This window comes from Giraffa tippelskirchi, chromosome 13 (genome assembly GCF_054371585.1).
Source record: "Giraffa tippelskirchi isolate mGirTip1 chromosome 13, T2T-mGirTip1v1.2.pri, whole genome shotgun sequence".
Taxonomy (NCBI): Eukaryota; Metazoa; Chordata; class Mammalia; order Artiodactyla; family Giraffidae; genus Giraffa; species Giraffa tippelskirchi.
The window spans coordinates 1,331,930-1,592,477 of record NC_137287.1 but is presented as its reverse complement, the minus strand read 5'-3'; the positions used below and the strand labels follow the sequence as shown (position 1 = coordinate 1,592,477).

At 56.9% G+C, this 260,548-nt stretch overlaps 9 protein-coding genes across 37 annotated transcripts; 4 read left to right on the top strand and 5 right to left on the bottom strand.

Annotated features, from left to right (window-relative positions):
- The first annotated feature begins 10,417 nt into the window (after window positions 1-10,417).
- Window positions 10,418-33,686, top strand: TTYH3 (tweety family member 3). Of its 2 annotated transcripts, XM_081552595.1 has the most exons (15): window positions 10,418-10,756; window positions 24,241-24,410; window positions 24,592-24,703; window positions 24,855-25,075; window positions 25,371-25,466; window positions 25,630-25,702; window positions 25,981-26,056; window positions 27,042-27,097; window positions 27,725-27,817; window positions 28,416-28,508; window positions 28,843-28,979; window positions 29,436-29,609; window positions 30,097-30,172; window positions 30,847-30,947; window positions 32,359-32,683. In XM_081552595.1, exons 1-14 carry the CDS (start codon window positions 10,634-10,636, stop codon window positions 30,913-30,915), a joined length of 1,569 nt encoding a protein of 522 aa, XP_081408721.1. In that variant the 5' UTR covers window positions 10,418-10,633; the 3' UTR covers window positions 30,916-30,947; window positions 32,359-32,683. The 2 variants fall into 2 exon arrangements, with proteins under 2 accessions (XP_081408721.1, XP_081408720.1); XM_081552594.1 differs by lacking the exon at window positions 30,847-30,947 and having other exon boundaries at window positions 32,359-33,686.
- Window positions 33,687-40,959: 7,273 nt separating this feature from the next.
- LFNG (LFNG O-fucosylpeptide 3-beta-N-acetylglucosaminyltransferase) lies at window positions 40,960-123,915 on the bottom strand. Of its 3 annotated transcripts, none has more exons than XM_081552593.1 (8): window positions 123,885-123,915; window positions 44,333-44,381; window positions 43,776-43,875; window positions 43,515-43,668; window positions 43,316-43,401; window positions 42,805-42,970; window positions 42,256-42,341; window positions 40,960-42,104 (listed from the first exon to the last, which is right to left on the bottom strand). In XM_081552593.1, the coding sequence occupies exons 3-8, from the start codon at window positions 43,814-43,816 to the stop codon at window positions 42,038-42,040; spliced, it is 600 nt and encodes a 199-aa protein (XP_081408719.1). In that variant the 5' UTR covers window positions 43,817-43,875; window positions 44,333-44,381; window positions 123,885-123,915; the 3' UTR covers window positions 40,960-42,037. The 3 variants fall into 3 exon arrangements, with proteins under 3 accessions (XP_081408719.1, XP_081408717.1, XP_081408718.1); XM_081552591.1 differs by lacking the exon at window positions 123,885-123,915 and adding an exon at window positions 48,615-49,126; XM_081552592.1 differs by lacking the exon at window positions 123,885-123,915 and adding an exon at window positions 48,615-49,126 and having other exon boundaries at window positions 43,518-43,668.
- On the top strand, window positions 84,653-88,062 carry GRIFIN (galectin-related inter-fiber protein). The gene is made up of 7 exons (XM_081556907.1): window positions 84,653-84,664; window positions 84,820-84,899; window positions 84,992-85,151; window positions 85,654-85,820; window positions 87,163-87,311; window positions 87,616-87,762; window positions 87,989-88,062. The coding sequence occupies exons 1-7, from the start codon at window positions 84,653-84,655 to the stop codon at window positions 88,060-88,062; spliced, it is 789 nt and encodes a 262-aa protein (XP_081413033.1).
- CHST12 (carbohydrate sulfotransferase 12) lies at window positions 107,544-123,940 on the bottom strand. Of its 5 annotated transcripts, none has more exons than XM_081552589.1 (3): window positions 123,849-123,940; window positions 111,085-111,336; window positions 107,544-109,270 (listed from the first exon to the last, which is right to left on the bottom strand). In XM_081552589.1, the coding sequence occupies exon 3, from the start codon at window positions 109,195-109,197 to the stop codon at window positions 107,938-107,940; it is 1,260 nt and encodes a 419-aa protein (XP_081408715.1). In that variant the 5' UTR covers window positions 109,198-109,270; window positions 111,085-111,336; window positions 123,849-123,940; the 3' UTR covers window positions 107,544-107,937. The 5 variants fall into 5 exon arrangements, with proteins under 5 accessions (XP_081408715.1, XP_081408714.1, XP_081408713.1 ...); XM_081552588.1 differs by having other exon boundaries at window positions 123,885-123,940; XM_081552587.1 differs by lacking the exon at window positions 111,085-111,336 and having other exon boundaries at window positions 123,818-123,940.
- Window positions 123,941-131,863: 7,923 nt separating this feature from the next.
- LOC145531087 (kinesin-like protein KIF19) lies at window positions 131,864-167,582 on the bottom strand. Its single transcript, XM_081552584.1, has 21 exons — window positions 167,547-167,582; window positions 166,431-166,511; window positions 164,063-164,173; window positions 162,552-162,639; window positions 161,465-161,601; window positions 161,131-161,256; window positions 159,892-160,086; window positions 158,114-158,266; window positions 157,398-157,520; window positions 155,736-155,886; window positions 153,014-153,191; window positions 151,794-151,977; window positions 147,201-147,471; window positions 146,187-146,308; window positions 145,024-145,145; window positions 144,149-144,257; window positions 143,048-143,437; window positions 140,756-140,900; window positions 138,325-138,432; window positions 136,343-136,441; window positions 131,864-132,515 (listed from the first exon to the last, which is right to left on the bottom strand). Exons 1-21 carry the CDS (start codon window positions 167,580-167,582, stop codon window positions 132,415-132,417), a joined length of 3,030 nt encoding a protein of 1,009 aa, XP_081408710.1. The 3' UTR covers window positions 131,864-132,414.
- Window positions 167,583-169,744: 2,162 nt separating this feature from the next.
- EIF3B (eukaryotic translation initiation factor 3 subunit B) lies at window positions 169,745-187,960 on the bottom strand. Of its 4 annotated transcripts, none has more exons than XM_081552582.1 (19): window positions 187,722-187,960; window positions 183,672-183,864; window positions 182,081-182,200; window positions 181,735-181,792; window positions 181,414-181,542; window positions 180,857-181,014; window positions 179,996-180,127; window positions 179,849-179,915; window positions 179,450-179,496; window positions 178,190-178,400; window positions 176,882-176,954; window positions 175,943-176,065; window positions 174,980-175,058; window positions 174,155-174,293; window positions 172,351-172,476; window positions 171,747-171,824; window positions 171,325-171,433; window positions 170,773-170,891; window positions 169,745-170,125 (listed from the first exon to the last, which is right to left on the bottom strand). In XM_081552582.1, the coding sequence occupies exons 4-18, from the start codon at window positions 181,786-181,788 to the stop codon at window positions 170,788-170,790; spliced, it is 1,629 nt and encodes a 542-aa protein (XP_081408708.1). In that variant the 5' UTR covers window positions 181,789-181,792; window positions 182,081-182,200; window positions 183,672-183,864; window positions 187,722-187,960; the 3' UTR covers window positions 169,745-170,125; window positions 170,773-170,787. The 4 variants fall into 4 exon arrangements, with proteins under 4 accessions (XP_081408708.1, XP_081408709.1, XP_081408707.1 ...); XM_081552583.1 differs by having other exon boundaries at window positions 183,672-183,928; window positions 187,812-187,960; XM_081552581.1 differs by having other exon boundaries at window positions 187,812-187,960.
- Window positions 187,961-188,106: 146 nt separating this feature from the next.
- SNX8 (sorting nexin 8) lies at window positions 188,107-248,925 on the top strand. Of its 16 annotated transcripts, none has more exons than XM_081552558.1 (13): window positions 188,107-188,178; window positions 188,855-189,038; window positions 189,755-189,995; window positions 234,457-234,647; window positions 237,500-237,617; window positions 238,587-238,708; window positions 240,295-240,375; window positions 241,230-241,390; window positions 241,986-242,118; window positions 244,026-244,094; window positions 244,904-245,053; window positions 245,255-245,401; window positions 246,688-248,925. In XM_081552558.1, exons 4-13 carry the CDS (start codon window positions 234,507-234,509, stop codon window positions 246,796-246,798), a joined length of 1,233 nt encoding a protein of 410 aa, XP_081408684.1. In that variant the 5' UTR covers window positions 188,107-188,178; window positions 188,855-189,038; window positions 189,755-189,995; window positions 234,457-234,506; the 3' UTR covers window positions 246,799-248,925. The 16 variants fall into 16 exon arrangements, with proteins under 16 accessions (XP_081408684.1, XP_081408680.1, XP_081408679.1 ...); XM_081552554.1 differs by having other exon boundaries at window positions 188,114-188,178; window positions 189,758-189,995; window positions 245,252-245,401; XM_081552553.1 differs by having other exon boundaries at window positions 188,114-188,178; window positions 245,252-245,401.
- Window positions 248,926-249,276: 351 nt separating this feature from the next.
- Window positions 249,277-254,810, bottom strand: NUDT1 (nudix hydrolase 1). Of its 4 annotated transcripts, XM_081552574.1 has the most exons (5): window positions 254,744-254,810; window positions 254,552-254,613; window positions 253,317-253,482; window positions 249,849-249,994; window positions 249,277-249,592 (listed from the first exon to the last, which is right to left on the bottom strand). In XM_081552574.1, the coding sequence occupies exons 3-5, from the start codon at window positions 253,466-253,468 to the stop codon at window positions 249,420-249,422; spliced, it is 471 nt and encodes a 156-aa protein (XP_081408700.1). In that variant the 5' UTR covers window positions 253,469-253,482; window positions 254,552-254,613; window positions 254,744-254,810; the 3' UTR covers window positions 249,277-249,419. The 4 variants fall into 4 exon arrangements, with proteins under 4 accessions (XP_081408700.1, XP_081408699.1, XP_081408701.1 ...); XM_081552573.1 differs by having other exon boundaries at window positions 254,552-254,810; XM_081552575.1 differs by lacking the exon at window positions 254,552-254,613.
- Window positions 254,811-254,848: 38 nt separating this feature from the next.
- Window positions 254,849-260,151, top strand: MRM2 (mitochondrial rRNA methyltransferase 2). Its single transcript, XM_081552567.1, has 3 exons — window positions 254,849-254,892; window positions 256,929-257,218; window positions 259,493-260,151. Exons 1-3 carry the CDS (start codon window positions 254,885-254,887, stop codon window positions 259,927-259,929), a joined length of 735 nt encoding a protein of 244 aa, XP_081408693.1. The 5' UTR covers window positions 254,849-254,884; the 3' UTR covers window positions 259,930-260,151.
- Window positions 260,152-260,548: the final 397 nt, after the last annotated feature.

Genomic DNA, 260,548 nt, shown 5'->3' with positions numbered 1-260,548 from the left:
CCCGCCAGGCTCCTCTGTCCATGGGATTCTCCAGGTTGCCATGCTCTCCTCCAGGGGATCTTTCTGTCCCAGGGATTGAAGGTACAACTGCTGAGTTTCCTGCATTGGCAGGCGGGTTCTCCCAGGGGAAGTCCATTGACTCCCCATGTGATCCAGCAATCCCACTTCTCCACCTACACCCCAAAGGGTTGACAGCATGAACTCAAACAGATATTTGCACACCCGTGTTTACAACATTATTCACAAAAGCCCGAAGGTGGAAGCAAGTCATGTCTGTTGATGAGTGAACAGACAAACTTAACAGGGTTCATCTATTCAGTGGAATATGTTTCAGCCTCTAAAATGAAGGAAGGGACTTCCCTGGTGGTCCAGTGGCTAAGACTCCATGCTCCCAACGCAGGGGGCTCAGGTTCCATCCTCGTCAGGGAACTAGATCCTACATGCTTCAACGAAGGGGTCACAGGCCGAAACTAAGACCCAGCACAGCCAAATAAATAAATAAATATAAATCGGTTATACCCCAAAACAAAAAGTTTAAAGTTTGGGGAAAAAATAAAGTCAAAATGCTTTGGCAAAATCCTTTGAGGAGTTGGAGGCTTCCCAGGGTATGAGCTACCTTGTCTCCTTGCATGGCCTGCAATAAAACTTTCTCTGCTCCAATAAATAAGTATAAATAAATATTTTTATTTTCTTAGCATTTGTTTATTTGACTGCACCGTATCTTACTTTTGGCACATGGGATCTTTAGTTGAGGCGTGAAAACTCTTAACTGCACCAAGTGGTATCTACTTCCCCATCCAGGGATCAAACCCAGGCTCCCTGCATTGAGAGCACAGTCTTAGCCACTGGACTACCAAGGAAGTCCCTAAAAAAGTATTTTTTTTTTAAAGAAAAGAAATTCTGATACTTGGTACCACATGGACGGACCTTGAGGACACGATGCTCGGTGGAATAAGCCAGACACAAAAGGACAGATACTGTGTGATTCCACTCCTCTTACTGTTGCCTCCCCCTTCTGAGCACAAAGGCTTCATGGTCCACAGGGGCTGCTTGAGCTCCAGCCACAACAGGTGCATTTCAGCCAGCAGGAAGGTAAAAGGGGGCGTCCTCTCACTTGAGAACACCTTCACTTACATCCTGTTGGTCAGAACATCCCATGGGTGTTGCACATCCAGCCACAAGGGAGCCTGGAAATACTGTCTTTGATTCTAGCTGGCAACACACTCGACGCAAACGAGAGGACCTGTTACTAAGGAGGAAGAGAAGGATGGACGCAGCGGGGTAGCCAGCCCTCTCCTCCCCGTTCCTCCAGCGTCAGGCCCTTTGGTCCTCCTCCCCACACTGCCTCTGTGGTCCTCGGTGTAAAACTCAGTGTAAACACACGCCTTCTCCCCGCCCTCAACAGACTCGCACAGGTTCCACATGGCGCCCCGGATCCCCTCCACGCCCTAGCTCGGCCCGCCACTCCCCACCTTTTCCAGAAACACGAGGCCCATCCCCACCTCCAGCCGGCCCCTCGCATGTGCTGTTTCCCAGCCAGGAATGTCCTCTCCACCAAGCCAGCCCGCACTGCTGAGAAGCCCTCAGGGATCAGCCCCTCCTTCCTTTGTGCTCACAAAACGAGTTCATTCCCCGCGTGTTAAGATTTCCCGCACGTTTGCAGCGTGCTGGGCGCTGAGGGAGGGAGGCACTTTATGCTCAACATCAAGGTGTATTTCATCTGCGGGCGAGTCTGGCTCTCCCCCGGGCTGAGCTCTGGGGGGCTGGAGTACCCCCCTTCCCCGCCCGATGCCCACCTGCCCAGGTGCCTGGCCCCAGGTTGGCAGGGCTCTGGCCAAGCACTCCTCACCAGAGCGGTGAGGGCCCTGGCAGGAGGGACCCAGGGCAGGGCACAGAGGGGGCAGTGGCCACGGGGTCAGTAACGTGCTGTACCCCCCCAACACACGAAACACACCCGGAAGTTCCAGAAGCGAGGGGCTGAGGCTGAGCTGGTGGGGAGGGCGTCTTCCTGCTGAGGGAACCATCAGCCCACACCCCCACCCCGGAGACAGAAATGGCAGGGGCAGCTGGGGCAGCAGGGGCCACGCAGAGGCCGAGGCGGCGGGGTGGAGGGGGGCGGCTTGCACATTTTCTGAAGAGCTCAGCCTTCTCCCGGGGAGCTGGGAGCCCTGGGAACGGGAAAGGGCTGTTGGCAGAAGAACAACGGGGCTGGATTTGCATTTCAGAAGGTGGAAGGAAGGCTGGCAGCTGGGAGGGCACATAACGGCCTGAAGGGCTGGTGAGGAACCTGTGAGTGCTGCCCGCCCCCCAGCCATGTCCCCTGGAGCCCAGTGAAGCTGCCCCCTCAGCTGCCCCCACAGAGAGGAGAGTGCTCAGGGCATCCCAGGGCCCCGGGGCAGGGGCGGCCTCGGATGGGGCCCCCGGGGAGCAGGAGGGTGGGGGTGTCTGCGAGCGGAGTGAGCCCCCGAGAGCAGAGGCCGAGGCCCCGGGCAGCGGGGAGGCCGGCCTGCTGGGACCCCCGGCTCTCCCCGGACCCCTGCCCACGCCTCAGAATCAGCTGCGATGTCCAGGGAGGAAGGGGCCGCGGAGCCCACAGGCAGAAGGCTCCCGGCCGAGGGTCCCGGCCACCCTGCCCGGTGACCTGGGGGGCTCAGTTACCCCATCTGTAAGAAGGGTTCTCCTGGGGTGTTCAAGGCAAGAATACTGGAGTGCTTTGCCATTCCCTGCTCCAGAGGACCGCGTTTTGTCAGGCCCCGACTAGCAGGGACGTGTCCTCTGGCCGCTCCACGTAGCCGGACGGCACGCCTGGCGCCTGGGGTGTCCCGCCCCTGGTCCTCATTGAGTCAGGAAACCTGCCCCAGCCGCCCCGGAGGTCAGGACGCAGGCCCTGCTGGAGTCGCCGTGTCTCTGGGTGGCCATCAGCGGGTGGTCCGGACAGGCCTGTGCCAGCCAGGGTTGCTCTCTGAGGCCTTGGTGGCGTCGGTTCTGGACACACGCACGGAGCACCTGTCCCGGGACATGTCGTGCCCACGATGTGTGGTCATCCCGTGATCGGTCATCATCGTGGAAGCCGTGGCCTTGCTCCCCGCCTGACCCCCCCCACCAGGCACTCCGGGAGGGCAGGAGGGGCAGGTGTGGGCGACTTTGGTCCTGAGGCCCCAGGAGCCAGGGAGGGCCCGCGAGAGACGGGCACGGCCCCCCCCTCCGCAGAGACCCGGGCGGCGGGGGACACTCTGGGCACACAGACGAGTGCCCTTCCTGTCCGAGCTCCTGGTGACCGGAACGGTGGGGGGGTGGCGGGGCCTCCTCTCCTGAGCCCAGGCTGGGGTCACAGGTCCCTGGGGAGCGGGCAGCCTCCAGGGCACCCCAGGAGAGGCACCTGTCCTGGGGACGCAGGGGGAGACTGGCTCACTGTGAGTGCCCAGGCCCCACCCTGGCAGAGAAACAGGCCTCCCTGTGTGTGAGGGAGAAAGCTCTGTCCTGGCCCGGCTTTGAATCTGGGGATCCAGACCTCCCTCAGCATGGAAGCCAGTGGCCGCCATCTACCAGGCAAGGCAGAGACCTCCTGGCCCTGTGGCAGCCCCCACCACCAGCGACTTGAGCTGGTCCCTGGGTCGGGGGGACCCAGGTTACAGGGAGGGAAGGAGACTGGGCTAAGCTCTGAACAGCCCCTTCCAGCTGGCCCCTGGGATCCCTGGAGAGCGACGGACCTTTGTAGACGCGGAGGCCAAGGCTTGGAGAGCTGCCGGGGCGGTGGAAGGGTCTCTGCTCTCCGAGGGGGGGCAGCGTCACCAGGCAGCCAGGCTGGGAGCAGCTGGCGGGGCTCCGGACGGGGAAGTGCGGTCGGCCCGCCCACGGCCCCAGGCAGGGGTGGGGGCGGTGAACTCCAGTTCTGCCCGCCCGCCTGCCCGGCTGGGCCGCTTCCAAAGTCCAGGGCCATGCAAGGCACAGTCCCTGTTTCCCCGCTGGATCCTAGCCCACGAGGTGGGGGTGGGGTGGCAGAGAGCCCCCTGCTCCTGGAGAGGGAGGGAAGTTTGGGAGGCTGCCAGGAGGAGCCCATGCACCTCAGCCTCCAGACCCCCCTCTCCCAGCTGCTCCCCGAGGCCCTCAGGATGGAGTGGAACATACCAGCTGACCGAAGACCATCTCGCAGAGCACCAGGACTTGGAGAAGTCCTTCCCCATTTTGGACAGTCCGCCGAATGAATCAAGACCATCCTGCACCCCCACCCCAATCTGTCCTGCTCCTCCTGTCCTGACCGCCCCTCGCCGTTGGGACTGGCTTTGGCCAATGGAGTGTCACGAAGGCGGACATGAGCAGACCAGACCTCGGGCCTCTGGCTTGCACCCTCTGGCCTCCCTGAGACTCCAGGTGAGGATGCCCGAGGTAGCCAGCTGGAGCCACAGGAACCGCAGAGTCAGCACCACCCGCCGGCTGAGAGCGCGCAGCCCGGGTGCACCTGTGACTCTGGGGATGCAACCACCCAGCCGGGCCCGAGCTACTGACCCCTGGAGTTGAGGACAAATACAGCCCTGGTTGTCTGTAACCCATGTGTGTTACAGTTGCTCAGTTGCTCAGTCGCATCCGATTCTGTGACCCCACGGACTGTAGCCTGCCAGGCTCCTCTGTCCATGGGATTCTCCAGGCAAGAATACTGGAGTGGGTTGCCATTTCCTCCTCCAGGGGATCTTCCCAACCCAGGGATCGAACCCGTGAATCCTGCATTGGCAGGTGGATTCTTTACCACTGAACCACCTGGGAAGCCCCCAGATGGTAACCAGTACCTCTGCCTTTTAGAGATACATCTCTCCATGGGTTGCACTGGAGAGAATTAAACCAGAAACAAAATAGGACGGAGGGTTCCATCTTGTCTCTGAACCCAATTCTCTGAAGTCTCTGTTTCCTTCTCTTTAAACAGAGATGGTGGCCATCTGCCTCTTGCAAGAATTCAGTGAGACTCCGGGCATGAAAGGTGTTTGTACAAACGCGTGTGCGCACGCACAGTCACCCTCTCCTTCGAGTAAGGAGACCTCCTGAATACAGCTCCTGCGTTCTTCCTGGGTCAAGGTGGTGGCTTGGAGTCTGAGCCTCCCAGTGGCAAGATGGGAAAGCTGGGCTTGCTGAGCTCTGCACCCTTGAAGGCGACAGGGCTTCCCCAAGTGCCCAGAGTGGGTGGGCAGAGCCTGGAAGGAGTCCAGACCTGTGACCACACGGCGCTCATCGCAACTCCTAGGCTGCTTCGGGGCGGGAGGTGGGGAATGAGAGACCCATCCTGGGGAGGGGGCCTCTGCAAGTCCTTTTCACCCGGTGCCAGGCTCTTCATGTCACTCTGGGGCTACCTCCCCCCAGGAGCTGCTTCTGGTCTGCCTTGGGCTTGGGCCACAGAGACCAGCCTTGTGAGTACTGTGTGTGAAGTAAGAGTAAGTAGGCACAGAGCAAGAGACCATGGTGGGGGCGTGCTGGGCCTGGCACAGCATCCCTGGCCACTCCGAGGCCACCCCTGCTGATTTCCTGGCTCCCAGAGGCCCTCTGGATAAGCAGGGCAGCTGGCTGGGTGGTGCTGGGCAAATCTGAGGTGTGCACCTGTAGTTCTGGCTGCATCTGGTGGGCTGGCTCTGTGGCATCTCTCCCAGCCTCAGAGCCACAGGGCACCTCTGCCACAGCCAGCTTGACAGCAGCGCTCCTTCAGCTCTGCTGCAGCCAGGGGATGGTGGGGACCGGGCACTGGGCTGGCCCAGCGTCTGGGCGGGGGCTGGGGAAACCCGGCCTTGCACTCTCTCCTCTCCCCGCCTGTTCTCATGGAAAATGTGAACTGCGCTGGACGGGCTCCAAACGCAGGGGATTCCATTGTTCTGGCTTCCGCCCCTGGCGTCTGGGGACCCAGCCCCTGCCTGGCCTTTCTCCCGGAGCCTCCAGGTCTTGGGACAAACCGTTCAAGAGCCTCAACCCAGCCACCTTCCTGGCCTGGGAGACAGACCCTGGGGAGCTTGTGGCCCGGCTGGCCTCCTCCTTAGCTCCGGATGCTCCTACCGGATGCTTCGGAGCAGCAGCGCAGCCCTCAGGGTGCTCTCTCTGCAGACTTTCTCATCACTGTCCTTCCCTCACAAGCTCTACTTCCCAGGGAGGGAGGAGGCGGGGAGGGACGGAGGGAAGGAGAGAAGTGGTCAGGGCCACTGAGTGAGGCCCTTTCACCTGGAACCCTCTGCGCCTGTGATGGAGCGTGCAGAGCCATTTCAACCACTGCTCAGTGTCAGTTCAGTATCGCTGAGTTTGTGCGGTTCTGCAGCCGTCACTACGTATTTCCAAAACTTTCCATCACCCCGAAAAGGAACCCCTGGCCCCTTACGCAGTGCTTCCCCACTCCACCCCCTCCCCCCAGCCCCGGGCAGCAGCTCGTCCTCCTTCCCTCTCTACGACCTGCCTATTCGCCTATTCTGGATCGCTCCTGTGAGTGGAGTCCTGCAGCTCGTGCCCTTTTTGGTCTGGTTTCTTTCACTGACCGTGCTGTTTGCGATGTTGTACCAGGTACCAGCGCTTTGTGCCCGCCTCTGGTGAGTCACATTCCACCCCGTGGCGGAGCTTTCTGTTGATCCCTTCACCAGCTGGCAGGCGTTTTGGTTGCCCTCACCTTCTGGCTGTGGCGAATAGGGCTGGGCTGGGGTGTCATGTTAATACTTTATATAAGCCTCACGTTGCCGGGAGCTAAGCAGGACTCTACCCACTCCAGCCATGAAAAGGCTGGGGCTCAGAGGACCTCAGGGCTTTCCTAGTAGCTCAGTTGGTAAAAAATCTGCCTGCAGTGCAGGAGACCCCGGTTCAATTCCTGGATTGGGAAGATCCCCTGGAGAAGGGATAGGCTACCCACTCCAGTATTCTTGGGCTTCCCCTGTGGCTCAGCTGGTAAAGAATCCACCCGCAATGTGGGAGACCTGGGTTCCATCCCTAGATTGGGAAGATCCCCTGGAGAAAGGAACAGCTACCCACTCCAGTGTTCTGGCCTGGAGAATTCAGGACTATACAGTCCATGGAGTCACAAAGAGTTGGACAAGACTGAGTGGCTTTCACTTTCAGAGGACCTGTGACTTAGAGTAGGAGGTAGTTAATTTTAAAAGAAAAGAAAGGAGATGACCTGGACTTTGGAGCCGAGAAGACCTGACTGAGAAAAGAACAGCGTCTGAAGATGGAGCCTCCGGGGAGCCGGGCGCACACAGCCAGGACTGCATGGCCTCCCCAGGAGGCAGCACTGTTTTTAGGCTTATTTCAAACGCAGGAAACCAAGGCCCATCTGCCCGCCCCTTGAATGTGTCCACTGGGGGCAAGGGTCTTCGTTTCTGAGCCTTGAAAACCCCCTCACACCCCGCTCTGTGATGTGAGAACCCGGCTGGCGGCCAGAGGAGGTGGTGAGTGTAGGCACTCAGCGTGGCTCAGCTGGTCCTTCCTGCCAGCGCAGGCCTGGCCCTGCTGAGTCCTTCCAGGCTCCCCAACTCCGAGTCCCCACAGTGGAGGGGCTTGGAGGCTGTGGCTCTTTATTGCGGCCTGGACTGCTTCCGTAGCCAGGGGAAGATCAGCGGTTTCCTCATCGGCCGCCTCCTCCTTAGTCGCACTGCAAGGTCACTGAAGGCGTGTCCCTTGGTGTCCTGGCCAGTGGCCAGCACTGCACACCAAGTCCTCTCTGACTTCTCAGGCCACTGGAACCCTGTTTCAGGTCATCTAGTCTGTGGCCGACAGCATGAGGCTAAACCCTGGTTCCTTGACTGGGTAGTGATTCTTGTACCCCTCCCCTGGCAATGGTGGGGCCCGGGTCCCAGCTGCCCCATCTGTAGAATGGGGTTAAAGTCAGTCTCCAGTTGCAGGGGTCCCAGGACAGGCAGAAAAACCACAGCAGCTCCAGTCAGTGAGCACCAGGCAAAAGGGGGGTGGGGAGTCTCCCTTGTGCCCTCCGCCTGCCTCCTGGCATTCTCTAGCCCTCGCCCTGCTGGCGGCCTGTTTTGCAGATCAAGGACGGGAGTAAAGATGCTGGGGTCCCATAGCTGCCAGTGCCCGACTCCAGAGCCCCTGGAGCCTACTCAGCCCCCAGGAAAGCACAGTTTCTCTGGGGCTTTTCAGTTCCATGGGGATTTTCTCAGCAACATTGGACCTCCTGTGCTGAGGAGGTCTGAACCTGAGTTCCAGGCTCAGGCTCGACTAGGAGAGACTTTGGCAGTGCTTTTCCATAACTGCGTGTTGTGGGTCCCTCCTTTTCTCTAACCTGGACTTCCTTTACCGTTCCTCCTCCATGGAGCCCCTTGGGAAAAGGTTTCATGCACCAAGTCCATTGCAAGTATTAATCAGTGAGAAGCCCCTTTGCCATTCTGTGCAACCAGAGACATGGAGTGCCTGCCCACTGGAAGCTCTGAACAGCCTGATGGATGCGTTTGCTGTGGCTGCTGTAACAGGACCACACGCCAGGCAGCTTAATCCACAGAAAGGTCTTACCTCTCAGTTCTGGGGGCTGAAGTCTGAGCTCATGGTGTCACCAGGCTTGGTTCCCTCTGGGGCTGTGAGAGAGGATCTGCCCCACCCTCTCTCCCAGCTTCCGGTGGCATCAGCAATCCTCGGGGTCCCTTGGCTTGTGAACGCACCACCCCGTCTCTGCCTCTGTCTTCATACGGTGTTCTCCCCACATGTCTGTGTCTCTGAAGTGTGTTCAGTCTCCCTCTAATAAGGACACTGTCATTGGATGAGGGCCCTCCATAACCTCATCTGACTTCATCTTACCTTGATCCTATCTGCAATGAGCCCAGTTCCAGATAAGATCACAGTCACAGACACCAAGAGTTGGGATTTAGACGCATCTTTTGTGGGGACAGAATTCAACCCCATACACCCAAGTTATCATTTCATACAATGTTTGGGTCTGGTTTTCTGACTCTACCAGAGTAAAATGCATAGTTGTGATGTTTCTCAGAAGGTAGAAAAGAACTCAGTGCGGGGGGCGGGGGTAGGTCCTCGTGCTCCAGTGGCTAAGATTCCACGCCCCAATGAAAGGGGTCTGGGTTCCATTCCTGGTCAGGGAACTAGATCCCACATGCTCCAACTAAGAGTTCGCATGCAACGAAAACCCGGTGCAACCAAACAAATAAATATACGTTAAAAAACAGAAAGGAACTCAGGGACTCATGCCTCTACATGGGAACCCTGGTAGGCCTGCTATGTTGGTCTGGGGGCTTGGGAATCACAGTGGAGCCAGGGTTCTGTGACCCTGTGACCTGCTGCTAATAACAGGAACTAGAATCTGAAACTTTAAGGATGGAGAATGTGACTTTCCTTCTCGTGACCAGCTGTTATTCCCCAATTGGGTGGCGTCTGTGACTTACTAGAGAGCAGAAGCCATAGCATTGCAGGAGGCCCACTGAGGCTCCTCAGACTTATCACAGGAAAATGGGCAAGTCAGGGAGGTCAGGTGAGCAGACAGACAGGCCCCTTGGGAAACCACCGCCCAGAATTGTCCTTGCCTGCAACCACCCAGCCCAGCTGAAGAGTCGGCTGAGCCCAAGCATGGCAGACAGCAGAGTCCCAGGTGTGGAAACCTGTTTTTCAGAACGAAGCAGGTCCAGAAGTGATGCCCCAAGGTGCTGACAAGCCAGAGCCAAGAGGAAGCACCTGTTGCCCCCGGGGTACATACAGAGGGGTGTGCTGGGCCTGGCACTGCCGCGCTTCCAGCCTCCCCGTCTGTTACGAGGTCCTCATCTCAGTAACAGGCATGACAACGTCCTCTGGGAAGTGTGGCTTCAAAGTCCATGCTCAGCCCTCCCTGGTAGCTGCCTGAATTTCCAGGCTCAAGGATGCCAGGAGAGGGCACCGTCTTTCTTCTAGGTCTTGACAAAAGACCCAACTCTCCCCAAAGGCAGGCCCAGTAGGAATTGAATTTACCCGCTCCCCTCACCCGGCCACTTACTCCGACTGGATCACACGCTGATGCTCTGAGCCTGTCTGACAGTTATCGTATTCCCTATTTACAGACACTGATGGACAGAGAGGTTAAGTGACTTGCCCAAGATCACACGGCTGCAGGTCACCAAACCACCCAGACAGACCCCTGGGGCCCCTGCCCGGCGTCGCAGCCGGCGTGTGGACGTGCACTGGTCCCACCAACGGGCGCACGCCCGGGCGAGGTGCCGCTCCACGTGCGGCAGACGGGGAGACCGCGGCGGGGATTGAGTGTCCAGACCGCCTCCCCCGCCCGGGGCCCGGAGGCCGGTGGGGAGGGAGCCCCGGGTGGGCGGGGCCTCGCCCAGACGGCCAATGCCGGCCCGGGGGCGGGGCGCGCGGCGGGGCGCGCGGGAGGCGGGGCCGGCGGGCGACGGGCCAATGGTGGTGCGGGGGGCGGGACCGGGCGGGCGGTGGGCGGGGGCGCGCGGAGGCGGCGGTTGCGGCGGTCGCGGCGGCGAACAAAGAGGCGGCGGGCGCGGGCGGCCGAGCGGAGCCGAGCGCAGCCGAGCCGGGCCGAGCCGGGCCGAGCCGGGCCGGGCCGGGCCCAGGAGCGCGCGGGCGATGCGGGCGGCCAGGCCGGGGTCGGCGGGCCCCTGATCGCCGCTCCCCAGGCCAGCCAGGGAGCCCCGCGACGGCCGCGCGCCCCCGCGGCCGGCCCGCCATGGCCGGGGTCAGCTACGCGGCGCCCTGGTGGGTGAGCCTCCTGCACCGGCTGCCCCACTTCGACCTGCACTGGAAGGCCACCAGCAGCCAGTTCCGCCCCGAGGACACCGACTACCAGCAGGTGACGCGGGCTCCCTGGGTCGCGGGTCCGGTCCCGGGTCACGGCCCCTCCATTCCGAGGGTCCCGGCCCTCCTCCCCGCGGGTCACGATCCCCCTTCCCAGGGTCACGGCCCCCGCTTTCTGCAAGGTCTAAAGGCTTCCTGTCACCTACCGGTGGTCACGGGCCCCCTCCTCCTTCGAGGACCCGGGGCCCCCTCCCCCCGAGGGTCATGGTCCCCTCCTCCTTTAGGGTCTAAAGCCCCCCCCCCCCCCCGCATCCAGGATTATGGCCCACACCTCCTTGTGGAGCACAGCACCCTTTCTTCCGGAGAGTCTCCTCCTGGTCACTGGAAGAATCTAAGGCGGACCCCCCACCCACCAGCCCACATGGAGGGTCCACAGCCCTCCTGTCGATTCTAGCCTTCTCTTCTGGAGTCGCTAAGGCCCTCCCTCCTTGCTAGGGTAGGAGGAGCCACCTCCCTCCCCTCCATGGAGACCCCTCCGCCTGCTGTCAGTGTCTGCCCAGGCCCCTGAGCAGGGGCGGCGGTGGGTGTTGCCCTGCAGAGCCCCGGACCCATAGGACCCAGGGCTCTGTGACCATGTCCATGCCTGAGAGCACTGGTGCAGCCAGGGGGATTCCTTGCTCCCTCAGCCCCAGCCGGGAAATGCCAAGATTTTAGTGGGTGAGTGGTCTGCATGGATGCCAGCCCTCCCTGGCTGGTAATGACCCCCTGCCTGGACCAAGCTATGGAGTGTACACAGAGTGCCTGCCCGGAGATCCGACTGCCTGTAGCCCTGAGGGAGGGACGGAAGGAGGCCTGGCCACAGGGACAGAAGATGGGTCTCAGTCTGGAAGGCTGGGAAGGGGCTGAGTCTGGGCAGAGCTTGTGGGGAGTGGGGTGGGGGTGGGCACGGACCCTTTGCAGCTCTCGCCCCGAGGAATCAGGCTCTACCAGTGGAGCCCTAGGTCTGGGGTCGTGCCAAGCCCCACTGCCACCCCCACCACTATGCCACTGCCATTGAGTGCGGGCCAGGGCACCAGGCTGTGGACACTTCCTTCCTGCCCAGGGATCCGGATTCCACAGGCCCAGTGACTGGGGTGCCTAGTCACCCGGGACATGTCTGAGTTCCTCTTTGGTGATGAATGCAGAGCCCTAGGGTGAGTGGGAGGGAACAGCTTTGCTCGTAAGACGGCCCAGGAGTCCAGCAGCTGTGGACCGTGTCACCCCAGTTCAGAGCTCTGTCCTCACGGCCTCCCTTGCCCAGAGGAAGAGAACTGTAAGCACCCCAGCTCTGCAGGCAGCCTGCTGCCCCAAACGCAGCGCTTACCTGGTGCTTGGTTTCCCAGCCCTGCTGATCTGTTTCTAAGCAGATTAGAAAGGGGGTGAGGGATTGGCCTAGGCATGCCCAAGGCAGCGGAATTCCTATAAAACTGGACGCCCATATGGTAGAAGCCCAGCCCTGGCGTGCTGACCAGGGTGGGGGTGACCCCACTCTGTGAACCCCTGGAGCTTCCCCTGGGGTGGCTCTGCCACACCTGTCCCCAGGGTTCTGCTTCCACCGAGCAGGACAGTGTACCTTACTTTAGGAAGTTCTCTGCCATTTGTTAGTCCTGAAGCTCCAGGGGCACCTGGGGTGTCTGTGACCCACACAGCTTTCCCACTGGCCCGTGGGCTGCCGCCTGCACATGCTGCCACCCCTGGCTGACCTGGCTGCCATCCCTCCTAGGAGTCCCCTCGAGTTGCCTGGACCTGCAGTGGGAAGTGAGCGAGGGGCCAATGCCTCTGGTCATTGGAGGCGTCCGCGCGGTGGCCAGGCCCCCCTCCGCTGAGCCCAGCCTCCTGCAGGGCCCTTTGCCCCTGAGAGGACCTCGGCTGGTGCCCTGGCCTCCTCCGAGAGCGCTGTTCCTGCCCCGCTGTGGGAGGGCTCTGACTCACTCTCTCTCCCGCCTCCTCTGCGAGGAGCAGAATTAACCACTGAATAATTCACGGCGTGGAAACCAGCCTGTCTCCATCCCCCGCCACCCCCACCGCCGGCTTGGGGCTGTGGAGCGAGCCGGGCCTGGGCGTGCGGCCTGCCCCTGCCCTCCCATGCCGTCCTGAGATCTGGGCGGGGGTGCCTCCTTTGCAGGGTTGGGAGGGATGTGGGGCCCCACACTCCCGCTCTGTGCCGCCCTCCTGGAGCTCTCCTCCTGGGCAAGTGGGCGATGGTCTGACATGGGCCGCCCCCTGGGGCCTCCCCCTGCCTCCCCTGGTGGAGTACTCCTAGCTATGCGGGGACAGCTGCCCTCGTCCCGCTGGCAGGCGGGGAACCCTTTATCCTCCTGACTTGGGGCGTCCCACTCAGCCTGGGGGCCCGTCTGTGCCTGGCGCCCACCTGGGCTACGGGGGCCTGGAGTCATCTTGCTGTGCGAGGAGGGGGCCTCTGATTCTGAGGCCATCCAGGGGAAAGACGGGGCCTGATGCAGGAGCAGGGGATGGTGCGGCGTGGGGAGACCAGCCTCTGTGCTTTGCTGTCTCCTCTGCCAGCCATCCACTGCTAGGAGCCCGGTGAGACCCACTGGAAACCCCAGGGGCCAGACCCTGTTTGGGGGTGCTCACTGGGGCTATTACTAACCTTTTCTCATATAAGCCTGAAAGGTGAGAATAACTGTTCCCATTGTGCAGATTAGCAAACTGAGGCTCAAAGAGGAGACTGGCCCAGAATCACATAGTAAGTGGGCTGTTGTTTTACAGTCGCTCAGTCATGTCCAGCTCTTTGCGACCCCATGGACTGCAGCACGCCAGGCTTCCCCGTCCTTCCCCATCTCCTGGAGTTTGCTCACACTCACGTCCAATGAGTCCGTGATGCCATCCAACCATCTCATCCTCTGTCGCCCCCTTCTCCCCCTGCCCTCAGCCTGTCCCAGCATCAGGGTCTTTTCTGATGAGTCAGCTCTTGTGAGTGGTGAGTGGGCGGCAGACCAGAATCCTGCCTCAGGCCTCTTGCTCCTGCCCCTCGAGGACCCAGAGTCAGCCTTCTGGGGCCAGGGCTTCCTGAGTCCCCCATGGCTGGCCCTGCAGGGGATGTGACTGAGGGATGAAAAGCTGACTAGAGCCATTATGGGGGCTCTCAGAGCCCCGACCGGCCCTATGCTGGGGGCTCAGAGCCTCTGTAAGACCATGGATCAGATTTTGCACCCTAAAATCTTGCGGTTACTTTGGGGACTGAGGGTCTTGGGCTCCTGTGTTCCCAAGGCCTCCATCCCGGAGAGGAGGAACTCCCTGGCCCGTCCATCTGTGTCTTGGGGGCTCCTGATGTTTGCTGAGTGGACAGACTGCAGGAGGGTGGGTTCTTTGGGGACTGTTGGGACGAGTGGGCTGGCAGGCGCTAGGAGTTGGTGGAAGGGCTTCCGGGGTCTGCTCTGTGCCACTCCACCCCCACACCCCCTGCCTGCCTGGCTGCTGGTCTGACTCCCCGGGGACTGGGCTGTTGCCAGGGTGCCAGGACTCCCCAAACCCTGGGGCAGCTGATGGTGGGGTGCGGGGGGAGGACTGCACCGGGAGGAGGGAAGAGGCCTCCTGGCGGTTGCATAGCCCTTGACCTGCAGTGGCCTGAGGCCAATCTGTAGTCCACAGTGAAGGTCAACGCTGCAGGCGGGGCCGGGGGTGTTGGTCTCAGAGCCTTCCTTCTCTGCAGGCTGGAGTGGGGGTGCCTGGCTGGGGGTGCCAGGCCTGGACCCCAGCTCTGTAGCTTCCCACCTGTGTGAAGGTGTGCCCACTTGGGTGGGTTTAACCACCTCTCTCGGCTCTACTTGGTGGCTCAGAAGGTAAAGCGTCTGCCTACAATGCTGGAGACCCGGTTCAGTTCCTGGGTCGGGAAGATCTCCTGGAGAAGGAAATGGCAACCCACTCCAGTATTCTTGCCTGGAGAATCCCATGGATGGAGGAGCCTGGTGGGCTACAGTCCATGGGGTCGCAGAGTCGGACACAGCTGAGCGACTTCAGTTTCTTCTTTCTTTCTTTCTGGGCTCCACTTGGGGGGACCTGACCCCTTAACTCCTACCAGCCCTTCTCAACCCCTCCCTCCCAAGCCTCTCACACCCCCTGTGTCCTGAGGTAGAGTTCAAACCCATTCTCTGCCCTCTGTCCCTCTCATTCTTGCTCACTGCCTCTGCCAGTTCAGGAGAGGCTCGAACCTGTGAGCTGGAGAACCGTGTAGCCTGGTGTGGTGGCGCTGTGAGCAGGTCAGGACTAGGCCCCCGGAAGCCCGGCAGTCAGGGAAGGCTTCCTGTAGGAGGCGCTCCCTCTCCTGGAATGCCCAGAGGGTGAGGACTCACCTGGAGTGTGGTATGCAGTGGGCACACGAGCTCACCTTCCAGGCTGGCCCAGTGTGTGGGGCCCGTTTACCTATTAAAGCCCTGAGTGCCTGGATGTTCCTGTTGAGACCCTGAAGATAAGCCTGAGGTGGCTGAGAGCTTGGGGAGGAGTGTTCTAGGCAGTGGGAATGGCACACGCAAAGGCCCCGAAGCAGAGAGAAGCCTGGGCCTCAGCCCAGAACAAGGGGGTCCCTCAGGTCTGAATGTGCTGCCTCTGAGCTGGGAGTGCTCTGTGCCCTGGGTGGTGATGGGGGGTGAGCCCAGCCTGGAGGGCCACTTGGGGGGACCCAACAGGGCTGGCAGTCTCCTTGCAGAGACCCCAGCACCTTGGCTTCACTCCTGACTTGGGCGAGGTCTGCGTGTGCCCGCAGGTGAGGCTGGCCCTGTCCTCACCGTCCCCACGTTCAGAAGGAAAGTTGCTCTGGTTACAACTTGCGTCTCTCGCCTCTCTTCTAGTTTATGAAAGCAGGACACCTTCATGGAACATTTGGAGGGTAGCAAAGAGTGTGGAGACAGGGAAGAAGTCCCTGCCGCTGGAGTCTGTCCCTGTCTTAAACCTGGGGAGGATGCCGCCTAAGACTAGAAGTTGTCACCTGCTTTTAAACATTGAGCCTGGGGACCACGTCGTTGGTCCTGGGTTCTTAGCTTGCCCATCATGCCACGCACCTCTCAGGTCAGGATTCTGAGGCTGCAAGTGCCAGAAGCGTCCCAAAAGGAACAGCGCATGGAGGGGCGGTGTGGAAGCCGAGTACCCCGTGTGGATAGCATCTGTGAACTGGGCTTTGGGGGTGCAGGGCCCATGCATTGGGGGGCTGCCGGAAAGCCCCTGTCGGGTGAAACCAACTCTGGCTGTGTCCCTCTTGGCCAGTGTCACGGTGCTGGGAGGGGAGGCTGCCTCTGCCCAGATCTGCGCCTGCTGAGGGGCGGGGTGTCGTGTGGGTCAGGGTTAGGATCTGCACCACCAGGCCCCATCTTGGGGCCTCTCGGGGCTCCTGGTTCTGTCCCCAGTACTGTGCTGCTCGGCCTCGGGGACGTGGAGGGAAGGCGGGCAGCCGTCTTGGCTCTGACCGGGGTGCTGGGTCAGGCTCTGGCCAGGTGTCTGTGGCTCTGAGAGGCTCAGGCTGTGGTGTGGTAAGCACGTTTCTGGGAAGCCACACGGTCTCCCCGGGGGTGGACCCCATTCCCCCTGCAGAAGCGAAACCGAGGCCCCTGGCCAGCCGGCATCAGAGGCGGGGAAGCACAGGCAGCCTCGGGCTCCAGCCCAGCACTCCCCTGCCTGCGGACACAGCCCCGTGTGTGGGTCCGAGGCGGTTGGGACCAGACCCCCACTGGCCACGGCAGCTCTGCCGAGCCCTTGGCTGGGGAAGAGGAACCAAATCTGCAGCCCAGGGACTGGGTGACAGACGTGGAAAGCACCCCACGTGGACCCTGAGGAATTGGGGGCACATGACCGAGGGCAGGGGTGGGAACAGCGGGACCCCAGGAGTGCCCAGCTGCGCCTATGCTGTCTCCCGAGTTTGCAGGGAGCCCGCCCAAGCCCTGTGCTGGGCGGGGACGCACCCGTGGCCCTCGGGGGCCTCCCCGGGTGTGGGGGGCTGAGGACAGACACTCAGTGGGGCTCTTGCTCCACGCAGCAAGGCTCGGATGGCGCACACCAGTGCAGGGAGCCCCTCGCTGCTGGAGGACACCCCCGAGCCGAGGCCCCTGGCCTGTCCCGGGGTCCCTGCTGCAGATGGGGATGGCGCCTGCCCCCCAGAACTGAGTCTTCGGCCTGCCCAGCAGGGCTCCCGAGGGCCCAGGCACAGTGGATGTCTGCCAAGGCAGCGGGTGTCCCTCGTGCTGTGGACGGGGCTGTGAAGGCTGCAGTGGGCCCCCAGGCCTCCAGCCCAGAGTCCGAAGCAGGACCGGGCCTTTGTCTGGTGCCAGCTGCCCACGAGGCCTCTCCAGTCCTTGCCCAGAGCTGGGCAAGCGCCCGCTGTGAGGTGTGCCGTCAGGGAGCAGGGCGAGGGGAGGGTGGAGCGACCCTCTGGGCCGGGCCTGGGGGAGCAGAAGGGCTGCGTGGGGCCCCTGGTGACCCCCCTCGCACCTGCCCCACTCGAGGCCTGGGCTCTGCGTGCGCACCCGTGCGCCCCAGCCCCTCCTGGGTCCCCTTGCTGGGGCCCGTGGGCTCCAGAGGGCAGTTGCCTCACAGGGCTTGGTTTTCTCCGCGGGCCCCCTCGTGGCCGAGGGCACAGGGTGAGGCCAGGCGTGACCCCTTCCGTCCGCCTCTAAGAGCCAGGTGCGGTGCCACCCTCGGCTCCCCCGCTCTGGCCTCGCGCTGGCCTGGGTCCTGACCATCGCGGGGCGCCCCGGGGGGCTGCTGCGGGCCGGTCCGACCCCGCTGGTGCGCCTGTCCGGCCGGCAGCTCCTGGCCACGTCTGAGGCTGGCGACCGCAGGCCGGCTGGCAGACCGCGCGGAGTCGCTGGGTGTCACACTGGGAGACGCGTTAGGGCGCCGGACCGAAATAGACGCACTCCTGCTCCAGCCGCCAGGCTCTTCGGTGTCGCCTCCGCGAGCAGGCGGGGCGAGGGCGGGGCCTCGGCCTCTCTGCACGTGGCCCCAGGCCTGGCGGGTGCAGGAGGGGTCCTGGGCTGGGGGGGGACCGCCCCAGAGCGTCTAGGCGGCTTCAGCCCAAGCCCCGCCCCGCCGGACGTCCGAACTGCCGGTCCCCAGACGCGGGCCATGCGGTGAGGAGGGGAGGTGCTGCTGGCAGCCTGGACTTCGGCCCCAGGTCGGGGGGCTCGGCCGAAAGCCGGGCCCCTCCCGCGCTCCCAGCAAGGCCACGAGCTCACCATCCTGGAATTTGTGAAACCCAAGCCTGGCCTGGTGGAAAATCTGTTTTTAATTTCTGGCCGGCGTGTGGGAGCCACAGCGAGTGTGCTGGGGGTGGGGTTGCCGCACAGGCACTTCAGCTCCGCGCCCCGGCCCTCAGCTCCCACCCAGCCCGGCCCAGGAGGTGAGGGGGGCCTTTTCTAGAACTTTCCCCAGGAGGCCTGGGCTGGCTCCGGCCGTGCCTCCATTACGTCAGTGCGTGGGGCCCTGGGGGTCCTTTCTGGCCCCAGGCCCTTGGCCTGGAGGATGGGCCACCTCTGCCCCGGGTGGTCTGGGGACCCATAAAGCCATGGATACAGCTGGGCTGCCAGGGTGCCCAGGCCCAGACCCTGGGGGAGTGGGCAGCGCCAGGTGCTGTATGGCCTTCCCAGTGGGAGACCCCCTCCCCTTCCTCCCAGGCCAGGGCTCCAGCCAGGACTTTGATGGGTTCCCAGATGGTGCCTGGGGTGTGGGGTCCGGCCAGCTTCCTGGACTCTCCATCTGGCCTCTTCCTCTGGAGAAGGGCCTTTGGCAGCCCCAGGGCCGGGGAGGACAACCCCGGAGGCGCTGGAGGGGCCCGCGGCTCCCCCCACTCCGCCTGCATGCCCCGACCTCGTCCCACAGAGCCCTCGCTCTGCTGTTGGGGATCAGACTCAGCCTGAGCGCCCGGCCTGGTCGCAGCTGCCGGGGCCCCCCGGCTGCAGGTTTGCAGCTTGGACCTTGTGTTGGCCCTCACGCACGGTCCCTCCCCGCCAGCGCCCTGCTGGCACCCGCCGCCCCCACGATGGCGGTTGAGGGGACACCCCGAGGCCTCTGTGCCCCTCCCCTGCTCTTTCCGGCTCCCACAGCCTCTACCCTTCCTACACTGCGAGGGTCTGGGCAGACGCCTGCCCAGCCCAGCAGAAGCTGTGTCTGGGGGTCTCATGCCCCCAGCGCCCAGGGCCAGGCCCAGTGCTGAGTGTGGACACTGTGTGTGCTAGCGTTCCTCGGTCTGGGGGCCAGCTCTGGGCCGAGGGCCCCGTGTGTGCCTAGTCCGGCCTCCTTGCTCCCGGGAGGCAGGTGTGGCCAGCGCACGGACACGTGAGCGTGCAGGTCCCTGCTGGAATTTGGACTTGCCTCCTCTTGGAGCCTTGCCCTTTACCACCTGGCCAGGCTACCTCCCAGAGAGCGTTGGCATGGGGTGGGGCAGGCCGGCTGACTGCGGCCTTCTCGGGGGCTCCGGCCCTGGGGGAGCCCCTGACCCAGCACCGGTGAGGCCTCAGGCTGCAGTCATACCCGGGCTGGGATCCTGCCCCGCCCACTAGCCACGTGACCTGGAAGACGTCCAGAGCCCGCCCAGTCTGCCCTGGACTGCTGGCCCCAAGTCTCCCTTGCTGTGCCCACGCTGGAGTGCTCACCGTCTCCCCGAGGCGGCCGGCCAAAGGGGCACAAGCTGGGATGGCAGGGTGACGGGGACACAGCCTCTGGGGCTGCAGGCAGGGCGCCACAGGCCCCCACTTCCCATCAGAACACACAGAGGGTCTCCCAGCCTGGCCGCGGGCCGTGGCGGCCTGCAGAGGGTCTGAGCAGACCGGCCTGCTCTCAGGGTCAGCTGCCGGGTGGCACGGCGGCTGTGTGGGGAGAGGACCGGGTGTTCCGCAGGCAGTTAGTCCGAGGTTCCGCCGTGCTCACCACGTGGGGCACGCCCCCTCGCAGGCCTCCAGGCCACGTGCTGCCAGGACACCCAGCTGGACCTGCCTTGTGCGGGGGCACACGGAAGGGCTGCCCCAGGGTCACGTGCAGCCCTCCCAGCCTGCTGGCCTGGGGCACGTCGGTGCAGCTGAGCCAGCGCTGTATGTTGCACGGGCCGTGTGCTGACCACACATGTCCAGGCTGTGCCAAAGGAGCTAGTGGAGGGGACAGGCCCGCAGCCTTGTGCTCTCCCGTCCGCGGTGGAGCTGAGTGCCGTGCCAGGGGCTTCTGTTAGTAACATCTGGTGGCAGAGTGTGGCCCTCCCCTCACAGGCCCAGCAGGGGTCCCCCCCTTGCAGCCAGCACGTCTGAGGCTGAGCTGGGGCTCCCCACACCCTGCTGGGACCACCCACCTGCACAGGGAGCCCGCTGCCCCCTGTGGCCCCTGGCCCTGGTCCCCTTGCTGGGCTGGGAGGACCTGTTGGAGGCGGAGGCCTCATTGGTTCGCCCAGTAGGCCTCAGACGTGGGCCTGGGCCCGCACTGGACAGAGTGAGTTCAGACCATGAGCACCGGCTCGTCGGGCGTCTCCAGAGCGGGTGGGGGCTTGAGGACCTGCAGGCCCGCGGGACGTGTGGGCACAGAGCCGGGCTGGGGCCTCCTTGGTGGACACGCTCCATGGCAGGGGCTGCAGGGCCTTGGGAAGGGGTGGGTGATCCAGGGCTGAGAAACAGCAGCCTCAGGGCCTGGAGGGGTGCACGTGTGTCCAACCGAGGCCTCGCAGCGCGCGATCCTGGGACACTCCAGGCGCTGACACCAGCTCTGTGGCCCGCGGTCAGGACAGGAGCCCCAGCGCCTGACCGAGTGCTGACGTCACTCCCATCGCAGACGGAAAATTCCATTTGGTCAGAGCCCAGATGCTGATCAAACATTTCCCATTCAGAGGGGATGCCAAGTGGTTTGGAGGGGAGGCGGGGCGCCCACGGCAATGCCAGCAGAAGGCTGTTTTCTGGGAATCTGGCCTCAGGACGAGGGCAGAGGGCAAGCTGGGCCCCTGGGCCGGAGGAGGCTGCTTGCCCAGGGCCAGACGCCCCCACCCTGGCCCTCGTACCCATGTGGGCCCGGCTTGTTTGCATCAGGGGGCTGGGACCCTGTGCCCCAAGGGCCGGCCCTCAACCTGGAGGGTGCTGTCACCTCCTTGTGGGGACCGAGTAGGGCTGTCCTGGCCTCGGCCCCTGCAGCCTACCTCCTGGGGCTGCGCGGGGGCCCCCACCAGCAGCCCGGGGGAGTCATGGTTTAAGGCTAGCCCCGTCCGAGGGGAAACTGTCCTGTCCGAGCTTGGGGTGGGGGGCAGGAGCCTCATGTTTCTGAGTGTTCTCTGTAGGCCAGGCCTCAGGCCGAGGGGGCAAAGCCCCAGCCAGGTTGGTGAGCTTAGTGAGGCCTTTCCAGCACCCATTGGGGGACGGGGGGTGCGGGCAGACAGGCCCAGCGCAGAAGTGGCAGAGCGCCCTCACCCAGGAAGGGCCTTCTGGAGCCGGGCAGACAGCTGGAGGGCAGGGGCTCGGCTTCCTTGTGTTGGGCTAAGGGGGAGACTATGGCCCCGGGGTCTCTGCCATCCCCAGGGAAGCCTGTGGAGGTCACCCTCCTCCCCAGGTCTCCTGCTCTTGAGCCCCAGGACTCGCGCTCACCCTCACGGCCCTGGACCGGGCCTTCCAGCACTGGAGGTGGGCTCTCCTCCCCCAGGGCTGTGGCTGTGCCTGTGCCTGTGACAGGTGTCCGAGGCCCATCTGCGACCACAGAGCTTCCAGCCACAGCTGCCGCACCCGCCGCTGTGGGGGCTCAGGACAACACCTCCACGTGCATGGGTGTGAGTGTGCGTGTGTGGGCACAAGGGAGCCTGTGAACCTGTGTGGCTGTGTGTGGGCGTGAGCAGGCACACACTCACCTTATCTGTGAGCGGCCTGGACTCCCCTCCTGCAGTGGGGACTCGGCCCCCTGGGCAGAGCTGGCGCGGGAGCAGCACCCCAGAGGGCTCCCCGATGGAGGCGCTGCTCTCAGCCTTTACACCTGTGAGCTCACGCCTGCCTCGGTGCAGCCCTGCCTCTGTGTTACTTATGGGGAAAGTGAGGCATGGGGCCACTGACTAGGTCAGCTCTTAGCACCAGACAGAGCAGCGTTTGACCCCAGCACTCGGGGCCCCTCGAACCCGGCTGCCCACTGGGCTGGGCAGGATCCCCACCCCCACACCTATCCAGCAGCAGGCGGTCCTCGGCCTCCTGGTGGCAACACCCAGGGTGGCCCTCCCCTCGACCCCTGCTCCTGGGGCCCCGCAGCTCCACTGCACACCAGCCCGGCTCCCGCGGTCACGTGGCAGCTGGGGAGGAAAGGAACCAGGCCCGCGGGAGGGAGGCGCGCCGGGACTCACGCGGTGGGGCTGGGTGTGGGCCAGGCGCCTCCCACGCCTGCCTGAAAAGAGCTACTAACACGTTTCTGGGTTTGTGTTGTAATTATAAAGGTAGTACGGTTCGTGGTTTAAAAAGGAAAACCAAAAAAGGAAAGGAAGAAAACCAGTAACAAACAAAAACAAAACAAATCAAAGCTGTAGGAGATCCTGGAGGCCGGGAAGCGCCTCCCGAGCTCCCCGGCCTGGCACGGCGCCCTCTGGGTGGTCAGCTGTGGCGGCCTCTGCCCGGAGCACGCTTCCTTGACCCGCTGGACTGGGCTGTGCCCGCGCAAACCTGCGCTGCGGCTCCCGCTGGGTCTGCTTTCTCGATTTTCCACAGCCCCCGGCTCACACCCGGCAGGCCTCAGCGCCTGCTTCCTCCACCAGCCTGGCAGCCCCAAGGATGGGGGCTGCGTCTGCTGGGGGCCCGCCTGGCCCTGGCACCTACCACGTTTCCCCCAGGAGCGGTGCCCCCTCACCCAAGCCCCGCCCCAGGTGCTGGGGTCTTGCTTGGCCAGTCACGCTTATCTCGCCTTCGATTCTCACAGGACAGACAGGAGTGGGTGGTCCTGGCTCTGCCTGAGCTGTGGTCGAGGCCTGCGAGCTCTTTGATGAGTCCTGCCGACCCTGTAGGCACTGGCCTCGCTTGCTGCCAGGCTGGGTGGCCTCAGGGCCCTAGCTTGGGTGCCCCTTGCCCAGCGCCCCTGATCCCTGGCTTCCTCACCCCCAGAAGGAATTCCTCTAGAGGATGTGTGTAGATGCGCTTACTGGGGGTGGGTCAGGCAGGAGAGCAGGGTATATGAGGGCGGGCGGAGTGGAAAGCTGGCCCTAGGACTGCTGGCTACCTGAGGGTAGCCTCCTGGGGGTGGAGGGGGTGGTAGCTGCTGCCAACACAGGGCTGAGTTGGGGCTGGTCATCGGGGCCTGCAGAGGCCCGGGAGCTGGGGCAGGCAGGGCGTGGGGTCGGGAGGTCACTGCCGGTGGGTTCTGGTTGAGGGTTCAAGGAGGGAGCCTGCAGGCAGGATGGAGGCAGTGACCCATCTGACCCGTGAGGAGGGGGCCTGCAGGATCCACGGCCCCTGTGCCCAGTGTCCAGCTTGTGCATGCGTGGGCAGAGCCCACCCACAAGACTGCTTTTCCAAGCACCCTTTTTGCTGTGGGCAGCATTGGGCAGGGTGGAGGTTGCAGCCGAAGCTGGGCACCTTAAGGTGTGCAGTCACCCCTGTGACTGGCACCTGTCCCTCTGGCAGGCCCTTGATTGCCACCAGAGGCTCCCTGCTCTGGCCTGGCTGGTGTCCCCATGTGACCTTGAACACCCCTCCCCGCCTGGCCTCAGAGTCCCTCTAACGTGAGCCCCCTGGGACCGTGATGAGTGGCAGCCCCTCTGGAGGCAGCACACAGCTGCTCCCTCCCCAGCCCAGCCGATGAGCAGGGTGGTCAGGTCTGGTCAGGCCCTCCCACCCATGCTGCACCCTCACTGGTGCACTGGCCTCTCCCAAGAAGGTACCCATCCTGTACTTCGTAGGGAGGACAGAGGCCCCGCCTCCAAACAGCACAGCAGCCCCCAGGGACTACGGCCGGGGGTGCAGGCCCTGGTCAGGTGCCGGGGAGAGCCCTGCCCTCAGGTGTGAGGGTCAGCTGGGGTGCTGGGCTGGGCAGGAGGCCTCTGGGGCCAGCTGGCTCCTGGGAGAGCAGGAAGTGCCATCCTCCATCTGCTGCCTGGCAACCATCTCCCGGGAGACTGTCGCTGGGCGCAGGGCTGTGATCCAGCAGTCCCAGTGCCTCCCTGGCTGAGCTTCTGGTCCCAAGGAGGCCCTGCAGGGGTGGGTAGGCCTGGGGCATTCCACCCACAATGGCTGCCCAGGCTCACGGTCACACCGCTGAGAGTTAAGATGTGAGGAAGGTGTTTCCAGGCCCCCCTGAGGGCTGGTTGTCTCTGCAGCAAGGGGTGTCCAGTGAAGGCCTGGGAGGGGTTAGCAGAGGCGATCCCATGTCTTGCCCACCCAGCCCCTCCAGGTGGGCCTTGGACAGTGCCCAGAGGTCTAGGAACGAAGACGTTGAATCTGGGGTCCCGGGTCTGGGTGAGCACAGCACATACGGGCACCGGCGGGATTGGCCGCTCCTGGGGTTGGGTGCAGAGTCAGCCTGGGACCCCATCCTCCAACACCGCTTCCCCACCACCCCCAGGCGCTGCTGCTGCTGGGGGCCGTCGCGCTGGCCTGCCTCGCCCTGGACCTCCTCTTCCTGCTCTTCTACTCCTTCTGGCTGTGCTGCCGGCGGCGCAAGAGCGAGGAACACCTGGACGCAGACTGCTGCTGCACCGCCTGGTGCGTCATCATCGCCACGCTGGTCTGCAGGTGAGCGCGCGCGGCGGGGCGTGAGCGTGATCGTCGGGGCGCGGTCTGGGCGTGGTCCGGCCGGAAGGGGCGGTGCTGTCGGGGCGCGGTGTGGGCGGGGCCGGGCTGGGAGGGGCGGGGCAGGCCGAGTCCGTGGGGGGACCCCAGGCCCGCGCCCTCACGCGGCCCCGTCCTGTCCCAGCGCTGGTATCGCCGTGGGGTTCTATGGCAACGGGGAGACCAGTGACGGCATCCATCGAGCCACCTACTCGCTCCGCCACGCCAACCGTACGGTGGCAGGGGTCCAGGACCGCGTGAGTGGCCGCAGGGGTCTGGCGGAGGAGGGCCTCGTCCTGCTCCTACACCCGTGTGTGTGCATGTGTGTGAGAGCGAGACGTGGGAGCGTGTGGGAGCGTGCGGGAGCCATCCGTGCCCTGGCTCACTGCCTCCTCCGACCTGGAGCAGGTGTGGGACACAGCAGCCGCCCTGAACCGCACGGCAGAGCCCAGCCTGCAGAGCCTGGAGCGGCAGCTGGCCGCGCGGCCGGAGCCCCTGCGGGCGGTCCAGCGGCTACAGGGCCTGCTGCAGACGCTGCTGGGCTACACGGCGGCCATCCCTTTCTGGAGGAACCCAGCCGTGTCGCTGGAGGCGCTGGCCGAGCAGGTGGATCTCTACGACTGGTACAGGTGCGGCTTCCTCTCCTGCCTGCCCCCGCTGGTCCCCGCCCCTCTCCACGGCCGGCGGCTTCCAGCTCCCAGTGCCTGAAATCTTGTTGGGGGAGGGGCTGGGGCCACTGGTGGTCACCGACAGGAGTCCCCCAGGGGGACGTCTGTTACAAGGTCAGAGGCCAATCTCCGTACCCGGAACTGCCTGTGGACACTCCTCTGGGCCCCGGGCTATTTGCTCGGCTCTGCCCAGCACCCCCTGCTCCTGCCCGGGGACTGGCCCCGTGCCCAGCCCATGCGTGCCATGTCCCCGCAGGTGGCTGGGCTACCTGGGCCTGCTGCTGCTCGACGTGGCCATCTGCCTGCTGGTGCTGGTCGGCCTCATCCGCAGCTCCAAGGGGATCCTGGTAGGGTGAGTCTGAGGGCCCTTGGGGCAGGGGAGGGCTGAGGCACCTGTAGCGCCCATCCCCTGAGTCAGCCCTGACCCGCCCTCCCCCGTCTTTGAGTCCAGCCTGGCGTGGGGCGCAGCCCTCACCCCGGCCTGGAGAGTGCCAACTGACTCTCTCTGCCCCAAGGGTCTGCTTGCTGGGGGTGCTGGCCCTGATCATCAGCTGGGGTGCCCTGGGCCTGGAGCTGGCTGTGTCTGTGGTAGGTGATGGAGGGGATGGGGTGCCCGTCTGCTGGTGGAGCATGGCGGCGGGGTGGGGATACCACATTCACCTCCCTGCTCTCCTCCCCGGGACACCGAGGTCCTGAGAGACGGGGGACCTGTCACACGCACACAGTCAGTCCCCACCCCCGGCCCCACAGAGCCACACCACCTTCCTGAGCCACACGCAGACGCTGGGGGCCAGGCTCCACCCCGAGAGCTGAGGGCTCGGGGGCCCAGCTTGGTGTCCCATCCTCCTTGCCTGACCCCACCCCAGGGCTCCAGTGACTTCTGTGTGGACCCCGACACCTACGTGTCCCGGATGGTGGAGGAGCACTCTGTGCTGAGCGGGGGTGAGTCTGCGGTCGTGTCCCAGCCACTCGCAAGTGCCCGCTCCTGCCTGAGCCACAGGCCATCTGGTCAGGCCACGTGCTGGCTCCATGGGCAGGTGGCTCAAGCCAAGTGGGTGTTTTCTTCTGTTTTCCAACATAAGCTCAATAGGAGCCCAGACCTCAGGGGCCGAGTACAGGTGCGGTGTGGAGAGGCTGCCCTGGGCTGTGCTAGGCCTTGCTCCCAGCCCCCATCCTGCACTGGACCCCAGAAAGCCCCCCGAAGGGGCCAGAGAGCCCAGGGCGGGGTGGGGCCAGGGTTAGGCAGTTGGGGTACAAACTTTCTTTCTCAGTTCTGGCTCGGCTTGGCTCCCCTAGGTTTTCAAAATCAGAACTGTGCGTGAATCCCCATCTTTGAATGTTGGACACAATCAACACCTGTTTTAATGGGCACGAGTGGGCACCTGCACCCTCTTTGGGGTGACGTTCTGGCCTAAGAACTGTTCTGCCCAACTCGTCTGTGAGCAGATGCCTGCCCAGCTGACCTCTGACTCTTCCCCCACCGCCTCCCACCGTGGCCTGTCTGCTGCTCCCCAGGGAGGCGAGGGATGAGGCAGCCCTCCAAGAGAGAACTGTGCCCGTTTCAGGAGCAGAAGGGTCTGGGCCCTGGCCCTAGGCTCCCTGGAGACCATTCCCCCCTCCCACCTGCACGCTCACACACAGACACAAATATGTGTGCACATACATGGAAACACATGTATGCAGTCATGTACATATAGATATCTGTGTGTACAGACATAGGCATGTTCACAGGTACATCTATCCTCAGACATGCACACACAGGCACGTACATACAGATACATGCATGCACATAAACATACACACAAGCACACGTACATTCAGCATACACGCAGATACGGACACGCATGCGTGTGCACAGATATGCGTGTAGACACACAGCGCAGGCAGACAGCCGGGGCCGCTCAGCCGCCCTCGCCTCTCTCCGCAGACATCCTGCAGTACTACCTGGCCTGCTCACCCCGTGCCGTCAACCCCTTCCAGCAGGTGAGAGCTCGCCCCTGCCCCCGCAGAGCATCTGGTGCCCTGGCCCCAGCCCCCAGACGCCTACAGAGCACGAGGCCCACTCCCACCTCGTCAGGCCCCTGGGGTCCCTACCCTGGTGCCCTCACCACAAGCCTTTCACGGTGGCCTGCTTAATGCCCCCAAGTCCCTGGGCGCCTTGCATCTCCCGGGCTGCCCTTTATGACAGAGCCAGATGCCTCCTGGGCAAAGCAGGAGCCCAGGGTGTCCCGTGGCGGAGGGGTCCTGTGCCCGCTGTGTGGAGTAACTGTCTGGGCCGCTGTGGAATTTGAAGGGAAACCGCGTAGCCCACTGCCCGTCACCCCACTTCCCCGTGCAGCCCTCTGGGTCCTCCAGACTATGTCTCTGCTTTAAAGACACTGTACTTTCCGTGGTCTGTACTGTCTCTGCGTGCTCATCCTGGGGACCGAGGAAAGGTGGCCCACAGGGCAGACTGCTGGGCACAGCCGGGGCCTCCCGGGCCGGATGCCCCCGGGGCTGGCGGGAGCTGCTGGCACTGGAGCCAGCCCACCCCGCGTGGGGGTGGGGACCTCGGGGAGGGAGGCGGGCCGCCCCGCCCGCGCGGGGCTCAGCGGCCTCTCTGTGGAGCAGAAGCTGTCGGGCAGCCACAAGGCGCTGGTGGAGATGCAGGACGTGGTGGCTGAGCTCCTGAAGGCCGTCTCGCGGGAGTATCCCGCCACCAAGGTGAGGGCTGGGCCGCTGTGGGGCCCGCGAGCTCCCTCGTGTCCCCTCGAGAGGGAGGCGGGGACAGTCACCGCACCAGCTGCTCCTGGGGGGCCCTGCCCGGGAGTCTGGTCCTCCCCCTCCTTCCATCCTTCCTTTCCCGCCCCAAGGACTCGGGGTGGGTTTAGTGATGCTCACACACAGACACACTGTAGCTCCAGGGTCACACTGCCCGGAGTATCTGGATAATGTTTTGTCCTTTAAGATACTGTGAAAATTCCCGTCGTCTTAAACTGTTCCTTGAAATGGTCGTAAGGTCTGTGTCGGGAGACGCATGTGTGTTTGCTGTTGCCCCCGTGACAGGGCAGGCCCGCGGTGGTGGCATGTGGACAGGCACTGTGGGCCCCACGCTTCCTGCTGTCCTCACGTCTTCAGCCGGCCCCCAAGGCCAGGGCACGGATTTGGGGGTCACCTTTTCTCAAAGCCCAGGGTCCTCAGGGCCTGTGCCAAGACTGGGGGACGGTCACGGGGGCCTTGCTGGCGGATGTGGGGTGGAGGGAGGCCTTGGCGGGCCCGTTCCTGAGCACTGTGCTGACCTCATGTGGTGCACACCCCCCAGGACCCCCTGCTCCGCATCCAGGAGGTGCTGAATGGCACGGAGGTGAACCTGCAGCACCTCACTGCCCTGGTGGACTGCCGCAGCCTGCACCTGGTGAGGGCCTCTCGCAGCCCTTGTTGGGCCGGTGGGGGGGGGCGTGGCCGGGGGAGGGGCGGGAGGAGGGGGAGCAGCTGGGGGAGGGGAAGGGGTGGGGAGGAGGAGGAGTGGCTGGGGGAGGAGGAGGAGTGGCTGGGGGAGGAGGGGAAGCGGATGGGGGAGGGGCGGGAGGAGGGGGAGCGGCCGGGGGAGGGGTGGGAGGAGGGGGAGCGGCTGGGGGAGGGGGGTCACAGGGCCTCTGCTCGCCTTGGGTCGGGCGTGGTTCAGGCCCATGCGCTCCGTCTCACCTGTGCCTCTCCCGCTCTCTCTTCCCCGCCCTGCCCGGCCCCAGGACTATGTGCAGGCCCTCACGGGCTTCTGCTACGACGGCGTCGAGGGCCTCATCTACCTGGCCCTCTTCTCCTTCGTCACGGCCCTCATGTTCAGCTCTGTCGTCTGCAGCGTCCCACACACCTGGCAGCAGAAGAGGTGAGGGGTCCTGGGACCCGCCTGGCCACACGGCGCCTGGGGCCGCGCTTCCGGGACACCCTGAGCTGTAGTTGGAGGCAGGACGAAGGCCTCCCCGCCCCTTGACGCTCCCTGAGGCTCTGCAGCCTCTGAGGCGATTGCTCCCGCTTCACAACCGGCCTAGAGAGGCCCCAGCCCAGGAGACGGGCAAGCGAGCAGCAGGCAGAGGCGGGGTCCTCAGCCTGACCCTCGTCCTCCAGGCTGGGGCTGCCCCCAGGCACCGGCCCTCTGTGCTCCCCCGGGTCGGCCCTGGCCCCGCCTTTTAATAGGCAGGCAGCGTCCCTGTGTCCCCGGGAGCCTTACCCACGGCCCTGCAGACTCAGGACTGCAAGCAGGCGTGTCTGCCCAGAGCTGGTGTCTGGTCTGTGGCCCCGCATCAGCGTCAGGCCTGATCCACGCTGGTGTCCCTCCCCGCAGAGGCCCCGACGAGGACGGGGAGGAGGAGGCCGCCCCAGGGCCGCGGCAGGCGCACGACAGCCTCTACCGCGTCCACATGCCCAGTCTGTACAGCTGCGGCAGCAGCTACGGCAGCGAGACCAGCATCCCGGCCGCGGCCCACACCGTCAGCAATGCGCCGGTCACTGAGTACATGTGAGTCGGAAGAGGCGGGGCACAGCAGGCGCTGGCCAGGCTGCCCGGCTCTGTGTGGCTCGGTGCGGCCAGGGCCCTGGGGTGCCTGAGCGAGGCGTGGAGCAGGGGTGGACGGGGCCCTGGGGTGCCTGAGCGAGGCGCGGAGCAGGGGCGGCCGGGGCCCTGCACACGAGGGGCTCCCGGGGCTGCCTGGGCTCAGAGTGCTGGCTGTTGCCACACCCCTGGGTCGAGGCCACAGGGAGACCACGGTCAGACAGAGGGTCAGCATGTGGGATCCTGTGGCCAAGGGCCCCGGGCCTGGCCGCGTGGTGGGGCGGCGGGCGGGCCGGGCTGGGCGGGCAGGGGCGGCCATGGGCCTGCCCGCAGCCCCTCTCTGTGTGCTGGGCTCCTGGGACCCCGGGCACCTGCTGTCGGGCCGTCTGTGGGATGGGGTCTGCCTGGTTCCCAGGTGGGCCCACTGACCCAGGGCCTTCTCCTCTCACCTCAGGAGCCAGAATGCCAATTTCCAGAACCCTCGCTGTGAGAACACCCCCCTCATTGGGCGTGAGTCCCCACCGCCTTCAGTAAGTCTCAGGGCAGAAGCTGGGGCGGGGGGCCCGAGGCCAGGGAGGGGGCTATGCGCCACGGCTTCGTCCCCGCTGTGGCCTCCCGGGCGGCGCGGGCCCTGCGGGCTGCCCTGAGCCTTCAGTGCGGGACTGCAGGTGGAGCCCCGCCAGGGCCCTCGGGCGGGCCGCTAGCCTGTGCGCACAAGCTCCTCCAGGAGGCCAGGGCATCTCCGCCTACCCGAGCCCTGCTGCTTCTCCCCGCTCAGCTTCCTGAACTCAGCCCAGGTCTCCCCCCAGGCTCTTCCAGCTGGGCCTGGTGTTCGCTTCTGGTCTTGGGAATGAGACATGAAAAGGGGGATAGGACGGTTTGGTGCCAAAGAAAGGAGCTCACAGAGGCCAGGGGTCCTGGAGGGCTTCCTGGAGGTGGCGGGCCTCCAGGAACAGGCTGGAGAAGCCAAGGGCCACCTGGCTTCAGACATACATGCCCGCCGGTGCGGCGGCCCCGCTGTGCCCCACGGCATGGCACTGACCTCGGACCTGCCCCAGCCCCGGGCTGAGCGGGCTCCTGGCGGCCCCCCTGTCGGCGCTCTAGGCTGAACCCGCGGCCTGCCCCGGCCCAGGCCTTGCCCTGGCGTTGAGGCCACCCTCTCTCTCTCTCTTTCCTGCACTCCTCCCACCCCGGGCCCTCCTAGCGCTATCTGGCTGCCCTGGACTCTGGCGGCCACACGGGCTGGCAGTTTAAGCCCCTGAACAGTGCCTGAAGGCTGTGGTGGCCGTGTCCTCAGAGTGACAGGTACTGACCCAGCTGGGCCCCCTGCCCCGCGCTGCCTGCCCGCCCACACCTCTGCGCCTCGCGCCCGCTGCTCACTGCCCCCCGCTCTGGCTCCATGCCCGGGGGCCAGCACAGGGCCAACGCAGGCGCGTGGACCTCAGAGACCCTGGCCCTGGGCCGTCACCCTCACTCCAGGGACAGCGAGCCCCCCGCAGAGCCCCTCTTCATGCCTGGCCCAGCTGCAGGTGGCCACCGCCTATCCCGTCCCCCCCGGGGAGGAGACCGTCCCCCCGGCCCTGGGAGCATGTGCACGCCGGCGCTGGGTGCCTGGGCTCGGGAGGCCGAACGCTGGAGACCCACATAGGGCAGCAGACCCGACCCTCGCAGGGGACCCCTGCGTGCGGACAGCCACAGCCACCCTTGCACAGCGCTGGCACCCGCCACAGCTCCTCCTATGCTGAGCCACCCCCACCAGCCCCCGACCCCCGCTGCATGTCCTTGGAATGATGATATGGCTCCCCGCACCCACTGCTCCTCCCTTCAGCTCACCTCCGTGGCCGCCCACCAGGAGTCCTGGGAGGGCTCCCGGGCCCCAGGGGGCAGGGTCTTTCCTGACGCCCGCACGGTGGGCACCCAGGGCTCGCGGGGTTCGTGGCCGTGGGGCCGGCTTCCTCCCACTGGCAGCCTTGGCACACGCCTTGGCTTTTGTCCTCGCAGTGGGCGTGTGGCCCTTTGCAAACCGCCTGCTCTAAGCACGCATCTCTTCCACATGTGTTCATTCTGAGCACACATGTGCATATGTGTGTGTAGCAAGCGAGCCCTCCACGCTTCAGGCTGGACAAGAGTGGCTGAGATGAGCAGGCCCTCCACGGGCCCTCCCCGCCCCCACTGGCCTCTGTCCGTGTCTGTGACCTGCCAGGAGCCCACAGTCTGGTTCCCACCTGAGTGGGTGGCAGCATCACCCAGGCCCCAGGGGGCCTTTGTGGCTTCCAGGGTTCTCCTTCACTGGGGGCCCGCAGCAGAGCGGCTGTGGGGCCGCCTCACTCCTGTGACCCTGACCCTGGCGGTCTGGGTCCTTGGGGACTGTCCCACCCTCCCTTAGATACAGCCTGGCCCCGCCTTTGCCGACACCCTCCTCCCGGCCGCCCAGCCGGGCTGTGGGGCCTTCAGGTCCTGGGCGTGCGGGGTGCAGGGGGCACCTCCGTGCTCCGGCTCCAAGCCTGAGATGGGGGTCAGGGGCCGATGGGCTCCCCTCGCTGGGAGAGGGTCTGGTCCTCCTCCTGGGCCTGGCCCAGCGGGCTCCCCCAGAGCCCCGTCCCCCAGGCCTCTGCCCGCTCTGCCTCTGCGCCGGCCGGCCGGCTCCACCCACAAGGCCCTGCCCAGCTGCTGCCCTGCACCCGCTGACCGCCTGCCTCCCGTTCTCTCCCTCCAGTATACTTCCAGCATGAGAGCCAAGTACCTCGCCACGAGCCAGCCTCGCCCCGAGTCCAGCAGCAGCGGGCACTAGACGCCCGGCCGCCACCCGCCCCACGTGCCAATCGCCCTGCTCCTTCCCGTGCCAGCCTCCCTGCTTGCACCCGCGGCCACCTGCCGGACCCTCCCCGCGTACGCCGGGCCCGCTGCGGGCGCCTCAGCGGCCACTTGGCCCTGTCCTCCCTTTCTGCAGGGGCGCAGAGACAGACACCTGGCCTGCTCCCCGGGGCAACACAGGGGCTCTGGGCCCGCACCCTCTCCTCAGTCACAAGCCTGGACACCTGGGGGTGCTGCTCCCGATGCCCGGGCCACCCAGCCACTGCGCGCCTCCACCCTGCTGGGGCCAGATGTGCTGGTGCCCCGGGGTCTCCTCGGCTGGCGCCCGCCCCCCCTTCCCTCCACAGCTGGCCCGCGTCTCTTGCTCCCTCTCCGTTCACAGGCGGCTCGGCGCCCCCTCGGTGCCGGGCGTCTCAAGCAATGGCGTGTGCGCCCGCCTGCTTGCCTCCCGCATGCAGAGACCCCTGCGGTGCCCTCGCCCACCTCCAGCACCTGTCGTCCTTCCTTCTCTCGCCCCCTACCCCAGGCTCCTCCGCCTCAGCTGCCAGAAGCCTGCCAGGAGGGTCCCCCCTTCTCTGCTTCCCTCCCCGCACCGCTCTCTCCCCTCAGCAGCCCCCGCCCGTGGCATCCGGCCGTACATGGTGGCAGGACACAGCTGTGCCCAGGCTGCTCCCCCGGGACCGGCTGCCCTCCTGGTGCCAAACCCCCTCCCGCCCCCCTCAGACTCGCCAGCTCCGCCCGGTCCGCCCTTTGCACTAACCACATCTGTCATCTCTAGGGCAGGCGGGGCTGCGGGCCGGCTGGCACCCCCTTCCCGGTTCCCTGTGCATCCAGGACAGGCCGGCCTGGGGGCTGCACCCGAGCAGGCTGTGACGGTGCCCTCGGCCCCCACCGCCCCTCTTTGGACTAACCACTAACCTCACTCCAGCCTCCGAGAGAGAGGTCACCCTGGGCACCCCAAGGCCCGCGAGCGTGAGGCCAAGTCCAGGCCGGAGACGAAGCCCCGGAGAGCCGGCTGGGTTTTGGGGTGGAGAAGGCATTTCTTCTCGGGGCGCCACAGGGGGTGTCAAGACCAAGAGGCAGCCCGAGGGCCTGGAGACCCCTCCCTGGGCAGGTGCTGCCCCTGGGGGACCGTGTCCTCAGGAATGAATGTCCCTCCAGCTGTAGGACCGGGGCCCCTGTGGCCTCGGTCTCCTACCTGTGAAGTGGGAACAAGGCTTCCCTAAGGTGCTCTTGGCTTTGTGTACTGTGTTTGCGTGTTTTCCTACCGCAGAGGGCGGGGCCATCCCCAAATCAGGACAGGGAGATGCCTGCCCTGCCCAGCTAGCCGGCCACCGAGAGGCCAGGTGCGGCTCTGGCCTGCGTCCCTCCAGGGGCAGCAGCCATGGGGCTGCCCCTCGGGGGCACAGGCTGGGGCCCATGAGGCCCGAGAGTTTACAGACATTGTGGGGGGCTTCTCCAGGAGCGGCAGGGCAGCGCCCCTTCCCTAAGGTGGCCCGCAGAGAGGCCGCCTCCCCTTTCTCCAAGATCCCTTCTCTGTGCTGGTGTCTGGGACCAAAAGGATGGGTGGGCCCGGGGCTAGACCGCAGCGATCCCTAGTCCTCTGACCACCAGGCAGAGGCTGCCTGGGAGAGGCGGGGAGTGAGTGGGCAAACAGAGGTGCCCCTAGGTGTGCCTGCGGGCCCCCAGCCGCGCATCTGAGCCCTGGCGCATGGCCAAACCTCACCGAGGGGCTCCCGGCACCCTGTCCTGGGCCCCCCACAGGCCAGAGCCACAGCCCAACTGCCCAGTTTTTCTCTGGGCGCCCCTGCCCCGGCGGAGCCTCCCTGCCCCTGCCTCAGCCTCAGCCTGAGGGAGCGCCAGCTGTGCTGGCCCGGGCACGGCTCAGAAGCACAAAGGCCGCGAGGCCGCCGAAATGTGAATGTAGAAGCTTGAGAGCCGGTGGCAAACCTGCGGGAGCGGCTCGGTGCGCGTGCCCACCTGCCCGCGTCCCTGCCCAAGTCCTCCCAGTCACCGAGGGTGCATAAATGAAAACACGGACATCAGAAGGGCAGCAAGACCAAGCCTCGGTCCTGCGGCGGGTGGGGGGAGCCTCCCGCCCTTGGTTTTCTTCTTGCTCTAAGTTTTCAGGCCCTTCTAACCTTCTGGGCCCAGGCCTCCACATCCCGCACCTGCGGTCCTTGCCCTCTAGCAGGCCCTGCAGCTTCTTGGGCGGTGGTCCCCGACTGCGTGGATGAGAAGGCAAGGGCTCCGCGGGCAGGAGGGCTTCCAGACTGGTCCCTCCCTGATGGGGCTCCGCGGGCAGGTGCACGTTCCCGGTTCCGAGGCCCTCTGGCCTGATCGGATGTCCCCTCCACGTCCACCCCATCTCACTATGCAATCCCAGTCCAAGCGCCAGTCCCTCCCTGTCCCAGGACCCGTGCCCTGCTGGGGAGGGGTGCATGGGTGGCGGTCCCCAAAGGGGGACGAGCAGGGACCGGGGCCTCTTGTGCGGGATTTTTTTTTTTAACCATAATGGTTGTGTGCCACACCACTTTATATTTGTTACATATATCTCTCCAAGTTATTTTGTTAAGACTCCCCCTCCAGGGTCCCCGCCCCCACCACCCAAGATCGATTTAGCATCCTGAGCGGGGATTGAGGCCTGAACTGCTTGGCATTCTCCAAACTTCCGTAGGGCCATGGCTGTATGTGCTGTCGCTGTGTTTCTGGGTGTGGGTTTTTTTTTTTAGCTTTTTTTTTAAACTGGGTTTGGGGTTTGATTTTTATTTCGCTGGGGGTTTTATCTTTCTTGGCAAATACTAAAACTCTCGTCAATGTAATTTCTGTGGTTTCTATTCAGCTTGGGTTTCATGTTTTAAAATAAACAAATTTTAAAAAACAGGCCTCTTTTCCTGAGTTGTTTTGGCACCCTCCCAGGTCTGTGGGACGGGCGGCCACGTGCGGGAGCCGCTAGGGCCTGGGGGACCCTGGTGGGCGGGGCCTTGCGGGGACCTGGGCCTGGTGGGCGGGGTCTCGCGGGAGGAGGGCCTGGTGGGCGGGGCTGACCGGGCGGAGCCTGGTGGGCGGGGCGTGACACGGGTAGGCGGAGCTGCTGGCGCAGGGAGCGGTGGTTTCTAGTCTTGAAAGATCTACTTGTACATCTTGCGCTGGAGAGGCCTTGAGGAGACTCGGATTGCTGTGGGATGGGCCCCTGTCTCCGGTCACCAGGAGAGGTGACAGAGCTGGCCCTGGGCAGGGCTGTTGGTGGAGGCCACAGAGGCCAAATTGTGTGTCCCCAAGAGCATCTCCTGAGTCCCTCGGTGTAACCCGAGGCGGGGGTTCCGGTTCCTGGGGCGCCTCCCCAGAGTCCTTATCAGTGGCCTGAGCAGGGACCCAACCCCCGCCGTCCGAGGTAGGAAGGCTCATTTGAGAAACCGGCTGGGGAAAGCGTGGTACTGTCAGAGGGCACATGACCCCCACCTCACAGGGAGACCTTCAGGAGCTGTGGAATCGGGGGAGGCACATTTGCCCAGGAAAGAATCTGTCTCCCATGCCAGGTGCACAGGTAGGCAAAGGGAGCCGCGAGGCTCCATGGAAGACACCCAGGTTCCCGGCTCTTGCCCCCGTGGGTGCCTGGGCTGGCAGGGCCACTGGGCAGAGCCTCTGCCTCCAGCATGCATCAGCAGCCTGATCCAGTGATTTCTGATTTGCCCGATTCCTGGGGAAAGAGGCCCAGGTTACATAAGCTCTTAAAGTGCGGGTGGGACACATCTGAGGCTCTGTGCTTCTGCAGTGCCACGTGGGGACAACAGGAATTGACTCTCCTCTTGAGTTTAGCTGCAAGGCAGAAAAATCCTGCTATAGCTTGAGGGGGCATGGCCCAGAGAAGTGTGTCTGGGGGGGGGGGTGTTTGAAGATGGGGAAATGCTATGATGGTGACGATCTCGTAGGCAGAGGAGATGGCTGCAGCCGGGAAAAGGAAAGAGTTCTTTGGGGGAGCAATGTTCCTGAGTTACCAAGAGGGGCTGGGACCTTGGTCCCAGTGAGGGGTTGGCCGCAGTCGGGAGTGTGGTCCCTCCTGCTGGGCCAAGAGCATATGGGCGGCTTGGGGCTGGGGTGCAGAAGGTCTTACGAGGTAGAGGAGGCTGGAGAGGAAGTGGGGGTGCTGTGTGAGGGGCAGTGAGCCTCCCAAAGGCCCCTGAGGCACTTGGTCTGGAACTCAGGTGAGACTCACCAGGCTGGAAGGCAGCCCCTCCAGCCACCCAGGTGTGGGTAGAGAGTGGGCAGTGGGCCAGATGCAACAGGTCAGAGGCTGCAGACTTGGCCAAAAGAAGATATGGAAGGAAGAGAGGACAAGGTGACTTCAAGGGTGTGACTGGACCTGGAGATTTCAGCCAGGAGAGGACAAGCCCTCCAGGGGTGAGGGATCTGGGGTCCCATGGGGTCAGGAAATGGGAGGGAGTGAGCTGGACAGATGGCAGGTGGAGGCAAAGTAGGATGCTGCAGCCACGGGATAGGTAAGGTCTGGGTGGAGTGGCGGCCAAGACGGGGTCGGGGTGTGGCTGCCTGCAGGTCATTGGGGGAGGAGATGCCAAGGGCACGGGAAGGTCACTGAAGGGTCACCAAGTCCCCAGGAGCAGTGTGGGAGAGTGTGGCCATGAAATAGGAGTCCAGATCTCCCCCAGATGAGGGGGTCTGTGGATTTCCACACCGGGGAGGGGGCAGCAGAGGTTGTGAGGTTTGAGGAGGGGGCATGGGCTAGTTAGCGGCTGCCAAAGCATCGTCAGCAGTGAGATGTGAGGACAGCAGATGTCCAGCAGGGGGCGCCGGGTCCTCGGAGGACGAGGGACCAGGGCAGTGCAGGACAGACTGTTCCAGGGGCCGGCCCGGGAATCTGCATTCCCAGCAAGTTCCCAGTGACTGGGGCTCAGCTGTGACCACCACATTCAAGAAGGAAACGAGCAGTCACTTGGCAAGGATCTGGGGATCCCACCAGGATGGGCTATGAGGAGATGCAGCAACCAGCCATGCACCAGAGCCAGGGGACAGGGCAGTGGCCTGGGTGGCCTGCAGCAGAAGGCTCAAGCTTGCCTCTTGACAGCAAATGTACTTCAGAAAGCAAATACTGGTAATATACCAAATATTGATAATAACCAAAGACTCGTGATGTGAACTTTTAAGAGGAAGCAAGAAGATGTAGAGATGGTCTTCCCTCCCTGCCACTCAGGCTGGACCCCTCGATCAGGTTTAGTTCAGTTCAGTCGCTCAGTCGTGTCTGACTCTTTGTGACCCCATGGACTGCAGCACACCAGGCCTCCCGGTCTATTACCAACTCCCAGAGCTTACTCAAACTCATGTCCATCGCGTCGGTGATGCCATCCAACCATCCTCTGTCATCCCCTTCTCCTCCCGCCTTCAGTCTTTCCCAGCATCAAGGTCTTTTCCAATGAGTCAGTTCTTCTCATCAGGTGGCCAAAGTATTGGAGCTTCAGCTTCAGCATCAGTCCTTCCAGTGAATATTCAGGACTGATTTCCTTTAGGATTGACTTGTTGGATCTCCTTGCAGTCCAAGGGACTCTCAAGAGTCTTCTCCAACACCACACATTTCAAAAACATCAATTCTTCGGTGCTCAGCTTTCTTTACAGTCCAACTCTCACATCCATACATGACTACCGGAAAAACCACAGCTTTGACTAGATGGACCTTTGTTGGTGAAGTAATGTCTCTGCCTTTTACGTTGGTCATAGCTTTTCTTCCAAGGTGCCAGTATCTTTTAATTTCAAGGCTGCAGTCACCATCTGCAGTGATTTTGGAGCCCAAAAAGGGTCCTGGGAAAGGTGGATTCAGGTTGGGAGAGAAACCACCAACTCTGGCCAGCAGGCGGCACCCGAGGACCGTGGCAGGTTATGCATGGGGGCTGCCGGCTGCCCGGGCAGGGGGAGTAGGGGCATGTGGAGGGGGAAGCAGCCACAGCTCTGAGCCCCCAAATTCGGCATGGCGACATGATCTGGGCAACCTCCAGGGGCCAAGATGAGAAGCCCCCCAGGCCCCTTCGTCCCCTCCTAGTGATGACGGACCAAGTGCCTTGGGCTGGACTTGGGGAAGACGTCACCTTCAAGAACACTTGGTGAGGTCGGGGCTAGGGTGGCAACAGGACTGGCCTTTGGTCTGACAGACAGATGGGGCTGGCTCTGGTCCCCCCAACCCCAGGTCCAGAGAGGGCACGACTGGCTGAAGCTGCAGCAGGGTCTGGCCTCTGGAAGCGTGGATGGAGACTCGTGGGCAGCCATGGCCCAGGTGGACAAGGGCCGTGGAGACCACCCTGTCTCCAGACATCCTGATGAGCCCCACCTCCGCCCCTTGTCCAGGCTGTGCCGAGGCCTGGAGCGTCTTCCTCTGCCGCTGCCCTCTGTAGAGCCTTCCTGCTCCAGCTCAGGTGGGCCTCTTCAGGGCAGCTAACTGTGATGGCCCAGCTGAAGGAAGTTCATTTCAACGGAACTGGGCGGGGCCCCACCTTGGCACCCTGGCACCCGTCTCAGCCCCTCCAAGACGTGGCTCAGCCTCTGCTCTGGCCAGCTGACCAGGCCCTCGGCCATGGGCAGCTCAGGAGCCAGAGGCAGGGCGGGGTTGGGGCGCCCAGCGGCCCCTGGGGTTGTGCTTTTCCTTTTCGTTTCTGAGAGCCCACAGCGGCCCGCCGTTTGGGAGGGCCAGGCTGGGGGACGCAGAGCCCCTTGAGCCCACCAGGACCCTCTCCAACCAGCCCTGAGCCCAGTGCGCGGGGAGAGGCGCCGATGCCACCAGGACTGGGGCATGGGTGCCCCCGGTCGTGCCCGCAGGAGGAGGAAGGGCACCTCTCTACTCCGTGACTCATCCGGGGGAGAGCCGCCTCCCGCACCCCCGGGGCGGCGGATGCCGCGTTCCTGTAAGGCCTCCTGGACCCCTTCCCATTCTGAGGACGGAGGCCGAACCCCCTTGCTGAGCTTCGGGTTGAGGAGGAACGGGCCAGGGTGTTCCAGGCCCGCCCCTGCATGACCCCGCCCGGAGGCCAGGGGCTCATCTGCCTCACGCTGACCCCCGTTTCCCACATGGAGGTGGAGACTCCCCCCAACCCCACCCTGGGCTCCCTGCTCCGCCGCCAGGACAGCCCGGACCAGCTGTGATCCTCAATGGCCACCCCTGGGCTCCAGGGTCCAGCCGTGGGGGGCGGGGCACCGGGCCGCGGGTCCACTCCGGGCAGAGGCTCCTCTGACTCATGCCAGCCGGAAGGAGACCCGCGGCATCTGCCCACAGCGCCAAGTTCCTCTGTGACCGCCCCACCTCCGACCAGCCTGGCACAGCAGGCTCCGGGGGCGTCCCCCAGACGGGGTCAGACCATGTGACGGCGAGGGGCCGTCTCTCCCTGCACTGTCCCTGTCCCTGCCGCACCCCCAGGGCAGCTGCTGGGCAAACCACAAGCTGACTCAGGGCTGCGCAAGGCCCAGGTGGGGCCAGGCGCCGGCCGGCTGCTCTGGCGGCGGAAGGGACCCCCTCCCAGGCCCGGAGGGGCTGCTGAGTAGCAGAGTGTGCTGGGTGGCGGTGGGGGGGGTCTGTCCCCACGTCAGGGGTAGGAAGAGAGTCGCTCTTCCACCCTCGGTCTGCTTTCTGATGTGCCAACAGAGCATGCGGCGGGCAGCAGGGAGCAGAGGCGGCGGGGAGGAGCCCCAGATCTCAGCGAGTACCCGCGGGGCGAGGGCGGGGGGCAGCCGGGGGTGGGGGGCTGCGGTCGGGACTGGGGAGCAGCCTGTCTGGGCTGTTTGAGGAAGAGGAAGTGAGGGCTGCCCGGGCCTAGGAAGGGTCAGGGGAGGGGACTCCCCCAGAGGCCAGAGCAGCCCCTCCCCACCCCACATCGCAGAGGCTGATTTGAGGAAGGGCCTGAGGAGCTGCCTTCCGTAGAAAACATCGCCACCGTCTAGGTCTAGCGTCAACAGCATGGGCAGGGGTGGGCAGGGTCAGGGGTGAGGCCAGGATCCAGGCCAGCCCGACCTCAGACCTGAAGCTCTTCTCCACCAGCCCAGCTGCTTGGCCTTGGACATCACCTGCTCTGAGCCTCAGTCTCACCATCTGCACAATGGGGGCAAGAAGGTGGCCTGGATGGTTTGTCACAGGGACGGAGCTGGGTAAGGTGGTCTCAGGCCAAATCACAGCGAGCGCTTGTCGCCCTCAAGGGAAGACTGGACTCCCTGGCAGCTGGCCCGGGCCGGGTCTCCACAGGCCAGGGCTGCAGAGTCTGAGGGCAGCGTGCCTGATCATGTGAGATCTCCCCCTACACCTGAGGGTGCCCTGGGCTGGCTACCCAAGTTCCTGGGCCTTTCAGGAACGTGCAAGTTGCTATTCTGATCCCAAGTTCCCATCCCACAACAGGTGGCTTGGGGGGGCGGTCTCTCCATACCTATCCCACGTGAATGCCAACAAGCCCTCAGAGCCAGCTTCCATGAACCTGCATCTTGGGCGCAACTTCCAGCCAAGACCAAGACCCCCAGGTTGCCACAAAGAGCATCTTTATTCACAGCAAAGGACGTCACCATAGCAACACACATCAATTCCCTGAGAACTTTTCCCTTATCGTTCACTTTCCTAGCTATGTCTTGCAAAAAGAAAAACAGAAGGCAAAACACACTTCACTGCTCAGGTGCGCCGAGCTGGGCTGGGAGGGGATGGGTTCTGTGAAGGAGGTGGGCAGGGAGAGGCCAGATATCATGACACATAAATACAGAGTGTTAGACATTTCCATCAGGTTTAACAACAAAGATTATCCCAAGTTTGGCTTCTGCTTTTTCTGATCCACAGAAAAGATAACACCTTCCCCAAGCCCCTGAAAACACAGACAAAAACACCCTACATTTTTACCCACCCCCTTTCAAGAAACAGTCACAGTAAAAAACACTGTCACAATATTTACAGACACACCCACTATGGGCGACTTTCTCTCTACTTTGGAGAGGAGTTAAAATGCTCAGCTGACTCCCTGTCACAAAGGGAAGCTGGCTGAGAGAGCAGGGGAGACCCCTGCCCGGGATGCTTCACCCAGCGCAAGGTCGCTGGGGCCGCTGTCACTCGGAGCCATGGTACCCAGGCCGGAGCTCAGCGCGAGGGGGCTCAGGCCCCTCCCCCAAACCCAGCTTCCTCGCGCTGAACACAGGGAGCTGTCCTGGGGGCTCGGAGCGGGGAGCCGGGGTCCCGGGGTGGGGGGCGGGTGCCTGCAGAGATGGGCCTGCGCTCAGCAGGATGGAGCCGCGCCCCCACGTCCCTGCCGAGCAGCCCCTGGGCCCCACGCTGCCCAGAGACCCCGCGAGGGTAACGAACCTGCCCTCAGAGTGACCTCCGACACACAAATCCTTCCGAGGCGGAACACGGACGGACAGACAGACAGACAGGAGGGACTTTGCCTGCCCCTTGGCAGAGCAGAGCTGCCCAGCAGTCTGCTACAGAGATGGGCACACAGCACACACAGGCACAGCCCCGGGGCGGCCTCAAGGGCCAAGGCTGGGGCGGCACGACAGGGGTCCTCAGGCCCTTTGGATACCACGGGTGCCCGGGGACGGGATTTCAGCCACGGCCGCTAGAAGATGGCATTGTGGGGACACCAGGGCGTGTCTGGGTACAGGTGGCAGTGGATGGAGCGGAACCTGTGGGGATAGAGCGGGGGGCGCGTCCGTGCGGGCTGGGGCCCCTCCTCCACCCGAGCAGACTCCGGGGGGGCTCCAGTTCTGCCGCCGAGCTGCTCGGACTCCAAGGGACCTGGGTGAGCCCGCCCCCTCTAGGCCTCCCTTTCCTCACCTCGACGGGTCAGCCTCCACCGAGAAGGGCCCCTTAATGTGGACGGCGTTCCGCTTGTTTTCAAACATGCCGTAGCTCAGGGTCACCTGCAGGGAGACAGAAAGAGCGATGTGGGGGGTCGGTGCCAAGGCCACCCTACCTGGCTCTGCCCAAGGCGGGCACGTCTGCGGCTCTGCACGAGGGGACAGCCTGGCCTTCTGCCCACCTTGGGGCCGAGAAGCAAGGTCCACGTTGCACCCCCTGGAGGAAAGCCCAAGGGGGCTTCAGCTGGCACGGCAGGCTCGCCAGCCACGGCGAGGGAACGTTTACAGATACAGGGAAGACCCGAAAGGCTCAGAGTAGGTGTCCCGGAAGACAGGCAGGTCGGACGGACCTCGGGACTGCTGCTGGGGTGATCCGGGTGCCTGGGTGGCAACCAACTGCTGGGCCTTTGGTGACCTATTCAGAGCCGTGGCCCCCCCGCGGCGCCCTCCCCCTCCCCACTTCTTCCCTCCTGTCTGCCCCTTCCCTCCTCTCCGGGACATCCGGCCGCATCCCTTGCACGCGCACCTGCTCATGGAGCTCGGCAGCGGGCACCTGCTGCAGGTTCTCCAGGTGGGAGTGGAAGAGCCCGCAGCGCAGGAGTGGCACGCCCAGCAGCGCCTCCACAATGTAGCCGATGGTGCAGTCGTCAGGCAGCCGGATCCGCTCGGCTGTGCTCATGAAGTGGCCTCCGCTGCGGGAGGGAAGGGCCGAGGGCCACAGTGAGCCGAGGGCGCAGCGGGCAGGGCCCCAGCAGGGGGTGGATGCGCCTGGTGGGCGTCCCTGACGGGGCTCCCCGCCTCCCTGAGCCCCAGGACAGCCCCCTACTCCGTACAAGCCTGAGGACTCCCTGCCCATGGAGGGGGTGTTACCAGATGCAGGAAGGGGTCCTGACCCCCCTGGTGGCTGGCGGGCGGTGGTGGGGACGACTCACCCTGCCGGTGGACATGAGCTTTGGGGACACTGGAGCTGGGAAGACGAGCCGTGGGGGGACCCTGAGAGACCGGAGGCAGCCTCACCTGTGCCCCGGGGCACTCACCTGGCCCAGGGGCTCATCTTCAGGGCCAGCCCTCGGCTGATGCAGAAGCCCGCCCCGCCGGTGGCAAACCAGAAGTGGACAGGACGCTGTGGGGACGGGGGGACGTGGTGAGACTCCCAGACCCCTGCTGCCAGGCTGTGGGGCACCCCCAGCCTCCTCCCCGCGCGGCGGTGCAGGCTTGTGGGGGGGGGACACTCACCACCTTGTTTTCGCTGACCCTCTCCGTGGCCTGGATGGGCCTGTCCAGGCTGGGCTTGCCCAGGTAGACGTCCTGCGTGTGCGGGTACGTGGCCAGCAGCCGCAGCAGGGCGCGCACGTTCACGTAGTTATCGTCATCCACGTGGCAGAACCACCTGGCAGGGAGGCAGGGCCGTCAGGGGGGCATCGTGCGGGTGGGACTGCCAGGGCCGGAGCCCCACGAGGGGATGCTCCCTGGGCCCCGCCAGAGGCCAGCACTCACTTCCTCCCCGACTCGATGAAGCGGTCATACTCCACGGCCATCTTGCAGGACAGCGCCTGGCGGCTGTGGGCAGCCGAGCAGTTAGTGTTGACCACGTGGCCTGCAGACAAGGGCAGGGGCTGTGAGTGGGTCCAAGGCGGCTCAGAGAGGGAGGCCTGGCCTGGGGTCACACAGCAGGCCCGGGGCAAGCAGAGCAAAGAAGAGGTTGAGGGGGAGGTGGCAGTCTGTCCCGGGGCGCCCTGGGTTCAAGCAGTGCCTGCAGATCCCACCCCCCCAGCCCCACTTCGTCGGGCGCCCCGCCCCACACCGCCCCTGCCCATTCAGGCGGCTTTTTCCCAGCACCAGCCACCTGTTGCCGCCACATCAGCTCAAAGGGCCCAGGAGCTGAAAGGGCCTCATTTGCATGAGAATTGGGGGAGGGATGAGTGGTGGGGCGGGGCGCTGAGCAAACCCGTTGAGTAAACTGCCCTCCCAGGCCCTCGGCCTCGGTGACCTCTCCCGAGGGGAGCGTTTCCCCCGGGCAGGGCCCCTCTTGCCTCCCCGCGTCCAGGGCTCACCCGTGCGCCTGGCCAGGGCCTCATCTTCCCCGTCCGTGAAAATGAACGTCTGCAGGGAGAAACGCGGCCGTGAACGGGCAGCTCTGGGGGCCACCCCGGCCCCGGCGGGGCCCAAGGCTGGGACCCCTCGTGGCCACGTCCCACCTTTGAGCTTCAATTTCCCCCCGTGCAGAGTGGGGCTCCAGGGTCTACCCTGAGCACAAGTGGGCTGGAGGCTCGGGAAGGACCCCCACCCCCGACTACCGCGACAGCTGCGCCCAAGGTCACCAGGCGGCACGAGCCAGGTGCGGAGCCCCGCCCACCCACCAGGTAACCGCTCACAGCCCTCCCCGTGCACCTGGCAGGGCACACACCCTTATTGACACAGCACCGGGCCTGTGGGAGGGGCAGGGCACAGGCAGAGGAGGTCGGCTTCGGGAAGCCAAATCTCAATCAGTCGGGGACAAAGGCCTCCGCTGGGCGGCTGCCAAGCACTGGCGGACAAAGGGCCCGCAGGGAGGGTGAATCACCAGGCATTGTCCGCCAGCTTTGTCCGGGCCGCGCTGCGAGGGGAACTCAGGGGAACTCGGCCGCGTTAAGCGGGAGTGGCCGCACAGCCCATTACCATACAGCTGGCCTGGTTAACTGGGCCGGGCTGGGCACAAGGTCCGGTGGGCAGGGGTGTGGCCACAGCCCCGCGGTCCCCCAGGCTGGGCCCTCGGGACAGTCCCCTCACACCGCTGGCCATGTGGCCAGCCCGCAGAGCTGGTCACCTTCCCTGAGCCAAAGCAGCCTCCAGGGTTCTCCGGAGACACCGACAAGTCAGTGGGGCTGGGCCAGGAAACCGCATGGGCCCCGCACAGGGGTCGGCGTCCCCCGCGTGCCCACGCGGCCCAGCACCCCCGGCCATGGCTCAGGCTCGCAGATAGGCCTCGCCCGAGGCTGCGTCGAAGCTCCAGTTATGCCAGCCTGGCTCCTCCACCCCTGCCAGGATTGCTCTACGGAAGCGGGGGTGCCCGACGGGGAGGGGCCAGGAGCTGCCGGCGCCCGCCTGGGCCCGTCGGCACACGGGAAGGAATGTTCCCTGTTCCTTCCTCTGCCGCCCGCCGAGCGCGTGCCGCCCAGCGCACCCAGGCGTGCCGAGTGCAGAGCCCGGCCCAGCGGAGGGTGCTGTGAGCGCGGGCAGCAGGAGACAGCCCCCACCACCACTGTGGCCGCTGGGCCCTGGTTTCCTCCTGGGGACAAACGGGCGCATGGGAGGGGCCCACATGTGCAGGCCTGATGCAGTGTGTGCTGGGGGCTGGGGGGCCCACTCGGGGTGCCCACTCTCGCCTGGTGGCCCCGGCTCCCGGTCCAGCCGGAGCCCAGACTCGGGCATATGCTCAGGTGAGGCTGCCAGCTGGGTGGGCCCCCTCCTACCCGCTGCACGCACGCACCCCTCCTCCCGAGCAGACACCCCAGGGCGCCCGCACGCACGGACTCGCATCCAGCACACCCCCCCACCCCCGCCTGCTCTCCGGCATCTCGGCCCAGGAATGCCGTGGGAGGCCGAGGCCGGCCCGTGCAGACGCGCCGTTGCCGCCACTGGATTAAAAGGAAAATGCTTTCTTAATGAGATCAAGCGAGGTCTGTTCTCCCGCGCTTCAGTGGTGCCCTAAAAACCCAGCCCAAGGCTACGGAGATTAAAGTCACCTTTGTTCAGAGAGGAGTGCTTGGAGGCGTGGGGCTGTGGGGGTGTGAGGGTGCCGGGCCTCCTGTCTCGCCACATCAGAGCAGCCAGGAGAGAAGGGGACGGGCGTCACCCGCGGCTCCGGCTCCGAGCCTCAGTTTCCGCCCTCCGTGCAATGGGCGTAACCAGAGCTCACGGCGCCCAGAGCAGAGCGCCCGGCTCCCTCTCTTCTTCCAGCTTCCTCACGGCCGGGGAGGAGGGCACCACCCCTCCCCGAGTATACAGGTGGGGAAACGGAGCCCCAGACAGTGGCGGGCCCCGGCCTGCGGTCACGCCCCGGGACAGAAGTGGTGCTGGTCCATGCCAGCCGTGCCCCACGGACCCCTCCCCACTTCCCTGACAATGGCAAGCTGGGGGAGGAAGAGCTGGGCGGCGGGGCTGGCGGAGGGCGGGCGGGGGGACACCCACAGGAAGCGGCATTGTTCCTGGAGCTGCGATTCAAAGAAACACAGGATGCCAAGCTCTCCCCCCAACAATTGTGGCCGCTGCGGTGGCAGCCGCCACAGCCTGGCCCACTCCTGGGAGGGACGGGGGAGGAAAGTGCGGGCCAAGGGCCCAGCCCCTCACCCTGGACCTCAAGGGCTGTCATAACGTGGCCCCTGCTGATCACCCCCGCCCGAGCCACTCCAATGGCTGGAAGTCTCTTGCACGCCCCCCAGGTTGTGTTCAAGATGCCCAGTTGCCCTTTCAGGGCATTTCCTACTCTCCATCAAGCTCAAATGGCACCTCCTCCAGGAAGTCCCTCCCTCCCCAACCTGGGTCAGATGCCCCCCTTTCAGCTCACACAGCCTCTTTGGGTTTCCCCCACTGCAGCCCTGACTTCCTGGAGTCTCCCCCGTCAAACCAGGTCTGAACCACCCTGCACAGGGTTGGGAGGGGAGGTCTCTCTGCTGAAACAGTTTCAAGGACCCCTCACCCATAGGACACCATGAGAGGGGTTCATGCTTGACAGGACACAAGAACTGACTGTTGGAGTCAGATTCGCCTTCTCCTGGGTGTGGTCAGCTAGTGAGAAAGGAACCTGAGGGAACCTTCAATGGGGAAGGTGACCTCTCCCTACCTCTCCAGGTTTCGGCCGTCCTCTTTCACAACACCCGACTAGAGGCCAGCGCTTTCCTTATTTCAGAGATGCGCAGACTGAGGGCCAGAGAGGCCCTTGGTCGTGCCCAGGGTCAACTAGCTCAGCCGGGACTGGTCCCCGAGATCCCCTGACCATATCCCCTCTGCTGGAGGAAGTCCAAGATGAGAGGTGCTCAGAGCTGGTGGCAGCCCAGAGGGGGCTGAGCACTGCCAAAGGTCACACAGCAGGCAGGCAGAGTCCTGGGGGTGGTGCCTGGCTCAGGGACGGCGCCTCGCAAGTGCTGTCACTCAGGGATGGGGGGGCCCGCAAGCCCTCATCGCCAGGCAACCTGAGTGGCCAGCACGCCGGCGGCGGTTCCCATGGAGCACATAGCTGCACACAAGAGGCCGGACGCCTTTCTCCACTGGAGAAAGGGGCTTTGTTACCTTGCCCGAGCGGCCGGCGTGAGAGCCGCCCGGCGCTGGGAATCCTAACGGCCCAGCAGCCAAACAAAACCCGCAGCCCCCGCCACCCCCTCCTGCCGGCCTGCTGAGCCCCTGGGAAAGGGACGCCGTGTTCCCAGGAGGCTGTCGTGGGGCTCCCAGGGCCCCTTCCCCACGCCTGGACCAGGAGGACCCTGCTCCCCTGGCCCTCATCATGACCTCGTCGGGGACCTGCCCTGAAACAGGACTCAGCCAGGGCAGAAGGCCCCCAGGCCTCGAGGGTTTCAACAGGGAGGAAGACAGCTGGGGTCTTCTCTGAGCCCCCAGCCTGGTCAAGGGTCCTTCACCCTCATCCCAAATACCCAGGCAGTCCCTTGAATCTTCCAGTTCAAGGAATTCCCCCACCCCCTCCCCAGCAGCGCTCACACTCTGCCCCCATCCCACCCCAACCCAACCTTCCAGCTGCAGCCTGGAGGGAGATTTTTCAAAGTGGGGTGTGTCTTTATTATGTGTGTGGAGGAAGTCAGTGCTCAACTCAGATGTGCTAAGCACTAGGTTCCAGACTCCAGAGACTTCTGCACTGTGGAGAGAGGGCCCCAGAACACACCCTGAGACCCAGTGCGCTCTCGTCCTTCTTCAGAGATGCATCCCCCGGGGCCCCCACCAACGCCCACCCCCAACTTCAACAGCGACTTGTCCCCGTCCCATTGCAAAGGCTGGGATGAGGGACAGATCTGGCCCTGTGCCCAGGGCTCCTAACCCTTCACTCCACTTCTCAGGAAAGTCTTCCTCCCGGGGAAGGGTATGAGCTCAGGGAGGACGCCCCACGCTGAATCCGCCTTGGGAAGGCTTGGGGACAATAATTCCCAGTTGATGAGTTCCAGTGTTTGAGGGCAAGAAGCATCACCAGGCGCCAACACCAAGCACTGGGCTGGAAGGGGGTGAACCGGCATCGCTACCCCCGATATTCCCGGTGCCGATACAGGCAGCCTGGGTCCACTGGATGCTGCCACCAGCTGGACAAGAGGGCACCTCCTCCCCTGCCCACTTGCCCAGCCTGAGGGGGCTCACCATCTCCTCGTGGCGCGAGATCCACGTCTCCAAAAGCAAGTCGAGACGCGCGCGATGAAACTTTTTGGTGGTCTTCACCGCGATGAAAACGTCGCGCGGCGCCAGCGGCTCGACCGGGAGCCGCGGACGGCCATCGGCAGGGCGGGGGGCGCCCTCGGGCGGTGGGCCCGCGTCTCTACGAGAGCGGGTGAGCAGGCTGAAGTACTCGGACAGACTGTGCACCTCGCGGACCGGCGCCAAGGGCGCCACCGCCGCCGCCGCCTCCAGCCTGGGCGCCGTGGCCGCCCCCGAGGAGCCCGCCAGGCTGCGCAGCGCGCGCCGACCGCGCTCAGCGGGCACCGGGGGCGGCGGCGGGTCGGCCGTGAGCACTAGCAGGCAGGCAAGCAGCGCGCCCGCCAGCGCCAGCAGCAGGCGGCGGCCGCAGCGCTTGAGCATGGTAGGGTGGCGGCAGCGCGGAGCGCCCGGCCCCTCTCAGCCGCGCCGAGGCTCCGGGGTCCCGCCGCACGTCCAGCGGCGCCCCGCCCGCGCCCCGCGCCCTTAAACCTCCCCGGCCTGGCTCCGCCCCGGGGGCGTGTCCTAGCGTGAGGCCCCGCCTTAGGCGCGAGCTCACTGGCTCCCGGGGCCCCGGGGGCGGGGCCTCGCTCGTCGCCCCCGACGCCCGGCAGCGCCCACGTGGGGCCGCGGCGGGGGTCTGGGAACCGAGGAGCCGGCGCCCTGCGTGCCCGCCCCCGGTCCGCACGTGCACGCCCCGCCCCGTCCAGCCTGGATCGACCCCCGCGGGCAGCCGGGGGGCGCGGGGACTTGGGCCCGCCCCGCCCCGCCCCGGTGGCCCTGAAGGGGAAAAACCCAGGCCGGCCACCGCGGGGCTGGAGCTCCAAGTCTGGCCTGCGGAGGGGCGCGCCCTCAGCGCTCCGACGGCGATTCCGGGACAGGGACTCTGGGGCTCAGTCGTCCCGCAGGGGACGTTCGTCCTTCCCCGCTGGGCACTTCCCCTCCGCGAGCCGGCTTCCTCCGCTAGGGCTGAGGCGGGCCGGGTCACAGGATTGGTGGACCTGAGCGCTCCGTCCGGAGCAGCCCTTATTATTAATACCGAGGAAGAGCTTAGCCAGCTGAGCCACAGGTAGGGACACGAGGTTCCAGCGGGAAAACACCTTACCAGATTCCATCCCTAGACCCGAGCGAATTCCCTGCTGTCGGCCCAACGTCGAGGGGGCGGAGAGGGTGGGTGCCGCGAAATCCGAGGCCGAGGCCGCCCCTCCTCGCGCGGCATGAAAGGCCGCCTTCTGTCCCATTTGGTCCCTCTGCGCTCAGGCCAGATATGGGTGGCCCGACTGTGCCCCCGCCCCGCCTCCCTGGCACACGGCGGGCCCCCAACCCCGGCCCTTCCCACGGGCTGGGCCGGCCCACCGCACGAGCAGGGGCGGCAGGAATGCGCGCCGGCAGCCCGCGTTGAGGGTGAGGGGCGAGGAAGTGGCCAAGGGCTCCCCGTGGCGAAATCAGAGTCTGAGCCCCCAGCCCGCAGCATCTTCCGGAAGCGCGGCCAGGGGCGGCTCTCCGCTTGGCTGCGTCTCCTCTCCCTGCCTCCCCAGTCCCTCGCATCCCCTCCTAAGGAGGCCCTAGGGGAGCACCTCGGCTACACTGGTCCCCCTTAGCGCTGCCTCAGCCCCCGGCCCATTTTCTTCACAGCGCTTACATCTGCTCCAGGGTGGCCCCTCTCCCTGCTTCGTGGCCCCTCTCCCTTCCCCTGAATGTCAGCTGCAGAGATAAAGGCCTGGAATGCGCTAAGTGGTCTATAAGGATGTACTGTGTAGGCAGTTCCCTGGTGGTCCAGTGGCTAGGACACCCGGCTCCCAACGCAGGGGCCACAGGTTCCCTCCCTGGTCAGGGAACTAGATCTCACATGCTGCAACTAAGACCCAGTGCAACTAAAAAAAAAAAAGATTTATTGTGTAGATGTCTGGCCCGGTTCCACGATTCTCACCTGGCCCATTTGTTCTTTGGGCCCTGGGGCCCTATCCCCTGCCCCTCTGTGACGGGGTGCGGTGGGGGCTGGGAGTTCCCAGGCCTCTTCCTGTATCCACCCCCAAGGTAATTAGCAGGCGCCACCCCAAGCAGGCAGATGCCTGAGCAGATGGTGCTGGCTGTGCCCAAGTGACAAGACTCCCATGGAGTCACCTCCTGCCATAAACTCCTCCCCATAGACGGGAGCCAGCCTGGGAGCCTCTCCTTGCTGCAGAGGTGGGAGTAGGCAGGCGTCAGCCGAGCCCCAGCACAGCTCCAGTCCTGTCTGAAGGGTCTCTGTGCCTGCCTTCCCTCGCCCCACCACCACCGCTATCCCAGGTCTGGGCTAGGTTGAGAGGGAGCCTGCCCCACGGCCTTTCTCTCCCCCCTGGGCCTCTGAGCCACCTCCAGTCTACCTGCTGTACAGATTCTCCACTCGGAAATTACACGCTCTAATCATGCGCGCAGATCCAAAGCTTTGATGATTCCCCACGGCCTCTGGGGGCTTCCCGGGTGGTGCTAGTGGTAAGGAAGTCACCTGCCAATGCAGGAGACAAAAGAGATGCAGCTTCCATCCCAGGGTCGGGAAGATCCCCTGGAGGAGGAAGTGACCACCCGCTCCAGTATTCTTGCCTGGGAAATCTCATGGACAGAGGAGCCTGGCGGGCTACAGCCCACGGGGTCACAGAGAGTCGGGACACAGCTGAAGCAACTTAGCACACAGGCACGCATGGGCTCTTTTCAGTTCAAGTCCTGGCTCAGCGTCCGCCTCCCTCCCAACTAGGTCCCAGCTCCATTTCGTGCCTCTGCCTGCAATGCCTCCCAGTTCTCTAACAGCCCCAGACCATCAAACTCTGAAGTCTCTGCACAAGCAGTGCGGGGCCCCTGAGGTCCTTCAGCGCCGTCCGTATTAAGCGGTACCACTAGGTGCCGAGGGTTCTGCAAGGGGGGAGGGAGGGACAGCAGCGCACAGCCATGCCACCCATACTCCCGCCTGACCCGGTGAGCCAGGTGAGCCAGCTCCTCCGTGGCCCTGCCCCAGGAGTGGGACCCTCTGCTCTGCACCCCGAGGGTCTCTGCTTTCTCCCACTTGCACTCCTGGCCTCGTGCTCCATACTCCTGGCTGCTGTGGTTTCGGCCCACCAGGCAGTGGGAGTAATGTGCCCATTTTACAGAAAGCAAGTGGAGGCTCAAGAAGCCCTGCTGCGTTGTGCTCCGGGAGCAAGGAGGAGGAGCAACTGGACAGGGGGGTCAGTGGCCCAGCCTGGCAGGGCTGTGGTGTGGAGGTCGGCAGGGGCTTCTCCGCACCTCTCTGCAGCTGGGCTTGGTGGGAGTGGGGGACCTGGGTGGGACTGCCTGTCTGGGAACACCAGGACAAAGCCCTGCAGCATTCTTGTGGGGGCCGTGGGCTTTGGCAAGAGTGATTCAATCTCTTTGCTGTCAGGAGAATGGAATTTCGTGGTGACTCCTTGAGGTCTGAAAACTGGAGGGGGTGGCCGCCCTAGCCGCCCCTGCCCCCTTCCCCAGGCTGGCTCCAGCCAGAGGCTTTCCCCTCCCCTGCCCTCACCCTAGGACCCAAAGGCTCCCTCCAGGGACCCACTGGGCCGAACAGCTCTGAGGGCGCGTGGGAGGGGTGATAGGAGGAGGTGCTGGGCCCAGGACAGGAAATGGGGAGCCAAGGAGGGGGTGGGGAGGGCTGACCTGGTTGCCAGGAAGCCCCTGGGTGCCTTAGGGCCCTTGGGAAGGGGGAGGGGGAGCGGCTGTCCCAGGACCCTCCCCAGGCTCAGGCACGTGGACACAGCCCAGGGGCTGGGGCTTCAGAGCCAGACTAACCGCTTTCCAACCCCAGAGGGGCCACTTCTCAGCTTTTTGCCCTTGGACCTGGGACATTCCTCCTCTGAGCCTCGGTTTCCCCACCCGTAACACAAGGATAAGGATGACGTTATCATCTGTCGTATCAGATGCTGATGGGCAGTGAGTCAGAACTCAGGCGGCCTGGCCCTCTCATCCAGGGACTTGGGCCGGGTGCCTCCTGGGTGGCTGACCCCTGCTCAGCACGGCCCCTCCTCCAGCCGGCGCAGGGCTCCTGAGCAGCCGGGCGGCCCAGTGGCTTGAGACCTGTCCGTGAGGCTGGGTGGAGAGGTGGCCGAGGACAGGGGAGCCGCATGAGCAGCCTTACTCTGCCTCTCCGTCAGGCTCGGAGGAGATGCTGTCTACCCGTCCGAGGGCCCCCTTTCCCTGCTGGGGCTCAGCCTGGGGCCCCCTGCAAATGGAGTCAGTCCCAGAGGGCTCTAGAAGCCCCTTCCCCATGGGCCCTGAAGCTTTGGGCTGGCCTCCCTGAGTGTCTCTTTCCTGGGAAGATCCCGGAGACATAATGGGTGAGCCATTAACTGGGAGGAAGTCATCCGTGGCAGTCCTGCTCCACGTCCGGGAACAGCCCAGAGAGGGTCGGGAGGCACCGACCACCGCTGTGCTCCGGGGGGGGCTCACATGCAAGGGCCGGTCCTCAAGGGGGACCTTGAGGAGAAGCAGCAGCGTGAGCGCCAGGGTGCCTGCGGGCTTCCTGAGAGCGGCGAGTGGCATGGCCACGGTGGCCCCAGGAGGCCCCCGCCCAGAAGCTTCTGGACAGAGTCCGCCCTGGCAGGAGGCTCTGTGGCAGGAGGGAGGGGCTGCAGCTGGCAGCTGCTTCCCGCTCCCTCTGTTGGGGTGGCGCGTCCCCCGTGAGAAGGACAGACAGCCCACAGCTGCGGACGAGCTCCCAGCCTGGTCCTGCCTGCCCGGGACCCCTCACCCCCAGCCCCGCTCTGTGTGGTCCCGGGCCGGTTCCCCCCTCTCTGTGGGTCTCGGGTTTTACTCGACGCTCTTTCGGGGATGTAGCTGGTGCCTGCCCTCCTCCGCTGCCCCCACCCCGTCCCGCCAACCCTGGGCTGGCGAGGGGCTGGTACTCTGCAGGGGTAAAGTGCCAGTGCGTGCCGACTGCCTGGCTCCTCGACCTGAACCCTGGGGCCTGGCATGGTCAGAGCAGCCCGTCTGACTTGGCCCGGGTGGCTGAACAAGGCCCCGAGGAGAATGGATGGATGGGTAGATGGACACATGTGGACACAGGGACGTCCAGAGGCTCAGGAGAGCCTGCCTTCCTCCCCAGCGCCACCCCCCCACACTCAGGGGAACATGGGTCTCCAGGTGAGGAGGCCAGGCAGAGCTGAACACCGAACACTGGGGCCTCCGGGCAGGTGGACGCCCACGATGACCCTGGGCTGCGTGGCTGCCCGGCACCTCCCAGTGAGCTGCCCGGGGGAGGCCTGGAAGGTCCCACTCAGAATGTTAGTCTTACAGGTGGGACACAGGGCCCAGGGAGGGGAAAGGGCTGCCCTCGCCCCCACAGGGAGGTCGGGCCGTCCCACGCTTGGGAGCAGGGTTCGTGCCCGTGGTGAGGGCAGCGGGCCCAGAGCCAGCAGCTGCGCTGCTTCCTGAGGGCCGCGCTGGGGCTGGCCGGGGCTAATCTGATTTGCAGCCCCTGGTGGCAGAGCCCCACCGCCAGTCCCCACTGCTGATGTCCTGCAGGGGCCAGACGCCCACCAGGGAGACACCAGAGCCGCTCTGCCCTGGCCGGCCTTTGTCTTGCCAAGAATGGCTGGCTTGTGCTGGGCAGGGGTGGACCGTGGCTGTGCTGCTGCCTGCCGGGCTCCAGGCACGATCCCCTGCCCCAGTCATGACCCTGTGACCATGCGGGGAGACCAGACCCCAGGACGGGGGAGCAGGGGTGGGGGCCGCATGGAGGTAGCTGGGGTCTGTCTTGGCTCCAAGCGAACCTGCTTCCTGCCCTGTGTGGTCCTGAGCTTGTCTCTGTCTCCCTGACCTCAGGCCCCTCCTCCGTAACCAGAGGGTGTTATCTCCCATCCTGCTCACTGGAGTCGGTGCCGGGGGAGGTGGTTGCCTGGAAGAGGGGGCGGTTCTGTGCCCAGGAGTGGCAGTCACACCCACGGGGGGATGAGCCACCACCACGGGACCCATCTGTCCACTTGTCCGTCCGGCTGTCCATTCACCCCCAACGACACCCCCGGTCCTTGCTCCGTTCCGATCTCTGGCTCCAGGGTGGTGGGGAGGTGACCCAGACACCGCCCCTGGGCCCGGGGAGCTCACAGTCTCACGGGGAGGAGTCTGCCAGTACCCAGCTGTTCCCCAGACAGACGGACGGTGGTAGGGGCTGGAAGGTCTATCAGGTCCGAGAGTGTTGGGGGCCTGGGCAAGGGAGAATCCGCCTCGTGCCGGGGCTGGGGTATGAGGCTTCAGAGGAGACTTCCAGGAGAAGGTGGTGCCCATCGCCCTGCGAGGCTTCCCAGGTGGCGCTCAGGTTAAAGAACCTGCCAATGCAGGTGACGTCAGAGACGCAGGTTCGATCCCTGGGTTAGGAAGATCCCCTGGAGGAGGACATAGCAACCCACTCCAGGATTCACACTGGAGAATCCCAAGGACAGAGGAGCCTGGTGGGCTACAGTCCATGGGGTCACAGAGAGCCAGACACCACTGAGTGACTGGGTACACACATACCACCCCGCAGCTGACATCTGGGCAGGCAAAGGCCGATGGGAAGGGAGCGGGGAGGGGACTGCCCGGGGGGATGGAGAGAGAGTGCGGTTAGATGGGGCGTGGGGAGAGGAGTGGTGGAAGACGGGGCTGCAGCGGTGACGGGGCGGCGGGGGGGGGGGGGGCGCTCAGATCCAGGCTGGGAGGCTCTGGGGAGCCACAGGGTTTATGAGCAAGAGGGACGTGGTCCGGGGTGGCTTTACCAAAGGAGGAGAAGCAACCGCGGTTCAGCCAAGACACCAGGAGGCAACGCTGTGCCCGCGCTGTTCTTCGGTCCCTCTGGGCCTCGTGTCCTTGTGGCCAGAGAAGGAGGAAGCTGGGAGGGTGTGGGGGCCACCTGGGCCCTTGTGGGTCCTCCTGCCTTCCTCGGCTGGGGAGGGTTTTCGGAAGAGGGCAGGGCCGTGTTGCTTGGAGGTGGGTGGACCCTGGTGGGGAGGGGCGGGGGGACGGGACAGAGCCTGGGCCAGGCCAGCCTCGGAGGGAGGCCTAGGCCTCTGATCTCCGCCTGCCTCTGCAGCCGGGCTTTGCCGTCTGTACGCTGTCTGCGGGGCTTGTCTGTACGCTGTCTGCGGGGCTTGTCCCCCGGTCCTCGACCAGGGGTCATCTTGGCCCCCTGGAGATGTTTTTGGATGTCACGCCTCCAGGGTCTGGCAGTACGAGGGGATCTAGTCGGTGGAAGCCAGGGCTGTTGCTCAGTGTCCTGCTGCATACGAGATGGGCCCCAAACAACAGAAAACTCCCCACCCACAATACCAGGACGCTGAGGGGAAATCACCAGTGAAATGACAGGTCTGTCTCCAGGCTCAGGGCTCGTGGGGCCCCCCAGGGGTGGCCCTCCGGCCAGGCCTGGGCTCTGCAGCAGGTGGGCGTGTGCCTGGCAGTTGCTCCCCTGTTTCCTGCAGGAGGTCACCTGAGGGCAGAGGATGCTGCAGGCAGGGTGGCTGGGAGGGCGGAAGGATTACACAGGGGACTTCCGCTGGAGGCCGAGGCAGGGGTCAGTGGGGGCTGGGGTGTGGTGTAGGGGCTTGGCTAGGGGTCGGGGACTCCCTCCTGGCCCACTACCCTCCACCCATCCCCCGCCTCCAGGTGGTTCCAGCCTCGGGACAGGCCAGAGTAAGGAGGTGGCAGGGAGGGGCCTCCTTGCAAGCTGTTTGCTCAGCCGAGGTTTAATCTCCAAAACAGGAAGGCTCTTATTGACAGAAGCAGCAGACGGAACTGCCGATGCGCCTGCCAGGTTAAGCTCCTGGGGCCCCACTCCAGTCCCCAAGGGCTGCTCACAGATCCTGTCCTCAAATGCAAGGGCGCCCACCCACTGCCCCCACAGCCCCTGGGCTGCACTGCTTGATGCCTACCAGGCCCTGAACCGAGGGCCCCTCAGTCCACTCTGCCAGCTGCAGGGAGAATTGGAGCCAGTGGGGTGGGGGGTGTGCAGGAAAGTGGGGGGACAGAGTGGCTGCAGGCTCATAGGCTTAGCAGGGCGTGTCTCCCGGTCTCATTTTGCAAATGAGGAAGCTGAGGCTCAGAGAGGGAAGTGAGCTGACCCGCGTCACACAGTGGGGGGGGGGGGTCTGCCCCCATGCCCCCCCACCCCGGTTCCAGAACACACTTGGGTGTGGCGCCGTCCACCACCACCATCTGACAAGCAGAGCCGCAGGGCCCCTTCAGGGCCCAGAGTGCCCTCCTGTCTGACGGCCCCTCCCTGGTGCGCCCGGGGAGGAAGGCTGCAGTGACCGTGAACCAAGCAACCACAGCCGACCCAGAAACCTCCTTGCAGCCAGAGGAAGCTGGGAAGGGGCAAGCGCGCCGGGCGCCCACGGCCAGCTCTGGGATCATTCTGGAGGCTCACTTCCCTTGACAACGACGTCAGCCCTGCAGAGGCCTGGGGCCCCTGTCTCCTTGCAGGGCCCCCACTCGACGGGACCAGGGTTCAGGGTGCAGAGCTGAAGCCCGCCCGGGGGAGCACATTGTGGCACTCCTGCTCCTCTGGCCCGCAGGTTCCCTGGCCACCTGTGGTGGGAGGAGGTCACAGTTCCAGGCCGGTTCCAAGCCCAGGGTGCTTGAGTCCCTGCCGGGAGCTGGAGCGGAATGAGGCACTGGCTGCATGGTCTTGGAGGGCCCGATCCTACAAGTAATGTTCTGGTCTAGCACCTTCCTTGGCTCCCGCCTCACCACCCTCTCGGAGAGCTGGTCTACCGCCCGCCCCGCATCCTCCGCCTGCCCCCCTGCACAGCCGAGTTCGGCCAGACAATCCTCCCACCCTCCCGGCCGGCGCCTCTGTCTCAGCCTACACCTAGGCCCCCCACCCCAGGCTGTAGCGTGGCCTAGGGGCACCCCTCTAGGTGGGGGAAGGGAGGGTCCCCAGCCTTGGGGACTGTCTGTCCTCCACCCGGTGTGGGGGTCACAGGCAGGCAGTTTCTCTCTCTTCTCAGCTGTCCTCCAGACTGGAAGGCTGCCCTCAATCACTGGTGCTCTGCGGCCAGTCCCCCACGCCTGGGGCAGCTCTTCTCCAGGCCTGGAGCAGCTTCAGGGGCTGCCTTGCCGGGGGGAGGGGGTGCGCGTCCCCCCATCCCGTCCCTGCCTGTCATTGCTGCCACTCTATCCCAGCAACCCAGTTTCTCTCCCTGTCTGTGCGGCGGAGCGGGGGGCCCTGGGGGGACAGTGTCCCCCTTTGAGACGAGGGCGGCAGTGGATCAGGTGTCCCGGGCGGGGCCGTCTGCAGGCTCAGGGCAGGGGCCGCGGCTTTGCCGTCCTCAATAGCCCGAGATTAGGTTCCGTCCCTGGGGGGCCCCGGCTGTGTGGCTATTGTGACAGCGTGGGAACTGCAGCATCCCGGGCCAGACAAGGATGCGCCTCCCTGCCCACGGGAGCCCTGGCCTGGGACTGACGGGGCGTCCACCAGGGTGGAGAAGCACACACAGCCCTATGTCGACATGGGGTCTCGGGAAAGCTCACCCCACGGGTGAGCCGTGTACCCACTGGGTCCTGAGAACCCTGCCAGGCATCTTGCCGGCTGCCCCGGACTGTGCTGGGGGAAGGGTGCTCCTTCTTTGCAGCAAGCGTGGTGCACAGAGCGTGATGGCGGCATCTCGGTCGCTTGTCCTCGGTCAGCGCACGACCCGCCCACAGGGGCATGGCGGCCCCTCCCAGCCCTCCCCAGGCTTTCGGCAGCCTCTGCTGACCCGAGGTCCTCCCCCGGGCGCCTGCCCTGACTGCAGGGCTCGTCCTGGGCTGACTGGTCACAGGTCAGTCCCCGCTGGTGGCAAGGAGGGAACAGGGCTTCAGGTGCCAACCGCGGGGCCTGGAGACTCAAGTCTCATCCAGGGATGGGCAGGGCTGTTGTGGGGGTGAGTGAGACGCCTCAGCTGCCAGGGGCCCAAACACCCCCGCCCCCGTCCCCATTGCCTTTCCCCAGCGCGGTCCTTGGGCCCTTACTCTCAGGGCCGTGTGCACAGTTTGGCAAAGAGGACCCAGCTGACCTCCTCAGAGCACACGCTTGTGTCTGCGCGTGTGTGCAGATATGTGCCTGCCTTCACACACGCGCTGGGGAGCCCGTGTGCCCTGGCTGGGGGGAGGGGGCCACGGTGGCTCCCGCTCTGCACGTGCCAGCCAGCCAGCGTGTGGCCGAGCTCAGAGGACACGTGTGTCCGCACGCCCAGGGCCGGCCCCTGCAGCTCAAGCTGCCTCCTCCCTCCGGCGCAGCTGCAGACTCGGGAAGGAGGGGCGGGCGGGCCGGCCTCAACCTTGCTCCCCAGAGAGGCGGCCAGGCCAAGGTGGGAGGCCCGGGCCAGGCCAGCGAGCCGGCGGGGGCCGGGGTGGGCTGTGGCCTGCGCCACGTGCTTCCTGTCCGGCCGGTGGCAGAGACTTTGGACAGAAGGTTGGCCCGATCAGGAAGGCGCTGCCTGGAGAAGTGGGGCTCCCAGAGGCTGAGTCAGCTTCCCCCAGAGTTCATGCGAAGCCTCTGCCTCTTCCTCCTCCAGGAGCCTCCCCAACCACTGCTGTCCCCGGGCTGCCCCAGGGGCAGGGCGAGTCGAGTGGGAGCATCCCGCCTCTGCCCTTGGGCCGGAATGCGGTACCTCAGGGTCAGCTGCTGGTGCTGGGCCCTCAGCGTCCCCCAGCACCTCCCAGCTGAACTGCTGCCTGGGGACTCCAGCAGACATGCTCCCCAAGTTCTTACTGCCCTTGCTCGGCTGGGGACCCCGAGGCAGGCAGGACTTGCTTAGCAACCCACAGCCAGCTCTGGAAGGACACAGCTGGGCCCTCGCAGCTCAGGACTCATGACTGTGGCATCAACGGCTGACCCCAGGTCATCCTACAGTGCACCTGAACCCACGGCTGAAAACCGCCGGGGAGCGGGGGTCAGTGATCGGCCCCTTGTGTCCAGGGAAGGTCCGATCCTTCAGGCCCTTGTTCCCCCGCCTCCTGCCCTCCTGGCTGCTGGGAGATAAGCCTTTCCAGACCCCCCGCGTTTCTCCTATATTAGTGTCCTCAGGCTCTTGTAGGCAGTGACCATGAACTTGGCTTAAAACAACAGGTATTTATTGTCTTCCAGTGCTGGAGGCCAGGAGTCCAAGATCAAGTTGTGGGCAGGGGTGGTCGGTTTTCTCTGGAAGCTCAGAGGGGCGTCTGCTCCCAGGCCTCTCGCCCAGCTTCCAGGGAGTGCTCGGGGCCCTCAGCATTCCTGGGTGAGTGGGTGCATCGCTCCAACCCCCGCCTCCGCCATCGCGTCTCCCCGTCCATGTTTCTGTGTTCTCTGCTCCTCTTTGAAGGGTGCTTCTCACTGGATTTAGCATCCACCAAATCCAGGCTCGTTTCCCATGCTGGCAAGGTGATGCTCAAAATCCTTTAAGGATTTCCGCAGTATGTGCGCTGAGAACTTGCAGATGTGCAAGCTGGGTTTCGAAGAGGCAGGGGAACCAGAGATCAAATTGCCAACATTCTTTGGATCATAGAGAAAGCAAGGGAGTTACAGAAAAATATCTACTTCTTCTTCATTGATTATGCTAAAGCTTTTGACTGTGTGGATCGCAACATACTGTGGAAAATTCTTAAAGAGATGGTAGTACCAGACCATCTGACCTGTCTCCTGAGAAACCTGTATGCAGGTCAAGAAGCAACAGTTAGAAGCAGACATGGAACAACTGACTGGTTCCACATTGGGAAAGGAGTATGACAAGGCTGTATAATGTTGCCCTGCTTATCTAACTTCTATGCAGAGTACATTGGGTGAAATGCCGGGCTGGATGAATCACTAGCTGAAATCAAAATTGTCAGAAATATCAGTGATCTCAGATACGCAGATGACACCACTCTAATTCCAGAAAGTGAAGAGGAACTAAAGAGCCTCTTGATGAGGGTGTAAGATGAGAATGAAAAAGCTGGCTTAAAACTCAACATTCAAAAAATGAAGATTATGGCATCCAGTCCCATCACTTCATGGCAAAGAGAAGGGGAAAAATTTGAAGTAATGACAGATTTTACTTTTTGGGCTCCAAAATTACTGTAGACAGTGACTGCAACCATGAAATTAAAAGAAGCTTGCTTCTTGGAAGGAAAGCTATGACAAACCGACACAGCATATTAAAAAGCAGAGACATCACTTTGCTGACAAATGTCTGTATAGTCAATGCTGTGGTTTTTCCAGTGGTCATGTACAGCTGTGAGAGTAGGACCATAAAGAAGGCTGAGTGCCGAAGAATGGATGCTTTCGAATTGTGGTGCTGGAGAAGACTCGTGAGAGTCCCCGGGACTGCAAGATCAAAGCAGTCAATGCTAAAGGAAATGAACCCTGAATGTTCACTGGAAGGGCTGATGCTGAAGCTGAAGCTCCAATACTTTAGTCACCTGATGAGCTGACTCATTGGAAAAGACCCTGTGCTGGGAAAGACTGAAGGTGAAAGGAGAAGAGGGAGGCAGAGGATGAGATGGTTAGATAGCATTATTGACTCAGTGGATGTGAGTTTGAGCAGACTCAGGGAGATAGTGGAGGACAGAGGAGCCTGGCTTGCTGCCGTCCATGGGGTCGCTAAGAGTCAGATACAACTTAGCAACTGAAAAACAACAAATCCAGGCTGACCCCCCGTCCCAAGGTCCTTCACTTAATTATGTCTGCAAAGACTCTTTCTGCAAATAAGATCCCCTCCACAAGTTCTGGGGGTTAAGAATTGGACCTATCTTTTGGGGGGAGGCCATCATTCAACCAGGGTCTCCCAGGGAGCACAGTGGTAAAGAATCTATCTGCCTGCCAATGCGGGAGACACAAGAGAAGCGGGTTCAATCCATGGGTTGGGACGATCCCCTGGAGAAGGAAACGGCAACCCACTCCAGTATTCTTGCCTGGAGATGGACAGAGGAGCCTTGCAGGCTCTGGTCCATGGGGTCGCAAAGAGTCAGATGCAGCTGGGCACACACCCACACACACACCATTCAACCCTTAAGTGCCAAGGATCTGGGAGGCTGCGTCTGCCCTTGCACTTCATCACAGCAGCCTGGGGGCCATGGAGGGCACCCTTGACATGTGTGAGTCAGGAGGGGCAGGGAGCCCAGCTGATGGGCATGGGGGCGGTGGCTCGGAGAGCGGGCAGCTCCCGGCCTGCCCCCGGGAATGTGGCCGGGATGGGTGGACAGACAGGTGCTATGCCCCTGTGCCCCTGGCTGGTCCTGGGGGCCCCGGGCCCCCGCCCCGCATAAGGACAGAGGGCATGCGCCAATGGGCCGACACCCCCTCCACGGCCAGTGCTCTGCAGGGGCCTCCCACTAGCAGGCTGTGGGCATGAGCCTCAGGTCTGGGCATGAGCGCTGGGCGAGTGGCCACCAGGCCGGGAGCCAGTGAGGCCCAGAGCTCACCCCCCGCGATTGCTGCACCAGCGGAAGGCGCCTTCCGCCTGTAATCACGGTGCCAGACACAGGCTCCGCTGCTCCTCCGGGGTTCCTTTAACAGCAAGCGGACGCTTGGCTCCGAGCTCACCAGCCGGGACTGAGGCCGGGTCTGAGGGCTCCCACGCTGAGGGTGGCCTCCTCAGCCCTGGCTCGCAGAGCTGGGGGCTCCACCGTGTCTTCTGTGAGCCCTGCCCCGGGCTCGGCCTCCCGAGTGTAGCATGGGGTGAGGCTCCTACACGTCTGTGTGGCTTCCAGGGACCCGGGAGGCGAGGGATGGTGTCCCTGGTCACAGAACCAGAGACCGAGGCCAGGAGGGGCCTGGCCTGGTCTCTGCCCGTCAGAAGCGGGTCGAGGCCCCAGCTGGCCCACCACCTGCTGACCTGCCTCCTCCCAGGCCCTCTGGGGGCAACCGGTGGGAACAGGCCATGTCTCAGCCTCCCAGCCCCGGGCGGCCGCCCCCTGGGAGGCCTGGTCAGCGGGCTCAGGTGTCCCGCACGGCCGGTTCCTCTGCCTCGTCTCATCCTCGCCTCTGTGGAGCCAGAGGGCGGGTCACTCCCCAGGGGCGGCAGCGCAGAAGGCAGGCGGGCGGGGTGGCTGTCTGGCGTCTGGGAGGGGGTGTGCCTGGGCCGGCTCTGATGCCATCTTCCAAGTCCCTCTGGAGGCCGAGCTGTCCAGGTGTGTCCACGGGGACCTCCCTCGCTGCCCCTTCCCATGACCCCTGTGCCGCCCGCCCTCCTCTGCCCAGGGTGTGGTCCTCACCAGCCGCCGGCTCTGCAGCCCCAGCCTGCCCTGGTCGGGGGTGCGGGGCCCATCTGGGGTCCACCGGCTCACGCGAGTGGGGTGGGCTGCCCGCTGCAGATAGCCAGATGGAGCCTGGAGGCCTTGCTGGGTGAGGGGCCTGTGCTCCTCGGCCGCCTGGTCCTTCTTGCGGGGGGGTCATGGTCGCGACCTCGTTTTATAGGCACTGAAAGGCTCAACGTGGTCGAGGCCCCACAGCCTGAGAGCCGTCCGAGCCTGTGGCCAGGACTCCCCGCCTGCCACTTCCTGCTCCTGACTGTCCTGCCCGGCCCTGGGTCTGACCGGAGAGACCGCATCTTGAGCCAGGCAGTTGGGAAAGCTGAGGTTGAGGGGTGGGCTGGAAGGTCACCCCGCTTGTTTGCCCCTCGAAGCCACACTCCTGGTCTTGAAATCTTGGTTCTGCTGATCGTGCATTAGCTGGGTGACCTCAGGTGAGTCAGAACCTTTCTGTGCTTGGGTCTCTTCAGCTGTGAAATGGGAGCCATTAGGAAACCTACTTCAAAGGGTGCAGTGAGGATCACGTGAGCTGACCACGCAGGCCTGGTGCGCGGTGAGGGCAGCGGCAGGCGATGTCCCGGCCACTGTCACTGTGTCACCGTCGGGCCCACCCTGCTGCAGCACGACCTTCAGAGCCGGATGTTGTCTCGGTCACTGCAGAATCACTGGGCTCAGGCCAGAGTTGATGCCTGGGGAATGTCTTTGTATACGTGATTGTATTTATTGTTGGCTGTGCTGGGTCTTCGTTACCGCACAGACTTTTGTCCATTTGTGGCGAGCGGGGGCTAACCTTTGTTGCGGTGTGTGGGCCTCTTATCGTGGTGGCTTCTCTTGTTGCAGAACATGGGCTCTAGGGCATGCAGGCTTCAGCAGTCATGGCCGAGGGCTCAGTAGTCGTGGCCGAGGGCTCAGCAGTCGTGACCCGAGGGCTCAGCAGTCGTGGCTGAGGGCTCAGCAGTCGTGACCCGAGGGCTCAGCAGTCGTTACCCGAGGGCTCAGCAGTCGTGACCCGAGGGCTCAGTAGTAGTGGCTCCCAGGCCCTAGAGCGCAGGCGCAGTAGTTGTGGTTCATGGGCTTAGTTGCTCCGAGGCACATGGGATCCTCACCGATCCGGGGTGTAACCCGTGTCTTCTGCATTGGCAGGCAGAGTCTTTACCACTGGCCACCAGAGAAGCCCGGTCAGGGAACGTCCTTAAACACAGAGCTGGAGCATGAACCCAAGTCGGCCTCACTCCGAGGGCCTCCCCTGCTCTGTTTCTCTGGGGAGACCCCGTCCCCCGAGCCTGAGCCCCTCACGGGCTTTCTCGAGGCCCTGCTCAGTGGTGCTGTTATCCGCCTGCTGCAGTGGAGACTGCGGCCGAGGAGGCAGCCCGCCCCAGCCAGGGCACCCCAGTTTGGGTTGGTGCTAAGGAGCTGCTGGGTGGTCCAGGCCGGGGGGGCCGGGCCCGGGGTTAGGGGGATGGAGAGAAGCCGAGCTGGGGGTGGGGTCCCGGGCCGCTGCAGGCGCGAAGCTGGGCGGGTTCCCAGGTGCCTGGGCCTGCCGAGACTCGCCGACCAGCGCCGCTGCAGACCTCAGGCGCCCACACAGCGGCGGATCCGGGTGCCCCCCACTCCTGAGGGGCCTGTGACCCCGTCTCTGAGCGCTGGAGTCCAGCGTGGCCATGGCTGAGGGCTGCTGCTCTTCCAGCTCCACCCAGGGCTGCACTTGGCGGGGGGCGGGGGGCCCCCCACGGCGGAGCCCGCGCACGGGCAACCCGCACAGCGCCTGCCGGGCGTCATCCTCCCGGGAGTCCTGCGGACAGTCCTGGTCCCCGCGTCCTCTCCGGGTGTGCAGTGGTACCTCCCACATGGCAAGAGGTGCCGACCCTCGCAACCTGTCTGCCTACACCTCGGAGAGGAGCAAGGGCAGGAAGTGGAGTGGGGGGCGGCCTCGGCCCGCAGCTCAGCCGGTGGCAGCTGCAAAGCTAGGTCTTCCTCGGTTCCCGGAGGAGCCCCGGAATCCGGCTCCCGCCCACATGCTGCAGAGAGAGGCTCCCCTCCCCTCCCCTCCCCTCCCCCTCTCAGGGCCCCTGACCCTCCCTCCCACCTTCTGGGGACAGGACAGTTTCCCCTCTGCCATCCCCATGGGGTGAGGAAGCTGAGGCTGGCCGGGCTCCTCCCCCTCTGCCGGGCCAGAGGGTCTGCAGCCCGCCGCACCTGCTCAGGGCCCTTTCTCACTGAACCCCTTGGCGGGCCACCCCTCTGAGCTTCAGCCCCTCTCACTACTGCCACCTTCCTGGGGCCCTGGTCAGCTGGCACCTCACCTGCATCTTTGCACAGCTGTCCCCTCTCCCCCAGCATGGCCCAGCCCTCCTTGGTGGCTGCCTCCGGCCAGGCCGGGCAACAGGAATCTATCTGGGTAGCCAGCCTCCTAGTCACTCCCGTGGACCCTGGGAGCTGAGAGCCCTGGGGTGGCTGGAGTGGACGGAGGGTCCGAGCCTGGGTCACATGCATCTCACTCAGGACTGGGCAGAAAGCTGTCTTGTCTCACGAGGCCCCTCAGTGAGAAGCCTGGGCCGTCACCCCCTTGTCACCTAGGGAGAGGCCCAGGGTTGGAAGTCAGGCTCTGCCTCCCTGCAGGAGGCTCCAGCCCTTTCTACCTAAGACTCAGTGTTCTCAGCTGTGAAACGGAGCCATGTCCTGTTCTTCCTGCCTCTCATGATTCCTGAGAGGTTGAGAGAGCAACGGAGGCCAAGGGTGAGCATCAGCAGGTGCCCGGAAGGGTGAGGAGAGACAGGCCAGTTTCAAGGGAGGATGCTCACAACTCATCAGGCCTGAATGCTTCTAATGGTCACTCATCCGCAGCCCCCAGCCAGGAAGCGGTCCCCATGCACCCCAAGACAGGAGCCCCCAGCAAGTTTCCCATCAAGCTGAGCTCCCCTGACATCTGAGCTGGAACCCAGAACCGGAAGCAGGTTCTCCCAACTGCACCACCCCGGTGGTGAGCTCCCCATCGCTGGAGGCATGCAAGCAGAAGCTAGGCAGGAGAGGCACCGTGGGGAGCCAAGCATGGGTGTGGCGTCCAGGCTAATCGAATCCTAGAGATGCAGGACTGCAGGATTCTTTCCCTGGGGACAGGATGCGGCAGGAAGCAGTGTGTGGCAAGACCGCACCTAGGAGGCAGATGGGACAGTGAAGACCCTCTGGTGTGAAGTCAGAGCAGCCCAGACCTAGGACCTCATCCACCTCTCAATGAGAGCGCCCCATCCCTTCACACAGAGCGTCCATCGCCTACCAGGAGCCAGGCACATGCTTGGGGCCGGGGCCCTGTGCTCATGGGTCTGGCATCCTGGGGAGAAGGACCACACTGTGTGTGGGAAGGGACGAGGTTACAGGAAGAACACAGCTGGTGTGGGAGTTGGGAGGGCAGGGCCTGTGGCTTCACGGGGACGGTGACATTCACGTGAAGACTCAGACCGGGCCGGGGCTGGGGGTGCATCTCAGACATCTGAGGAGAAAACTTGCAGACAGAAAACAGACAGAGGGCAGGAGCAGGCCTGGCACATCCCAGGGGCAGCGCAGGAACGCGGGAGAAGGAGCAGCCATGAGCACGTGGGTGAGGAGGTGGACAAGCAGAGGACAGGGCCCTGGGTGGGCCTGGAGACCCTCTGCTCCTAGGACAGGAGCTGACCACCGGGCCAAGGCTCCCTTCCTGCCGCTGAGGTTCCCAGAGGAGGAGGGCTGGGGACTTGGGGACAATGCTAGGGACAAAGGGCCAGGGGGCTGGATTTATGGCCTCCTCTGACCCCGGCAGAGAAACCAGCCTTGTTGGGCATGGCCGAGTCACCAGCGACCAGCCTGGGGGTGGGACGGCCAGGATGAAAGGCCCAGGCAAAGGATTAGCCGTGGCCCAAGAGGCCACGCAGGGCGCCATAGCAACCGCAAGGCCACAGAGCCCCAGAGAATGGGGCTTGTGTTAACACCCCACACAGCCTCCCCCATGGGGCTGGGGGCTTGTTAACCAGCTTACCAGGCAGCCCGGCCCGGCCCATTGACATGGAAATGCAGACCTGCCATCAGTCAGCCCTGAAAAGGCCTGCCGGACCCTGAAAGGCGGCAGCCAGGGAGGAGGGGGCCCTCAGCGGGCGGGGTGGGCAGGGGGGCAGATGCAGGGCCAGGACAAGCCTGAGTCCCACCTTCCTGCCCCGTGTGCCCCCAGAAGCTGAGTGCCCATGCACCGTGCCGGCAGGGGCGCCCAGCCTGGAGAGGGCTAAGCATTGCCCGGCCGGACACCCTCCAGACAGGGTCTGCCGGGCCCCTGGGTGATGGGGGTCAGAGTGGGCCCCAGGCGGAGGCCCATAGGGGCGGTGCGGTGGCAGGAGGCCGCATGGTCCATGACGCTGGGCCGCACGGGGCTCGGGGGTCAGCCCGGGGCACGGTGGGCCTGAGCCCGCTCAGTCCTGGACTTCAGGGCCGGAGGGGACACCGGACACAGCCGTGGACGAGGCGTGGGCCAGGGCTGTCTGACCCCACCCCCATCCCCGGACCCGCCCCCACCCCACTGCCTCCAGCTCAGAAGTGACCTGTCCCCGAGACTGCCCAGAGCACCCAGCCCTCCCCAGCACTGAGACACCGGGCTCAGGAAGGAAGAAATCTGAGGGTGGGGGTGTGGGTGGGGAGAGAGCACCTCCGCCCACGCCAGCGGGGCAAGCCCCTGCAAGGGGAGATGTGCAGAAATGTTGGGCAGGCCCGCGGGGGCGGGGGAGGCTGGGCAGGTGTCTAAGCCCCTGATGACGTGGGATTATAGCCATTTGGCGGCCCCCTCCCCACCCGGCCGGCCCCCTCCCCTGGGCTCCGGGCAGAATGGGGGTCACTGCTGGGCGGCTCTGGCAGCTGGTTCCCAGGCGGGGTCTCAGTTTCCCTGTCGGCGAGGTGGAGTGGTGGTGGGCAAGGGCGCCCGGGGGTGGCGGGGCCTGAGGGCTCAGGAGAAGGCCACTCTGCACCGGCCTCCGGAGGCAGAGACCACTTGCCAGGCACTGGACGTGTCCCTGAGCCTCAGACCCTCATCCTGGCGTGGGGACGGGGTCGCAGGCTGAACCCTGGCTTCGCAGGGAGGTGACGCGTCTCCCTCCGGAGAAAGGAGCTGGAGGTATGATCCTGGGGAAACGGGGGCTCGGGGCCTTGACTCTCTGCCCCTCTCCAGGGATCCCAGCCTCAGCCCTGCTGGGCCCTGGTTTCGGCTCACAGGGCACCCCTGTTCCTGCCGGCAGACACAGTCGGTCCCAAATGGCCTGCGGCCCGGGCCTGGAAGCCCGCGTGCAGCCCCGGTCCCCCGCCCCCACTGGTGTTGGGTTTCTCAGGGCAGGGCCCCAGCTGCACACAGCTGGCAAAGGGCGGGGGGCTGGGAACCTGAGAAGGCTGCATCCCCCCGGATCCCAAGGAGGGGGTAGCCCACCAGAGCCTCCCGCTGCGTTCTCAACCCCCAGTGGCCATCTGCCTCTGTCCCTCCTGGGGAAGAGGCGGGGCCGGCCCGCATTCTCGCACATGCCCCTCCCAGCGTCTGCCTTCCCAAACCCCCCTTCTTCCCCAGCGGGCCCCGGGGGACCCTCACCCCGCCCCCTGGCAGTGTCTGGGGGGCCCACCCAGGAGTGCTCAGGGGGCTGCACCCCCTTCCCCCACCCGGTGCCCTGGGGTCTGTGAGCACTGCCACCCATGTCCCCTGGCAGCTCCGTGTCCCGCATGCCCCCTGTATGCCCAGCTCAGGTGGGCACCCGTCCACCCCCCACACAGGGCTCAGGAAGGCCCTTGAGCTGAGTGGGGAGGAGAGAGGCAGAAGGAAGGAGGCCGGCTGGACGGTGGGGACAGGGGTGCCAGGAGGAGGGGATGGGCCAGGTGGGCACCCAGCCCTGTTCCTGCGTTCTAGTGACACAGAGGCCTTCCATGAAGGGGTACCTGGGTGGGCAGAGGGAGATGGTAGAGGGATAATGGGTGCCAGAGGAAGGTGCAGACCTCCAGGCTGAGGGCTGAATGCAATGCTCCTTACTGGTCCTATGGACATCAGAAGGAAGAGGTCCTAGAAGCCGGGCCATAGCAGGGTGCATAGGAGTTCGCCAGGCAGAGACAGGACACTCATTTTCTAAAGTTCTCTGTGGGCCTGGTACTTCACTCACTCAGTCAGCATTTCTAGAGCACCTACTGTGTGCCAGGCCCCATGCTGAGCACTGGGACAGAGACATCCAGACAGGACCGCTCCCCACTCCCTGCAGGAGGAGAATTTGGCTACTCACTGAAGCCCAGGGACGACGGGAGGGCAAAGGACTGACCCACACCAGGGCAAGCTTCTCGCAGGGGCGGCTTGCCAGGCCTGGGGGGACGGTGTGTGCGAAGGCCCTGCGGCCAGGAGACTCCAGTGTTTGAGGACAGGAGAGAGGTCAGCGAAGAGCCAGACAGAAGGGCACAACACACTGAGTGGGAGGCGGGCATGATGCGGTTTGCAGGGGGCTCTTACCCAGGCTTCCTTCCTCGGGAACCCAGAGCCTGCACTGGACTCTCGGGGGGCACACACAGCGGGGCTGAGGGCTATGGGGGCCCTGCTTGTGCAGGGAAAGATGTGGGCACACGGGGACCCGGGGACATACACTGATGCACAAACTCAAGTTTAGAGACACTCAGAGACGGGGACGCGGTGGAGACGCAGGGACTTAAGCAGGCTCTTTGCCCCCCAGCCCCCGCAGCGCACACACCAGCCGCCAGGCAGATCCCCTTTCTCCCCTGCCCCTTTCTCTGGCTCTTCAGCAGAGCAGTTGCTCGAAACTAATTGAATTTTCCGCCTGGGAAGGGCCTGGGGAGTTAAGGCGGGTGGGGGCTGGGAAGGAGCTTGTTAACAGGTCTGGCCTCCCTCCCCACCCCCGGCTCCCCGCCTCTGCAGTGGGGGCGGGGTCGTCAGGCCCTGGTGGCCTGGGAAAAATGGACAGACGGACAGGACGCAGCCCCCACCCCGGGCAGGGCCTGAGTGGACAAGAGGAGGCCTGGCCTGCATGCGGGCTGCTGCCGTGGCCCTGTGCACCCCTCGCCACAGAGAGAATGGGGTGCGGTCATGGGACCGTAAACCCGACCCTCCCGATGGTGGATGCAAGGCTGTCCCTGGAGACTCGGGAGCCCAGCACACTGCCTGGATGGGGGGACGAGGGTCCAGGCAGGCCCTCTGTTGGCCCGGGGATGGGAGAGCCGGCGGCTGGTGGCTGAACGGGCTGGGGCTTCTGGGAGAAGGGGTGGCTGAGGGGCCCCAGGGTTTGCCCCCCGCCCAGCACCAGTGTGAGGGGGGCTGCGGGTGTGTGCGCGTGACAGGTGTGTGCGGGGTGGGCTGAGAAGCAGCAGCCTGGAGACAGAGGGGGCTTGTAACCCTCCCTGCCAGACCCCTGCCCCCTACCAGCCTCCCTCCTTTGCTGAGCCCCAGCCCCCTCCCACTGGGAGACTGCCCCAAATGTGCGGTTCCGCCCTGTTGGCAAGCCCCCCGCCCCCTAGCCTCATGGGGGCTGTGAGGGTGTGGGGGTGGCTCTGGGTGCTTCAGGAGCCAGATGAGGGGCCCCCGACCCCCGGGGCGGCCGGACGCTGGGTCAGGCCCAGGGGCTGGCCTCTGACTCAGGACAGCCGCGTCCGCCCCTCCCTCATTAAACAGCTGCCTCTCGGGCCTCACTGGGGCTCCTGCCTGGGGGGCCTGCTGCGGGTTCTCGGAGACAGGGCTTCCCTGGTGACGGGGTGACAGTGACAGGAGTTCAGGTCTTGTACCAAAGTGGGGTCCAGGCCTCTCAGTCCCCCTCAGTGCGAACCTGGCTCCCAGCTGGGCCCGGAGCTGCACAAGGCTCCGTGTGTGTGTGCTGGGGGGACGTGGCTGTCCGTGGGGCGTGGGGGACGTGGTTCTCTGTGGGGGGCGGGGGACGTGGCTGTCCGTGGGGGGCAGGGGGATGTGGCTGTCCGCGGGGGGCGGGGGGACGTGGCTGTCTGTGGGGGGACGTGGCTGTCTGTGGGGGGGTGGGGGACATGGCTGTCCGCGGGGGGCAGGGGGATGTGGCTGTCCGTGGGGGGGTGGGGGACATGGCTGTCCACGGGGGGCGGGGGGATGTGGCTGTCCGTGGGGGGCAGGGGGACGTGGCTGTCTGTGGGGGGCAGGGGGACGTGGCTGTCCCTGGGGATGGGGGGGTGACGTGACTGTCCTGAAGGCAGAGTGGCTGTAGCCCAGGATAGGGACGCTGAAGCCCCGGGTCATGCAGATGGGGGTGAGGCTCTGGTTCGGGGTTCAGATCCTGACTCCATGTGTATCCCCCCAGCCCAGATCCTTCCGCCACTGGGTCTGCAATGTGGCGGGGGTTCCCCTGGAGCAGGGTGGGTCCCAGAAGTGGGGTCAGGGGGTCTGGGGTGGGCGCTGGGAGGACCAGGGGCCCAGGCGAGGCTGGAGGCAGCCTGGGGTGACCAAGAAGTCAGGAGCTGCCAGCGGCCCTGGCCGGCCCTGCCTCCCGGCTGACCTCTGGGATGCCCGCAGGCACAGCCCGCCTCCCTTCCTGCCCCCCTCCCCCGGGCCCTGGCCCACGAGGCAGGCACACCCGTTCCTGCCTGCTTCTCTGGAGGGCACGCGCCAGGAACCGGCGGCAGCCTCTCTGGCCTGCGCCTCTGGGGATCACGTGGGGGTCACGTGGGAGCACGGGGTACTGAGCTGGCCGGCGGGGGCAGGCGGGTCCTGGGTGCCGATGACTGCCTTTGCCGGGCTGGGGGATGAGCTGTCTGTCCAAGCCCACCCAGCCACATACCCTCCACCACCCACCCACGCACCCAGCACTCCTACCGAAGGAGTAACCTGCCTGCCTGCCACAGACCCGGGGCCGGGCTGGTCACAGGCCCTGACCACACAGTGTCCTGTTCCGGGACCCCAGGCTGGCCACACCTCAGCATCCAGGCGGGCAGACAGGGATGCAGGCCCTGGGGGGCATGCGTGAGGGTCACTGCCTGGAGCTCAGCACTCTAGGTCACTCCTAGCAGCCACCAGGAGGCCATCCTGGGGAGGTGACACATGTCCAGGGTGGGCGGGGCCATGAGGGCAGAGTCCTGGCGATCAGCCTCCAGGGCAGGCGCTCTGCTGTAGAGAGAGGCCCCCAGAGGAAGGATGTGGTTGGAGACGAGTCAGAGATGAAGACATAGCGACAGCGAGACCCGGAGGGGACAGTGAGGTCGACCGGGTCCTCCCCTCTTCAGAGTCCCGGACGGGCGGCCAGCGAGCCCGAGGCCCCTCCCTCCTTCGTCCCAGCAGGGAGATAAAGGGGATGAGGCTGTGATAAGCCCGAGTGTCTTGGCAGTCAGAGCCTAATTCTCCTCTTGGGGGCATTTTTTCCCCATCAAGTCATCCTGGGCTTGGTCCAGGGCCCCCTCCCCAAGCCTGGGGTGACCAACACTCCCCCGAGACACCCTGAGGCCAGAGAAGGGTCTGCGAGGGGCCTTTCCCACAGCCTCTCCTGGAACCCAGGGCTCTCTCTGCACTGAGCTCGGCGAGGGACGCGGAGTCAGTGAGGACCCGCTCCTCTGGGCATCTATCAGTCCATCCGGGCAGCGGGGCCCTTCTGCGGCCTCTGGGGCTGTGCCTGAACAGGGGTTGCCCGCCCTGCTCATGACAACGGGTCCAACCCCCCACCCCCACCCCACAACCCCCGCCAGCTCCTCGGGCCTGGGTCAGAGACCGGCAGGGCCAGCTGCGGCCTCTGTCTTCCTGGAGCTCCCTCCCTGAGCGGGCAGACAGAGGAAGCCATCCATCTGGGGGGGTGGCAGTGATGACTGAGGGTCCAGGAAGGAGCGAAGCTGCGAGGGAGAGGGCCAGGCAGAGTCTGGGGCCCCACCCGGTGCCCTGCCGCGTCCTCTCTGACCCTCTGATCCTGCTCCCCTGGCACCTGCCCCCTCTGGACAGACAGGTGGACAGAGCAGCATGTGAGTGGACGGATGCGTGGGTGGATGGACAGAGGACAGAAAGGAAAGATGGAAGCTAGGACTGATGGAGGGACACTTGGAGGATGAGTGATCAAATAAACAGAGGGGGCGGGCAGAAATCACAGAGGGATGGCTGGATAAACGCTGCGCTGGCCGCCTGGCTAGACGGGTGGATAAACGGCGTAGAGATGGGGAGATGGCAGGAGGGTGAATGGATGGATAAGCAGATGCTCACATAGACAGAAGAATGGGGTGGCAGATCGTGCCCCCACCACCCCCAAAGACGTCCGCGTCCTTCCCCGACACCCGTGGATTTCCTGCCTTACGCGGCCAAAGACTTTGACGACGTAATAAGTGAAGAATCTTGAGACAGGGACAAAGAGGTTTTCCTGGACCTTGCCAGGGGACCCACTGCAATCACCAGGTTTTTGTAAGTGAAAAGGGGGTCAGAGGAGCTGTGAAGGTTGAAGCAGAGGCTGAGTGATGTCACGGCGAGCTCTGAAGACGGAGGCCGGTGCCTCCAGCCAAGGGATGCAGGCGTTTCTGGAGACCAGAAAAGGCCAGAAAACAGACCCTCTCCTGGGGCCTCCAGAAGGGATGCAGCCCTGGCCACACCTTGATTTTCACTGGCAAGACCCATCTCTGTCCCACGGGGCTGTCAGGATAATAGATTTGTGTGGTTTTAGGCCACTGCGTCTGTGGTGATTTATTACGACAGCAACAGGAAGTTGATACAGACAGGACACGAGATAAATGGAGGGGTGAGAGGATGGATGATCAGAGGGACAGGCGTGTGGAAGGATGGCCCCAAGGCTCACTGCTTAGTTTACACTTAAATGAGCCCTGGCACTGAGGGCTGGGGTGGTTAGACCGCTGGCCCTAAGCAGGGTTCAGGGTTTAGACGCTCCAAACGTCCAACATAACCAGAGCCCTCGCACCTGTAAGGCGTGAGCTGGGAGGTGAGCCTCAGGGCTTCCTGAGATCGGCGTAGGAACACCCAGAAGGCAGTCCAGAGTGGGGCCTGTCCAGGTCCTCGGGGGTTCCAGATGGCCTTTGTACGCTCACCTTCACACCCACACAGACAGGCACATGGACACATGTATGCACACACCTACCCACACTCCTACACAGACACCATGTAGCGGCAGAGGAAGCGCTCCTTGCCCTGCTCAGCCCTGATCTGTGTCCCCAGCCACGTCCTGGGCCTCTCGGGGTCTCCATCTCCCCATCTGCGGGCTGAGGGGGCGGGGGCAGGGAGGGGGCCCCGGCCATGCGTGGGTGTGGCGGCAGAGCGGCCCTCCTGGCCCTCCCTGCTGCTCCTGACCACCAGGCTTCCTCCCCCGCGCCCCTCTGGGAGGGACTGTAATTAACTTCTTCCTGTTCTGATCAGGAGCCTGTTTCTAAAAACATATTTCGAAGGATTATTTTGCAAAGGAAATGTTTTTGAAAGAATCTCGTGTCCCGACCCAGCCTGGGGAAGTGGGGGCCGCAGTCAGAGTGCGGACGGGGCGGGGTGGCCCCGGTGGTCCTGGCAGCTGTGGTGAGCTGGCGTGCTGGCCCTGGCCACTGTCCGTCCAGGGCAGGAAGGGCCTGGGGCGAGCAGAGGCCAAGGAAGCCCGAGGAGGTGAGCAGGGACGGCTCCTCTTCCTCCCCACCCGCTGTCTTTGCCCTCTGCCTCCCGGTGCCGCCTCCTGCCGCTGAGCTGCAGTCCCGCTCAGGGCCTCGCCCACCCTTCGCTGGGGAGTCGCCCGTCCGTGGAAACCTCTGCCCGGCTCCCTGCTGACCACGCGCTCCTGTCCTCGCCTCTCCCCGGGGCCCTCTTCTGTCCTCTGCCCTGGGCCTGGAGTCCTGCCCACTCTGGCCCTCGTCTAGAACACCCACTGTGGCCAGGGGGCACAGGCCTCCTCCAGCCAGCTGGGCTACTGCCTTCAGTGTCTGCCCCCCGCGTTCTGCTGCTGCTCCCGTGGGTACCTGTGGGCACTCACTTTCTTCACTTCTTGCTGGGGTCAAGAAACACGTTGTAAACTTCCATCATCAAAAAACAAGCAGTACTTTGATGGAGCGTTGCTGGGCAAGGGGTGGTCGTTTAATGGACAGTTTTTGGTTTCCAGTAGCAAACACCTCGACTCTTCTCTGGGACGTGTGGGCTGGGGACACCCCAGAGCCTGCAGAGTCCTGACCCTGACCGTGACCGAGCAGACTCCAGCCCCGTCCATCGGCCCACCTCCCTGTGTGCCCACACGGGGCCCACCGCAGCCAGGCGGCGTTAGACTCCGTTTACATTGTTCACCTCATCGTTGCGGTCACCAGCTCCCTGCCCACGAGGAGCGTTTAGTAATTGTCTGTTGAACGAATGATGGATGGATCGTGTGCACTGGGAGAGGGGTCTTGCAGTAAAGACCCTTTAATTTTAGAAAAACCAGCCCGCAGATCCCCGCCCCGCTCAGAGTTCCCGGCTGGGTCCTGGGGTGGGGAGGGCCCGGCTCCCAGGCAGCACCCCCTGCCTCTGCTTCCCCACCACCTCCCCCTCATGGGGGCCAGCCCACTGTGGGCCTCCCCTTCCCTGTTGTTACTGGGGCTGTGGTCCCAAGTGCTGGCCACGCCGCTCAGGGGACAACCCCCAGGGGACCCAGGGCAGGGGAAGCTCGCCAGCGGGGGGGCAGCAGGGGCCAAGTGTGAGAAGGACACAGAGGGGGAGGTGTGCTCACCGCCCGCGCTCCTGAGAGCAGGGACGCGGCCCCTCTGAGCCTCAGGTTCCATCCTGGGAACACAGAGTGCCTAGGAGGTGAGGCCTTCACAACCTCTGAGGCCCTGGGGGGCCCAACTGGGTCAGACAGGGCTCCCCACCCACCGGCACTGACCGTCCATCCAACTCTACCTCCCGTTCAGCTGCCCACCCTGCTGGACCTCAGCCCAGGGGCACAGCCCCCTCCCGCTCTGGAGGCCCACCCGGCCTGGCCCTCTAGAGGGGATGGGGGTACCCAGTCTAGGATGCCCCACTCTCCACCCACCGCCTCTGCCCGCTCCCCTGACCCTGTTTCTTCACGTGCCTCTGCAGGTCTCTGTCCATCCCCGGGTTTCTCTCACCCTCGCCGTCCCTGCCGGCCCCTCCGTCTCCCCCCCCCCGCCCCCACCCTGCACTGGGCTCCCGGTGTCACCGCTTGGGGTCCCGGGACTCCGCCCCCCCACAGATGTCCTGGAAATGGCGTAAGGTTATTTCGGGAGCTGGCGGCTCCCCTGGGCCTTTCCCAACAGTTTTGGCGAGTGCCTTCGCGGGGGTCAGCCTGAGTGGGCCGAGGACATGTGGCGGCTGGCCCAGGCAAGGCTGCAGAGAGCGCGCTGTGGGGACACGGTGACCGGCGTTGACCTCTGCTGTCTCAGGCGGGGGCACTGGCTGGGCCTTCCTGGCTGTGCGGGGCCAGAGTTGCCCCGAGAGGACGTTCGGGAGGGGGCAGCCCCAGACCAGCTCGGTCCCCAGCATTCAGGGGGATGCTGGAGGCTCCTCACGTGGTCCAGCCCAGCCTGATGCTCCCTCAGCTCACCTCTAAATGTCGCCTCACTCTTTCCCCAGAGGTCCCAGGCTCCGGTCACACCGGCCCCCTTGCTGCTCTGACCCCAGGGCCTTTGCAGCTACAGTTCCCTCTGCCTGGGTCATTCCCTCTGCCTCTTCTGAGCAGCCCTTTCTCAGCATGAGGTCTCAAGGCAGCAGTCACTTCCCCTCAGAGTTCCCTTCCTGTTCCAGCTGAAACAGCCCTGACCTCTGAAGAGCCGACTCACTGGAAAAGACCCTGATGCTGGGAAAGACTGAAGGCAAAATGAGAAGGGGGCGGCAGAGGTTGAGATGGTTAAACAGCATCACTGACTCAATGGACATGAATCTGAGCAAACTCCAGGAGACAGTGGAAGACAGGGGAGCCTGGCGTGCTGCAGTCCATGGGGTCACAAAGAGTCAGACATGACTGAGCGACTGAATAAGAATTCCACTCTTACCATCTCAGCCTGCGCCATTCCATAGAAATAGAATGCAGGCACAGATGCTATTTAAAATTTTCTAGTGGCCACATTAAAAAAAAAGATATTTAAACAGGTAGAATTAATATTATCTTATATTTAATGCAGGGCTTCCCCAATGGCTCAAGCGGTAAAGAATCCATCTGCAATGCAGCAGACAGAGGAGACTTGTGTTTGATCCTTGGGTTGGGAAGATCCCCTGGAGGAGGAAATGGCTAACCCACTCCAGTATTCTTGTCTGGGAAACCCCATGGACAGAGGAGCCTGGCGGGCTACAGTCCATGGGGTCGCAAAGAGTCAGACACAATTGGGCAAGCATTCCTATTTAACCCAATACATACAAAATATTATCATTTTAGTCAGTTCAGTTCAGTCACTCAGTCGTGTCCGACTCTTTGCGACCCCACGGACTGCAGCATGCCAGGCTTCCCTGTCCATCACCAACTCCTGGGGTTTACTCAAACTCATGTCCATCGAGTCAGTGATGCCATCCAACCATCTTGCTGCTGCTGCTAAGTCGCCTCAGTTGTGTCCAACTCTGCGCGACCTCATAGACGGCAGCCCACCAGGCTCCCCCATCCCTGGGATTCTCCAGGCAAGAACACTGGAGTGGGTTGCCATTTCCTTCTTCAGTGCATGAAAGGGAAAAGTGAAAGTGAAGTCGCTCAGTCGTGTTTGACTCTTAGCGACCCCATGGACTGCAGCCTACCAGGCTTCTCCATCCATGGAATTTTCCAGGCAAGAGGACTGGAGTGGGGTGCCATTGCCTTCTCCTTCCAACCATCTTATCCTCTGTCATCCCCTTCTCCTCCCGCCTTCAATCTTTCCCAGCATCAGGGTCTTTTCCAATGAGTCAGTTCTTCGCATCAGGTGGCCAAAGTATTGGGAGTTTCAGCTTCAACATCAGTCCTTCCAATATTCAGGACTGATATCCTTTAGGATGGACTGGTTGGATCTCCTTGCAGTCCAATGGACTCTCAAGAGTCTTCTCCAACACCACAGTTCAAAAGCATCAATTCTTCTGCGCTCAGCTTTCTCTATAGTCCAACTCTCACATCCATACATGACTACTGGAAAAACCATAGCTTTGACTAGGTGGACCTTTGTCGGCAAAGTAATGTCTCTGCTTTTTAATATGCTGTCTAGGTTGGGCATAGCTTGCTTTTCTTCCAAGGAGCAAGCGTCTTTTAATTTCATGGCTGTAGTCACCATCTGCAGTGATTTTGGAGCCCCCCAAAAATAAAGTCTATCATTATTTACATTGTTTCCCCATCTATTTGCCATGAAGTGATGGGACCTGATGCCATGATCTTAGTTTTCTGAATGTTGAGTTCTAAGCCCACTTTTTCACTCTCCTCTCTCACTTTCATCAAGAAGCTCTTTAGTTCTTCTTCGATTTCTGCCATAAGGGTGGTGTCATCTGCATATCTGAGCTTATTGATATTTCTCCCGGCAATCTTGATTCCAGCTTGTGCTTCATCCAGCCTGGCATTTTGCATGATGTACTCTTCATATAAGTTAAATAAGCAGGGTGACAATATACAGCTTTGAGGTACTCCTTTCCCTATTTGGAACCAATCTGTTGTTCCATATCCAGTTCTAACTGTTGCTTCTTGACGTGCATACAGATTTCTCAGGAGGCAAGTCAGGTGGTCTGGTATTCCCATCTCTTGAAGAATTTTCCAGTTTGTTGTGATCCACACAGTCAAAGGCTTTGGCGTAGTCAATAAAGCAGATGTTTTCCTGGAACTCTCCTGCTTTTTCTATGATGCAACAGATGTTGGCAATTTGATCTCTGGTTCCTCTGCCTTTTCTAAATCCAGCTTGAACATGTGGAAGTTCACAGTTCACGTACTGTTGAAGCCTGGCTTGGAGAATTTTGAGCATTACTTGGCGAGTGTGTGAAATTAGTGCAATTGTGCAGTAGTTTGAGCATTCTTTGGCATTGGAATGAAAACTGATGTTTTCCAGTCCTGTGGCCACTGCTGAGTTTTCCAGATTTGCTGGCATATTGAGTGCAACACTTTAACAGCATCATCTTTTAGGATTTGGAATAGCAATCTAAAATCATTAATGAGATATTTTACACCATTTCTCTGCACTAAGTCTTGTAAATATAGTGTTTTTTTAATACTCACATCTCAATTCACACATTTCAGGTGCTCAAAGGCTAAGTGCAGTCAGAGGCTATGGAATTGAACTGTATATCTTTTTTTTTTTTAATGCTACTGTCTTATTTTACTTTTTTCCTAGCACAAATCACTATCTAGAATGTTTCATGTATTTGTTGAGCTATTTATCATTTGTCATACACTCCACAATGCCATGCAATAGGCTCTGCAAATGTTTGGGAATGAGTGACAGGGGGCTACGTGGGTCTGACTCACCCTCACCCGGGAGGGGTCCCGGCCCCCGGGTCACAGAGCAGCACACGGAGGTTCACTGTCTAGAGAGCGGGGGCTTGAGCCCACGCCTGGTGTCCTGCGTCCCCTTGAGCTGTCGCCATCTCCACCATGGGGCTGGTGGCGGGGACTCTGGGTCCTCGAGGTGCCCGCAGCCCCATCTTAGGCAGCTCTAGGATCCCCCAGCCACTTCCCCATCTAATTGGATTCCCAGCTCTTCCGCCTTCAAATGGGGCTGCTGCTGGGTCTGTTTATAAACCTGGTGCAGCCTGCTTCCCTGGCGGCTCCCGGAGCCCAGAGCCCATCTGGAGGAGTCGTTATAGTCCCCTCTCCAGGCCAGATGTCAGCCAGTCTGTCCTGCCCTGCCCAGCTCAGCTGGCCCCCAGCCTCTGTCCTGCCGCAGAAACCTTGGCCTTTGTTTCCTGTCAGTGGCCACTGCACCCAGACAGCCTTTCTGGCAGGCCCGTCTGGGCTGGTTGCGCTTCCTGCAAGATGGCGCCGTCGTGGGATAACTCCTGGCTGGTACTGGTCAAGGCCCAAGAGGCCCCAGAGTCCCAGCCACGTCCCACCCCGCCCAATCCAGAGCCATTGGGGAGCCTTCCCCCTCAGCCCCAGGCCCCCAAAGCAGCACCCCCAAGGGCTTTGGGGGTCTCTCGAGCACATCCCTTGACAGGGCAGGGTCGCTCCCAGCGTGCCTCAGGAGGGGCACACGCACGCGGCCCACAGCAGCCTCAGTCTCCCTGTCTGTGAAATGGGAAGGGAAGCCCTCGCCTAGCAGGGCTGTGAACAGATGTGAAGTCGCTTGGAAGACTGCAGAGGAGGGGGGCCCTTGTAACACATGCAGAGCTGAGGAGCGCAGCTGTGGGAGCAGGGAAATGGCAGAAGGAAGCTGGGCGGGGGGAGGCTCTGTCCTGCCTCCCAAATCCTGCCCCACTTCTGCAGGGCTGTGACTGAGAACAGCCGCTCCACCAGCATCTGGCTGCGTGAACCTGGGCCAGCGAGGTCTCCCCTGAGCCCTGGTTGCTGCATCTATAAACAGCTGGTGAAATAGAGTGGGGGCCGGGCGCCCCCTCCTGGGGGCTGAGGCCTGACTGGGGTGGGCCTGCACTCCGTCTGGGAAGCCTGTCTGGGCAGGAGCCCCCATTAGCTGACAGCAAGGGGGAAACCCCAGCCTTACCCCAACCAGCGTCGGGTCTCCGTAGCTCAAATGCCCAGAGCCCTACCTCTGTGTCCCTTCCTTGGGTCAAGGCCAGCTGAACTCACAGGCAATGCTCATGGTCCCCCTTGGCAACTTCAGGTGGAGAAACTGACTCCCAGGGAGGGGCAAGGACTGTCTGCAGCCAAGGGCAGGTTGGCCGGCTTCTACTTCCTGGGACGGACTGGAGGGAAAGGTAGGGCTTCCCTGGTGGCTCAGCCATAAAGGATCAGCCTGCAGTGCAGGAGCCATAGGAGATGTGGGTTCAATCCCTGGGTCGGGAAGATCCCCTGGAGGAGGGCATGGCAGCCCACTTGGGTATTCTTCCCTGGAGAATCCCATGGACAGAGGAGCTTGGCATGCTACAGTCCATGGGGTCTCAAAGAGTCAGACACGACTGAAGTGACTTGGCACTTTAGCACGTGTGGAGTGAAAAGTGTGGCTGGGGCAGAAGGGGTGGCCCCAAGAGGGGAGACATGCGGGGTCCCCACAAGAGGGAAGCCAGACCAATGCCGAATGTCCTTTGGGCCACCAGCCCGCCCCTGCCAGGGAGGAGACGGCATCAGATCTGGCAGCCCCTGCTTGGCACTGGCTGGGGTAAGACCTTATCACCCTCCATGTGCCCCCACATGAGTTGATTCTCTGGGCGATAAGAGACTCAGGGGTGGAAAGCAGGAGGCACAGACAATGGCTGTGCCATTGGGTGGCACAGCTTGGCCACCCAAGCTGGGTGGGCAGCTGGCCAGGAACAATGCCAGCCCAAATGAGGGAGGTGACTGCGGTGCCTAGCAGGGAAGGCCAGGGAGGGATGGATCTCAGCCAGGCAGCAGAGGTGGGGCAGGGAGTGCTCTTCCCATCTTGGCCTTTCCCTCCCCAGGGCCTTTACAGACACTGTTCCCTTTTCCAGCAACACCCTTCCCCTGAGTGACTTCTGTTCTAAGCTCAGCTGCAATGTCACCTCCTCCAAGAAGTCTGCCGAGACCAACTCATATCAGTCCAGGTTCCCCCTAGACACCATGATCACTCCTCATATTTTCCCTTCAGAGCTCTTGTGGTAATAATAATTCAGTAATGTGAAGCTGGACTTGTCCTTTAATGTTTGCCCGCTGCCTCAGACACTGGAAGTTCCCTGAGGGCAAAGGCTCTGTGGCTCTCTGTCTGTCTGTCTTGTGAACCATGGCTCAGGGCCCAGCACAGAGCAGGGTTCAGCTGACGTTTGCTGAGTGACTGGCTGTGATGCGGGATGTACCCCACCTGGCCGAGGAAGGAATGACAAGCATTGAGCACACAGTGGGGGCTCAGCGGAGGCGTGACAGCGATCGTGCCAAGACAGCGGAGTGCCCTGGATCACTCGTGCCTCCCTCCCCTGAGCCTGGCCTCCAGCTGCCCCCAGTGGCATAGCCGGAGCCCGTATATCCAGAGCAGGTGGTGCTGCTGTAAAGAGACTGAGTGCCAAGGTGTGTGTGCTTAGCCACTCAGTCGTGCCCGACTCTTTGTGACCCCATGGGCTGTAGCCTGCCAAGGCTCCTCTGTCCATGGGATTCTCCAGGCAAGAATACTGGAGTGGTTTGCCGTGCCCTCCTCCAGGGGATCTTCTGGACACAGGGATCGAACCTGCGTCTCTTACATCTCCTGCACTGGAGGCAGATTCTTTACCCGCTGAGCCATCAGGGCTCCAGGTCGATGGTGGTTACCACTGTGCCATGGGGCAGGATTTCTCGTCCGGGTACCTCTGCACCAGGCCCGTTCCTGGCGATGGCGGCCCCAGGGCTGGGGATGGGCCTCTGAGCCCAGGCTGCTGTCTGGGTGGACATCCTCCGCGGAACTGGGTGGAGACTCTGCTGCCTCCTCTGGAAACCAACAGCCAGGGGCAAAACCGCACATCCGAACATCCGGGAGGGGGAGGGGCAGTGTCTGGTAGCTCTGGCTGGGTGGGTCTGTTTGCTCCCAGGCCCCAGGCCATGGCACCCAGCCCTGGCTGGCCAGCAACTCCAGGTGAGGGCACCGCCCCCGGCCCGGCCCCTCACCTCGGGGACCCCTTAGGACAGCTGGGGTCTGAGCTGGACTTCATAATGTTGGCACCTACAGAAATGCACCAGCCCCGAGGGGCCTTCAGGGCCCCTGGCTCCCACCCCACGTGGAGAGGTTCCAAAGCCACAGCGGGGGGTGGGGGTGAGACCACAGGCCCGGCCAGGTGTAGGCCCATGTCAGGCACAGGTGTCACAGGGTGGGCGGAAGCCCAGAGCCTGCCTGGGCCCAGTTGGGCTTTATGAGGTCCCCAGGCTGGAGAGAACAGGCAGGCTCTCCACCCTGTCCGCTCCAGGTTCAGTGGGCTACTTGCAGTACAGTCCCTAGAGCCCCCCATATATGGGGAGGCTGAGGCTCAGAGAGGGACAGGTCTGCAGCAATCAGGGGTCCTCAGGCTCCTCACTCAGGCCAGGGCTCTCAGCCACTGAGTCCTGAGGGCCCTCTGCCAGGCCCTCTGCTGACCTCAAAGCCAGGAGATGACAGCCCAGGGTGCTGCCCGGGGGGCGCAGACTGTGCCCAGAGGCTCCCAGCTGCAGGCCCCCGGCGTGCTGGAAGCCCGCTCAGGACCCCCGAGTACACGCTCTGCCCACCCCGGCCCAAGGTGTCCCCAGAGTCCAGGCCCTGAGTGCCCGCCTCGTGGCTGGACTGGAGGCAGGAAGGGGCTTCACCCTCTCTGAGACCCTCGAGGAGGCAGGGGCCAGGGGTCTGCCGCGCTCGGGCCCCAGGATGGCCCGGCCAGGTGAGGCCCTGGATGTGGGAGTGGGCAGGCCAGGCCGGTGTCTGAGCAGGGAGGTCACAGCAGGCGGCCTTACCTCTGCTGCCCAGGGCTGCCCCCTGCAGGCCCTGCCAGCCCTGCCCAGCCCCTCGCCTGCAGGGGAGGGTGAAGCTGGCGCATGCCCGCGGGAGTCAGGGCCACCTCTGTGTCCCTTCCCATTACCACCCCCCCCACATCAAAATGACAGGCACAGGGGGAGGCCAGGCGGGACCCACCAGGGGGCGGAGGGAAGAATGACCCAAGAGGAGTGGGGGGCTGGCAATCCTGTCCCCTGGGGCCCTGGGGGACCAGATAAACCCCGGCCCCCGAGAGGCTGGGCAGGGAAGGGCAGCAGCACCAGGAGCCACACACTCAGCCACGCACAAGACATGCCCACGCCCGGGGGCACGCGACACCCCAACGCCCAGGGGCACACCACACCCCCACGCCCGCGGGCACACCACACCCCCACGCCCAGGGGCACACCACACCCCCACGCCCAGGGGCACACCACACCCCCACGCCCGCGGGCACACCACACCCCCACATCCAGCGTGCACATTGTCACACACTGAGCTTCCCCAGCCACCTGGTCCCAGACTCACCACACACCTGCACAGTCATTGGCACACTTACTCGTACACTCACTGCCCACGCACTGCACGCCCCCCGCCCTCCCACAGCGGCCCTAGGGCTCTGTCTGTCCAGCCTGGCTCCTCTCTGGCTGGGCTCCCTGGACAGTCCGGCCAAGACGCCCCCTTGGCCGCCCGGAAAGCCTGGGGAGACTCTGTGTGTCTCCCCCACACGCTCCCCAAGGACCCCAGCCTGGCCTGCTCCGCAGTCAGCTGAGGGGGCTCAGGAGCAGGCCAAGAGAGGTGTGGGGGTGTGGGAAAGGCCGCCCCACCCCGTCCACCACCAGCGCCCTGGAATGCGCTGAGCGCAGCGGCCAGCCTAATCCGCGCTCCGACCGTGGGGCCGCTGAGCCCCTGGAGTGAGGCAGCCAGGGGAGGCCGGGCTGGACTGGGGGGCACAGCAGTGAGGCACCAGGCAGCCAGACGGCCCCAAAGGCCAGGGCAGGGTGGGTAGCCCTCCTCTCTTGACCAGATGGGGGAGTCTGGGTCCCGGAGACCCTAGAGGCAGATGCTGGGTGGAGGGGGGCTGCCTCGGCTACACCCTTCCTCCAAGAATGGAAAAGTGCTTTCCTGGGGGTCCTCCGAAGTGGAGTGAAGCCTGAGGGCCATGCAGGCCCCCGAGGAAAGGGGGTGGGGAGGGGACCACCCTGTCCTGGAGCTGGACTGGAGGACCTGCTGGCGGGAGGGGGACGAGAGGCTGAGGGGGCAGGGAAGGCTGGTGACCTCATCCCTGGGGTGGGGCCCCGTGCCCCCGCCCAGCCCAGCCGCTATATCCCCAGGCTGTGCCTCTCCCCACGGAAGCCAGAGAGATGGCCCTGCAGGTGGGTGAGACCTGGACTTGGGGAGGAGGGAGAAGGCCCAGTGGGGGACCAGGGGCTGGGCACGGGCCACAGGCTGTGGGGCCGCCTGGGGGAGGGGGTACCCCAGGGAGAGGAGGCCCAGGACCCAGGGCCTCTGTCGCCCCTTTTGTCTGCAGTTTGAAGCCTTCCATGCGGGGGGCCTGGCCCCGGGCTGGAACCTGCTGGTGCAGGGACACTCTGACTCTGGAGAGGACCAGTAAGGGACACGCCCTCCCCCCCCGGTTCTCCTCCTCGGCCTCTGCGGGGTGACTGCCCAGCCGCCCTCACCAACCCCATGGTGCCCCCCAGGTTTGAGATCAACTTCCTGTCTGAGGCGGGCGACATCGTCTTCCACATCAAGCCTCGGTTCTCCAGCGCCAACATGGTGGCCAACACCTTCCAGGGTGGCCGCTGGGGCCAGGAGGAGGTGTCCAGCGTCTTCCCGCTGGTGCTCGGGGTGCCCTTTGAGGTGGCGGGCTGGGGCGAGCCCCTGGGAGGTGGGGGAACCCACGCGGCGGGAGGGGGAGGCCTGTGGGGTGGGGCAGGGAGGCGGGGGGGTCTGTGGATGCACAAGGGCCGCCTGCTGCTTTGTGGGGTCTCGCTGAGGCGCCCCGTGCCCCCGGCTTCCAGCAGCCCTGTTGTCCCCGCTGGGGCTCCGGGTAAGTGGGGGGCTTACTGCAGATGCTTACAGGGGAGAGCCAGTTCGGGAGTCTCCCTGATGGGTCTGGGGGCTGCAACCCCTGGCTGCCGGCCATCCCTCTGAGGCGAGGGGAGGGGGCCCCCAGCTGCGGGCTCTGAACCCCCAGGGCGGGGGTCATGGTCCTTCATGACAGGCGGAGGGTCTCCACGTGCTGAGGGGACCATGGGCCCGCCTGCCCCCGCTGGGCCTCCCAGGCTCAGAGCCGTCGGAGCTCACGCAGGGGCAGGACGCAGGCCCCGAGGGCCACGGGTCACTGGCCTCCCGCCCCCAGATGGAGGTCAGCTCGGACGCGGAGCACTTCCACGTCCACGCCCAGGAGCACAAGGTGCTGCAGTTCGCCCACCGCCACAGGCCGCTGGCAGCCATCACAAGGGTGCAGGTGCTGAGCGACCACCGCCTGGGCCTGGTGGAGCTGGCCAGGAAAGGCCTGAGCTGGGGGTAACGGTCCGCCCACGGAGCATCTTTATCCGGGATCCCACCCGCCTGGGAGGGGTCTGCGGGCTTGGTCCTCCCGCCCCGCTCCTCTGCGAGCCAGTGGGCCTGAGCGGGGGGCGGGGCTGGAGCTCAGGCGGGGGCCCAATGCTTGCAGGGCCAGGGGCTACTGAGCTGTGTCGGAAGTCCCAGGATCGAGCCTTGGCCGTTGACCCTCCCACATCCAGTGAAGCCCACCCTGGAGAAGCTGGGGGGAGAGGGCTCTGTGGTTCTGGGACCCCCATTTCAGCTCCACCTTCAATAAAGTTTAAGCAGGCTGCAGGAGCTTGGCTGCTGTGAGAGGGGGGTGGGCTGGTGTGGGGTGGGGGCCAGAAGCCCCCCGAGACCTGTGTCTTGGGGATGATCTGACCCTCAACTCATCCCAGGACACGGGGGTCTGGGGGGCTGCGATGGACACAGGCTTGGGGTTGTTGTTACTGTTCAGTCGCTCAGTCGTGTCTGACTCTTTGTGACCCCATGGACGGCAGCACACCAGGCGTCCCTGTCCTTCACTGTCTCCCAGAGTTTGCTCAAACTCGTTTCCGTTGAGTCGATGATGCCATCCAACCATCTCATCCTCCGTCGCCCCCTTCTCCTCCTGCCTTCAGGGGGGGAATCCTCATCTAGGGGGTGAGAGTGGACGTGGTGATGAGACTGGGAGAGGAGAGGGCTCCTGGCCGGAAGGTCTCAGCTGGTCCTCACCCAGGACACCAGACTCACACCCTCCAGCTCTGCCCCCTTGGGAAGTCCCAAAACTGTCTTCTCACCCTGCTTCTCGCAGGGTGGAGGGAAGGGGTCCCACCTGGACAGAAGTGCCCTTCTGGGTGTGTGTGGGGGAAGGAGGAACTCTGGGGGCCACATCTGTGGACAGTGCACACGGCTGGGGGTCCCCTGGCCCTGGTTTCAGAGCTCACCCATCCACCCTCTGTCCATCTCAATTAAGCCAGTGACAGCACAATTTAGAATGAATCCTAACAGGTACCCACCCTGTACAGGTGAGTGACTTAGAGAAAAGTCAGGTCAGCGATCGCAGACACAGGGTGGCTGTAGCAGCAGTGGCCGGGTCCGAGAGGCAGCTCTGCGGCTCTGAGGGGCGAGGGGCGGCCTTGGGCGAGTTTCTGACCCTCTGGGGGCCAGGCGAGCCTTCAGCTCATGGGGAGTGCTGGGGCTCTTGAACTGACTCAGCAGGAGCCCAAGAGAGAGGCCGGCACTCGGCACCCGTCCTGCGGGAATCCCTGGCAGGATCTGCCCTGGTTGGTGTCTCCACAGGCCCCAGGACAGAGGGCAGACACAGCGCCCCCGCCCCCAGGTGGGACAATGGCGGCCCCAGCCTCCAGCAGGGCGGCTTCCTTCCTGTCTCCGCTGGCTTCCCCGCCTGTGTCCACGGCCCAGCTGGCCCAGGAGCCCCTTCCCGCCCCCTCCTGCGGGAGGCCCGGCCTTTTGTGTCAGCCAGGAGGGGTTGGGGGCTGGCGGGCGGGTGGACGTGTAGCCCGTCAGGCCCTGGGAAGGACTGGGGTGGAGGGAAGGGGCCTGGCTGTGTGCCGGGCCTGGCTGCCCCCGCTCAGCATGAGGGCGGGGGTCCGAGCCCACCGCGGGGCTCCCTGCTCCCTGCTTCGACTCGAGATGCCTGCTCTGGGCCCTCTCTGGGCCTGGCCTCCCTGTGGGCAAAAGGCTCCCCTCCTGGTGAAACTCTGCCTCCCCAGGAGTGATGCGAGGTGGGAGGGCGGAACACACGGGGTCCACCAGCTTCCGTTTTCTTCAGTTTGGGGCGGGGGCTGTGAGTCTGGGGACATCCTGGGCTCGGAGGCAGATGCACGGACTCCGGATTTTGCGGGGCTCTACTCGAGGGCCAGGTCTGCACCATCTCCTAAGAACTTGGCCGGGTATAGAGAGAACGTTCCTTTTACAGGTGGGAAGCAGGCTCAGAGAGGTTAAGTGACTTTCCTAGGGTTGCTCAGCAGATGAGAGATGGAGCCAAAAAAATCCATCTGACAGAATTCAAACACACACACACACACACACACACACACAGCATCCCTCAAAGTTGGTCCTCAGCTGAGGCCACTTTAAATCAGTACTTCTGTGGGGCAAGTCAGACCTCAGGGGCCCCAGGCCCACTATGTCTTGAGCCCCAGCTATGTATGAAGTGGGGTGCACGGAGCTACAGTCTCAGAGAGTCCTGCTGCAGGAGCTGTGTGCCGTGTGGTGACCTTTCCATGACCCACCCTGCTCTCAGCACACAGGCAGGGGGTAGTTGCCTGTCTACAACTGCACCCCAGCCCAGCGCCACAGCCCCGTGGCCAGAACTGACACTGTCCCCTCAGCTCGGTGACACCTCCCCTGGGAAGCCCTCCCTGACTTCTGCTCCCCTCCACCTCCTGCCCTCCTCACACTGCTTCTTCTGGAGGCCAGGGACCAGGTCTTACTCCAGCCTCCTCCTCCCCCAGCCCCAGCTGCTCCAGAGCACGTCTAGCTCTGGAAATTGCTGAACGAATAAGTAAATGACTGTCTTAGGAAAGACCACTTAGAGCTTTGAACAAGTTAGAGATGACCCTCCCAACAGGGACCAGGGAACGGTAGAGCCCTCTACTGCCACCTCCATCCTGCTTAAGGTGGGCCCCACGCTTGGGACTTGAGAATAAACACCACCCCTCCCCTCTGCACCTGAAGGCCTCGCACTTCCGGCTTCACTTCTCCCACTGCTTGTCCACCTGTGTCCAGTCCTGGAACAGGAGCTGTCTCTGCCCCAGGGCCTTTGCACTGGCTCCTCCCTGCAAACCCTCCCCCAGCGCTCAGCAGCCGACCCCTTCTTGTTATCCAGGCCTCTTTTCTGCATGCTGTCTCCCCGCAGGGACTGCTGGCCTCCCTGCCCGAGTTTACCCTCCATCACTGTGGCACCTGCTCCTAGGAGCAAAGCTTGGTTCAGGCAGGGATTTAGCTGCTTCCAAGTTTGCCAGCTCTCTCTCCCTGCCTGGGCACCCAGAGCCCAAACGGTCCCCTACTACGCTCAGCCCCTTCAAACTAGGCACAGGAAAACGTGGGTCCAGAGTGGGCAGCTGCTTTGACTTTTAAAAACCCCAAGTTAAGTTGCTGTCCAATAGCATCTGTTTTTACTAATAAATACTGGCCACTACATATACTGAACCAGGCATCAACCTGCAGGCTGCCCTGGGGTTGACCAGTTCAGGACCTCTGCTCTGAAATCCACTGTTGCCTGTCCAGTCCCACTGGGACAGGGTTACAGGTTACTGGGACTGGGGGGACAGGTGCGTTCCAGCTCCCCACCTCATGTTCCGGAAGCCTCTCCACCTCCTGAGGAACAGACTGACCAGCAGAGGCACCAGACATAGATCCGCCTCAACCCCAGTGGCAGGTTGCAGGGACCCACTTCCAGGGCCTGCACAGGGAGGGGTCTGCATTCCTGGGCCCAGGGTTTGGGCTCCTGCAGAATAATAGCCTGGGCCTGAGGCCAGCTGCTGAGACTGGGAGAACCAGGCACAGCCGAGCCCTTCATGTCTGTGTTACTGAGAAGCCCCAGCCCTGGCCCTGTGCTGAATGATGTGTGTGCGCGTGTTAGTCCCTCAGTCGTGTCCGACTCTTTGGGACCCCCTGGACTGTAGCCCGCCAGCTCCTCTGTCCGTGGGTTTCCAGGGAAGCCCCCACTGATTGATGGACTCGAGCCAATTACAGCTTCTCTGACCCTCACTTTCCAGTTGGACACTTGGCCTTGGAGAGAGGGGCGTGGGGCAGGTGTTCTGTGCCCCAGCTCCCCTCCCTACCCTGGCTGGAGCCCCTGACCCCTCAGTCACCACACAGCACCACCTTGAGTGGGTGGCTTGACCCTCTCGATCACCCCCTCCCCATCCGTTGGCCGGAGCTGTCTTTTCAGCACTAAGAGGCAGTGACTCCAGGCCCGAGGGTGAGGGCCCCAGCCAAGGGGAGCCCCCACCCCCAGCCCCACGAGCAGCAGCCCTTCCTTGCGGGATGCCCCATGGACATCAGCTGACTCAGGGGGGCGGGGCTCCTCCCGCTGGCATTGAGCCCCCAGCCCCGTCTTCCCCCGACAGGCTCTCCTGCGGGAGGTGGAGGTGGCGCTGCCGTGCTGGGGTGGTCCACTCCAGCAGGTCCTGGGGGCTGGCCTGTACACCTGGGAGGCCTGTGGAGGGCGGGGTCCTGCACAGAAGTGGGCTCAGCCTCCTGGCTGGGTCGCGGCCGTGGGTTTTGTTGGGGGGCGGCGCCTCTGATTTGCAGACGGCGTTCCTGCTGGCCTCACTGTGCTGAAGCCCCACCTTCCCCCCCGCTAGCCCGTTTTGGTCCCGTGGGTAGGGAGGCCAGATGGAGGAACATCCCCTCCCCAGGCCGCCCTGGTCCTCTAGAGGCCTGGGCTCATGTCCTCCTCCCCAGAAGAAGGGCAGCCTGGGGACCCTGGGTGGGGGGCTGAGAAGGTTCAGCCAGGCAGAGGGGAGAAGAGCTGGGAGTGGAGGAACCGGGATGGATGAAGGGCATCAGCCTCCCCCCTCCTCTGGGGCCCCTCCAGGGGGGCGGGGTCCCTCTCCCAACTTAGAGGGGGGCACCTCTGAAAGTCAGGTCCTGTCCCCTGGGGGAGGGGCAGCTCTCCTCCAGAGTCTGGGCCACGCCTCCACACCCCCACCCATTCTCCTCTCTGTTCACTGTCCCTTCCCACGTGGGGTCTTTGTGATGATTGCAGGGGTTAAAGGCAGCCCAGCTTTGGAGGGATAGAACTTGCCCAGAGAGGGCTCAGTCGTGAAAAATGTGACAGCTGTGACGGCTGGGACCCGGGCCTCCAGGGGCTTGGCAGAGAAGCTGTCTTTTCTAAACACTTAGCGGTGAGCTCACTTATCTTCACAAGAGCCCTCTGAGGCCGGTCCCGTGGTCGATTTTTAAACGAGGGATCTCAGACACAGAGAGGTGGAGACACTTGCCTGAGGTCACACAGCATGGCCTTGGCAGAGCTGGGAGCTGAACCCAGGCAATCTGATTCCAGAGCTTTCTAGATATTTGTGTGGATGTTGGAAACACATGTGTGTGTGTGTATATATATATATATATATATATATGTATATTTAGTGCTATTTTCACTACTTTTCTTCCTTTTAAAAATATTTTTACGTTTATTTATGGCTGTGCTGGGCCCTCACTGGTGCGCGTAGGCTCTCTCCAGCTGTGGGGGGTAGCGGGGGCTTCTCTGGCTGCGGAGCAGGGGCTCTAAGCACTCAGGGTTTCGCAGCCCACTCCTGTGCACTCCGGTCGTGGCACACGGGCTTGGCTGCCCTGCGGCAGGTGGAACCATCCTGGACCAGGGAGCAAACTCATGCCGCTGCATTGGCAGGCGGCTTCGTAATCACTGGATAACCAGGGAAGTCCTCCTTACTTTTTTTTTTTTTTAAATGAGGTTTTGTGTTTGCAAACATGGGTTTTGTAAACACCATTTGGGAGTGGCTCTAACCCCCACAGCTGGGGAGGAGTGGGTCTCTCTGGGCCTGACAGAGGCCCATGCTCGCTCATGTCTGATTCCTGCAGCTCTGGGAGGGGATCCGAGGGGACAGGCAGGTAGTGGGAAGTGGGCAGAGCCAGTGGGGAGAAGCCCGTGGCTGTGGCCCATCCAGGCCCTGAGGGAGCCCAGGGGCTGGCTGGAGGGGACCCTGCATACTCTGGCCAGTTGCCTGGAACCTCCTGGAACCTGGAGAAGGGGGCAGCCTCCTTCCAGGAGCGCCGGGCCCCAGGCCTTGTGGGAGGGGGGTGCACGGAGCAGGGGCGTGAAGGAGGTGGCATGTTCCTGTGGCCCCTGCGGAAAGGCACCTCCAGCAGCACTGTGACCCGGCCGTGCTTCGACTGGACCCTGGCTGTGGTTTCAGGACCCTGGAGACAGCCCGCCTCCCTCCCTGTGGTCCCAGCCCTCCCTGCAGCCCTGAGCCTCGTTCCTGTGTGGTGAGCACTGCCCTCCCTGACAGCCAGCCTTTCAGAGCCCGCTCGCCTGGGACCAGTTCCAGCCCACGGGACAAAGCGGTAACCAGGGCCGCAGGCCCGGCTGACCCTGGACGGGCAGTCGGCTCTGCTGCCTGGCAGGGCCCTTGCCATGGTTACAGCCCACCCAGGGCCCTGCTCAGAGGCTGGCATTGTCTGGGTGTCAGAGTGTGGTGAGCGCGCGGGAGCCAGGCTGGCACAATGGAGAGGGCTTTCCCACGCTCCAGGCTCTCAGCCGCCCTGGGGGGCTGAGCAGGCACTGGCTTTGGCACCTGGGGAAGCGGGGGCCTGGGGAAGAAGCATGCTGGGGAGTCAGGGTCGGCCTTGGGGTGAGGCTCTGAGTCAGGGCCAGAGGCGTTCAGACAATGAGTGGGGTCCCCACCTTTGGGAGGGAGTGTCAGCAAAATGACAGTGCTGCTGTGACGCGGACCAGGGACACATCCAAGCTGACGCAGGCGGCCCCACCAGTTCTGTTCCCAGGCAGACAGGGGCACGTGCGGCTCAGAAGCCCTCAGGCCTCCAAGCCTTTGCTCCACTGACCACTCTGCCTAAATGCCATTCAACCAGTTCTGTCCCCAGGCACAGATCTTCCCTATAAGTTGTCACCTTCCTTAACCCCTCATCGCGGAGCAGGAAGGGACACTGTTTCACTCGCCCCTTTTCAAACGCACACCAGCTTCTCTTTGGACACTTGTCCTTCCCCTGTGCATTGTGGTCTTGAGGCGACGAAGATCCCCCCTCAGAGGCTGAAGGGACCTGGAGGGTCTTCCTCCTGGACCCCTCTTCATCCCCTGCGTCAGCCCAGGATGGGCCATTTGGCGTTGTCTGCTAGATCTGGGTCTTGAATGAAGGACACAAGAATGGGTCTACTGACTCCACCCACCACCCCACGGTCACCACAAGGTTAAATCAAACACAGAGGGAAAACACAAAAGCAGAGACTCCCCTGCTGGTCAGTGGTTAAGATTCCACCCTTCTGCTGCAGGGGGCATGGGCTGAATCCCTGGTGGGGGAACTAAGACCCCCCGCCCTGCTGTGGGGCACAGCCAAAAAATAAAATTAAATCCAATGTCTAATTGTTTTAAAAAGTCTTCAAAAAAGATATGAAAACAGAAAGAGAAAAACAAGCCTCGCATTCGCAGGCATAGCAGTAGGATGATGGCTCACTTCTTAACAGGGAGGCCAGTGGAAGGACAAGCTCCAAGTAGGAAAAGAAAAAGAAGTCCACCCAAAACCCTCTATGCATGGAGAAGGAAAGGGCAACCCACTCCAGTATTCTTGCCTGGAAAAGTCCATGGGCAGAGGAGCCTGGGGGGCTGCAGTCCATGGGGTTACATGACTGAGCATGCGTGCATGAGGGTGGAGGGAGATGGGTTGGTAGCAATAAACTGGTAGAACTAAAAGAAAAAAAAAAAACCCTCTATGCAGCAAAACTATCATGAATGAAGGTGAACTGAAAACATTTCCAGGTTTGAAAAGTCCACGCAGAAGCGTTGCAGGCAAACCTGTCTTACAATACTAGAAGAAGTCCTTCCGGGTGAGAAGAAATGACAAGAGATAGTAACTCAAATCTATAGAAATAAATGAAAAGCATTGGGATGGTCAATATGTGCATTGAGTACAAGACGGGGTAAATATATTTTGATTTCTTAACTTTTTTAAAACATATAAGATTGTGTAACTAAATAAGGATAACACTGTATATTTTAATATAATAAATAATTTTACCACTATATTTATGGCAGATATAGACGTAACACATATGATAACAATAGCACAAAAAAGTAGAGGGAGGTAGAGTTATAAGTTTTATGGAGTTAAGTCAGTATTATTCAGAAGAAGATGCTGGTAAGACACATGTAAACCTCAAAGCAAACATTAAGAAAATTATTAAAAATATAGTTTAAAAAAATCAACAGAAGGACTTCCCTGGTGGCCCAGCGGTTAAGATACTGCTCTTCCAATGCAGGGGACCCAGGTTTCATCCCTGGTTTGAGCTCTAAGATTCTGCATGTTACAAGTTGCAGCCAAAAAACCCCACAAAAATGAGAAATTAAAACTGTGTGCGTGCATGCGTGCCAAGTGTGTGTGCATGCATGCTAATTCATTTCAGTCGTGTCCGAAACTGTGCAACCTCATGGACTGTAGCCTGCCAGACTCTTCTGTCCATGCAGGAGGAGAATGTCCATGTCATTCTCCAGGCAAGAATACTGGAGTTTGTTGCCATGACCTCCTCCAGGGGATCTTCCCAACACAAGGATCAAACCTGCTTCTCTTCTGTGAATATTTATGTGAATTATGTGAATAATTACATTAAATGTGAATCTGAGTCTAAACACCCCAATCAAAAGGCCAGTGCTTTCAGACTGCATTGCAAAAATTTTGCATGACAAAAAATTTTTTTAATCAAGATTCAATTCTATACTGTCTAAACCTTAGATTCAAAGACACAAATAGATGAAAGATAATGGACAGAAAAAGATACACATGCAAACATCTGGCCACAAAACAGCTCAGGTAGCTGTATTAACATGAGACAAGGTAGACATTAAGATAAGACATACGACTAGAGACATTTCATAACAATATAGCAATTATAAGTGCACACATCTCTAATGTAAGAGTGTCAAAATACGTGAAGCAGAAGCCGACAGAACTGGAAGGAAAAAATTAATGCAGTTGGAGATTCCAGTACCCTACACTGGATAACTGATAGAACAACTCGTCAGAAAGTCAGGAAAGACAGAGAAGACGTGAACAACACTGCAACCAACGAGACCTGACACGTACAGACACCCCGCCCAGCAAAGGCAAAAACACATTCTTCCCGAGCGCACCTGGAACCATCTCAGGACAGAGTGTGTGCACAGCCACAGATCACGTCTCAAGATACCTAAGAGGACTGAAACTACGCAAAGTGTGTTTCAGCCACAGTGGAATTAAATTAGACACCAAGGGCAGAAAATCACCCGGGAAATCCTCAAATATCTGGAAACAAACAACATGTTTCAAGAAAACTTCAGTCAAAGAAGAAATCACTGGAGAAAACAGGGAATGTTTTAAACTGAATGAAAGGGCATGCATGCGTGCTCGGCTGCTTCAGTTACGTCCGACTGTTTGCAACCGTATGGACTGTGGCCCGCCAGGCTCCTCTGTCCATGAGATTCTCCAGGCAAGAATACTGCAGTGGGTTGCCATGCCCCCTTCCAGGGGATCTTTCCGACCCAGGGATCGAACCCACGACTCCTGAGTCTCCTGAACTGGCGGGTGGATTCTTTACCACTGAACCACCCAGAAAGCCCAAACGAAAATGAAAACACAGCATAACAAGTACCGCAACGAAAGCAGTGCTTGGAAGCAAACTATAACTCGAAACATCTAGATCAAAAGTCTCAAATTGATAACATAAGTTTCCACCTTAAAAGCTAGAAGGAGAAAATTAAACCCAAAGCAAGCATAAGGAAGGAAATAATAAAGACCAACACAGAAATCAATGGTAGCAGAGAAACAAAAGAGGAAATCAATGAAACCACAAGTCGTCTTTTTAAGAAATATTATGACTTCCCTGGCTGTCTAGTGGTGAAGACTCCATGCTTTCAATGCAGGGGCTAGGGTTCGATCCCTGGTTGGGGCACTAAGATCCTACAGGCCGAGCCGAGCTGTGCTCAGTCGCTCAGTCGTGTCTGACTCTGCAGCCCCATGGACTGTAGCCCACCAGGCTCCTCTGTCCATGGGATTCTCCAGGCAAGAGTACTGGAGTGAGTTGCCATGCCCTCCTCCAGGGATCTTCCCAAACCAGGGGTTGAACTTAGGCTTCCTGCATTGTAGGTGGATTCTTTACCATCTGAGCTACCAGGGAAGCCCATGAATACCAGAGTGGGTAACCTATCCCTTCTCCAGGGACTCTTCCAAGTAGTGTGGTGAAAAAATTAATTAATTTTTAAAAATTTTACAAAATAAATCTTTAGCTAGACTGACCGGAAAAAAAAAGGACAGAAGGTATAAATTACCAAATTCAGGAACAAAAGAGGTGAGAACACTTACCCTACAGAAATAAAGGCTTACAAGAGAATATTATGAACAACTTCATGTTAGCAAAATAAACAACTTAGATGCAATGAATGAATTCCCATAAAGACTCAAAATTTAAAAACTGGCTTAAGAATAAATTGAAAGTTGGAAAAGACCTGTAGCAAGGAAATTGAATTAGTAACTTAAGTTCTTCCCACAAATAAAAGTCCATCCCAGATGGCCTTACTGATAAATTCTACCAAACATTTGAAGAAAAAATAATACCATATCTCTCACAACATGAAGAGGAAACATTTTCCAACTCATTCTATGAGGACATTTCCCAATACCAAAACAAAGACATCACAAAACTACAGACCAATATCCTTATGAACACGGAAGCAAAAACCCTTCACAAAATATTACAAACTGAATACAGTGCCATGTAAAAAGGATTATACACCATGGCCAAGGGGGACTTATTCCAGGAATGCAAAGTTGGTTTAACATTCTCAAATCAATTAATGTAATATTCCCAAATGACAAAAGAGAAGAGAAAACCCACAGGATAACCTCAATAGATGCAGGAAGAGCATCTGACAGAGTCTAATACCCATTAGTGATAAAAACTCACAACAGACTAGAAATGGAGGGAATTTCCTCAAACTGATAAAGGAATCTATGAAAAGTATGAATAACACCATACTTCGTGATGAAAGATTACATTTTCCTAATGTTGGAAAAAAAAAAGGATATCTACTCTTTCCACTGTTATTCAACATTATACTGAAGGCTCCAGCCAGTGGAATAAGCAAAAATAAAATAAAGTTACACAAAAGAAATAAATGAAAGGCATTCCTGTTGCAAAGGAAGAAGTAAAACTATCGCTACTCACAGATGATACAGTCCTGTGTGTATTATGTTAAATCCTAAGGAATCTCCCTCCAAAGCTAGTAGAGCTAATAAATGAGTTTAGCAAGGTATCAGGATTTAAAATCAATATACAAAAATCAATTGTATTTCATTTAAAAAGTATTTCTGTTTATTTGCTTGGCTGCACCGAGTCTTAGCTGCAGCACGCTGGATCTAGTTCCCTGATCAGAGATCAAACCCAGGCCCCCTGCATTGGGAGCGTGGATGGATCCCGGGGTCGGGAAGTTCCCTGGAGGAGGAAACAGCACCCACTCCAGTCTTCTTGCCTGGGAAATCCCATGGACAGAGGAGCCTGGTGGGCTACAGTTACGAGGTTGCGAGTCCCCCACTTAGGGACTAAACCACCACCACCAGGATGGCTAGAGTCAGCGAGACAGCACCAAGGGTGCTAAGTGCTGGGGAAATGGAGACCCTCATGCGTTGCTGCTCACATGCAAAATGGTACAGCCACTTTGTAAAACAGTCTGCAGTTTCTTTAAAAGGTTAAACTTCCATGTGACCAAGAATTTCCACTCTCAGGAATCTACTCAAGAGAAATGAAAACATATGTCCACACACAGATGTATCGATATATGAATGTGCATAGCATTACCTCCACAGTATTCCCCAACTGGAAGCAATCGAAACATCCATCAACCGAGGAACGGCCAAACAAGACAGAGTCCATCCAGACAATGGGATACTATTCAGCAATTAAAAAACTAAGTCCTGATACCTGTGACAACTGAATGAATCTCAGAAACACGCTAAGTGAAGCCAGACACATAGGACTACTAATACTGCATGATTCCTTCAATATAAATGTTTACAAAAGGTAGACCAATAGAGACAGAAAGCAGGTCAGTGATTTCCTGGGGTTCCAGTGGAAGCAGAGTGGGCTAAACGGGCTTGGGGGAACTTCTGGCATGATGGAAATGTTCTAAAACTGGATCGTGGTTATGCTTGCACGACTCTGGAAATTTACTAGAAATCATGTGAAAAGGGTAAATTTTGTGTGATGTCAATTTTACCTCGTCAACAAACCTGTCTTTTTAAAGAAACAAACATTTATTATTTTGTGGCATTATAGTATCTGTGTTTGTTGTATTATTTTATTGTGTGAAAAATACAATAGCATTTATAATCACTAAAAATAAAAACTCAAGACGCAAACCTAGGGCTTCCCAGGTGGCGCTCGTGGTCAAGAATCCGCCTGCCAGTGCAGGAGTGTAAGAGACGTGGGTTTGACCCTGGGTCGAAACCATGAAGAGGGCATGGCAACTTACTCCACTGTGCTTGCCTGGAGAATCCCATGGATAGAGGAGCCTGGCGGGCTACAGTCCCTGGGGTCGAAAAAAAGAGTCAGGCACGACTGAAGCAACTTAGTACACACACACAGATGCAAATCTAACAAAACACGTATAGGACTTTCATGCTGCAAACTACAGAATAAAACAGAAAGAAATAAAAGACTTAATAGTGGAGAGACAGACTTTTCTCATGATACAAGGCTCAATATACTAAAGAGGTGTCATTTCTCCCCAAATTGATATATAGATTAATGCAATTTCTGCAAGGATCCCAGCAATATTTTTTTGTAGAAATAGAAAAGAGTACACTAAAATTTATGTGGAAAGACAAAGGAACTCAGCTAAAACAATTTTGAAGAAGAATAAAAGAAGAAGAATCACTCTGTTCAGTTTCAAGCCTTACGAGACAGCGACAGTGACCAATAGTGCAAGGTGTGGGTGGAGGGTAGACACACAGACGGAGGAAACAACAGAGAACTCCGAGAAAGCGCTGTGTGAGTACAGCCAGCTGATTTTTGACAAAAGTGCACAAGCAATTCAGTGGAGGAAAGATTGCCTTTTCAGTAAACAACGTTGGAACAGCTGACTAGCCACAGGCAAAAATAGTAAACCCAGGGGCATCGCTGGTGGTCCAGTGGTTAAGGATCCGCCTTGCCATGCAAGGGGCACCAGTTCGACCCCTGGTCTGAGAAGATCCCACAGGCCACGGAGCCACTAAGCCTTCAGACGCAACCGCGGAAGCTCTGACGCCCAGAGCCTGTGCGTGGTGACAAGAGAAGCCCTGTTCACCGCGCCTAGAGAAAGCCCACGCGCATCAACAAACCCGGCACAGCCCAAAATGAATATATTTTTTTAAATGTAAACTTCAATCTAAGCATCACAATTTATTTTTTAAAATCAACTCAAATTAATCATGGATTTAAACGTACAATAGAAAACTTTTAGAAGATAGCATAGGAGAGCTTTGGGACTCAGGACTTGGTGGAAGAGTTCTTAGATCTAACACCAAAGTTATAGTCTGTTAAAAAAAAATTAATAAGTTGAATCTCATCAAAATAAAAAAACAAAACCCTCCTGCTCTGTAAAAGACCCTCTTAAAGGATAAAAAGACATATACTTGCAGAGTAGGAGCAAATATTTGCAAATCACACATCCGACGAAGGACTCATTGCCAGGGTTTGTAAGAACTCTCAAAACTCCACATTAAAAAAATCCATTGAGGAGACCGACAAGGCACACAGAGCCACTTCTGTCGGGGCCCCCACGGGTGGACAAGCGTGTGCATGCGCCCGTACTCTAGGTCACCCCAGAACCGACTCGGGCCTGGGGGTCCTGGGGCCACGTCCACGGGGCTTCAGGACCTGGGGGAGGCCAAACCACACGTCTCCAGGGTCCCCCAACAGGGGCCCTAGGTGGGGAGTGACCTCCTCAGAGAGCAAGTAATGGAGCTGAATGTGAGGGCTTGGTGAGGGCCACTCACCCCGCTCCTACCAGCGCATCACTGCAGAAAGATTCACCAGGCCCGGGAACTGCCCAAGCCCCTTGGAAAAGCCCTTGGATTTCCCAGCAAAGGCCCCGCCCAGCAGGCGGTATTCCTGACACGAGGCTGCCCCCTGGCGGGAGGTACAGGGACACAGGCAAACCCAGCCCCGTGCCAACCCAGGGACCCGGTCACCTTGCCTGCTGGACCCCTCCCCAGAGGTCCCACGTGGCGCTAGTGGTAAAGAACCCACCTGCCAAGACGCGGGTTCAATTCCTGGGTCAGGAAGATCCCCTGGAGAAAGAAATGGCTATCCCCTCCTGTATTCTTGCCCAAAGAATCCCATGAACAAAGGAGCCTGGCGGGCTACAGTCCATGGGCTCGCACAGTCGGACACGACTGAAGCGATGGAGCACGCACACCTCCCCAGAGGGGACCTCGCTTGTGGCATTGGGAGAAGGGTAGGGAAAGCCCTGGGGTCACTCCAGAGCTGCGGGGCACGCTGGTGTCTGGCCCCTGGAAAGGCCCCTGCCTGAACGGAGCCAAAATCCTGGAGCAGCTACTAGGCGGTGGCCTGAAGGACTTTGATCTTGGTCAAACCCCTCTCTCGCTTCACTTTCCTCATCTATGAAACTGAGGCAGCTACAGAGCCCACTCCTCAAACCTGCATGGTCTATGATGGCGGCCTCTGGCCACCTGTGGCTACCTGAGCACTTGCATGGCATCATTGACTCGATGGACGTGAGTCTGAGTAAACCCCGGGAGTCGGTGATGCACAGGGAGGCCTGGCGTGCTGCAGTCCCTGGGGTCGCAAAGAGCCAGACACGACTGAGCGACTGAGCTGAACCGAACTGAGCACCTGAAACGTGGCTGGCCTGAATTGGGATGTGCTGCGTATAAAATACACACTGGATGTTGAAGTGTTAGTATAAAAAAAAAATTTAGACACTCAGGCTATAAAATAGCTTACAGTAATTTTTATATGATTCACAAATTGAAATAACATTTTGGATATATTGAATCAAATATATTACTAAAATTAATTTCACTTCTTGATTGTTTAGTTTTCAGGGAAGTTATAAGATTTTAAATTACCATGTGGTTCAAAGGGCTGTTGGGAAGGTTCAATGGCCTGGCACCCGGTGGCAAGGGAAGCCGGGTAAACGACGGCCAGGCCTGCCCCTCCCGGGCAGCTGAGTGCGCGCTGAGCCACTCAGTCCCGTCTGACTCTGCAACCGCACAGACTGCAGCCCACCAGGCTCCTCTGTCCATGGGATTCTCCAGGCAAGAGTACTGGAGTGGGTTGCTATTTCCTACTTCAGGGAGTCTTCCTGAACCCGAGATCAAACCTGTGTCTCTTGCATCTCCTGCATTGACAGGCGGATTCTTTATCCCCACGCCACCTGGAACGGAGTGGCCGATAAAAGGAGGAATAGCCTCAAAATCTTGGTTTTATCTGAAAAACTCATAGTAAACTCTGAATTCTATTCTTGTGCTTCTTTTCATGAAAACGAAATTTTTTTTTTTTAAACAAAACTTGAATCAAAGTCAGCAGCTGAGGAAAAGGTGACTCCTACCCTGTGGGTCAGTAGGGCCTGGGATCGCGGCCACGCTGCCTCTGTGAGGAGGAGGCCCAGCCCCGCTGCCCTCACAGTCCCCTCTGTCCAGCCCCCTCCCGCTGCCCCCACTCTGGTAACACAACAAGAGAAACTGTCTCTGCCTCATTCGTTCCTCAGGAGTAGCTGGGGAGACTGAGCCACACATGTCCTGGGACCCCCCCCCCCAAGAGGGCCCAGAGCAGGGAGGGACCCTCCTCGCAGACAGAAAGTAAGAGAGTGAGCCCATGAGAACTCAGCCTGGGTGAGTTCTGGAACTGTCCATCAAGGGGGCAGATGAGCCACAGGTGGCAGCTGAAGTAGAGGTCAAGTGAGGGGAGATTCAGGGAAAGGCGAGGCCCCAGCTGTCACGAGAATAGGGAGAGAAACCAGGGGGCTTCTAGGAGGAGGTGATGCCATCTTGAAGGCCAGGGCAGCTCTCAGAGCCCTTCCCTGCAGCAGGTTTCAGCAGTGGCCTCCTGTATCCACTCCATCACGTTCTCTCTTGGGAGCTGATGCCAGTCAGGGGGAAGAGTCTGACCACGGCGGGGGAGGGGGAGTCGCTCCAGGGGGACACGACCTTGCCCTAAAAGCGGCCCCTCCCGGAAGTCGTTAGAGCCACAGGGTTCTCTGGGGTGCCTCCTGATGCTCCATACTCGCTGTGCGAACCGACGGCCACCAGCCCCATCCTCGCGCCTGAGGAAAGGACCTGCGTGCACTCTCCCTGCTTCCTTGGTCACAACCAGCACAGGCGCCAGCTGCTGCATTTTCCTGCACTCTGGCTGGTCCCCTCTCCACTCTCCCTCTCTCTGGCAGGAGTTCATGCATGCACAGATGCATGCACACACACACACACACACACACCACACACACACACACACACCACACACACACACCACACACACACACACCTTGGTCACAACCAGCACAGGCGCCAGCTGCTGCATTTTCCTGCACTCTGGCTGGTCCCTTCTCCACTCTCCCTCTCTCTGGCAGGAGTTCATGCATGCACAGATGCATGCACACACACACACACACACACCACACACACACACACACACACACACACACACACCACACACACCACACACACACACCACACACACACACACCACACACACCACACACACACACCACACACACACACACCTTGGTCACAACCAGCACAGGCGCCAGCTGCTGCATTTTCCTGCACTCTTGCTGGTCCCCTGTCCACTCTCCCTCTCTCTGGCAGGAGTTCATGCATGCACAGATGCATGCACACACACACACACACACACACACCACACACACACACCACAGATACACACACACACACCTTGGTCACAACCAGCACAGGCACCAGCTGCTGCATTTTCCTGCACTCTTGCTGGTCCCCTGTCCACTCTCCCTCTCTCTGGCAGGAGTTCACGCATGCACAGACGCATGCACACACACACACACACACACACACACACACACCACACACACACACACCCCACACGTATGCGGCCAGGCTGCGCGCCCCTCTCTCTGGCAGGAGTTCACGCATGCACAGATGCATGCACACACACACACACACACACACACCACACACGTATGCGGCCAGGCTGCACGCCAGTTACTGCCTTCATACCCTCCGAGTGCACAGGGCTTGGAGAAAGGCTGAGAAAAGTGGATGCTGTGACAGCCAATTCTTACATAACACTCGAGGTGTTTGGCCAGGACAGAACGTGTTTCCATTCAAGACGTGACCACTCTGCTGAGCAGAGCACATTTTGGCGTCTTCACCAGCTGAGAGGCTTGGAGTTTCTCAAAGCCCCTCAGAAAGCCCACAGTATCTTCCGCATGCCTGTCTCAAAGCGTCCTCAGGAAGCAGAGGCAGAAGCTGAGCACTAGGGTCACTCATTCCCTCAAAGCAGCGGTGGGCTGGGGCCGGGCTCTGACCTCCACTCTTAAAAAATTTATTTGACTGCACCGAGTCTTAGTTGCCGCATGCAGGATCTAGTTCCCTGGCCAGGGATGGAACCTGGGCCCCCTGCACTGGATGAGTCTTAGCCACTGGACCACCGGGGACTTCCCCTGACCTCTACCCTCGCCAGCTTTCACGCGAAGCTCCCTTTAACCTGGAGAGATGAGTACAGTAGCCGCCTTCTGAGATCTAAAGCACCTAAGGAGGAGAGGCCACAGGTTTGTGTGGTTTCCGAGTCAGAGAGAGGCAGGCTGGACTCAAGAGTTAGGAAGAGGTTATCCAGACACCAGGGGCGGTGAGGTAGTGAGCCTCCTGCCACAGCAGGTGTGCAAGGCAAAGCTGACCCAAACTGCTGTGGGTTCAGAATGACCCCAAGATCTCCTCCCACTCAAACATTTTCTGGTCCCAATTCCTTCACCTGCACAGATGTCAGAAGTGTGTATTTACTCGACAAGCCAAATTCGTGGGGGTGGGGGGTACACCAAGGAACAGCCTCCAAGGAGAGTCCAGCCAAACAGCCTGTGCTGCCCGTGCGGTTCCCTGTGGGTACACAGAGGGTCCACTCGGGGACAGGAGGAGAGACAAGGGAGGGCGGGCTGTGGAGAAGCCTGCGGCCAGGGCAGCAGGGGTCAGAAGTGGCCAAGGGGAGGCTGTGAGGAGGCTCCCGTCTTGCCCGGTGGAGGTGCTGGAGCCTGGGCCTGGCCTCCGCTGGCTGAGATGGGGGCGCTGGCAACCCTACACGTGGTGGGAGTGGGTTCACAAGGGCCTGGGTGGGGGGGACACCCCCAGTGCTACCGCCCCAGAGCCTGGGCAGGCTCAGAGCCGACTCAGCATCCCTGGCCTCCCTGCCGCCTGGCTGCCCCCCGGTGACATTCGGGTCCAGCTCATCCGGACAGCGCACCCGGGAAGCCAGCACAGAGCACAGGAGAGGGCGCCCAGCCAGGTCCTAGGAACCCTGGGGAGGCAGCGTGCGGGGCTACGGTGGGGGGCTCCGTGGGGACCATCTTGACCCCTCTCAGCTTAGAACGCCACAGCCGCAGCCTCGAGAAGCTCAGAAAATCCGTGCCTCTGGGCCATCTGAGCAGGCTAACTCAAGGCTTGCACCTCACGTCCACCTGGCACCTGGGCGCATCTCCAGGCCTCGTCAGGTAACTACCTCTCCAGGTGGGTACACCAGCCAAGCCAGAAGCTCCAGCTTGGAGAGGGCAGGGCTGGGGATGGTCTCAGGGCTGCCTGGCTTCTCAGCGGCTGGGGATGGGCTCCCCCTTCCCAGGAGGCTGCAGGAATGTAGGGGAGGTGATGTGCACCCTCTGTACCTGGCTGAAAGGGACAGTGTTAGTCGCTCAGTCATGTCTGACTCCTTGCAACTCCATGGACTAGAACCCCAGCTCCTATATCCATGGGATTCTCCAGGCAAGAATATTGGGAGTGGGTAGCCATTTCCTTCTCCGGGGGATCTTCCTGACCCAGGGATGGAACCTGGGTCTCCTGCATTGCAGGCAGATTCTTTACCATCTGAGCCACCAGCGAAGTCCTTGGTCAAATACCTCTGTACTAGAATGGCGCCCTTCTGATTATGCCCTCGGTTTGGCCCTCATGGGGCATCAGAACTGGCTCTGGGCAGAGCTCGGGCACCCCGCCACCTTGGCTGATGAGGACGCAGCCCCGAGTGCAGGGCGCCCAGCCCTCCCTGGCGGCCGCCCATGTGGTGTGAGCTCCACTGGACGGGAGGAGGCCCCAAAATTAATTAACACATTTAAGGCAAGACTCTCTTGGCTCCCCAGACGGGCGCGGACACCCAGGGCGGGGCAGGCTGCTGGGTGTTTCCTTTCTCCTCCCCTCTGCGCTGGGCCTCTCTGCCAACACTGTCGCCCACATCACTCCGCCCCAGGACCGCGGCGGGCTGTCGGCTGTGTGTCCTTCCCGCCAGCTCCCCACTGTTCCATCCTGAGGGCCAAGCCATCCCGAAGCCCTGCCTGTCGCCTTCTTTCCAGCCAGCGTCTCCTCCTAGGGAGGCTTTTCCCAGAGGCTGGGCCTGACACCGAAGCCCCCAAGGCCTGCTGTTGGACACATGGCCGATGCAGACAAGGCAAGTAGGGGAGGGCCCGGCCAGGTGCCTCGGTGGCAGGCGCTGCTTCTAAGTGCTCTGCTGAAGGGCAGGGCTCAGCGGGGAGTTACGGTCAGAACACCTGGGTTCCTGAGGAACGGTGGGACCAGAACAGGCCATCACAGCCTCGTTGGGTCTCAATTTCCCCATATGCAAAGTGGGGCCAGTAATCTGTGTGACTATGGATTCTGGTCCAGCCCATGACTTTACTAGAACCTTCCAGGAAGCCCTGACGCTTCCATCAATATGCCTTTTCCCAAATTAGACCTCTTTCCTTGGAAAGTCTAGTCTCACAGCAACTTTTCTCCTTGGAGTATGACACCCACGGACCACCCCAGGTCAGGAATGAAAGGGGCCCTCTGGCAAAGAGACTGGCACCCATTAGCAGAGTGCCTGGTGGGGACGGCTGCAGGAGAAACGACACACAGGAGGGGGTTTCTGAAGACACGTCTGCCAGAGCCAGGCCGGGCGTGCCCAGGTCCTTCCCCCGCCTGCCTGCGGGCTGGGCAGCAGACCTCGCCCAGGCCAGGACGGCCCTGCTCAGGCTGGTCCGCCCCCCACAACGCCCGACAGCCCCCATTCCACACCCCCGCCCTCTCTCAAAGTGCTGTGGGAACTCCGTGCTCTGGGAAACATTTCTGGAAGATTTTAGAACCCAAACATTTCCCAACCAAACCTTTTAGAAACCCAGACCACTTCCAAAGCCGACCGACTTTGAAACCTGACACTTTAAATCCACGTTTCGAATTTGTGCCCCAAAGTTTTGAAACCAAAATATTCTGGAAACCTCCTGGAAGCAAGATACTCTGGGAGAAAACCAACTGAAATGGCAAAACGGTTTCATCTGGATTGTTTTTAAGCCCCCAATTTCTGTAGAGGGCTTTGAAGTTACGAGTGGTTTTGTCAAAGCCAGAGTTTCCGCTAGAATTTTCCTGGGAAGAAGCTCAGATGTTTGAACTGAGCCCACAGAAGTGCTTGCTTGTTCCTTAAGGACACTCATCGAGCTGTAAACAGGGGTGGTGTCCAGATCTCGGGAGGAGTCTTGGACCCCTCGCGTCACACACTTCTTTCTCAAACTCTCCGCCCAGCAAGCTTCTGCCTGGTGCTGCTGTCCTCCAGCGACCGGGGTGGAAAAACCCACCTCCAAATCATGGCTCAGCCTGTGTCCCTGCTAGCCCACAGCTCTTCCTTTCTGGTGTCCAGGGGGCTGCTCAGCCTCAGAGCCCGATGAAGGGACACCAAGCGCCTGCAGCCAGTGACCATGGGGCCCAGGTGGGCAAGGTGGGGACTGTGCACGGATGAGTGCTTTGAAGTCCCATCTCCCCACCCTCCAATCTCTCGCTGGATTCCTCTTCACCATCTTCACTTCTCTGACAGGCCCAGTGGACACTGCTGTGCCCTGGGTCCTGGGGTGGGGGTGCGCCTTCCCCTCCCTGCCATCCCCACTGCCCCCGCTCCCGGTGAGGAGCAGGGACGTTCTGAAGGCCCGGACCCTAAGCTATACTCTTCAGCTATACTCTCCAGGCACAGCGCATGTGCTCAGGGTCCTGCCAGCCTCCCACCAGGACTGCAAGCTCACACACTCAAAATCCATCATGTGCAGATGCAGGAAGACAGGCCATGTTTGCCCATCACCGACAAAAGTCAGCCAGCAGATCCTGGTCCGCCGGCGTGACGGTGCCATCACCACGATGGCAAACGCCCTCCGGGTGGTGACGAAAACAGCCAGGTGCAATCGTTCCGGGCAGGCCTGAGAGGTGACGTTGGCTCTCATCTAACGCACTCAAGGCAAAGGCAGGGACAAGTGCAAACCAGATGTCTTCTTCATTAGCATCACCTATGGATGACGCATGATGAAATAATTCCCCAAAGAAAACACCCCAGCCTTCCCTTTTCACATGGATCACCTAATCAGGGAGCTTCCCCGTTGGCTCAGTGGTAAAGAACCCCCCTGCCAAGCAGGAGACCCGGGTTTGATCCCTGGGTAGGGAAGATCCCGTGGACAGGGGAATGGCAACCCACTCCAGTGTTCTTGCCTGGAGAATCCCATGGACAGAGGAGCCTGGTGGGCTATAGTCCACGGGGTCGCAGGGGTCGCAAAGAGTCAGACACGACTGAGGTGACTAAACGACAAAAGAGCTTTCACTTTTGGAGGATGCGCTGCCCTTGCACAAATACAGGAAGGCCTGATCTTAAACTCAAGGCCCTCCTTTTTGCTGAAGACAACCCGGAACCCGCCCTTCCTGAAATCGAGGCCCTGAGGCATCGCTCGGGGCCCCTCGTGAGCATGCTGCCCCACCGGAAGAACCACCGGAAGAACCACAGTGCGGGCGGCAGGAGCAGGGTCACCTTTTACTCCACCACTTCCTTCTCCACTTTTCATATTAAATATCTGAAATATATTAATCTTAAAAAAACAATATTAACACAGTACTCAATGAATACAGGGAAGGAGTAAACAGTAAGTCTAGACTGCAAAACCATAGGTTATTTTACACACTGGAGTGTGGGTGCGATGAGTTCCAGGTGTTTCCAGCGGGCTCGTCCACAGAGCACTGTGGAGTTCTGTGACGCATCACACCAGGAGAGAAACGAAGCTGTAAAAAAATATACGTGGCAGGCCAGCGCGCCGTCCTCCGGGAGATGGTCGCGGTACCACCGGCCCTTCCTTCAGGTTCAAAGGAACAACACAAACACTTTCATTTTTGGTGTTCGGGATTTTCCCCAGCGCCTTCAGTCTCTAAGTAGATTTTCGGGCTTGGGGTAGCCGAAGAGAACAAAATCTGCTTCGTAAAGTTTGTAAAGCTGCTGCCTCCAGGCCAGGGGGATTTTGGCAAACCAGCCTTCTTCCCAGCTGCTGGCAGTCCTGTTCCGGTAACTCGGGGGGAACTGGAGCAGCTTGTCCACCTTGAGAAGCCGCAGCAGCTGGGCAGCGTCCTGGTCCAGGGTCTCCAGCTTCCCCACGAAGTCGTAGTCGATCTGGCAGGGGTGGCAGAGGCGGTGCACCTGCCTCCAGTGCTCGTTGAAGGGTGCCAGCGTCTCAGTGTGTGGGTCCAGCAGGTACTGGATGAAGTTGGCGAAGGACACCTTGAGGCCGGCGCTGAAGGCCTCGCTGACCGAGGCGGGCAGGCTGGTGTGGTTGGAGTACATCTTCAGCATGGGGACGGCGAACCTCTGGTAGAACTCTTCGTTCTCCAGCTCGAACTTGCTGCGGAAAGCCGAGATGAGGCGCACAAAGGGGTCGCGCACGAACAGGAACTTGGTGTATTTCTTCAGTTTGATCTTCATGAGGTGTCTGGAGAACTTCCCGTAGCGACGCCAGAACTTGTTGAAGGTCAGGTGGGTGCTAGAGTTGTGGACGTACTCCCGGGGGATGTCCAGGGGGTCACGGTAGGGCGTGCCCTGGTCCGAGAGGCTCTGGCTCAGGACGATCATCACCCGCTTCCAGTTGGTGCAGGCCACCTTGGGCACGTAGCAGTAGATGACCCCGTGGCGGTCATCCACGATGAGGTGGTTCAGCTCGTAGTTGGGGATGTCGTCGAAGGAGCGCTCCTTGGTGGGGAACACGAAGCTGGCATTGGCGCAGAACTCCCTCAGCACGCTCCTCCGCTCGGCCTGCCGCCCGTCCGGGTCCGGACTCTGCTGGGCAGCGTGGCTGGACCAGTCGTAGCCCCTCACGCTCTCCTCCAGGTTGCCATGCACAGGCTTGCTGGAGGCTGGCAGGGAGGGCTGCTCCACCCTTTTACCCAAAAGGGTGCCCTGCTTCTCCCTGACGAAGCTCTCCCAAATCTCGAGGCTGGAGGTGAAGATGTCCCCGGGCGCTGAATTGGGACTGGGGAAGGGCTTCAGCACGTGCGGCCTGGAGAGGGACGCGTGCAGGTTGAAGTGGGCAGGGCCCATGTTGTCCCAGTACACGATGATCAGGAGGATCATGAACACGGACCCCAAGACCAGCCACAGGCGGAAGAGCCGGCTTTTGGTCATCGTGTCCATGGATGCAGGGGCCTTTCCCCGGACCCTTTCACTTCAGCTTCCGGTAGAGACTGGGCGCCGTGCTCTGAGGAAGCTGGAAGACAACAGAGGCCAAGTGAACGATTAAGGTCCTCTCACAGCCTGCAGCCCGTATAGGAGGGGCCTGCTTCTCCACCTCTTCACCCTCTGTGAGCTGAGCTTTGTGGGGGCCTGGTGGGGGGTGTCAGTTTCCCCACGTGATGTGACCCCCTTGCCCCACCCCAAGCCCCTTCTGCTGCGTCCACGTCATCCAAACGAACACAGCTGGGCCCTGTGAGAGGCCGACGGAGCACGGCGATCTGGGCAGGCTTCTGCGGGGGCTCAGCCTTCACCCCACAGCACCAGCGGATGCCGGGGCCTCCGGGAGTGGGGCTGCTCAGGAGGAAAGACACGTGTGTGCTGGGGCTTCAGCTCTGTGGAGGGAGCAACTCCAGAAGAGAAAACCAGAAACTGAGTCAAGCCCAAGGAAGAAGTACCCTAATAACTGTAAGTGGGCCCAAACCCAGAATGGGCTGCGTTTTAAGCCGTCTAGGACTTCTGTCACTGCGGACATTGGGGCACAGAGGGATGGAGCACATCTTGGGAAGTCCAAAGGAGAGTCCCGTGCTGAGCACTCTCTGGGACAACTCCCAGTGTACACCTCTGAGTCTACATTTCTAGTATGCAGTCGACTACACACCTGGTATCCAACACATTTTCATTAGGCAGAAATTTGAGGACAACCTCTATTCACCTTTGCAGCTTTTGTTCACCCTTAATTCACTTTTTTTGTTTTTTTAACGGAAAAGTGATACACACTTGTGGTGAAAATGTCAGTAGACTGTGGTGCAGGAGAAGACTCTCGAGAGTCCTTTACAGCAAGGAGATCAAACCAGTCAATCCTAAAGGAAATCAACCCTGAATATTCATCAGAAGGACTGATGCTAAAGCTGAAGCTCCAATACTTTGGCCACCTGATGCAAAGAGCTGACTCACTGGAAAAGACCCTGATGCTGGGAAAGATTGAGGGCAGGAGGAGAAGGGGGCAACAGAGGATGAGATGGTTGGATGGCATCACCGACTCAATGGACATGAATTTGAGCAAACTCTGGGAAGTAGTGAAGGACAGGAAAGCCTGGCATGCTGCAGCCCATGGAGTTGCAAAGAGTTGGACACAACTTGGCGACTGAACGACAACATGTAATTATTATACATTATACAGGTAATAAGCACACCACAAAAATCGTGAAGCAGGTCTGTAGGTGAGATATCCTGCTGTCTCCTGCACAGCTGTTGCTGGAACTTTAGCTGGCTCCCTTTGAGTGGGTGTGAGTGGAATAAGAAGCAGCAACACTGCAATAGCTTTCAATACCCTTTTAATGGTAATGGTTATAATCACACACTTCTACAGCCTATTTTTAAAACTAGATCATAAGTACCCATTCACTGAAGTTTTCAAGACCATCCCTTCTCAAGGATGTGCCAGGATGAACAGTTTATAAAGATGAAGATGCAACCATATTAAAAAAAAAAAAAGTTTGCTACAGGCTGAGAAAGCAGCAAAGGGAAAAAGTAACTTAAGATGTCAGGAGATTTATGAGACCAGTTTTCACTTTTAAGATTAATACCAACAAACAGAGTAGAGGTGATGCTGAGCCACGGTCACATCTTGTGGAGACGGGCACAGGTCAGCCGCATATTTATAATGCAAAGAACCACCTGGTCTGATGACCTAAATGCTTTATTTTTCAACCAAGAAATAGAATATGCACATTAATAAATGCCAGCGTCTACAACATTTTGTAAAAACTCTGACTCTCTTTACTAATAATTGCAAGGAAAAGACATGATCACAGTCACAAAAAAGACAAATACTGTATTTCCACTCACGTGAGGTTCCTAAAGGACTCAGATCCACAGAGACAGAAAGTAGAAGAGCCAGTGCCAGGGCCTGGGGAGGGGGTGGGGAGTCAGTGTTCGATGGGTACAGAGTCTGAGTCTGGCACGACGAAACGACGTCTCACAGCGGATGGCGGCGATGGCTGCACACGAGGATGAATGTGCTTGATGTCACTGAGCTGTGCGCTGAAACGTGGCTAAGGTGTAAGTTTGATGTCATGTGTATTTATCACAAAGAAAACACTGGAGGAAGAGAAATGAATTAGAGCTGTAACAGTCAACTTGTGGAGGAATTTCCAAGAGGTAATGCTGCATGAATAACGCAAATGTCGGACAGTGGGTAAAAACTAAAGCAAGGCCTAAATACAGTAGAGAACTGTCAGAGGCTAACCTCAGAGCCTGCTGCTGGAGCCACAGATTACTTGTATAACCTGTGCAAAAGCTCCAAAGGTGACTCTACCTGCAATCTGTTTACTAAGCAAACACTAAAGTTTTAAAATTTATAATTGGGGGTTACTGCACAAAAACGGGACAGGTCTTCCCCTTGGGACAATGGAAACCCTGCGTCCAGTTACTCACTCGGGAGACGGGCCCAGGAGCCTTGTCTCGCCCCGGAGTCCTGCCACGTCACAGCCCTTCCAGCCCTTCTACACCACGGGGCTGCGTGCCTACACACCAAGTGAGGCAGCGCTGACCCATGAGGCGGAGGCCACGGTTCATTTTTAACATCAAGGAACAAGGGCAGTCCTTTGTGTTGTCATTTCTAACCTCAAACAAGCCACAAAAGCAGCAGTGGTGGAAACCAGACGGGCTGCGTGCATTAAATGGCCTGTGAGAGCAGTCCTTTGGGAGGAAAGGACCGTGGCTGCCTTAAAACATGCATAGAGCACAAGTACACAGCTTCCTGGACTGTGACGAGAGAGTAGAGAGGCAAATAGAGTCAAGACTATCACAGAGCATTGCCAGCAACAAGCTTTACTTTTCAAAAGGCAGTGGGACATCTGAGAACTTCTGGCCCAGCAGCCTGGACAGCTCAAGCCGGATAATCCAGGTAACACGTCCCCACCCTCTGGGGGAGAGGGCAGAATGACGGGGAGAGCCAGGCTGAGGACCCACGTGCGTGCTCAGTCACTTCAGTCGTGTCCGACTCTGTGCGACCCCATGGACTGCAGTCTGCCAGGCTCTTCTGTCCATGGGACTCTCCCGGCAAGAATACTGGAGTGGGTTACCATGCCCTCCTCCAGGGGAGCTTCCTGACCCAGGGATCAAACCAGATCTCCTGTATTTCCTGCATTGCAGGAGGATTTGCTGAGCCACTGGGGAAGCCTGCTGAGAACCAGGGACTGCTTTAAAAACATGTCAGGGAACAACAGTGACCTCATAAAGTAATTTCTCATTCACAAAATAAGAGCATTATTTCTGAACATGAATCTCCCAGTATTTCAAAAAGCAGTCAACAAAAAGCCCCACCAGCTTTGAAGAAGCAAGAAGAACCTTCACAGAGGAAATTCTCCATGTTGGTCTCGAGCTTTTGCTTCCAGCAACAGAACCAACAGCAAAGTTGAGCTAGAAGTTTCCTCTCTGGAGGGCTGGTTTTCTACTAAAGCAGAACACTGTGGCTAGGTAGAGAGTTTCTAAGCCCAAGGGCGGGCTGTTGAACATTTCTGCTCACACAGGGAAGGGTATGATGCCAGAGCAGATGTGGCCACCCCTGGAGGCAAGCGCCCCAAGCAAGCTGGCTCCCCAGCTAAGGCTGCTGGTCTGAAGGAGCCGTTGTGCCAACGACAGACAGGAATCCAGGAAGATGGGGAGGTCTGTGGCACAGAGCTGAGGGCCGACCTCCCTCACACTCAGGAGCGTGTCACCCCAACACCTCTGAAAGCAAGGGCCACATGGTCAGACCCACATTCAGATGCGTGTAAGGGCACTTCCCACAATTTAATGACAGAACAGTACAAAAAGGTCCAATGGTGCGTGCTAATTTCACATGTCAACTTGACTGAGCTATGGCTGCGCAGGTAGTTGGTCCCACACTCTGGCGTGTCTGTGAGGGTGATTCTGGATGAGATTCACGTTTGAATCGGTAGGCTGAGTAAGGCAGATGGCCCTCCCCAGCGTAAGTTAGGCTCACCCACTTTGTTGAAAGCCTGAATAGAACAAAAAGGCAAGGGAAGAGAGAATTTGCTCTCTCCACCTGACTGTCTTTGAGCTGGAGCATTGGTTTCCTGCCTTCAGACTCGCACAAGCGCTGGAACCCTCACCACTGGCATTCCTGGTTCTCAGGTCTTCAGACTCAGACGGGGGTGCACCAGTGCCTCCCTGGGTCTGAACTCCTCAGCCTCCATACCACGAGAGCCAATTCCTTGTGATAAATACACACGCAGACACACACACACACAGACATACACACACACGCCACTCACTGGGGTTCTGGGCCTTCACTAATATATGAATATTTATTTTGTCATTTGAGGTTTGTGGGTCTGTGTGTTTGTGTATTTACTACATATTATAGATACAAATGATCAAACCAGTGAGAATTAAACAGTGAGTGGTAATAAATGGAAATTAATGGATCTGTTGTTGTGGAAAGGAATGTTAAATGCAGAGAATTTCAGCCAGTACAGACTATCCAACACAAGTATTCCAGAGAGAGAAGCTGAGTTTCTTTTTTTCCCCTATAGATATCCTGCTGTTCCAGCACCCCATTTGTTTAAAAGACTATTCTTTCCTGATTAAATCACATTAGCACCTCCGCTTTTTTTTTCTAAGTGAAGTTTACTGAGGTATGATTTATACACAACAAAACGCCCTCTTTTAAACTGCACAGTCTGATGAGTCTGGGCAAATGAACACTGTGTTTAAGACACAGAACATTCCCATCACCCCCCAAAGTTCCCGCACCATCCCCAACATATAGCCCCAGGCAACTGCCAATCTGTTATATGCCCTGTAGTCCTGCCTCTTCTAGAATGTCACAGAAACGGGATCACACAGGAGCAGGTGCTTGTATTTGGCTTCCTTCACTTAGCAAGACGCTTCTGAGACTCGTCTAGGATGTTGCTTGTGTCACAGCTGAACAGTACCTGCTACATGGATAAACCACTACGTGTTGATCCATTCATCAACTGACGAACTTTGGAGTTAGTTCTCTTTTTTGGTTATTATGAAAAAAATTGATACCAACTCTTTTTGCACACAGACCAGTTTTTTTTTTTAATGCTGAGACATTCAAAAAGTCAAAAAGATTATATTTAAAAATATCAAGCAGATTTTTCACTTCCTGGAAGGTTCTATAAGATCTATAACAGCAGATGTTCCAGAATTAAGTTAGGGATTCTATTTAAAGATGAATCAAACTGACCATCAAAATATGATATATGAATCTTAGATTATCATTTTTCAATTATAAAATTTTACAGGCTCAAGTGATCACAGCAAGTTTGTGGGACACAAGGTTAATATACAAAAGTTAACCATTTTCCTATATATCAGCAATGAACAAGTGGAATTGAAATTAAAAACACAATTCCATTTATTAGCACCTTCCCAAAATAAAATACTTAGGTTTAAATTTAATGTATACAAGATCTCTATGAGGAAAACTGAAAAATTCTGATGAATGAAATCATCAGAAGAACTAAATAAATGAAGGGATATTCCATGTGCAAACTGCTAAGGACAGGAAGACTTAATATTGTCAAGATGTCAGTTCTTCCCAGCTCCATCTACAGACTGCTGCTAAGTCGCTGCAGTCATGTCCAACTCTGTGCGACCCCATAGACGGCAGCCCACCAGGCTCCGCCGTCCCTGGGATTCTCCAGGCAAGAACACTGGAGTGGGTTGCCATTTCCTTCTCCAATACGTGAAAGTGAAAAGGGAAACTGAGGTCGCTCAGTTGTGTCCGACTCTTCGCGACCCCATGGACTGCAGCCCACCAGGCTCCTCCGTCCGTGGGATTGTCCAGGCAAGAGGAGTGGAGTGCGGTGCCATTGCCTTCCCAACCAAAATCCCAGCAAGTTCTTTGTAGACATCAACGAACTCTTTCTAAAGTTTGTAGGTGGAGGCAGAAGACCCAGAGTAGCCAACACAATACTGAAGGAGAAGAATAAACCTGGAAGATTGACGCTATGAGACTTCAAGATTTACCACAAAGCTACAGTAATCAAAATGGTGGAGATTGGCAAAGAATAGAGAAATAGATCAGTGGAACAGCACAGAGAGCCTGGAAACAGACCCCCATGTAGTCACTGAGTTTAACAAAGGGGCAAAGGCAATACAATGGAACCAGACAGTCTGCAACAAGTGGTGCCGGAACAACTGGACATCCACATGTGAAAAAAAAAAAAGAATCTAGACACAGACTTTACACCCCTCACAAAAATTAACTCGAAATGGATAACAGACCTAAATGTAAAATGCAAAACTATTAAAGCTCCTAGAAGAAAACCTAAATGACCTTGCATATGGTGATACCTTTTTAGATATAACACCGAAGGTACTATCCATGAATGAAATTACGGTCCACACAAAGATCTGTACAAGAATGTTCATTGCGACTTTATTCAAAATTACTACAAATTGAAAACAACCCAGAGGTCCAACAAGTGAATGAATCAACAAACTAGTGTACTCATTCAGTAGAAAACTACTCACCAGTAAAAAAGAATGAATCACTGATTCACACATCAATACATGCAACCACACAGATAACTCCTGCAGATACTACACTAAACAAAAGAACGCAGACACAAAAGAGTACACACCACATGACTTCACTTACCAAGTTTATAAAAGGCAAAACGAGTAACAGAAACCATCCACTGCCAAGGGACAGAGGGAAATGGGGGTGAGGGAAGTTTTCTATTCCTTTGTCTGTAAGGGTGGTTACACAGGTGGGTATATCTGTCATGGATGTTTACACTTAAAATGCGTGCATTTTATTGCATGTAAATTATACTTCAATGCATTTGACTGAAGGGGAAAAAATGTGAGTGGTCTTATTAATTCAATCTCCAAGAGTTAGAACTTTTCAGCATAAACTCTACTCAACTAACCAGCTGTCACTGACTTCTACCATACAGGATAGAGACACCAACACCGAGGCCCTACACACACGTTCAGAGATTGGGGAGAAAAGGACAAGAGTTCTGAGGCCCGGTCCAGCCTCTGCTGAGCAGCCTGGGATACTTCTTTAAGTCTGAGTTTTACTTCTTTACCTATAAAACAAGAAGAATCAAGGTCTTTCTGCTAACCAGAGCTACTGAGAGGATGAAAATGAGAAAACATCAGCTAAATGTTTTGTAAAATAGTAAAGCATGTTCTTTAGACTATACCACTGGCCCTATTTATCTTTCTGCTTCATCTGGCTCTCAAATATAACATTTTTATTATTAGTCATGCTATGTATCAATATCCAGTTATTAGCAATCAAAGAAGAATGTATGATTTTAATTAATTTTATAATAAAAACAACAGTAGCTAATATGCTTTCCAAAGTGCTGATATAAGGTCTGCATATCTTAAGTTATTTAATCCTCACAGTAATTTTGATAGAGTTAGGGCAAAACAGCCAGGCAAGTTGCCCAAGTGTGAACAGCTACCACTGCTCAGAGTTGGCATTTGACAACTGATTTCAGAGCCTACATTCTCAACTACTACACTCTACCAGCCTCTCAGGAAATACTTAATGTGGAATTGGTTGGTTTTTCTAGGCACTCAAATTTTTATCACCTTTATTTCTGAGAGAATTCGCTTCTCATTGTCCAAATAACCAACTTTTGAGCCTTAAGTCAAATGACATGACCTTCATTAAGAAGTCCAAGAATGTTTCAAATTGTATTTATGCTACTGGCAAAGAGACCAGAAACTATCTACTTCTTATCCAGCTTTGCAAACACTATATAAGGCAAATAATTCACTGTGGTTCTCATCACTGCAGTCAACAGAAATCTGGAAAGTTTGTTAGTAGAATCAGCATTTCCTCTCTGCACCCTCTATCGCCCAGCCCTGCAACTGATGCTCTGGTGCTGGATTAAAACCCCTGTTGCAAGGTATATTTTCACTTCATGCCACCAGCACTGGGGGTTTATTTGCTTGTAAAATTACTTCACTTGTATCAATTAACCTTGAGACCTAAATCTGACAGTGTGTCCAAATAAAAATAAGTAATAAATGGTCACATTGATGAGAACCAAAGGTTGATGCTCATCCCAGAAGACCTGAACGAATACTGAGCCAAACTTCGCCTTTGAAATAAAGTAACTTCCCAGAGAGCCGGCCACAGCACAGACGGCCATCCGCCGACACTGGTGTCTTCACCCCTGGTGTCTGGGCCCAGGGAGAGCCTCACAAGCCGTCAGGATATTAAGGTAGGCACTCTGGTCCCATATTCCCAAATTAGAGTTCAGGTTCTTGGGAGAGGGGGATCATGTCTACTATTTCTTCTGTATTCCTCACAGGACTCAAATACTTGTTGCAAGATATTTGACTCTGGAATCCAAACAATAACTCATTTCTCAGAGTTAAGTCAACTCAAAGAAATTATTTCAAGGGAAAATAGATAATAAATTTCACTACAATTAGCTGAAAAACCTGATTAAGGGCTTTACCTTCTTAATATACGCAGAGCCTAACCTTTCTCAGCCAGTTCTCACCTGTGTTACTGCAACAGCCTCCGACCTGGTCTCCCCGCCTCTGCTCTCGTGTCCATATAATGTAGCTATGGTTATTCTGCCAAAAGTCAGATCACGTCATGGTTCTGCTCAAAACTCTCAATCAGTGGGGTCCAATGTCTTCCCATTTCCAGTCCTGACAAGCCCTACAGGACTGGGATCCCACACTCCCATGCCTTTCACTCTCCGTCACTGGCCCTACTCGAGCCACAGTGGCCTCCTTGCTGTCCACCACCTGCACCAACCAGGCTCCCACTGCCTGGACGGCTCATGCCCGGGAATCCTGTGGCTCACCTCGGCACCTCACCTCATCATCGAGGGCTTCCCTGATCACTCCCCACCCTGCCAGCCCATCCCCCATACCTGCTTCTTCTCCGTGTCATTTGTCATGACCTAATATTAAATAGTTACTAGTCTATTCGCTTACTGTCTATCTGCACTAGAATGTAAACTTTAGAAGAGAGGTACTTGACCCTTCAAAGTGTGTCACAGTTGTAGCCTCAAGGCTATGAATAGTGCTTGGAATACAGCAGGTGCCCAATAAAGAGTTGTCATGCTAACAAAAACAGATCAACATGACTGACTCTAAACTCGGTGACAGGTAAAGAAGAGCTAATAATATTATCATCTCTACTTCTGGGTACGTTGTAAATTCCTTTTGTTGTTAACTTTTCAGTCACTAAGTGGTATCTGACTGTTGACTGCAGCATACCAGGCTTGCCCATCCCTCATTATCTCCCGGAGTTTGCTCAGATGCATGGATCACAGCCCTGTCACGGTGAAGGGGCTTGTATAACTCAATGAAGCAATGAGCCATGCTGTGCAAGGCCACCAAGACGGATGGGTGATGGTGAAGAGTTCTGCCAAACGTGACCCGCTGGAGGAGGGGATGGCAAACCACTCCAGTATTCTTGCCACAATGAATAAAATTTCTTAAAATTTCGTATTTATTTCCATGAATAAAATTTCTTAACAAGTTAAAAGAAAAAAGCTAAAGAAAGCACCAAATCTCTGATATGTGACCACAGCCAAGAGACAGGATACTGAGAACAATAACAAAAACGGAGAGGAAATAAGAACAAGTAAACTCTCCCCGTAAGAAAGAGCCTGGTGAGTGATCCAGCTGCACACACAACACCACGAGCCTGGCCTCTTCTTTCATTAGAGTAGGAAGCTTCCTGCTTTGTCTTTATTTTGATCAACGTTATGCATCTATGTTAAAGGATCACATCATCGCCAGAGTTAACTATAGACACAGCCCCCAGCCCCTGCCTTCCTGTTCCCCGCCTCCATCTTTCTCCCTCATTCTTATTTGTTTTTGGCCCTGCGGCGTGGGCAATCATAGTTCCTCGGCCAGGGATCAAACCCGTACCCCTGGAGTGGAAGCACAGAGTCTTAATCACTGGACTGCCAGGGAAGTCCCTCCCTCATTCTCAGCTGTCTCTTTTGGTGTTACCACCCACCTCTAAGTAACTGCCCTGGGCGACAACCGAATAGTTCAGCTTGGGTATCATCCACTGACTTTCCCAAATAGTGGCAGGCGGCAGGCAGAAATGCAGCCTTTCTTTCCTCTATCAGCCCTTCAAACAACCATGCCACGCTCATCTCCACGCCTCTCCAGACAGGCATATCATCATTTTAATGAGAGCGATACTCAATGTTTACATAAATTATTACCGTTGCGCAAAGGCTATTCACAGCAAAGCGTTGCAGTACACCATAATTATTTTTCTTTCCTGCACAACGGCTTATTTTCCCTGGAACTTGTTAATAGTCTCATGCTTTCATTTGCTTTGTTTTCTATGTACTTATCACTACTACAACCCCAACTCTGCCAACTGTCTCAATCTCCTCTCCAGAAGTTTCAGAGCACCAGGGACCCTGTCTTTCATCTTCCCCAAAAAATCCCTTTGAGGAAACATCGAGGCTCAAGTCACGAGATACCTGCTCTCCCTACCCAGTGCCTGGCTTGGCTGGTGTCCCAGCTTCTCCACCTACCCAGCAGATTCTTTTCACCTTTTCTCTGAGGATAATTCTGTCTCTTCTAGTTCTGACTTTCCAGATTCCCCACCTTATTCTGGGAAAGTACATTTGCCAGTCATTTCTTTAAAATACATGAGAGACAAATTTTTGGAGCAAGTGTGAAGATATCTTTATTCTACCCTTCTTTGCCTGATTTTAGAATTCAAGGTAAAATATTTTCCTTCTGAATTTTGAAAGCAATGCTCTCTTGCCTCCTAGCTTCCAATGCTCCTGTAGATGGTTCCCAAGCCATTCTGCTCCATCCTGTGATGACCCGTTGGTAGCCTGTCTTTGTTCTTTCTCTAGAAGCTAACACAATCTTCTTAGTCCAGAGTTCTGACATTTCACAGCAGTGTGCCTTGGAGAGAGTGTGCATGATTCTCTCTCCATGTAAAGTCTCACCATGGAAATTCTGAAACACACACCTTTGGATGCACTTTCAAATAAACTTGCTTCCAAACTCTCACTAGTCACTACCAGAAATTCAGTATCCCTCCCTATACAAACTTGCTCCCCACACTCTGAATATCCAAATTGGGAACTGAACAGACGAGGTGAGTGACACATACCTGCATTTTCATCTGTGGTGCTGGTCACTTAGTGGGCCCCTTCAAAGGAGGAGGTTTTGGTTTTAGGATTTACCATATAATTTTGTGGATGATTTTATCCCATTTTATTTCTTGCTGAAACTCTTATTATGTAAACTGCCTGACCTGATCATTTAATTTTCTTTTTTCTCTCATTTTCCATCTCTTTTTGTTGTTGTTCTATTTCCTGAGCTGTCAATGTCTTCTTCACCTACTGAGTTTTTTATTTTTTCCACTGTATTTATACACATGAGTCAGCTTTTTGGATTTCTGAATGCTCCTTTAAAACAAACAAAAAAAATCCTCAATCCTCTGTGGTGACCTTTTCCTAAATGGAAAGGAAATCCAAGGAAGGAGGGGGTATATGTATAAGTGTGGCTGATTCACTTTGCTGTACAGCAGAAACACAACGTGGTAAAGCAACTATACCCCAATAATATACATAAGAAGAGAGCATCTTGTTCTCGCCCACTGGTGCAGTGTCTCCATCTCCAGGGGGTATTAGTGACCGTGCGCTTCTAAGTCTCCTCCTGGCACACCCTCTGCTGCTTTCACGTGTGTATTATGATCTCTGCTTCCCAGACAGAGGCTTCTTCACTTGTGCCTGGTTATCCAGTCGTCTTTAAGGGGAAGGGGATTGAAAGAACCTGGAAGCTTTGGACTCCAGAAGGGCGTTATTATTATTAACTACGAGCTTCGTTAGTGAGCGATCCAATGGGGCCTCCTTACTATGGACCCCTGATGTCATTATTTTTAGATACTTTCTCAGGCTACTCATTTTCCCCAAAGATTCTCCTGTTCTCCTGCCTGGAAGGAGAAGCATCAATTGAGAGTATTCTGGGAGCCACACAGGCTCCCTTCACTTCATCCTCCTGTGTTGTGTACAGCAGTCCACCCCTCTCCCCCGTTCAACTACACCCAGCGTTTCCTATTCCTCTCTGAAATTCAGTTCTCTAAACAGTCACAGAAACCACCACCTTGGTTAAGTACAGGAAGTGTTGAGTTACTGAGTCAGTTATCATTAAGCACATCTGCTGGCAAATGACTGGTGAATGATGACCTTGGCTGCAGCCACAGACCCACTAAGTACTGTGAAACTAGCCACTCCTCTCTGAAGAAAAAGAGAAAGAAATAATCTAAAAATTGAAACTGAAGATGCTACTTTTTAAAAAACTACAAACTAGCAGCATTTGTTTCAGTATTACCAATATCCTGTCTCTTGTCCAAGAATGGCACTTCAGCCTGAGACCTTTCTGAAAGAGAACCACCCACTAGCCTTAGTGACTGCAGTAATGGCAGTAAGCTGCATTTCCTTTGTCAACCATCCAACATGCTCCTCTTCTGCCATCTACCCCTTTCCTGCTGGCATTCCCCAGGATTCCCTCCCGGGGCACATTCTTTCTCTCCAAGAGCACATCTCACCCAGGATGGCCCACAAATACTGTAAATTTCACAAGTCTAAAAATCAAATGCATTATAGCCCCTTCCTTTTCCACATTTGCTCCAGTATTCCCTAGCTCAGGTACCCGCCCCTCCTCAGCACCCACATGAGACATCCTGGTTTTCTGCCTTTTTCCTTTCCCTCTCACCACATCCCACAGAGTGCCATCGTAGTGTGGACTCTCTTGCTTCTTTCAAGCCGACGCCCTTCTTGACTCTCAGCCACTGTTCTGACCCACGCCCCCATAACTGTACCCAACTCAGTCTCCATCTCCTGATACCCTGGACCCATTCCTCTGTTCTCACTAGGGTTACTTCTCTAAAACACATCTTTCACACCCCACCCCTCACCAAGAGGATAAAGTCCAAGCTCCCTGGCAAAGCATTCAAGGCCCTTGGATCAGAAACCTCTTCCTGGCCTTAGCTTGAATTTCAATTCTCAAACCCCATCCTCCAATCAACACAGGACTCACTGCTCCCTCCCCTCAAACATTCCATTCCCTTCCTCCTTTCCACATACCCTGGAATGTTCTCCCCAAACTTCACTCATCTCTCAAGGCCCAACTCATGTCATCTCCACTATGGAAAACGTCTGCAACACCTAACAACGAGTTTAGCTGCTCCCTCTTTCTTCGCACTTTGTAAACACCTAGATGACAACACTAATCACAGGGTATTACAGTCAGGCTAACCATATTACCAGCTTCTAGCCCTACTTGGCATCTTACAAAGGATGAGAGGCTCACTGTTTGCTCAGATGATGAAGTAGGTGCACACTGAGCGACAGTGAACAGCGCTGCTGGCCTGAAAATACCAGCCCAAAGTCCTATAAACCATCTGGCAAGAAAAAGAAACATCCATGCATTTCCATGCAGGCACTCTCTAAATTTTCAGCAGTGCAAACTTCAGGCAACAATTTCCTAGGTGTTAGCTGACACTTCGTATTGCAATATATGTGTATCAAATCAACACTCTGCACATCTTAAACTTCCACAATGCGACATCAATTATTCTTCAATTAAAAAAAATCTTCCTAGTACCTCCTTTTTCACCCTGACACCAGCCCTGTCTCACATTCCCAACACCAGATGTTCACAGAGAAGGGCTATACTGTGTCCTGGTCTGGGGGCAGGTGAGGACCAGCTGAGCTGTCTCTCAGCTGCCCCCTGCCTGGACCCACACATTACGCGACAGTCTCCTTAGAGATGTGCCTGCATCCACTCTCCCCCAATCCACCTTCTCATTCATCCCGGGTCTCCCGAGTCTCTCCGGCGTCGAATCATAAAATAAATAATTCAATAATCACAGGAACACTATGGCTTGTTGTGCTCCACGCCAGACGGAACCTCGGCTCCAGCCAAAGGCTCGCCGGAGATGTCTTGGTGGCTGCGAGCCCAAGTGGAAGATATAAGTCCTACTGTTCGCGACTAATACATGGCTTCCTCGCGCTGTTTCTGGAGCAAAGGATCATCTGAGTGGTGCTCTTCCAGGACGCGCCCGCCTCGGCCGGGGCTGCAGTTCAGGCTGGCGGTCAGCGGGACGGGGGAATGCCCGCGGCCTCGGGCGGCCCAGGGCATCGGGCGGGGCGCCCCCGCAAGAGGCTGGTGGGGGGACGCGTGCACCCGGGGCGCCCGGCCCCGCTCCGGAGCCCCGAGCGCCTGCTCCCGCTCTACGCTCCCGACCAGACCGAGGGGGAAGCCGAAGAGCCCCGGCCGCCGCCGCCGCCGGCCCCCTGCAGGATCGATGCCCGGCGGCCAAAACGGGCGAGGACCAGCCCCGACGGTGGGAGCTGACCGGCCGCGAGCTCCAGCGCCCGGTCCACGTCTCTCTCACCCCCGCGGGGCTGGGGCTCAGAGACGGTGCGGGCCCGGCCAAGGTCACACAGCGACGGCGCGGGGGCTCGGCCCGGGGCTGGCCGGACCTGCCCCGGCAGAGGAGGGGGCAGGACCAGCCCCGGCTCGCCGGCGCCACCCCGGCCCCGCGCCCCTCACCTCACCTCACCTTGCACCCCTCATCTCGCCGCTCGCCTCACCTCGCGCGCCCCTCACGTCCCCTCGCATCACCTCACCTCGCGCCGCAGCTCGCGCCTCCAACGCCCCGCGACCGGCGGCGCCTCTCGAGGCCGCCCCTCCACCGGCCCCGCCCCCTGCTCCTCCTCTCGCGAGAAGTCACAGCCGCGGAGGGGCCGAGGAGGCCGAGTCGCACCCCCACGCAATGCGCCTGCGCCTTCCGCACCGCCCCCGGGCCTCCCCAGGCCCTGCCATGTGGCGCCGTATTTACGGCTCGGAGCGACCCCGCCCCCGGCCGCCGGGAGCCCCGCCCTCTTCCCAGCAGCCAATCCTGTGCGGCCGGGAGCTCAAGGCCCGCGCGCTGCTGCAGCCGCTCGGGTACTCCGGGCCAGCACCTGCTGTCTCCCGGGCCGGCTCGCGAGCAGCGACTGCCTGCAGAGCATCCTTATGCCAGGCCCTGTGTGGCCTTGAGCAAGTGACTGAACCTCTCTGCGGTTGTCTCCAAGTGCATCAGTAGGGCCGTGACTTCGTCCTGCAGGGAGCTAGCGAGACTCCGATGTATGGTGCTGAGCGAGGTGCCTGACGCATCGTCAGCGCTCCCCTCGTGGTTCTTACTGTTTTGTTTTTCTTTTAATTGGGGTAAAAATACACATGACATATTACCTCTAACCATGTTTAGTGTACCACGGGGCAGTAAGCGCATTCATATTTCGTGCAACCGTTTCCACTGTTTGTCCCCAAGACTTTTTCCGTCAGTTGTTCATGGTTCCTCCGGGTGAATGAGCTGCCTTGTGATGAAGCCATGTCTCATTCAATCACGCGACGGGGAGGTCCTTGGAGGCGGGGGAGTGAAGGAGACAGGAAGTTATCTTATTTACGTATTTATTTATTTGTTTATTTTTGGCTGTGCTGGATCTTCCTTGCTGTGAGTTTTTCTCTGGCTGCGGGTGAGGGGGGCACTACTCTTCACTGCAGTACGTGGCTTGTCATTGCGGCGGCTTCCTGTGTTGCAGCCCTGGCTCTAGGGGAGAGGACTTCAGTAGTTGCAGCCGGTGGGCTCAGGAGTTGCGGCTCCTGGACTCTAGAGCAGGGGCTGTAAGTCCCTGAGTGGTAGCTCCACGACATGCACATGCAGGATCTTCCCAGATCGGGGGTGGAACCGGTGTCTCCTGCATTGGCAGGAGGATTCTTTACCACTGAGCCACCAGGGAAGCCCAGGCCTGCCCTATTTGAAAAACAAAAACCAGACTGAGACTTCTACTCCTGCAGCTAGCCCCTTCTCAGCTCATCTCTCAAAGCAGGGGTCTCTTTGTACACCCTCCATTTCCCTTCATCCTACTTTCTGGAAGAAGGTTTCCTCCAGGAGGCAGGTGCCAACCAGGCAAAGACGGGAGCACCCGAGGAGATGCAGAGACGCTGGTTATGTTGCATTTCTGCAGTCAGTCAGGAGGTGATGTGTAGGTCATTTTATCAACAGGGTTCAGGACTTAGATATGTCACCTATGTCGGCTTGTCTGTGTGTTAGCTTCCTGTGGTTGCCATAACAAAGTACCACAGACTGGGCAACTTAAAAGGAAACAGAGACTTAATCTCTCTCGGTCTGGAAGCTGGAAGTCGGAGATCAAGATGTCGACAGGGTGAGTTCCTTGCCTTGTAGACGCTGTCTTCTCTGTGTCTCTTCATATTAATTTCCCTCTGTGTGTGTCAGTCTCTGCATTTAAATTTCCCCTTTTAATAAGGACAGTTGCATTGAATTAGCGCTATCCTAATGACTTAATTTTAACTAGACTTCTTCTAGTTACTAGGGATTAGTTAGGACTTTTAGGTATCTTTTGTTGAGAGGGACACAATTTAGCCCATACCAGAATTTATCAAAAATTACACAGTAAGCTGGCTTAAAATGCTATTTCCTGGTATGTATCTATTAGAATGATTAAAGCAAAATTTTAAAACGTTACAATAGTTCATGCTGGCCAGTATGCAGAGCAGCTAGAACTCCCCTGCATTGCTGGTGGGAATGCAAAATGGCTCGACTGCTTTGAAAACCAGTTTGGCCGTTTCTTAAAAACTTAAGCACGAATCCACCATACAACTCAGCAAACCCCACTCCTAGGTATTTACCTAAGAGAAATGAAGGCTTATATTTGTCCCAAAACCTGTATGTGAGTGTCTTTTTGTGGCCTTATTCATCATTGCCCCAACCTGGGAACGACCCCCAAACCTTTGACGGGCAGGTGAACACACTGGGGCTCAGTTCCTCAGGCTGGAGCGCGATTCAGCAACGGAAGGAGCAGAGCGCTGGGGCTGCAGCCACACAGACGCCCTCGGGTGTGTCGTGCTGAGCAAAAGAAGCCTGCGGCGTGAGTCCATTTAGATGACACTCTGAGAAGGCAAGGCTAGAGCAACGGGTGCTGTGTGGAGTCTGCCGTCAGAAGAGGGGTGGCTGCGAACGGCCGCGAGGAATTGTCAGGGGCGTTAGAACTGTTCTGTGTCTGGAGTGTTGGAGGTGTTGGAGGTGGTTACCTGACCAAATGTACTTGTTAAAGCTCCCAAAACTCTACACTCGAAAGGAGGCATCTTTTCTAGCATATAAATTATACCTCCATTTAAAAAAAGACTGTTAAAATGTAATTTCCCTGCAGCCAAGATCTTGCTAGTTATGAAGAAGTGGTGCATAATGGAGATGAAATCGCTTATCCAGAGGAATTGCATTTGGAGGCGCTCAATTGATGTTTCCACTAGGCCAACGATTCCCAACGTATCCCCTGAAATGGGGGCCCACAGAGAGGGCCTGGGTGCCCCTTTGATAAGATGAAAGGGTCTCTGGTCAGAGAAGAATAGGACACAGTTTTAAATGTTTAATCGCCAACAGACTTCTCAGAGCCTTTGCCAGGATAAAGCTGTTGTGGATTGTAGAGAATTTCCCCACGAATTCCCCAGGCCCAGCCCCAGGGAGTGTTGGTAAAGGTTTGTTTGAACTGAGTAGATGTTCAGGGGCCCCGGAGCCAGAATCTCTCACTGACAAAGCCTTCTTGGAAGGTGAGCAGAGCAGCACGGCTGCTGGGTGGGTGTGAGGGACTCTGGCTTAGGAGCAAGGCGAGGGGCTCAGCTGACTGGACCTGGAGCTGAGATTAGGACCTCCCTTCCCTGGGCTGTGGGGAGGAGCAAATTCAGAATGGGAGCAGGCCCCTTTTTGGGCAGCTGGAAGGTTTTGGAACCAGAAAGAAGTAGTGGTTGCACAATATAGTGAATGTGCTGAATGCCATGGAAGTGTGCACTTTAACAGGGGTGATTTTATCTTCTGTAGATTCACCTCAATTAAAAGAAAAAACAGTTCTTACATTAGCAACCTACACTTTTACTCACCCTCTCTGAAATAGCTACGTGTTATCTCCTCATTTGGGCTTCCCTGATGGCTCAGCTGGTCAAGAATCTGCCTGAAATGCAGGAGACCAAGGTTCCATCCTGGAGTCGGGAAGATCCCCTGAAGAAGGGCATGGCAACCCACTCCAGTATTCTTGCCTGGAGAATCCCACGGACAGAAGAGCCTGGCGGGCTGCAGTCCATGGAGCTGTGGGGTTAGACAGGACTGAGCAGCCATCACTTTCACATATTTACCTCCTCATTTACATATAGGGTAGCAGAGGCTCAGAGAAATTGACCAACTAGCCAAAGACACAAGCTGTCTAAGTGACAGAGTTGGAATGGGAAGACAAATTTGGGGCTCCAGAGGCAGAGCTTACTACACCGCAGTGACCTCCTTGACTGGAAGGGCACCTGCTATGAGGGATCTGTGAGCAGACCAGCTCCGGCCTGGAGATGCCTGGCTCCAGTCCACTGTGACTTTCATCTCCCCCTCTTCCGGGCACCAAGCTTCTTGAAGCTGCTGGACCCCGGCTGATCATCTTTCCCTACAGCAACATCGTTGGCTGAGGCCCACCTTCAGGACCCCTGTGCAAAGGATTTAGTGTTCTCCCCTGGGCTTGCCATAGTTTCCTTGTTTTAATCATGTTGTCCCTACCATGACTATTTCTGCTTTCATAACCTGTGTTGCAACAGAAAGAAGATACAAGTAACTGTGGATCGGTCCCCCGTTAGAGCAGCTGGGAGATTCTGATTACTTCTGGGTGCTGAATTCTTGTGAACATCAAGAGGGTAGGGGCGGGGGAGGATAGAGGTATCAGAATTGCAAATTCAACTCACTATCTTTGCAGGTGACAAGAAAATTCAGGAGAATGGACGCACAAACCTCCCTGAATGATCTGAGCTCCTGCACCCTCAGCCTCACCCCAATCTCACTGCCGTTTCTATTTCAGACTTCTTGTGGGTGGTGGAGCAATGCAGGTGTGGTCAGAACCCGCTGGACGCTGAGGCAATTACAAAGCAGTGGTGTGACCATGGCAGGTCTCCCAGTCTCTCTGAGCTTCAGTTTCCTTGTCTGTATAAGGCTTGACATAATGACCCCTGCCCGCTATGGCAGTTACACGTAAACGGAGAGATGGTGTGTGCCCAGTGCTGGCCCCTAACAGCATTTCTGCTGGGAGAGCAGCTAGGAAGCCCTGCGGTGGTCCCGACGTGGATGATGGTGCCTTAAGGAGGTAGGGGGAAGAGGATGACCAAGAGAGATGTAGGAACAGGTGGACAGAATGGAGAGGGTGGGCTGATGGAGGGAGAAGGGAAGAGAGGGGTCACGGTGATGCCTGATTTCTAGGTTGGCATCTGAGCAGGTGATGGTGCCACTGTTTGCAGAGGAGAGCAGTTTGGGGAGCAAACTTTGTGAACTTGGCTTTCTGTGTGCAGAGTGACGGTTGTATGTTTGCATCTGGGACTCAGGGAAAGGAGAGCAGGCTGGAGGTGTGAGCATTAGAAATGTTGTAAGTGGGTGCTGTCACTGCAAGGGTCCACCCAGCCCAGTCCGTGCACCTCCCCCCACACCTTAATCCTGACAAACCCTCTCTGCCACCTTCTGCGTTACCCCTCCTGGCCACTGGAGTGACCAGGAGAGGTCAGATGCTACAGAGGTGACATTTCATTCCGGGGGCAGCAGGAGCCCACACAGGGAAGGAAGAGGGGACACTGGTCTGGCTTGAGAAGCTAAAAGAGCAAAACCCAGGTCCCCCAAATCCACATTCTCAGGGCCACCCTGGGGGTATGGACAGGAAGGCTGGGTACCCCTGGGGAGGAAGCCACTGGCTGAGCCCAGATGATCTACGCGAAATCAGAAAGGACAAGCCTCTTCGTGGAATTAGAATGACCTGTTCTCTGGAAGGAGCCTGTAAGATGTCAAACCTCCTGCCACCTGGTGGCCTCTGTCACCAACAAGACGCTCTTAGCAAGGGGGCTCCCCCTGCTCGCTCACTTCCGAGCTGAGGAGCTCGCTCCCTGTACTTGGGTCGCCCAGACAGACTTCCTGCCTCTCTTCCCCAGGAAACCCCACTAGTCCACTCCTGTTTGCAGAACAGCTCTTCTTCCTTGTCCATCCCTCCCCTCCTGCAACGAAGCCTCAGAACAACCACCATAATAATCACAGGATGTTCCCAGTGCGATCATCTGGTTTGCACTTTCAGTCTGTACCTCACATGATGCCTGGACACTGGTGAGGTCCCAGGTCCACACCGCAGGCAGGCAGGGGCAATTCAGAGTCCTCCCACAACCTCGGTCCAAGCACCAGTCCCCACCGCACCTGCTGGCTGTCTTCAAGTTGCTGGAGCAGTGCATCTCCTCTGCCACCTTCCTGAGTCATGTTTGCTGCATTATCTTAAAGGGCCAGCCTTTCCAACAAAATGAGTGCAGCGCCATGTGTAAGGCAAGCATGGAACGCAGCTCTGCTACCTTGCAGGGCTTAGTCTCAACCACATCCCTGATGTTCAGGCGAAAAAACCCTGAAACTCAGCAATACCAGGGACTCTGGAGCTGCAGCCTTGGCCACAGCCCCCAGTGCAGAGCAGGGTGGCCACACCAAGGAGGATGCCCACCCAGGCACCCCCCTATGCACTGGCTGAGGGACAAGGCAGCTCCGCATGGGGCCGTTGAAGGGCAGTTTGAGGCCACAAGTTTGATCAAGAGGATTAACAGTTCCAAAATGCATGTACGGTGAGCCCAGGTTTGCTTGCGTTGGTAATTTAGGAAAGACACATTTGCAGCTTCTAATTCATGGGCCACTCCACGGTCTCACGGTGAAGATCCCCACCCCCAAGATCCACCAGCTCTCTTTCTTGGCCAACAAGACAGGGTCTTGAAAGACTGGAAGTTTCTGCTGTCCTCTCACACCACCCCAGGGACAACTTACGGGCGGTACCCAAACCCCGTGCCTCTACCACCATGCTGCCGTCTCTAATCCCCCACTGTCGCTCCACAAAAGCACCAGGATCTTCTCTGGTCATGACTTGCCAATGGCCCAAGCTTCCCCTCGTGTGTCACTTGGAATGACAGGCACCAACCACAGTGTCTCTTTCTCTCAGGTTAAGTCGGAGGTAGGATGTAATAACAACACTGGGAGACAGCTCTGCTCCCCAAGGACCCAGGCTCCTTCTAGCTTCCTCCTCCATCCTCTGTAAGGTGTGGCCTTTGCCCTCAGGCCCCCAAGATGGTTGCTAGAGTTCCACCCATCATATTCTAATTCCGGGCAGCAGGATTGAGTAAGTGAAGAAGAAAAGAGGCGAGGGGGACAAACTAATTATCCTTTATGATAAAGAGTTCTGGAAGCAGCCACTTCTGCTTTTATCCCATTGGTCAGAACTTAGTCACGGAGCCATATATCACAGCAAAGGAGGCTGGGAAACAGAGTATGTTGGGAGCTGCGGCCAGTTAGAAGTTGGGTTCTATTACCATGGAAGAAAGAGAGCAGATGAAAGGGGCAGTCAGCAATTTCTGCCCTTCCCAGAATCTGGGGCCAGGACAGGAAAGCAGAAGGCGTCTCTCCCAGCTGTGGCCCCGGGACTTCCCTCCCCAGGCGAGGGAAGTGGGCAGTTTCCAGTGCCCACACAGCAGATCTGCAGGAAGCAGGCAGCAGAGCCCCTGACGATAAAGGGGACCCACTTCCCCACCTCCACAATTCCGATACTCCTCCAGACAGGAAAACATGGCTTTGGAGAAGCCCCTAGCATTTCTTCCTTGATGGCAGGCATTAGGAGGAGGTGGCCAGGCCACAGCACGCTGTGTGCCATTTGCACAACACTTGTGGGGTGCCCAGCACATGCCAGGCACACACAAGGGCAAAGATGCCCCGCCTTGAGACCATGACATCACCTCCACCGCCAGACCCCACGTGCCCGACCCACACCAACTCCTGCCACCAGGGGGGTGGTCAATCCCCAGGACTCCCAACAGGGGTCCCTGGAAGGAGGGCTGATGATCCAGCTCACACGGGATGCTGTTCTGTTTTTCTGTTTTCTGTTTTTTTTTTCTGTCTTGATAAGAGGAATGACTGATGCTTATGCAATCCTAATGCAAATGGAACCTCAGCTTTTGGATTCCCAGTTTACATGGCTGGTTTCATGCACCCTGACAATTCTGTCTTGTTTCCCAAGAGCTAGCAATGTTTTCCTCTCTGCATTGTTGGGATGTTGAGAGGGACCAGAGAATGCAGTGGGAGATGGGTAGGTCATGGGAGTGGGAGCACACTCTTGTGTTTCCCTGGGAGCCCATGACTGCAGTGACCAGTGTCACTCCGGAGGCTGGCCAGGGCTTGAGGGGCAAGAAGGTTAATTGTGTATCAAGCCAGCCTGGCCCACGGAATCCAGATGTCTGGTCAAACGCCAATCTCAATATTGCAAGGGAAGTATTTTTTAGATGAGATTAACTTTTAAATTGGTAAGTAGACTTTGAGTAAAGCAGATGAGCCTCCATAATGTGGGTGGGCCTTGTCCAATCAGTTGAAGGCAGACAGATTAAAAACACTGAGGTCCCCGGGGGGAACCTCTGAAGAGGGAACTAGGCTCCAGATGCCCTTCACACTCCAGACTGAAGCACAGACTATCCCCCCCGGGTCTCCAGCCAGCCCTGCAGACTTGCGGGCTCCCACAAACACGTGAGCCAATTTCTTCCAGTAAATCTCAATCTTTCTCTTTCCCTCCCTGTTTTGTGTAGGCTCCCATACACACACACTTACACACTCACAGATATACACACACACACCCCTCTGGTTCTCTTCCTCTGGAGAACCTCAGCTAGTACATGGGTGTTGGAGACCCATTCTTCCCTGCCTCTTGCCAGGAGCTGTTCAGGTAAGAGGTCACTGACCTGGGGGTAAGACCCTAGTGTCCCAGCCCCTACAGAAGGTGCTCCCAGAGCAGGAACCACAGAGTGGGGGTGATCCAGGGAAGAGCACCCATGAATGGGAATGGCCCCAAAGGCTTGAGGTCTCTGGGAAGGGATCTGATTCTCCCTAGACAGCCATCTTCTGAAGGTGGCTGGTGAGACAGTTGGTGAGGCAGCTGCCAGATCCATGCATAGGGCTGCAGGAAGCATGCATGGGGCAGGCTGCCCCCTGAAGCGTCCCTGGCAGAGTCCCCGTCTCTCAGTCCAGCTTCGGGGCAGAGATACTCTGGTGCCCAAGACATTCTCCACCTGCTCTTCCTGCCGCCATCTTTACTTTGGTCTTCTTGGCCTCTTGGCGCTGCCACCCTGGAGCTTGCAGGGGTGGCTGGGAGGCAGTGGGCTATGATGTCGGCCTCCACTGTCCGTAGACCCTGGGCGGGGGAGGGGGAAGACTTCATTATTTTTTATTTGAAATACAACTTTATTCTGATTCTAAATGAAAAGGAATGGGAATGACAGTAACAAACAAGATTCTACTTCTTCTCAATATTGTCAAGTGACTATAGTAGTCTATAGTGGACAGAGAGGCCTGGCGTGCTGCAATTCTGCTGCTGCTGCTGCTAAGTCGCTTCAGTCGTGTCCGACTCTGTGCGACCCCGTAGACGGCAGCCCACCAGGCTCCGCTGTCCCTGGGATTCTCCAGGCAAGAATACTGGAGTGGGTTGCCGTTTCCTTCTCCAGTGCATGAAAGGGAAAAGTGAAAGTGAAGTCGCTCAGTCGTCCGACTCTCAGCGACCCCATGGACTGTAGCCTACCAGGCTCCTCCGTCCATGGGATTTTCCAGGCAAGAGTACTGGAGTGGGGTGCCATTGCCTTCTCCGGTGCTGCAATTCATGGAGTCGCAAAGAGTCGGACACGACTGAGCGACTGAACTATAGTAGTCTTATATTTGCAACTCAACAACGTGCTCCAAAACACCTAAGTACGCGGTCCAAAAACCAAAGGTAGGGAGTAGGAAGACTTTAGAGCAAAGTCAGAGTCCCAGCTAGGGTGGCTGACTGGTCCCTGCCAGGGGTGGATGCCCTGGCCCTGGCCTCAGTCTCTTGCCAGACTTAATTCAAGACCAGTGTGGACTTTTCTTCACCTTCAGCCCTGCCCATGCCCCAGACAACCTCTGGGCCCGTGGACTTCACCTCCCGGACCTGGGGCCTCGTTTCCGAGTCTGTCCCGGTCTCTGCTCTCCCCATAACCCAGGCCTGTCCCTAAAACCTCTTCAGCCAAATTCTCCACTGTGGTGAACTCACGCCATTAGGACAAGGGAATCTTTGTGGACTATTTCCCATCCTTCACATGTAAAGAAACGTTGTTTAAATCCACTGTGAACAACTGGCTGTTACTCAGCCTGCTCCGGTCTGGGAGCTTTTGGCTCCAAGGTTGTGGCCAGTAAACACCTGACACCATTTCCCCCAGAACACTTAAAAAGAAGGGCATACAATGAGCGGTTGTTAATCTTTTCTGAATCTCAAACATAAAGGTACAGTAAGTGGGACCAGGGTCAGCCATAAGGAAGAACTTCCTGCATAGGACCAGCAGCTCCTGGTGGTCTTTAAGCGGAATGTTGATTTATACACATCCTTACAGACAACGTGGTTGTGTGTTGGGTCAGTGGTGAGAAAACAGTGCCAGGATATCAGAGGGAGTTTTCTGTTCCCAGAAAAGATCCAGGTCACACGGGCTTCACAAGCTGGCACAAGGGTGACATGAACGTGAGTGCTAATGTGACTTAAACCATCACTGGGGTTGATCAGATACCCAGACACACGGGTATTCTTGCTGAAGATATAAACTCAAAACAATAAAGGCAGGAGGAGAGGAAGAAGTGGAGGGCCATTAGCACAGTGACAAATATGTGTCTTGTGTTTTATGGTTAATACACAGAACATGCAATGTCATAGTAAACTCGTAATTTTATGATAGGGCTAGTAAATGTGGAATATTACAAATATTCTGGGAAGAGGTTTGGCTAGAAGTTAAATAAAACAAACCTGCTTTTGAGTGAGTGAAAGAATAAGGACGCATGATTTGGGGCAGGTTCTAGCTATTTAGTTGCTAAGTCGTGTTGGAATCTGTGCGACCCCGTGGACTGTAGCCTGTCAGGCTCCTCTGTCCATGGGATTTCCAGACAAGAATACTGGCATGGGTTGCCATTTCCTTCTCCAGGGGATCTTTCTGACCCAGGGATCAAACCCATGTCTTCTGTGTGGCAGGCAAATTCTTTACCACTGAGCAACATGAGAGGCCCTTAAGTCCGTGTAAGAAGTCAGTGGCCAAAAAGGCTACTGAGGTGAGATGAGTCCTGTGAAAGGAATGTGCACTGCTGTACCTCCCAAGAAGTCCGTGTGCACCCCTTAGGGGATGTGCAGTGAGCACTCACAGCCTCCTCAGCTGAAGGGGTGTGTGGTATTGGTCAACTCTGAGTTACAGGTGCATTCTGCACATCACCTCAGGTGAGGAGAAGTATGGTGAACTCTCATGTCTAAAGTACCCACGCACTGCTGTCCTGGTGAGGGAGCATGTGGTAGAAGGTCACGTGTGTGGTTCACGTGCAATGCTGAGCCTCCTCAGGTGAGGGGAGGTGTCGTGAATGGTCAAGTCTGACTTACCTGAACTGCGGTCACAGCTCCACGGTTGACAGGAGTTACCTGTGAGGTACATGTACATACTGCACGGCCTCCTCAAAGAGGAGACACCTGGTGACTGGTCATGACAAAGGGATACGTACATTGATTATCACAGACTAGCACTGTGGTATCAGACAACCCTGAAGTAAATATGCGTGCCGTAACAGACCCTTCAGGTGAGGAGACACATGATGACTGGTCATGTCTGAGGGATATGTGCACTGTTGCCACAGCCTCCACAGGTGAAGGGGCCTGTGGTGTTAGTCCATCTGAGGTAAATGTACGTGCCTTGTCAGTCTCAAGTGAGGAGACATGTAGTGACTCATCATATTTGAGGAAAATGTACAATTCTGCGAAAGTTTTCTCAGGTGAGGAGAAGTGTGGAGATTGGTCAGGTCTGAAGTAAATGTGCATATGTCACAGCCTTCTCAAGTGGGGAAATCTGTGATACTGGTCTGACTAAGGTAAGTGTGCAACTTCTCTCCGCCTCCTCGTGAGGAGACACGTGCTGACTGGTCACGCATGAAGAATACGTGCAGTTCTCTCACAGCCTCCTCAGGTGAGAAGACATGTGGTGTTTGGTTAGCTCTGAGGTAAATAAATGCACATGCTGTAATAGACTCACTGGGTGAAGAAGCCTTTTATATCCATGGTCTGAGATAAATGTGCACACCGTCACAGCCTTCTTAATGAGGAAATACGTGGTGACTCATCATGTGTGAGCTATGGGAAATGCTGTAACAGCCTTGTTAGGTGAGGAATATTTTGATATGGGCCATGTCTGAGGTAAATGTTCATATTCTCTAAGCCTGCTCAAGTGAGGAGACACGTGGCGACTGGTGACATTTGGGGAACACATGCAATTCTGTCACAGCATCCTCAAGTGAGGAAACTCATGGTAACCGGTGATACTGGAAGAACATGCGCAGTTCAGTAATAGCCTCCTCAGGGGAGGGGCCTGTGGTATCGGTCCAATGAGGTAGATGTACATGCTGTCTCAGACGCCTCAAGTGAGGAGCAACTTAATGACTGGTCACGTTTGAAGAGGGCTTCCCTGGTGGCTCAGTGGTAAAGAATCTGCATATAGTACAGGAGTCACAGAAGACGCAGGTTCAATCTCTGGGTCAGAAAGATTCCCCAGAGGCGGGCATAGCAACCCACCCCAGTTGTTCTTGCCTGGAGAATTGCATGGACAGAGGAGCCTGGTGGGCTATAGGCTATAACGTCACAAAGGGTTGGACACAACTGAAGCGACTTAGCACGCACACACGGACACATGCACGCATGCACTTTTGAAGAACACGTTCAATTCTATCAGAGCCTCCTCAGGTGAGGAGATATGTGGTGACTGGTCACATTCCAGGAACACATCCAATTCAGTAATAGCTTCCACAGGTGAGGAGACCTGTGGTATTGGTCAAATCTGAGGGAAATGTGCATACTGTCGTAGTCTCTTAAGAGGGGAGACCTGTGGTGACTCACCACATGTGAGCTACATGAAATGCTGTCACAGCCTTAGCAGGTAAGAAGTATTTTTATATGAGTCACTTCTCAGGTTAATGTGTATGTGCTCTTACCTTCCTCAAGTGAGGAGAAACGTGATGACTGGTCCTGTTTGAGGAACACATCCCATTCATTAACAGCCTCCTCCGCTGAGGGGAACTGTGGTATGATTCCTATTTGAGGTAGATGTACATACTGTCACAGACTCCTCAGGTGAGGAGATTCATGGTGACTGGGCACATTTGAGATACGTGCACTGCTCTCACAGCCTCCTGAGGTGAAAAGCTTTCTATATCAGTCGAGTCTGAGGTAAAGCGTGGATGTTGCCACGACCTCCTTAAGTGAGGAGACACTGGTGACTCATCACATGTTAAACTACACGTGCAATGCTGTAACGACCTCCTCATGTGAGGACAGTCACGGTGACTGATCATGTCTGAGAATTAAGTGCAATGCTGTAACAGTCTCATCATGTGAGGAAGATTTTTTTATCTGTCACTTCTGAGGTAAATGTGCATGCTGTTCACAGCCTCCTCAGGTGAGGAGACATGTGACTCGGCACATTTGAGGATTATTTGCACTGTTATTACAGCCTGCTCAGGTGAAAAGCCTTTTATATTGATCAGGTCTGAGTAAAGGTGTGCATGCTGTCATAGCCTCCTCAGGTGAAATAACCTTTTATATTCATCTGGTCTGAAGTAAATGTGCATGCTGTGACAGCCTCCTTAAATAGGAGACACACTGTGACTCATCAAATGTGAGCTACTCATGAAATACTGTTACAGACTGCTCAGATGAGGAGAGCTGAGGAGAGCTGGCAACTGGTCATGTCTGAGAGTCACGTGCAATGCTCTGAGCATCCTCGGGCAAAGAAAGCTTTTGCTATCAGTCACATCCGAGGTTCCCATGCCTTCTGTCACACCCTTCTGAAATGAGACATGTGGTCACTGGTCACTTCTGAAGGACACATACACGCTGTCAGAGCCTCCTTAAGTGATAGGCCCTATGGTATCAGTCACATCTGAGCTACAACTATATTCTGTCACAGCCTCCTCAGGTGAGAGGGCTTTTATTAAGTGGTCACATCTGTGGACACACTCACTGTTGTCACAACCTGCACAGGTGAAGGGGCATGTCGTATCCATCATGTCTGACGGATGGGTGCATGGTGTCACAGCAGCTCAGCTGAGAGGACTTGTCTGAACTGTCATGTTGGAGGTACTGAGGCACCACTGTCACTGCTCTACTGGTGAGGGGATGTGTGGTGATCACGCACATCTTAGGTACACATGAAACTGTCACAGCCTCCTCAAGTTAGGAGACAAGGTGACTGGTTACGTCTAAGAGACAGGTGCGCTGCTATCATAGCCTCCTCCACTGAAGGTGTGTGTGTTATCGGTCACGTGAGGTACACGTTCATGCTGTCACACCAGTTCAGGTGAGGGGATGTCAGGGAACTGTCACGTTTGAGGAACTCATGTACCGATGTCACAGCTCCACTGGTAAGGGGGCATATAGTACAGGCCATGACTCAGGTGGACATGGTGACTGATCACATCCGAGGGACACTGCACACTCCCGCAGCCTCCTCAGGTGAAGAAGATGAGGTACACGTGCACTCTCGTCTCAGCCTCCTCAGACGAGGGGGTGTGTGGTGAGCTGTCATGTGTGAGGGACACGTGCATGCTGTCACGTCCTCTTCGGGTGAGGGGACACGTGGTGAGCAGCCATGTCTGAGGTACAGCTGCGATGCAGTCACACCTTCTCGGGTGAAGGTACCTCTGGTATCGGTTATGTCTGAGGTACACGTGCACTATTGTCTCCACCTCCTCAGGGGAGGGGATGAGGTGAGTGCTCACATCTTAGGTCAAAGTGTCTTGGTGTCCCAGCCCTCACGGTTTAGTGCCGTGTGTTGACAGGTTAGGTCAGATCTGAAGTTTAGGCGCAGTGATGTCACAGCCCCACCAGTGACAGGGTGTGTGATGAGTGGTCATGTCTGAGGTACTCACGCTCTGACAGATGAGAGCATGTGTGTCTGGGAGAGGTAGGCACTGACCTCGGATGTCCTGGGGCAGGCGGGGCGCCCTTCTCGGGCCTGGGCTGTTTTGCCAGGTGGCGCTGGGGAAGCTGAAGCTGGCCTCCGGCACGTGTAGTGTGTTTTCATCTGAACAGTGAACCAGAGAGGAGAGAACATTATTATTTTCAAGGACCACCCCGTGAATCCTGGGAATGAACTAAAAAAGGAGTGTCCTATGTGCTGGCTGTTCACTGAAGTTACCTCATTTTTTTTTTCTCCCACAGCTCTGTGAGGGGTTGTGTTTTCCATGAGCTCCTGAGCTCAAGACTTTCTGGAACCTCCCCTCTGGCTTGTGGCTTCTCCCTATTCTTCTCAACCACACTCTCCCTTCCTCTTTCTGTTCCCTCCTTGCTCTTAGCTGACCCTGACATGGCTGTGAGAGGATTCTCTGGGTTCATTGAACAGTTTAGTCAGATGTCATCATCAAACAGGAAAGAAGCAAGGAAGGCGTGGTGGGGAGATAAGGGGTCTCTCCTAGGGTCAAGTCAGGTGACCACTTCCCCAGGTCTCTGCTCATGGTTACCCCAACTCACTTGTTCATTCATCTGTCCGTTTTGCTGCTATTTATTGAGAACCTGTCGTAATTATTGGGCACAAAGCAGTGATTGAGACCAACCATCATCCCTGTGTTCACGGAGCCTGTAGATCCATGAACAAAAAAACAAGCTCAATCTGCAGTCCCTTGGCTGGGGGACACACAGCATGGCCATCCTCGCTAAATCAGGACCTGAAGGCACAAGGAGGGAGCCCTTGACTCCAGATCTTCCTCTTGTAAGGAAAGCCCGACTTCTGCATTTTGCATGCAATCTGATTTTTCACATTATCTCACAATGTGCTTGCTGATCACCCAGGCTCCTCCCAGCTCTGGGCTAGAGTTGGTCCAAGAACTGCCCATCTGCAATTTCTACTTTAGCAATCAAAATTCTAAGCTGCTCTAGATGTTAATTCAGTTGCTCTTAATCAGGGTGGAAAGAGTTCCTCACGTAGAGGAACGGAAGATCTTTTCAGAAGCGTTTTAGATTGGTTAGGAAAGACCGGCCTCACGCTTGGCCCAGGGTGGGAGTCAGAGCAGGTGGGTAGCCCCTACAGGTGAGTGTGTGACCTGGGAGCTCCCTCCTCTCAGCTCCATGTTCATCGTTCTGTGAAATGGGCGCCTATTTGTATGTAGGGCTGTTGAGGCTGATAAATGGAGCAACACACCTGCTCCTCCCTGGCACCCACTGGCCTGTGGGAGTCAGTTGCTCCTTCCTCCACTCAGATGCACCTGGGCCGTGGCTCATCTCCGCGCCCCCAGACGTGATATCCACCAGGGTGTGGATGCAGGACCCACCAGACTGCGGCCCTAACTATAGATAAGCCATCGGATTAGAACCCCAGTATGTCTGCCACTCCTTGCTGTGTGACCTTGGGCAAGCTTCTTAACCTCTCTGTGCCTCGGTTTACTCATCAGTATCATGGGGATAACTGTTCCTCTCCTTGTGAAATTACGGTGAGGACAAATAGATTGACTCCATACAGTGCCTAGCACATAGGATGTGCTCAATAAATGTGAGCTCTTGTTATGTAGCGATACAGGCTAGTGCTCTCAACCATCCATGGTGAGGACTAGGTTGCTTGTCTGCTTCTCAGTCTATATGGGACTGAGAATTTTGCAAATATAACAAAAGCAAATTACTAGGAAGATTAAATGAAAAATTTCTTAAAGACAGAATCCAGGGCCTTGATGATAAGTTGTGGTTCCATCAGGTCTGATTGCCATGTTCTTTTCTAAACCCTTGACCTCAACTTCTGTGCTCCTCTGGTGGCAGGTCAATGACAGTTGGTGACCCCTCTGAGAAGGGCTGTCATCCACCAATCTGTCCCCACAACTATGATAAACTGGACACAACCCTAACATGCCATAATAGGGGGCATATGTTCATGTCCCTGTGCACCCCATGAGGAAGGCATCTTACAGAGATCATTCCTGGGTGGTGGGGTTTTACAAGTGGTTTCTCCTTTATTTATGATGTTCTCTATATTCCAAAGTTTTCATGAGTGCTTATTATTTTTGTAGTAACAACCACCGCAGAAGGTGAGACTCAAAGCGGCACTGAGAGAACCCACGAGGGCCCAGGGTGCAGACTGAGTAAAGGCAATCAGCCGTATGCGCACAAATTGAATCATTGCCTCAAACTCCATTGGGACATCAGGCAGGCCAGCAGCAAAACTGAGCACACCCCCAAATACATCTTTTCAAAGAGCCAGTGGCTGTGGCTGACCTGCTGCCTAAGAAAACCTGAAACTCACTCACACCAAGGAGCAGACAACTGATAACAGCCCAGATGGTCACACCTTCCAAACATCTGAGAGGAGGGGCAGAGATGCTGAAAAAACCCAAACTGGCTATTTTCCTTTTTCAATCACATACCTGCATGAAAACTGAGGCTGGGTTTCATCGTAGAGGCTGAAGGGACAGCAGGGAGAAAGCTCTGTCCCGGAGACTTTGACAGCTGAGGGAGCGCGGGGCTCTTGGCTATGTGATCCGTGGAAGGTGGCTGACGTTTTTCTGTTACCTGTAGAGGGAAGAATCACCAGGTGCACCCACTCCAGTCCTCTCGCCAGGAAAATCCCATGGACGGAGGAGCCTGGTGGGCTGCGGTCCATGGAGTCGCTAAGAGTCTGACACGACTGAGCGAATTCACTTTCCCTTTTCACTTTCATGCCTTGGAGAAGGAAATGGCAACCCACTCCAGTGTTCTTGCAGGGAGAATCCCAGGGACAGGGGAGCCTGGTGGGCTGCCGTCTATGGGGTCACACACAGTTGGACACGACTGAAGTGACTTAGCAGCAGCAGCATGGGAAGCAGGTAGAGAAGGAATGAAATGTCAAGGTCACTTTGAGCTGCAGCCGTGCACTGATTAAACACCTCCTGTGCGCCAGGTATGTGGGTACCTCAGTGAACACAATGGGCAGAATCACTGCTAACATGCACTTTCAACCACCAAGAAGAATGAATAAATGAATGATGCAGTCCTGGGTTTTTGTCCCCGGGCTTTTCCCTTCTCAACCACATGCCCCCACGGAAGGGGTTCTCATCTAAACTACTGTGATGGTTACCATTTAAACGCATCAACCAAGTAAAGCAAATTGCTGTCTCTAACGGGGTGGGCTTCATCCAGTCAGTTGACAGCCTGCCTAGAACAAAAGGGCTGACTCTCCCGTGAGTCAGAGAGATGCCCTCTGCTGACAACCTTTAGCTGGGTCATCAGCGTTTTCCTGCCTTCGGACTTGAACAGAAAGTTTGGCTCTGCTAGCTGGCACGTGTGTTTGTATGGTGGGGGGGAGGCGGTGAACATACATATACACACACTCTTTTGGTCCTGTTTCTCAGGATAACCCTGACCACCACACCCGCCTTCTGCCCCTTGCTACTGTCCCGCTTTTGTTCCACTGAGGAGGCACCAGAGCCATTTCTATTTGAATTAGCAAAGGCCCACTGTGTGTCCAGCAGGACTCAGGGTCTCACCAGCAGGGGCAGAGTGGAGCTCTGTCAGCCCCCTGGCCACCAGCAGCGCCCCCAGGAGTAGTCTGCTCCCTTACGCTCACTCGGTTCACTTAACCAAGTGGATGGTGAGAGACAAGCCCCTCCCAGCGAAGACCAGCTTCATTTGAACCCAGGGAATCCGCGCCCCCCCCATGCAAATGTCGCTCCACACCACTGTGGTCACTTGAACTCTTCCATGTGCTCTCTGCCTTTGCTTGATCCTATTTGTTGACGCTTTGCCACAGGTGTTCACTGCCTACTATCCCAAGAAAGTAACTCAGAATGAAGAAATCTGTTCCCATAGAGATGCATGAGCATCGTGTGTGGTGGTCAAAAGTGAAAGACAGGGACTTCCCTGGTGACCCAGTGGTTAAGACTCCGTGCTCCCAATGTGGGAGTCACAGGTTTAATACCCGGCCGGGGAGCCAATATCTCACATGCTGTGCGGCATGCCAAACAAAAAGAAGAAAGACAACCTGCGTGGCCATTTAACGGGGAGCAGAAACCCACGAAGTGGCCACAGATGGGATCATGTGTATCCGGTCATCCCTCTGCAGATATGACAGAGGGCCGCTTGCCAGACTTGGGGAGGAAAGATACATCTCATGGTGGTCAGTGCATAGCAACTCACCTCTCACCAACTGTTACTTATCTGACATGGTTTAGAATCAAGTAAGTGTTTGTCGCTCAGTCGTGTCCGACTCTTTACAATCCCATGGACGGTAGCCCGCCAGGCTCCTCTGTCCATGGGCTTCTCCAGGCCAGAATACAGGAGTGGGTAGCCATTTCCTTCTCCAAAGAATCTTCCCGATCCAGGGAACCAACCCAGGTCTCCTGCATGGCAGGTGGATTCTTTACCATCTAAGCCACCAGGGAATCCGCAAGAATCAAGTAATGTGCCTTTTATACAGTGCAAATGCTATGTAGGCACATGCAAATTCATGAAATAAGGTTAGGGGAAAAGACCCAGATCACGAAACTGTGCCTCCCTGGGACGATGACCACACGCAATGTGCCCACATGTGGCTTCAGGTCAGGAGGAAGGGACAGGGTCACAGTGACGGGGGTGGGGGGCTGGTTCTCTTCTCTCTCCCTGGTGTCCCAGTCCTGGCCGTCCCCCCCTGCTGCTCTGGGTGAACCCCTGGGACCAGCACCCCCAGGCCCCTGTCCACCTACTGGCTGCACGCTCCCGGTGAGGGAGGGCAACAGCTTCCTCCTGGCCTTCCTCTCTGCAGAGCGGGCCTTGCCCAGGCTGGCTTGCGGCCACTTCCTGTCAGCAGGACTTGTCTCTGGGGTGACGATGGGCTTGGGGTCCTTGGGGTCTGGAGCCACCTCCTCTGGAGGGTGGAGGGAGGAGCGCCCACTGCTGCCCTCGCGGTCCTGCGCCCTGGAGCGCCGGGTGGCCGCGATGAGGGCGATGCTTTTGGTGCCTACGGCCATCTCCTTGAGGGCCTGGGCGCTCAGCCCGGTCTCTGCTGCCGTCCTCGGGGTGGGGGTGCCTGGTTCCCGGCCGGCTGGGGAGCACTGCTTGGAGACCAATGTCTTCATGCTCTGGGAGCTCGGCTTCTGTGGGGGACGTTGCAGCAGTGGACCATCAGCGGCCCCAGGTTGGGCCCAGAAGCAGACCCAGAGACAGAGGTCACAGAGTGATCACCTGGCTTCTCTGGGTCTCATTTCCTGTTTATAAATTGAGGGTGACAGCCACTCCTGCCCATGCATGGCTGGGGGAGTGTTTGTAGTGGGTTGGTCAATGGTGATCCCAACTCCACGTCCACCTTGGACTCCCGAGTGTGACCTCTGGATTGAATGTGGGTCTTGGATCCCCAGAGGGGTGTCCTTACAAGACAGGAGCCACAGAGCCACAGAGGGAGGAGGCTGTAAAGACAGAGGCAGACGTGGGGGAGGCTGCCCAGGAGCTGGGGCCCCCAGGAGCTGGACGAGGCCGGAGGGACCCTCCCCTGGAGCCTGTGGAGGGAGCGCAGTCCTGTGACACCTGACCTTGGACTTCCTGCCCCAGAAGTGGGAGAAAATGAATGTCTGAGCTTTAAGCCTCCTGATTTGTAGTGCTTTGACCCAGACGCTTCAGACTCTAACGTGGTGACACTAGCTGGGCTCAGTACGTGGTCACCTCCATTGGGATGGCTGCTTCAGGACAACCTGCATTCCGGAAGCTTCTCTCGCGCTCGCCCTGGGCCAGTTCTGACGGGGCCCCGAGCACCCTGTCGGGTGGGGGAGCCTCACCAGAGCCGCGGGCCCGTTAGCACCGCACACACCAACCTCATGAGCCGGCGGGCTCAGCAGGATGTGGAGCGAGGAGGTGAGGAGGAGAGAGTCTTGCTTGCCCAGCTTTTTCGATGGCGTGGCTTTTGATGACTTGTAACCGTCACTGTGGATAAAACACAGAGGCCTCAGCAGGGCCGGGGCCCCGGGTCCTTCTTCCAGTCTCCAGGACTGTGAGAAAGTAACTTTTGTCGTTTAAGTCACCTGGTCTGTGAAAAGTGAAAGTGAAATCTCTCAGTCGTGTCCGACTCTTTGCGACCCCATGGACTGTAGCCTGCCAAGCTTCTCTGTCCGTGGGATTTTCCAGGCAAGAGGACTGGAGTGGGGTGCCATTTCCTTCTCCAGGGGGTCTTCCTAACCCAGGGATCGAACCCAGGTCTCTCGCATTGTAGGCAGATGCTTTTACCGTCTGAGCCACCAGGGAAGTCCAAGCCCAAGCTGAGGTGGCGACACACACACGGGGGAATATTAGCTGTTGAAACTAGGTGGTGAGTGTGTCGTGTTCAGTCTACAAGTCTAACTTTGGGTGTATTGGAGACGTCAGAGGGAAAGAAAGAAGAACAGAAAAGAGGAGAAAAGCACTGAGGCTGAGAATAGGCGGCTGATGGGGAAGAGAAACCACATGGGAAGTGAAGCTGGTCTTTCTAGCATCAAAGAACCCAACCCCACAATTGCTCCATGTGGTGAGTACCTACACTGCAAACAACTCTGCAAGGACTGGGCAATAGCCTTACTTCACAAGATGCGCCCAGGGTCACACGGCAGCGGCTCTGGCTGGATAGCCACCTGCCAGCCTCCGGTTCCCCATCTGGGCTCCACCTCACCCTAGGAACCAGGTGATGCCCATGGCCCGGAGAGGGGGGCCCTGTTACCTGTCCGGATCCAGCAGCATGGGGGGCAGCTCAAACTGGGCCCCCCATGGGAGGTCCTTCCTGTCGTCCAGCTGGTCTTGCCTGGACTCCTCTGGTGGGGGGATGTTCAGAACAGAGCCGTCCTGGGACCAGACAGAGGGCAGGGTGAGGCGGCAGGGACCACAGGCACGAGCGGGCTGCGTTGTCAAGCAGAGCCTGAGGGGCCACCACCTCTGGAAGGAATCACGGGCTCCTCCACTGCACCTCCCATCACAGACAGAAAGGGCCAGAGCCCAGGAAACACCGGGCACAGCCTTGACCCTGAGCAAATCGGTGCATAAAGGAGATGCTTGCTACCAGCACTCTCGATAGCTGGCAGGGCCTCAGAAAGTCAAACAGAATCACCATACGTAGGATCCAGCAATCCCACTCCCAGGGGTGTCACCAAAAGAACTGAAAGCAGGACGCAAACAGATGCGCATACGCCCACTTTGAGAGCAGCCCTACTCACAGCAACCAGAAGGTGGAACGACCTGACCTGAGTGTCCGTCGAGGGGCAATGGATGAGCACAGCGTGCTCCACCCACACCCTGGACTGGGACTCAGCCTTAAAACGGAAGGGAATTCCAACACCTGCCACGGCATGGATGGACCACGAGGACGGGATGCTCAGTGAGATAAGCAGACACCGAAGGACAGACACTGGGCGACTCCACTTCTGTGCGGTCCCCGGGGGAGTCGGGGCCACGGAGACAGGAAACAGAGTGGGTGCCAGTGACTGGGAGGATGGGGGATCAGTGTTTGTCAGGTCTAGGTGGTACAACGGTCTTTCTAAGTTCTGTGAGTCCTTTCAATGAACTGAGCCTGGGGGGGCGCTCTTGGGGACCCTGACACTTACCATAGGATCCCACAAGGGATCCTTTCAACAGCCCAGGGGACAGACCCGCCGTGGGAGTAGCACACAGGCCCCCTCCCCCAGGGACGCCTCGTCTGAAACCTGCCTGGACCCCGGCGGGTGGCACAGCCCCGTCCAGCCCCAGGTGCCTCTGGCTCTAGGCAGCCTGGTTCATGGGGTTTTCCAGTCTCCTCTTCCCTCTGCTGGGGCCAGTGTCCCCCAGGGCTAGTGCACAGGCCAGGCAGGAGGGAACGGTGTCAAGCGCAGCCTCAACCCGAAGCCCACTCACCCGCAGGGAGCTGGCCATCAGGGCGTCCAGCAGCAGCAGGCGGTTCAGCGTGCCCGCGCCCAGCTCCTGGGAGTACAGATGGCACTGCTTCTCCAGGGCCTCCGGCACCACCAGGCCGCTGTCTGCAGGAGTCAGGGAAGCAGAGATGGGGCGAAACATTCATCACTTGTTAGAAAGGCAGTATCTTTTTTGGAAGCTTGAAGGCAATGCTCCAGTCTGATAAAAAGATTTTTCTAGAGAGTGGGGTTTCTGTAGGTCGTCTTCTTTGCGTTCCTATTTTAAAAGTTTTCTGTTAGGTTCATGTATTGCCTTCCAATCATAAAATGATACCATTAGCAATTCTAAAGGATAAATAAACTTCAATTTTAAAGTTAGAGAGCGGGAGTTCCCCGGTGGTCTAGGGCCGTGAGGCCAACAAGAAAACACATTAAAGAACATCCCTAGGGCTTCTCTGGTGGCTCAGTAGTAAGGAATCGGCCTGCCGACGCAGGAAACGTGGGTTTGGTCCCCAATCTGGGAAGATCCCACGTGCACCCCAAGTACTGAAGTCCACGCGCCAGCCAGGCTCTGAAACGAGAGAAGCCACCTCAAGAGAAGCCCGCTCACTGCGACTAGAGAGAAGCCCTTGTGGCAACACGGACCCAGCAGTCAGAAGCAAATCAATAACAACAACAACAAAAGAACCACTCCTGGTGTGCACCCAGAAGGACTGAGAACAGGGAGCTGTGGGCGGGGACAGGGCTGGGGACCATGTGCACTGCCCACTCTGTCCAGAAAAGTGTTAGCCGCCAGGCTCCTCTGTCCACGGGATTTTCCAGGCAAGAAGACTGGAGTGCGTTGCCATTCCCTTCTCCAGGGCATCTTCCTGACTCAGGACCCAGGGATCTAAGCTGGGTCTACCACATTTGTGGGCGGATTCTGTACCATCTGAGCCACCCGGAGGTTGCTCTTCCTGGAAAGTAACCCTGACAGAGACGGGAGGCCCGGGGAGGGGGCGGCGGGGCGGGGCCTCACCCTGGATCAGCCGCTGCTGCTCCCAGATGATCTGCTCGCACAGCCGCCGGTGCTGCTGGCAGCACTGGATCACGAAGTCCTTCTGGCCCAGCAGGTTCCTCCTGCACAGGCTGTTGGCCTGCAGCGCTGTGTTCTCCACCTCCAGCTCGTGTGCCCGGCACAGCAGCCGCAGCACCTCTCTCTGGTCCTCGCTGATGACCTGCGTGGGCAGCAGCTCTTCCATCTGCGAGGCCTTCTTCTTGGCGTTGGCCAGTCGCTGCTCCAGGCCCGCCTGGTGGAAAGACCAAGGGTTCAGGGCAGACGCCTGGGGTCTCTGCTGCCAAGCCCGCTCGTCCTTACAGACTCTGGTTTGCAATCGCGCTCACAGAAACACTCAGTGTTGACTGTGAGGACGTGCGGCTGTGGCCCCGCATTAACCGTGTCCTTCATTTCCTGTTCTGATGCTGTCACATCTGGGGACCCTGCTGACCATGCAGGGACAGCTCCCCCAGAAGAGCCAAGTCCTATGGATAGCAAACAACTTGCCCTCGGGCACATCTTTCATATGCCAACCAGCCAACCCAGAGCCCACACCCTTCCCTCTCCTCTACGGGGTTCCACAATTCTGGCCACTGTCCACCTGCCCTCATCCCCCAGGACAGGTACCGAGAGAGTCAGTTCCTAGGCAGGTTGATAAGAAGTCCAGGGTCCCTGAGGAGAAGAAAGGGCTCTGGGGCTCTCAAGGAGGAGGAAAGGACAAACTTTTTTTTTCCTCTACATTTTAGTTACATAAAACGTTTTTTTCTTTAAGCCTGGAACTGATAATTACACAATAAACAACTCAGTTTAAACTCTGCACTAGGGATCATGTAACAACAGTGTATCCTGCTTGAGGACAATTTCTCCTTCCTGAAAACCTTCTGACTAATCCTGATATTTTAGAATGTATATTATGGGAGTGGGTCTGGTAGGATCTTTCTATTGTTAAGTTCTAATCAAGTTATCCTAAAATGTAAATTGTGGGAGTGGCTCTGGTAAAATTTTCACAAACTTGAGACATTCTTTTGATTAATTGTTATAACCAATTTAGAAAAGTATATAACTCCCTTGCTAACACCAGCGAGGGGGCACTCTCAGTCCCCTTCTGATGTCTGTGTCAGAAGCTTTCCCTATCCTTTTCTTACTTTGATAAAACTCTGCTACACAAAAGCTCTTGAGTGATCAAGCTTAGTCCCTGGTCCCGAAGCTAAATCTTCTTCGGAGATCACGAATCCGACATCGTTCACAATAAGCTATCAGTACCAGACAACCCAGGACGGGCCCTGTGCCCCGAACCTGCTGGAATGATCCTAACCAGCCAGTCCTCAGCCTGCCCACCCCGCCTTGTCCACTCCTTCTGCAGAAACCTCAGTGAGGTCTCTGGTCCGCACTGACCTTCCCTCCCTCTACCTCCAGCCGCCCTGGTGTCTCCCTGTGCGGCCCTGCCTGGCATCGCGTGCCCCCTCCTCTTGGGAACTGTGAGGAACAAACGATCTTTCCAAGGCAGTCATCTCCTGATCTGTTGGCCTCATCTTGAATGTTCTTGAATGTTCCATTAATGCACGGCATTTTAAAAAATAATTATTTTTATTGATTTATGTATTTGGATGCACCAGGTCTTGGTTGCCACGTGCAGGATCTAGTTCCCCCACTAGGGATTGAACCCCAGCCCTCTGCATTGGGAATGTGGAGTCTTAGCCACTAGACCACCAGGGAAGTCCCTTGCATGGCACTTGAGAACAGACCCAGGGCTTAGCCCTCACCACCGTGTCTGCTGCGGGACACCAAGGCTGCCTGTTTTCACCCTGTGACGCTGTCGTGAGCTGGCCCTGGTCGTCAGAGAGAAGGCTCTGAAGGGGTGCCTCTACAGCCTCTGTATTAGAGACCTCTTATCTGAAAGTGAGGTCCTAGTTCTCTTGGGCCAAAGCTGGACTTGAGAAGGAGCAGAGAGATGGGTGGCCCGGCTCGTCCACTGCAGCCCTGGGCACTGCTGCCCTCTTGCAGAAAGACAGCAGAGGAGGGCAGGGGCAGGGACTGTGAGGTCTGCCCGAGACCCTTGACCTTACTCTGTGGGTGAGTCAGGGCTCCAGAGTAACAGAACTGTGTTTATACATGTTTGTATATATATGTGTGTTTATATGTTTGTGTGTATATAAATACATATATATACATTTATGTACATTTTTGTATGTATATGTATACACACACACACACATACATATATATACACACACACTTACAGAGGGGCACGGTAACCCACTCCATTATCCTTGCCTGGAGAATCCAATGGACAGAGGCTGGCGGGCTATAGTCTACAGGGTCACAAAGTTGGACACGACTGAAGCAACTTAGATGAGATGGTTGGATTGCATCACCAACTCAATGGACATGAGTTTGGGTAAACTCTGGGAGTTGGTGATGGACAGGGAGGCCTGGCGTGCTGCAGTCCAAGGGGTCTCAAAGAGTTGGACACAACTGAGCGACTGAACTGAACTGAAGCAACTTAGCACACAGCACGTACATATATATATATATATACACATAGACTCACACAGAGATTTTTTTTTTGGTTGAGCTGCAAAGCATATGAGATCTTAGTTATCCGACCAGGGATTGAATCCATGCCCCCTGAAATGGAAGCATGGAATCTTAACCACTGGGATGCCAGGGAAGTTCCCACAGAGATTTATTTTAAAAAACTGGGACTGGCGTGTCCAAAACCCATCAGGCTGGCCAACTGGCTGGAAACTCAGTCAGGAGCCAGTGGTGCGGTCTTGAGGCAGAATCTTCTCTTCTCTAGAATCCTGTGTTTTGCTGGTAAGGCCTTTCAGTGGACTGCATGAGGCCCAGCCACTCTATCCAGAGTAATTTTTACTTTCAGTCAACTGACTGCAGATGTTCACCTCACCTACCAAATGCCTTCACTCAGTCGTGTCCAACTCCTTTTTGACCCCGTTTACTGTAACCTTCCTGGCTCCTCCATCCACGGGGTTCTCCAGGCACGCATACTAAAGGGGGTAGCCATTTCCTTCACCAGGGATCTTCCTGACCCAGGGATCAAACCTGGGTTTCCTGCATTGAAGGTGGGTTCTTCACCATCTGAGCCACCAGGGAAGCCCAAATACCTTCACAGCAGCACCTATATGAGCATTTATTTGATCGGATCCCTGGGTACGACAGCCTGGCCACGCTGACACCTGAAACCATCACCACACCTCATAGCTCCATCCAGTTCCCCAGATGGTAGCACTCAGGCCAAAGCTGCCTGCATCCCATCCGCAAACTCATGGTCCCTAGGGGCAGGTGGGACACCAGCCCCTACTGTAGCCCCTGAGGCCCTGTGCCAGCCTTCAGCGTCTTCATCCTCGACCAAGAAGGGACCGCTTTGGGAGAAGCTGGCTCAGCTCCCCCAGCAAGATCCTCCTCTCTTCCTTCCAGGCCCATGCCCCCCAAATCAACAGCCCCTCCGCCAGCTCCCCAGCACCCTGCTCCCACATCTATTATGCTGCTACCATACTGAACTGTACACGGTTGTGGCTCTTCCCAGTAGACTGACAGCTTAAGTCTTAGTGTCTTGTTCATCTTTATGGCCTCGGGGCCTGGCACTGAGCTGGACACTTAAAACGTTGATTTGTTATTGACCAATTGATCAATTAATTAATTCATCAGTAGGCCCACATGTACATGTCACAGCTCAGTGTGTATACTTGGCTCTCGAAGGCCATGTACCCTGCTGAGGTACCTTATCTGTTTAAGAAGAAGGCATTTTTCTTATTTTTAAATGTTAGAGGACTTTTGCAGTGAGATCATGTAATCTCCAAATTGCTACAGGCAGATGCAATAATATTAAGAGGTTCTTGGTTTGGCAAATAGCTTTTAAGTGAAATAAATGCTGCCCGCTTTTAGCAACATGACATCATCAGATGCCTTTTCCGCTTGCCTGAAAATACACCTGCTAACATTTAACTAATGGGCTGAAATAGTAGCCAGCTTCACTGGCATTTTCCCCAAAGTCTCCATCAGGCGCCAGTTCTGTCATTTTTCTGAAGTGAGACTATTAGATAACCAGCTATTATATAAATAGCTCATATAAATAGCCGGCTCTTCTCAGAAAAGAGGAATGTGAGAAGAGTTCTGTCTCCGGAGAGGAGCCTGGAGTCTGGGCTTCCTCTGACCACACTCCTCGTCCCTGAGCCACAGGCCGGAGACCAGCCTCGGGGGAGCCTGAGGGAACACCGACGGAGAGCGCCACAGTCGGGCAGGCAGAGGGCTCGGGAGACGTCACACCGCCACTCCGGCCTCGCTTCCACAGCCCCTGTGACCCCCAGTGCAGCCACAACTCTAAATCGAAAGGGCATGGACCGTGGCGTCAGACTCAGGTCGGGTCCTGCTCTCTGGGGCTGGGGGACAATCCTGCTCATCTCTGAGCCTCAGTTTCCCCACCTGTAGAATGGTCGTGATCAGCCCTACTCTGAACGACTATCCTAGGAGGGCGTGGTGCATCAGCTGCGATCAAAGAGCGTTAGCGACTCTCAGCACCCCGGCTGAGCCGTGGACGCGCCGTCCCTCCCGTACCTTGAGGGCCGCAGTTTTCCGCTGCTCGGCCAGGAGCACGTTGACCTCCTCCCTGGCCAGGGCCACCTCGTGCGGCTCTGTGGGCTCACCCTCGCCCCCTTCCGGGCCGGCCTCCAGCGCCTCCTCGTCCCTCTCGGGTGTCCCATCCCTGTGCGCCAGCTGGCGGGTCTTCTCCCGCTCCCAGCTGCAGCCACAACAGAGGGGCCAGGGGTCAGAGTGCAGGCCATGCCCGAGCTGCGGGCCCTGGCAGCTCCACCCTGGAGTGCCTGTTAGTCCCAGCTGGTCTACTGGCAGGTGTGGGTGTGAAAATGGGGCCGAGTTGGGCCTGCTATCTGATGCCTTCTATGCATATGGGAAACAAGAAGTCATGAGAAATGTTGGAAGGAAGTAAAGAAGCAGTCAACATCCGTGACAGGCCCGCCAAGTGCAGAACTCAGCAGCCAGCCCAGCGAGCCTCCAGCCCCAGGGCCGTCAGGGTGGCCGTGGGCCCCCTGCCACAGCTCCTCAGCTGTAAACCTTGGAGACTACAGCACGCCCGGGGCTCTGTGAGGACGGACTGGGATGACCCGGCTCAGGCGACACCTCCAAAGGTGCACACGGGATGCCAGAAACGGAACCTGAACTACAAGGAGGATCGAGTGGAAACTGCGAGGAAGGAGGATGCGGAGGGGAGGGCAGGGACAGAGGGAGGAATCCGTCCGGGGCAGGTGCCCTGCTGTTTGCCTAGTTAAGAAACTACACAGCGCGGCAGGACGAGGAGGAGAAACGGGGAGGACTAGAGAAGAAGCGGACCCAGGTCACGGCGCCAGGCCCGTCAGCGGGTGGACACGTGTCCAGGTTGTCCAGGGCAGTCCCGCTGACACCGTCGCCCCGGCCAGATGGCTAATACAGCGCCTCCTCGCCCTCCAGGGCACCCTGGTCTGGATGAGAAAGTGCACGGCCAGTCCCCTTCCACAGAGCCACTCACTCGCAGTAGGTGTGAACCGCGAGTGAGACTGGAACGGTCGGAAGACTCCAGCAAGGGGACACAACCTCCACATTCCGTCTGACCTCAGCATCCTCGCTGCAAAATGGGGTTGACCCTAACCTGTTGGGACTGGGCCTGCAGCAGGAAGCCAAAGGGGCCTGGGAGGCTGTCCCACTGGCCCAGCTTAGCCACAGGGAGGGAGAAGAAGGAAGGGAGGATGCCCTTGGTGGAAGTCCCCCTTGGGCTGGCTCACTCGGCGATGGTCAGCAGGTGGCGGGACGTGTCCACGTGCAGCTCAATGCTGGTGTTCTCCAGCTCCACCAGGCTGCGCCGCATCTCCAGCTGCTCCTTGAAGGCCGCGATGAGCTGCGCCCGGATCTTGTTCATCTGCAGGCGGCTGTCCTCCTCTGCATCGGGGGCAGGGATGGTGGCTGGGGCAGGAAGAGAGCCAGCTGCACCGGGAGCAGCGCCACCCAGGCCAGGGTCAAATCCATGCTTGCCCAGCAGCAGAGGAGCTGGCCCAAAGAGGGGCTCTAAACACAGTGTGCATGGAGGGTGGACGAAGCAGGGAGGATGGATGGGCGGATGGGTGGATGGGCTGATGAATGGATGGCCGAATGCTTGGATAGTGGATGGATGCATGGATGGGTGGATGATGGATGGATGGGTGAATAGATGGGTGGATGGGTAGATGATGGGTGGATGGGTGAATGGATTAATGGGTGGATGACAGGTGGATGGATGGATGGGTAGATGTGTGGATGATGAATGAATGGAGGGATGGATGGATGGATGGATGGATGGATACTTGGATGGATAACTGAGAGTGATTTAGACTCTCTATTTGTCTGTTTTGGACTTGGGTTGCACGGATTTGAGTCTCAGGAATCCCAGGAGTGGGGCTAGGTTATCCATCTCAGCTCTGACCTCTCTTTCTCAGGGAAACACTCCCAGACTCTCAATCTGGGTCCGTCTGCCACTTGCTCTGATAACATCCTACCTTCTCCTTGGCAGTCTCCTGCGTATCCATAATTTTGCGGTATGTTCAACACCTGCCTTTCCTGCTGGAATGTGAGTTCCATCGAACAAAACTTTTTCTTTTTCCCACGGTCAGTTCCTACCTAGCAGTTGTTCAGTAGTTAATCCATGGTTTTGTCTGCCTGTTCCAGCAGTTAGCTCTACCCTGGTCATATGTGGTTGGTTCCCCTAACCCTGAGGGCAGTGGTCAGGGTGTAGCTTTTCCCTGAACATCAAGCAATCTGGAATTGGTGAAATAAATTGTGATGCACTCAGATGACCAAATCATTGAGTCATCAAAACAAAGCACATGGAATCCTAGGAGATGCTCATAAAGGAAGGATCCCGATAGAGCTGTGGACACCAGCATCCCACTGCTGCCCTAGGCTTGCCAGGGCAGGACCCAGGGCAAGCCCCTCATGCCCTCACCATGAGACCCCGGCACCCTCTCCATGACGCTGCCCGCCTCCTCAGACCACCAAGCCGAGTCCCAATAACTAACAGGCCAGCCGGATGAGAACTATTTTACAGCATGTCTCCCTGTTGACCCCTGACCCCAGACAAGCCCAGGTCTCCTAGTCATCAGCTGGTTTCACAGATTCTCTACAACAACCCATTGACTGCTGCCACCAGCCCCATGGGATTCAGCCTCGTCAACAACAGCCCCTCTTCTTTGAAACCTTCCTTCACTGTCTTGCTCCAACAGAAACTGGAGCCCCAAATCTACCAAAGAGAAAAAGGCACCCACGTGGGCAAGGGGGTTATGTGACTAGAGAGCCCAAAGTGCCCATCAGAAGGGACAGGACAAGCAGACTAGTATGGACATTCCTGCCCTTTATTATCCATTTAATACTACTTGACATTTTAATGTTAGACAACCCAGTAAGTGAAAACAGTTTCAATTTGTGTCTGTTTCCTAATGCAACTGAGAACCTTTTCCTATGTTTACAGCCACTAGAAACTCTCTCAATTGCCTGTTCATTTCCTCACCTATATTTGTAAACTGGGCTGTTTGTTCTTTCTTGTGTGTGTGTGTGCTCAGCTACGTCCAACTCTTTACGACTTCATGGACTGTAGCCTACCAGGCTCCTCCGTCCAGTGGAATTTTCCAGGCAAGATACTGGAGTGGGTTGCCATTTCCTACTCCAGGGCTTCCCGACCCAGGGATCAAACCCAAGTCTCTTGCATCTCCTGCATTGGCAGGTAGATTCTTTACCACTACGCCACCTGGGAAGCCCTTCATTATTTTCCTTACTGATTTTCAAAAGCCCTCTATTTACTATGGCAAAACTTATCTTAATAAGCGAAAAGAAGTATGTGTGTACACACCCGTCTACTTAACTTCACTACAGGTATTTTTTTAAGGGCATCTTTTAAACTTACTGATGAATTTTAGAGTAAAACTATGGTATGCTGCTGCTAAGTCGCTTCAGTCGTGTCTGACTCTGTGCGACCCCATAGACGGCAGCCCACCAGGCTCCCCCGTCCCTGGGATTCTCCAGGCAAGAATACTGGAGTGGGTTGCCATTTCCTTCTCCAGTGCATGAAAGGGAAAAGTGAAAGTGAAGTCGCTCAGTTGTGTTCGACTCTTAGCGACCCCATGGACTGTAGCCCACCAGGCTCCCCCGTCACTGGGATTCTCCAGGCAAGAGAACTGGAGTGGGTGCCATTGCCTTCTCCATATGGTATGCTCTCCTCCAAAAGGAGGCCTCCGAGATCAAATCGGTTTGGGGAGAAGGGAGGACTGGACAGCACCTGGCTGGTGCGTGTGGGTTCCACTTTGGGGCAGAAACGTTCCAGAGCAAGACAGAGCCCCACATAGGGGGTGTGCCAAATGCCACTGAATGAAGCATTTGATTTAAGGGGTGGGATGCGCAGCGAGGACCCCGCGCCAGGTGGGAGGAGGCCGTGGGCCCGGGGCAGCCCCGCGGCAGGAGGCGCAGGTGTGCTGGCCCTACCTTGAGCATCCCGGCCGCCAGGCTCGCCCCTCCTCTCCCTCTCCTGCCTCTCCACCTTGGCCTTGAGGTGCTGGATCTGCCCGCGCAGGTTGGAGATGACGTCCGTGTACTGTGCGATGTGGTAGGACACGCTCAGGAGGTTACGCTTGACCTGGCGGCAGGACGCGACCAAGGTCAGGGCCCGTGGCTGCCCTGGGAGAGACTCCTTTCACGTGATGGGAACACGCAAGCACGTTTCATAAGGAAAACTCAGATCAGCACTATTCAGCCTTAAAAGGGAAGGCTGAAGGCTTAAAAGAGAAGGTTCCGACATCTGCTACCACATGGGTGGACCTTGAGGACAGACCTGACGAAAAGTGAAATAAGCCAGACCCAGAAGGAGGACACAGTAGGGCCCACGTGTGAGGTCCCCGGAGGAGTTGGGTTCACAGAGACAGAAAGGAGGAGGTGGAGGTCACGGGCCAGGGGAGGCTAGAGGGGGTTACCATCTAATGGGAACAGAGCTTCAATTTGGGGAGATGAAATGAGTTCTGGAGATGATGGTGGTGATGGGTCTACAACAAACTGATGTACCTAATGCCATCAAACTGTGCTGTTTAAAATGGTTAAAGTGGTGGATTTTATGTTACATACATTTTGCCATACTTTAAAAAATATACAGTCCATCAAGAGGTTTCTGAAAGCCCTCTCTGTGGGTAGCCACTGCTACCATTTTGGTGTGTCCCTTCTAGATCCTCTTCTGCGCGGTGTTATATGTATATCTGGACACATATCTAGAGAGATACACATGGGGAGTGTGGGGGTGTACGTTCTGCTTTGGGGCATTTACGTAAGTTACATCAGACTGTAGCTGCTATTCTTTAACTTGCTTTTCTGGTCCAACGATGTGTCTTAGAGGCTGTCTATCTGCATGGGCTCCACCCCGTGCTCTGTAGCAGCTGCAGAGTGGGCCAGAGCGGGGACACACACGTAGCTGTCCCGACCTCTTCCTGGGCCCTTTAAGGCTCTCCTGTGATACAGCTTCCCTGAGCAAATGGGTCTGTGTTTCTCTTTGGTGACATTGCTGGTCACGGGGCACACGCGCTTGAATTTTAACCAGACGTGCTCATTGGCCCCCAGTCTGCACAGACACGCTCTCTTTACCACCCGTAGCTCAGCTCCCCTGCCTGACCCAGTCCCCTTTGGTGAAGACCCCTCTGAATCTGGCCTTCTCTGCTGTTCTTCCTTGCAGCGCCCTGCAGCTCTCTTATAGAGCACCTGCCACAACTGGAAACGGCGCATGCCTCTGTGCGGGGTCATGTTTTGTAGCTGCCTCCCCTCTGCTGGGCTCAGGGTCTGCATGGGAGCAGAAGCTCTGGTGATGATGATGATGGTTTTACCAGGGCTCCCAGCCCAGAGCTGGGCACTGGGAAGGGCTCATCACAGGTTGGCTGACCAGTAATAATAATGATAATCAGATAACATCTATCATGTGTTGGCCACTAATACTGTACTGTACTGGCCAATCAGCTTTATCTCACTGAAGCTCACACAGCTGGAAGGGCGCTTCCCCCAGAGCCTCAGAGGGAGAGCTGTGGAGTCAATGAGCAGGTGGGAGAGTGAAAGAGAGGGGTGGGGGAGGGAGGGGGCAAGGGGAGCTGGGGGGGGCAGCGAGCAGCTCACCCTCGTCTTGATGTTCTTGGCCCGGTATGCGTACAGCAGGGTGGTCCGCGACTCCTCAAAGTGTGTGCTGGCCGGGCTGATGTGGGCGATCATCACCGTCCGGCTGTTCCCTCCCAGGGCATCCTGCTCGGGGCAAGGTGCCAGCTGGGGGTGACAGGAACCGGGGCCCCCACTTGCCTGGTGGTGCCACCCCTCCCCCACCTGTACCAAGCTCTTCTGGACCATCTGGGGTTCCTGCTCCAAAGCCTGAGAAGGGCAGCTGAGCTGGACCAAGAGTCAGTGCTCAGGGAGGTGATACTCAGGATGAGATAGGATCCGGAGCAGGGCTACCCCATCTGACTTTCACTCAGATGCAGGCAGATGTGGCCAAGAGGCCACACTTCAGGGCCACTTATTTATTGCTTTGTCTATCTGTCTACCTCCACCCTGCCTTCTACAGAACGGAGGTGATAGCATTCAGCTCGGTATGAAGAGGAAGTTTTTCGTGGTCAGACTGTCTGCCGTGGGACAGGCAGTCTCAGTGAGATAGTGAGCTCCCTGTCCCTGGGAGTATGCAAGCATGGGTTGGACCACACTCACAGAGATGGAGGGGAGTCACACAGAGAGCAGAGGTGGTTTCTACAGTGTTTTCCTGCCCTCAGGGGTTCTTGGAAGGGCCCTTTGGCCCAGGTAAATCCTGAAAGATGCAGTCAGATGCTGCAGCCATGCCTTCGTACCTTCAGCAGACGCGTCAGTTTGCTGTCCCGGAAGTTCACATACTGAGCCCGGCTGCCACCCTTCTCGCTGAGTGCGTTGATGCAGTTGCCCAGCGCCAGCAGGGAGCGGTTGATGTGGGCACCTTCCTTCATCCTCTTGCCTTGGTTCTGGGTCTGCATGAAGAGAGGCCGCTGGTGGAGAGGTGGTCCTCCCCCTCATCACCCAGGGCAGGTACCAGACAGCCAAGAACATCCCCGTGCCTCACGCTCAGCCTGTCTCCATGGAAACCACAAGAAAGGCTCTGGTCCACGTTTTCCCCTTGCTCTCCTGCCTCCTGGACGACCCTGGTGCCTCCCTGTGCGGCGCGCATGGCTTCTCATGCCCCCTTCTCTTGGGAACTGTGAGTAACAGACTATTTTTTCAGTGGTAGCGGTCTTCTGACTGGTTGGCCTTACTGGATCTCGAATCCTATACTGTATTAACACAGTACACTGACTCTTTTGGCCTCTGGGCCAGCTGGCCAGGCTCTGCTCCTTTCAGCAACCCAGGCACCAGGGCCGGGCCAGGTGACAAGCAGATGAATGAATGAATGACTGAAGCAATGTAATGGTTAATAAGCCCTGAGGACTTAGAGAGAGCAGACTGCAAACTGGACCACAAATATCAGCAGTGAAAGGCAAGGACTGGGGCCAGACCCCTCCAGGCCCAAAGCCCAGATCCATCTAATACTTTTGTGTAGGTGACGTCACACCACCTCGGGTCTCGGCCCTGCATTTGTAAACCAGGCATGAGGCTCTCTGTCCTCTAGGTGTTGGGGTATTATGTGGGTGATGAGTGCTAAGTGAGTTGTTGTTCAGTCGCTGAGTCCTGTCTGACTGTTTTGCAACCCCATGGACTGTAGCCTGCCAGGCTTCTCCGTCCATGGGATTTCCAAGGCAAGCATACTGGAGTGGGTTGCCATTTCCTTCTCCAGTGGATCTTCCCGACCCAGGGACTGAACCCGCGTCTCCTGCACTGGTAGGCGGATTCTTTATCACTGAGCCACCAGGAAAGACTGGTGCGTTAGAAAGACATAAAATGTCCCTTGTTGGTAATATTACTGTTGCTCTGACTTGGCCGCCGTCAGGCGCCGTCTCTGTTCCTGGCGCTGGGCTAGGATCTGCCTTCAAAGAACGCTCCGCCCTGGGGCAGCGGCTGGAACAGTCCTGACCTCCCGCAACAGGTGCGGCGGAGAGGTAGCCCTGGGCCTCGCTGAGGGGGATGGGGCGCGGGTGCTGGGCGTGACCTCAGCGGGTGGGCGGGGCGCGGTGCGGGGTGGGGTGGGCGTGGCCTCAATGGTGGGCGGGTTGCGAGTGGGCGGGGTCCGCCGGGCATCCCGACAGCCCCCGCGCAGACACCGCTCTCTCCGCCTGAGGGGCTCTTCCTCTCGCCCACCGAACTGGTGACCTTTCGTGCTCGGCCCTGAGCACCCCCTTCCTCTGGGCTCCACAGCCTCCGTGTGACCCCGAATCTCAAAGCTTGGGCCTCCCGGTGCTTCATTATCAGCTCACACGTCTGTCTCCCGGCCGCCCCCAGGGGCCGTGAGCTCCCCGAGGGCGGGCCGGGGTGTCGCCCATCTTTGTCTCTGGTGCCCTCAGGGCCTGCCGCGCGGGAAGCCCTCCGAGACGGCCTGGCCCCCAGCGCCTGCCGAGGACGCATTGGCTCGCCAGGGCGCCTCCCCTGGGCCGGGCGCTGTTCTAGGTGCTGGAGACGCCGCAGCACTGAGGGGCTGCCTGAGGGCGACGGAGAGGACGCGAACCTGGGACGCCCGCTCCGAGCCCGCCAGGTCCACCATGAAGAGCCTGCCGACGCGCACTTCCTCTGCCAGGTGTGCGCCGCGGACGCGCCGGCGCACGGTGACCTGCAGCACCGCGTGCGAGCGGGACGACGTCTTGTTGGTGGCCGTGGGCTCCTGCGTGCGCTGCCGGTTGCCTTTGGTGAGGAGCTGCATGATCTGAGGAAAGTCAGGAGCGGGCAGACGGTCAGGGGTCCCTGGGCGGCCACAGGCTCCCTCCAGAGCAAGAGAAGCAGGGGTGTGTGTGCCCCTCGAGCTCCTTCGGGAGGCTCTTCCCCAGCTGGTTTGGTGATGGTGGCAGAACCGCGCCCAGCGGAGGCCATTTTTGGCTTGTGGCATGAAGTGATCAATTAACCGTGTCAGCAAGTCCATCATAAAGGGCACGTGTCAGATCGCTCACACGTGTATCACCCCGTGCACCGCCTCTGCCCATGGCAGACATCACCAGTGAATCACCCAGCTCTTCCCCACTGAGCCCTCTTCCATACCGAGCTCCGCGCAGTTGTAGGATTTGCTGGAGCTGGCAGATGGACTGAAACCCACTTGTGCACAAGTAGCTGTGGAAATTAAGCTAGTGAGCCTCTGCTGTGTACCTACTGCGTGCTGGGCATGCTAGGACCACAGAGCATTGTGGAGGGAGACTGACACGGCCACTGTGATTAAATAGGTGAGCAGGCCTCTCTTCCGCTCCTGGAGCCCATGCAGGACTGTGCTAAGGGTGGGTGGCCTCAGACCTAAGCCAGCACGGCTGAAGGCTGGGGGACGAGGAGTGTGTGCCGTTTGCAGGAGCCACTGAAGGGTCTGAACAGGTAGGAGACCCACCTCAAGGACTGCACAGAGAGACTGGAGGAGAGAGAAAGACAGAGGGCTGGAGAATTCGTTTCAGCTCACCCTCTTTATGGGAGCAACCCTTGGGATCAGGGTGGCCAATGGATTTCAGACTTGATTGGCTGTGACTGCCTGCAGTGGTGCAGAAAAGGGGTCCCCCGCTTGCATCTGAAGGCGGAGGGAAGAGTGCGAGATCCATTGGTGAGGTCAGCCCTGAGCACAGATTAGCAGAGCGGGGACATGGCACAGAAGCTTGCTGCACCCTTAGCTCAGAAGCCGCCTTGGAGCTGTGTGTCTGGCTCTGCTCTGCGAGGCTTGGTGAGCGTGGCTGCTGTGGAGGAGCCACATGTCCCTCCATGGCCCCGCGACCCTCACCTCCTGGGCGTTGGAGGTGGAGACCTCTGTGATGCCTGCAATCTGGATGCTGCCCCTAGAATCTTCCCGCAGGTCCAGAAACCCCGAGGATGGGCTCAGGAGGTCCCGGATCACTTCATTATAAATCTGGGATGAGACAGAAGCACTGGCAGCAGTAGGTTTGGTGCAAAGGAAGTGCTGGGGCTTTCACGTATCCCTGGGGCTTTGCATCTCCAGAGAAGTCTCAGATGCCCTGAGGTTTCCCACAGGCCAGGGGGATTTTGGGGTAACACACGGGGGTTTGCACTCACAATGAGGTCTGTTGACAGGGCAGCCGAGGGGGTGGGTGGCTCACCTCAAGATAAGACATGGACACGCTGCAGTCCGTACTGTCACAGGTCCCCTCGATGGCCTGGAAGAGGTCGCTGAGTGTCTGCAGGTAGATCCCGGGCTCTCTGTCCATGCCTAGCATCGTGTGGGTCTTGCCAGCGCCTGCAAGAGGAGGGGGATGCCCACCTAGGCTGGGCTCCTAAGCTGGGCTCGGCCCCTCCCGGAGCCTGGTCACACCTGCTACCTTTATCGTGCAAGCTGCCCCGGACGCTCTGATATGCTTGGTTTCCATTTCGGAAACAAGAACAAAAATACCCTCTGAACAGCCTGATGGCTGCTCTGGGGAAGAAGACCTGGACTGGGAAAGCGGAAGACATGAAGCGAAAATGTAGACAGTGTCAGAGTAGCGGGGCATGAGAGACGGCTGTCCTTCTCTCTAAATGCACTTTAAGATGTTTGTGTTGTTCTCATGACGGGAGTGTTAACGTGTGTGTTAAACTCTCTAAGTGGTTACCTTCAGGGGATATGTCACCTCCCCTTACCTGTTGGCTCTGTGGGAGAGGGCCAGTTGGCACTTTCCCTTTCGTGGAGCCCAGCAGATAGCAGGCGCTCCCTAATGTTTGTTGAATGAATGAATGAAATAAACAAGCTGTGATTTCAGACCAAGGCTTCTCAGTGCCTCAGTTTCCCCACTGGCACAGGGAGGGGGTTAAGGCCCGTCCCACTCTGACCCTCCATGAGCCTGGTTTCCAGGAGGAGAGGCAGCTTAGCTCTGTGAACGTTTGCCAACCCCAACTGGTAACTGCAGAGATGGAATCTGTGCTTCTCACGGGCAGCAAAGTGTTGGCTTGGGCTGAATTGCGGATTCAATGCTACCTGCTGTGTGTGTGACCGTAGGGAAGTCCCTTTACCTGTCTGAGGCTCAGTTTTCTTATCGGTGACAGGGGGCTCGTTCTGCCTGCCTTTCAGGGCTGCCGCAAGGACCAAGGAGCCAGGTGCAGAGGGGCCAGCGCATGGCCGGCCCTCGGGAAGGAGGCGCTCTGTGATGCTGTGAGGAGTCCTGCCGCCACTGACCACCCTCCCTCCCTCCCAGGACACTGCCCTGGTGGTACCTGAGGGGCCGTAGGCGAACACCGTTGCATTGTATCCAGAAACCACGCCTTCCACTAACTGCTGAGTGGTGGCCAGGTACACGTCCTCCTGCGGACAGACAAATGGGAGACCGTCAACACACAGTCCAACCAGAGTCGGTTTGGAGAGGTTGCCACACTGTTTGCCCTGGCTGTTTGGAGAGGCCCGGTGTGTGGTGCCTCAAAGGCCCTGCCCCCCCGGACATGGACAGGCACCCCATGGAGGAGGAGGCCAGTTCAGACGGGGCCTGAGCCCCATCCCAGTCCTGCAGCCGCGTGACCCCAGACACACTGCCTGGCCGCGCCGAGCCCTGCGGAGAAGACCGCAGTGAGGGAGCACAGCGCGAGAGTGTAAGTGATAGCGCGCCGTGAGGCCCGACGGGCTTGGCTCCAAACAGGTGTGAGTCCTTCCCGGGGTTTCTGTATGAACTGAGAGAAATCAGAAAGAATGCAAAGGACTGGGGAATAGTGACGGGGCTGGAAATCTGGGAAGAGCATTATGGTTCCTCTCGTGGGACAAAACTAGGACCAGGGAGGGACAGTTTCGGGCTGGTGGAATTTAATTCAGGGCAGCAGTACATAACTATAGGAGTGTGTGGGTAGTAAGCTCCCTGTCCACAGGAGTAGTCAAGGAAGGACACCTTTGGGGCTGATGTCTGAGGGTGTGGGGGTTGGGCTGGACTGGGTAGAAAGGACAGTCCCCCTTCTTCTGTCTTCCCTGAGTGCCGCCCCCCGCTCAGACTCCACTCTACGTCTCATTTAACTGTCCCAACATCCCTGGCCAGTGACCCGGCTCAGAGCACCTGGGCCCTGGTAGGACAGAGGCCAAAGCTGGTGCTGCTTCCCTCCATCCTTGGACTTACATGGTCCGGGACCTTGTCCCGGCTCTACGGGTCTCTAGCCGTGTGACCTCAGGCCAGTTGCTGACCTCCTTGAGCTTTACCTTCCTTCCCTGAAAAATGGGGATAATATCACCATGTACTTTATAGTACAAAAGCCCTGACGCTTGTAAGATGATGCATGTCAAGCACTTAAGCACAACACTTGACATGAAACAGCTGCTCAATAAATGACAGCCACCAGGTCACTTCTTCCGATGCCGTGACGGTCTCGGGAGCAGAAGAAACCTGTCTGCTCGGAGAGCTGGGCCTGCCCCCCGGCTGGGGCATGAGCCTCTGCGGGCAGGGAGTGTGTTCTAGCCTGGTGATGGACAGGACACAGCTTTGATGGATGGATGCATGGGTGGACACATGGACACATGGACATGGAGGAGTGAATGAGAACTTGGTAAAGCTGGGGAACCTGGCAGCCCCGCATCTGTGGAAGGGGCCTCCTGCTCGCTGCCCCTGGGGTGACCCAGGAACCAACCTCCCTGACCATCAGGGAGACCCTGTGAGACGTCATGGGTGAGGCCACCTGGCCACGTCCTCCCGCATGAGGACATCTTGGCGGGCCTGGGCCAGCAGGGTGTTGGGGATGGGGGAGCCGGGCACCTGGGACGCGTGTTGGTCGAACACAACATCGAAGATGAAGGTCTTCTCCCGGGACCGGTGTGTGCGCAGCGGGTCCTCAGGGTCATCACTGGGGTCCATGAGCACCACCATCTAGGAACCGTGAGGGGCAAGGGTCGGTTCCCGGATCAGGGCAGAGGACCCGAGGCCTGGCTTTCTCCATTGACAGCATCCAGGGCTCGGCCCGTGGCCGGGATGGGCTGCAGGGGCCTGTGGTCACCCGCAGGCAGCCTCCCCACTTCCATCTGTGGGTGAGGGTGCAGCGACCCCAAAGCCATGGCCGTGAGCCCCCCAGGCCTCCCAGGCTCTGCCTCCAGCCCTCACACACCAGCGCCCCACCAATCGGTCAGGCCCTGCCCAGATGGCACCCCGACACCAGTGATCAGCCAGCCTGGGTGCTGAGGGTTTAGGGAAGAGCTCCGCCAGCCATAGCACCCCCAGTCGCGCCCTGCAGGTGGGGAACCGGCTTTGTGGGCAGAGCTCAGAGCCAGTGGCGTTTCACACAACCCTGGGGATGTCCATTACCTGTCCATTCACCTCTTGCTCAGGGGGCCGCGCCCCCCAGAGGAGAGGGGAGACAGAGGAGTGGGCAGAGGAGGAGGACGGGGCCCACCAAGCTCTGGAGCCCGCCTGTCCCTCTGAGCGCCTCGGTGCCCCCTCCCCAGGGTCCCTCCTTTCGCACATAAATATGTAATTATAAAACAAGGTGTACGAGGCCCCTGGGGACAGGGAGGTTCAAAAGAGCCCTTCCCAGGGCACTAGGGGCAGGGCATCTAGAGACTCATGAGCTGTTTACTCTGGCACAGGGCCTGGGGTACCCAGGGAGTCTTAGGGGCACGACTGGGTGGACTGAGAGCCCCACCACTTGGCCACCTGCCCGTCTCACCCAGAGACGGCCAGAACTCTCTGGGAGGAGGTCAGTCCATCCCCACGATGGGCAGTGTGCCAAGATCTGGGGACTAGGCAGACCACGTCGACAGCTGCTGTGGATTCTGCCAGGTGTTTGCGTCATGGTTATTCCAAGGGTCGCGCCTGCCCCCTCTGCTCGTGCTGGTTTAATCAGTGAGGCGCGCACGGTGTAAGCGTCAGGGCTTGTCAGCCTGTGGACCCGCAGCCCCGCTGCCCCGGCTCTCGGCTGACTTTGGGGTCATAATCGCCCTGTCTCTGCAGAGCGCGGGCCCTGGGAACCTGCCCATCTCTGCCACGTCCTGGGGAGTCGGCCCCCATGTCCTGCCTCCCAGGGTGGTCCTGTCGTAAGCTTAGTTACATCCACGCTGTCTCCATGTTAAGACTGTGTACGTGCTCTTCATGGCTCAGCCAAAACCTTGCCTACAAGACTGTGTTCCCCTCGGTCTAACAGCGGTGTCATTGGGTCTCCGTGAACTCAGCACTAAGCCACCCCAGCCTCTCTGGGAACCGGCCCGGCACCTTTGCACACCCAGATGCCTGTCCTCCTGCACTGTCACCCCAAGCATCTCCCTGCCGGCTTGGGACTGGGTGCCCCCACCCGGTGGGCAGCCTCAGCCGGGCACCCCGCCCCCGGGCTCCTTTGCAAACTCATCCTGGGAATGTCCTGGAACGGCTGCCCGCTGAAGGCAAATGGGGGAATGCAGTTCAGGAACACATCTGCTCCTCCCCCAGATTTGGCATTTATTCTGACTGGTGGTGACCATGGGCTCCGGCACCTCGAAAGCGCACTGAGAGCTCAGCTTCTGAGCCGGTCTCCAAGGAGCGGGGATCCTTGGTGGCATGGCAGCCAGTGAGCCACCCGTCCTGCAGCACGGGGGTCGGTCACCTGGCCCCTTCACAGCTGCACAGGCAGCCCACCTGCCAAACCGTGGGCCCTGCTGCCCTGCTCTGGCTCCACCCGCCTGGCTCCGTGTGCTCCCGCGGCCTGGTCCGCTCCCGCATTCGGGCCTGGAGCGGCCTCTGGTCCGCCCCTCCCCAGGCCACCAGCCTCTCCCCCCTCCTCCATGCCGCTCAGAGAGGCTGCTCGTGGCCGCCTCTGGCTGCTTTATTCTCTGTGCACTCAGCTCCCTGACATTAGATTTTTGTCTCTTGCTTGACGCCCTGCTCCACTCCCCCCTCCTAGGTACGAAGGGAGCTGGGTTGGTGGGGTCGGCGGGGTGGAGGGTGGGGGGAAACAGGCCCTGGAGTCCCCCCATGGCTCCACCCCAGTGTGTGGGGCGCCCCGGCCACTGTGAGCTCTGATGTGGACTTTTCTGGAAGGAAGGGACGGAAGGAGGGAGGGTGGAAGGAGTGAGTGAGTGGACGGGAGAGGGGGGCCGAGGTGGGTGACCACACGCGGGGGTGGGGGGCTGCGCGCTGCAGCCCTGTGACACAGCCTCACCTGGTCCCCCACCTTGTGGGCGATGATGGCGGCCCCTTCCTCCAGTTCTGTGTCGTTGAGCGGGCGGATCCGAAGCGCCACCTGTGGGCAGGACACTGCGGCAGCTGCCTTCCGGGGACCCAGGGAGGGAGCTCCCCGTCCTTCCAGGCCACGGAGGCCCCGGCCCAGCGCCCCCACCCCACCTCGGGTGAGCCTCCCACTCCCGGTGAGGCAGTTAAGGCCGCAGAACCCCATGAGGGGCTGACTTCCTTGTCCACGGCTCACAGTGGTGCTCAGAGGAGCACTGTGATCAGGTGACCCTCCTTAGTCTGAACTGGGGAGACTGAGGCACAGACAGGTGAAGTCACACACCTCACGCTGGCTTCTTTACCCACCACCCAAGGGACCCGAACCTTCCTGAAGGCTGTGAGCACTTTCAGAGCAAGAGTTGGTTTTCTGAGTAGAAAAGCCGTGGGCTCTGCCTCCCATCCTTCTCTGCCCCCCCACCCGCCTCCACCTGGGCTCTAAGGGGGTCTGGCAGGAGACCCCCTGGGATCTTGCTGACCCAGGCCCCAAATCTTCCTTGGTCACATGAGCTGTGGGCCCCCAGCAAGCCAGCACCTTGCTCCTGGGCCTCTGCCTGCTCGTCTGTGAGATGGGAAAGTCCCTCCTGGTAGAAACGGGAGCTGTGCTTCTCCCAGACCTGGGACCGGGACACGACGAGGTCCCTCTGTGCTGAGCCTACAGGTCAGGGCACGTCCCCGGCCTCCACTCACCCCACTGTCTAATGGACTGAGCCTCCACGGCACCTAGGGGCTGGGTCTGGTCAGGCCTCTGGGGCCCTGATGGGGCCAGGTGTAGGGGGTGTCCACCCCACTCCATCTGGGGGTCATGGTCCAGGCCCTGAGCTCCCTGGGGAGTGAGGTTCAGAGGGCAGGGGCGAAGGGAGACTGGAGACCCGGGGTGAGGAGGTAAGGAGCAGGGGGGTCACCAGGTCCTCAGGAGGGACAGCCACGCAGAGCAGGGACAGAGCGGAGCTGAGCAGCTGGGGGCCCGGGCAGATGACAGCAGCTCACCGGGGCGGCGGGTCAGGAGGAGGCAGCCCGAGCGCTGTCCTGGCGCGCGGAGGATGCTCACCGTGAGCTGCTGGTCCTTGGGCTCCATCTCCCTCATGGCTGGGCTGCCCAGGGCCGGGGAGGGGATGGCAGCAGGGCAGGAGGGCACGGCTGGCTGTGGACAGGAGCTGCCTGCTCCCTGCTATCCCGGCGGGAGACCTGTCAGCCCCGCCCCACGCCAGTGACGTCACCAGGGCCCCTGGGGCCCAGCTCGTCCCTGAGTGTCTCAGCAACTCGGGGGCTGCCTACGTGGTTCTTTGGGGGGCCCCTTTGTCGGATGCCATGGGGTTCCTGTGGCCCTCACCTGGCCTGCAGGTGTGCCTGCCTGAGGTCCACACCAGGCTTAGCCCTGGAGCTGTTCCACCAAAGGGGGACACATTCGATGAAATGACCCCCTAGGAATACGTCTTGCCAAAGGCATGTCCACAGCAACCTTGAAATGTACCTGCAGGTTTTATTAGGATGTGGTTTTTAAGCCCCTTTCCCACACACTGCTTGTCGGCACACACCCAGGGCCCTGCTCCCCCTAACCCTCAGGCGTATTTACTTCTTAAATGCTGCGCCCAACTTTTCCACTGCGGTCTCCAGGGAAGTCATCGCGCCGTGAACCGAGCTGGCTGTGCCTGCCAGGTGGCGCTGCTCGGCAGTGCGCCAGCTGACAGCAGCAGGGGAGAGCAAGCGCTGGTCAAACAGTGAACTGCTGCGTTTCGATACAGACCGCGGAGGCCAGATCCACCAACTCTGATTTCAGGGTGGGAAGGGCCCAGCGGCCCCTCCACGCGCGGGGCTGGGCCCGGGGTTGAATGACCGCAGGGTTGCCTGGCTGTTTGGCTGGCCCAGCAGCATGGACCATGTGCTGTCTACGGTCAGGGCTGTGCTGGTCGCATCCAGGTCAACGCTGGGCTCCAGGACTTCTTGGCCGCGTGAACAAGCCTCTCCTAACATCCATGCTCCCCTGCCCCCTCCCCACCTCCACCTCCCATGAGGGCCCGGCCGCTGACCCCCTGAGAACTTGCTGGAGAGTCCATGTCACTGGGTTCCCCCATGAAGGCAAATCCCTCACACCCCGACTGCCCCACAGCACGACAGGGACAAGGCCTGCGCAGGTGGCCAGGAGCCCAGAGCCTGCCCGGGGCCCGAGCCACACGGTGGGGACCCTGCGCCACCCCCGACCCCACTGGGTGGGTCAGGAAGTTGCCCCACAAAGGGCCAGCCCCAGGACACCAGTTCTACAGAAGAGAGAACGCAAGCACAAATGCTTAAGAAATTTTTATTCACAAACTATGTAAAAGTTACAACTAGCCAGTTTAAAACAGTGAAAAGTTAGTTTTTTAAAAGCTCTGTTAAAAATCTGTTAATATGACAGAACATGTGCTTGTTCCTTCCTAGGGCCATGAAACTAGAAACCTGGGTCTGGACACAGTGAGGTTTGAGGAACAGGACAGGAAACAAGAATGACTGCGATTCTGAGGAGCGTGAGGAGCTGGAGGAGGCGCCGCAGAGAGAGCACAGGCTCCGGAGAGAGGAGCCTGGAGCGCCTGGCGCACAGGGGGAGGCCAGAGGCTTCCGGGGAATGCCAGGCGGTGGTGGGCAGGCTGCCGGCTTGGGGGTCCCTGGGGATCCGGCGAGTCAGGGACCACCTCGCGCCAGCCAGCTGAGCCACGGGGCCGATGGGTGCCAGTCCCTTGCCCCATAGGGTTTCCTAGGTCTGTCTGTACACAGTACCGGTCACGGCTGTGAGTTCCAGGCTTCACTGCCTTTTAAACTAAACTTCAGGTTCTGGGAGAGAGACAGACGTGAAGAACTGCCGTTTCACAAGGCACCAAGGACAGCAAGACACTGCAGTGAAAGCGGGCCGAGTTACATGGATCTGCTCATCCCCTCCTGGGAGGGGAGAGTTAAATATTCAAACAGGACCAAGTGACAGCTGTCAGTGTAAGTCTTCAAACCTGTGTAACTGAGGAAAGGCTAAAGGGTTCTTTCTCATCAGGTGAACTGGCAAGTGCAGGAAACAAAACAAAGAAGGAACTGTGTCTGGGCTGACGCATCACTTCTCAGAGCTCAGCTGAAAAGGAGGGACCCCAAGGGGTGCTGACGACCCCTCCACGCCTCTCGAGTGCAGTGCTGGACACCACGAGCCCAAGGCGGCTGCGACTGCGGCAGACGGAAGAGGCACCAAGGTCAAGGCCGCTATCTACATTCAAAGAGGAGAAAGACAGCTTTTTCATACACGTTTGCTTTATTTCCGCGTTCAGCCTGTTGAGAGAACCTGTCACAACCTGAATGGCGGGGGACGCACTGGCGCCCCGAGCCCTGCTGGCGGCTGCGTGGCCGGGGAGCCCAAGGGGACCGCACGGCTGTGCAGGCGCCGACCGCAGGAGGCAGGGCGCAGTCTGCAGTGTGAGCAAGATCCCCGAGCAGGCAGCGCCGTCACGTCTCCCCTGCGGCGGACGCCAGGGGCTGAAAGGCACAGCGACGTGTGGAGATGGCGACTTCCAGGCGCGGCCTCGGTCCGGAGCGACAGAAGCACAGGTAGAAATTCAGGATGTGCAGGCTTTCTGCAAAAGGGTGAGCTTGGTTCCAGCACAGCACACAGTGTCCCTGCAACAAGAGGACACGGTTCACTCTCCGGTCGGCGGCAGCCCCGGCCCCAGGGAGCACATGGCACAACCTCCTCAGCAGCCGGAGGGACACTCCAGCCTGACGCCTGCGGATATGGGGCCGCCCAGACAGGATAGCCTCCACCCCCGCGCTCCCTGCCACGGGGACCACATGGCCAGACAGCCCTGTGTGCCCCCCCCCAAGACACACACGTCAGCTCTGAGCAGCTCCCCAGGTCCTGTCTGTCACTGAGGCCTATGTTCACGCCACAGCTGACAGGATTTTGGAGTCTCTTGTCCAGATCAAGCAGGGACTGACCAGAACAGGTGCTGCGGCTGGTGAGGCCCCCCATCCGATGGGCACCAGTCTTCTCCCAGCAAAGCCTCCCTTGGCCCTTTTCTTGCCCATGACCAAACCCTACTGGGTTTCAGAGGAACACTGCTCCCTAAACGTGGAGCTCAAGGCCCACAGTGTTTGACGCAGAGCTCCAGACACCAGGGTCTCACCAGACTCCTCATGGCTCACAGGCAAGGATGTGGCTAACGCCGGGTACAGGAAACTGGGCTTCACTCACCACCTTCTCGCTTGCAGAACAGAGCAGGAAGAAAAACTAAACAGGACGCCAACTGCTCCCCATCCAGTCTTACCACAGTGCTCTCGGATCACTCCTGATTTCCAAGAGGAATAATCTCTTCAGTGACAAAAAACTCGATGGTCTCCTCCTCCCAGTCGTCCACGTTGCTGTCCAGCTCGTCAGTGTCCACACCTGTAGGGGGTTTGCCGGTCACACCGTGTATACATGTGGGGCACAAATCTGTGGAAGATGCCACCCCTACCCCAGGCCAGTGTCAAAATAGCAAGGTCCCCCGCAAAGAAAGGTCCATGGCCTTAACCTGCAGGGAACAGGAAACTCAGTTCCTGTCAGGAATCTTTTAAAGATTATGTTTACGATCTTTTAAGAGGACTTCCCTGGTGGTCCAGTGGTTAGGACTCCCCCTCTGACCGCCGGAGCCCAGGGGCAATCCCTTGTCACAGTGCTAAGACCCCACAAGCCACAACGTGCGGCCAAAAAAAAAAAAGGTTCTTTTAAATGTAGGCAACACTTGATGTTTTCCGAAAAATCTGGGAAAAGATCCAAAAGGGGGAAAAATATTTTAACTATATGCTGTAAAAGGTGTGTCTTGGGCTAACAAAGTTACCTCCTCGTAATTCTAGCCGTGCATTTTTCTGCTCCATATAGAGTTCTTGAGCCATTTTCCGGTATTTCCGGAAATCTTCCATCATGGTTCGCCTTCTCTCCACTAATTCCTGTGTGCAGAATTGGGAGGAACTTACAGGACGAACACTTACCTCACGCCACTGTCTTCACTTTGCTCAACCAAGTGGAAATGAAACACAGCAGTGCCCAGCCTGAGACAGGACAGCGTAGGGCTCCAGTGGAGACTGTGGGGCGGGCGCGCCGGGCCGGGTCTGCTCGCCTTCAGCTTCCTCTAACGGCCCCTCCGCCACGCCCTCCCGTGGACGGAAGCCAACCCTGGTGTCTGTCCCCCAGCCTGGTGCTGGCCTCTGCTGTGAGGGGACAGGGACTGTCTGGGTGCTCACGCCTGGCGACGGGGCTAACCTTTGAGGCTTTGGACTGGCTCAAACGATCCTTCTGTTCAAAGATCTTGGAGTATTTCTTCAGATCCTTTTTAATTTGCTGAAACATAGACATGTCACTCAGGATCAGCACATTCAAAGCCAAGAGCCACAGATAGGCTCCTCATGGTTGCAGCGTCAACGGTGAGCGGAGCATGGCCACCTGAGTGCTCAACATGGCGCCGGCCTCCATGTTTCCCACCAGCAGCCTTCCTTCCCCGGGATTTACACTTGTCCCTCAGAAGTGCCCTGATAAACACCGCGTGTCCCACCACAGTTACGTAAATCCCACGTCTTATAATCCCACCAGGACTTTCCAGCGGCCCATCATCCTTCACTCGCCCCTCCATTTCCGCAAACTTCCTAAAATGGTTCTAATGTGGCCTCACAACCCACATCTGTCTCCTCTGCTGAAACTACCCTCTTCCTTTTGGTTCTCACTGCTCTGCATCCCTTCAGAGGGTCTGCTACGAACGCCACACCTCCGTTCCTCACTCATTATCACCCTGACAGTATTAGGAAGGAAAACCTTCTTCTCTTTGCGCCAGTCACTGCCACGTCCCTGCAGCTGATGAGGAAAACCAGACCTTGATCTGATCCTGGCTCAGGAGCGTGGGGGGCCGAGGCCTCCAGAGCAGCTGGCAGAAGCGGTCCTTGCTGTTCTTCTGCAGAAGGCGGCCTTGGAAGGTCCACAGCCAGTAGGCGTTGTCCACCTGGAAGAGAGCAGAGCCTCGCTAGCTGCCCACTCCACCAGGTGACCCCAGGAGAGACTCTGAATCCTGTCAACAGAACTGGCCAAATTCACCACGTCACTCAACAAATGTCTGAGAACCAATCATTTGCCGGTGTTGTTGGTACTGGGGGGACACAGTGAGCAGGGGAGGACCATGGTGAACAGACAGCTCAGTGTGCACTTGGCGGGACAGAGCAGCGTGTGCAGCAGGCAGAAGAGTGCCAACAGAGCCCCTGTGCCAGAGCACAGACTGGCCACCACACCGCCCAGCTCAGCAGACGCCTCTTCAGACTGGCCACCACGCCGCCCAGCTCAGCAGACGCCTCTTCAGACTGGCCACCACACCGCCCAGCTCAGCAGACGCCTCTTCAGACTGGCCACCACGCCGCCCAGCTCAGCAGACGCCTCTTCAGACTGGCCACCACGCCGCCCAGCTCAGCAGACGCCTCTTCAGACTGGCCACCACGCCGCCCAGCTCAGCAGACCTCTCTTCAGATTGGCCACCACGCCGCCCAGCTCAGCAGACCTCTCTTCAGATTGGCCACCACACCGCCCAGCTCAGCAGACGCCTCTTCAGATTGGCCACCACGCCGCCCAGCTCAGCAGACCTCTCTTCAGATTGGCCACCACGCCGCCCAGCTCAGCAGACGCCTCTTCTACACCAAGGCCTTCTTGATGAAGGAAGTCGTGCCTGCACCCGCTGCAGACCAGCACTTGGGGGGCAGTGAACCGAGTGGTCGGCACGCTCAAAGGACCTCAAGCGTCAGGGTGGGCCTCGGTGAGGCGACTTCTGAATAGCAGGCCTGGGCACAGGCAACATACCCTGACCTGAACATGAGGATATCATGCAAGACACTGTTTGCAGCAGCATCTGCAAAGCTCCTGCTCCTGAAACCTCATTAAACACAATCACTCTGTCTTGACTGGTAAACATGTGTGAGTTGGTTCAGCTGTGAGCACCTCAATCAGTAAAAATAGTCATTAACTATAAAGAAGGATCTTCAGCAAAGTTTACCAGCAGTGGGAATACTGGGCTTATGAAAAAGACAGTACAGACTGTGACTTATATAGACACAAACTTCTCAAGCCATGACTCTCCCAAGACCCAGAGGAAGTGGGTCCTCTCCCAGGAAAGTGCCAGTGTACACACAGCTTCCGCCCTTCCAGGGAGGCCCCAGGCCGAGAAGTCCCCTCCCCTGGCAGGCTTCACAGTGGTTCCTGCAAGCTGAATCCTCCATCTGCCCCCACCAACACACCCTCGGATCTTTCACTGAAGACAAAGAGAATGATCTTTTCAGGAAGTTAAAAACAGAAATGACGTGTTTTCTCACATGCCAATTCAGTCAGCAAATCCTGACTGAAGGCTGACAATGTGCCAGCAGTTTCAGATGCTGGGGATATAGCTCAGGAGAAATGGCCCCGTCCTTGTAACGTCTCAAACCAGCAGGAAGAGAGGACAACGAATGGCTAACAATGGCTAAGGCGAGTTCAGGCTGTTGAGCAGGGGCACCGTGAGAACACAGGGGAGGGAGCGAGGGCACAGGGACCCGGCTGGGGAGCCCTGAGCGGCAGGAAGCTCCACCACCCAGAGGTACAGTCCTGGGGCGAGTGCAAGGGCCCTGAGGCAGCAACAAGCAGGGCGCTCGGGGTCCCCGTACCTTGTGGCTCCACCAGGACACGGAGGTGACGACGTAGCGCCCCGTGGGGTCCCACTCCACGTCGGAGGCCATGTAGTGCTCTGCGATGTTCATGACTGTGCAGTCTGAGGTGTCGACAAACGCCAAGGCGCCGTTCATACTGGGGAGACAGCACGGCTGGCGTCACTGAGAGCCGTGTCTGCGCCCGCCCTTGGCTCAGGGTGAGCAGGCTTGGCCTCGGGAGCCCGGTGTCCCGCCTGATCGTGGGCATGGAAGTGATCACAGTGACACAGACGACGCACAGGGCACACAAGCACCGCAGTGTCTGCCATGATTGTTCCTGGAGGAAGGGCTGGCAGAGGCCAAGCCGCCAAACCACAGTGAGAGGCGCCCACTGTGAGGCAGGGAGTCCCGCTGGCCCAGAGGAGGCACCGCACACTTGTCACAGGTTCTGCACGGCCTGCTGAGCAACCAGGTGGGGAGCAAGGGGGTGAACGTCCAGGTGCTCGTTGCACACCCAACAGAGGGCAAGACGAGCTCCCAGCCCAACCAAACGCCCTTCCCACACAGACACGTGGCGTTTACATCGGGGAAGTGAGTCACCAGGAGGAGGTCCTGGGTACTCCGGTCCCCGCTGGAAGCATCTGCAAGGAGCCGGGTCCTGGCCACATCCCGGCAGCAGGGTGGAGACACCACACGATTCACCCCGGTCGGGACGCCCTGTGGGAGGCCCTGTCCCCGCGCCCTCAGGGAGGAAGCAGAGCAACCTTCGGGGCCGGAGCCGGGGCCTGGGTCACGGTCTCACCCCCAGCCCGCAGCCCGGCACAGGGCATCAGCAGAACCCACCTCCGCAGGCCAGCCAGCACGACGAACTGTCCTTGGGGGCTCCAGAAGATGGTGTTGGCCTGCTGCTTGTCGAACATCTCTGAAAGGAGACGGTCAGAGGTCAGTGCAGCCGAGACGGGGACCCCCCGTCTCTGTGGAGGTGCCGCACCTGTGTGTGTGGAGGGGCTGGAGGGGTTCCGACACTGCGATGCTACCTTAAATAGCATGACATTGCACTTGACAGTGTCATCAGACCAAGGAGCCCACTCAGGCAGTGTTACCATGGGGACTCAACACCAGGGTAAGGAGTCCAGTTTCCATTAGATTCTCAGAGATACATGACCCCAAAAGCCTAGAAATCCATTCTAGTAACTTAAACACTTTTTAACTGAAAGAAGCTAATACCACCATCTCTCCCAATGCTAACCACTCCTGAAGGGGTGGAGCCTGGTCCTCATCTCTTTACTCAGGAGGGAGGAGCAGGGTGGGGGTGAGGACAGCACCACCCTGATAGGGAGGGGCAGGATTCTCAGACCAAGACCAAGGGAAAGGATCTCCCTGAGCGAATCCGCTCAGCGGTCCCCAGCACTGCGCGTGGTGATCTGCAGGCTGACCTGCAAGGGGAGGCAGGGTTGCGGGGCACCCGAAAGCAGAGGCACTTGTACGCTTGCTGTATCATAACCTACTTTACAACAGGAGACCACGAAGCCTTTAGCTGTCCCCATTTCCTTTCGTGACGAAGGGAACTAATAATACACTCAGTTTGGTGACAGCCAGTTGACGACACAACAAAATGATGCAAACACTGCTGCTCAGGGTGCGCAGAAGGCCCGCCCTTTGCAACAAACTCCCTCGGGTGCCAGCACCGTCACCACCAGCCCACACGGCCCTCTGTCCAGCCACGCACGCTCCCAGGAGCAATAACCAAGCTCTGCCTGGGGCTCCCGTTCAGCTGCTCTGAGACAGGCATAAGCAGCTACTTACTGATAAGCTCAATCTTCCCGTTGTTCTTCACGTGGTAGAAGGAAACAGATATCCGAGGCGCCTCCCCGTGCAGCACAGCGAACTTACTTCCGTTTGGTTCCCAGGCGAAGGCGATGATGGTTTCTAAGGCCAGGAAAAAAGAGTGAGCTTCTTGGTCACAGAACATCATTTTCAGTTAAGGCTGTTCAACCAGAGACGCCCCAGATTCTTAGGTTCATTAAAAGGCCCACAAGCAGCACAGGCACAAAGACACCACACTGAACCCTGTGGAGCCGCCACGGCCAGCGGGCATGCCCCCCTTTATCCCAATCTCCTGCCACAGGGGCGGGGCGGCCTGTGGATGAGCCGTCTTCACTCTCGTCATGGCACTGGACACAGGCTTCACGCCCTCTCTACCAGGCAGCACCGCTGGGTCACCCCTTCCCTTCCTCCTCAGCCCAGCAAAACAGAATATACATGCTAAATGTTCCACCTAAAGGCAGATACAGTGTCTCAGGTTTTCAAAAGTCCAAAAAACCCACCAAAAAAAAACCAAAACATTGCTACTAAACTGAGAACTTTCCTATGTAAGAGGACAAGCCCTTCAGCTGCGTTGCTGGGTGTGTGATGAAAACCTGCTCTTCACACTCGCTCCTAAGCGTGAAACAAGGCTCAAACCTGTGTCCCTCTGCTATGTAAGCAGATCACGTGGTACGGATGAAAAAAAAGGGGGCGTCTCTTCACTTGGCAACTGGAAAGGCTAAGAGACTGAAGCTGGGAAGGACAAAGAAACCGTGAACCGACGTAAGCTTTGTAACAGACAGACAGACGCTGTTCACCGTGAGCCAAGGCTCCTGACCTTGGCCAGCCTGCCCGGGCCGTGAACTCCCAGGGAAGTGCTACGAGTAGGTGTGACGGCTCGGGGGCCGCTCAGCCTCGGGACAGGACAGTGGCACTTGCCTTTCATCTCGACTACATCAACAGGCACCTGTTTTTCTCTCATTCGGAAAATTTCAAAATTTGTGACAACACCCTGTTTAAAAGAAAAAAGAAGAGGTGACATTCTGAAAGCTGAAAGCATGAGGAAGACTTAAAGGACGACTTCAGAATTTAATGAGATTAAACGTGTACACCCGGCGGAGACATGAAAATCGGCAGCAACTAAAGATAAAGCGTAGAAACACGAGCTCTCAAACGCTGATGAAGGCAGAAATTGGTACAATGTCTGGAGAACCGATGGACCCCACGGCCCCAACCCAGATCCTACTTCAAGACCTGCCCGAAGGTCACCTCCAGCAGATGGGCTCAAGGATCCATACTGTGGCTTCTCTGCAAACCTCCTGCAGTGCCCCAAAGGCCCACCAACTGGGACTGATCCAACTATTACTTCAAAGCAGTGGAACGCCCATGTTCATGTAAAAAGCTGCATTATCCGTAACAGCCAAAAGATGGAAACCACCCACAAGCCCACCAAAGGGTAAATGGGCAAACATGATACAACACGGTAAACACTGCTCAGCCATAAAAAAATGATGAGGGACAAGCTCAGGGCACCACCTGGACAAGCCTGCACCCCACGCTTAGTGAAGGAAGCCAGATACAGAGGCCACAGAGCGTAACTCCATTCATGAGAAATGTCCAGAACAGGGACGTCCAGAGAGACAGGAAGTGGGAAAGCAGGCGAGAGGGTGTCAGGAATGGGGTGATGGCTGGTGCGTGAGGAGTTTCTTTCGGGGGAGATGGAAGTGTTCTGTAGTTAAGACAGTGGTGACTGCTGCACGGCTACATGACTGCACATCTCAGCAACTTTTTGTGAAAGAAATAAGCATTTCCATTAGAAGGAAAAAAAACATGAGTTTGTGTATAAACAAATGTTAAATGACACAAACAAAAAGTCTGGATGCAGAACCGTGTCAAGCATGCTCCTCTGTGTTTCAAAAGAAAAACCCACAGAAAACAATGTATTGTTTTAACACCTCCAGATACGGAAGGTGGTGCCTGGAGGAGACTTCCCTGTGTTCTCCTGTGAGCTTTGACCTATGTCGACTAAGGCATGCATCACCCACTCAGTTTATAGCAAAGAATTACACTCCTCTGCTGGAATATGGTAACACTTTTAGCCATGACGCGACAGCTAACTTTTGGTGCCAGGTGGACCTGAAAAAAGTCTTAAGTTTGAACCAAAAAATCCATAAACACTGCCCCTGCCCCCCCCCAAACAGAATTGAGCTGTAGAAGGGATGACCCCGCCCACGGGTGTCCACTTACCTGGGTGCCTTTTGGAGTCCTGTCTACTTTAACACACAAGTAATCTCCATTTTTCTGCCAATGCAGCTTGCAATCCACAACGTTAAATAGGTTCCTAACTCTGATCTCTTGTCTGGTAGGCAGTTGCATCAGGGTTACCCTGGCTGGAATATCTTTATCTTCAGGCACCCAAAAGGCTATTATGTTACCACCGGGGGACCAAGAAAAATCTCTGCAGAAGGAAGAAGATAAAATGTTTACCAGGACCGGCTGAGCGATGAGGAAGGCACAGAGAACGAAAGAGCTCACTTGCTGTGTAAAGCAGGGCACTGGCCCATTCACCTCCTGGAACGGCAGTGGCAACTGACAGTTTGCGGGCCCACCACCAGAGGCCTATCCTGGACTTCCTGTGCAGCCCGTTCCGTCCCCAGGACAACTGGGGGCTTTGCCAGACTCACTGTGCCAGTGAGGAGAGAGGTGCTGATAACACCACCCACCACCATGTGGGTCACAGGACTCAAGGCCCAGGCTCTGAAACCCCACTCACACTCTTAACCACGAGGCAAGTAAAATAAACTTTAAGTTGATGGACCAGCTATGTGATTTCTGAACATTCATTACGAGGTCAAAGGAAGAAAGCCCCAGATTAAAAAATGTAAGAGAAGGAAGAAGTAGGGGCAATTCTCTTCACTGCAAAAATGAAAAAGTGTCGTTAACAAACAATCCACGAGTTCCTGTCCACGCAGACCATCTTCACTTTTGCTTTTACTGAGAGTTAACGCCCAGTTTTAACCATAAGCCGTAACTTTGCCCAAATATATAAATACAACAGGACAGTAAGAAACGGGCCCATCCCCTGCACTGCCATTTCACTGCCCCCGAGACCTCAGGCAGGTAAGAGACGTGCCTACTCTCTGACAGACCAAACCAGCCACGGCTCAGAGGCCACGCAAACCCGTGGCACAGACCATCAGACTGACATGGAGACCCCTGACAAAGAGGAGACTCCTCTTCCTCAAAGACTGTGCCCCCACGTCTCCGGTCCCCAGGCGGGAACGTGAAAGGAAGCAGCCCTTGAGACGTCCCTACGAGCAGGAGCAGGGATGCTGACGTGGCCGCCACTCAGCAGCCCACAGCCCGCGGCAGCAGACACGAGCCTGTGGCGACATCCCCGGGCCCCGCTGACTAGCATCGGCATCTTCTCCAAGCATACAGGAGCCAAGCGCTAAAGGAGGGAGTGAACCCCCACCCCCGCCCCACCCTGTGCTGAGGGGCACTCACTTTATGCCGGAGATCTTCAAGCTCTTCTTGTCCAAGAGACCCATAGACTGGAAAAATGAGGTCACAACAGCATCAAATCAGACCACTGTCTCAACAGCACACACTGTTCTTTACAGGATGAGCTTGCTGAGGGAGCAGTGTTGGCACAAGGCGACAGACCAACTGGGAAACGGTCACCCACCGCAGAAGACCCACTCCCAGGGCCCGTTCCAACCACTCCCGGCCCCAGCCCCCCGCCCCAGCAGAAGACCCGAACCAGGGCCCGAGAACCTGAAAGGCACGGAAACTGGGAGCCCACCCGCTCTCCTCCCGGCCACACCCACAAGCGGAGGGAAGCTCTGCGCCCGCAGCAGCTCCTGAGAGGGCAGCTCAGGGCAGGTGATCAAATGGGCCACTTACAGGAGTTTCATAGATACTGAGAGTATCGAGTGTCATTCTGGCAAAAAATTTACCATCGTGGCTCCACCTAAGGAAAAAAGAGGAAGTGCCAGGCTGGTCGATGAAGAGGGGGTACAGAGGCCACCATGGCTACCCGGGTCCACTTACTTAAAGATAGGCCAGTGGGCTGAGCTCTCACAGTGGAAACCTCTCTTCTTCTGCCCGGTGAGGATGTCCCAGATGATGATGGCCTGAGGGTCGTCCTGAGTGTCCATCAGGGGGCTGAAGGTCACCAGGTACCTGCGGCAGAGGGCAGAGCATCACCCCCGCACCCCCGCCTCCTCTCCTGCGAGGACATGGCAACGACCAGCCGCGGTGGGCATGACAGGCTTCCGCTCCTGAACGTGACTCCAGGCACGAGGGAGGGAGGCTCCTGGGACAGGCATTTAAGACTCGTGCAACCAGCACCTTCTCCAGCCCTCCAGGCTCCCCAAAAACAGTATCCCGTCCAGAGAGCCCACTCCAAATACAGAGCAGAACCACTGTGGCACAAGTCACTCAGGCCTGCCTGGCACCAGGGCATGCTCCAAAGGTCACCTTAAAATGTTTCTCTGATAAAATCAGGACAAGGAAAGATCCAGCAGATTCCCAACAAAAGTCCGCTGGGTGCACCAGTGGAAGGAGTGGTGTGGAATTCTCACACTTTCTTTTCCTTGAAGCACTCAGGTAGAGCACAGGTGGTCGCGAGGAGCACCCAGAGGGGACCGGGCTGGGCCCCGCGCTGGACGCCAGTGGCCGCGGGCGCTCAAGGCCCTTGTTAGACGACGGGGCTCACGCACACGTGTGCCGAGAGGAGGCGATAAGCAAATGCAACAACATATGAACCGATCACGGTCAAGAGCACACAGGGATCCTCTGTGCTCTCTTACGACGGTTCCACTTTAAAGTGGGAATTATTGCAAAATAAAGCTTTAAAAATCATCCACAGCGGGCTGGCGGCACTCCATTTGCCATTTTATAACAGCTTACCTTTCACAAGGTGAAAAATCAATAAGCTGAACCCCTTGGTGGCTGAATCTCTGAATCTGTTTGAATTTCTCTCCCCCCCACAGAGCAATGCCTCGCTGGTGAAAGGTGGCCAAGTAGGTGCCCTTAGGAGACCAACGCACGTATGTCTCTGTCCATCGCTGTGGAAAAAGCCAGTGCCAACGTTAACACAACAAAAAAACCAAACACAGAGACTCCAAAGTCTATAATGAATTTAGTTCCCAAACTTTTAACTAAAAATACAAGAAGCCTATTACTTCTTAGGACTTATTTCAAAGCTGGAAGAATAAAAGTTGCTGTCAAGAGGGGTAACCTCAAAGCACATTAACACTTCACCTGCTCTTATACCAAGCTCCTCTTTTTCTTTCTGGCCATGCCACGTGGCTTGTGGGATCTTGGTTCCCTAATCAGAGATCAAACCTAGGCCGTTGGCAGTGAAAGTGCAGAGTCCTAACCACTGGACTGCCAGGGAATTCCCACCACACCTTCTTTGTTAAGGAAACCCAGCGGTGAGTCCCTGCCCGGCAGCAAATACCCACCGCTCTCTCCTCGATGGAGACCGGGTCCTTCACATCATTCCAGAATATGGAAGTGCGGTCCCCACTCTCGAAGATCACACTGTACTGATCTCTGCACTCCGCCTCTTCAAGCCAGTAGCGCAGGTTTCCCTAAAGGAGCCAAGCGCAAGGGATGGAATACGTTTCCTTAATTTTAGCCAAAGAAAACTTATATTCCTAACTGTCACACTTAGCAATATGAAGAATTCACTCAGCACTGTTAATTCCTAAGGAAGTCACCACTTCAAGCCAAGAGGCTAGCCACCATTTCCTCTAATTACATACAGATTTTATGCAACATACCAGGTCTTTGAAAGGTTGTTTCTCTGGAATATCCCATTCATCACTGATGGTCATGTACCTGGAAGATCAGTGACATATCAGATGACCACAAGGGTGAGTGGTCCTCGGCCAGGCACCCCCCCCAAAGGGAAAGGACAGGCTTTGCTTGGTCATTATGGGCGAGGGGGTGCTGGGGGGGGCGGTAGGGGAGCAGCTGGCCGGGGATGTGAGACGACCCTGCACTGCCTGACAGGAGAGTACAGCCTCCTGAAAGGCCACTGAGTCCCCCCAGCCCCTGGGGCAGAAAGGCCTGGCCAGGAGTGCTCAGGAAGATGTCCAGGTTCTCCTGGGCTGAGTCAGAACTTACTTGTCAAAATCGGTGAAGAGGTTGACTCTGAACGTGTGCTGCTTGTCAAGCTTGTAGCCATCGGCATTTTTCACAGCGTCCAATGCGTGGGCAGGGGATGCGTATTCCAGAAAAATATACCTGAATTGAGGGACAGGGCAACTCACAAGAGTGCAGACCCAAAGAACAGGCCGGTCATGCTCCACACACCCAGACCCCCACAGGGCTTATAGGCACCACGAGCATCCGTGACCCATTTGCCTCCTCGTCCCGGAGGCAGTCAGGTCCCTAGCAGGGCAGCTCCAAACATGAACAGAATCCCAACACAAGATCCAATGCCTCTAAAATGAACCAAAAACGCTCACTACCCTGACTATGGTAACCGTTTTATGGATGTACATGTTCATCAAAACTTATGAAATTGTACACTTTAAAACTCGCTGACTTGACTGCATGTCAAGTATCTTTCAACAAAGCTGTTTATAAAAAACAAGAATAGTCTGATACTGTGTATTACAGACAAAATCACAAAGGCTCTCAGAGAATGTTTCATTTTAATAAAAACCACACATGCAACTGCTCCAAAAAAACGTTATCCTCCCACCTTTCTGAAGCAGAAAATGTAAGAAACATTACCTGTGTGTGATCAATTTTCCAAGAAATTAAAACTATTCTAGGCAGTTTCTAAAATCTGAAATTAAGAAATGAAGTTTATACTACTTTCTCATTCCTGTCCCACAGAAGATGATTTTGCCCCTACTCAGAGGCTGATGTTTTTATGAAATTTTAATGGAGAAAGTCTGACAAGTGTGTGGAGCAACCAACAGAACTTTGATTACTGCCAGCTGAGTACAAACTGGCAACGACCACTCGGGTGCCCAGAGATGCTGCGGACGGGCCCTCTGTGCAGGCGCACGTTCTCTTCTGTACCCAGAAGAGGACAGGCACAGGGCTGTCCCACCTGCTGCTCAAAACAGTCAATCGACAGGAAAACAGACAGACTGTCCCATGACAGAGCACCACAGCATTTACAAGGAAGCAATCAGAATTACAGTTACCAACACAGAAAACCTAATATTGAATTTAAAAAGCAGACTGCAGGACACATAGCTCATGCTATCGTTTTTAAAAGACACGATATTTTAGGTAACACTACAAAAAAGTTACTAACTGATCAGTGGCACAATGCTTTCCGCTAGACTCTGAGAAGTACCCCCATTTCAGATGTTAAAATGTGGGAGAAAAGCCTATTTTAGAATCAAAATACCATCGGTCAGATTTTCCTGAAGTCCTGCCAGCCTCCAGATCTGCCTAGGGTCTACCTCGTATCAGTCACTGTTCAAGGACAGGAGAGACCGAGCTCTGACGTCCCAGCAGCTCAGCAGCCGACTCACAAAATCCAACTCAGAACCTGGCGCCCACGTCCTTCTCCCTCCCGCTGGTGGTCCCTGCCCCGAGGACCTACCAGCTGAGGGCCGCCTGAGCACACAAGGCCGGGGCTCAGCCGCAGCGCTCCCCCCTCCACCGCGAGTCCTCAGCACGCCATCGCCTTCATGGCGTCGGCTGCCAAGAAAACACAAACGACACGTCCGTGCTGGAGAACATCACTCACCCTTTCGTCCTTCCATCCTCCTCTGGGTAAAAATCATTTGTGATTTTCCCAAACTTGGAGAAGATCTTATGGATGACGTTTTTGAGTTTCTCCAGGCGGTCAGGCCCCACCTGAGGCACGTTGTCGACCACGATCACCGAATCGATTCCGTCTGCTTCCTGCGGCCGGTCTTTGAGCACGTCTCCCAGTAATTCTGCAGAAGTGAAAGGTCTGCCAAGTGACTTTCTCTAACTAAGTTAATGCACCAGGTTAGCACACTGAACAAATTTCCAAAAAGTAAAAAATGAATAATTAATCTGAATGCTTTTGCTCTGAACATTAAGACATCACAGCCCTAGCTTGACTAAAAATTTAAACTTGAAAGAATTGGGAGGACTGTAACTCTTTACACGCCCCCTAACAGTCAAGATATGTCAGTAATAGGCAATATTAAATGAATTTTTAAAAACATTTAAAAAACTTTTCCCTCTATCCCCAAATGAATTTTTAAAAAAGAGCCTTTAATAATGAAGAGGCAAAGAGGATGGACTTTTACCAGGAAAAAAACCCACAAAGTGAGCTGAGGAACGCTCATGGTAAGCCTTCTCCGACCCACCTCTGTTACAAGCTCATCACCCAAGGTTCTTTATGTAAAGCAGCCTTGTTTGAAGGCAGCATGGGACAGAGACTGGCACTTAAACCAGGCGACTAGAAGCTACAGAAGCTCATGAAAGCAAGTGATGCGTCCTGTAGGTCACGGTGTCTCCAGTTGAACAAAATACCTGGCAGTATTATCACTGGGAGACACCAGCCATTTAGACATTAGATTGTAAATGTTTAGAACAGTGCTTGGAACATAGCAAGAAATGTCAACTAGTATTTTCATAACTTCATGCAAAAAGCTCAAAATGCATTCTGTTCATGTCACAGAACAGAAATTAAAATCACAGAACCCGAATCTTAAGTGCTCTCAGTAATACAGATCTTCCTCGACTTATGATGGGGTTACTTCCCAATAAACCCATTTTTGAACCACTGTAATTCAAACCATCACAATTTCAGGACTGTCTGTACAGGCAAAATAAATGTCCAAGGTAATTTTTAAACAACAGCTGAAGAACGAAGGCTTATTATCTGTGTATCTATGTGTTCCAGAACCTAATCATGACTAGTTTTTCTAAGTATTTCAACATGTTATATAGGACACATGTCAGAAAATATTCTTTGTTGTATTTTATTTTCAAAAGTTGAGGTGAATTTTCTCCACTTTAGTGCTTGAAATTTTCAATAATAAAAAGTCTTTTAAAAAGGAAAAAGAGTATTTCCAGAGGCAAGTCCTGTTATAAACTACCTCTGATGAATTTCAGCACCTTTAGGAATGATGTTGAAAATGTTGCCTTAGGTAAAAGAACTGCCGTTTAAATTCCAATGAAGCTAAAATCGTGACCAAACAAAGAGGAAACAGAAGCAAAGAGGCAGATTAGGGCCTCTTCCCTATAGAGACTGGAGTCAAATCCTTGGGTTACTTTTAAAGCTGACTTACCAAACTATTACATGGCCTGTTAAGCCTCATCTGAATTTACAAGGTTTACAAGAAGAAGCTCAAGCTTTTATACAAACCGTGGACTCCTTCCCACAATCTTGAAGTGTCTAGCTTTACAAGAACCCGCCCATACACAGTAAGGGAATGAGCGTAATAACTATACGAATACATTTCCTTCTCATCACGGCCCACGCATCTGGTTACTCTTGGCTCATGGCTTTCCAATCTGACTCCAGGAGAAATACAAAAAATGCAACTCTCAAGACTTAAGTAGCAGACATTTGGTCAAAACCTTTACCACGTTTGCTTGGTTGAGCACCAAGGACGATGGACGCTGTGATTAAGATGCAACTGTGTGACCAAGTTCACCCGTCTCAGGGAGGAAGGGGGCAAAGGCACTGGAGCCACGGAACGCGAGAGAGGGCTCATCAGGAGACTCAGTCCATTTTCACAAGAACCGGTACCTTGAGCATCACTCTCTGACCCTACAGGACAGTTATCACGAAACAGAAAACACAGGAGCTACTGACTACAACCCCCGGCCTCAAGAAGACTGACAGCTTGCTCGATTTTAGTTCCTCAGGACCAGGCACCTCACAGGTCCCTCTGGGGAAGTATCAGGATCACAAGGGCTTCCAGAGGCCCTCCCAGCAGTCACCTGGCCTGACTGGCCTGTGCTCACGTCAGCATCCTCTGTCACACCGTAAGCCACATACCAGAAATCCTGTATGAATTAGGTGTGTTCAAATAATACTTTAAAAAAAAGTGAATACTTAAGGACTCAAAATGAGCTTTAAAACCACAACTTTTTCTAGTGTTTCACTGGCTATTTCAATGGTGTTTTGCTCATTATTCCCATTTTAATAACGTGGCCAACATGCAGAGGAATCCATTGATGTGCTCCCAGCCTGAAGAGTTATAACAGCTTAAAAACAACACAAAAACAAATGCGATCAAGCATCATCAGAAGTCACCTTAGGAGACAGGATCTCTTAGGCAAAAAGCAGAAAAAATGCCTGTTAATTGGAACCAAGGCAGAACCAAACTTATACTACAATTCGAGAATACCACTAACAGAAAGACGGTGGCATGCCTACAGATTTAGGAAAAAAGATGCGAACAGGAATCTGGCCAAGTCTGCCTGGGACTGTCCCACTGAGGACCTCTCTGAGGACAGACGCTCCTGTGGGGCAGCCGGGGCAAAAGAACCCAGTCTGACCACTCCGCTCTGCCCACTCCCGAGACAGCGTCCGTCCACCCCTACGGACACGGCACCGAGTCAGTTTCAGGCCTCTGACAGGCAGGTCTGGCGGGTCACTCAGGCCTCAGAGGAAGGACTGTCACCCGAGACCGTGCAGCAGGTGGAGCGTCCTGCCTGGCCGGGCCCTAATGACCACACCGCTGCACACTCGGCCACGGCTCCTGCGGGCCCGCCGCCGGCCCTCGCCGCCCCCCAGACTCCCGGCGGCAGTGCCGGTGCCTGGCTCGCCAAGTTGTCTCCCTCTGCTCCCCTCCTTCTTTCGGAGAAAAGACGGCCATCCAAGCGCTCACGGAAGCCTTCCCCAGGTGCGGGGAGCCAGGCGGGGGACCGGGAACCTCGGTGCGGCGCCGCCCCGCCGCCTCACCTTCCTCGCTCACGTCGTCCACGAAGTCCTCGGGGTCGCTGAAGGAGGGCTCGTCCGCGCCGCCGTCCTCCGCCGCGCCGTCCGGCTCCCCGCCCGCCCCCTCGGACCCGGCCTCGGCCGCCACATCCTGCGCCTGCTCCGCCCGGGCCTCGCCTGCGAGCGGGGCAGGGGACTCCTCGGGCGGCGGCGGGGTGGCGCCGGGGGTCGCGTCAGCCTTCTCCTCCCCGTCGGCCGCGGGCTCGGCCGGCCCCTCAGGCCCCGGCCCGGCCTCCGCCTCCGTGTCCTCGCCGCCCGCCACCTCCGCCCCCGGCGACGGCTCGGCGGCCGGCTGCTCCGGCCCGGGCTCGGCGCGCTGCTCGGCCGCCTCGGGCGCCGCCACGTTCTCCGCGTCCTGCATGGCCCTCCGCTGCCGCCTCGCCCGGTCTCGCCGCGCTTCCGACTCTCCCAGGCCGCACCGCGCGCCTACCTCCGGGCCATGTGCGTGCGGTGGGGCCGACCACCGGGCCCGGGGGGGCGCCCGCGCCCTGACGCCGTCCCGCGCGCCCGGACGAGCTCACAGGGCGGGGCTGTGTCCGCCGGGGATGGCGGCGTCGCCCCCGCCACAAGCGCCGGCCCCAGGCTGAGCAGCGCCCTAGTCTCGGTCAGTCTACAGGCGGCTTGGGAACCAGGCTACCCCACCTCAGGCAGCGGATGGTTCCGCCCAACATGGCAGCACCGCGTCCTCCTCCCGTCAGGCCGTGCGGTGGGGAGAGACCACTTGTGACGCCGCAGGGAGGCACCAAGCGTCCGCTCAGCGCGCGGAGGGCGACAGGACCCTTGGCTCACACACTGATGCCAGCGGGAACGTAACACAAACTACTTTGGTTGGGATATTTTGGCCTTTCACCAAATAGTTCAACTTACATTACCAAGTTCCACCTTTACACGTCGGCTTTTAGACTCGTCTACTGACTGGGCAAAAGGATGGGCGATTCCAAAATACAGAAGGAATACCTGGCGAGCCAGCGAAGGCCCAGGCTGCTACAGGGACGACTGCCTGGCGCAACACAAAAATGGACGAGCGCTGCTTTGATCCCTCACACCCACGTTCACCGCGCCGGCTGTAATTCCGCCTTTCCCCAGTCTGATGGTCACCATGGTTCGACCCGCGCAGGGCGGGGCGGGGCCATGTGCGTGAGGGGCGGGGCCCGCCGCGGGGCGGGCGGGGCGCGGGGCGGGGCCATGTGCGTGGGGGCGGGGCGGGGCGCGGGGCGGGGCCCGCCGCGGGGCGGGGCGGGGCGGGGCTAGAGGGCGTGGCCGGCGTGGCCTGCGCTCCAGGTGCTGAATTACCTGAGGCGCAGGGGCGCGGCGACTCCGGCAGGTATACCCTGTTTGCTTCTCTGTCTTTTCGATTTTGCGGAGCACGTGGGCCACCGCTCAGTGTAAATGTTTCAGTCCTTCTAAAAAAAAAAGCGGTGCTGCGGCGGCAGGCGGGACGGGAGTTTAGGACAGTTTTCAGTTTGCGAAGACGGATAGGGTGCCGGCGCGCAGTGTGAACGCGCTTCGAGCCTCTGAACTCTGCTCTGAAAAATGGCTAACACTGTGAGCGGAGTGCTGGGTGTCCTCAGCTGACAGGAAAAGAAAAGAACCAGGGTTCTCAGGTTGCCTACCTGTGAGTTCGAATGCTCCCTGTCTTCCTTTCAGCTTTGTAGCTGTGGGCTGGCCCCGCGCGGCCTCTCTGCCTCGGTCTCCTCACCTGTGAAAAGACGTGCGTGGCCCAGGGACGGCCTTCAAAAGGCAAACTACCTTTCCCGGCCGTCAGAGTTACCCGCCTAATGTCTAGTTTCTTCTGCAGTTTTCACAGGTTGCTGGGCTCTGCCAGCGCTTTTGTTCTAGAAGGTGCTATTGGTGACAAAGCAATGAATAACAAGTGGATGTGTGTGTGCTCAGTCGAGTCCAACTGGTTGTGACCCCATGGACTGTAGCCCACCAGGCCCCTCTGTCCTTGCGGTTTTTCGGGCAAGAATACTGGAGTGGGGTGCCGTTTCCTCCTCCAGGGGATCTTCCCGACCCAGAGATGGAGCCCTCCTCTCCTGCATCTTATGCGTCGGCAGGCCGATTCTTCACCACCGAGCCACCTGGGAAGCCCCTTAATAAGCGGATATTCACAGAAAGCCTGAAAACAGCTGACCTTAGCTAGACAGCTACATGTTTCTTAGGGAAGACTTCTCTGGTGTGCAGGTATTGTAAATAGTAGCCACTCGTTACTATTTCCCAGGGGAGGGACTCCTATCTTATTCTGCAGGTAAAATTATGAATGTGCTCATGACGCAAAAAAAAAGTGTATTTTAAAGTACATCCCTCAGTGTTCTAGCAAGAAGAGCAGCAAGACCATCCGCAGTTCCTCCACTGTCTAGAGTTTGAGGAGTGCTGAGGGGAAAGTTCACAGTGTATCAGGGCCAGAGTGGGAGGCACTCTGTGAGGGGGGTACAGCAGGGAGGAGGCATTTGCGGTTCTTGTCTCCAAGTCCCAGTGCTTTGGCGGCAGCAGTCAGGAGTCAGACACCACAGAAGTGAGGCTAAAAGTACATCTGCTGTAGAGTTAGAAATCAAAAAGTACATCTGCTGTAGAGTTAGAAATCCTTCGGCACCCCTTTCAAAAGGGGAAGCTAGGGGACCTCCTTGTCTATCCAGTTGTTAAGACTTGGTTCTTCCACTATTGGGTGTGCGGGTTTGATCCCTGGGTGGGGAATTAAGTCCTACATGCCATGAAGTGCAGCCAGAAAGGTGTTAGGAAGGAGGAGCCAAACCCTGCTCTCCTTAAGTGTGGGTGCCCTTAGTCACTCTCTTCTAACAAACACGATGTGGGAGAACTGATGCTATGTGACTTCCAAGTGTAGGTCCTAAAAATGATAAGCTTCCACCTGGCTCTCTCTCTTGGGCTGCTGGATCTGAAAGAAGCTAGCCACCTTTCCCTGAGGACAACCAAGCAGCCTATGGAGGAGCCCGCTGTGTGGAGGGGCAGCCTGTGGAGGGGCCCCCTCATGGAGGAATTTCAGTCCCTGGCCAACATCAGCACCCAGTTGCCAGACACCTGAGATGGAAACGGCCCTCCGTCCCCAGCCCAGTTCTTGAGAGAGGCCTCAGGAGACTCCAGACCTGCCAGCACCTTGATCTTGGACGTCCAGCCTCCGGAATGGTGAGAAATAAATGTGTTGTTTTAAGCTTTCTAGGCTGTGGTATTTTGTTATGGCAGCCTGCACTGACTAATACATTAGATAAATATGTGAAATACATAGAAAAAAGCCTGGAAGGATACACGTTCAACTGAAAAGGGTTTGATGAAACTGAGTGGTAGTGGTGGTGTTGGTCAGAGAAAAATGTTGACTGTGAAATCTAGGTGGTAGATGTGTAACTGTTCACTGGAAAAGTCTTTCAACATTTCTGTATGTTAGAAAATTTTTATAATAAGTTGTTGGAAAAGTGTGGGGAGGACTTCAAGAGGCCCCATGCTGGAACAATTGGAGCCTCAAAAGGAATAAAAAACTGTGTATGTTTGACATGTTTAAGTTCATTTGTTCGTAGTGCTGTTTTAAAAATCCTGTTGCTCACAGGTGAATACTGCTGGGGCATTGTCTCCTTCGGAAAATAGATACAAGACTGAAGCAATATAGTTACTCTTGCCTTTTTAATTTTATCTTTATATTTCAAGGTAACCAAATAGTTGATGAAGGAAAGCTCTTATTTATAAAATAATTCTAACCAATACATGCAGAAGGTTCAATAAAATTAGAGAAGCAATGGTTTGCAAACCTTATGAAATAACCATCCAAGGAGTGACCCTGAAGCAGTGGCGAGAGGCCGGTGGGGGCCTGTGAATCGGAGGGACCAGGATGAGAGCATCTGAATTGAAAGCTGTAATTTTCCCTCTCAGTGCTACTTCAGTTACATCCCACAAATCATAATATGTTGTGTTCTCTGTTGAAAATGTTTTCTAATTTCCATTATGATTTCTTCTCGGATCTGTAGTTTGTTTGGAAATGTGGTCTTAATATGCAACTATTTGAGAATTTTTCAAATATGTCTCCAAAACTGGTTTCTGGTTTAATTATGCTCTGAGTAGAGAACATACTTTGCATTTTGGTTTTTATTTTGGCCATGCTGCTTGTGTGATCTAAGTTTCCCGACCAGGGATCAGACTCAGGCCCTCTGCAGGGAGAGCACGGAGTCTTAACCCCTGAAATTCCCTAACCAGGGAATTCCCCAGAGAACATACTTTGTATGATTTCAGTCCTTTTGAAAATTTGTTGAGATCTCTGGCGAAGAATGTGGACTCCGTTGGTGCATGTTCCTTGAACTGCTGCTGTGGGTGAGTGTTCAGGAAACATCACTGAGATCCAGTGGGTCCTGGGCATTGCTCCAGTCTTTGAAAACTTTTCTGATTTTCTGTCCCTGTGTCCCGTCAGTTGCTGAGAGGCACATGTTGGAGACTTCCAGCTCTAACAATGGATTTGTCTCTTTCTGTTTTATTGCTTCTTTCATGTACCTTGAAGTTCTGTATCGTGTACACGTCCGTTTAGGGCTGCTTTGTCTTCTTGATGAGTTGGCCACCTTGCCATTTTAAATACTTCTTTTTATTCCTGATAATATCCCCTGGTCTCCAGTTTACTTTGTCTGGTACTAATATAGCAAACTTTCAGCTTTTTTCTTTTTCCTCTTTTAAAATTGTATTTATTTAGTTTTGGCTGTGCTGTGTCTTTGTTGCTTTGTTGTTTGGGGTGAGAAGGAATGAGGAAATAAGTCTAGAGCGGGGTGAGGGGGTTGTGAGCCGAGTGTGTTGGGGGGCAGGGTGTCAGCCGACCGTATACATTGTGTTTGTGGTCCGCAGAGCAGTTACAGCGCCCACTTACCCACCTTTGGTTACCATCGTGGCACTTTTGACCAGAGCAGCTCCACCTTGGGCCTGTAACGTTATTTCAACATATCTAAAACCTATTTTTTAAACTTAAAAGCATTTTAAGGCCAAATTTAGAGTTCCCATTGAAATCATGAGTTTGACGGCTAGTTTTATTTCAATTACATTAACCTGACTAGGTAACTATTAAAAGGGAAAATGTTCTGCCGTGTTCCCACCCGCTTTGGGAAGCCTGGGGCTTGGGAGAGAAGGCGAGACCTGGGCTAGGTCTAAGCTGCCTCCCTTGTTAGATGACCTTGGGCCATTTATTCATCATCTCTAAGCTTCAGTTTCCTTATCTTAAAAATGGGAATAACAATAATATTTGCCTCATAGGCTTGGGAGAAGTTCTAATTAGATTAGGTGGATGAATTATGCCTTTATTTATCTGTGTTGTTATTGGTGTTCAGTCCCTAAGTTTTGTCTGACTCTTGGTGACCCCATGGACTGCAGCATCCAGGCTCCTTTGGCCTCTGTCTTCCTTATTTATCTGTAGGCTTATCTGAAAACAGTGAGAAGTATTTTCAAGAGGGCTAACCTGGTTCTCACTGGAAAAGACTCAGATTCTGGGAAAGATTGAAGACAAAAAGAGAAGGAGGTGGAGAGATGGTTAGATAGCGTCACCAACTCAAGGGACCTGAACTTGAGCAAACTCCGGGAGACAGTGGAAGACTGAGGAGCCTGGTGTGCTGCAGTCCATGGGGTCGGAAAGAGCTGGACACAACTTAGTGGCTGAACAACAGCAATAACTTGGTTCTGAAGAGTGGAGGTCACCTCTGGTTTTCAGAAGGAGACTCAGAGCTGGGTTGTGCCCAGTTCCTGAGCCTGGAGGGCAGTGGATGAGGTGGTAGAGACTCCAGATGCCTGCTGGAGGTCTCAGGGTGGCAGGATCCCCAGCAGGGTGGTTCACGGGCTTTGGACGTCTTTGTTGCCACCCGCAGCCTGAGCCGAATTTCAAGAACCCTGTTGGGCTGGACGGATTGGCTGATAGTGGTGTGAACTGAGGCCTACACTGCCCACCTCACCTCCCGGCCATTGGCCAGCCTGGGCGGCTTTGTCAGCTCTGTGGCCCAAACTCAACAGCCTGAAGGACCGCCCCTGAAAAACAAACAGTTAAAACAATGTGAAACTGAATTTCTTCTTGGCTAGGTGAGTGGGGGCTAGTTGTCAGAGGTATTGGGGTTTAGAAACAGGAGAATATGGGACAGTCGCGCATCAGATTCGTTGTGTCACAGTGTACAGTTCCGTGGGTGGCACACGGGGGGTGCCCGGGAGGTGGCGGCTGTTATTGGCTCTGATGGCGTGACTTTGCGCACCTTGTCCAGCCAGGCTGCTCTCACGTGACCGGGAGCCCGGCTGAGAGGCACCCCTGCTCCAGGCTGCGGAGAGCTGACCCGAGGAAAGCAGACACACTCAGAGGACGAGGCCTTAGGGCACACGCGGGACGGCTCGGTGGCGGTTACTCTTGTCGGTGGTCCACGCGGGGAGTGATCGATGCCTTGTCCCTCTGACACGAGGCGGAAGGGAGACAGACACAGAACGGAAATGAAAGAACTTCCCTGGTGCTCCGGTAGCTAAGACTCTGCGCTCTGAGCGCAGGGGGCCTGGGTTCAATCCCTGGTCAGGGAACTAAGATCCTGCGTGCCACGTGGCTGTGGCTGAAATAAAAATTAATACTCTACAAAATAAACGTGTTTAGTGAAAAGGGAGGCGAGGCAAGGAGGTGTCTGCTCGTTGGTCTCGTGTGGATGGCAGCCCCACGGCTGTGTTTGAAGTGCTTCAAGGCAGGGAGCCCCGATTACGAGGACGTGCTGTGTGCTGGCCGCACCCCGAATGTGCACACTGCTTGAGGTGCACAGTTGGAGGAGCTTTGTATCCAGGAATCTGTGGCCCGGTCAGGACACAGAGCCTTTCAGCCTCCGAAGTTTCCTCTCGCCCCTTTGCAGGTCAGCCCCCCCTTTGCCCACAACCCAGGCAGCACTGATGTGGGGAGAAGGAATCTAAGTGGTGGGAAAAGGAAATAAAAGCAAAGCTAGTGACTGAGGACAGGAAACTGAGAAGCAGCAGGTGCCACCAGGCTGCTCTTTGCAGAATTGCTCTGTGTGTCTGTGTACATTTGGGAGAGAGGCTGGGCTTTGAGAACAGATTTGCATTTTCTTTGTGATTTTTCTATTGAGTTAGAAGAACAGAACCTCAGTGGGCAGAATCTCAGATGGCTGCCACCCCCGTGGCTCTCAAATTGTGGTCCTCAGGGTGCTGTACTAAGGTAATGGGAGAGAACAGCCTTGTTCCTGGGAAATACTCCCAGAAGTACTTCAAGGTAAAAGGCTGTGATGCGTGCAACTTACTCTCAACATATAAATAAGGATTGCAAATGATGGAGCATGTCAGTAAGATGTTAACAGCAGTGAACAAGAGGTGGGAAAACCTCCTAAACTTGGGGAACATTGGGAACAAGCATGGCGAGTTTTTTCTAGGAGCTCTAGGGCTTGACACAGTGTTTGCAAATGTCTGTTGAGTGAATGAATGATTGAATAAATGAAGGAATGAATGAGTTAATAAATAAAGGATGTGATAACCTTGGCTGAAATTGAAAGATGCTTGCTCTTTGGAAGAAAAGCTATGACTAACCTAGACAGCATATTAAAAAGCTGAGACATTACTCTACCAACAAAGCTCCGTCTAGTCAAAGCTATGGTTTTTCCAGTAGTCATGTATGAATGTGAGAGTTGGATAATAAAGAAAGCTGAGCACCGAAGAATAGATGCTTTTGAGCTGTGGTGTTGGAGAAGACTCTTGAGAGTCCCTTGGACTGCAAGGAGATCCAACCAGTCTATCCTAAAGGAAATCAGTCCTGAATATTCATTGGAAGGACTGATGCTGAAACTCCAATACTTTGGCCACCTGATGTGAAGAACTGACTCACTGGAAAAGACCCTGATGCTGGAAAAGATTGAAGACGGGAGGAGAAGGGGATGACAGAGGATGAGATGGTTGGATGGCATCACCATCTTGATGGACGTGAATTTGAGCAAGCTCCAGGAGTTGGTAATGGACAGGGAAGCCTGGCGTGCTGCAGTCCATGGGGTCACAACGAGTCAGACAGGACTGAGCAACTGAACTCAGCTGAACTGAATCTTGGCTGGACACAGATGCAGGACAGTGGTCCTCAACCTTGGCACCTGGGACTAGTTTCATGGAAGACAGTTTTCCCACAGGCTGGGGAGTCCATGGGGGTGTTTCAGGATGATTCAAGTGCATTACATTTATTGTGTACTTTTTTTCTGTTATTATTACATAGGCTCCACCTCCGATCATCAGGTATTAGATCCTAGAGGTTGGGGACCCCTGATGTAGAGAAATCTTTATAGTAACATTGACCTTTTTGTGAAGTTTCATTTTGAGCAACAGCCTATCTCACTCCCAGCGCACAGTAGCGGCCAGCACACTGTCCAGCAAAAGTACAGTGTGAACCACGTATGTAATTTTAGAACTGTCCGGCGACCACCTGAGAAGTGTAAAAAGAATCTATTGGTTCAGTCGCTCAGTTGTGTCCAACTCTTTGCAACCCCATGGACTGCAGCACACCAGGCCTCCCTGTCCATCGCCAACTCCCAGAGCCTACTCAAACTCATGTCCATCAAGTTGGTGATGCCATCCACCCATCTCACCCTCTGTCGTCCCCTTCTCCTCCCGTCTTCAATCTTTCCCAGCATCAGGATCTTTTCCAATGAGTTGGTTCTTTGTATCAGGTGGCCAAATTATTGGAGCTTCAGCTTCAACATCAGTCCTCCCAATGAATATTCCAGGACTGATTTCCTTTAGGATGAAAAATTCGGTTCGCTAGGTACACATGCTATTGTTGTTCAGTTGCTAAGTCGTGTCTGATTCTTTGGGATCCCATGGACTCCGGCACTCCATCCTCCACGATTTCCTGGAGTTTGCTCAAATTCATGTCCATTGAGTCGATGATGCAGGTGCACTAGCTACCTGTCAGGTGCTCAACAGTCCCCCGTGCTAGTGTGTGCTGTGTTGGACAGTGTGGGGGTACGTGCTCCCTAAATATGGGTAGATGAATGAATGAGTGAGTGGATCTAGGCCGGTTAGACCACCCTCTCATAAGGGTTTCATAGTCAATCAAGAGCATGTTGTTAAAGGGAAACACCAAGTAGCAAAGTCATATGTGCAATATTCCTTTTCTGTTTTTTAAAATATTAAATAAGTAGGGATGTCCCTGGCAGTCTAGTGGTTAAGAGTCCGTGCTTTCAGTGCAGGGGGAGCTGGTTTGAGCCTTGGTTGGGATGACTAAGATCCCACATGCCAGGAGGTGCAACCAAAAAATAAAAATTGAAAAAAATTAAGTAAATGTTAGTATATGCACAGGAAAAACATGTATCAGACCGTATGCAATGGATTCACTATGTGTTCACGGAGAGTCAGGCCTGCTGGAGTCGCCGAGTTAAGGCCTCTGCCCTGACGGAGCTGCTATTCTGGCTGGGAGACAGTGGAAAGCTGGAGTGGAGAGTGGCCGTGGAGAGAAATAGAAGCTGGTGGGGCAGGATGAAGGCAGCACCAGACTGGGGGCGCCTCTGAAGAGGACGCGTTTGGGCTGAGACCGGGGAAGCCAGAAGCGGGGGCTGCCTGAGAAGAAGGGTCGCTATTGATGCTCCCACCGGAGGAAGTGATTTCCTGGGATCTCAGGAAAAACGCGACTCGGCAGAGAAACACGTCGCCTGCAGGTGGCGCTCTCAGCCCGCCCTTTTCCGTCCATGAAATGGGGCTGCGTTTTCTCTCTTCCCTTACTTGCTCACCCCGTGGAAAGCCCAAAGGTGGGTTTTGCAGTCGTTTCTCTAGGATGTTGTATCTGAACAGGGCTGTAAGATGGAGCAAGAGGGTCTAATCTGGCCCAAATCCCCTAGACCTCGCCCCTTCTCCCCTGACCACCTCTACCTTCACCAAGGCTAATTCAGCTTCTTCAAGCGGGGGCTCAGTCAAAGTCCGCCTTCAGCTCTGGAGACCCTGGGCGAGTTAGTCATCTCATCCGAGCCACTTCCTAGCTGTGAACTGGGTCAAAAACCCTGACTTTGAAACAAGGTCGTGGGGTCCCTGGCATGGGCAGCGCCTCTGCCTGGGTCCTGGTTGTCCTGGGGTTGCTGAAGCCAGCTGTCAGGCACGGTCGTGGGTGCTCACTTAGTCCCTGCACAGCCCCCAGGCGGGGATGCTGTTGTCCCCACGGTCGTGGAGGTGGTCCAGCCAGCCTCCTGCTGTGCTCCACTGAATTGCCTGCCGTGCTGCCGTCTGTGGGGTGGCAGAGTCAGACACGACTTCGCGACTGAACAGCGAATGAGAACAACCTCCCTGTTTCAGAGACGGATGCCTTCACGGGGGTCCTTCATGAAGACAAGCAGAGCTTGTGATGCTGTATCCCTCAGCAGGAGGGAAGAAAGTGATACTTCTCTGGAGCCGTGCCAAACCTTCCCTCCCTGGCTCCTGGTACCTAATTACATAGAGCACTAGGATTTACTGCGCACCCACTAGGAGCCAGGCACGGCCTTAGATACTTTATAGACACTGTCTCATTTCATCTTTTCAGCATTTTTTAACTCAAAGTACAGAGTAACATATACACACCCATTCGCCCACGTCCATATTTTTAAATGTTAACATTTTGCCATGTTTGCCTTAAGGTTTTTCTTTCTAAGGGGGGAAAAAAAAAGATTCGGAGCCCCTTTCTATCTCTCCTAAATTCTATCTTCTCTGCATACTCCCACCCTGCCCAGAAGAAGCCATCACGTGTCTATAAGTAATACATACATTGTTTGGTATCTTTCAACAAAATTTTTACTGATTTAATTTTAGATTCACTGACAGTTGTAAGAAATAAAACAATTTGCCTAGTTTCCCTTAATAATGAAAAATTACCATATAGCATCACAACGGGGAAGTAGTGAAGTGAAAGGGGCTTGCCTGATAGCTCAGCTGGTAAAGAATCTGCCTGCAGTGCAGGAGACGCCAGTTTGATTCCTGCATCGGGATGATCCCCTGGAGAACGGATAGGCTACCCACTCCAGTATTCTGGCTTGGAGAATTCCATGGACTGTGTAGTCCATGGGGTCACAAAGACTGTGATACAATCCACCTGTCCTACGCAGGTTTCCTGTTTCACCCACCTTCGTCCGCGTTTGCCTGTTGTGTCTTTACAGGTACACCAGTGGTATACTATGCATCTCCTTCTGCAACGTACTTTTTCATCCAAAATGATGTTTCAGAGCTGTGTTCATCTTGGTACCTGCTGTTCTAGCCCATCGTTGTGTGAATACGCTGCAATTGATCATTCATTCCACGCTGATATCGAAGCAGGCTGGTGTCTGTGTTACACACAGCGCTGCCGTGAAGAGACTTGCATTTGTCACCCCCGACCGTAGATCAGAGGACACGACTAGAAGGGGAATTTCTGAGTCAGAAGACATCTGCATTCCGATTTATTAGACATTAGCAGGTTGTCCTCCACAGCATTCGCACCCCCTCCAGCAGTGTAGGAGTATTTCTGTTTCTCTTCATCTCCTGTTCATGAAAGGGTATCTATCTCACTGCTATTCGAATTTGCATTTCCCTGATGTAAGTGGATTTCTGATTTAAGCAGAAAAGGAAGTTATTAAAAGTAGATAACATCTCCAAGAGGGTTGGGAAACCAGGCTCAAAGCTGAGCAGACAGAAGTGTGTGGACCAGGCCAAGAACGGGCAGTGAAGACAACGCTGGGTCCCAGATGTCAGAGCTGCACCCTAGCCCCTATCCCCCGCTAGATGTGGGGTGCAGGCGCGTGGCTGCCGTGAGTTATCACCGTTGCGGAGGCTGCTCTGCCTCAGGACCTGGCTGGGCTGGGCGCCGCTGGGACTGAGTGTCTGACATTTTACCTCCAGGGGTGTCAGGGGACTCGCAAAGGAAGGAATTCCTCAAACATGGAAAAGCAGGTTCACATGCGATATGGTCAAAAACTGACAGGTGTCAGCAGACCTGACTCGAGACTAAGGTTGAACGTCTTTTATGTTTATTGGCCACTCAGACTTCCTTTTCAGGAAAAGAGCAAGGAATGTATATGTGTGCATGACTGAGCCGCTGTGCAGTACGGCAGAGACTGGCACAGCACTGTAAGTCAGCTGTTCTTCCCTGTAAGAAAAAGAGAAGGCCTGGAGAAGACAGACGCCTAGGGAGAAGGCAGCCTCGTGATGTGTCTACAAGGCCAGGACCACCGAGGGCTGCGGCAGACGCGGGAAGCTAGGAGCGGCAAGGAGGGCTTCTTGTCCGACAGGTTTCAGAGGGACCGTGACCACCAACAACGTGATTTCAGACTTCAAGCCTCCAGAACTGCGAGGCAGTACAGTTCTGTGGTTCTGATAAGTCACACGGATTGCGGCGCTTTGTTAGGGCAGCCCCAGGAAAGGAATACGCGTGGCGAGTCACCCTGATGGATTTGAAACGTTAAACCAAACTAGCATCTCACTTGGTTGAAGTTCTTTTTATGTATTGCTGGATCGGACTGACTTACAGTTTGTTTTCTTTTCTTCTGTTTTGCTAAGGATTTCCGTGTCTGTGTTCATGAAGACTATTATCTGTAGTTTTCTTGTGATATATTTGTTTGATTTTGGTATTAAGGTGATTTTCTTTTAATGTCTCTGTCTTTGTCAGTTAAGTAATAATAGTGGGGGAATAGCTTCTTTAAGACTATTTTTAAGGGAAGTTTAGGTTCACAACAAAATTGAGAGGGAGATACAGAGAATCCCCATGTGCACCCCACCCCCACAGGCATTACTTCCCCCATTTCATCAGCACCAGTCTCCAGAACGGTGGGTGTATTACCAAGAACGAATCCACACTGACACATCGTAACCACGCACAGTCAGCGGTTCACCTTGGGGTTCCCTCTTGATGCTCTTCCTTCAGTGAGTTAAGATGAATTGGGGAAATGGTTTTGTTTCTTAATTTTCCATTTGTTTGTTGCTATCATGTTGTTGTTTAGCCACTAAGTTGTGTCTGACTGTTGTTCGATCCCGTGGACTGGAGTCCACCCAGGCTCTGTCCACAGGATCTCACAGGCTAGAACGCTGGAGAGGGTTGCCATTTCCTTCTCCAGGGGATCTTCCCGACCCAGGAATCCAACTTGTGTCTCCTGCCTTGGCAGGCAGATTCTTTACCACTGAGCCACCAGGGAAGCCCTTGTTGATACTGTACAGAAATACCGTTGGTACTTCCCTGGGCGTCCAGTGGCTAAGACTCCATGCTGCCAATGCAGGGGGCCTGGGTTCAATCCCTGTTCAGGGAACTAGATCCCACATGCTACAAGTAAGAGTGGGAAGGCCTCAGCGAGAGATCTCATGCTCAACGAAGACTGAAGATTCTGCGAGCTACAACTAAGACCCAGCACGGCCAAATACACAATAAAAATAAATATTAAAAAAAAAAGAAATACAGTAGATTTCTATGTGTTGGTGTTATGTCCTACATTCCTGGTAAATTCAGTTATTCTCATTCAACTTGGGTTTTTGTTTTTAAGATTCCTTAGCATTTTAAAAATATGCTTCCATATGCACCTTCCTTCCAATCTTGATGCCTTTTTTCCTGCCTACTTCACAGGCGGGGGCCTCCAGTCAACGCTGAGTGGAAGGAGAGCGAACGTCTTGCTTTATTGCCAGTCCTGGGGGAGACTGTCTAGTCTTCCACTTGATGTATGATGGTAGTGCTACACTCTCAGAGATGCTCTTTACCAGGAAGAAGTTTCCTTATCATCCTAGTTTGCAGAGTTATAATTGTGAACGGGTGTTAAATTTTCTCAGAATTTATCTGCATTATTTTTTCTGCAATTTATACTTTCTGCATATGAGATACTCATATGGGTCTTCAGTTAATATGATGAGTTACACTGATTTTTTAAATACTGAAACCCACACTGCGTCCCTGGCATATGCTCTGCTTGCATTAGATCGCTATTACTTTTTCCTTTAGAAGTTCGACAGAATTCACTAGAGAAGCCATATGGACTAGGCATTTTCTACACGAGGAAGGTTTTTTTTCCTTTTCTTTTTGGCCGCACCTCGAGGCATGTGGGTTCTTAGTTCCCCAACCAGGGATTGAAACCCAAGCCCCCTGCACTGGGAGTCTCGAGTCTTCACCACCGGACCACCAGGGAGTCTTCAGTTTTTTTCTTTTTAAATTGTAAAATATACATAACATCAACCATTTAAAAAATGTATAGTTCAGTGGCATTAAGTACCACAAATTTAATGGCTTGAAACAACAAAAATGTCGTCTTACAGATCTGGAGGTCACAAGTCTGAAATAAGACTCATAGTGTTAAAACCTAGGTGTTGGCACGACTGTTGCTTTTGGAGGCTCCAGTAGAGAACCCCTTCCCTGCCGCCTCCTGCTTCTAGAAGCTCCTGGCATTCCTGCGCTCATGCCTCCGTTACTTCAGTCTCTGCCTTCGACATCACGCGGCCTTCTGCCTGGCTTTGACGGTCTCTGACGATTCCTCCTGTGCAGCACTCATGATGACATCAAACCAGCCCAGGTAGTTCAGGGCAGTCCTCGGGACTTCCTCGGCGGTCCCGTGGCTAAGACTCCACAGTCCCAGTGCAGGGGGCCCAGGTTCCCTCCCTGGTCAGGGAACTGGATTCCACCTGCCGCAAGTAAGAGTGTACATGCAACTGAACATCCACGCGCCATGAGGGCGATCAGAGATCCTGCGCACTGCACCTAAGACCCAGCACAGCCAAATAAATAAATACTAAAAAAACCATTCATCACATCTCAACATCTTCTGAAGTCTCAACCCTCTATAGCATCAACTCAGTCCAAAATCTTATCGAAATCTCTTTAGCTTAAAAGTCACAAGACTCCTTATTTGAGTAACGTAAATGGCTATGGGTGGGACTGAGTGTGTGATTCATCCTAAGGCAAAATTCCTTTCCACGTGTGCACTTAGAGAATAAGTGATCTAATCCCCAAATACAATACTGGTAGGTATAAGGTAACAGTCACAGACATTCCTATTCAAAACGGGAGAAGGAATGGAAAAGGAATTGCAGTCCCAAGCAATTTTGAAATCCAGGTAATTCGTTGCCAGTCCAGTGGCTAATGTTCTGTGCTCCCAATGAAGGGGGGCTACGTTCAATCCCTGGTCAGGGAACTAGATCCCACATGCCACAGCTAAAAAGACCTTGTAGACTCCCTGCTGGCACAGTGGGTAGGAATCCGCTGGCCAGTGCAGGGGACAGAGGTTTGACCCCTGGTCTGGGAAGACTCCACATTGTTGTTCAGTCGTTAAGTCGTGTCCAAGTCTTGGTGACCCCGTGGGCTGCAGTGCACCAGGCTTCCCTGTCTTTCACTATCTCCTGGAGTTTGCTCAAACTCATGTCCACTGGAGCTAGCTCTTCACATCAGGTGGCCAAAGTATCGGAGCTTCACCTTCAGTCCTTCCAATGAATCATCAGGGTTGATTTCCTTTAGGATTGACGTTTAATCTCCTTGCAGTCCAAGGGACTCTCAACATTCCACATACCAGGGAGCAACTCAGCCTTTGTGCCACAACTGAGCCCGCATGCTGCAACTACTGAAGCCTGTGCGCCTGGAGCCTGGGCTCTGCAGCGGGAGAAGCCACCACAACGAGAAGCCCACACACTTCAGCAAGGAGCTGCCCCCACTCGCCGCCGCAACTAGAGAAAGTCTGCACAGAGCAATGAAGACCTATGCAGCCAAATGAATAAATAAATAATTTAAAAAATTAAAAAGATCTTGTGTGTTGCAACCAAGACCTGGTGCACCAAGTAAATAAATAAATGTTAATTTTTTGAAATCCAATGGAGCACACTCAGCTTTCAAGGCCTAGGAATTATCCTCTGTGGCTTCCTGTTCTGCCCTCTGGGCCCACGGCCCCACCCTCAGCCTTCTTGCTTTTTCATCAAGGGGTTAGCACATGTTTGCAGCTGAGTAGTATTATGAGGCTGTTTCCTGCCTGTAGAATTTTGAGGGTCAGGCAGCCTTCTTTCATTTCTTCTTTCTTTGTCCCTGTCCGTCCTAGCTGGCAGTATTTCTACTGATATAACATGCTCAGGAACCTATGGCTCTTCCATGGACGTCACTGGAAAAGGGGCTCATCCACAGGTCTTTCCTGGATAATTCCATCTATTTTCACTTCAAAGAGACCTAATCTCTTCCAAGAGCCCTCTGTGTCACCGGATACTGTGACGTTCCGTTCCTTTCTGGGCACTAGAAAAGTGCTGTTCAGCCATAGCCGTGGCTTTCTCTTCAAAGCACACTTTTCTGACAGTGAGCCTCGTAGGCTACCCCACTCCAATATTCTTGGAATTCCCTGGTGGCTCAGCTGGTAAAGAATCCAGGTGCAATGCAGGAGACCTGGGTTCGATCCCTGGGTTGGGAAGATCCCCTGGAGAAGGGAAAGGCTACCCACTCCAGTATTCTGGCCTGGAGAATTCCATGGACCGTACAGTCCATGTATGGAGAAGGAAATGGCAACCCACTCCAGTATTCTTGCCTGGAAAATCCCATGGACGAAGGAGCCTGGTAGGCTACAGACCTTGGGATCACAAAGAATCGGACACGACTGAGTGACTTTCACTTTGCAACCTGGATAAGTTCTTTTCCATATAACTGTAGGATACAATTTAGCTAAGCTCTCTGTCACTATAGAACACGATCCCTTTTTCGTCCAGTTTCCAACAACATGTTCCTCATTTCCTCTGAGGCCTCAGCTGAAGTGTCCTTATTGCTGCCGACAGTCTGTTTATGACAATTTAAGTATCATCATCTAAGATGATACAGGTTTTCTTTACCACAGTTAGTAGAATTGTTAACATCCATATGCCTACTTCCCTTGTGGCTCAGCTGGTAAAGAGGCCGCCTGCAATGCGGGTAGACCTGGGTTCGATTCCTGGGTTGGGAAGATCCCCTGGAGAAGGGAAAGGCTACCCACTCCAGTATTCTAGCCTGGAGAATTCCATGGACTGTATAGTCCATGGGATCGCAAAGAGTCGGACACGACTGAGCGACTTTCACTTTCACTTTCTATGTGCCTGCCAACAGTCTACTCAAGGCAGCCAAGGCGTCTTCTATTGTGCTTCTTAGAATTCTTCCAGGCTCTGCCCATTTCCTAATTCTGAAGTCAGTTACACGTTTTCAGGTATTTGTCATAGCAATACCCCACTTCCCAGTACTCGTAGTAGTATTTTGTACTTTTGTTTTTACTGCAGTGTGGCAATCTATTGTACGACTCCACAGCAATATGTTCATCCAGTCTGTTGTTAATAGACATTTGGGTTATTTCCAATTTTCGGCTCTTTGCGTGCGGCTTCTAGGAATGAGCCTTTTTTTGGTGGACATACTCTTTCATTTCTTGTGGGTAAACACCTTGGAGTGGGATTGCCTCAAGGATTATTCCTTTTCCACTCTTGGTCCACCGTGGACAGCCAGCTCCCAGGCTGCTTCTGGAGGCTAGTAGGTCAGCCCTTCATTAATCCTGCTTATGTCTAGGACGTTCAGGTCTGTTTCCCGTGCTTGCTGGGACCTAAGCCTTCCTATTGCCTTAACCCAAGTTCCTAGGACCTTGTATCATTTCTGAAAGCTCTGTGAGTTGTTTTCTTCAGTTTTTGTTCATCCCTGTAACTTAAAGTTCCCCCTATGGGGCACTCTTTCTTGCTTTTGAATCCAGCTATGTAATAAAAAATAGTTTGGGGGTAAAACGTTAGCTAGCATTTCTGTTTGGGGAACAGAGTGAATGTACTTGTCATAAGAAGTCTCTTATTTAAAACTTTACCTTTGAGCCAGGGCAACTTTTTGGAGCATGTAATCTTGATATATCCGTTTTGCATGTGAGCAAACTGAAGCAAGTAGCTTGTCCAAAGTCGACTTAGGACAGGGACTTCCCTGGTGGTCCAGTGGCTGAGAATGTGTATGTGTGTGCTCAGCTGTGTCCGTCTCTTTGCCATGCCATGGACTGGAGCCCGCTGGTCTCTGTCCGTGGGACTTCCCAGGCAAGAAGCTGGAGTGGTTGACATTTCCTTCTCCAGGGGATCTTCCTGACCCAGGGATCAAACCTTAGTCTCTTATGTCTTCTGCACTGGCAGGCAGGTTCTTTACCACTAGGGCCACTTGGGAAGTCCAGTTCAGAGAATGCGGGTTCAATCCCTGGTGTCGGAGCCAAGATCTCATACAGCCAAATAAAAAAAACCAGAAACCCCCAAAATAAACTTTGGTGAGGAGAGCCAACTTGTTTGAGCTATTTAAAGCTTCCTGGGCTCATGGGGGATGTGAGCAAACCCCTTGACTCCAGGTAGCAATTTTATTTTTTAAATGTTTATTTATTCATTTTTGTTATTATTTGGCTGCGTTGCGAAACATGTGGGATCTTAGTTCTCTGACCATCTTAGTTCCTCCACCGGGGATGGAAACTTGAGTTCCCTGACCAGGGCTTAAACCTGCACCCGCCAATGGAAGCACAGAATCTTAACCGCTGGACTGCCCCAGGCAGGAACTTTAGAATGGGTACTGGAGAGGCACTGCCTGAGCAGGTAAGCCAGTGTCAGGAGAGGGTTTCATGACTGTCACAGCATTACATGAAATGATACCGGTTCATCAATTAGCACCATGCCTGAAACCTAGTAAGTATTTTAAAAAAAGTTTGGGATGATTGATATTAATAATGAAATTATTATGATTTTCTCTACTTTTAGAGTCCTTCCTCTTTCCTACGTTATGGTTTACAGAGCCATAGGCAGCTTCCCTACCAGCCTCCTGAAACAAGGGGTTATGGGTGGAGCAGAATTTGCGGGTTAGGAAATTTGAAGATAAATTGCTGGCTTTATAGCGCAGGGGAAGTGCTGCAGGGGCTCTGAGGATGGTCTCTGGCACCAGACAGTGTGGGTTGGAACCCCAGATCTTTTATCGACTAGCTGTGGGGTCTTAGAGGGTTGAACTTTTCTGGCCAAAATGGAGATAATCATACCACTATTTTCTAGATTTATTGTGAGGAGTCGATGAGTTTCTAAGTAAAAGGCATATGTAAGAGTGCTCAGTACATGATAGGCATGTTCGGTAAATGTTAGCTTGGTTAGTGTGGTTAGCATTTAGCGCTGTTTATCAGGCGTTTCTGGCTGGCTGTCTTCCAGGGGCATGGTAAAGTGTTCCACTTGTGGTTGGGTATAGCCATGACTAGTTCTGACCAATGAGTCGTGAGTAGAAGCCTTGTGGCGATTCTGAGCCAGAGCAGTTAAACGCTCCGAGTACTTTCCCTTTGTCAGGAGGGCAGGAATTCAAGGTGGCGGCTGCCCTCTTATCCTGGGTTTCTGAGGGCTGATGGTGAATACAGCCCCTTTGTTGTCTCTGGCCTCTGAGATTTGAGATTGTTACTGCAGCGTGATCGAGCCTGTGCTGACAAACACATGGATGATTATTCATAACTGTGAGGAGGATGTCCTCCTCCAGGCATTTTAGTGGCCCTTTGAAAAGGTCTTTAGTAGGACTTGGAGGTGCTTGCATCTCTGTAGGATGACCGGTAAGAGCCCCTTTCTGCATGTTCACCTGCACGGTGAATCCCAACTTCAGTGTTCTGCGTTCCAAGTTCCATCAGTTTGTTTATACAGTTCTCATTTTCCTGAAGGGAAAGTGATAAAAGTGACTCAAAAAACATTAACAGTCTTAATATAATTGAATTCGTGCCACTAATCAAAGGGTTTAAAAAAGCAGAAATTCCATTTTCTATTTACCATTTCCTGAATGAAACAGAAATAGCATAAGGATTAGACTTCTTTGGCGAGGATCTAAAGACATTACAGGCAGACATATTTCGATGCGTGTTTCCCAAGCATGCTCTTACTGTTAGCGATATCTGGTAGTGGAGCCCACAGCTCGTAAGGGCTGACTTCCCTCTCCTGGAGGCATTCACAGCCTGTCAAATTGGAACCAGCTATTCATCTTTCCTCCCACAGCGCCCATGTTTGCAGCCCTCGGCACCCACTGTGCTCTGTGTGGTGTGAGAATCCTGCTGTGTTCTGCTCCTCTGATCAATTCCATTGGAAAATTTGGAAGGTGGGGACCTCTCCTGTGTGGTGTTCCTCACTCCTCTCTCCCATGCCAAACAAAATTCCCAACCGAGCAGATGCTCAAGAGATCTTTGCAAGAATAAAACAAACATTCAACTTAGAGCAGTGGTTTTCCACCTGGGCTTCACCTTAGCATCATCCAGGGAGCTTAAAAAAACATCCCAAGCCTGGACCATACCTGAGACCAATTAAATCAGAACTTCTGAGGGTGGGCTTCAGGTGGAGTATATTTGAATGCTCCAGGTGATTACTGCAGCCAAGATGCAGACCACTGAACTAAAATAGAGGCTGCCTGACCATGTCAGAGGTGTTCAAGTAAAAGAATACATTTAATACGCTGTTATTCGTGGGGCTTCCCAGCTGGTGCTAGTGGTAAAGAACCCACCTGCCAAGGCAGGAGATGCAAGAGATGTGGGTTCGATCCCTGGGTCAGAAGATCCCCTGGAGGAGGGCACGGTATCCCACTCCAGTATTCTTGCCTGGAGAATCCCATGGACAGAGGAGCCTGTCAGGCTGCAGTCCATGGGGTCAAGAGTCAGACATGACTGAAGTGACCGAGCACGCACGCATGCTGTTATTCTTGTGCAGTGTCTAACCGTATACTTGTTTAATGTGTCCGTTTTCAAGGTGCAGTGAGTGTTTAAACATTGAATAAAGATCTTATGATCTAGTGGCAAATACTTCCAGGAAGTTAGGTGGAGAGAGAGGGAGTGGGAAACAGATGACAGTATGTGTGTGTGCGCGGGCGCCTTGGGAGGGGAGAAAGTGCTGAGCACATCATTTGATGCAAAACCAGCTTAAAGGAAGTCTGCGGTGAAGGAAGGAAACCGCATCTCGCTGGGACTTGGGAAAGCTGCTACATGCCCGTCTCTGGAAGAGACACACCACTTCCTCAGCTGTGCTGGGGGACAGCATCGTTGTTGGTCTGCTCACATAGATGTCCCGTGGCTGTAGCAAGGAGAACTAACTCCCTGGGAAAGGGGGTCCTTCCTAGGACCCTGACTGGGGCTCTGGGCTCTTGATTGGTGTTACCGGCTCCCTGGGCGTTGACAGTTGTCCCGGTATTAGGAGGTCCACGGTCCTTACCTTGGGAACAAGGCCTTCCCTAACGGAGCCCTACCAGTCGCTCCAGCTTCCTCTTAGGCCTCCGCTTTTAGCTCCAGGAAGACCACAGCGTTTGCAGCTGTGCGATGCCTCGGGGCCTGTGGGGACCCGCTCCCTCCTCCTGCCGAATTCCTCATTCCTCCAGCCTCAGCTGAGGCTCTGCGCATCCCGGAATCCCTTCACCCGGCCAGGGCTGGGGGAGCGCTCTTGTGCGGCGCTCCCACAGTCTTGTTCTGGAAGTCGGGACACTCGCTCCACTCCGGTGGCCGGTCCGTCCTCCAGATAGGGGAGGGCACCAAATGCACAGGCCCGCCTGGCCTCCAGGGGGCAGTCCGGAGACCTGAGTGAGTGAGTGAACGACTGAATGACCAGGTGGCTGAGTGAGCGGGTGAGCGAGTCGTGAACGAACAAGCGGATGGACCAGCGGGCGGACGAACGAGGAAGTGAGCGAGCGAGCGGACCAGAGGGTGAGAGTGAGGACAAATGGATGAATGAGTGAGTGGGGGCCTGAGTGAGGGCAGGTGGGGACTGACTGGGCGGGCAAGGGAGCGGCCAGAGAACCTGCAGCGGAGGAGCGGCGGACGCCGGCCGCTCAGCGCGAGTCTGGACCGCGCCACCTGCCCTCCGCGTGGCAGCTGAGCCGGGGCGGGGCGGGAAGGGGGGGAGTGGGCGGGGCGACGTCGGGAGTGGGCGAGGCGGACCCGGCGCGTGGGCGTGGCGAGGCCGCGAGTGGGCGGGGCAGGCCCGGGGCGGGCGGGGATAGGCCGGGGGTGGGTGGGGCCAACCCTGGGCGTGGGCGGGGCCGGGCCCAGGCCGGCGGGAGCAGAGGAAGTCACGTGGCGAGCGCTCACATGACCGGCGGCGCGATGGACCCGCTGCCCACCGCGCCCGGAGCTGCAGCTGCTGAGGCGGAGGCGGACGAGGAGGCGGACCCGCCAGCGGCAGGTATGGCAGGCACCCCCCAGGCCCCGCGCGGCTCCGGCCCGCGCTCCCTGAGGCCCTGCGGCCTTCGGTTCGCTTCCTGGCCCCGGACTCCCCGCGCCTGCTGGGTCCTTCCCTCCCACGGCCCCTCCCGGTCCACGCCCAGGAGGGCGCGTGGCTCCGCGGCTCAGAACCCCAGCACCTGTCCGGGTTAGCGCCTCTCTGCGCGCTTCTGCCTGCGTCTCCCCGGGACTGTCCGGGTCCCTCGTGGCCGCAGGACCCGCCCGCCCCGCGCTTCCTGCGTGCCCACCTGCCCGCCTCGTGTCCCTGGACTTGCCGGGCCTTGGCACGTACTGTGGCGGCTCAGGACGTGGGCATTTTTCGGCCAGCCCGCCGTGTTTCTCCCTAAGTGCTTTTCTTAGTGGGTGAGCGTGAACACTGAGAAGCATGCTTGAGGCTTGGCTTTTCTAGGATGGCCCATTTAGATGGTACCCCTTCTAGTCTTCCAACTGGAGAATACATGTGGGTGTGAGTTACTGCAACTTCTTGGTGGTGGTGGTGGTGGTGGTGGTGGCACAAAGTTGGAAACTCCGTTTGGAGGGTCTGGCAAGGTGTCCCCGAGGAGGTCATGCTTAAAGTGAGTCCTAGAGGGCTGGTTAGACGGTTGATTCATTAGGGAGAAAAGGAGGTAGGAGTGGAGTGAAGCTGCTGGGGGCCTGAGTGGGGTTGGACAGTGCTCTGGATTGGCCTGTTTGCCCTGAAGACCCTGGGTGAGTCTGCCTTTAGACACCGCACCCGCCGCTCCCCACCCTTGGTCTTTATTTTTCTTTTCACTTGTAGCTTTATAAGGGGTAGCATGTGATGGCTCGTGCTCATGGTTAGAACATTGTGTTCAGGAGGTCACACGTTTGAGTCCAGCATGGGCCGGTCAGCCTGCCTCTATCAGGTGCCCACACTGGACTCCTTATCCAGGTCACGTTTGGAAATGTGAGGCAGTGTTTGAGCAGGAATGCTTCTTCCCCTGGGGATTGTAAAGCAGTTCACAGTCACTGGATGTGTGGTTTGGTGGTGGTTCGGGGCTGTCTTTGCGGGTGCAAGGACAGCCTGAATGGTTCCTGCAGGACTCACCCGCTGGCTGCTGTCATGGTGTCAGCCACCTCCGCTCTCTGACACCGGCAGCTGGCCTTGTTAGCGGCCGCAGTGATCTTGTTAACATTACGCATCCAGTTGAGGGAGGTGGCGTGGTAGAGGAAAAATACAACAACAACAAAAGCACTTTTTTTTTTTAAACTGGGAAAGCTAAAACCCAGAGGTAAGTGGCCTGCCCACAGTGGGCAATACTAAGAGGGTATGTTGGGGTGGGGAGGGTGGTTAGATGGGCTGCAATCAGAAAATACGTCTTTGAGAGTAAATTGTATCCAAATATGATATGTGTGTCTTTCACGCTTGAGCAAAGGTTGATTTTGACTGTTGAAGAAGTTGTGCCTTACGGATATACAGTGAATTTCGTTTTCTCTGATGTTCTGTCCACACAGCCATAGCTCACTACTAGTATTAACTGTGGGGACCATGGGGGTCTAGGTCTTTGTAGTGCCTTTGGGATTGTCAAATGATGTTCACTGTGGTTTTCAGCCTTAAGAATGTTTAAAAAAATTTTTTTTTAAAGTTAATTTTTTTTTGGCTGCCTTGGGTCTTTGTTGCTGTGAGAGGGCTTTCTCCAGTTGCGTCGAAGTGGGCTGCTCTTCCTTGGCGTATGCGGGCCCCTCGTGGCGGCTTCTCTGCCGCCGAGCACAGGCTCCAGGTGAGTGGGCTGCAGTCGTTGCAGTAGGTGGGCTCAGCAGTTGTGGAGCATGGACTTTAGTTTCTGTGCAGCATGTGGCTCCTTCCAGACCAGGGATCCAGCCTGTGTGTTCCCTGCATTGGCAGGCAGATTTTTATCCACTGTACCACCAGGGGAGTCCCAAGAATCGTATTATATTCTAATCCCTGGAAGCTTAAGCTGTGAATGATAACTCCCTTCCTAAAAATTTAACTTTCAATTTTGCAATACGTAGACAATTACGTTTCCCTTACAAAAAAAAAAAAAAAAAAAGCAAACACAACTGAGAACATTGTCGATGGGCACTCGGCACCTCTAACCAGTTTGGGATGGACCCTCTCACCCTGTGTGTGTGTTTATACTCGTGTGTGCTCAGACAGCGTACACCTCCTTGTGCCTCTGGCCTGTAATTTCCCTAGGGTCGTGTATGGGTTTTCTGCTGCTGCTGTAACAAAAATGACTACAAAGTGGCTTAACCAGCAGAAATGTATCATTTTACAGTTTAGAAGGTCTGTAGTCCAGAACAGGTTTCCCTGAGCTAAAATCTAGCTGTGGGCAGGGCTGTGTTCCATCCGGAGGCCCTGGGGGAGAAGCCGTTTCTTGGTCTTTCCCAGCTCCCAGATACCTTCCACATTCCTTGACTGATAACCCCCTGGCTCCAGCTGCCCCAGGCCGCACCTTTCTTGTCCTGTCCTGTCTCGGACTCTTTCTGCTGCCCACTTCTTCCACTTTTAAGGACCCCTCGGATTACATTGGGCCCACCTGGTAATCCGATAGGGTTCTCCCAATGTTGATGTCAGCTGATTAGCAACCTGAATTTTATCTGCACCTTTAGTTCTCCTTGACTGGGTAATCTAACAGATTCACAGTTTTCTGGGATTAGGGTGTGGGTACCTTTAGAGGTCATTAGTCTGCCACAAGGGCTGCCCAAGGTGGCTCACAGGTAAGGAACCTACTTGCCAGTGCAGGAGATGCAGATGACTTGGGTTTGATCCCTGGGTCAGGAAGATCCCCTGGAGGAGGAAATGGCAACCCACTCCAGTATTGTTGCCTGGGAAATCCCGCGGACAGAGGAGCCTGGTGGGCTACAGTCCGTAGGATTGCACGAGTCAGACACGACTGAACGACTGAGCACACACCCGCATTCTGCCTTAAATACCCCGAGGAGTGCAATTGCTGGGTCATGGGGTTGCACACTTTTTTAAAAAAAGATTATTTATTTTTGGCTGTGCCGGGTCTTTCTTGCTGCCTGGGCTTTTCTCTAGTTGCAGCTAACGAGGGGTTACTCTCTCGTTGTGGTGCGTGGGCTTCTCATTGCGGTGGGTTCTCTTGTTGCGGAGCACAGGCTCTCTGGCACACACAGTTCAGTAATTGTGGGTCCTGGGCTCTAGAGCACAGCTAGATTCATGTGACTCCGGGCTTGGTCGCTCTGCAGCATGTGGGATCTTCCTGGATCAGGGATCGATCCCATGTCTCCTGCATTGGCTGGCAGATTCTTTACCATGAGCCACCAGGGAAGCACAGTTGCATGTTTGTTTTTTGTTTTTTTTTTTAACAAATACTGACAAATTATCCTCTCTGACGGCTGTTACCAATTTATACCTGTAACAGCAATGCATTTTCTGACTGTAACCTCATCACCATTAAATGCCATGTTTTTTTTTTTTAAAAAATTCCTTCAGCATTAGAGAAATTAAGAACGTGTTTTGTTTTTGTTTTAATTTTTGTTTCAGTGAGGTTTAGTTTCTTGTGATACTTTGATCTTGTATGACCTTCCTGAGCTGACTGTTCTTATCTTTGGATCATTTTCTTACGGGATTGTTCTTTTTTTTTTTTTCGCTTTGTAGTAGTTCTTTTTGTATTTTGGTCTTAGACCTGTTGTGGATTTCATATTAAAGTCATAACCATCAAAATAGCTGATTGACTGGAACCCTGTTTTCTGACTGCAGCCTGAGAATTTATTTCAGGGTCTGTTCAGAGGTTATAAAGCTCAGTGATGATGCCCTGGAGTGCCTAAGAATGAGTGTGATAGGTGCTTGCTTGTCTAATCTGATTTTGGGAATTGCGTCATACTGGATAAAAATACAGATTACCAGTGGGTCCCAGCCCTGCTTTCCTACAACCCTGCAGCCCTAAACTTGGTCTTCCCTTCCTTCTTTCCTTCTTCCCTGCGCCTCATAGCTCCTGGGATCTTAGTTCCCTGACCAGGGGTTGAACTCTAGACCTTGGCAGTGAAAGCGCCTTGTCCTAAGTGATCGGCTTCACTTCTGCTATAGCCCCTTGCTGAACGCACGCCATACCTGCTGTTTGGTTAGGAAGCTCTGAGCTGTTTGTCTTCCCAAACCTGGGGTGGGGGTCCTCCTGGCTTTCTGTGGGGTCAGACCTGAACTCTGCTCCTCCTCCCAGCGACTCTGCCGCCGGCCGCTGAGCCCTTTGTGCGCCCGCGTGGTCTCCGCACACGGCCCACCCCGTGGTCTCCATGCCCCCTGTGCTCCCACCACCACCCCGCTGCCGCCGCTCTGCCCAGACACATTTGCCAGGCAATTCGCTGAGCTGTCGCTTGAGATGTATGCATTTGACAGATTAAATTATACCTTAAAGTACCATCTTCGTTGGGGCAAAAAAATACCTTCCTGTCCATCTCTCTCCCTCCATCACACACATTTCTGTAGTTAGCTCCTGGGGGGCAGAAACCATTATTTTTCTTTACATCCCAGCATCTGCTAATGGAGACAGGTCTCTGCTATTGGAATAGAGTTACACGGGTTTTTGTTTTTTTTTGCAGCATGGGGATCTTAGTTCCCCAACCAGCGATGGAGCTGGGACCCTGCAGTAGGAGTGCAGAGTCCTGACACACTGCACCGCCAGGAAGTTCCCTAGAATTACATTTTTATCTTAAGTGTTTTTAGGATAGGATCACATGTTAGTTTGGTGACAATGGTAGCTGTGCGAGTATTATTTAAATTGGCTTTAATGCCCTTTGAACTCTGTTTCTCTCTCTTTCACACAGACACACAATTTGCAAGGTAAAATGTGTCCATCTGAAGAAAGAGGAACTGAATCTCTCCTACGTAGAGCAGGTTTTGCCAGAATTTGTGGTTAGCAAGAAAGTGATGTGTTCTGGTAGGGGAATTTGGTTTTGGTTTATTTTTTCCTTCCCAAGAAAAATGCACGAGAAAAAGAGATGTTTGGCCTGCAGTGTGCAGGCTGATGGGAGAGGCTGGAGTGGTGAGATGCAGAGAGATGGGAGTGGCCTCCCCAGGGCCTGCAATGCGTGTTAAGATGAGCTGCCCCAGTGATTAGAACCCAGGCCCAGTGAGCAGGCTGGCGGCCTGGACCCTCGGGGATCCAAGAGTGCACCCCTGACCATGCTACCCTCTGAAGAACTGAAGCGTTTCCATCCTTTGAATGTGTTCGTTGTAGAATAGCTAAGAAATCATAACCAGACTCGAGGTAGAGGTTCTTGGGGAAAGCATCAATAAGGAGATCCAACCAGTCCATCCTAAAGGAAATCAGTCCTGAATATTCACTGGGAGGACTGATGCTGAAGTTGAAGCTCCAATACTTTGGCCACCTGATGCGAAGAACTGACTCATTGGAAAAGATCCTGATGTTGGGAAAAATTGAAGGTGGCGGGAGAAGAGGGCAACAGAGGATGAAATGGTTGGATGGCATCACCGACTCGATGGACATTTGAGTAAACTCCGGGAGCTGGTAATGGACAGAGAGGCCTGGCGTGCTGCAGTCCATGGGGTCTCAGAGAGTCGGACACAACTTAGCGACTGACCAGCAACAACGATCTGTGTTAAAACCTCATGTGGACAGGGTGGGTGTGCTCCGCAAGTGGAGCTCCAGGAAAGGCTGAGGCCACCCTTGGCGCTGTTTCCAGCTGGCCTGGTTGTAGGAGGACACACGTGCCCTTGGGGTTCAGGGTCTGTCAGCTCTCTTACCCACTTTGAAGTGGGTATACTAAGCACGTGTGAGGTGAAGATTCGTGACTGATGAGTTCCGGGGCAGTTGGTGTGAGGTCTGGAGGCCGCTCTGGAAGGATTGAGACGTGCCTTTCCAAAACTCTCTAACCAGCATTGTGCCAGTGACGTTCTTGCCTACGAGTCTCATGAATGAGTGGTAACCGGACCAGTGAGATTTCGTGTGGCGTGTGATTCTGCACTTTGAGGAGAAGGTTGCACAAGTAAGGTAACCACAAATACTAGCGTCTTATAAAAGAGAAATCACCCGTGAGCCCACAACCGCTGATTTTACCTGTTTCCTGCTCCTGTGCATATGTGTTGGACATAGTTAACCTCAGGCTGTATTTACATCTTGTCTGCTCGGTTCCCTTAATGTTATTCTGCACTGCTAAGGCGTTCTCACGCTTTTCTCTTTGAGGTCTGTGTGATAATGAATCAAGGAGTGTGTGTGTGTGCTTGTAGAGTGCGAAGGTGGTAAAATGTGATCCTTCACCTGGAGTCAACATTAAAAATTGTCCTGATGCTTGCATTTGGTAAACAAAGCCTCTCTCCTGCTAAACTAGTTCCCCAGCCTAGAGGTGATGGCTGCTGTCAGCTGTGCGTGTGGAGCTGTGGTTCAGTAAGCTCCGGTGTTAGACTTTGAGACCTGGGGAGATGTCCTTAGGTGACCTTGGTTGTGTCCTGCTTAGTGACCTTCTGCAGATACAAGTTCTGAGTCCCCGTGGCCTCTCCTAAGGGTGTTTGAGAGAAGCCAGAAAAAAGACACACCATAAGATTCCTGCTTATATGAGGCTCACAGCCTGCAGTCAGACTCTGCTGTGTGGGGACGCTTATGCAGGTGGTGAAGTGATAAATGAGCAGCAAGGGAGAGATCGTGAGAATGGGGCTGTGGTCACCTCTGGTCAGAGAAGGGAGGGCCTGCGAGGGCACAGGACAGGGGCTTCCAGGACCCCAGTGCTCTGTTAGCTTTTTAATCTTTTTATTTATTTATTTGACTGCAGCGGATCTTAGTTGCGGCATGTGAACTCTTTAATTGTGGCCTCTGGGGTCTCGTTCCCTGACCAGGGATGGGACGGGGCTGCCCTGCGTTGGACACGCGGAGTGAAGTCCCCGCAATGCTCTTTTCCATTTCTGACCTGGGTGGGTCAAACATGTGTGTTGATACATAAAACTGTCCTTAGATATTGTACACGCCTGTGTGTCTGTTTCCCAGGAGAAAAGTGTCAGGGAAACCCCAGCGTGTCCCAGATCCTGTGACGTTAAGTAGATTTGCTATTAACACAGCTTGACAGGCAGAAGTGGGCGCTAGGGATCTTGTTTGAAAATGATTTTGTAGGAGTTTTGGCCTCTCGGCTTCTACTCTCTAGTTAATATTGCAGATCTATTTATAACGAAGTGCGTGTTTTGTTGTGTCAACACCCGCCCCCAAAGGAGAACCGTGCAGTTCATCAGTAGGAGATTCCTGGCTCCACTGTTTCCGATGCCTGTGTCTGGTTATACTGGCCCAGCCCGCTGGCAAGCCCAGATGTTCACGTGGCCCCTGGGACCAGCAGGAAGGGGCCCCAGGGCCTCCGGCATCCGTGCGTTGGGAGGAGGAATGTCTGGGGATGTCACCTCTGTTGGAACTGCAGAAGCCCTGTGCTGGGACGGAGTTGGGGGACACTCCTGACTTGGCACAGTTCGTTATCTGCAGAACCGTAATTGCACCTCCCAGCTCCCGGGAAGTTCCAGTCCAGGTGGCGGGGTGGTTGGGGCTTCCGAGAGCTGACCACTCACGGCTGGCTTTCCACTCTGAAGGGGGGTTTGAGACTGCGCTGTCAGTTCTTCAGGACCCAAGGCCGGGCTGCGTGCGTGCAGGCCCTCATCTTGGGGTGGCTTCTGCTCGCCGCGCGTCCTCGTGGGATGGACACTGAAGTCGGGGTCCCGTGGAAGTCTAAGAGGCTCAGGTATCCCCGTACGCTGTGGGGGTTCTGTTCCCCTGAGAGGGGCTCTGCTGGGGGGGAGAGTATCCCGTCCCCCACCTCCCTGGTGGAGGGACTTGGCGGGGGGGTTGTGCAGGGCGGGGGTGCTGTGTGTAGTGATGGCCAAGGCCTTCCTTGTGCCTGACGCGTAAACTAACAATCCTGCAGTAACGCTGTGCAGCGAGGGGTCTCACCCGCCCCACTTTACCAAGGCACCCAGAGACCGTGACTCACCTGGCACCTACGGCGGGTGGTGGCCGAGCTGGAGTCCCCGCGGGCGCCTGGCTCCGGCCACGTGTCGGGTTTGACCTCCTCACACTGCAACCCCGCTGTCTGCGCCACGGGCCCCTTTCAGGAGCCTGTCTGGAGGATCGGCTTCTGACTGTCGGAACCAGCCAGTCCCAGGCACAGACCCTTTGGTCCTCAGAGGGTTTTTCTGAGAGGAAGGAGGTTCCAGGATCCTGTTCTTGTGGAGACCGCCCGAGACCCTCGTGAGGTGTGCGGTCTTCTCTTTCCAAAAAGGGAGCGGCTGCCCAGAGGGCGCATCCTCGTGGATCGCAGTGAGGGCGCGGGGCGCCCCGCCCCCGTGAGGCTGAGTCCAGTCTGGGGAGGGGGCATCGGAGGGGGCTTGTTCCCGTGGCGTTGGCTGTGATGGCTCTTGTCCGGTGTGTGTGAAACTCGGGCTGAGTCCCCGTCATGTTTGGGGTGCTCGGCTCAGCCACGTTCTCCAGTTCTGGGGTTCGGGGCGGGCATGACTAGACGGGAGCTCAGCCTTCCTTGCCTGGAGAACCGGCTCTCCACCTTCAGTGCGGATTTAGCTGTTGGGGGAGAACTGACTCAATATTTTTCTTTCTGTGACATTTTTCACAGTTCCTGGTTTGTCCATGCCAGTTTCCGAGGCGTTCCGTGTTCTGCTTGATTAACTGCGTTCCTGGTTGTCTACCCCGAAGGCAGCTGGAAGGCAGGGGCCCTGTCTCATTCCTGGTGATCAATAAATATCTGTTTAAGTGAATTTAATTGTATGTCACTTGGCTTATAATATTGGGTGATTGCTTCGGGGTTTATTAGAGGGACTGAGTTAGGCTGCGAATGCAGGTTCTCTGCGTCACCTCCGCTGGAATCCAGAGACAGAGTCTGCCAGGTATTTTGGAATATGTTCACTTTCACGTCCAGAGATCCTAGAAAACCTGAGTCACTTTTAGACGAAACCATCTAGGCCTGGGAGGAGGGTTGTTTTTTTTTTTAAAAAAGAACAAAACCAAAACCAGATTGAATTGAGTTAAACAGAGATGAGTATTCTTTTTGGAACTTTGAACTTCTGCTTTCTCAGTTATTCCAAGATTTCCCGAGTTAGCTAAAATAGTTTTTTTTTTTTTTTTTAAACTCTGGAAAAAGTCCCTGGGCCTCCCCACATGAAAGCATTCCAGAAGCGAGAGACCCAGGGAGACTTTGATGAGCAGATTCCACGATCCCTTCCAGAGCAGGTTTGTCAGGCTCCTGAGAAGCAGGGGTCTCCGGGTCAGAGGGGACCATCTGATAGGTGGCTCCTTTCGGGACTGGGCTTCAGTTTTGTGATGTCCTAAGGAAACAAGCGATTTTCCCCCTCTGTGTGGTTTGGTCCCTTGCGTCTCCCGCAGGGAGGAGTGGCCACTCACAGCCAGAGGAGCCCCGTTGGCGTGAACGTCAGTAGTTCACGTGCCCGGACTGGAGGGCCGGGCGGTCTGTGCTCTGGGGGTTCTCGTGGGATTTAGGGAGTCACGTCGCCGTGGGACCCAGTGCTTGAGTGACCAGCGTCCCCTGGCCAGCAGTCCATTTCAGTCTGCGGTTTTGTCTGGGCACACGTCCTGTAAAAGCCGGGCGCTGTGCTGTGTGCTTTCACACACAAACGCATCTTTAAAATTCTTGCCGTCAGCCAGCAGCGTGCCTGGTATTGTCCCCATTTCGGAGAGGAGAGAACTGAGTGCAGAGAGCTGGGCTGCTCGTTCGTAGTCACGGGGGAGTCAGCCGTGTGCACCGAGACGCCCCGACCTCTGACCCAGGGGTGTGGCGTGCCCCCTTTCCCCTGTGTGTTGTGGGCATCGAATGAGGCCCCGTGAGTCCCCTCACCTGGCGTTGGCTGTGGCCCCACGAGTCACCTGGCTCACCCTGACCTCTGGCCGGCCTTGCTGCCGGGGGGCCTCCAGTTTTCACATCTGTAAAATGAGGTCAGAGTATCTACTTGGAGTGTCTGCAGGAGACGTTACATAAGCAGCCAGAAGGTTCAGACACTGGTCATGCCTCTTCAGCGGTGGTCGACCCTGCACACAGCTGTCCGGGTGACCGTCTGCATCCTGCTCTTGGCTCCGTGGGGGGAGGAGGACAGGGAAAAACGCTTTATTGAGGGGTTTCTCCGTACTTAGCGGCTGCGTCTGCTCCGACTGACTTGCACCTTCACAGCCGCGTGGACACCACGGGGGCCCACAGGGCCCTGAGCGCGGCCACGTGGCGTTCCTGCGGCAGCGTCCCCAGCTCAGCTTTTCTCACTGGTGGCTGAAACCCACCTGGGGGGTTTTGCAGGTGGATGGTCTTTTCCTTCTTAGCAGACACCTCCTCTCAGAGTGCGAGCTGTCTGTATTCAAGGCTCCGTCCCGGGGTGGGAGGATACTTGGTGTTCACAGGAACTGCAGAGAAGGAGTTCATCAGGCATTTTTAGAGGTTGTGTTAAGGTATAGTTCACGTAGCACATAATTCACCCGCTTCAAGTGTGCAGCTCAGGGGTTTTTAGCGTACCCTGAGAGGTAGACAGCCTTCACCATGGTTGATTCTAGAACATTCTCGTCATCCGGTACCTGTCAGTAGTCCCCCCGCTTTTCCTCCAAACGCCTCATCCCCCAGACTACACAGCCACCAGTCTTTCTGTCTCTGTAGATTTGTCTCTTCTTGAAATTTGTTATCAATAGAGCGACGCGTTGATGCTTTGTAGGCCTTAGTGACGACTCCTTTTACTCCGCAGTGTTGTCAGAGTTCATCTGTGTTGTGGCCTGAATCAGTATTTCCTTTTATGGGTGAGTAATACTCCGTTGTATGGATAATTCACGTTTTACTTATTCGTTCCTCAGTCCATGGACGTTTGGGCTGTTGTGACTAACGCTGACGCCAGCACCCCTGCGCCCGTCTCTGTGTGGGCACGGTGTTTCATTTCTCGTGGGCGTCCACCTAGGAGTGACGTCGTCGGCTCACAGCCTGTGTGTAATCTCTTGAGGTTAGCTGCTGGGCTTCTTCGCCGCCGAGTGCGTGGGTTCCGGTTCTCTACGACCTCGCCAGCATTTCTCATTGCCTGCCTTTTGGATTACAGCCACCCCAGTGGGTGGGGTCCCGAGCGGTTGGACGTCTTTTCACGTCCTTGTTGGCCTTTTGTGCATCTCCTTTGGCGAAACGTCTATTCAGATCACTTGCCAACCTTTAAGATTAGTTTGTCTTTTTTAAAAGCTTGAGTTCTAAGTCTTCTTTATGTATCTTAGGCTCAAGTCCCTTATGGGATACCTAGTTTTGTCCATATTCTGTGGGTTGTCTTCACTTTCTTGATGCTCTTTTATAGCACAATAGGTTTTTGGTTTTTGCTCTTTTTTTGGTTGTTGCTGTTGTTGTTGTTTGGCTGCGCTGTGTGGCTTGCTGGATCTTAGTTCCCCAACCAGAGATTGAACCTGGCCCTGGCAGAGAGAGTGCCGCGCCCTTACCCCTGAGCCGCCAGGAGATTCCCAGTGGTTTCTGATTGTGATGAAGTCCAGCTGGTCTCTTCTGCTGGTGCTTCTGGGGTCATATCTAGGGAGGCTTTGTGGGACCTCAGGTCACAGAGATTTACTTCTGTGCCTTCTGCTGAGAGTTTTACAGTTTCACCTCTGACGTCTGGGGCCGTGGTCCATCTTGGATGAGTTGTGTTTGGTGTGGGGATGGTGCCCGGTGGTGTTCTTCTGTTTGGAAACCTGGCCGTCAGTCGTCATGCAGAACTTTTGGGGTACACATGGTGTGTGCCCCTCCTGTGCTGGGCAGGATCCCGGAGTGAGAGCTCCCTGAGGGGGTTTGCGTGGTGTGTGTGGGAAACCTGTGAACCAGGTGGGTTAGGAGGAGCTCGGCCAGGACACTCAGGCCAGCCCGAGACCTCGAAGACCAGACACTCCGGCGGGTCCTCGGCGAGCACTCCCTGGTGAAGCCGCGTCTGCATTGATCTTCTGAGGCTGGAGGGGATTCGGTTTGGAAATTCCCAAAATACTAGTAAGCACAGAGGGCTTGGATGGACTGTAAGAGGTTGTTTATATTTTGCTTCAAAATATAAATGAATATGTAAAGCAGAATATGAAAACACCTAATGGCTTCCCAGGTGGCTCAGACGGTAAACGATCTGCCTGCAATGTGATCGATCCCTGGGTCGGGAAGATCCCCTGGAGAAGGAAGTGGTAACCCACTCCAGTATTCTTGCCTGGGAAGTCCCATGGACAGAGGAGCCTGGCGGGCAGTAGTCCACAGGGTCACGAAGAGTCGGACACGACTGAGTGAGTGAGCATGCCCGCGAAAGCACTTCAACCTTTTCAGGAAGGCGGGACCATCCTTTTCTTGCGTTGTAGGTTGGTTATTCACAGGGCCAATACAGCCTTATAGAATCAGGGTTTTTGTCTTACGTTCTTTGGGCAGATAAACGGATATAGCTGCAAGTTGGCAGAGAGGCCTTGGCGGGTGGGCAGATAGGCCAGGGTGAGGATGTCACTGCTCAGGGCTCCGTGTGGCCGTGCTCGGTGACGGCCGTGAACAGCTCTTCCTGTCGCTGCAGCTCACCGAGGCGGGGTTCCTGCTGCCAGGGAGGCCCGAGTGCCACTATGGGGGCGGGGGGTGGGGTGGGGAGGGCGTCAGCTCGTCCCGCCTGGGAGACACAGCAGGCCTTGGCTTCTCCTCGCGGCTTTCTTGCTCCTGGGAGTTCGATTCCTGCTTTGCGTCAGCAAATGCTTATTGAGCACTTACTCTGTGCTAGACGCGGGTCTTAATTGCTGGGCTACTAATTAGGAGCAAAGTAAACAAAAAGGCCTGCTTTCATGGGATTTCTGTTCTTGCCGTGGAGATGGACAGTATTTGGTGGACGAGGCGAGTGGGATTCAGGTGGGAGCTCTGGCTGGGGGGCGGTTAGGGCGCAGCTTGCTGTCACCGAGGAAGCGTCATCGAGAGTGACTTGGGACCAAGTTTCCAAGGAGGTGGTGTTGGATGGTGGGTTTCTGGGGAAGGGAACCCTGGCCAAAGAGACCGCCGGCCGGGGCGCCCAGGCCAGCAGATGTGAGCTGTGTTCAGGGGTGGCTCTGGAAGCCAGCGTGGCTGGAGAGAGGGGCCCAGGAGGGCAGGAGCATTTCCTGGCTGAAAAAGATGAACATTTTGGGGGGGGCAGTGCTGGAGTTGAGGAAACTTCACGTTAAGAGCTGTTCTTGGGTTGTCATTCTGATCCTCACTTAGGAAGCTTTAGTTCTTTTTTCTTTTTCTAAACATCATTTCCTTTGTTGATTTATGCCTGTGCTGGGTCTGCGTTGCTGTGCGGCGAGCAGGGGCTACTCTGCGTGGTGGTGCCCGGGTTTCTCACTGTGGTGGCTTCTCTTGTTGGGGAGCTCGAGCTCTAGGCACGCGGGCGCGGTAGTTGGGGCTCCCAGGCTCTGGAGCACGGGCGCAGTAGTTTTGGTCCACGTGAGAGCCTCCCGGACCAGGGATCAAACCTGTGTCCCCTGCATGGGCAGGCGGGTTCTTACCCCTGAGCCAGCAGGAAAGCCCTTTTCCTTTTGCCCTTTGGTGCTGACAGGAAACACAGATGACTGAGATGACGGTGGTTGCTCTCCAGGGTGGGGTCTGAAGAGCTGTGTTAGCGATGTAGCTGTGGTTCATGTGGATGCATAAAAGCCATTCGGGGAAGTGTCTGTTAGCAGGAAAAAAATGTAGAATTCTCTAGGAACTGATTGTGAGGAGAGAATGAAAAATAGAGCCAAGTACTCCGTGCCCGGCAATGTTCTTCGTGCTGTTTTTGGAAGCAGTTAGCAGGAGCGTGGCTAAGGAACTGTTAGTTCTGCCCCTGAGTCATTATGCAGTGTCTGCAGGTAGCAGTCTTAATAACTTCAGAGACTGCAGAGCATAAAAGGAGAGAAACCGAGATAAAATGGCAGATGGACTGCGGACGGTGTTAGAGAGTCAGGGGCCTTCTGGGGTGGGGGGTAAAACCGGACGGGAAGTAGTGAGTAATGGCCAGCGCGTGAGGCGGCCGGGACCCCCGGTGCGCTGGGAGTGTCAGTTGGCTCAGCCACGTGGAGGACTGGAGTTATTTGCTGAAGTGCACACATGAAGCCCCAGGATGCAGTAATTTCACTCTTGGGAATGGACCCCGCAGAAATGCACACGTGCGTCCACCGACACGACGGCGCTGGCCTGTCCTTGGCAGCGGCGTGCCAAACTGCCCGGGCGCCCGGTGGTCACAGAGTGAGTGGTGGGCTCTGGCCGAGCCACAGCACGAGGGTGGGCCGTCTACACCCCGAGAGCCACACGGAGGGCTGCACACAGCATGTGGCGTGGAAGGAGTCAGAGCAGAGGGACTCGCTCCGAGTGTGCTGTACCCGGGGAGCTGGCCTGAGGCTGCAGCACTCTCCCCGGGGGAGGCGCGGCCTGAGGGCCGTCTGTGCAGGTGGGGGCCGGCTGTGCAGGTGGGGGCCGGCTGTGCAGGCACTGTTGTGCTGCCGTGAGAACTTCCTGCGCTGAGCAGGCTGAGACGCTCTCCCTTGCGTCAGCACGCCGTTTCAATCTGAAAAGGTTTTCACAGCCATTGGGAAAAGAAACCGGCTGTGTTGATTCCATGTAATGAAACACAGGACGTACAGGGACTTTCCAGACTCTTCTGTAGAGAAAGTGCACAGACCTCGTGGAAATCGTGCCCATCAACTCTGGGGGGGGTGGTGACTTTGAAATAGGAAACAGGGCTGGGAGGATGGTGTGTGTCTGTAACATTTTATTTAAATTTTTTTTCGGCAAAGAAATGACACAATGTCCTCCTGAGTGATATCTCGGTGGATATATGGGTTCTGATATTTTCTGTATTTTCACGTTTGTTTGAAGTATTTCTTCACAACAAAAACATGTGCGTTTAAAAATTACATAACAATTTCTCCGATGGCCCAAGGGGTGAAGAATTTGTGTGTAATGCAGGAGGCACCTGAGACATGGGTTTGATCCCTGGGCAGGGACGATCCCCTGGAGGAGGGCACGGCAACCCACTCCAGGGTTCTTGCCTGGAGAGTCCCATGGACAGAGCAGCCTGGTGGGCTACAGTCCTTGGGGTCGCAAAGAGTCGGACATGACTGAGCGCGCGTGATGCAGCAACCACAGGGCACCATGGACGTGAACCTGTTCACAGGGGTTACATGAGTGGTTAGGAATTAGGAAGGTTTTTGCTTTTACAGAAAAGTTGAAAGAGAAACGTGGTCATGGAAACTTGGAAACATACTGGAAAATTGTGTCATATTACAGCTCTGCACACGGGGGGAAGAATGGACACGGTGAATGGATGTTCATAGACGGTTGGGTTGGAGGGTTTTCTTTATGTTAATACATTGTGATGTTACATTAAATAAGTTACTGAACGAAAAGTGAACCTTAGCTTTGACGAAATTGAGGCCGTGCAGTTTGTTGGTGCTCTGAGTTATGGACAGTGAGGAGCTGAGTGGTGCCAGATCACGTTTTTGAGGCGAGCTGACCACCGATGGGGTGGGGGTGGGAGGCTCTGTTTCCTGGCTTGGGGGGTGGGGGCATTCCTGACGTTCCCTGGCCACAGAGCTGCTGAATTCTCATTTCTGAGGCTGTGGCCATGATAAGGATGAGGAAACTTCTTCCATTTCCTGAGAACAGTTTGTTAATTTCAGAACAACGGAATAGCGCAGAGTTCCCAAAGGTTGAAGCAGTTTCACGGGCCCGAGAAGGAGCATTCAGGTTGAACACGGAAGGTGTCTGCTGACTCCGTTTCATGCTATTTTGGGGGAAATGCTGTTGTCTGGAATGGCGTTCATTCGGTACCTGATGACGCCCTGAGGCGAGGTGAGCGTCTGCTTTTTTTAGGTGAGGGGTCTGGACCAGGCCCTGTGACCGCGGTTCTCCCATGGTGGCCCTGCGACCAGCAGCATCACCTGGGAAGTCGTTAGAAACTCAGGTTCTTAGGCCCCACCCTAGGCCTTTGGGGGCGGGCAGCAATCTGAGTTTTTTCGCATGTGAAATCTTCATGACGCACTCTTAGCGTTCCTAGGTGCGCCTTCCGTGGCGCTGAGCACATTCTGCTGTCAGTGTGGATACCGTCCGAGTCTAGAAGTGCGTCCCGCACGGCCGAAGCCGTCCCCGCCGAGCGCTCCCTCCCCGTCCTCTTCTCCCCCAGCCCCTGTAACACCCCCTGCGTTTACTTTCTTCTGTGACTTCCTTCTGGGAACCTCGTGAGGGTGGAGTCACACACCGCTTGTCTTTGTGTCTGGCTTATCTCACTGAGCGTGACATCCTCAAGGAGCCTCCGTGATGTAGCAGGTTCAGTAGTTGGTTGCTCTTTAAGGCTGAGCACTATTCCACTGTGCGGACGGACTGCACTTGGCTGATCCATCGTCAGTCAGTGGACACTTGGGTGCTGGGTCACTTCAGTCATGTCTGACTCTTTGTCGCTCTATAGACTGTAGCCCACCAGGCTCCTTGTCCGTGGGATTCTCCAGGCAAGAATACTGGAGTGGGCTAGCCATTTCCTCCTCCAGGGGATCTTCCCAACCCAGGAACTGAACCCGAGGCTCCTGTGGCTCCTGCATTGCAGGCGGGTACTTTACCACTGAGTCTCCGGGGAAGCCCGGTTGCTTGGCAGTTCCACCTTTCGGCTGCCGTGATCCTGGCTGTGCAACCACGTCTTCAGTTCCTGCTTTCAGTTCTTCTGGGTATAGACCCCGAAGTGGAATTGCTGGATTCTCTGGTGAGTCTGTGTTTAATTTTTTGAGGCACTGCTGTGCTGTTTTCTGTTGCAGCTGCACCGTGCCGGTCCCTCCACGTCCTCATCCTGGTTTTTGGTTTTGTTTTTTTCGACAATAGCCATCTTAACCATTCATTGTGCACCTGAGCGCGGCTGAGCCCGACGGTAACCCTGACGCCCGGTGCTCACTTTGGAGGCTTCCGCTGTCACTGAGCCGTGTCCCGCTGGTCGCTATGCTGCGCGCGTTCCGGTGGACCTCGGCGGAGGAGGTGGAACCCCGAACCCGGAGTCCATCAGAAGACATGTCCCCCTGCCGCTCAGCGAGGACTGTGGGGACCCTCCGCCACTGGCTGCCTTTGGGGGCCGCGTGACCCCCCCAGTGGCTTGGAAGCCGCTGTACACTGAGGGGCGCTCCGCCTGTGGGGAGAACCCCAGGGGAGGTGGGGCTGAGCGGGCTGAGCGGTTCTCCAGGTGCTCAGAGCCGCCCCCCGGAACCAGTGGGAAGGGTGCGGGGCCGCAGGCTGGCTGCCCGCCCCTGTGAGAGGCTCTCCCGCTGGTGGCCCTGTGTCCGCAGCGTTTGCTGAGATCTGCGCACATAAAGCAGAGGCGCGTGTGGGACCGCAGATCTCGCTGGTCTCCCAGAGCTTCGTGTGGGGGTCAGGGCCCCGGCTCTTAGCTGCTCACAGGAGCTGCAGGGCTGCTCTCTCGGGGTGCCTCCCAGCCGCAGGGTCACTGCCTGAAGCTTCTGGCGGAAGTGTGTTGGGAGGATCCTTGGTTTGGGCATGTGTCTGTAGTTTCATTGCTCTGATTTGTGGCTTAACGACCTGGAGCTTTCTGGGCTTCCCAGATGGCTCAGTGGTGAAGAATCTGCCTACAATGCTGGGGAGATGTGGGTTTGATCCCTGGGTCAGGAAGAACCTCTGGAGGAGGGGTGGCAACCCACTCCAGTGTTCCTGCCTGGAGAATCCCATGCACAGAGGAGGCTGGTGGGCTACTGGCGGGCTGGGGTCCGTAGGGTCGCAAAGAGTCGGACACGACTGAGCAGGAGCATTGTCAGGCCTGGAGCATCCCAGGAGCGCAGGTCTGGATGGAGTTGTGTCCTCCCGCTGGTGGTCCCTCGGCGTGCTGCAGGAGGGCACTCGGTATAGGCGGCTGGCCTGGGAGTGAGCCAGCTGCCGTCAGCGTCGCCCCGGGGCCCGCAGAGCAAGATGTCCAGTGCGGAGACCGAAGCCGCCCACTGTCCTGACGCAGGCCCAGCGCCTCAGGCTGACACCTGCCTGCCCAGTGGGCCCTTATGAGAACGGAACGATAGCTCATGGCCCAGACAAGGCTCCCAGAGGCGTTCTGGACCCCCTGCCCCAGCCCAGAGCGCAGAGGCTCCACTCCCAGGAGCTCCTAGTCGTCTGGGTGCAGCGTAGCACGCACTCCCTGCACAGCGGCGTCAGGCCCGGGCTCCAGGCTGATGGCTCTTCAAGGTCAGGGCTTCGGCTGCCCGGGGGGCCCCACGTGGAGCAGTTCTGTGTGGAGGGGTTGGAGTGGGGATGGTGGGGGACGCTCTTGGGAGGGCCAGTCAGGGGATGCTGCGGTCCCCCAGGCTCCGACGGTGGCGCAGGGCCCAGTGTGGGCATCTTTGCCACCTTTTACCAGCTGTAAACAGAAAGCTCAGGGGCAGTCGCCAGCCAGCCCCACACTGGGGCCTGGAGGCTGGAATTCAGCCACCATCTGTCCGCGGTCACGGCCAGGCGTTGTCCACCACCGTGTGTCACGGGCCTGGCCGGCCCCTCCTACCTGCGCTGTTCATCTGTGTGGGGCTGGGTTGGTGGATGGTGCCTCTTTCAGACATCGGTCTTCCTGTTGTTGTTCCGTCACTAAGTCACGTGTGACTCTTTGTGATCCCCATGGACTGCAGCACGCCATACTTCTCTGCTCCTCACTGTCTTAGGGAGTTGGCTCAAACTCACGTCCTTCCAGCCGTCTCACCTGGCCTTGCAGGGCTGCTTACTCTGGCTCCATTTGAGAAGAGTCCTGCTGGTGAACTCAGCACTGGCTCCTGGGGACCAGAGTCTTCTCGCTGCCCTCTGCCCTGTCTTCAGCCTGTGGCCCATCACGTGGCAATGCAGCCTGTTGGAAATGATACCTTTCTCTTCTGTTTTGTTCATAAATGCTTTTTCTTAGAAAATATGGTTGTCCTAGTTTAGTAAATTGATGTTTGGAATTGTGGCTTTCTTCTGATTCAAACATAAGGAAGGAGTTGTTCTTAAGGTGGTTGAGAGTAATGTCTTTGATTTAAAATGTCTTGCGTTGTGTTTTAAATCCTTCAGCGATCAAAGTTCGGATTCTTCAGCAGCATGTGATCATTTGGTAATCATTACTGAGCTTACCTTCTGTCTTGGGACATTGTCTTATTTTAATCATCAGGAAAATCATGAAGTTTTCTCTATTAAGCGTGTGTTTTTATCATATAAAATTTTGAATAGAGACCTCCTGGTGCTCTTTCAATGATCTTTCCCCCCATTAATTTAATTTTCTCCTGTTCTCCTGTTACAGCTTTCTTTTACATTAAATAGGTTTTTTTTTTTCAGTGTTCCATTTACCTTCCCACATTGTTTCGGATATTATACTTTGGGGGGTTATTTTCTTGGTGATTGCCATGGGAGTTACAGAGTCTGTGTTTTATAATAAGCTGCCTTGGATTAATACTGTTTGATTTCAGTAATATAAACCCTTTGCTTCGGTTCCTTCTCCCCTTTCTGTGCTGTCATCATCACACGGTTTGTTGCTTTTGTTCAGTCGCTAAGTCCTGCCTGACTCTCTGCGACCCGTGGGCTGCAGCACACCAGGCTCTTCTGTCCTCCATTGATCGCAGAGTTTGCTCAAATTCCTGTCCATGGAGTTGGAGATGCTGTCCGACCGTCTCACCCTCTGCTGCCCCCTCCCCCTTGTGCCTTCCGTTTTCCCCAGCATCAGGGTCTTTTCTGTCTTGTAGATTACATCTGTATAAGTTGTTCCCCATCAAAACAGACTTACAGTTGTGGCTTTTATACAGTTGTCTTTGAAATCAGCCAGGAAAAAGAATTGGAGATAAAGAAATCTATGAGCACTGTCTTTTTACTTACTGGTATGGTTTCTGGTTTGCCTCGTTAGTTCCTGGGGGTTCGTACTTACTGGTATGGTTCCTGGTTTGCCTCGTTAGTTCCTGGGGGTTCGTACTTACTGGTATGGTTCCTGGTTTGCCTCGTTAGTTCCTGGGGGTTCGTACTTACTGGTGTGGTTCCTGGTTTGCCTAGTTAGTTCCTGGGGGTTCGTACTTACTGGTATGGTTCCTGGTTTGCCTCGTTAGTTCCTGGGGGTTGGTTTCTTGCAGGGAGGAGTTGCTGGGGAGGAATCTCACCAGTCTCAGGCACTGGGAACGTCTCACTGTGCCCTTTGTTTTTTGCGGGATAGTTGTGCCAGGTGTGCAATTCTTGGCACTTTGACTCTGCTGTCCCACCTGCCTTTGTCCTGCATGGTTTCTGGTGAGGAGTCAGCTATTAATCTTAAAAAGAATCCTTCGTATTTGGCAAGTCATTTCTCTCCTGGTGTTTTCAAGATTTTCTCTTTGTACACTGTGAACAGTTTGTGATGTGTCTTAAGTGTGAATCCCTTTGAATTTATCCAAGTTGGAGTTTTTTTAGTTCTTGGATATTTAAATCAAATGGAGCCATTATTTATTCAAGCATCTTTTCTAAACCTTCCTCCTTTTGGGATTCTTGTTATGATTATGTTGGTATGCTTGGTGTATCCTTTGGGTCTCTGAGGAGCTGTTAATTTTTCTACATCCTGTTTTCTTTCTGTCCGTCAGACTGGAGGAAATTTCAGTTGACATGTCTTTCCAATTGCTGATTCTTCCTTCTTCCCACTCAGATCTGCTGTTGAGCTTCTAGTGAATTTTTTATTTGTTATTGAACTTTTCAGCTCCAGAATTTGTATGTTCCTCTTCTATAATTTCTGATTTTTTGTATTCCCTGTTAGTGAGGTGGTGTTCCCATGCTTTTCCTTAGTTCTTTAGAGGTGGTTCCCTCAGTCCTTTGAGCATATTTGAAATAGCTGATGTGAGGCCTGTAACGGGTCCGGCACCTGGACTCTTTCAAGGACAGTTTCTGTCGATTGTGCGTCCCTCTCCTCTCCTCGTGTCTGGCCCAACTTGCTTGTGTCTTTGCACGTCTTGGAAGCTTGTATTGAAGCCTGAACACTTCAAATAACGGAGCGTCTCTGGAAATCGGCCCCTTCCCGAGCTGCTGTTGCCGTTTGTCATTGTGTGTTTATTTAACAACTTGTCTGAACTAATTCTGTAGCATTTCTGGTGTGAGTTTCCTGGGGTGGGTGGCCTGGAACAAGGGAGCTGTGTAGTCTCACAGTTCTGCAGGCCAGAAGCTGGAGGTCAGGGTGTTGGCGGGGTCTTCTCCTGCGAGCCCTGTTGGGGAGGACCCTTCTCAGCTAGTCGGGTTCCTGGTGGTGGCCGCCAGCCGGGGTCCCCGGGTCTGCGGCTGCCCGGCCTGTGTGGCCACGTGGCCTCCTGTCTGTGTGTCCTTGTCTCCTGTGGTCTCTTCCTCTCACAGGAGCTCCGGTCGTGTTGGGCGAAGGCCCCGCCTACTCCGCTGTGACCTCATTGTGGCTGCGTCATGACTGCCTCCTAGAGGGACTCTGGATTGTCACAGGCCTTCAGTCACTTTCCCCTGCTCTGAGGAAGCAGAGTCCGACCATTTTCGCCTTCGTCCTCATTGCTCTGTGGAGGAGGGTCTTTGGGGATCCTGACTCTGCCTTTCTTGCTGATGTCACCCACATTTTACGGGTTTCCTGGTGGCTCAGGTGGTAAAGAGTCTGCCTGCAGTGCAGGAGCCCTGGGTGCGATTCTTGGGTCGGGAAGATCCCCTGGAGGAGGGAAGGGCTTCCCACTCAGTATTCTTGTGTAGAGAATCCCATGGATGGAGGTGTCTGGTGGGCCACCGTCCGTGGGGTCGCAGAGGAGTCGGACAGACTGAGAGACACACGCACAGACAGTCTGCCTTTCTTGCTGATGTCACCTGCCTTATATACAGAAAGGGTTTATAGAGCTATTGTTTACATCCCAGCAGTTTGCTCATTTAAAGTGTGTAACACGGTGATCTTTAGTGTATTTCCCGCCGTGCAGCCATCACCACAGTTGGTTTCAGGGCATTTCATCAGCCCCCATTCTTCCTCAGCAGCCACTCCCCACCGCCACCCCCCCCCCCGCCCCCCAGCCCCCCAGCCCTACAGAAGCACCACGCTACTGCCTCTTTCTGCAAGTCTACCTCTTCTGGATGTTCCATGTAGATGGAGTCATCTCACACGTGGTCTTTCATGGCTGCCTTCTTTCCACTTGCTATCCTGTGTTCAAGGTTGGTCCGTGTTGCAGCATGAATCAGTGCCTTTTAATGGCAGGATAATGCTCTTGTGTGCATGCCATGTGCTCAGTCGCGTCCAACTCTTTGCCACCCTGTTGCAGACTGTAGCCCGCCAGGCTCCTCTGTGCGCGGGATTCTCCAGGCACGAGCACTGGGGTGGGTTATTTCCTCCTCCTCCACTGCGTGCGTTCACCACGTTTACTTATCCATTCCATTGATGGGCGTTTGGATTCTTCTTCTTTGGCTCTTATGAACAGTGCCGCTGTGGACATTTGTCTACAGGTCTTCGTGTGGACATGCATTTTTGTTTACCCGGAGTGTGTACCTAGGAGTGGGATTGCAGGATCATATAGTAACGCTGTTTCTGACATTCTGAGGAACTTCCGGGCTGCTTTTGAAGGCAGCTGCACCATTTACACACCTGTAGCCTGTGTGAGGGGTTTCCACATCCTCACCCACGCTCAGTGTGATTTTCTTGTTAAATTAGAGGTGACATGGGGCATCATCTTACTGGAGTGGCTAGTGATGCTGAGCCTCTTTTCATGCACTTCCTGGGCATTTGTACATCTTTGGAGAAATGTCTACTGCAGACCCTTTGCTGGTTTTTAAATTGGGTTATCTGTGCTTTAACTGAGTTGAAAGAGTTGTTGGGTTTTTTTTTTTTTCTGTATATTCCGATCCAAGCCCTTTGTTGGACGTATTACTTGCAGGTATTTTCTCTGATAAAAAGGTTCTTCCCCAGCACCTTTCTAGCTTTGCTGTTTGCCCACACACTCTGCGCTCTAGTTGCAGAGTTTGCTTTGTTTCAGGGTGCTGGTTTTCCCTCCTGGAAACACAGCAAATATCAGTCACGAGTCACTCAGCACACGTTCCTTGAGCCCCTGCTGTGTGCCCGACCCCGGCCCGATGCCCAGACGGACCTGAGGACAGAGCGAGGGCCCCGCTCCCCTGGGTCTGCATTCCGGCTCTGTCTGGATTCCCAGGGCATGTTTAGGGTACTCGTGGCCTGATGTCCATTCTCCCTGGAGTTTGGATGTTTATAGGTTGTGCCTGGCAGTGGTGGACACTCATAGCGGTTTGCTGTGTGGAGGAATTAATGAGCTCAGGGACCCTGTCTTATTCATCACCGTGTTCTCTCGAGCTGGTACTTAAGAAATGCTTGTTGGAGCCTTGAGGATTCTTGTGGTCCCCAAGGAGACTGTGTAAACACAGTTTAAGGCCATCAAAGTGTTTTTCCTCGGAAAGGGACTGGGCTCCTGGGATGACTTGGGAGAACAGGTGCCTTCTACAGCTGTGGTCTCCACGTGTTTATAACCGTTAAGGTACTGGGGATTCATTGCTGGGGACAGCCCCCCATATACGCACTTCATATACACGCGCTCATGTACACACAGTCATACGTGCGTGTGCACATATTTACTCATACATACGCTTATACACACAAGTATATACATACACTCCTGTATTCACATGTGCACATACATGCACTCATGCATACAATCATACATGCATGCGCACACATTTACTCATACACGTAAATACAAGTGTACACACACACTCCTATATTCGTATGTGTATATACATGTACCCATGCACACAGTCATACATGCATGTGCACATATTTACACACACACACTTGCACACACAAGTGTACACACACACTTCTATATTCATATGTGTGTATACATGTACTCATGCAGTTGTACATGCATGTGCACATATGTATGTATATACCTAAAAACACACACCTCATATTTACGTGTACACTACATACACTCTTGCACACAGCCATACACATGTATGCACATGTTCATGTATATTCAAACACACTCAGACACACATACACACATGCATACGCACACACTCCTCGTATTCATATGTACACCACATGCACTCATGTACTCATGCACATATACCCACTCATGTACATGTACACACCCAGACAGCCACATGCATTGCATGCATGTGTGCACACTCATACACACATCTGCACACTCGTACACACATCTGTACACATGAGTATTTTAATAAATTGTGTGTGCTGTTCTGTTAAGACGCATTATGCTGCTGCTGCTGTTTAGTCTCTCAGTCGTGTCTGACTCTTTGCAGCCCCATGGCCTGTAGCCCACCAGGCTCCTCTGTTCATGGGATTCTCCAGGCAAGAATACTGGCGTGGCTATTTCCTCCTCTAGGAGATCTTCCTGACCCAGGGATCAAACCTGTGTCTCCTGCATTGCAGGCGGATTCTTTACTGCTGAGCCACCAGGGAAGCCCCCTATGTGCATTATAGTGTGATATAAAGAGGAAGAGAGAGAAAATACAAGTGAGCTGCTAACACTGTCTTCCTGCTCCTGGTGGATTATTGCGGCCCTGGAGTCTGTGCCCTCCCTGGAGAGCTCCCCGCCTTAGAGCACAGGGTATTGAGCTTTTGTGTGGCGTTTTGAGGCCCTCGGGGGTTCCTGTGTACGCAATAAGCCCTTGTTTGTTTTCTTTATCTTTAAGGTCAATTCAAGGCTGCTATATTTTGAATCCTAAAATGCTGAGTGATTTCACAGATGGAAATAACCTATTCGTTAATTCGGTATGAGAATGTAAACCAGCATCTTGCACTGAAAAAGTCAGTCCTATAAAGTAACACAGCCACACTGCTGAAGTTGAGAAGATGGAGAAATACAGTTTGTTCTGTTTATTTACAGCAGTGTTTCCTGGAAGAAGGCCTTTCCCCCCCGAGGGACACCTTAACCTTTATTCTTTTTTCTTAACTGAAAAGAATGTTTTTCTCTAAAGTTCTAAACTCTTTGTACTAAAAACCAAACTGACCTTTTAACAGGGTTTCCTTGTTTGTTTGTTGGCAGCTTGTTGGATGTAAAAGCTCTGATTTGTCTTTGCCTGTCCTGTGAATGACGCGTGGGTGACTTCTCGGGTCTAAGGAAGGCGGAGTGTCAGGGCTCAGTGCTTTGGTTTATATGAGCAGTAGCCCAACTTAGCAGGCACCTGGCTGGAGCAGACATGCTGGTTTTTACACATTAGGGTGACTGGGTTGGCAAGAAGGCAGCGTGCATCGTGCATTGATTGTGGAAGTGCCTGCTCGTGGAGAAATAGGGCCCGTTGTGTTCTTTTAACCCTTTACTTGACCCCGGAGAAAAGGAAATGCATGTAACTTGTAAACATGCCATTCCTTTTCCTCTGCTCAGGTGGAAAACTAGACCTGCCTGGTCCTGGATGTGGGGGTGTACGTGCTGATTCATGGCGTGCTGAGTTTATGAGGGGAGGACGTGGCCCCGAGTGGACGCCCGGCCCGAATGAATGAGCCTGACCTGGGCCACGACTGGGCTTGGCCAGGTGACGTGGCTGGAGTCCACGTGCTGAGCCAGCAGGCGGGGGTGGGGGGGCGGCCTCCAGGCTGACCGGCGGTGCTCACCTTCTCTCCGCAGACTTGCCAGTGCCCCCGGTCAGCGAGCCCAGGGCCCCGGACGCCAGTCGGATGCAGGTGCCACCGGGGAACCCGCTGCTGCTGTCGCTCACGCTGCAGGAGCTGCTGGCCCGGGACGCCGTGCAGGTGGAGCTCGTCCCCGAGAAGAAGGGCCTGTTCCTGAAGCACGTGGAGTATGAGGTGTCCAGCCAGGTATCTGCGGGCGGGGCGGGGGGGAGGAGGTGCAGGGAAGACCCCCAGCGCGCATGCCCCCGTGTCCTGCTCTGGCTTCCTCTCCCGCAAGGTGCCCGCCTGCCCTCACCATCCCCAGGCAGACAAGCTGGCCCCAGGCGGTCCTGCAGTGCTGGGCAGTCCCTGGGGAGTAGAGTGTGGACCCCGCACTGCAGATCAGGTGCACAGGTGGGACTGGTGTGGGGGCTCACCCCAAGGTCACAGCGAGTCAGGCGCTGGACACCTGGCCCCGGGGTGGCCATGTGCGGGCTGCCCGGTGGCGTCAGCAGTGTTGATCTTTTGTCCCCTTTGCCTGTCATTGAGTTCACTTAGGACATGTTTTGATAGGAGCTTTTATTCTTTATCCTGGAGATTAAGTCATTGGTGAGCACGTGTGTGTGTGCAGTGGGGGGAGCAGGGAGGATTTCGTAGGGTCAGAGTGGCCCGCCACCGAGAGCCAGCCGGGTCACAGCCTCGGGTTGCAGCCCTGGAGGGCTCAGGCCGGGGGAGCGTCACAGTCGTCACCCAGGCAGAAAGGCACGTGTGCGCGTGGGAGCAAATCCCCATGGCAGATGGCTGTTCCTTGGAAGTTAAGGGTCACAGCATTTTTGCCTCATTGTGTTTTGAAACCAGAATGCGGGGAGCCTGGAGCTAAACTTTGCTCTGACACTGGTCAGCGCCGCTGCCGAGGGAGGTGGCTGAGGTTGGCGAGGGAAGGAGGCCCTCCCCTGTTTCGGGGACAGCGTCGCTGGCGGGCACCACCACCGCCTGGCATCTGCGGCCGAAGTGGGGATGGAGGCGCCAGCGCTGCCTCTGGGGCCGCGTCACTCATGGGCCGGGCACTCGCGTGTGTGACACGCCGCTCGACTAGGACAGCGGCCTTGTCTTCGGTCTCGTTAAACGGCCTGTTCCTTAAGTCAATCGATGACCTCATAGTGAGCATTTTTAGGAGGAGGTCGATGTGCCCAGGTTACCTCCTGAAATGTGGGCGAAGGGGTGAGCCTGATAACGTTGGGACCTCCGGGCGGGAGGTGGGGGGACCCACCAGGCTGTGCCCCCTGCTTGCATGCTTGCTGGAGTTGGAGTCAGTGCAGACATGGCATGAGGTCCGACAGAGGTGGGCACACATAGCCTCATGTTTTTCCTTTGTGTAGTGTATTTTACAGCTTAAGGGTTGTTACTGTTCAGTCAGTAAGTCATGTCTAGCTCTTCGAGACCCTATGGACTATAGCACGCCGGGCTTCCTTGTCCTTCACTGTCTCCTGGAGTTTACTCAAACTCATGTCCATCGAGTCGGTGATGCCATCCAACCATCTCATTCTCTGTCGTCCCCTTCTCCTCCCACATTCAGTCTTTGCCAGCATCAGGGTCTTTTCCAGTGAGTCGGCTCTTCTCATCAGGTGACCCAAGTATTGGAGCTTCAGCATCAGTTCTTCTGATGAATATTCAGGGTTGATTTCTTTTAGGATTGATGGATTTGATCTCCTTGCAGTTCAAGGGACTCTCAAGAGTCTTCTCCAGCACCACAGTTCAAAAACATCAGTTCTTCAGTGCTCAGCCTTCATTATGGTCCAGCTTTCACATCCATACATGACCACTGGAAAAACCATAGTTTTGACTAGACGGACTTTTGTTGGCAAAGTAATGTCTCTGCTTTTTAATATGCTGTCTAGGTTGGTGATAGCTTTCCTTCCAAGGAGCAAGTGTCTTTTAATTTCATGGCTGCAGTCACCGTCTGCAGTGATTTTGGAGCCCAAGAAAATAAAATCCATCACTGCTTCACTTTTCCCCTTCCGTTGAGGGTTCAAAAAGTTTAATGTGTTTTTAGGTTCACAGCAGGACTGAGGGGAAGCCACGGATTTCCCGTGTTGCCCACCCGCAGTCAGCACCCCCACCAGATGGAGCGTTTGTTAACAGCTGGTGAACCTGCGTGGACACGTCCTTGTCACCCAGAGTCCCCAGTTCGCCCGAGAGTCACTCTTGCTGTTGTGCGTCCTCAGGGTGTGGTCCGCTGTGGGAGCTTCTCTGCCCTGAAAGTCCCCTGTGTTCCGTCCCTTCGCTCCAGCCCCCGCCCTGCCCCCAGCCACCGCTGGTCTCGCACCGGCCTCACAGCTGTGTCTTCTCCCGAGTGTCCTGTTGTTGGCCTCACACGGCATGTCACTGTCTCAGATGTCTTCCACTCCCAGCGATGTTAATCAGTAATTACAGTAACGTATTGAGTCTCAGGGGTCGCTGCTCGCGCCTGGGTCTCGTGTGGGCGCTTACATTTGCCCTCGACGAGGTTACTCTGGACGGGGTGCTTGTCCTGTGGAGCCTGCAGCTTTTTCACGGGCGGGCTCCTGGGGGAATCTGTTGGTGGTTTCATCTGAGTCATGAGTTTCCCGAGTCTCAGTCTTGGTGTTCAGCGTTTGAGCTGCTTTTAGGCAGTCGGGTCTCTTTCAGGAGGCTGCTTGTGTTAGCGCTGTTTGAGAGTGTGTGCTGAAGACAGACCCTAAAAGCCATCCACACATGACACCCACGGATGGGAGATGCTGCCGTATGGTTGAAAACTCCTGTAAAGAGGCTCACATCTTACAGAAGATCCAAGAAGATCCAGAATGATAGGTGGTTAATTAAATGCACAGTTAGAGCTGTGCAGCGTTTAAAGGTTGTATCTCCATCCATTGAGGACGTCTGGGACTCCCCCCTTAGGTAAAGGCCTGGTGAGAGAATGTAGGGAATTCCATCATGTTGTTTCCCTGGGTCCTGTTCAGTGGCGGGAAGAGCAGGTCAGCAAAGTGGTGAAAGTGTGGGTGTCTGACGAGGACTCTGAGCTCCGCGCCCTCTTCCCGCAGCGCTTCAAGTCCTGCGTGTACCGGCGCTACAACGACTTCGTGGTCTTCCACGAGACGCTGCTGCACAGGTTCCCCTACCGCATGGTGCCGGCGCTGCCGCCCAAGAGGATGCTGGGAGGTAACGCGGGGCGCGCGGGGCCCGGGGTCTCGGGGCGTGCGGGGGTCATGGGGTGTGCGGGGGCCCCAGGGTCGCAGGGTGCGCGGGGCCCAGGGTCGGGGGTGCGCGGGGCCCTTGGAGCTGTCCTGTGGTGCTGGGTCTTGTGCTCAGGCTTTGTGAACATGTAGCCTTCAGCAGATGGGGTCCCGGTGGCCTTCGCAGGGATGTCCTAATCCAAGTTTTCTTCCAGTGATTTAGAATTTTAATACTTTTGGCCATGCTGCGTGGCATGTGGATCTTAGCTCTCCGACCAGGGATCGAACCCATGCCCCTGAAATAGAAACTTGTGGTCTTAATTAACCACTGGATCGCCAGGGGATTCTCCCAAATAATCCTTTAAATACCGTTTTCATGGAGGAGGAAATGGCAGCCTACTCCAGTATTCTTGCCTGGAAAATTGCGTGGACAGAGGAGCCTGGTGGGCTACATTTCTTGGGGTCTCAAAGAGTTAGACATGACTGAGCATGCATGCACACAATGCATGATATATAATTTATACTGCTGAGCAAAGATCTTTTTCAAAATATAACTGGAAGTAAAAAAAAATACCGTTTTTGTTTGTGTCAGATTGAAATACCCTCAGTGCATGATCGTGCGCTTTTACTTTTTTTCCTCCCTGAAGGTGAAAATCCTTAACCCAAATGAGGGAGTTTTTGCTTGGATCCGTGAGATCTTGTTCATAGAAACAGCCCCAAGGGGTCGCAGCGGCGTCTGTAGGCCGGGTGGTGAGGGGGCAGGCGCTGCTGGCCAAAGCCCGTGGGCTCTGGTTTTCCTCCCAGATACCTGGCCCCGGTGTGTCCCTGGGGGCAGGGCGTGGGGTCGGGGTCTGCCGCCCTCGGCTGGAAGTGTGGCTGGGGGGCTCTGTGTGCGGGAGGCGCTGGGCCCTGAGCGCCAGCCTGGGCCACCGCAGTCACCACGTCCTGCCCCCAGCCGACAGGGAGTTCATCGAGACCCGGAGGCGAGCGCTGAAGCGCTTCATCAACCTGGTGGCTCGGCACCCGCCCTTCTCCGAGGACGTGGTCCTCGAGCTGTTCCTGTCCTTCAGCGGCCCCGTGAGTACCCTGGGGGGGCCTGGGGGTACCCGGGGCTCCCCGGCCCTCGTCCTCATGTGCTTTCGCCTGGTTCGGGCGCCCCGACGCGTGGTTTCCGGGGCAGCCATGGGGCGCGTGGGAGGCGTCCCCTCCGGCCTGTGGGCTGCCGGGGGAGGAGCCGTGGCTTCTCATCCGCCCCCGAGGTTTGAAGCTGCTCCCCAGGAGGGGGCTCCGTGGTTGGGGGTTGACGGGTGGGCCGCGGCTCCCGACGCAGATGTGTGCGCTTAGGAAAGGCCTCAGTGGACTCAGAGCCGTCCGCAGAGCTGCAGGTTGACAAGTGTCCCGGGCGGCGTGGGCTCTGTGTGCCTATGACGCCGGGGAGGCATCGGGGCGGCCGCATCCCCCTCCAGCTGCCGTTGGCCTGTCCGGTCCAGCAGGAAGCTGGGCCACAGCCCTGCTCCCAGCGGATGAGGTGCTGCCGTGGCGCCTCGAAGGCCCGAGTCCTTCGTGGGCACAGGGGGTTCCCCGTGGACCCTCTCCTTGTGGGCGTGGGCGGAGGGGGCCCCGTGGAGGACTCCCTGCGCTGGAGTGGAGGGCAGGCCCGCGGGCCCAGAGCCGCGGAGGCGGATTCCCCATGCGCCTGACCTCCGTCTTACCGCACACTCCCTGGAGGCCAGCGGGGCCTTCAACCTAGAGATGCCGCCGCCTGTCCTCTGGGGTGTCTGTCCATCGGCCCCTTTCGTGGGACCAGTTCCAGACGTTCAGGGCGTGCTTGCTGTGACCTCCTGCCCCTGAGCGGGGGCGGGGAGGGTGGGTCTTTTGAACCCTGGGGCTGGACCGGCTTCTGTGAAACAGGGATCTTGATTGCAGAGGAGGAGAGTGCTGGGAGGTGGGAGCCGCACGGCTCAGGGGAGCCCTTGCCCCTACACAGACGGGGTGTCCCCCAGACCTCCCTGGCACCGTGTGCTGCTTTGGTGAAGGGGAGAGCATTGGGGCAGACGCTCTGCTCTGAAATGCTGCACTTCCTGCACCCGCACACCGCCATGTGAGGCTCTTTCCGTGGCTCTTCATGGGGGCTCATCTGAAGGGTCGGCTTTACCAGGGAGCCTCCTTTCCACGGGCAGAGCTCGGAGCCAGGGCGCAGGACACCCAGGGCTGCCCTTTTTCTGCCCGTCAGCTCTGCTCGGGCTCTGGGCCTGGTCCCGTGGGTCTGCTCATGGGAGGAAGAGGCTTCAGTGTCTGAGCCCCACGTGGGACGTTCCCGGGCCTGGTGGCCCTGCGTCTGTCTCTGCGTTCCTGCCCCTGGTCCGCAGGTGCACTTTCTGTTTTTCTGGAGAGAGGGCTTCTCTCCAGAGCCGCCACTGGCAGTACTGTCGTGAAGTCGGGCTTTTCTGCCCCTGGAAGACCCACCACCCCAAAGGTCAATGCCAACGGGGGAAACCGTGGAGCAGGAGGCAGGAAGAGGTCACGGGAATTTGTGTTAGACAGACGGAGACACTGCTGTCCCGCGGAGGGACCGGCGCCTGCCTTCCAGGGGCTTGGCTGGTCTCCTGCCCACCTCTCTGAGGCAGGCTGATGGTCAAGGGTTTCTCTCTCCCCCCTTGCAGGACGTGCAGAACAAGTTGAAGGAATCTGCTCAGTGCGTGGGAGATGAGTTCATGAACTGCAAGCTGGCGGCTCGGGCCAAGGTACGCCCCGGATTCTGAGGCTCACTCCGCCCAGAGCAGCAGCAGGGCTCACTGTCAGCCTGCTGTCTGAGCGCCAGAGGTCATTCCGGGACGCGCTGCGTGCTTTCCTCACTCAACGCTTGTCTCAGTTGGTGTGAAGCACAGTGGGCGCCAGGCCCATCTTACAGATGGGGAAATGGAGGCTGCCGTTGGCCAAGGTCCCGGATGTCTCGGCCGCTGAGCCTGCCTGTGACTCAGCTCCCTCTGACCGCAGCGCCTGGCCACAGCCCTCGCGCCGTGTCCCCAGGCGTTCCGTGACTCGGATGGATGTGCACGGGGTTGTCTGCTCTTTGGATATAGGGAATTGATGGTTGCACTGGTTTATTTTTAAATTTAGTTCATCTGATCTTTTTCTCGAAAGGATGAAAGTAGCTATTTGGTAGCTTTTTTGGTGATTCTTTCTTAAGCTACTTTTCCAGACATTACCTTCATTTTATTCTCTAAGCTTTTTGTTTTCCAAGTGCTGTGGAGTTAATATTAGTTAGTGTTAATGGGTGGTTAATATTAAAGTTGGTGAGAAATTAGTCTTGGGGAATAAATGAGGAAATCCAGAGGCCTGGCCCTGGTGCGTAGTCAGGACAACACGTTCATCGTGTCGGGTGTGAGGGCTGTTTTCTGTGGTGCGCACACGGTGCTGGTTCCTGTTTTTATTTTGGACAGGAGGGGAGGTCCAGGGTGGGTGCCTGGGCTGGCCGCTGGGGGACCTGGGTCTGGGGTCTGGGCTTGGTCTCCTGCTCGGCGGACAGAGCTGCTTCCTCTCCCGTAACCTGGATGGTTGTCGTGGTGACGACCGTCCTCACCTCCTGCCCCGTCAGGACTTCCTCCCAGCCGACATCCAGACCCAGTTCGCCATGAGCCGTGAACTGATTCGGAACATCTACAACAGCTTTCACAAGCTCCGCGATCGGGCCGAGCGGATGGTGTCGCGGGCCATCGACAACGCTGCCGACCTTCTCATATTCGGGAAGGAGCTGAGGCAGGTGACCCTGGTGGGCTCCTCGAGGGGAGGGGCCTTAGACTTGGGTGGCAGGCTTGGAGGACCAAGTGCGTTTCCTGTGATGACCCTCATTCTGACCCGTTCACCCCCGAGAGGGATGGAAAGGGCTGGGGAGACAGGACATCATACTTAGAAGAAAGAAAAATGGTGGAGCGTGTGGGCAGAGTGTCGGGTCCTAAACGTAGGCTCCCTCCCCTCCGACCCCCTCCATTGTCCGGGTCAGACCTGAGAAATGGTCCGTCTGATCTGGGAGAGGCCGCCCGGGGCTGGTCACGCTCCCTCTCCCCTGGAGGAGGGGCCAGGCCTCCAGCCAGCGCTGCCCCCCGCGGCTCTCCCCGGAGCCGCGTGCCTCCAGCCTGGGTCTCACCGATGTGGTTCAGATGTTGGCGGGCAGAGGTCCCACCGTTCTCACAGAGCCCCCGGGCGCCTGCTCTTGGAGCAGTGGGGGTCTCGGTTAGGAGACCCGCAGGGCGCCCCGGCGGGGGCGTGGTGTCGGGAAGTGGTGGCGGCGGGTTGGCTGCCGCCCGGCTTCCGGGCCTGAGTGGCTCTTCCTCTGAGTCTCCTCTTCTCTCAGTGCCCTAGGGTCTGACACGACCCCGCTCCCCTCCTGGGCCTCGCTGAACAGCAGCACGTGGGGGTCCCTCAAACAGGCACTGAAAGGCCTGTCCGTGGAGTTCGCGCTGCTGGCTGACAAGGCCGCACAGCAGGTGAGTGGACGTGCCCCCGAGGCACCTGTCCCCAAGGACATTCTGTGCCTTGGTGCGCGGAACGTCTCCTCCTGAGGTGGACGCCAGGGCTCTGAGTCCTGCGTGGGGGCACTGCGGCTCTCCGGTCGGCTCTGCATGTCTCCATCTCCCGGGTGGTTCCCAGGAGATGTTCACACTCTTGAGGGTTGCTGATGCCGGGGACACCCCGGCTCCTGGTCCCGGAGAGCCGACTTTGCTGAGACTGAGGTCTGCCCAGACCATGAAGCTGTGACCTTGCACTTGCCAGGGCGCCCGGCGTGGACCAGGCAGCTCCTGTGTTGCTGTCCTGGCAGGGAGCACTTGGCCACTTGATAACTCGTCAGAGCAGCCGGGCTCCCAGCACCCCAGGGGCCCCGCCCAGGCCTCACCCTGGATGCCCAGTTAACGTCAGGAAACGCTTCTGTTCTGCGGGCAGTGTTCCTTGTATAATAGAAGTCTGCAGAGAATCTTGTCCCTGTTATTAATTTTCAGTCGGAGGGAAAAGAGAGGTCCATCTGGGAGCTCTTATGCTGTAAAATTGTTCCATGAGTTTCGGGGTGAGCGCATGCTTCCTGGCTCTTGGGGAAATGGGCTTTAGGCTGCTGGTGGGCAGTTTTAAATGCACTGAAATGCTGTCACCGTGGAGGCCTTGCTGCCTGGCAGAGGCCCGAAGCTCCTTAGTAGTGAGTCGGCGATGGGCAGATCGGGGGTTTTCAGGCTCCAGGTGGGCACTCAGCGGCCCGCACGGCTCTGACTGTTGGAACGGGAATCTAACCGCGTTCCTGGTGTGGAAAGTCCTGGTTTTCTTCCTCCGCGGTCGCCCTGCCCGTGGGCTCCCTTTAGAAACTGAGTGACGGGCGATGCCCGCGTCTCCTGGACTTGGCGCTGGGCTGGCCCATCGCTGGGTCTGAGCGGGAACCCAGAACGTGGCGTCAGAGGGCTGGCCAGATAGAGATGGAGCGAGCCCCGGCAGCCTGCTCTGCGCCGGCCCGAGTCTCACGCAGGGACCTCACCCAGCATCGGTCCCCAGGTCTTTTCTCCACGATTAGAAGCGAGAGGGCTGGACCAGGTGGTGGACTTTTCATTTAAGCCTCACCCTCTGCGGAGAGCTCAGTGTGTAAAACCTACAAACGAAGCTGGGACCCAGGCCCTGGCCCACAGCCCCTCTCGGACAGGTACCTGGGGGCAGTGCACAGAATAGGTGGAGCCCTGGCTCCGACGTTTCCAGCCTCTCCTCTGACCCGGAAGTGGATGCAGCTTCTACCCCGAGGAGAGGGCGTGTGGCGCAGTTTGTGGTTTGCCGCTGAGGCTCTCGGATTCCTCACACGTGCCGTCGTGTCTGCACAGGATCAGTTTCCTGAACGCTCCTGAGTGTCTCTGCTGGTTTCTGTGTCGGAGTAAAGTTAATACACTTTTAACTGTCCTAAATTGGACAAGTGGCCGTCAGGACTGTCACCCGTCAGGGCCAGGGTTCCATCTCAGGTTTGCTGTGCAACTGAAGACCTTGGAGGGCTCGTTCTCAATTCCGTTTTTATGTATCCTGGTTTTATTCTCCCCAGAGCAGCTGGGAGACCTGATAACTGTGTCCCAGCCAGACAGGTGAGAATCACAGTGGGATTTCTTCCGCAGTGACCGCATATGTGCTTTTTTTTAAAGGCGCACGTGCTGATGGTTTAGGGTCTTGTAAAGCATCGGGACCAAAACCGGGACTTGGTAGCGAGTGTTGCGTGTAGGAGGCACCCCGCCACACACCCGGGGAGGAGCCCCCATCTCCCGCGTCCCCTGCCCGGCAGGAGGGGCGCGGCACCTGCGTGGCAGAGCCCAAGCCTTCGGCTCGACTCCTGCCGTGTGCTTGGTCGGTGTTCGCCCACCCGCCCCGTGTTTTCCAGGGCAAACAGGAGGAGAACGACGTGGTGGAGAAGCTGAACCTCTTCCTGGATTTGCTGCAGTCCTACAAAGTGAGTCTAGGCGGCTGCTTGCTTGGGGACAGACCCTTGAAAAGATGCTGTGACCTCTCAGGGGCGTGGCTCTGGGGGAGTGGGACAGGAGCCTGAGGCCAGGGCTGCGGAGGGTGGACGGGCCTCCTGCAGGCTCCCCTGGGGGGCTGTGGCTCCGGCCAGCCGACAGGCCTCTGGCCTGCCTGATATGTGTGACTGTCATTGTCTCCGTAAACACGTGAGGCTCTGCCCCAGCGCAGAGGGACGCCGCCTCTTTTAGCAGGCGGAGATTGCAGAAGTCAGACCTCAGCTTGGGGCCGGGGCAGCTTGCTGACCTTTGGTGGCGGGATGATTCCCCGTGAGGCCTTGGTGCTGAGCTCAGGGAGCTGCCCCGGCCCTGGTGGGGAAGATTCTAGAAGGGATTCCCATTGAGTGGGGTGGCTGCCAGGTGGCCTCTGCAGCTGCAGCCTGTGATTCCGTGGCTCCTGTTCCCACAAGGACTCTGACCAGGTTATCCTGGGGCCCCAGGGAGGTGCCAGAGCGTCTTCCTTCGGGAACCTGTCCGGTCTTGCTGCTGGAGGCATGCCGGCTTTCTGGGGACGGTCAGTTCGTGGTGTGAGACCCCATGCTCGCATGTCCCTGTGGGTCCCTGGCTGTGCTGATCTGCACCGTGAGCCCCTCACAGCTCGGCCCTGGGCGGCTCACCTGGGCCGTCCCTCCCGCGACCACTGAGCGTGCAGAGCGGGTTGCGGGTGCCGTGTCAGGAGGAGAGGGCCCAGCCCCGGAGGCCAGAGCCCTGACCGCCCCCTCCACTCCTCCCCCACCCCCAGGACCTGTGCGAGCGGCACGAGAAGGGCGTGCTGCACAAGCATCAGCGGGCGTTGCACAAGTACAGCCTGATGAAGCGGCAGATGATGAGCGCCGCGGTGCAGAGCCGCGAGTCCGAGTCCGTGGAGCAGCTGGAGTCCCGCATCGTGGAGGTGCGTCTCCGCCAGGTGGGGGGCGGGCTGGTGGGGGCCTCTCCATTCTGTGGGGGCTCCGTGAGCTGCCGGGACCCTGACGCCTGTGCACCAGTGACGGGGGCGCTGTGACCCAGAGGCAGGGCTTGGCCGGGCCCCGGGAGGGGGCCCGATCCCAGGTGTGCCGGGCCAGGCGCCAGGGGGCTCTTTGCTGTGCAGCAGGAGAACGTGATCCAGACCATGGAGCTCCGCAACTACTTTTCCCTGTACTGCCTGCACCAGGAGACGCAGCTGGTCCACGTGTACCTGCCGCTCACCTCCCACATCCTCGGGGCCTTCGTCAACTCCCAGATCCAAGGGCACAAGGAGGTGGGTCCCCCACAGCTGCCCATCTGGGCCGGCGGGCGCCTTCCTCCCTGCTGCAGCCGCCCAGCTGACCTTGACAAGTGACCTGGGAGGGCGGGTGGGTGGGGCGCCAGGAGCTGAGACGGCTCTTGCCTGACTCTCCAGAGTCCTGGTAGCCGGGGAGCCCCGTGAGGCCGTCCTCGTGGTTGCGGGGACGGGGTGCGGGGCAGGGCGCGCGGGGTGGGGAGGAAGGGGTCCCTGGCCTCAGGAGGAGCTTCAGGGAAGGTCAGAGGCGGAGCGCATGGAGCCCGGGACGGGGGCAGAGAGGTGGGGTGTCGGCGTGAGGGGCGGGAGGGGTCCCGCCGGCTTCCTGTGGGAACCCCGCAGCCTGAGGCTCTGCAGCTGGTTCTTGGCTTTCCAGCACCTTGGTGCTCACAGCGGCCAGAGGCCAGAGTCCCTTCCCACCCGCCCTGGCTGTCAGCTCTTGGCTCCGGATGGGCTCACCGCGGTGGCCCGCGTGGCCTGTGACCAGCGCAGAGCTTCCTCTGCGCGTTTCTGGTGCCCCTGGAGTTTGCTGGGGTGTCCGGGGTGCCCTCGGGCATAGTTTGGGAATTGCAGGTGCGGCTGAGGCAGCAGCAGGGTGCTCGGGCGGGGGAAGGGTGGCACGGTGGTTAGAGCTCACAGGCAGTCCGGGCGGCTGGGGACCGTAGGGCGACAGGCGGAAGGTGGGCACGTCGCCTGACGCAGTGCCACGTTTCTGCTCTGTGGGTGACTCAGTCCGCCGTCTCCAAACTCAGGAACTGGACTCGGTTCACCAGACGTGCCCTGGGCTGCCCTGCTCTCAGCAGCCCGTGAGCCTCTTTGCCCCACTGCCAGTCTCAGAGCCCCCTCGCCGGCACGGCTCCCCTCCTGCCCGCGCCCCGGCCCTGCCCCTGCAGGCCGCCGCAGGGCCCGGGAGCCATGGCGCGGCCACCCGGCTCTTGCTTCATCCCTGCGTTCCTTCTGTGGATGTTGTTTCGGCTTCGCTTGCAGAGCCATTACAGGGAGCGACCCAGCGATAAAGTTTCTTAAAATCCCGTACGGGGCGTCCTGTACGCGTCTGTCCGTGCGCAGGGGCAGGGGGACGACCCCTGGTGGTGGGTCCCCCATTAGCTGGGCTGGCCTATGCTGGGGGACTGCAGTGCAGGGGTGGGAAGCCCACCTGCCCGTCCGCCAGCAGCTCTGGGGCCAGGGACGCGGGTGTGTCTGTGCTGGCGTGTCGCCCCCGGCCGCCCCCTCCCCTCAGCTGGCCTGCTCCTCTCCTCCCGCAGATGAGCAAGGTGTGGAACGACCTGCAGCCCAAGCTGCGCTGCCTCTTCGTGGGACCGCATGGCGCCCCGGCCACCCCGCGGCCCCCCCAGGACGGCCTGTCTGCCCACTAGTGCGCGGAGGGCTCAGGGACGCTGGGCGCCCTCACTAAAGCCTCTTTCCGAACGGTGTGTCCCTGTTTGATTCCCTCAGTCGGTGCCTGCCCCCACCCGAGGGCCCGTGTGTCCGGCTGACGCCCCCTGTGGAGGGGCCAGCGGCCAGGCCGGGGTCAGGCGGGGCTGGGGGTCCGGGTAGCCGTGGCTCCCCTCCCTCTCGGGGAGCAAGGCCGAGGCTACGCGCGGTATGCGCAGCAGCCCCCAGCCCTGCCTGTCCTCCTGACCACACTGTGGCCCGTCAGCCTGGTGGTGGGAGTGTGTCGGGTCCCTGGAGCGGTTTCCCCCACGTTCCCAGAGGAGCACCCTGGCGGCCCTGGCGTGTGTGTGCCTGCTTGCACACTCGCATCCACATGCCCACTGGGCTGGGGCGTGGAGGACAGAGGGGCTGCGGCGTCTGGAGGCTCGTGAGCCGCTGCCTCCGCCGTCGGATCTGTCCAGGTTCAGATGGCCGCCCATCCCTTCTCAGGCGGGCCGAGGCTGGCTGCGCAGTGGGGCGCAGGCGTGTGTCTGCTGGTGATCTCTTCTCTTTAGAGCAGCGGGACCCCCCCTTCCAGCCTCCCTCCTGCTCTTCTCCGGCTGGGCCGCCTGGGGTGGGGTGTTTCTGCTCTGGACCCTCATTGGAGAAGCCAGGCCTGGAACCTGCCTGCCCCACACCTTTCACGGCTCTCTGCTCAGGGCAGGGGGGTCGGAGCAGGGTGACTGCAGGGGAGGGCTCCTGAGGGTCTCCCAGGAACACATGCCTGGTGCAGGGGTCTGCCCTCTGTCTGAGGTCCGCGTGCAGGGCCTGGGGGCTCTGGGGGATGGGCAGGCGTCCCTGACGAGCTGATGCGCGTCTGGTCCAGGACGCGGTGTGTCCCGCCCCGGCCCGAGTTCCCCACAGTGGACGTGCGTGCCTTCCCAGGCTGGACTGGCCTGTACCCTGGCGGACGAGGAGGGGCTGTGTGTCCCTGGAGCGCAACTGGCAGAGGCCGTCTGAGTGATTTGTTCCTCTGCGGGCTGTCGTCTGCGTTTTGATCTCTGTAGAAATGGGCGCCCACCGCTCAGAGAGGCTGTGCTGCCCTGCAGGCCGGCCCCCGGGTGCTGTGTCCACTGGAGCCGCAGAGCGTGACCGCCGGCCTCTGCCGTCCCCACCCTGCGGTGGAGGCCCCCCCCGGGGCCCACGGTGGGAGCTGAAGGTCCCAAGGCCCTGGGCCAGCGGCACAGGATGGGGGGGTGCCTCCCCACACGGGTCACCAGAGCGAGTTGTGGCACCAAAGACTCGAGATGCTGTTCTGGGGTGACCCCTCCTGGAGGACTGGCTCCCACGTGGACACCAGGAGCATGCACTTCTTTAGGGGCTGCGAGGGTGGGGTAGGGGGCGCTTTCTAGTCCGCTTCCTCATCCCAGGCGCTGGAGAGGTGGCGTCGGGAGGATAGGGGGCGATGGGGGGTAAGCTGTGTCCCCCTGCCGGCAGCTGGGGACAGAGGCGCCTTTCCCCCAGAGCCCCCGCCCCCCTCTCCCGGGCTGCTGCTGGATGCGGGCTTTCTGATCAGTGTTTGCTCGGGGAGGGGGAGGAGGGGATGCTCCAAGGTGGGGGTCCCCACACCCTCTGCGTCCTTCCTGCTGCCCAGGCTCTCCTTGCCCCGGGGAGAGCCTGGCCACGGCCCGTGAAAGGACACCAGTTCTGTGACCCCAGCGGGCGCCCCGCGGCTCCTCCCCGGTCCCGTTCCGGGAGGACTAAGCGTGGCCGCCGCACTGTGTACCTTCAGGCCGTGTTCCTCCAGCCTGTGTCCAGTGGACTCGTGTGACTCAGCCACGGCCTAGTCACTGGGTGAAGCTACGGAGGGGGGACGGGAGACCAGGCCGGGGCACGGTGCCCTGGGGACGTGGACGGGGCTCGGCCGTCTGAGCTCAGGGCGGTCCTGCATCTGAGAGGCCTTTTTTCTTGCTTTGTGCAAGTTGGTTTATGTATGAAGCACTTTATGAGGCTGCAGGAATCAATGACCACCACATCCAATTAACTGGAATTGTTTACAAATGAGCTACTTTCCGAGATTTTTATCAATGAACCTACATGAACAACTATCATTAAACATATTTATAAAAGTTGCGTCTGGCTGTGAGTCTGTGTGTGGCAGGTGGATGGCCCCCCCGCCCCCGCCAGGGGTCTGAAGCCAGGACGGGAACAGCCTGTCTTGGGGGTGGGAGGGCAACCAGCTGATGGCAGATGAGACCGGGGTGTGAGCCCTGGGCGCTGACCACCCTGCGGTTTCCCCTTACCTGGGGGCAGGGGGTGGGAGGAGGTGGACCTTGGTGCACCCCGGGACCCCCACGCGGGCCTCCCGCGCCGGCCAGCCCCTTGCCCTTTGGGCCCGTGTCTCTGCCCATCCCTGTCTGGTGATGCAGGGCACAGCCCGGCATGTCTGGCGGCTTCCCGAGGACAGACTGGGCAGGTCATGGTGAGGCCTGGCAGGAAGTGTTTATTTCCCTTTCCATCCGATCGTACTCCAGACAGACTGGAGGCCCCAGGGCCGCGGGGGGCCTGAGGCCAGGGCGCGGCCGGGCAGGGGTCTTGGGGTCTGGGGCGAGCCGGCTCTGCCCTAGATGGTGTCCACCTCGCGGAGCGTGTAGTCCAGGATGGTGTCCGGCCCCTGGAACCTGAAGTAGCCGCGGAACTTCTTCTTCTGAAGCAGCAGTGGGAACCAGTAGCTGTCATCCGGCCACATGTCCCCAAAGGGGATCTGGTCCAGCCGGAACCACTGCGGGCGCATCTCTGCCGGGACAAAAAGGCAGAGTCACCGGCGCCAGCCCGGATCTCAGACTGACTTTCTGCGAGGGATTCACTGAGTTACTGTGTGCGAGGAGCTTGGCATCCTTTGTTATTTCATCCAGGCGACCGGACTCATTTTACAGAAGAGGATGGCGGCTCAGGCCCTGGTGTGTTTCAGCGCCTGCCCTCGGGGAGGGGAGGGGCCTGGGGCCGCCCCAGCCGGCTCTACACGCCTGCCTCCCCCGGCGTGGACACTCACCATCGCTCTCCACGGGCGTACCCTGGACACAGTCTGTGCAGAAGACGTGCACGTCCATCAGCTCGGGGTCACCCACGAACTCAAACGTGATCTGGCCCACCTTGTGCAGCGCGTCCACGGTCAGACCACTCTCTTCGTGCAGCTCCCTGCGGACAGACGGGCGGGCAGACAGGTGGACCGGAAGCGACAGTTAAGGCGCCTGTGTCCACGTGGAACCAGAGAATGGAGCTGGGCGGACGGAGGAGTGGAGAGCGCACGTGTGTGGCCAAGGGTTGGGTTTGGGGATGCTGTTTCGGGGCCCCCAGACGTGCCCCCCCCAGCTGAGCACCCAGGGTGCACCGACTGGCAGCCCTGGCCTGGCCCCGCGCAGCCGCTCGGCGGTCCCACAGGGCCCCACACTAGAGCCGGGAGCCCCCACCCGCCCGCTCGGCGCCCCCTACAGCCGCAGGGCCCTGAGCCGAAGCCTTCCTGCCCAGAGACCCGCTCTGGCCTGGCCTGCCCTGCTCAGAGCTCCGCGTCAGACTGCAGGTTCCTCTCGCCGCCTTCCCAGAGGAGGGGGAGTTTCCCCTCTTCACCAAGGAGACACCCCTGTCCTCCAGAGACCAGCCCCCTCGCCTCGTGCCTCCTCTGAACTTGATGGCAGGGGATGAGCTTCGGGCCTTCCTCGCTGTGTCATCCTTCTCAGGACCCCTTTCTCTCCCTGCCCTGCCCTGTGCTGGGAGGAAGGGCCAGGGGCCTGATCGCCCCATCTGAGCTCACACGCCAGCTGATTCATGAGGAAACGAGGATGCCCCCCTAAACACGAGTGCCTGTTTAACAACACTTCCCCAAGCCGTGTATGCGCTGTAGGCAGTTTAGCAAACACAAAGGCCTGGTCACCCAGCAAGAACCCTTGTGACCACTGGAGTCTTCCCTCCGGGTCTTCCTGCTTCGCGCACCCCTTAAAAAACTGCAAACAGCACCCGTACCTGGGACCGGTGCTTTTCACACAACGCTGTGGAGCAACATTCTCCACCTGGAGGAATTCAACCAGCTTCTCTGCCGCTGTGGATCAGAGGAGAAACACCCTGCCGGCGCGTCACGAAACCTTCCTGACGAGCACCCTCAGGCACGCCCTCTGCCGCCAGCCCTCCCTGGCCTGCTTCTGTTCTGTCCCTCCGCAGCGCTTTCTAGAGGGTCTGCTGTGGGCTCTGGGGGCCCCACGAGCCCTGCAGCCGTGAAGCTCAGCGCCTGTGTCTCCTGTTAGCAACTCTCACTTCCCCACTGCTCTGAATTTATTTCTGTGGCTGTAAAACCGTTCTAATTATGTCTGACCTTTTAGAGCTGTAGGTTAAAAAAGGTCTGTTTAAGCTCTGATCCTGGAGTTATGTTAGGAACACAGTGCATAATTACTTCCTGTGCCCATGACTAGGAGTCAGGGAAACCAGTGTGTTCATCAAACACGGGCGTTGGGTTAAACGGTCGCCTTCCTGAGCCTAGACTCCGCCCTAACCTCCCTGTGAGGCCGGGAGAGGAACTGGGTCCACCTGCTGCCATTCAGTGTGGCCCGAGTGATGTCCCGAAAGCCGGAATGTATTCACTGCGATGATGAATCAAAATTAGACACGACCTAAAAAAATAAGTGTGTTTTTGCTAGTGGGGGTGCAAATGGCTCCCCAATTAGACGTAATAGAAGCATTCAGCGGGGCCTCCCCACCTCTGGCAGCAGGCTGGCGGAGCTCGTTTTTAAAAACGTCACTGATTCACTGTTTTGACTAATTTTGGTTCATCTTCCCCGAGTCCGTGGTGGGGTCATCTCGGTGTCAGAGCCAAGGCTCTGTTTCAGGCCTGCATAATTAGGCAGCCCGAAATGACACTGTTCCAGTTCTGCTAACGTGTCTGATTGCATCTCTGGGATGTTCCCCGGATGGCAGGTGGGGAACAGCTCGAGTGACACAGTAAACCAAGCCGCGGGCAGCCGTGCGCCCCGGTGGGAGCGGGGCGGTGGTGCGGGACCCTGCGGTCTGGAGCGCGCTACGGAGCTTGAGGGCCGCCTGCTGTTCCTCCGGCCTGGCCTGCGGGAGTTCTCTGAACACCACGCTCTGCGTCCTCACCACCTCTGGGAACACTGGCCAGGATGGCGGGCTTGCTCCACACCCAGAGCCCGAACCTGGCTGTGAGGCGCCGCCGGTCCCCAAGTGCCAGCAACCCTCCCCCTAAGAGGAGAATGCATCTTCCTTGGTGCTCAGGGGGCCCCCCCAAGTATGTCCTGCCCACAGGAAGACAGAGCCAGCCCCCCATGCCACCTGAGTCTGCAGGTGAGTGAGGAGCGCTCCTTAACCCAGTTCCTGAGGTGGGGTCTGCCCTGGGACCCCAAAGGGCCGGGCAGCAGACACCACGGCTGCGGAGCCCTTGCTCATCAGAGCAGGGCAGCCAGGGAATGGGTCTGAGGAGCAGCTACACGCACATGCAAGGAAAGAAGCCAGAGCCGCCCTAGGGGCCGGCAGCTGACAGCAGAGTTGTGTGCAAGGCGGTGAGGCCTTGTCGGCTGCCAGAGCCCCAAGGGCCCTGGGGCCGGTCTCAGCCTGTGCCTCGGGCGTGGGAACGTGCCATCCATCCTAGCTCCCACCCACAAGGGCTCCACAGTCCTTTGTCAGGGGGTGTCCTGATGCAGGGGGCAGGGATGGGAAGGAGGGCTTGGGCCAGACCGTGTGGGCTCAATGGATGACACTGGGTGTTGAATTCATTCCCACAAGCCCGAGGGGCAAGAAGGCAAAGAGGCTGCAGTCTGGAGGGCTGTGTGATCTGGGGCACTGCTCCGAGTCTCGGGGCTCAGTTCTTTTCCACATGAAGCTAGTTGGTGTCGAGGAAAAACTGGGACTGAGGGAAAGGTCCCCGATACACTTGTCATCAGCTCCCTGCAACCAATGAGGACGCTGAGTGACTGGCCAGCCCCTTGGCTAGGAAGACGGAACCCTGACTCTTCTACCCAAACCACCGCCGCACAGCAGCAAGCCAAGGTGTGCTCAGCCCAGACCATGTGCCAGGCCCCGGTCAGTCCTCACGGTTATTTTCTCACGAAATCCTCACACCAATCCTAAGAGGTAGTTGTGGTGGTGATGGTTTGCTAACGTGTCTGACTCTTGTGACCCCATGAACTTTAGCCCGCCAGGCTCTTCTGGCCATGGAATTCTCCAGGCAAGAATACTGGAGTGGGTTGCCATTTCCTTCTCCAGAGGATCTTCCTGACCCAAGTCTTCTGTATTGTAGGTGGTCTCCTGCATTGCAGGCGGATTCTTTGCTGACTGACCCACCAGGGAAGCCAAGAGGTAGTAGATACTGTTATTATCCCCACTTTGCAGATGAAGAAACTGAAGCTCAAGGATTCAGCCTGTGCTCCAGGTCACGTGGCTCTGAGTGGTCAGTGGGCTGGCTCTACAGCCTGAATCCTTGTCCCCTGTGGAAGCTGGCTCTGCAGTCAGGCCTCACCTCTTGGCCCCGTCCTCGATGGTCTCTCCTTCTTGAACTTTGCCCCCGAAGCCATTCCACCTGCCAGCCCCGAAGCCTCGTTTCTTCATGCCCAGGAGGACTCGCTGAGGCTGCAGCACCAGGACCAACGTGTAGAGCCTTGAGCTGTGCATGGTGCCCTTGGGTTCTGTGAGGAAGGCAAGGGGCTGGGTCAGCTTGATTTGGGTGTGGACGGGGTGTGCGTGGAAGCATGAGCATTTTGGTGGCCAGGGGCCAGATGGGCTGGGAATGTGTGCTGGAGAGCAGGGAGAGGCAACGTCCCAGCTCTGCCTGATGTGGCAGACTTTTCTGCGGTAGATGGAGACCCGGCCCCCCGACCCAGCGGCATCGGTCCCGGGCCCTTTGCTTGCTGGGCTGATGCAGGTCAGGCAATGGCCAGGTCATCCCTGCCTCTCCTTAGCGCAGGGCTGTTCTTGCTCCTGCGTCCACCTCTGAGCCCCCCTGGCATGAAATGAACCATGCTTTTTACCCAGTGGTTCTTGCGTCTGGCTTTTGCTCTTGACCTTTTCATTATGGGGCTTTCTGGCTATTGGGTTCTGGTCTCTGCCTCTCTGCAGTAGCAGACCCCCAGCTTCCCGAGAAATGTACAGCTCTGACAGTGGAGAGCCCACCCAGCGAGGCCTGGCTGGTCTCCCCTGCTCACAACTATTGCTGCTCTGGGACCTGGTGCTCAGGGCCTGGAACCCTGCTGTGTGTGTGTGTGGTCCAGAGAAAGACCCTGCAGGGGACGTCTGGTCACTGCTGGAGACATGCTGGAGGTCCAGGACCATACTCCCTGTCCCTCCATCCTCATCCCGGTCTGGGGCCCACACTGGACGAGATGCAGGATTCGGGACCAGGGATGGTCCTGGGAAGTCACAGTGCCCGAGAATAGGGACCGAGGCCTGGGTCCTGGTGCTGGTGGCTGGTCGTGCAGAAGTGCATCTCTGGGTCCAGCCTCCCTTTAACCTGCGGACTTTGTCGTGTTGCTGACCTGTTAAGGCGCAAAGCCCCGACTTCCTAAATTAATTAGGAATCTCAGCTGTCAGTTATTAGGCACCGATCATATACTTTCCAAAACGTATTCCACTCAACAGACCCAACAACCCTGTGAGCTGAGACTTGGCGTCTCTGCTTTCCGCCAAGGAAACAGAAGCTCAGAAAAGCTAAGTCTGACAAAATCAAACACCAGAGCCAGTACCGAACCCTGAGTCTACCTGCTGTTGAATTCCAGTTGGCCACAGCTCTTGGCACTACAGTCAGGCGGGTCCCCAGGGAGCTAGGGTTTAACGAGACAACACGCCGTCGAGTGCAGGCTCGGGCTCCTGTATCTGGCCGTCAGGGAAGGGCCTTCAGCTGCCCTTTGGCGGGCCCCAGGCCCATCTCCGGCGGCCGCATCCTCTGCTTACCTGTGCACTCGCCCCCGGACTCACCCAGACGCGGGCACTGCGCGCGCCTTTCGAACCCGCCAGCCGCTTCCGGGGGCGTGACTGCGGACCGGAAGTGAGACCCGTACTTCCGGTGGCGGCAGCCGGAGGCGGTCCGCGTCCATGGCCGGGTGAGCGGTGAGGAGGGAGGTTGGTGGGCGCGGCGGCTGGCGCTCTGTGGGAATTAATGGAGCACCTACTGCATGTGTGAGGGAGGCGGAGTGGCTAGACGCCGGCCCAATTTTTCGGGTCCGAAAAGGGGCTCAGAGCTCACCTCGTCCTGGCCCGGAAAGGGGTCGGGTCAGCCCCAGCGAGGAGACTAGGGGAGACGTGACTGGAGCGAGGTGGCTAGAGCTAACCGTCCGAGCTCGGACCGGCCAAGGCGCCCGAGGAGCGCCGACGGAGGGCTGGAGAGGCCCTTGGGGAGAGGAGGGGGCGCTGCTGGCGGAGGTGTCTGTCGCTCGTGCAGAGCACCGCAGGCTTGAAGCCTGTGTCACGGAAGAGAGCCCGGTGTGGCTGGACCCTGGTCGTGGGGTGGGGCTGGCGGCCAGCTGCCCACATCAGGTGGACTCGGGGTGTGCGACTCCACTCTCCACCCCTCTGCTGACCGTTGTAGTTAACTCGGCGCCCAGGACCACTATGCTCTCTTTCCTTGAGGCTCCTTATGCCTTTTGAAGGCAGCAGTTCACAGGTATTGTCTCCAGATCTTTGTCAACATGTTTTCATGCTGAGGGAACTTTGCCTGGGAGCCATGGGACTAATAATAGTTTGGGCTTTTTTTGTCAGAAGAAAAGAATGTGGATACTTTGTAGGGTTGTTCTGAGAGTTAAATTAAGGGAGGTGCAGAGAACCCATGGCAGTCGGTAAACTTAAAAGCCCCACTTTCCAAAGAGGCTTGAAAATTGCCCTTCTAAGTTATACACAGGGCGAGTTCAGTTTTATTAAGAAATGTGACGGGTTGGTCAGACTCTGCGCTGCCCGCCAAAGCGGTGGAAGTAAGGCAGGCAAAGGACCGTCCTCATGTGTGTTTTTTTTAAATCTCTTAAAGCCCAATTAAAATTTGTATCCTGTGAGAAAGAATGTTCCTCTCATGAAATTTTCAGTATTTTCAACCAGTACTGGGAAACTTTGGTTGACACAAAGTGACTATCATTACCCTTTGAGATTTTCTTCTGAAGAAAACTTAAGGAGAGAAAACAACTTTTGACCACAGAGGAGAGGCCTGCTGTATCAGTTTGCTCAGGCTCCTGTAACCAAGCACCCCAGGATGGGCGACTGAAAGAGCAGAAATTTACTGGCTCAGTGTCTGGAGTCTGGAAAACTGAAATCAAGTTATCAGCAGGATTAGTCTCTGAAGCCTCTCCTTGACTTACAGATGGCCGTCTTCTCCCTGTGTCTTCCTGTGGTCTTTGTCCTGTGTGTGTCTGTGTCTTGATTTCTTCTTATAAGGACACCAGTATTGGATAGAGCCCACCCATTTACCATTTAAGGTAGTGGTAAAGAACCCGCCTGCCAGTGCAGGAGACATAAGAAATGCGAGTTCAATCCCTGGGTTGGGAAGATTCCCCTGGAGAAGGAAATGGCAACACACTCCAGTATTCCGGCCTGGAGATTCCCATGGACAGAGAACCCTGACAAGGCTACAGTCCATAGGGTCGCAGAGAGTCAGACACGACTAGAATGTCTTAGCACACACACACACACACACACGACTTTATTTTACTTTAATTACCTCATTAAAGACCAGTCATATCTTGAGGTACTGGGGGTTAGGACTTTACCATATAGACTTTGGGCTTCCTATGTGGTGCTAGTGGTAAAGAATCCACCTGCCAATGCTGGAAACATAAGAGACAGGGTTGGATCCCTGGGTTGGGAAGATCCCCTGGAGAAGGAAACCCACTCCAGTATTCCTGCCTGGAAAATTCCGTGGACAGAGGAACCTGGTGGGCTACAGTCCATGGGGTCTCAAAGAGTTGGACATGACTGAGCACATGCAGACTCTGGGGGGATGCGGTTCAGCCCATAACACCTTTCTGGCTGTAGCCTTGTCAAGTTGCCTCTCCCACTTGGGCCATAGTGACCCATCTCTAAAAATGTGCGGGTTGAACCTGGGGCCCCACTGGCCTATGTGTTGCCAACCTGCTTGCTCCCTTTTCCTCACCAGGTCCTTGAAACTGGTGTGGGCTTCCCTTCAGCGTCAAAAGTTCCACACCACTGGGAGTTGCTACAAGAGCCGGACTGGCGCTGAGCACCTGTGGCTGACACGGCATTTGAGGGACCCGTTTGTAAAAGCTGCGAAGGTGGAAAGTTACCGGTGTCGAAGTGCCTTCAAGCTCCTGGAAATGAATGAGAGGCACCAGATCCTCCGGCCCGGCCTCCGGGTGTTAGACTGTGGGGCTGCTCCTGGCGCGTGGAGCCAGGTGGCTGTGCAGAAAGTCAACGCTGCGGGCGCAGGTGGGGCCTCCGCACTGTCCTTGGGGCCTTCCCACCGCTGTGTTTTAGACGCAGGCCGGCCGCCCTCAGGGCACATGGAGCAGCCAAGTCTCCTTGTGAAAGCACATGCTTCTGCGTGCTGGTTTAGTAGGAATGAGACGCACAGAACACTGACATTTTCAAAATGAAAGAGGGAGGCAGAAAGGGATCATGAAGGTGAAAATTCCCTGTGACCACACCATAGTAGCGTGTAGGCAGACGTGTTGGTGTGTGTCCTGTGCCTGTGTTGCTGATGCATGGCCTCAGCAACGAAATGAGATGGCCGTCTGTAAGTCAAGTTTCTTTCCTCAGCAAAGAAATCGCAGAGTGATTTCTTTTTGCTTGCTGATATATCAACATCTTCCCTTGACAGGACAACTGAATCAACCTGGGGGTTTCCTGGAGTTGCTCCTGGGGCTGCCCAGGGAGCCTTCGTGGCTCTGGATTCTCCACTTTGGCCCAACTTGAGGGACTTAGTTCTTATCTCTTTTATATTTGGGGGTTTTAACTAAGATCACATATATAAAAATGTTGCCTCTGACCAGTAGATCAACTAACTACCCATACAAGGTAGAAAAGGATGCCATCCATTTAAACAGCTGCATACTATCCCAGATAATGGTTATACTGTTGGTATTTAGCCAGTTTCCTCATGGGCATCAAGATTGCCTTTGAGTCTTCTGTAGGTGAGCAGTGTAAGGTAACAGTCCTCACCACTTGTATTTCCTGCTGTAACTTCTGAGGGCACCACCTGCACTGGCGGGTCACAGAGATCTCGCCCGTACACCTTAGAGTGGGTGTGTGTGCCCATCTTCCTGGTGAGAAAATTGAGACCCACGGGTTTAGTGACCTGCTGAAAGCACAGATCCAGGCATGCCACTCCCTGGGTTTTGTCATCAGTCTCTACTCTGGATAGGATGCCTCAAGGAGGTTTAAAACAGTTTAAAAACATTTCTTAGAAGCTCAGTAAATTGTTCAAGTGAATGAATCTGTGTCAAAAACGTCAGTTCATTTTCCCACCACTGAGTCTATCCACAGACTTCCTAACGACCGATTTTAGAGGTTCTGTCCCCCTAATTGCTCTTCAGGAGAAGTTTAACCTGTAGGAAGAGGTGGGAGAAGCAGAGACTGTACATAAAATGCTTGGGTTTTTTTACTCTCAAAAGAAGTTGCAAAAATGCAACCAAAGTCATTTGCTTTTAGAAGGCACTTCCTGGGGCTGCAGTACATGGGACGTTAAGAGAACGAGCACAAGTGGGTAAAATGGGAGGAGAGCTGTCCCATTCTCCAGGGCTGAAAGCAGAGAGTTTTAGCCTTTGAAAAATGAGGCGCCCTGCAGAATAGCTGAACTTTTCATCTTTAGATAAAGATCAAATACCCTGCCCCTCACCTGCAGAGGAGCCTTTTTACTAAGCGGCGCGAGCTCTGAGTCTGTGACTGTTCCTTCATGGATCCACCCTGGTGTGTAGGGAGTAGTGCCGGGAGGGGGAGGCCGGGGGCAGCGGCCTTGCAGGCAGGAAATCTCCTTTCAGGTGAAGTGAAACTGACATCTTTTTATTTCACAGCTGGTATCACTCAGACATGGGCAGGGTATCAATTTTTTACCTTATTTAGCATCTGTCCACTTTCCCTGTTTTCTGGCTTGTTTCTAATAGTTTCTACATTGAAAGAAATTGGATTAAACTGCAGAATGGATTTGTTGATTTAATCCAGAGGCACTTTATATAATAATGTGTCCTTCTCTGTTTTAGTTTATCAAAAAGACCCCTCAGAGATAAGAACCCTCTAACAGACAGCAAGGCTCGGGGAGTGAAATGGAGTCAGAGGTGGAGTATCAAGGCCAGGGTGTGGCCCCAGGTCTGCCTGTCCCCTGGGACAGTCAGGTTTTCCTCTCCCAGCCTCAGTTTCCTCAGATGTAGAGGGAAGACCACCACTCCCCGCCAGCCACGTTTTTCTAGGAGGAAAACCCTGTGAGGAAAGCCCTGTGCATTTTTGCACATGAGCTCTTTTTCTTGGTCCTGACTTATATATATATGTATATATATATATTTTTTTTCTTTAGTCTGTGCCATGCGGGATCTTATTCCCCAACTAGGGATACAATCTGTGCCCTGTGCATTTGAAGCACGCACTCTTAACCACCAGACCAATAGGGAAAGTCCCCTTTATCTCTGTTTTATTATTTTGTTATATTTACTTTTTGTGGGAAGATTTCGGGGTGTCAATGACTAAGTACCTTCACCATTTCTTCCTTAGACCCCAGTGCTCCTGTTGGCTTTGTGCTTGGGGTAGATCTTCTCCACATATTCCCCCTGGAAGGAGCAACATTTCTGTGCCCTGCTGATGTGACTGACCCTAGAACCTTCCGGAAAATCCAAGAGCTGCTTCCTGGTGGGAGAGCAGACGTGATCCTGAGTGACATGGCACCCAACGCCACAGGGGTCCGGGGCCTCGACCATGACAGGCTCATTAGCTTGTGCTTGTCCCTTCTGGACGTGGTTCCAGATGTCCTGCACCCCAGGGGGACATTCCTTTGTAAAACCTGGGCTGGAAGTCAGAGCCATCGGTTACAGAAGAGACTGACTGAGGAATTCCAGAACACAAGGACTGTAAAGCCCGAGGCCAGCAGGAAAGAATCATCAGAGGTGTACCTCCTGGCCACACAGGACCGAAGGAAGCCGAGAGGTCTCTGAAGGACTGAGCGCTGCTTCTGCTGTTTCTGGCTCTTCTTCACTGCAGATGTAGCTTGAGCTCTGACCTAAAGTGTGGCTGGGGAGATCCGAGCTGGATCTGGGATGCAGCAGGCAGGACAGATGGGGGACCTTTTTTTAAGACAAAACTGCATTCAATGTTCACGATGTATGATGACATAAAAAAATGGTCGTTATAACATGATTTGTGAAGAGGAGTTACCATGAGAAAGAGACAAAGATAAAAGGATGAAAAGACTGGGATGCATAAAAACACTGAGGCAGAGAAACACATAGACACCTTTATGGAATTTTCTAACCACGGTTAGTATGTTACAGAGGAACTGGCTTCCACCATTGCCGCAAAACAATCCCCAGGTTTCCAGGTGTTATTGTGTACAGTGTAATGTAGAAAAATCTGAACCTTCAGTTTGGGGATTTGTTTCCATTTCTGTGGTGAATGATCCGGAAATACTTCAAGCAGTGAGAGCTCCTTAGGGAAGTCATTTGGTATGAATTATGCACGCGGGGGTGGGGGTGGGGGTGCAATGTGAAACTGGAAATGCTTCTATAACATGCCAGGCTCCAGAGACTTAAAGGTAATAACCAAAGCAAGCAGACA

What these genes read in the sequence shown, in the direction of transcription:
- TTYH3 (XM_081552594.1), top strand. Translation starts at nt 10,634, where the DNA reads ATGGCCGGGGTCAGCTACGCGGCGCCCTGGTGGGTGAGCCTCCTGCAC. An exon ending in TCCAAGGGGATCCTGGTAGG is followed by an intron (nt 25,467 to 25,629) that starts GTGAGTCTGAGG and finishes CTCTGCCCCAAG; the next exon opens with GGTCTGCTTGCTGGGGGTGC. An exon ending in CACACCTGGCAGCAGAAGAG is followed by an intron (nt 28,980 to 29,435) that starts GTGAGGGGTCCT and finishes CCCTCCCCGCAG; the next exon opens with AGGCCCCGACGAGGACGGGG.
- MRM2 (XM_081552567.1), top strand. An exon ending in AGTCAACGCTGCGGGCGCAG is followed by an intron (nt 257,219 to 259,492) that starts GTGGGGCCTCCG and finishes TTTCTTCCTTAG; the next exon opens with ACCCCAGTGCTCCTGTTGGC.
- NUDT1 (XM_081552573.1), bottom strand. Translation starts at nt 253,468, where the DNA reads ATGCACAGCTCAAGGCTCTACACGTTGGTCCTGGTGCTGCAGCCTCAG. An exon ending in ATCGAGGACGGGGCCAAGAG is followed by an intron (nt 249,995 to 253,316) that starts GTGAGGCCTGAC and finishes GTCTGTCCGCAG; the next exon opens with GGAGCTGCACGAAGAGAGTG. An exon ending in TACGCCCGTGGAGAGCGATG is followed by an intron (nt 249,593 to 249,848) that starts GTGAGTGTCCAC and finishes TTGTCCCGGCAG; the next exon opens with AGATGCGCCCGCAGTGGTTC.
- EIF3B (XM_081552580.1), bottom strand. Translation starts at nt 187,215, where the DNA reads ATGCAGGACGCGGAGAACGTGGCGGCGCCCGAGGCGGCCGAGCAGCGC. An exon ending in TCTCCATCGAGGAGAGAGCG is followed by an intron (nt 181,015 to 181,413) that starts GTGGGTATTTGC and finishes CTTTTTCCACAG; the next exon opens with CGATGGACAGAGACATACGT. An exon ending in GCCCACTGGCCTATCTTTAA is followed by an intron (nt 179,916 to 179,995) that starts GTAAGTGGACCC and finishes TTTTTTCCTTAG; the next exon opens with GTGGAGCCACGATGGTAAAT.
- LFNG (XM_081552591.1), bottom strand. Translation starts at nt 49,049, where the DNA reads ATGCTCAAGCGCTGCGGCCGCCGCCTGCTGCTGGCGCTGGCGGGCGCG. An exon ending in TCTCGCGCCACGAGGAGATG is followed by an intron (nt 44,382 to 48,614) that starts GTGAGCCCCCTC and finishes TTCTCCCTGCAG; the next exon opens with ACGTTCATTTTCACGGACGG. An exon ending in GGCCCTGGCCAGGCGCACGG is followed by an intron (nt 43,876 to 44,332) that starts GTGAGCCCTGGA and finishes CCTTGTCTGCAG; the next exon opens with GCCACGTGGTCAACACTAAC.
- GRIFIN (XM_081556907.1), top strand. An exon ending in TCTGACTCTGGAGAGGACCA is followed by an intron (nt 84,900 to 84,991) that starts GTAAGGGACACG and finishes GGTGCCCCCCAG; the next exon opens with GTTTGAGATCAACTTCCTGT. An exon ending in AGAGAACGTTCCTTTTACAG is followed by an intron (nt 87,763 to 87,988) that starts GTGGGAAGCAGG and finishes CTTGAGCCCCAG; the next exon opens with CTATGTATGAAGTGGGGTGC.
- LOC145531087 (XM_081552584.1), bottom strand. Translation starts at nt 167,582, where the DNA reads ATGAGGGAGATGGAGCCCAAGGACCAGCAGCTCACG. An exon ending in AACTGACGCGTCTGCTGAAG is followed by an intron (nt 157,521 to 158,113) that starts GTACGAAGGCAT and finishes TGCCCCGAGCAG; the next exon opens with GATGCCCTGGGAGGGAACAG. An exon ending in TGATGGCCAGCTCCCTGCGG is followed by an intron (nt 145,146 to 146,186) that starts GTGAGTGGGCTT and finishes GTCTGGTCCCAG; the next exon opens with GACGGCTCTGTTCTGAACAT.
- SNX8 (XM_081552544.1), top strand. Translation starts at nt 208,817, where the DNA reads ATGACCGGCGGCGCGATGGACCCGCTGCCCACCGCGCCCGGAGCTGCA. An exon ending in TCCTGTCCTTCAGCGGCCCC is followed by an intron (nt 238,709 to 240,294) that starts GTGAGTACCCTG and finishes CCCCCCTTGCAG; the next exon opens with GACGTGCAGAACAAGTTGAA. An exon ending in ATATTCGGGAAGGAGCTGAG is followed by an intron (nt 241,391 to 241,985) that starts GCAGGTGACCCT and finishes CTCTTCTCTCAG; the next exon opens with TGCCCTAGGGTCTGACACGA.
- CHST12 (XM_081552587.1), bottom strand. Translation starts at nt 109,197, where the DNA reads ATGGACACGATGACCAAAAGCCGGCTCTTCCGCCTGTGGCTGGTCTTG.